This window comes from Halichoerus grypus, chromosome 3 (genome assembly GCF_964656455.1).
Source record: "Halichoerus grypus chromosome 3, mHalGry1.hap1.1, whole genome shotgun sequence".
Taxonomy (NCBI): Eukaryota; Metazoa; Chordata; class Mammalia; order Carnivora; family Phocidae; genus Halichoerus; species Halichoerus grypus.
Window position 1 is genome coordinate 13,407,238 of NC_135714.1, and position 208,366 is coordinate 13,615,603.

At 44.9% G+C, this 208,366-nt stretch overlaps 3 protein-coding genes across 7 annotated transcripts; 2 read left to right on the forward strand and 1 right to left on the reverse strand.

Annotated features, from left to right (window-relative positions):
* The first annotated feature begins 5,503 nt into the window (after window positions 1-5,503).
* On the forward strand, window positions 5,504-36,821 carry LAP3 (leucine aminopeptidase 3). The gene is made up of 13 exons (XM_036072094.2): window positions 5,504-5,660; window positions 7,950-8,065; window positions 9,373-9,427; window positions 9,885-9,990; window positions 11,086-11,245; window positions 12,805-12,969; window positions 15,933-16,091; window positions 26,240-26,364; window positions 27,580-27,668; window positions 29,091-29,193; window positions 33,827-33,906; window positions 35,691-35,800; window positions 36,266-36,821. The coding sequence occupies exons 1-13, from the start codon at window positions 5,559-5,561 to the stop codon at window positions 36,453-36,455; spliced, it is 1,560 nt and encodes a 519-aa protein (XP_035927987.1). The 5' UTR covers window positions 5,504-5,558; the 3' UTR covers window positions 36,456-36,821.
* Window positions 36,822-39,961: 3,140 nt separating this feature from the next.
* MED28 (mediator complex subunit 28) lies at window positions 39,962-47,812 on the forward strand. Its single transcript, XM_036072097.2, has 4 exons — window positions 39,962-40,161; window positions 43,665-43,731; window positions 44,420-44,532; window positions 45,785-47,812. The coding sequence occupies exons 1-4, from the start codon at window positions 40,012-40,014 to the stop codon at window positions 45,980-45,982; spliced, it is 528 nt and encodes a 175-aa protein (XP_035927990.1). The 5' UTR covers window positions 39,962-40,011; the 3' UTR covers window positions 45,983-47,812.
* Window positions 47,813-50,995: 3,183 nt separating this feature from the next.
* On the reverse strand, window positions 50,996-203,328 carry FAM184B (family with sequence similarity 184 member B). Of its 5 annotated transcripts, none has more exons than XM_036072089.2 (18): window positions 202,883-203,328; window positions 128,815-129,567; window positions 127,912-128,047; window positions 126,532-126,671; window positions 125,776-125,982; window positions 102,782-102,892; window positions 98,431-98,538; window positions 85,766-85,869; window positions 75,155-75,284; window positions 74,202-74,414; window positions 65,683-65,836; window positions 62,617-62,780; window positions 59,701-59,873; window positions 58,724-58,870; window positions 56,676-56,793; window positions 54,962-55,066; window positions 53,732-53,931; window positions 50,996-52,231 (listed from the first exon to the last, which is right to left on the reverse strand). In XM_036072089.2, exons 1-18 carry the CDS (start codon window positions 203,027-203,029, stop codon window positions 52,138-52,140), a joined length of 3,204 nt encoding a protein of 1,067 aa, XP_035927982.2. In that variant the 5' UTR covers window positions 203,030-203,328; the 3' UTR covers window positions 50,996-52,137. The 5 variants fall into 5 exon arrangements, 3 of the variants coding, with proteins under 3 accessions (XP_035927982.2, XP_077924557.1, XP_077924558.1); XM_078068431.1 differs by having other exon boundaries at window positions 127,894-128,047; XR_013446295.1 differs by lacking the exon at window positions 50,996-52,231 and adding an exon at window positions 55,407-55,483 and having other exon boundaries at window positions 53,910-53,931; window positions 127,894-128,047.
* Between the last annotated feature and the right edge of the window lie 5,038 nt (window positions 203,329-208,366).

Genomic DNA, 208,366 nt, shown 5'->3' on the forward strand with positions numbered 1-208,366 from the left:
ACTCTTGAGCTCTCAATCAGTAGGCAACCTCCCTCCTTCCTTGGCTTTGGTGACATTACACCATTAATGTTATGAAGCTGAGCATGGTGTTCAACGCCAGAGCTATTTATAGGGGTTTCCAGCCAGGAGACTCTCAGCACACAAATCTATAATATAAGGGGTTGTGCCAACTTCATGGGTGTGTGATCTGTGTAGTTGCATAGGTCCCCACACTTAGTAGCGCCCAACACTTGGTTTAATGATCTGCTGTCATCATCTTGTAATTCTTTTTTTTTTTAGGATTTTATTTATTTATTTCACAGAGAGAGAGCACAAGCAGGTGGAGTACCAGGCAGAAGGAGAGAGAGAAGGAGGCTCCTCGTTGAGCAAGGAGCCCGACGTGGGGCTCAATCCCAGGACCCTGGGATCATGACCTGAGCCAAAGGCAGATGCTAAACCAACTGAGCCACCCAGGCACCCCAATCATCTTGTAATTCTTTTTTTTTTTTTTTTTTTTTAAGATTTTATTTATTTGACAGAGACACAGAGAGAGAGGGAACACAAGCAGGGGGAGTGGGAGAGGGAGAAGCAGGCTTCCCGCTGAGCAGGGAGCCCGACGCGGGGCTCGATCCCAGGACCCTGGGATCATGACCTGAGCCGAAGGCAGACGCTTAACGACTGAGCCACCCAGGCGCCCCTCATCTTGTAATTCTTGATCGTTTTGAAGAAGGGGCCTCACATTTTCATTCTGTGCTGCGCTCTGAAAATTATGTAGCCTGGCCTGGTAAAAGACTCTAACATACTAATGAACCATATCAGAAATATGGTGCCAACTTCCTCAAATTCCTCCCACTTTGATTCTCATACATCTAGTGCAATATAAATTGATGACTTCCTACAATAGTGCATAATACCTTCAAATGAAAATCAAACACGCCTCACAATGCTACTCTTCTTTGTGAATTTATTTTTTGTAATACGAATGTGTAAGGTTTAAAAAATATTTTCATTGAAGGACTATTAACATATGATATTATATTAGTTTAGATGTGTATGGTTTTCTTTAAAAATTTTATTTTTTTTAAGTAGTCTCTACACCCGGGGCCTCTGGGTGGCTCAGTTGGTTAAGCAGCTGCCTTTGGCTCAGGTCATGATCCCAGGTCCTGGGATCGAGTCCCACATTGGACTCCCTGCTCAGCGGAGAGCCTGCTTCTCCCTTTTCCTCTGCCTGCCTCTCTGCCTATTTGTGCTCTCTCTCTATCTCTCTGTCAAATAAATAAAAATCTTAAAAAAAAAATGTAACCTCTACACCCAGTGTGGGGGTAGAACCCACAACCCAGAGATCAAGAGTCATAGGCTCTACTTACTGAGCTGGCCAGGCACCCCTAAATGTGTGTTTTAAGGAGCAGTGGCAGACCACATCCCCCTCCTTCAGACCAGCCCATCTGACGGTTTATCTGTCTACAGTCACCATCAAAGGAAACCAGATAATGCTGTGGCATCATGATTTGTGTTATTAATCTAAATTCTGAACTTCCAACAAGCCTCCACAAGAATCTGCCCAGTTTGGAAAAGAAAAAAGAAAACCAAAATAAGCATGAGAACCAATAAGAAGTGGGAAACACTTCAGGTTGAAACCAGGGCAGCAGAATTGAAATATCTTGAGCAAGGCTTTTTAATATTGTCTGTGTGTATTGGTTAGAATTCCATTTCAGCTGTTGTAAGAAAGGACAAAATAACAGTAGCCTAAACAAAGTAAGTCAGAAATGATTCACTGACCAGACGCTGTTGGTGAGGAGCTTCCTGTGTCTTGTGGTTTACAGCTCCTCCCACTAAGTCTGCATTCCAGGGACAGAGAAGGAGAGAGGAGAAGGAAGAAGGCTCCCTCTCCCATTTTACAGAAATCTTAAGGCGTTTTTCAAGGAACTACTCTCTGTTTTTCTCCTGCCCCATTAGTTGCTACATTTTATTCTCTGGGCTGGTTCTTCTTTGTTCCAACATCTTTATGTTAAAGGCCCTTAGAGCTCAGTCCTTGGTACTTTGCTTTTTTCCCCCTTCTGTCCATCTTCCTCCTTTCATGGACTCATGGCTTTAGGTACCATCTTCATGCCAATGACTCTCAAATGTATATCTCCAACCCAGAACTTTCTCTTGAACTCCAGACTCATACATCAAGCTACTTCCTCTACATCTCCACTTGGATGTCTAGTGGACGTCTTACAACCCTGACCACCGCCTAAAAACCTGCTCCACCCACATCCTTCCTAGTCGATGGCATCTTAGTTCCCATCCTCACTGATGGCAACTTCTTCCTTATACTTGCTTGGACCAAAAACTGGAGTCATCTTTGACTCCTTTTTCTCACACCCAACCTCCAGTTCATGAAGAAGTTCCGATGGCCCCACTTCATTTATTTTTTAGAAGATTTTATTTATTTATTTGTCAGGGAGAGAGCACAAGCAGGGAGAGCAGCAGGTAGAGGAAGAAGCAGGCTCCCCGCTGAGCTGGGAGCCTGATGCGGGGCTCAAGCCCAGGACCCTGGGATCATGACCTGAGCTGAAGGCAGCCGCTTAACCAACTGAGCCACCGAGGCATCCCTCCACTTTAAAAATATACCCAGAACCTGACAATTTCTCAACACCTCCACTTCAGCACCCTAGCCTGAGCCACCATCAACTTTGATCTACATTTTTTAAAAGTGGCTTAAAACTACAATATTTATTATGCTCACATCTTCTGTGGGGTAATAATGTGGACAGGGTATAGGGAGGATGATTTGCCTCTGTTCCTTGACGTCTTAGCAAGAAGACTCAAAGGCTGTGGCTGGAGTCATGTGAACTCCAATTCTCACCCCTCTGGAGCTTGATTCTGGCAGCTGCCTCCAGGACTTCAGTTCCTCTCCTCTTGGCTGTTCCACATGGTCTATGGGCCACGTTGGACTTCTCAGCAGGGAAGCAGTATTCAAGGAACCGACGGTCAGTTCTTTCCACTCCCTAGATGTTTAGCCTTCAGAGTCAGATTATTCACTGGACATCTCTCTTCTCCGTGTTTCATCAGTAATGTTTATAGTATGGAGTATTTATGGTTTCTAGAACACAGTATTCATCCTGCAAGGATTTCAGCTTTGGAGTATCCTTCACCCAAGTTTCAAAAGTCTGGCTGACTCCATCCTCAGGAGGAGTGAGGAGAAGGAGCACTCACTCCTGAGACGTGAATCAATGGAATATGTCATCTAGAAGCTAGATTGCAGGTTTATTATAAAAAGACATAACTCAGGAACAGGTGAACAAGATGCATGGGGCAAGATATGTGGGAAGGGGCGTGGAGCTTCCATGCCCTCTCCGAGTGAGTGGTCACTCCCTGAATCTCCATGTGTTCACCAACACAAGTGCTCCAACTCTGACCTACATTATCATGTCTATAAACAAGATTTGCATTGCATAACAATTTACAGAGTTGTGAAAGAAGTTCCTTGGAATCTGAATCAGGTACCCCAGAGGAGCCTGTTCACAGTCTCTCTGGACCATGCACAAGTTTCCAGGGAAGCATAACTTTCCCCTACCTACACTGCTCAACTTTTTGTACGCTTCATGCCAATCTCTATCAATTGTACTAAAGCATAGCTTTTATTTCTCCCAGTTCCTACAAAGTACTTAATGAGTCCATGTGAACTCCCACATCAATTATAAACTCTTCCAGCCTTTCAAGATCCTCTTTAATCCAGCATCACTCTGTTTTATAACCACCTTTCATTCCAGGCAGGCCTGATCCCCATACCCCAAGCCAAGCCAACACCCTCCCTCACACTCCTCCGTATTTTCATGTCCTCTTCAATCATCTATATCCTTCTCATTCTACTGGCTCATTTCAAGTTTTTTTTGGTTTTGCATTTATTATCTAAAGACCACAAGTGAGGCCTGTTCTTCAGTTATCAAAGCTATATCCACTAGACCTTGATCATGCTTTCATTCAAACATTATATGCACACCTTGTGTATGTGTCAGCTACTGTCTACACTCTAGATCTAGGCATTGGAAATCAAGAGACAAAAGCCTTGGGGGAAACATACAGTGAGCCTACAGGTAATTAGTTCTTTGAAACAAGGGGCTGTGGTAGCAAAGGAAGTGCACATAACCCACAGCTGGAATGTTATCGAAGTTTCCTGAATGGCATGCCATCAGACAAAGTCTTAGTCAAGCTGAGAAGGGGGCAGAAGGAACTGGGGCAAAGGCACACATCACTCAATGAAATACTGTCTGTTTTTATCTCTTACATTCATGATATATCTTGCTTCTACTACATAATAAAGTCCTTGAGGCCACAGACATTTAAATCCCCAGTTTCTAACAAAGAACTTAGTGAACACTTTGTAAACTTAAGGTTTGACTGATGGCTAAGTCTTACATCCCAAAGTGGTCAATAACAGTTTGGTAAGGACAAAAAAGTTACTTGGGGGCTATGAAATTTATTTCTCCCTTACCCCGTTAAGTATATGAAAATGTAAATGCTGTGGTCCCTGAAGCACACTGCAGTTGGTGTATCCCCACCACCACCCTGTGCCCTAAGCTAAAAAACAAAGATACAGCTAAAATAAGGATCAGACAGTGGTGTAACATTAAGGATAACTTCCCTTATGCCTTCCTCCTTGTGCTTCCCAATGTTCTCAGAGTTGCATTCAACCATGTATTTTTATTCATTTTTAGAGAGAGAGAAAGAGAGGACACAAGCATGACCCAGGGGAAGGGCAGAAAGGGAGGGAGAAGGACAAGTGGACTCTGCTGAGTGCAGAGCCAAGGCGAGGCCAACCTCTTGACCCAAGATCAAGACCAGAGCTGCAATCCAGAGTAGGACACTTAACCGACTGAGCCACCCAGGCGCCCCCATGTATTTTTTTACAATAAAAATTTTAAAAACCTTTTTTAAAAAAGGAAAACTGTGTTAAAACATTGAGCACTATTCACAAAGCTCCTATTTTCCAAAACATTTGGGCTGTCTTACATTATTACACCTCTGGACCACATGCAAGTTCAAAAAAGTTCCAAAAAAGGATATGAATAAAAATAACTCGACAGGAGAGCCTCTACTATGCAGTTAGACCTCTACAGGAAAACCCGGAGCCCCGCCTCCATCCCCGCCCCTCCTTATATGACGTAACCGAGACCCCGCCTCTCCTAGCGCGCCTGTCTGAGAGCCCGCCTCTTCGCTCCAGCGCGCACAGGCACACGCACGCTGGCACGCCCCTGAGCCTCCGCCAGATCCGCGCGTCCATCCCAGCACCGCCCAGTGTGCGGGCGCGTGCCTTCCCGCTCCGCCCCCTGACATCTGCCCCGCCCCCCAGGCGCACGCACGCTCGGTCCCGCCCAAGCTCGTCCGAGTTCAAGCCGGTCCGCACCCAAAAGCCACGCCCCTGGTGGCCTCCCGCCACGCCCCTGACGCCCGCCAGGCACGCTCCCTGGCCCCGTGCCCCGCCCCCTGAGCGCGCGCACGCTGCCCCCGAAAGCCCCACCCCCAGGCAGGCGCCCGTCCCCCCAAGGCGCCACGTGCTCGCTGGAGGGCGGCGCAGGGGCCGAGCCGGGAAGATGTTCTTGCTGCCCCTTCCGGCTGCCGGGCGAGTCGTCGTCCGACGTCTGGGCGTGAAGCGTTTCTGGGCACGGGGTCTCGCCGCCGCAGACATGACGAAGGTGAGAGGCCGTCACTGGAGTCCCGCTCCGGGCGACCGGAGCTTCGGGGCGGGTCGAGAACCCGGCTCAGAAGTGCCCTGGCTTTGCGGAGCTGGGCTTTGGCAGGGGCAGGTGGCTTTGGGCTGCCCATCCCCCTGGCTGTTTGCCGAGCGTGTCCATTCTTCCATCTTTTGCTTGGGGGAGTGCTAGGTTCCGAACTCCGGCCGAGAGAGTGTGATAGCTGTGGCGACCGTGTCCTGAGCTCGCACTCTGTGCCATGTCCCGAGTCCTTGTTTTGTTTAGTCCGCGCTGTGCCCCAGGAAAGGACAGTGCCGGTGGTGTTGCCACCGTGGCTAGGACGGAGCCCGCGTTTGGTGAGGTGCGGCGTCCTCTAAGGTCCCAGAGGCGGCCCATCTCGGGCTCCACTCCCCCCCCAACCCCCCGCAATGCCCCTTAAGTGGAAGGCCAGGACAACAGGTCCTCCGGGACTAAACTAATTGCCTGAAAGAGTTTCTAGAGGAAAAATAGCGTCTCTCTAGGGAAAAGGGCTTTGCACAGAGACCCATATCTTTGTGAAATTAAAAGGAGAGCGTCTTGGAGGAGAAAAGCTTTTTCCATCTAATTGAGCTCAAAAAAATTATGAAGGTCACTATTGGGATGTGGAGGATCTGGAAAGGGGAATGGTTCGGTGAAAGGAGCACAAGTTTGGGAGTCATGCTTAAGGACCAGAAAAAAAATGGCCCTGGCAAGGAATATTCTGGATAGGGATTGAGCTCCGGCCTCCAGCTGTATCGCAGGTGGCCAAGGGACCAGATACCTTGTCCTGTGTTCTTTCCAGTACTGTGCCACATCGTTCCCAGGTGGCAGGTGGGTCCTGTGTCCTCAGTTCCCCACTTGGTTCCACCGAATTCCGGGCAGTGGGCAGTCTTAGGAGAATTAGAATCTGGAAAAGTTACACCAAGGAAGTGTATTTTTTTGATGAAGAAGAGAAAGGACGCTGTTTGCTCCAAGTACCGGTGTGATTTTGTGGAAAAGATGTAGGATTGTCAGAGAAGGTAATCAGGATTCTTGCTCAGTTCTGTTGCACATGGGCTAGTAGGTCAGACCAGGTTTCTGTCTCCTGGTCTGTGGGAAGAGGAGTACGTGTTCTTTCCACCTCACAGAGTTGCCGTAAGGCAGAAAACATTTTAAAGTCAAAAATGGCCACGCAAAGACAAATAGTGATTCCCAGGTTGACTTCCTTCTTTCGGTTCTTTGAGGCGTGACAGGATGAGCTGCTAGGTGCTGGGCACAGGGCTCTGCTCTCTGTGAGGATGCCTCTGTGTGAAGATGCATCCTTCTTTCAGCCTAGGAATTGGCCAGAGTGCGGATTTGTATTGGCAACTGCAGCCATTGGCTTTACTGTGGTAGCATCCCAGAATACCTGAGATTTGCATTTGAAGATTGTAGGGAGGGGAAAACTTCCCTCTACTCTGCTGGGTTCTGTGGCTGGACCTGGGAATTAAACGGATGTATGACAGGTTAACAGGGAAAAGTGTACATAATTTATTTGCTGTTTTTACATGTACATGGGAATCTTCGAGAGGAGAACGAAGACCCGCAAGCCTTGAGCTGTCAGGATAGCTTATATACCTTTTTAAACAGAGAACGAGCAATTGTGGGGATGTAACAAGACAAAGGGGGTTGGGCTGGGGCAGGAAATTGGGTGACAGTGACTAGGAAGTATACTGGGGAAATTAATGGAAGGTAAGGGTTATTTTAGTAGGTTTGTTTGTGTGGATCCATTTCTTAGTACAGGGAGAGCACCTTTCTTAAAGGAAATTTTTTGCCCTGCTTTTAGGTAGAAAGTGGGATATCAGCCCTTCCTGCACCTGCTGTTTCTCATGTGCCTTTAGCTCAAAATAATCAATATGCCCAAGTGGCATATTTTGGGGTGGCATGTTCTGAATCCCTTTGAGGTCTAACTTGGTTAAAAACGGATTTGTTTTCTTAAACAAAACACCTTTCTGCCCTTCTTTATTTGGAAGCAAAGAAAACCCTTTATGCTGTGAAAGCCCTTTCTTGGGAGGGATCATGAAGACCCAGGACAGGTAGTACTTGTGGTCTTGCTTTGGCAGGAATTTGAAACATTTAGGCAGGATGTGAGTGTAGCTGACTGCCCAGCACCTGCTTCTTTTTTGGCTTTGGCCTTGAGGGGAACACAATTTGGGTGGAATTATTTGCTTCTTCTGGAACGTGGGGAACTCTGAGTCCCCCTAGGGGATCTATTCTAATTATACTCATTTTTTTTTTCCGCTTGTTCTTTCTCAGGGTCTTGTTTTAGGAATATATACCAAAGACAAAGAAGATGATGTGCCACAGTTTACGAGTGCAGGAGAGAATTTCGATAAATTGGTGTCCGGAAGGTTGAGAGAAATTTTGAACATGTAAGTATTCGCCTATGGGTTCCAGTTTTTAAAATGCCCTGAAACCGAAAGAGAATTTTTTTCTTATGCTTTATTGTTAGTAGATAAAAATTAAGGGAAGTAAGTTGGCCCGTATCTTCTCAGGGGAAGTGAAAGTATTTGCCCCTGGAATGCACTTTGGTACTTTGCCTTTCAGTAGGGGTGAGTCTACAATTCTGGGCAATAAGGCCACTTCAAATCAGAAACATATTGTGAGAGACTGACCTAGAAAGATCTGGAAAGTACCAGATTTCCTCAGCCCACCCTCATCCTACCCGCCTGCCTTCCCACCAGCCTGTCTGCTCTAATGCCCCTTCATTTATGGGGGACAGCCTGTCCCTAGACTAGCTCAAAACAGCTTACAGGTACAGCTCCTTTCTTGGTGTGCCTTGAGTTTCAAAGTCTCAAAGTGAATCACCTAAGGGTATAGTTAGACTACAGATTCTAATTCAGTAAATCTGGGTGGGGCCTGCTATTGGGAGCACTCAGATTAGATACGATTTAGAGGAGGTACAGAAATTGGGAGTTTCAACTCCTGAGCTACAGGCCACGTTTGGCAGAAAGAGAAGTGTCAATTTAAAGCCACTGCAAGTACATATTATTCAGATTATAGATAACCTGTTGGAATGTAGTCTAATAATTATAGTCATTGTTGAATCCCGGGGTGATAGAATTTGCATCCCTTCTCAATTCCCAGTCCTTCACCAGTAGACTGCCTTCTCAAGTGCCGTGATTAATTCATTAATCCAAAATCCACCGTTTGAGTATGGTACAGCCTGGCCTTCCTGACAGATAACTATTAGCTGCGGCACCAGGGCATCCAGTCCTCTGACTATAATTATTCTTTGCCACCTCCTTTGTTTGGAAATTGCCCAGTATCCCATCTGTACAGAACCCCACCCACCCACCCCAACAGCCTCCACGCTGAACGCTGCAGTCAGGTTGGCCATTACGAAAGATGGGAGTTTCGGGGCAGCCTTCATCCCCCTCTGTAGCTCAGCCCCCCTCTGTGTCCACACATTACCCATCCAAGGCGTTGCTCTCTGTAGTTGTTTTCAAATAAGTTTGTACTAAATCCAGTGTGGAAGTTTGCTAAATGATTTTTGAGCTAGAATTAGAAGTGCTGCATCTGAAAAATCTGACCTGAGAGAATTCTGTATTTTGATAAAAACATAAATGCAGCAAATTCACAGAAGCAGCAGAGTATTGTAATCACGCAAAAGATATGTGTATGTCACTTTCCAAAGGAGCAGAGACAACTAGTTTTTAAATATTTCCTCTCGTTTTAGATCTGGACCTCCTCTGAAGGCAGGCAAAACCCGAACCTTTTATGGTCTGCATGAGGTATGAGATGAAGATAAGCTTTATTTGGCAAAGCCTCAGTGGGCCCCTCCTGAGTGCCAAGTAATGTGGCTGCACAGTCGTGCAGAAAATTTTGTATCTGATTGTGTGTGTGCTTTTATCCCTGTGTTAAGCCACAAATATTACTTAAGGTTGTAAAGAGGCAATTAGCTGTTAAGAAGCACTGCATCGCGGTCTGTAGGCTTTCGTTGTTCAGTTTCCATAGTTGTGGCACAGGCTTATGTAGAATTATTTGCAAGATTATCCTCACTCTACCTTTTAAACACAAATGATACAATTTTCCCGAGATACAGGGTAAAACAAAACAACTAAATTTCACCGGGAGGTTCCTGTGTGGAGGTGAAGGTAATTGTGTGGGAGCTCACAGACCTTTCCCCGTTGGAAACAGATGTTTTAAAGACATGATGTGGTTGGTTGATCTTGTGCATGTGCTGAACAGGACTTCCCCAGCGTGGTGGTGGTTGGCCTCGGCAGAAAGGCAGCTGGAGTCGACGACCAGGAAAACTGGCACGAAGGCAAAGAAAACATCAGAGCCGCTGTTGCAGGTGATTCCGCTTTTGAAGTTTAAGGTTGATGGAGAGTCTCGAGGATGTCCTCTTTAAGATTGTCTCTTTCCGCTCGCTTGGTCCTTGTAACTATCACCACCCCCCACCATGTTCACAGAGAAAACACTTATCTGAGCAAATGCTCGGTTTCCCTTACACGGTATGCCTGGCCTTACGTGGATACAGAACGTTAGCTTTTGGAATTTTAGTTTTGATATTTGCATAGCTTGTGTTTGCAGGTTTCACAACCATTAATTGTTCTCTCATGCAGTATTGACCCCAGAGCTCTATGTTACCAGAAAGTTATGGTGGGTTTTTTCCTTTTTGTAATACAAACCTCTTGTTGCCTGACTTTTAAATGACGTGGAATCCTCTTACTTGCAGTTAGAGGAAATGGATGCAAAGTGTGGGGTGCTTGGATGGTAGGTGTCTGTCCCCGTTTGCCACGTGCATGGTTTACAAGTTGAGATAGATGCCACTGAGTCACTTCGGAGCTGAGCAGCAGAATGAGGCCTTTACCTAGAGACTGTGGTTAAAGATGCTTTGAGAGACATTGCTGAGGCAGTGATAATTACCTTGATTGATCCTTGGCCCTGTGGATATCGTCTCTGTTTGTTAAATCTACTTTCAAAGTTCATGTTGAGTGATTCGTTCATAACTTTTATTTGAGACTTTTTGCTGACCTGATCTTCATAAAATGCTGTGTTACTAATGGACTTTACTCAGTTCTTTGGATATAATTTCAGTGTCATCATTCCTCTGCCATTTTTAATCTGATAAGCTCTTGGTGACTGGAAAGCTTTGTCAGGAAATTCTGGTGTTTCAGAAGTTGTACAATAATAGCAGCCACTTCTGAGGCCCCACTCTACCAGGAGCTGGGTCAGCCCTTTTATCTGTGAGTCTGTCCTCCCACTGTCTGTCAGATGTGGACACATCCTCACTTTGCAGAAGGAAGCTCAGAAAGGTCAAGTGTCAGCTGGGATTTGAACCCCAGACCTCTTGTTTTCTCAGCCCACAGTCATGCCTCTGCCTTCCACTATTGGGTTGCTTCTGACTGACTCCCATTTTTTCTGGTTTTTCTCTGTCCTTTTGAAGCGGGGTGCAGGCAGGTTCAAGACCTGGAAATCTCTACCGTGGAGGTGGATCCCTGTGGAGATGCGCAGGCGGCTGCAGAAGGAGCAGTGCTTGGTCTCTTTGAGTACGATGACCTAAAGCAGAAGAAGAAGGTTGTCGTGTCAGTGAAGCTCCATGGAAGGTGATGGAACAAAACCAAGATTAGGGTTGCATTTCCTGACGTTCAGATAGTCGGGCCTTTGGGTGTGAGCTGCCTGCTTCTCAGTATGGGCATGCCACATGGCTTGTCTGGGACCTCCCCCATCACCTCAGCCATTTTACGAGTGTGGTGACTGTCCTCACATTCTGCTCCTGGCTTTTGCCAGGTTCGTATTTCAACCCGTGGCTTCCTAGGCCCCTCCATGCTTGCTGGTTACTAGGAAGCCAAACCAAGTTGGCTCTCTGAAGAGGGGAGAATGTGACAGACAGGTCCCAGCAAGTATTGATACAAATAATTTCCATTTAGCCAGTATCTGTTGGCACTGTGTCAAATGCCAGGATATACAGAGAGAGGGCTTAGGGTCCTTGCCCTCATGGTCTAGTGGGGAGGGTCATTTTTCAGCAGACTTATTGAGCACCTACTACACTGCAACCCTATCTTTCCTGGGTTCTAGGAGATGACGCCTCTGCCATCAGGAATAGACAGAGGTGAGACTTCAGGAGATGGCGCTATGAGGACAGTGGGCGTCTTGATATAGCCCGGGGGTGGGCAGCTGTGAGGAGTGGTTTGGGATGAGAGCTCTGGGACCGCCCAGCCTGGCTTTGAACCCTGGCTCCCCAACTTGCTGGCTGGGCAGCTTCAGCGAAGTGACCAAAATCTCTTGTTTCGCTTTCTTCATTTGTTCAGTAGAGCTGTAATCCCAATGTCATAGGGCTTTTATGGTGATCGAAAGACATTGTCAAGTGCGCGGCACATGGCAAATCCCCCATTTCTGTGCCACCTGTATTAATTCCTGTTGTGCATAAGATCTGAGATCGTGACACACATGCCCATATCTTTTCTTTTAAAGCTGGTCCTTGCCCTTTGGTGCAGTTGTGTTCAGAGCCCTGACCCGGGCAAAAAGGAGGCAGAAAGGCCTTCACTTTCACATCAGGACTGTTGGCAGTGTGCTTGCTCCACTGTTGCAGTGTGCTTGCTCCACAGCAAGCCCCTGGGGCTGCATCCTCCCTGCTGCAGTGAAGGAGGACACAGTGGGCCTTTGGGAAGATGGAAACCTCTTTTTTTTTTTTTTTTAAAGATTTTATTTATTTATTCATAAGAGACAGAGAGAGAGAGAGAGGCAGGCTCCCCGCTGAGCAGGGAGCCCGATGCGGGACTCAATCCCAGGACCCTGGGATCATGACCTGAGCCAAAGGCAGACGCTTAACCATCTGAGCCACCCAGGCACCCAAGATGGAAACCTCTTCCATTGGTTTGTGTGTTAGAGTTAGGGCTTCAGGGACCCATCAGTCCACCTCTTTTTCATGCACGTGAAATGTGAAATGCTTCTGTCCTCTACCTCGGCTCAGCTAGGGCCCTGTTTTCTAGCTCTTTGTATCTGCTGCCCTGGGTCAGAGCAGAGAATGATCCAGGTCCTGTGTGTCCATTTTGCACTTGGGGTCTTCCCCTTTTGTTTTTATAGGGTAAGAGCCCTCCTAGCTGCAGTACAGTCAGTATCTTGAGAGGTTGTCTGACAGTGACCTTGTGCTTTCTTCCACCAGCGGGGACCAGGAGGCCTGGCAGAAGGGCGTCCTCTTTGCTTCTGGGCAGAACTTGGCACGGCACTTGATGGAGACTCCAGCCAATGAGATGACACCAACCAAATTTGCCCAAATCATTGAGAAGAATCTCAGAGGTGCTAATAGTAAAACAGAGGTCCACATCAGGTAATGCAGGGTCACGTCACCGACTCAGGGTGTTACGGCAAGAGCCTTGGAGCTCCTAAGAGTCCAGCGCCCTCAGTGTCCAGAGGAGTCACTCAGGACCGGTAGCCACAGACAAGCTGGGATAAGGGCTCAGTTTGAGGTTCTTTTCATGCCTTTGAGGGAGCACCCTGACTTCACACTACATCCTGCGTGTGTGTGTGTGTGTTTGTAACAGCTTTCTTGGAAATACAGTTCACCTAGCATACAATATAAATACGATGTAAAGTGGGCAGTTTATCGATTTTTACTCTCTTCACGGAGTTGTGCTACCATTACCTCCATCAATTTTAAAACATTTTCATTACCCCAAAGAGAACCTTGTACCCATTAGCAGGCACTCTTCATTTCCATCTTGTCGTGTCCCCTCCACCATTGCAATCATCAGTTGGTGGGCATTGTGTTGTTCCTACCTTTTGGACACCATGAGTAATGGGGCTGTGAGCGTTAGTGTACATGTTTTTGTGTGAACACATGTCTCTCATGTCTCTTGAGTGTGTACCTAGGAGTTGAATTGTTGGATCAAATGGTAACTCTGTTCCGTTTGTTGAGGAATTTATATATCATGTTTCCTTTGTGTGAGCTCTTTCTATCTTTTCTCTTTTTCACAAAAGTAAAGAGCACAGCATTCATAAGTTGGTATGAATGAGAATTGTGCCTTGTAGATTCCCAGATTCGGTACCGGAGCTGTTGTTCCCAGGCAGGCCTGAGTGGGCGTCGTCAGCAGCTGGGCTGCAGGACATAAATGCCTGCCCTCCAGTTCCTTTATCCTCCTGCGATCTCCCCATAACCCCTAAAGCAAACCAGGTCTGAGCATTGGGGGATTTAGAATTAAAAAGAATCAATAGATAGTTGCTTTACCTAAATAATTCTTTACTTCCAATGTTGTATCTTAAGGGAGCTTGCACTTAAAAGACTTCTTCAGTGCTTAACTGTGACTACAGTTCACATTTCTCAGGAAAATCCCTGTGGTCTAGACGGAGTGAATAAAAATGTATAATCTATAGAAAACATAGGACTCAGAGCTTGATGACATTTTTGGAATGGCTGGCATGTATTTAACCTGTGGTCAGCTTTAGTCTCTATGAAGGGGTCTTGGCAAAGGCTCTTCCTTGTTTCCTTTGAGGAGGCACCAGAGCTACTTTGTGTCAGCAGACGGTGTCCGTGTGGTTACACATCCCTGAGGGCGCTTCCTGTGTGTGCCTGGGAATTTGGCACACAAAGGGGGGGGGGTCTTTGCCCTCAAAGAAGCGAGCAGCTTATAGGCAGGAATAGGCAGAGAAAAGGGGTACACAGAGGATCCTAGTCAAGGAGGCTTCTGGAAGAGCCGGAAAGACTTGCCAATGAAAATGGTGCCTAAGCAGTCTGGAAGATGGCCATCGCAATTAGATGGAGAGAGAGTAGGGCGGGGCATTTCAGGTGCAGACTTGAGTGTGCGGTGGCCCCTTGGGAAACTACCAGGGCTTGTGAAGCCAAGGAAGGGTTCAGGCAGCGATGAGGCGGGTCAGACGGGCAGGGTTTAACCCATTAAACAGACAGCTGCTCTTGTGTAGATGGCTGTCAGTCAGAGAAATACAGACGGGACTTCCAGAAGGCCAGGGCTTTTGTAAAGCATCAAGTACTGAGTTTGTACAGCCTTGCTGCTTTTGAAGTGGTGTTTTCATTGTCCTCCCTTCTGTTTTTATATTCTTTCCCCTCTGAAGTCTGGTGGCCATCTCCCCATGGCGAAACCCATTTAATGATCTTAATGAGTGGCCAGGCAAGTGTAGGGAGGAGCGCTCCTTGGATGTAGTTTTTACTGCTTTGCCTGTTGGAGTGTAGGATTTCTCTCCTGGCCTAGTTAACTGTGGCCAGAATTCAATACAAAGACCTTTGTACCCGTCACCTGCCAGGGATAGCGATATGGCATCTCTTTTCTGGTTGGCATTACAGACTGTTCCCATTGGATCACCCCCAGTGATCCCGTGTTTAAGTATTTACTAGTTTTCCCACTTCACGCAGACATCTCAGACTGCAGTTGAAACCATGAGAAGCAGTGTGACAAGGTTGAAAAGATCAAATTCCAGCAATTCTAAAACAGCAAAGAACTGTGATACTTTAGTGCAGTCATTGGAGTGTAGCTTTATTGGATTTTTTGTTTTCTTTGTTTTTTTTGTTTTTATTAGTTGGTTTTTTGGGTCATTTTTAGAAATACAAAAAATAAAGTACTGCACCCTGTAACTGCTTTTAAGCATCCTTTATGGTCTCAGAGCTCTGCCAACTTCATCTTACGTGAAACTGTAGATACACATCAGTAGGTTAGGGGGAACAAATCAAGCAATAAGTACTTATCGACTCTGTCCTGTTACCTGACATTGTATTATGTATTATGGGTGAATTCTCTTAGTAATTCATTTTTTTGGGGGGGGGGACAGCAAAGCAAAGTTTATTGAGCGATACAGCAAAGTGACAGTACAAAGCTTCCAAGGAGGGAGGGGACCCGAAGGCGTTGCCCTCTCTTAGTAATTCTGTAGCTCATCTTTTGACAGATGTATCAGTGACCTCATTTTGTTTTTGTTTTTTTAAGATTTTATTTATTTGAGAGAGAGAGAGAGGGAGAGAGATAGCAAGAGAGAGAGCACGAGCAGTGGGGAGAGGGAGAAGCAGGCTCCCCGCTGAGCTGGGAGCCAGACGTGGGGGATCATGACCTGAGCCGAAGGCAGATGCTTAACCAACTGAGCCACCCAGGTGCCCCAACCTCGTTTTATAGATGAGGAAACAGGCTCAGAATCAAGTGGCCCAAGCATATACAGAAAGCAAGTAGGATGTGATAATTGAAGCATTAACACGTGTATATGTTTTAAGAGTTTTACACATAAATATTTTCTAAGTTATTTTGAAATAGAGATAATGAAGCATATTGACTTTTCTCCTTTTCTGCACTGTAGACCCAAATCTTGGATTGAGGAACAGGAAATGGGATCATTCCTAAGTGTGGCCAAAGGATCTGACGAGCCTCCAGTCTTCTTGGAAATTCACTACAGAGGCAGCCCCAATGCAGGCGAAGCACCCCTGGTGTTCGTTGGGAAGGGGATTACTTTCGACAGGTACCTCTTTATGTCTCTGTGCTTTGTATTTGGTGAATGCTTTGTATGTGCTTGTATCGTTTATGTGAAGTTTGCTTCACAAGCATGGTGTTCGGTCCAATCTTATATGTTACTTTAAATGTATTAAGCTGCCGTTTATAAAATGCTTACCGTGTGTTAGAGACTCTGTTAGGCATCTTACATGTGTTATCCTTGCTCTTACTCCTAGGAGTTAGGCACACCTCTGCAGGTAAGGAAAGCATGGCTTGGAGAGGTGAAGTAATTTGCTCAGAGCCCTATAACTCATGCATAGGGTCAGAAGTCAAACTCAGGTCTGTCTTTAAAATGACTAAGATCTTTCCACCGTACACTTTGATTTTCCTGTGTGGATATTAAAGCTCCCTCGTGTGGATAATGGGGATGGAGCTGTTTGGATCATCATGTCATTGCCCCTTCGCTTGATTCCGATTGCTTTCTTTAGCTGACCAGCCTAGCTCCCATTAATCTTATTAAACCATAAGTATTCCTTAGAATCGGGAACTGTCTGGTTATTTCAAGCCAGGAGAAGCTGAGGTGGAGGAGTCCGTATTCCCCGGTATAGGTCCGTATTTCCCGTGGGAGGCATTGGCTGCTAATTAAGCATGAGGGTTAAAAAGGATTACTTGGCCAAAAACTAGGGTAGGTAAAACACATGAGATTTTTGTTCTGTTTTTTTTTTTTTTTTTTTTTTTAACTACAGGACTTCTCAGGGCACAGAATGTAGCATTTTCTAGGCTTCCTTTGGGAGGGAATTGATTTCTCTTGGGACTCATGGTCCATGGAAACTACTTTGGAAAATGGTTGTACAGATCTGTAAAATCTGGGTGTCTCCAGTACACGTGGGCACCCATTCAGATGCTGTGGAACGTGAATGAGTACAGCCCTCACAGGAATGCTTCCAGGTGCCGTGAGACCCAGCCCGGGCAGCACTGGCTGCCAGCGGGGTCTTCCTGATGTTAGCATCCTCTGTCTTCTACCCAGAGGTCTACCTTCTCTGCTTCGAAGCATTGGTCTCCAAACAATAATTCTGGCCCATCACTAAAAGGTTCAAGCTTATATTATTCACAGTATGCGTATTGATTTTTAAGTTACGTCCGTATGCAGTCATAGACATAAAACTTAAGTGTCTGTTGTAAAGCACGACAGCAAATAAAAATTAGAGAGTGAAAGTTAGGCTGTTCTTAATTGTCTTGCTAATTGTGATGATTTTATACTGTCGTGGGCTAATATCGCGATGCAGCATTAATGCTCAATGTGAAGTTTATGGTTAATTTAAATCCATACTTGAATTTGTGCTATGAGAATATTTTAGCAAGGAAGCCTGACCTAGTCTTTGGGTTTAGAGAAAGCTTCTTCAAAGGAGTGACAGGTTTAGCTAAAGAGGGAAATGGTAGGAGCAGTTAGTGCAGCAGGGAGGAGGGCAGGGAGGAGCTGCAAGGTGAGAAGGACGAGGGAAGGCCTGAGGGAAGGCCTGCAGACAGAGAGCGGCTGAAGCAGAGCGCGGCGGGGAAGGAAGCACACAGCGGGTGGAGACGGGGGCAGAGATGGGTGGTTCTGGGCCCGGTTGCCTTTTGGACTTTGCTCTAAGAATAACTGGAAGTAACTGAAGGGTTTCTAGCCAGGAGAGTCTGTGTTTTCTTCTCTAAGTGTTACAGTTTTAGCATTTAAGGCTATGATCCATTTTGAATTTTGGTGCGTGCTGTGGAAAGCATTGTTTTTTTTTTTTCTTTCCATATGGATGTCTATTTGTTGCAAAGCTGGTTGTTTAAAAGATTATCCTTTTCCATTGAACTACCTTGCACCATTGTTAAATCAGTTGGCCATATTATTGTGGGGTCTAACTCTGGTCTCTTTGTCCTTGCCCCCAGGACCTTGCGACCAAGTGTCTAATGAGTACAGCTTTGTCTTGACATGTAGTAATGAGTCCTCCAGCTTTGCTCTTCTTTTTCAAAATTACTTTAGCTGCGTCCTTTGCATTTACCTATCAATTTTAGAATCTGCTTATGATTTTTTACGTGCACACACAAACACACACACAAAGCCTACTGGGATGTTTGTTGAGGTAGATATTTTTTATTTTGGTAAAAATGGTAGTTGTGTGAGGAATGAAATGAAGGGGGTAAGACTGGTACCAGGGAGACCTGAATTTATAGGAGCCATGGCAGACACCCCAGTGACTTGATGGTGGCCTCACCAGGATGGATGCAGTAGAAAAGAAATGGATGGATTTGAGAGAGATCTAAAAGGTGAGCGGTGGTAACTGCTGCTCTTTGGTGGTTACTTTGAACTGTAGTCCTATCCATGGAGAGTGAGAAAGATGTGAGTAGACAGAATGACCTCATGTACTGGTGTGTTCCCTGCCCCCCACCCCACCCCATGGGGTTCTCTCTGGACTTCTTGAACCAAGAGTGTGCTGCTTTTCTTATTCTGAGCCAGTGGATCATCTTTAATTCTAGGTGTAATTGACAGCCATCTAATTATCAGGTGCTTCTGAGGCAAGTGAGAATTAGGCCTTAATGTCTGAGGAAAGCAGCCCTCTGTGCAGGGATTCTAAACCGATTCTAAACTCAACTCCGGAGTCGCCAGGGCAAGTCAGCAGCAGATCTCAGTGAGAACTTACAGTCAGAGCCCCGGCCCCAAGCTCAGGCTGTGAAGCAGGTGGCTTCTGGACTCTTGTAGACTGGAAGCAGAAAAGTCACTAGGTAGTTATAGAAGCCTATTCAGGGGAAGTAGTTTGGGTTTTTGCTAACTGAAACCCTTCTTAGCTCTCATGTTTGAATGCTGTCTTTTTTTTTTTTTTTTTTAATTTTATTATGTTATGTTAGTCACCATACAATACATTGTTGGTTTTTGATATGGTTATCCACGATCCATTGTTTTCCTATAACACCCAGTGCTCCATGCAGTACGTGCCCTCCTTAATACCCATCACCGGGCTAACCAATCCCCCCTCCCGCCTCCCCTCTAAAACCCTGTTTGTTTCTTAGAGTCCATAGTCTCTCATGGTTCATCTCTCCCTCCAATTCCCCCCCCATTTTTCCCTTCCTTCTCCTAATGTCCTCCATGCTATTCCTTATGTTCCACAAATAAGTGAAACCATATGATAATTGACTCTCTCTGCTTGACTGACTTCACTTAGCATAATCTCCTCCAGTCCCATCCATGTTGATGTAAAAGTTGGGTATTCATCCTTTCTGATGGCTGAGTAATATTCCATTGTATATATGGACCGCATCTTCTCTATCCGTTCATCTGTTGAAGGGCATCTCAGCTCTTTCCACAGTTTGGCTATTGCGGACATTGCTGCTATGAACATTGGGGTGCATATGGCCCTTCTTTTCACTACATCTGTGTCTTTGGGGTAAATACCCAGGAGTGCAATTGCTGGGTCATAGGGTAGCTCTATTTTTAAATTTTTGAGGAACCTCCACCCTGTTTTCCAAAGTGACTGTACCAACTTGCATTCCCACCAACAGTGTAAGAGGGTTCCCCTTTCTCCACAACCTCTCCAACATTTGTTGTTTCTTTCCCTGTCCATTTTTGCCATTCTAACTGGTGTAAGGTGGTATCTCAATGTGGTTTTGATTTGGATTTCCCTGTTGGCTAGTGATGATGAACATTTTTTCATGTGTCTGTTAGCCATTTGTATGTCTTCAGAGAAGTGTCGTTTCATATCTTCTGCCCACTTTTTGACTTGATTATTTGTTTTTTGGGTGTTGAGTTTGAGAAGTTCTTTATAGATCTTGGATACCAGCCCTTTATCTGTAGTGTCATTTGCAAATATCTTCTCCCATTCTGTGGGTTGCCTCTTTGTTTTGTTGACTGCTTCCTTTGCTGTGCAGAAGCTTTTATCTTGATGAAGTCCCAAAAGTTCATTTTTGCTTTTGTTTCACTAGCCTTTGGAGATGTATCTTGAAAGAAGTTGCTGTGGCCAATGTCAAAGAGGTTACTGCCTATGTTCTCCTCTAGGATTTTGATGGATTCCTGTCTCACATTGAGGTCTTTCATCCACTTTGAGTTTATCTTTGTGAATGGTGTTAGAGAATGGTTGAGTTTCATTCTTCTGCATGTGGCTGTCCAATTTGCCCAGCACCATTTATTGAAGAGACTGTCTTTTTTCCATTGCATGTTTTTTCCTGCTTTGTCAAAGATTATTTGACCATAGAGTTGAGGGTCCATATCTGGGTTCTCTATTCTGTTCCATTGGTCTGTATGTCTGTTTTTGTGCCAGTACCATGCTGTCTTGGTGATCACAGCTTTGTAATATAGCTTGAAATCGGGCAACGTGATGCCCCCAGCTTTGTTTTTCTTTTTCAACATTTCCTTGGCGATTCGGGGTCTTTTCTGATTCCATACAGGTTTTAGGATTGTTTGTTCCAGCACTTTGAAAAATGTCATTGGAATTTTGATTGGGATGGCATTGAAGGTATAGATTGCTCTGGGTAGCACAGACATTTTAACAATGTTTATTCTTCCGCTCCATGAGCATGGAAAGTTTTTCCATCTTTTTGTGTCTTCTTCAGTTTCTTTCATGAGTGTTCTGTAGTTCCTAGAGCATAGATCCTTTACCTCTTTGGTTAGGTTTATTCCGAGGTATCTTATGGTTTTTGGTGCTATTGTAAATGGAATCGTTTCTCTAATTTCTCTTTCTACAGTTACGTTGTTAGTGTATAAGAAAGCAACTGATTTCTGTGCATTGATTTTGTATCCCGCCACATTACTGAATTGGTGTATGAGTTCTAGTAATTTGGGGGTGGAGTCTTTTGGGTTTTCCACATAAAGTATCATGTCATCTGTGAAGAGAGTTTGACTTCTTCTTTGCCAATTTGAATACCTTTTATTTCTTTTTGTTGTCTGATTGCTGTTGCTAGGACTTCTAGTACTATGTTGAACAATAGTGGCGAGAGTGGGTATCCTTGACGTGTTCCTGATCTTAAGGGAAAGGCTCTCAGCTTTTCCCCATTGAGGATGATACTCGCTGTGGGTTTTTCATAGATGGATTTTATGAACTTGAGGAATGTTCCCTCTATCCCTATACTCTGAAGAGTTTTAATCAGGAAAGGATGTTGTATTTTGTCACATGCTTTTTCTCCATCAATTGAGAGGACCATATGGTTCTTCTCCCTCCTCTTATTAATGTGTTCTATCACATTGATTTGCGAATGTTGAACCACCCTTGCATCCCGAGGATAAATCCCACTTGGTCGTGGTGGATGATCCTTTTAATGTATTGTTGGATCCTATTAGCTAGAATTTTGTTGAGGATTTTGGAATCCATATTCATCAGGGATATCGGTCTGAAATTCTCCTTTTTTTTTTTTTTTTTTTTTAAAGATTTTTATTTATTTGACAGAGACACAGTGAGAGAGGGAACACAAGCAGGGGGAGTGGGAGAGGGAGAAGCAGGCTTCCCGCGGAGCAGGGAGCCCGATGCGGGGCTCGATCCCAGGACCCTGGGATCATGACCTGAGCCGAAGGCAGACGCTTAACGACTGAGCCACCCAGGCGCCCCGAAATTCTCCTTTTTGATGGGGTCTTTGCCTGGTTTGGCGATTAAGGTAATGCTGGCCTCATAGAATGAGTTTGGAAGTTTTCCTTCTGTTTCTATTTTTTGAAACAGCTTCAGGAGAATAGGTATTATTTCTTCTTTGAATGTTTGGTAGAATTCCCCAGGGAATCCGTCAGGCCCTGGACTCTTGTTTTTTTGGGAGGTTTTTGATCACTGCTTCAATCTCATTACTGGTTATTGGCCTATTCAGGTTGTCAATTTCTTCCTGTTTCAGTCTTGGCAGCTTATAGGTTTCCAGGAAGGCCTCCATTTCATCCAGATTGCTCAGTTTATTGGCATATAGTTGTTGATAATAATTTCTTTTCTTTTTTTTTTTTTTAAAGATTTTATTTATTTATTTGACAGAGAGAGACACAGCGAGAGAGGGAACACAAGCAGGGGGAGTGGGAGAGGGAGAAGCAGGCTCCCCGCAGAGCAGGGAGCCCGATGCAGGACTCGATCCCAGGACCCTGGGATCATGACCTGAGCTGAAGGCAGTCGCTTAACCAACTGAGCCACCCAGGCACCCGATAATAATTTCTAATAATTGTTTCTACCTCCTTGGTGTTAGTCGTGATCTCTCCCCTTTCATTCATAATTTTATTAATTTGGGTCCTTTCTCTTTTCTTTTGGATAAGTCTGGCCAGTGGTTTATCGATCTTATTAATTCTTTCAAAGAACCAACTTGGATCTGATCTACGGTGTTTCTGGTTTCTAATTCATTGATTTCTGCTCTAATTTTAATTATTTCTCTTCTAATGCATGGCTTAGGCATCATTTGTTGCTTTTTCTCTGGTTCTTTAAGGTGTAGAGTTAGTTGGTGAATTTGGGATTTTTCTATTTTTTTGAGTGAGGCTTGGATGGCTATGTATTTCCCCCTTGGTGGGGGAATGCAGTATCCCATAGGTTTTGGACCGATGTGTTTTTGTTCTCATTGATTTCCATGAATTGTTTAAGTTCTTCTTTGATTTCCTGGTTGACCCAAACATTCTTGAGCAGAGTGGTCTTTAGCTTCCGAGTATTTGAATTTCTGCCAAATTTTTTCTTGTGATTGAGTTCCAGTTTTAAAGCATTGTGGTCTGAGAATATGCAGGGAATAATCTCAATCTTTTGGTATCAGTTGAGACCTGATTTGTGACCCAGTATATGGTCTGTTGTGGAGACAGTTCCATGTGCACTTGAGAAGAATGAGTATTCTGTTGTTTTAGGGTGGAATGTTCTGTAAATATCTATGAGGTCCATCTGGTCCAATGTATCATTCAAAGCTCTTGTTTCCTTGTTGATTTTCTGCTTAGATGATCTGTCCATTGCTGAGAGTGGAGTATTGAGGTCTCCTACAATTAACGTATTGTTATCAATATGACTATTTTGGTCAACAGTTGGCTTATGTAGATGGCTGCTCCCATGTTGGGGGTGTAGATATTTACGATTGTTAGATCTTCTTGTTGGATAGACCCTTTAAGAATGATATAGTGTCCTTCTGTGTTTCTAATTACAGACTTTAGTTTAAAATCTAATTTGTCTGATATAAGAATTGCTACCCCAGCTTTCTTTTGAGGTCCGCTGGCATGGAAGATGGATCTCCATCCCTTCACTTTCAGTCTGGATGTATCTTTAGGTTCAAAATGAGTCTCTTGTAGGCAGCATATGGATGGGTCCTGTCTTTTTATCCAGTCTGCAACCCTGTGCCGTTTTATGGGAGCGTTTAGGCCATTCACGTTGAGAGTGATTATTGAAAGATATGAATTAATTGTCGTCATGTTGCCTGTGAAGATGTTGTTTTTATAGATTGTTCCTATAAATTTCTTTTCTATATCACTCTTGGGGTCTTTCTCCTTTTATAGAACCCCCTTAATATTTCTTGCAGGGCCAGCTTAGTGGTCACATATTCTTTCAGTTTTTGCTGGTCGTGGAAGCTCTGCATCTCTCCATCCATTCTAAATGAAAGCCTTGCCGGATAAAGTATTCTTGGCTGCATGTTCTTCTCATTTAGTACCCTGAATATGTCTTGCCAGACCTTTCTGGCTTGCCAGGTCTCTGTGGATAGGTCTGACGTTATTCTGATGTTCCTCCCTCTGTACGTAAGGAATCTCTTCCCCCTAACTGCCCTTAAGATGGTTTTCTTGGTTCTAAGATTTGCAAGTTTTACTATTAGATGCCGGGGTGTTGGCCTGTTTTCCTTGATCTTGGGAGGGGTCCTCTCTGCCTCTAGGACTCGAATGTTTGTTTCATTCCCCAGATTAGGGAAGTTCTCAGCTACGATTTGCTCAAATACATCTTCTAGTCCTCTCTCTCTCTCTCCACTCCCTCCGGGATTCCAATTATTCTGACATTGGAACGCTTCATGGTGTCACTTATTTCTCTGATTCTATTTTCATGGATTCTGAGTTGTTTTTCCCTGGCCTCCTCTTTTCCCTTTTTATCTATTATATTGTCTTCCAGGTCACTTATTCGCTCTTCTGCCTCAGTTACCCTAGCTGTTAGATTATCTAGATTGGATTGGATCTCACTGATAGCATTTTTAAGTTCTGCCAATTCACCTTTCATTTCTGCCCTTAGAGACTCTATGTAGCCATTAATTGATTTCTCCATTCTAGCCATTGTCTTCACAATTACTAGCCTGAATTCCATCTCCGACATCTTGGTTATATCTGCATCCATTTGTAAATCTGCAGCATAAGTCTTAATCTCTGAGTCTTTTCTATTTTGGGGGCTCCTCCTCCTAGTCATTCTGTTGATGGATGTTTGAGGGAATGTATAGAGTCCAAATTATTGACCAGAACCCAAGCAAGATGCACCTGTTTTCTTGGGACCTTAGGGTTGCTGGCCTCTTGTTTTCCCAGCCTGTCTTCTGTGGGAGGGGCCTGCCGCGCTGTTACTCAGGCAACCCTGTTTGGGTGGAGTTGCCCTGCCCCCCTGTGGCGGGGGATGGGCTCAGCGGGAATCAGTTTTGGGGGCTTTTGTTCTCTGGCGGCTTTCCCTGGCTGCTTTCCGCGAGTCAGAGCAGAAGAGACCGTTTCCAACCCTCTGCCTCAGAGCAGAGATATCGCAGTCTGTTCTTCAGTGAGCTCTCCAGGCCACACCATCTCCGTTTCTGTCCGTGCTGCTATAAACTGCAGCGGCCTAGGTTGTGCACCCCTCCGCAGCGCTCCCAGTCCTGCCTCCAGGTCCGGGCACGTCTCTGCCCTTTGTGCTTCTAAAACCACCAGCCGCTCCCAGTTCGCGCGCGCACGACCGCGCTGCTCTAGGTTCCCACCCCGGGGGCTGCCCTAAAGTCCTTTCCCCGACGCTACCGGTGTGCGAGTCTGTGCCCGTCCCCAGCGAGCGAGGCTGTCACTCACCAGTGGTGTAGGATCACCTTGGCCAGGCACCCTCCCGCTGCCCTTTATCCTCCGATATCTTTCCGCGGAATCTCGGCTCCACGCTTCGTACCTCAAAACCAACTGCCTGCGATATTCTGTTTGTAGAGATCCAGATCTTCTTACATCTCAGGCTGATTTCGTGGGTGCTCAGAGTGGTCTGGTAGATATCCAGCTCAATTTCGGGGACCAGTTGAAATAGGGTCCCCTACTCTTCCGCCATCTTTCCCCCCTCCCTCTTGAGCGCTGTCTTTAAGGTTTTGGGTGAACTTCCGTTCTTTCTTTTTTTTTAAAGAGGTTATTTGAGAGAGACTGTTAGAGCATGAACAGAGGGTGGGGAGTGGGAGAGGGAGAAGGAGGCTCCCCGTTGAGCAGGGAGCCCGATGCGGGACTCGATCCCAGGACCCTGAGATCATGACCTGAGCCGAAGGCAGATGCTTAACCAACTGAGCCACCCAGGCGCCCCTGGGCGAGCATCTTTCTTGTGCCTATTCCTGATTCAGTTTGTCTTTTGCCATCAGGATGAATCACCCCTTGGGGTGTCGGTTGGGAATTGTTGTCTCCCTGTCCCGTGGCTTGAGAGAGATCCTCCCAGTCTTATGAGCTTGCTGGCTTTCCTTCCTTAACAGTTTGTGACCCTCAGGTTCAATAAGTTGATCGATTCATAAAATTCGCTGAAAAGACAAATCTGTTTGGATGTCAGGAGTTAATGAGCAAATACAGAGATGGGATTTGAGCAGCACAGATTGTGTGATGTAGTAATGTTTCCACTGACCCCGCTTACATTTCATCCAAAAAGAAATAAAATGAGCTAAGACACCCATTTATATTTTTATAAAGTTTGCAATATCATCTTTTTTTTTTTAAAGATTTTTTAATTTATTTATTTGAGAGAGAGAGAATGAGAGACAGAGAGCATGAGAGGGAGGAGGGTCGGAGGGATAAGCAGACTCCCTGCTGAGCAGGGAGCCCGATGCGGGACTCGATCCCGGGACTCCAGGATCATGACCTGAGCCGAAGGCAGTCGCTCAACCAACTGAGCCACCCAGGCGCCCCAGCAATATCATCTTTTAAAATGTTGAAATCATTCAGATTTTCAGTTCAGAAATATGAATTTTCTTTGCCAGGTAGATAGTGCCTCCGTTTATATATTCTTTCTTAAGAAAGTGATTTGGGCCCTCTTCATTGCCGCTGATGGTGCATGCTGTCCTTTTCTCCCACAGTGGTGGCATCTCCATCAAGCCCTCTGCAAATATGGACCTCATGAGGGCCGACATGGGGGGAGCTGCCACGATCTGTTCGGCCATCGTGTCTGCTGCCAAGCTGAACCTGCCCATTAACATCGTAGGTGAGGGGGCAAAGGGGGGTGTCCTGGAGAGTTCTGGAATCCAGTCAGATGACAGACCAGACAGCAGATTTGGTTTCCTCCAACCTGAAAAGATCAAGAAATGGTTTTCATCAAACAGAAGCTGTTTAGCTAAGTGTTGTCTTGTCTGAACTGATTGAGTTAAATGCGTTTTGCAGTCACGGGCTGTAGCTGGAGTTCATTTTTTTGTACTTCTGCAAAAAGCATTTAGCAGTTAGGGGCACATAATGTCAAGTTTGTGGTTTACTCCAGTGAAAAACGCTCAGTAGTCATGGTGGAAGGGCACTGCAGGCACATTTAGTGATGGTCTCATCGGGCTTGTGGCTGATGACGTGGCAGCACATACAGAAAATGCTTGAGACGAAGTGTTCAGTCCACAGCAGCTCTCTGTGGAGGTCAGATGCCACACCCAAGGCTGGGAGTTTGCCATGTTTCAGAGGAGTGTGGGGGTGGGGGGGGCTTCGGTTAATGACTTTCCCAATGTCACGTCCCTTGTGCTATACCAAGGGAAGGTGTACTTGGACTCCAGGTCTGTCTCACAGGCGCCCTTCCCCGTCCCCGCTGATATCCTAGCCGTTTTGCCGAACTTTCGAAAGTAAGTTGCAGACATGACATGTCACTCCCGAATGCTTCAGCCTGTGTCTGTCTCCTAAGAACGAGGACAGCCTGTGTAATGACCATACCATTATCATTCACAGGGATTGTTGCAGTCACCTAATTCAGACTTCCCAGCTGTCTACAAAAATGTTCATTTTGTATATAGACACACACACACATTTACTTGTTTTTATTTTTGAAACCTAAGAGCCAGTTAAGGATCACACATTGCATGTGGTTGCCACGTCTCTAATATTTTTTAATCCGGAACCTTTTTCCTGCCCTTTTTCTTTCTTTCATGACACTGGCAGTTTTGAAGAGTTCAGGCTTGTCTTGGGTTGGTCCACAATTTGGACTTATTTGGTTGTTTCTTCATGACAGAATCAGGTTAGACTCCTTGTTGGAACACTACCTGAGTGATTGCACTTTCTGTGGCTGGCACACACGATGTCAGTTGGGTCCTTGGTGATGGTAAATTTTATCACTTGGTTAAGGTGGTGTCTGGCATACTTCTGATGGCCCACCAGTGGCCTTGGTCCTTTGGGTGGTGAGTGTAGACCCAGCACATTCCATGTTCCTTCATATATGCTTTTCCAATAGGTTTGGCCCCTCTTTGTGAAAATATGCCCAGTGGTAAAGCCAACAAGCCTGGGGATGTCGTCAAAGCCAAGAACGGGAAGACCATACAGGTGTGTGAATGCCAAACGTAGCCCTGCCCATTCTGGTGATCCAAGAGGTGGGACCTCCAGTGACCACATAAGCACACCTTGAATTTCCATTCAGAGCATGGGCTCCATTTAGGGAGGGCAGTGTCTTCATTGCAAGTAGCTTTTCCTACAAAGTCAAAAGTATTTCTTTATGGGAATTATAAAAGTATTTTCCCTATCTTACTGTTCCTCCTGTAAGCCATACACACACAAATTACCACAAATCTACAGCAAGCCCTGCAGAGCATGGCAAAGCAGGAAAAGCCTGAGCTGTTTTCTAGAGATAGACCTGTGCCATGATTAACTTCTTCCTTTTGGGGTTTCGGTGGAACACACCATCGTGCATCATGGACTCTGCACTTGTGGGGATGTGGCTGCAGGGTCGTCTGCTGGGGCACCTGCATGCATGCACACACTGCCCATAATGCCTGGCCGCTCTTTAAAAGGAGGGACTCTTTTGTGTGTGTGTGTGTGTGTGTGTGTGTGTGTGTGTGTGGTTTTTATGTTTTTTTTATTTTATTTTATTTGTAAGTAGGCTCCACACTGGGTATGGCCCCAACAAGGGGCTCGAACTCACGATCCTGAGATGGAGATCTGAGCCAAGATCAAGAGTCGGAAGCTTAATGGTTGAGCCACCCAGGCGTCCCCAGAAGGTGGTTTTATATGAAAATGATATGATCAATAAGATTGTTTTTTCTAGAAATGGAGAGGAGCTGGGGAGGGGGCTTGTTTCCCAGGCAGCATGACAAAGAAACAGGAATTTTTCTTGCATTTCATAAGAAACCACAGAGACACAGTCACCAAAACAGATGCGCACCAAAATAACACACTGGCCTCTACCCGTCCAGGCAAAATCAGGTACACCCTGTCCCAGGCACACGACCAAACACAGACACTAACAAAAAAAGGAGGGACTCTTGATCTCAGTTCAGGTCTTGATCTCAGGGTCATGAGTTTAAGCCCCACGTTGGGCTCCACGCTGGGTGTGGAGCCTCCTTTAAAAAACTTTGTAAAGTTGCTGAAGTTGCAAGAGTTCTCCTGTCTGGAGAGCCAGACTGCCACCTCGCCGTAACCTTCCGAAACTCTTTAGCTTCTTTGTTTTCAATCTTGAAATTTCCTTTTTCCTGTTAGATACTTGTTGGTACAATGGGCCAGACATTTTCTATTTATTTCTGCTTCTAAAGTCATTAGCATTTGGTCATCAGCTCTGGTACAGGGATTATTAAATTATATTTGCTCTTCAGAGTAAATACATTCCTATTCTAATTGAAGCTTGAGTATGTGGTACTCTGACAGATGTCACACTAGCTTTTCTCACTTTTAAGCTGAACAGTGTTGTATCTTGTTTTGATATTCTTGACTTGTGTCATCTTACCCTAACTTTTTTGACCCTTCTCTTTGCAGGTTGATAACACCGATGCTGAGGGGAGGCTTATACTGGCTGATGCACTTTGTTATGCGCACACCTTTAACCCAAAGGTCATCATCAACGCCGCCACCCTAACAGGTCAACCAGCGTGCTTTTCCTGTCTTTGTTTGAAGAAAGTCCTATTTGTTGGCGTAGGGTGGTGCGCATGTTAACTTGAGGCATGATTTTGCTGAAAGTTGGCTTGCTCCGCTTGCATTCAGATATGTTTCACTAGGGAAATTGTTCTGCAGCTGTAAACTGTTTTAAACATTAGCTTTCTTGTTTTTTTTTTTTTTTTTTAAAGATTTTATTTATTCATTTATTTGAGAGAGTGAGAGAGAGAGAGCACATGAGAGGGGGGAAGGTCAGAGGGAGAAGCAGACTCCCCGCCGAGCAGGGAGCCAGATGTGGGACTCGATCCCAGGACTCCAGGATCATGACCTGAGCCGAAGGCAGTCGCTTAACCAACTGAGCCACCCAGGCGCCCAGCTTTCTTGTTTTAAAACATTCCAGGCTGTAACTCTAGAAAGAGAAGTCACAAGTGGGTTACATCAGCCCATCCAGAGTCACCTCTGCACATGACACTAAGATGTTTTATGGTATGATTGCTGTTTGATACAGATCTGAAAATATTAGCGACAGATCCCCAAATCAGGAGCTGTTTGTATTAGTCAACGTATCTGATGCTGACTGAGTTTTCTGAACTTTTTGTACTTGGTGTTACAAAGAAACAAAAACATTGTGGGGGGGGATGGGAAGGTCGTCATTTAACAGGCGGGTGGCGTGAGGTGTGCGGCAGCAGCATGAGCTCCACGCCAACTCACTGTCTCCTACGGCCACTTATAGCCCTTCAGCCTTGGGCAAGTTACCTGATCCCCCTGGGACATCAGTACCTGGGAGGCGCGCGTTACCCTCACAGAGTGGTGGAGTTTGGGAGGGGTTTGTAGGAAGCCTCTTTAACTCAGCCCCTGCATGTGGCAAACATTGGCTGAAGGAAGGCTAGAAGCCCACTGGGTCTGTGGAGTCACGAACTCATTCCTGGAGGGATGACAACAGGTATTGCTTTGCTGCAAGAAGCAGACATTAGTAGTCTTTGATCCAACAGTTCTCTTTCCAGGGATTCATTCTGTTTCTGTCTCTGCCTCTTTTAAGATTAAAATTCAGTTTTTTATCCTTTGGTTTTAATTCTTCCTCTGCTCATGTGAGCCTTTACTTTAGCAGAAATCAGTTCGTGTTTTCCCCTTTATGTGGCTCTTAACAATAAGCGCATAGATTTGCTAGGTGTTTGAGGGGCAGTGGTGAGGTGGGTGGTAATACACCCTTTCTGTAAATGAGGAATCATAGCCCCCTTCCCTTTTTTTTCCTAGTCTGAGGGTGGGAAAGTTGGCCCCAGGTAACTAAGAGCAAGCTGATGGGTGAGCCTTTCCACTGCCCACGTGTTGGCCTGGCTGATGTTCCCCACACACTCACCGAGCCCCTTCTGAGTTCCAGTCGCTGTGATCAAAGGGAAGATTAAGAAACACTTTCCAGCCCCAGGTTCATGGTGGGAGGAAGTACACAGTCTTTAGAGATGGAGGACCTGATTTTAAAACTTGTCCTGCATCTTAATAGCATGGGACTTTGGACAAGGCCAAAGAAACCTCATCTGTAAAAAGGGTATAATAGCATCTCACTGACAGGAGGGGTTTCTGTGCAGATGAAATGAGATGATCCAGGTTGATGTCCCTGGCCTGGCAGACACTAAAACAGTGTTACTGTCCTGGAAAAGGCAGGCCTATACCAGACTGTAGGAGCCATGGCCTCTTCAGGGGATGGCCATTCAGTTGTGCTGCCTGTTTCCATTTTCCTCATGCATGGTTGTGATTTAGGATGGAACAAGAGTGGTGACATCAGCACCTTCTTTGGAGCTTTGATGTTTCTGTGAAACTGTGACAATTCGGGTAACTTGATCAGTTAGCACCTTTGGCTCCAAATGGGCCTCGGAAAAGAATACGGAATGTAGGCCTCTGCTATTGGTAATTCTGAAATCGGTGATGGTAGCAGTTCTGTCACCGTATGTAGAAAATAGAGCATTTTCTAAAGAATGTAATAGAATCAGCTTTAGAGCCTTGATCTCAGTTGGGATCATATTAAATATTTACACCTGTCATTTCTTACTGCTTTAGTAGAGGATATCACAGTCTTACTTTTGAGGATCAGGCATCTTGCTGAGAACTGCTGCTTGAGCTGGGATCTGAAGGAGGAAGCATCACTGGGTGGAGGAGGGAAGGAAGATCATCCCAGCGGAGGGCACCTTTCACTTTGGGGTGTGTGGGGGTAACGGCAAATGGAACTGGGAAGAGCACGGTGCGGCTGGGGTGGGCGCACGAGGCCAACATTCTAGGAGGCACCAGACCCCAGCTTGGCCTTGATGTGTTACTGGGGTTTGTCCTGAGGCAAGTGCAGCAGGAAGCTATGGGGACAGTAAGATCATGTTTGTGCCGTGAAAGGGCCCTTGCTGGCTGTGTGCAGAATGCCCTGGAGAAGGGCCCAAGGTGACGGGCCGGCCAGGTAGGCGGGTGAGCAGTGTGCTTGCTGACTCTTGTAGATGCCTGAGTGTGTGTATCGTGGATGAATGTTAGCGTATCTGCAGATGGCTTCAAAATAATCTGTTGTGCGGGGGCTATAGATGAAACAGGTCTGCCCCTGAGTTGGTCATTGTTGGTGCTGGTTAACAGCTATCTGTGCATTTATTGTACTATTCTCTTCGTATGTGTTTGGAAATTCCTGGAAGTTTATGTTGTCGTTGCTGTTTTTTAAGACAATTATTACCATAGTCCAGTTTGTGGATGACGATGGTAGCAGTAGCAGTAGGGAGAAGTGGATAGGCTTGAGAAAGAATTGGGAGGTAGAGAGTAACAAAACCTGAAGAACAAATGACCAAACAGACCCAGGTTGCTCAGATGTCATGCAGAATCACAGGGTTTTACAAATGGGTCACTACTTTTTGTTTTAAATTGTCAACGGTTTGCCATCCCTTATGATTAACCAACAATACGTAATTTCCTTGTGATGTTTTGGGGAAAATGTACAATCCAGAGCCCTCATGACACAGAGGAATGGATTTTTAAAGTGCTACTCCCTTCTCTGGAGAGTCCACGTAATCGTGTGTGTGTGGCCGGGGGGTTAACCAAGATTAACAAAATGAAATGATGGCTCTGAGCTCTATTTCTTAAATCAGAGATGTGTGCAGATATTAACCCACAAACATGCAAGTCTAGGGGATCCACTCATTGGGTGTCCTACAACCAGTAATCCCAATTGCAAAGAAATGGAAGGATGTGGGAAGTTTTGTTTATTGTAAAAAAAAAAAAAAAATCTACAAAACAGTGTATAGAATTGTATTTTCAAGTATCCATTTTCCTTGGGGGAGATGCTAACAAGCAGTCCATGAAAAGCCACCATGCAAAGCCACAGTTAAAGATTAAGGAGCAACCTGGACACGCCTTGTATTAAAGGGAGCAAGTACCACCTTGTGAAAACTATAAAATTGCCCTTGTCTTCTGTGATGTCTCCTCTGATGTTCCAGGAGTGTCCTAGTACTGAATGATAGTGGGGTTTGCTTTTCCCTTTGCATAAATACTGAGCTCCTGTGTGCCAGGCAATGTGCTAGGCCCTAAGCGCATACTTAGGAATCAAACATGATCCCTGCACCAGAGCTTGCAGCCAGGGCCAGGCGAGTAACAAATGAAACTGCTGGGAGCTGGTACCAGAACCAGAGAAGGTGGCGCTAATCTGCAGCATTCTAATGGAGGTAGGTGCTCAGGAATGTGTGCCCACAAAGAACTTGGAAATCTGGATTTTAACTTGATTTTTAAAGATATATTAATGTAGGGGTGCCTGGGTGACTCATTCGGTTAAGCGTCTACCTTTGGCTCAGATTATGATCCCAGGGCTCTGGGATCAAGTCCTGAATCGGGCTCCCTGCTCAGTGGGGAGCCTGCTTCTCCCTCTCCCTCTCCCCCTCCCTCCTGCTTGTGCTCTCTCTCATGCTCTCTCTCTCTTTCTCTCAAATAAATAAAATCTTTAAAAAATACATATAAATGTAAAAAGAGGAGTCAACCAATGGATGCACCTTTGTTGGAGAAGGAAATGCAGATGAAACAAATATGTATGATAAAATAATAATACCTTTTTCCAAAAAAAAAGAAAAAGGGGCAGAGAATCTTAATAGCAGATACTTACAGATGTGATTAAAAATATTGAGGAATTAGAGATGCCTAAATGTCCCATAGAAAGTAAATTATGATACCTCTACCTAATGGACTTTTAAAATCATTAAAACTACTTTCTAACATTTGTTTCTAAAAGTGGAATAAATGTTTAAAGCATAAGAGGAAGAACACGTACTTGGACATGAACAGTATGGTCTTAATTATGTTTTTTAAAAGTTTAGAAAAAATCTGGAAGGAAATATTAAAAACATGTAATGGTTAATGCTGAGGATGAGATTACTGGTGATATTTGGTATTGTTTCCTTTTTTACATTTTCCTTAATAATTCAAGTTGAATTCTAGTTGAGAAAGTAGGAAGATATTAAATATATACAGTAAGGATTTTCAGAGCTTCTCTAGTTATGAAAATGAAGCAGATATTAAAATCAAATTACAGGCTGTAGTTTTAGTTTGAGCAGCAGAGAAAGCCATCATGCCTGGAGAGACCGAACGTTGACCTGAGGGCTTGTGTCCTGCAGGTGCCATGGACATAGCCTTGGGGTCCGGTGCCACTGGGGTCTTTACCAATTCGTCCTGGCTGTGGAACAAACTATTTGAGGTAGGAATAATAGAGACTAAAATGCTAGATGATTAAATTATTCTAGCTAGAATAATATTTTTTACTGTTTTACTACCCCTACCCCTGTTAAAGTGATTTTTATGTCATAGATTTGCCTTTGAATTGAAAATACATCTATTCAATGTGCTTTGGGTTCTCTATAATAATGTTCCAAAATGATAGCTGTGATACCACATTCCTCCTCTCCTCCTGTGGTCTCAGAATGATGTGAAAGTGACTCACAAACCACGGCCATCGCGCAGACTCCCTGAGGTAGAAAAGGTTATGAGAACAGCTTTGTCAAGGAAGGATGACCTTTAGTGAATGCTTGTTGTAAGTAGGGCTTGTCCTGATCCGTTTGTGGGTGGGGATAAGGACGTCTTCTGACTGCCATGCGCTGTGCCTCGTGCACAGCTGTTCATAGCCAGCCTGCCTCTTCCAAACAGCCGTCTCCTGTCACCCCTCCCCCCATGCCTTCACCCACTCAGCCTTACCCTAGCCTGGCTGGAGGCAGCCTGCAAGTCCAGCCTCTTGGTGACACCCCACTCTTCGCTGCTGTGATCATCTCTCTGGTTCCCTTCTTCACTAACTTCTGTTTCAGCCTCATTTGCCAGGTTTTTCCTTTGTCTGCCCCTTTCGTGGGTGTTCAGTCCTAGACCATGTTCTCTTCTTATCCCCCCCCATCTTCACATGGAAGCCCAGTGGCTTCAGCCAGCACCTCTCCGCTGCTTGCCCCCGTCTCTCTCCTGAGCTCCAGACCACTCCCTCTGGTATCTCCCTCTTTCAACAAGTAATGAATAGGAGCTTACTATGTGCCAGTGGGGGACAAATCCAAGATGTCCTTGAATACATACTTGATGTTGGTTTGTGGTCCTGAATTTACCCTTCCTGCCTAACCCTTGTGACATTCAGCTCAGTTGTCTCTGTGCAGGCTGGGCAGGCGGACTCTCCTCTGGCCTGTCATGCACTCAGTGTCCCTCTTTATTAAGCACCTACAGTGCTGTTGTTTTGATTTTTTTCAATTTAAGCTTTTTAAAAAAAAAGTTCTGTGTGCACAAACATTTCAATACCAGTCAGCAGTCTACAGTAGTCTACAGTCTTGTTTTCCCAGAGGCAGCTACTTTCAACCCTGGGGCTGATTCAGCTGCTGTTTACTCATGTCTCCAAATAACAGCTTCTGTTGCTGCTTCCTGACTTTTCACTTTTGGGTCTTCTTTCTGACCACAGTGTATTAAAACAGTCTGTGTATCTGTTTTTCCTACCAGCCTCAGAGCCTTCTGATGGCTCAGATGTTGAATTTCTTTATAGCCCCAACACCTGGTGGTGCTCTGTCAAGATTCAGTAAATGATGAATGTGAATGAGTGTGTATATGATTATGTGAATGAATAAGGTCACCTTGTCTTGGACTCTGGTCTTCAGTGGTGCAGTTTCAGGCATGTATTCCTTAGCACACTGAGGTGACAAGCATCACAAAGGCTGTTTCCCCATAATCAGTCCCACAGTCGATGTACTGCTGGATACCAGCGTACTGTAAATTGAGATCCGTAAGAATTGATGATTTTAGCAAATGCCCTACAAATTTGTGGGATGTTTTATAACATTCCTGATTTCTTTTATAATTCTTAAGTAAATCTTTTCATTAACTGAAATGATTCTGGACCCGGTTGAATAGTTGCCTGTTTTAGAGTAACAGGTCAGAACAGTTTTCTTTCTCTCCATCATTGAATACATCAGTGTCCTACTTCATGCAGTCTTCCAGCTATTACACCTATTTCTTCTTTAGGCCAGCATTGAAACGGGCGATCGTGTCTGGAGGATGCCTCTCTTTGAACATTATACAAAACAAGTTGTAGATTGCCAGCTTGCTGATATTAATAACATTGGAAAATACAGGTATGTAAAAGGAGCTCTGAAAGTACATTTTTACAGTCATTGGTTACCAAAATGACTTTAAATTTTATGCCCTTTCACAGAAAGTGTAGCCAATTTCCTTTTGATACAGTGCTAATAAGCACTAATTTCGAACATCTTTAATTTTCAAGGTATTTTACATCTGGTGCTCAAAATTTTGCATGTTTTCACAGCTGAGTCATTTTAAACAAATCGTAAGGGAAAGAGATGAAAGATAGGTGAATTCATTACCATGGGGAAGAGGAATCTAGAATTTACCCTTTATTGCTTAAAGCTATGTCTGAAAATAAATATTCTGAAAGTGGTTTTTGCGTTACGTTTTAATCTCATAAACTTGACTTTTGCTCTCTGGTCATAGAAGCTACTTAGCAAGAATAGAGGATCTTAATGAAATGTTCATTGCATGTTTACACGGGGTTAAACAGTGATTTTTGTCTTTCTCTTCAGGTCTGCAGGAGCATGTACAGCTGCAGCATTCCTGAAAGAATTTGTGACTCATCCTAAGTGGGCACATTTAGATATAGCCGGTGTGATGACCAACAAAGATGAGGTTCCCTATCTGCGGAAGGGCATGACTGGGAGGCCCACAAGGACCCTGATAGAGTTCTTGCTTCGGTTCAGTCAAAACAATGCTTAGTTCACATCCTCTAAAACTCTCTCATTCTGTTTTAAATGGGCAGTTGAGCCTCAAAATATTTTTGAATGAATGGATGAAAATATTTCAAAGGAAACAAAGGGTGGTATTTAAAAATGTAGAACAAAAGAAAATTTGATTGCCTTGATTTGTTCATTTTATGTAGAGATTTATAAAGGTAAAGCTAATCTCTTGCTTGGCAAAGATTTTTAAGAGATTCTATAAATGATCAAATGTTTAAAAACTACCTAATTAATTTTCAGAGTATATGTTTTTAATTGAGCAAAGTTGTCTTTTAGATTTGTGATGCGAGGAATACATTAAAGGTTACTATGCAATTGTCAGAAATAATAAATCAACTTTTTGTGCTTTCTGGTGTGGCTCTGGTATTCTGTATTACTGTACACCTAGTAATAGCATAACTTGTCTCTTTTGGCTGTTAGGTGAACTAAGTAAGATGGTACAGTATTTTCTCAATGTTAATAATCACTTTAGGGCACTCAGTGATGAGTTTATCAGTTGGTGAGGTAGGTGCTATTATCCCCATGTTAACAGATGGGGAAAACAGGCACCAGAGAGAGGGTTAAGAACATGTCAACAATGTCACCAAGCTACTAAGTGGGAGAGCAGAGATTTAAACAGGAGGGAGCCTGCCTCCAGAGCTGGCTTCTTAATTGTTACACTGTAATGCTTTCTGTCAGTTCAGTGACTTGAGTGGATGTGGAATATATTTGAGTTAAGGAATAAGACCAATAAAAGAGACTGTTCATAGGTAAAGTATTTGCTTACCACCTGGGACTACAACCAATCAACAAAATTCTACTTACGCAGATTTAGGACAAAGCTCTCCTCTTTCTTTTCTATCTAGGTGAACAAATTACCCCTGAGTTGGATCTATCTATACTTTTTTCTTTTTTTAGGACTGAACATTTGACAAGAAACCTGTTCATTGGAGATATTTTTAATATTTTATTACTTTTTAAAGGTTTATTTATTTTAGAGAGAGAGTGTGCAGGGGGCACGGGCAGAGGGACGGAGAGAGAATCTCAATCTCAAGCAGACTCCCCCCCCCGAGCACGGAGCCTGATACAGGGTTCAGTCTCACAACCCTGATATCATGACCTGAGACGAAATCAAGAGTTGCTCACCTAACCGACTAAGCCACCCAGGCACCCCTATTTTTAATATTTTAAAAATTTGACATATAAGAGGATGTTATGTGTCTCAAGTGGTTTATAGGGAGGGAATGGATATGGGCATGCATATTTGTGTTATTTGTTAGAATTAAAGAAAATCAGGCAGGAATAGTGAGTAAACAGGTTCCTCTGGGTATCCATGTCCAGAAGCTCCTTTGTCAGGGAAGATGGAGAGGAGGCTTGTGAAGGGAAACTGGAATAAGATTTCTTCTCAGTGACTCAGAAGGCGAAGCAGGGATTTGATCAAATGCTTTCTATCAAATGCTTTTTATAAACAGAGGAACAGCAGAACTCCTGTGTTTACCAGAGTGTGGGATCCAAAAGGCATGACTTAGCCCTGGATTCATGTGCTTATCTAATCTGACTGAGATGAAATTTAGTTGTCATTGCAGGTACATTTGGCTGCCAGGTATTACACAAACCCTTGACTGATCTCAACCACGCTCAGAGGCAGGCGGTATTACCCATGTCTATCCGTGAGGACCAGGCATGGCTATGGCAAGCACCAAATCCAAAACAGTAGTGGTTCAGAATACAATAGTGTTAAGAGGTAGCTGAAGTAGAGAAACCAAAACTGAAGCAGCCCCATGGTCATCAAAAATCCAGGCTGGGAAATGTATATCACCACCCAGCCTCAAGGCTCTCTTGCAGTCCCAGATGGCCACTGGGATTGAAGACTACATGAGGGTGAGAAGCGTTAGTCTTCTATTTTTGCAAACAAAGTGACTCCAACTCTTCTGACTTTTTTTTTTTGGTTTTATAAAAGATAAATATTAAAATATTGATGCTAACATTAACTGGCTTATTTTTAAATATATGTATTTTTAAATTCTCAGTTTTAATACATATTTTACCTATTCCAAGTTTTAATTGAATAAATACCGACACAACCCATACATGTTTGTAGTACAAAAATGTTTGTAGCACTCAGTAATATTTTGGGAATGTAAAGGGGTCCTAAGACCCAAAACAGTTGAGAACTGCTGGAGTCCACTAGTTCCCTTATGCATTATATTTTTGTTCAACAATTATGCCTGGCAGTTTTGGGTGTTGAGAATGCAGGTGAATAAGACAGGCAGGCCCCGATCTCATGGAGCCTGCATTCCTGTTGGTGCATGTGTGTCAGGTGATTTTGTCAAGGAAGACAAATGAACAAGGTAATTTCATGTAATACTTAAGTGCTGTAAAGAAAATTAAACAGGGTGAAGTGGCTGGGAGTGTGGAGCTAATTTAGATTGACACGGGGAAGAGGAGTTTTGATCTGAGACCTGATGGGCAAAGGGGAGCCTCTGCTTTTTCTGGCTACTTCTGCTCTGCCTCCCTCACTCCATCCCTCCTGGCCTTTCTGTGGTTCCTTAAATATGCCAGGCAGGTTCCCTCTTCAACACCCCTCACCCCACCCCCACCCCCCAATCTAGAAAAGTTTTCTGGTTACATTTTCATTCCAGTCACTCCAGCACAGATCTCTTTGAGAGGACTTCAGCTACCCATCTCAAATCCATCACTAGCCATCATCACCTTACTGGGTTTCATTTTTCTTCTTAGCACTTATCTCTACTAGATATTGCTCTGTGTGTGTGTCTCCCACAGAAACAGTAAACATGAACAGAGACTTGGGGTGACTGTTAAAACCCCAGATTAAATACAGCCTAGGACACGGAAGGCTCAATCAATGTGCTGGATAACTTTAAAATTAAAAACAATGGGAAAAGAAACCTTAGCTTCTGAAAAAATAAATAAATGCTAAAAGGAAGTTACTGAAAGACCGCATAGTGGCTTTAATGCAACCATAAATACCCAAGGCGAACAGTGCCAGGCACACAGACAGGGAGGCTTAACAACGTTAGTGTTTTTGCTACCCGCCTCTCCGCACAGAGAACTTAAGGGTAGCTTTGCCAGTTTGTTCTCGTTATATCCACAGTGACTAGTCACTGGTGCACAGAAAGCGCTCAGTAACTGTGGAATGAACGGGTGCCTCCCTCCTACCAACGGTAAACCTGAGCCCGGAGAGAGAAAGCCTTGGCCAAAATCACTCCAAATCTTAAAGGCAAAGGCGGGCCTTGCACAGGAGTACCCCGACTCCCAGAGAAGGGCTAGCTCCACCGTAGTTACTGATTCTCCACTCCCCGCAACAGCGTCAAATCCTGTCAAAGCCTTTAATGCTTAAGTTAGGAAAATAAAAAGAAAAGCCTGGCCGCCTACCGGCAGCAAAGGACAAAACAAGGCTCTCAAACCCGCGGTTTCCCTGGAGCCCAATGGACGCCTGCGGCGGCCCGCAATGTCACATGACTAGGCGTGCCACGTGAGCTGCGCGCGCCAGCTCCTGCGCAGCCGCAGCGGGCCTCTTGCGCGCCATTCCAGAAATGGCGGCTCCGCTGGGAGGTATGTTCTCCGGGCAGCCACCTGGACACCCCGGGGACTCCAGGGGCCAAGCTTCGCTTCTTCAGGCCGCGCCAGGCCCTCCGAGAACTTCTAACAGTACCTTGGTGGACGAGTTGGAGTCATCTTTTGAGGTAAGGTGAGACTGGGGCGTCCGTGTTGCCAGCCTACCTTCTTTCCTGAAACGTAAGCTGCGCCTGGGCAGTTGTCTCTTTCAGCGATGCCCACATCAGGCTTGCAAATAGGGGAAGGGAACAGGCTCAGAGAACGGAAGTCACTTGCTTTCGTCTCCACGTTGAGTGGTGGCCGGAATTCTGTTCAGGTCTGCTGGCGGAGACGTAAACTTTATGTTTCTGGAAGCACGTGGACTTGAAGTTTGCCCATCCCTAGTCTCAGGACCCTTCTAGGTTCCTAGTTGGTTGTTCCCGTTCCATCTTTTTTGGGGGGCCATCCCCGAGCGCTCTTCCCCGCATTCTTGCGTGTTTAAAACTGATTCATCTACGACGGGTAACGTCACACTGCTACGGCCTGTATCCTTTCCGCTGGGCTCCACCCTTAGATCGCCCCAAACTAATGAACTCTTGGAGATGAAATGGACTTACGTGAAAGTTACTGTGTGAAACTTGGTACTAGGAGAGAGGGAGGAAGGAAAGCTGGAGGGGCAAGGGAGGCAGGGATGACCCATACTCTGAGTTCTACCCAAGAAGTTAACCCCTCTAGCAAGGAAAATGGGGAGTGGTAGTAGACAAAGGAGAGGTAAAAATAGGTGCTTAAAAATAAGATGGCTTTCAGTGATCTCTAGAGTGGAAGACGAGCCATTATTGTGTGGAAATAAAATAACTTATAATTGCAGCTACCTTTTCCACATTTTAAGTCATGTGAATTTTATACTCTATATAGTAGCAGAGTAGAGCGTGAATGTAGTTTGTAAATGAATGTGTTATTGGGGCTGCATGGGAAAAATGCATTTCTTGGGGAGTGTACATTCAAAAACTTGGGAGATAACTGATTTTAAAGGACATCAAAATTTATTGGGGAGGAGGATGAGCCGCCTTTGCAGTGGTGCCAAGCCATAAAGGAGAGGGTTTGGTAGGCTTTAGAGCAGCATTTAGCATTGAGGTGAGGTGGCGGTCAGTCATGAGTGCTTGCTGAAAGACTGGCCCTGTGGAAGTCTTGGCCAGAGCCAACACCAGCGCCCTAATGCTTAAAACCCTTTAGTGGCTACCTGTCACTCTTGGAGATAGAGCCAGAAAGTTTACTGTGGTATTCCTAGCTCTGCATATTTGGCTCTCTGCTCCATTGCAGTTTCCTTTTACTCTGGCCACAGAAGACTTTTTCTCCATGTGCTGTTTGTTTTGTCTCTGCGTTTCCGTCCCCTCCCCCAACTTGTGCATCAGTTCCTTAGTGGATCCACCCCTGGTGCCTTTTGTAGGACTTACCACCAGACCAGGCCCCTGAAGTCAGAGGCCGTCTCTCCCTCATTCCCCCGTCAGTGCTAATACAGTGGTAGCAGATAGCAAGTGCTTGATGTGTATTTGTCGAACAGTGACAGAGCCTGTTGTGTGTCAGTCCCTGTCTTCGGTGGTAAGAATACAGAGAAAACAGTCCTTGCCCTCAAGGAATTCATGACAGTTGGGTAGAAGAAACATAAATAGCAGGCAGTTGCCGTGTTGTGTGATCACTGCTCTGGTAGAAGAAAACCCAGGGAACTCTGGGAGCACACATGAGCCTGGCTGCCAAAGGCGCTTCCCAGAGAATACGAAACCCAAAAGGGCGTTTGGACAAAGCCAGGTAAGAAGGAGAGAGAGTTGCTACCTGGCCCTCCCTCTGCTGCTTTGTGATCACCCATCTAGTCTTCTCAAGACTCATCTCAAAGGCCACATTTTAATTTCCCTGTGGTCTGTGTGGGCTTCTAGTTCAGAGCCTCCAGCGGCCCGTGGCACCTGCGTGCCCACTTTTCATTTCATATTCTATTTAAAGGGTGCTGTCCCTTGAGGTCTCTGGCTTTCTCATTCTAGTTGCTCAGTAAATGCTCTTTAATGGAATGAGTTTATTGAGATCATGCCCTCTTGTTGTGGGAGGGAACCTTGGAGACCATCCTCTCCTTTTACGGATGGAGAAACAGGCTCAGAGGAGAAATTACTTGCCCAAAGCCAGACCCTCAGTTTGTGCAAATGAGGACTAGGACTTGGGCTTCCCTACTGTCCAGTCAAAGGTTCCATCCTACACATACTTCTAAAAAAGCATATTCTTTTTATAGACCACCACATATTTTCTTCTCTATACAACTGCCCGACTATCTATAAAGACCTGTGTGTGTAATATCCTTTTTTTTTTTTTTTTTTTAAGAGGTAAGAGGGAACTGAAATTCCTGAGCTCAGATTTCCTCTCACTGGGTCTGGTGGCCCTGCTCTCTGTGGGGGAGCAGCTCCACCTTTGTTGACGGGTTTGCCTGGTTGGCCTCCTGGGTGGGATGTTCTCCAGTACCCACAGGTTCCACAGAGCAGGTGTGCCCTATTCATATCCTAGGTCCAACAGGAGTCGTCTTTCCAAGTAATACACAGAATGGGCAATTTGTTTTTCTGATTTCTTGAGCTGTTACAGGGATTCCCCAGGAGGAGTCCTGTGATTTTTCTGTATAAATCAGATGGGGGAAACTGCTAACAGCACAATTTATTGCTTCCCAAAGGGCCCTCACATCTGGTTGATGGCCTAAATTTGGGCTCAGATATGCCTACCTCACACCAAGTGTAGTTTACTTACTGCTGGTGAGGCTCTGCTCTCCTGAGGTTTGAGGCTTCCTTTCTGACCACTGCTCCCCTCTCCAGCGCCCATCCCATTCTCTTTTTGACCCCACTACCCAGTGATAGGCCTTCTTTGTGCATTTTCTGACAGTTTCCTGTGCACAGAACTCCGTTGCTGAATTACGTATTCATCTAGATCGGTGCTTCTTTAGAGAAACTGTCTCTTTGGGCCTTGTTTATCCATGTGACAGCAAGCTTGTTCCCTTAGGTTGTCCTGTCAGTCATTAACCTATTTAGTGAGCCAAGCAGTGCCAAGCAGTCTTCTTGCACTAGGAGTGTAGTGAACAAGACATGCAAAATTCCTACCTGCTGGTGGGAACCAACTAATAATGGACTAAAAGAATGGAATGATGTCAGTTAACTGTGTGAAAAACAGTAAAGCTGGGCTTGAGGATAGTGAGCAGGAGGGGCGCCATTTCAAGAGTAGAGAGAGATGGCCTCTCTGAGGAGATGATGATTTAACCCGAGTCCTGACACAGTGGTAATACAGTTCATGTAAGCATCAGAGGGAGGGGCTGTAAGTGGGGCTGGAACAGGGGCCCAGGCTCTGGTGTGGAAAGGGACCGTGGGGAAAGGGGTGAGTGGCAGGAGTCGGGACTAGGTGGTGGTGCTTGCGTATACCAGCAGCCTCATTTGCAGGCTCTCCCTCGGAGGGTCTGATGGATTCAGTGTACTAAGTTCCTTCATTAGCAGGAGGATATCTTGTCAGCTGATGTGCAAACCCAGACTCTATAAACTCATTGAATGACTTCAAGAGAAGTTGTTTCTTACTCTGAAGTAAGATTTTTGACATGTGAATGACATGTTTTTTCTTATATGTTTGGGTCACACAGGCTTGCTTTGCTTCTCTTGTGAGTCAGGACTACGTCAATGGCACGGATCAGGAAGAAATTAGGACTGGTAAGAATTTACTCTTTGTAGATTATGTTCTTACCTTCAGCACGATTCCTAATTGCTGAATTTATACTCGACGTGTTTCAGTTCTATTTGTATCCTAAGAGAACTTTGCCAGAGAATAAGATTTATGCAGTCATTTCTATATACTACTGGTTCTTTGTTCAGTTTATTAATTGACATGTCCCTCATAATGAACCACTTAAAATGAGCTTTCCATTTTGGTGTAGGACGGTGACAACCAACAATGCATACTGCTTTTTTCAAAAAAGTTAAGTTTTGATTATTTTTTGAAGGTGTTACAGAGAAAAGTCTCTTGTGCTTCCCTGACTTCACCCAAGTTCTGTCCCCAGAGGCAGCCAGTGTTTCTGACTTTTTTGTACTATATTTTACATGTTACATTTTAACTGGAAGTCATGATGCTAATTGCTGGATCTCTGGATGGATTGTCTCTCTTCAGAAGAACTTTTGTGTTGTAATGAGGTATCATTCACCTCATAAAAGCACAAATTATGTGCCATTTAATGTTGGTTAATACATGGGGGTTGGGAGTCAGTATCACTGCTGTGACCAGAATTAAAATTCCAGATTACATCTATGGGAAGATGCCATTTTGATATTTTGACTGTTCATTTATGAGGGAGATACATGTGTCTAGTGTTTTTCTTAATATTTTGGTCTTTTTTTAAATAAGGTGTTGATCAGTGTATCCAGAAATTTCTGGATATTGCGAGACAGACGGAATGTTTTTTCCTACAAAAAAGATTGCAGTTATCTGTCCAGAAACCAGAGCAAGTTATCAAAGAGGTATGAACTCACATTTCTCCTCAACTTTTAGGAAGAGCACATGTTGTCAGGATTCCATATGTGCTTTAAATGAGATACATCCTTTTCCCACGAGTTACAGTAGGGCTTTATAGATTGAATACAAATGTTGCTAGTTGTCAGTGTTGATGACAAGCTGGGCAGGTAATGGAGCCAGGGGTGGGGGGGCGGGAAGATGGGCTTCAAACAGAGCAGTTTCATTTGCTGGGTTTCATGGAAAATGAAAGGCTCTGCTGCTTGAAAAAGGTGGAGAAGCCATTAATGTAGACAGCAAGCTCAGTTTGGACAAAAATTGTGAGCTGTGTGTATCCCCGGCTGCCCTAGACACAGGAAGGGCTCAAGTTTTGTTCAAGGAATCAAAAATTAAATGTTCTGTCCAGGTTCCTTGAGACTCAGGATTTCATTTATCTCAGTTGTTTGAAACTGGGGCATTTGGAAATGTGTTGAGGTTGCCACAATGACTGGAAAGCTTTATTGGCATTTAGTTTGTTGGGCCAAAGCCTGCCGAGTGCATTGTGGAAGGGAGAAGAATCATCTTGCCCAAGAGACCTGTGATGCCCCTGATGAGGAACAATAAATTGAAATGATTGTTTTTGGTACCTTTTGAAGTAACTACTCCCAATTAATTGAAAACATTCTTTTTATTCATTGATATCAGCTGTTGAGAACGTGAAGGGTAAGATGATATTTTACAGTTTATCATTGTCAGATCATATCATGTCAGAACACTTGAGTAAGAACATAGGTATGTTCAAGGCCAGGCCTTAATAAAGAACTATAATGCTGGTATTCATTTAAAAAGCGCTTGAATATGAGATTTTAACACTTCATCCTGAACTGATAGAACAGTGGTTTTGGACTCTTTAAACGGTTGTTAGCATATATTTGATTCTCAGTGTTTTAGATTCTCAGCAATAGCCTTTGGACAGAGGGTGCCTGGGGACCAGGATGGGAAAGAGACTGATTTTCTTTGGCTGCCCTTGGTACTTTAGAATATTGGAACATCTGTATTACTTATTAAAAGAAAGTGAAAAAGAAAAACTCCCAGTGTTAGGCATCTTCCATTGGAGGAATTGCTGTGGGTTGTTCAGATAGTGGAGCCAAGCAGGGTAATGGGCATACAATGGTTTAATTGATTCTCTTGTTTTGAATTTACTTCTTAAAGCTCTGACCAAATCAGAAACTATTTTCACTTTTCATGAACTTGCTCTTACTTCGTTGTCCTCATTTGCAGGATGTCTCAGAACTAAGAAATGAATTACAGCGGAAAGATGCTCTGGTCCAGAAGCACTTGACAAAACTGAGACATTGGCAGCAGGTGCTGGAAGACATCAACGTCCAGCACAAAAAGCCAGCCGAAATCCCTCAGGGCTCCTTGGCCTACCTCGAGCAGGCATCTGCTAATATCCCTGCACCAATGAAGCAAACCTGAGTCAGAGCTGGCCTGAAGGTGATCTGGTGTGTGAGTCAGTCTAAACACGGTTTTGACAAACATCACTTCTTGTGGACATGACATTTTGGAAGAACTCTTTGCCAAAGAATGATGATTTTTGTTGATGATCTCACCTAAAATTCTCCCCTTATTTTTATAAGCGTTATGTCTTGAGTACTTTATAAAATGCCTATATAGTTTTGGTAAATCGAGTAAATTTTCCTGTCTTTAGCAAAGTTTAGACTGGTAGTGTGATGCTACTTACAGATTTCCTTTTCATGTTTCTTTTTTCTGTTTGTATTTTTTTTTTTGTTTTTGTATGACTTAATCTCTTTGTGTTCCAGTTTTAGATTAGCTTATATGATCTGATCTGAGAATCAGAGGATGAGGAGTTTGGTTGTAGGCCTTTTATGACAATTATCCCTAGGTGGTAGTGCAGAAAATAGGTAAATTTGCATGTTTCAAAACTTTAAATTACTTCAAGAAGAAGAATCTAATACAGTGATGTTTGTAATGCATCCGGAGCTCTTAGAATGAGGATATTTTGTAAATAGGTTGAAAGGATTATAATATCCTAAGTTAGTGTAGGAATAATATAGTAGGATCCTTACGTTGATTTTGACTTTTATTTGGGCTAAGCTTATATTTTGTGTGGTGGTTTTTCACTTTTTGGAGCGGAGGTGTGTAGTAAGAGCAGTGATAAGCTAAGTTTTGTTACGTTCTGCAGTGATGAATCAGCGTAAGGAAGGGGATAGACCTTGTTTTCAGAATGGCACTTGCGTACGTGCAGTATGAGAAGTTAAAGCTTGCCATGATCATCTCTTTTCATTTTGAGTTTTGTTTGCTTGTGTCGTTTTTGTTTCTGGTTTTTTGTAGCAGAATTTTCATTAAGGATGATTCTTGCTAATGAATAGTTGATTCCAAGGGACTGGGGCCTCTGGGTGGGGAGTGGGCTGCAGGGTGACCCTCAGCAAACTCCCCATCCTCAAAAATCATGGGAGCCTCAGCTTTTGGGGGAAGACATTTTACCCTCTTGTTGGTTACACGGGCCAATGAGATTCTCTGTTGAGCGGCCCTTGAGAAGTGCAGAAGGGCATTGCGTGTGGTGCTCCCTAGGTGAGATTTTCCTTTCTCTCTTGTTTACCAGTCTCTTATCAGATTACATCTCCTAACCCAAAACAAATGCTCTATTGTTTTCTAAATAGGCAGTACTTCCGCAAGTCAGGTGTCCTGACTTGTTTTGTTTTCTTCAGCCTTGAAGGCTCCTCCCTCCATAACATTGACATCATCCATTCATGGTTGTTTGACCTGGATGCCACCTGGTCCCTGAAGTCTCTGCACGCTTTCTCTGCTGCACCCTGAGGACACAGGACTTCCCCTCTCTTTGCCAGCCTTGCTTGATTCTCCCTGGGGGTTAGTGATTTGTATCGGTCTCTCTGCCCCTCATGAGAAGGAGGCATTGTTCCCCTCTGAATGTACAGTGACCACATATTATTTATCTTTTATGCATAATACTTACTGCTCATTTTTGTTTGTGTGCATGTGTGTGGGGTACCCAGCCTGGGGCCAACCCCTCAGTACAGATTAAACAAAGCTTTTAAAAGTATGACTTCAAGGTTGTTAACCTGGCCACCTCATACCAATTAGAAGCTCTGATTGGCGGGATTAAGTTTTAGGCAGTCTTGCAGTAATAGAGGTTCTTACTGAAAAGATTGGGAACTATTTTGTTTGGTGCTCAGTGAAAATATTTTGAATTCATGTAAGTACCAATTACTGCCATTTATTTTTTCAAAAGTTTTCTGTCAAATAAATAGCAGTTTTTCAGTCTTACCTGTTTGTAAATATCTTTTTCCTTTTAATGACCTCTTAATTGTTGATGAACATAGAAAACCCTCTGAGCTGCTGTCTCCTTCAGTGAAAAAATAAGAAACCATCAGCTGGGATTTCCCTTACTTTTCCACTCCCAGAATGACAAACCTACCCACCTCTTCAGGGTATCCTTTTTTTCCTTGCTGTTCCATCTCCCGAAGTGCCTACCTTGTGTCAGACCAGCCTTTCCACCAGTGTCCGGGGTCCCAGGTCAGTTGCCTTCTTTAGGCTTAATCCTTGGGTGGTGGTCGTCCCCGGCATCGCCTGTCTACGGGATCACTCCCACCAGCTCACAGGGTTCTTCATCTCCCAACTTCAGCATTTCCCTCGGCGCTTGAGCTGCTGCCCTGTCTCCCGGCCCCTCGTTCACAGTCTCCAGCGTGTCTCCTCTCCCTTCCTTCTCCTCCAGGCTGCCCCCCCCACTACCATCACTGTGCTGTTATGGTTACTAGCCACTTTGCTGGTGCTAAGTTGAATGGATACTTCATCTTTTTTACTTGAATTCATTCTCTTTGATTCATCTTTCCTTTTTTACCCAGCTTCTCAATATGAACATTTCTGAGTGTTTGGTCCTGGGGCCCTGGAGGCTGTAGTGGAGTGCTGCTCAGTTCTCCCTTCAAGAGAGTCACTATGGGGGGAGTACAGTTACCAAAGCTCCGCCTTCGGGGCTCTGCCGCAGGGTTCCCAGAGATCTCCAGTTAATGTCTTGTAATTTTAAGTGTGTCTTGGGATACAGCTCCTGGAGGACCTGACTGACATGGATGTTAGTGGACGTGGTCTGAGAGAGCCGGCAGTAGGATGGGGTTTGGGGACTGGCTCATGTACTGTCCGACTGGCCAAAAAGACCCGTGGTGGGGGCGCCTGGGTGGCTCAGTTGGTTAAGCGACTGCCTTCGGCTCAGGTCATGATCCTGGAGTCCCTGGATCGAGTCCCGCATCGGGCTCCCTGCTCGGCAGGGAGTCTGCTTCTCCCTCTGACCCTCCCCCCTCTCATGTGCTTGCTCTCTCATTCTCTCTCTCTCAAATAAATAAATAAATAAATCTTTAAAAAAAAAAAAAAAGACCCGTGGTGGTACAGTTACCAGTGGCCCAGGTGCTGAAGATTCCACCAGTGGTGCCTCAGGGAAACCTCCCAGTGGAAGGAAACATTGCCAGCGCAAGGATCAAACACTGGAAGGTAAGAGGGAACACTGTATACAAGAACAGTGGAGTTAGCTGGTTATCCCCTCACCATCTTGACTCCCCCCTGGAGGAATAATGACAAACTACCGGTACTTAACAAATAGTCAACAGCCACCCTGAGTGCCTGGGGCATCTTTGATGATCTCCTGCTGGGGCACAACAGACAGTTGAGCTAGGAGGAGATAATAGATCAAAAATAATATGGCAGGGCGGGCGCTTGGGTAGCTCAGTCAGTTAAGAGGCTGACTCTTGATTTTGGCTCAGGTCATGATTTCAGGGTCGTGAGATTGAGCCCCACATCAGGGTCCACACTCAGTGGGAACTCAGTGGGGAGTCTGCTGGAGATTGTCTCTCCCCCTCCCCCTCCTCCCTGTCTTTCTCCCTCTGCTCACATGTGCGCACTGTCTCTCAAATATTCAAAATAATAACAACAATAATAATAATGCACCCCCAAGGTGATGGTGGAGATTAGTGCTACTATAAGAAATCTAAAGGATGCAGGGAGAGTGGTCCCTAACAAAGCTCCATTTAATTTCCCAGCCTTACCCTTGCAGAATCCAGATGGATCCTGGAGAATGAGTATAGAGACCAAGTAACCTCAAGTGCAACTACTGTGTTGGATGTTACGTGATGCTAGAGCAGCTGATAAGGGGTGAAGTACAAGATAGCAGCCATTTCTTGGGCGAGTTCATTCTTTCCCACCCTAATTAAGAAACACTTTACAGCACAGCAATCTTCCTTTCCAGTTTCGCTCCAGCAGTGTTAGCCCTTTCTCCTGTCATAATAGGGCCTACTGAAATTTATCACCAAATCTTGCTGTTTCTTCCCCCTGACTCAATCCTGAATCAGCTCATTTCTCTTCATCTCCACTGTTCTCCCCAGGCCATCACCGTCACATCTGGACCACTTGCTCTTGAGAGATTGATGGAATCAGATTATGTACACAAAAACCGGAAGAATGTTTTATCTCTCAAATGAGTTTCTTTGTCAGTATTACCTAGGGTATGGTAGGGTATGGAGAGGTAGGATTTTAGTCACAGCTAGTGAAGGTGTAAACTTGATAGAAACTTTCTAGATGATAATCTCGTTATGTCAGAAAGCTTAAGCATGTATCCTTTGACGCTTTACTTCACTCCACTCAACGAATATGTCCTAAAGAAATAAATGGTAGAAGCATGCACAGATTTAGTTAAGAAAGATGTAATCATTGCAGGGTAGAATCTTGAAATTTAACCATCTTTCACTCACCTGCACCAAGAAAGAAATCAAACAGATGTAAAGTCTCAATAAAATTCTGTCCCTGCAGCTGGTGTCCTGCTGAGTTAAAGGACAGTCGTACAAAGTGCAGCTACTTTGCTAGTCATCAGGAGTTGCAGTGTTAGAAAAAGGTTTCAGTAAACAGAACTATCTGTACATAATTTTTAAAACACAAAATGCAGGCATAATCCTACAATGCTCACCTTAAGCAGGAAACAAGATAACTAAAAAAAAAATGTGATACTGGGGCCCCTGGGTGGCTCAGTCGCTTAAGCGTCTCCCTTCAGCTCAGGTCATGAACCTTGGTCCTGGGATCGAACCCCGACTTGGGCTCCTTGCTCAGCGGGGAGCCTGCTTCTCCCTCTCTCCCTGCCCCACCCCCCCACTTGTGCTCTCTCACGCTCTCTTCCTCTCTCAAATAAATAAAAATCTTTTTTTTAAAAGTGTGATACTGAAAATAAAATGGCATGTTACATTGGTAACGTATTGTCATTTAAGAAATTATTATAGGGCCATATGTTTTGATTAGATAGTGATTTTACCTTTGAATTGTGAGTTGTAATTGCATTTCTCTCAAAATGATGTACGGAAGCAGCTACTTTTTATTTGAAGATGATCTAATTGAAGTTAATGTGAACTTCTATTTCCAAGCTCCGTCTTCATCTAATTTCACCATTCGTTGGGAAAATAATACAAGTCACAGCCATTTTTTATTGCCCAGTTGTTTAAAGTTTTATTCAAAGAGCAGGGTTTGACAGTGCACAGAATAAACAACTGTTTATGGCCACCTGTGGGGCCAGCACCGAAGGACTGAGAACATATTGTGCCCAAATTGTATTGAGTCTTGTCAAATCACACTGCTCTGTCAGAAGGTCAGACGATTCAGTGTGGGCTGACAGGTCAGCACCGTGAATGGCCAGTCCCGATTCCCTTTAACGTACTGAGCATCCATGCAGTGGGGAAGCAGTGCACCATGAGGCAAAGGGCCCAAGCCCAAAAGACTACAGGTTCAGTAGATCTTTGACTTCATAGAATACTCTAGAAACCTTGACAAGTGACCAAATTGAAACTACAGTCATTGAAACTGAGATGTATGATGGGGCGAGGCTCAGTTATTCACAGAAAAATACTGGCAGTGGTTAATTCCAATTCATGATTGGTATCATTACTCATAATATTTTGCTTAATTCTTGCAAAGCCCCCTTTGAGGTAGGTGTTATCCCCTCTATAGTCTGCTTCATGTTCTGGAGCTATGAAGTCAAAGCATTCAATCCAAGTATGCCAAGGTTTCCTAGAGTCCACTCCTAGTTTTGCCTCGTTTTTTTAATTGGCTTTCATGAGTATTTTGAACTTTGTTTTACTCTTCTTCCTACTGAGGTTGAATGTGCAATTTGGAATTACGTCATTTACATAGAAATACTTTTCAAGTGGAGATGACTAGCATTCTAAGGAAAAACGAACCACTTTTAGAGGAGACCATGGAAATCACAAAGCCTGGTATTCCATAAAGTGGAATGAAATCTTCTGGATACTAGAAATACAATGTGAAGGTTATCAGCAACATTAATAACATTTTCCTATGGGTACCTTTTGATAACACTTTTTTGTTACTGTTTTTTGTTTGTTTGTTTGTTTTTTAACCTTAATGGCAAGAATTTTTTTTAAGCACTGGTGTCACAATGAAATAGTATGAAATATTAAGGCCAAAATTTGTTTTGGCTATTATATATAAATCATATCACAAGCAAGTTATTTGGTTGGTTGGTTGTTTAGTTCATTCCTTCAATCAGTTGCTTTAAAAGAAATGTTTTTCAAATGTCCTCTTTGTGATGGATCCCAAGAATCAGTTTAGAAAGAAAAATACTTGGTAAACCATTCCTGGTGGGCAGAGCCCTGTTTCTGTTGGACTTCTTTGGGTTGGGCTGTTTCACCATCTTGTGTCCTAAAAACAAGCCAAGAGACAAAAAGGATTCTTAGAAGGTTTTGAAAATTATTCAGCAAACCACTTAATGACCTGCTATCTTTCAGGGAAAGAAAGCTGCTTCTGTACTCTTGGAAAGACAGTACAATGTAACTGGCCAACATTCATAGCTGGAAACAAGTTGTGAAAGATGCGGATGGGGAGAGAACATCTGATTCCCATTTTGAAAACAAGGTCTCCAATTTTACTTAAAACCTAATGAGGCATATCATGTAATTTTATTTCAGGCACAAATAATAAACCTCATAAAAAAGTTAAGGAATGAAATAGTTAATCATCACAGACTTACAATGTCTGGCTTCTTTAAAAGCTATCTAATGTGTTCTAGCATCTCAGTAAGATGGTGGAATTAGCCTAATAAATTGAAAAGAGGAAACAGTAAGCAAGAAAGTACGACGTATACCTGCCTGAATGAACGGTTTCTGATTAGTGAAGCTTCATGTAAACTGGGAACCTAGCTTCACACACAGGTGTGCGCTACTGAGGTGAAGCTAGAGTCAGGAGCTGGCTCTGGCAGTTAGGGCTGGGCTCAGGGCTCCAGGCCTCCGTTTCCACAGCTGTGAAACAATGGCTGGACTCATTTGGTGACTGCCAGGGGCTCTGTCCAGCTCAACATTCATAAAGGACTGTGCCTCCCCATTTTTCTCAATAGCCACGGGGATGCGGGCCTTTGGAAAAGGAACATTTTTAGAAGGAGCCCTTTCTGAAATGCAAAATTCAAAGCCCACAATATGAAATATTGCCTCTGAATGGAAGACTGGATAGGAGGGAGAACTAATAAAGGGAAAACTCATGATCCCGAAAGAGAAACATGTTGCAAGGGTTTCTGGGAAAGTAAGATGGTATCTGAGATACCATGCATGAGCTCCCAAACCCACAGATTAAGAGTCTTACAACCTCAAGATGATACAATAAATCTTGAGAAATAACCTTAATAATAATAGTGGAAATCTACTGAACGCTTCTGTACCAGGTCCTGTGCTAAGCATGTCTCACGGATTCAGTCCTTTAGTCCCACATCAGTCTGATGAGGGAGATGCTATACTATCTTTGTTGTAGAGGTGAGGAAATGGAGACCCAGAGAGGTAAGTAATCTGCCTAAGGCCACCTAGCTAAGAACAAGAAGGACCAGAATTTGAATCCAGACCTCAGGGCCAGATGATGAGAGTCCGTCTTCTGTGTTAACACACACAGACATGGCCAGCTGAGTGTCCCTTATCTAATCATCCATGGAAAAAGGCTTTCTGGAATTTGGTACCAAGAATAGTACCGCTTCTAAAGAGTGACATACTTCCTTCCTCTTACACAACCTTCCTGTTTGGCTGGATTGTAATTTGTCCAAGGCAGGGTTTTGCTATTCTTTATATCTGCCCAAATGCCGGGAGTCTTAAGTGGTGCCAGAGAGGGATCCAAATTCCCCTCCTATCGGTGGAAACTGGAAATCAGAGCTCCCCCCCCTACCTCGTGGCAGTTTTCACATCTAGAGACTGGGTGGGTTTGTAAGGCTGGTCACAGCTGGGGCTTGGGTCCAAGCTGGGTGATTTAGTTATTGGAGGGGCATTGATCCTGGAGCTCAGATCACCACTCAGAAAGTTCTTGGCGTAGGAGGCGAGGTTTGGCACACTGACCACTCGGCTGGGCACTTCCTCCATCTTCTTTTTCTGTTTGTATTAAAAGGAAGGCCTGTTAGTGCCACCCCAAAGAGACATCACTGTGAAAGTAAAAAGGCCCACCCAGCCAAAACCATAAGGGAGAGGAGGCAATAATTTTATTTATATACTTAGATGTTATTTTTTAAAGCATTTTTTTCTCCAGTGTACTTTATGTTTTAAGAAACACAAAGGTTTACAATTTCTTATCAAAAACTTCTGGGAAGGGGCGCCTGGGTGGCTCAGTTAAGCGCCTGCCTTCGGCTCAGGTCATGATCCCAGGGTCCTGGGATCGAGCCCTGCATCGGGCTCCCTGCTCCGCGGGAAGCCTGCTTCTCCCTCTCCCACTCCCCCCTGCTTGTGTTCCCTCTCTTGCTGTGTCTCTCTCCGTCAAATAAAATCTTAACAACAACTTCTGGGGATAGATGTATGTTTTTGTAATTCAAAAAAATTTTTTTAGACTTTAGAAGGCCATCTAAACTCCCCGGTAGGGGCTTGGGCCCATTGTCTTCAAATATGTTAATATTTCTGGAGTGAAACTTAGATCTTGTTGCACTGAGGGGCATATATAAAAATTATAAATGAGCTCACATCAGTTCAGGTTAGGTTTACTGCCCTTTGAACTATTAAAAAAATATTTTTTAGCACTTTTAGGATTTTGTGAAAGCAGATGAGAGACTTGGATGTGAATATTTTCATTATAACAAATTCCAAAAATATATGCAAGGATAAAAAGTTAAGCGGGAGATTCCTGCTCTTTACTCTCCTTCCTATCCCAGATATAACCATTATTAATAGTGACATGTTTATTTATAGGAAGTTTGGAGAATACAAAAACCCATAAAAATTATAAGTACACATTATCTGCCTAGCCAGATATAAATACTGTTTGTTACTAATTTGGACTATTTCCTGTGAGTCTTATTTTCAATGAATATCCCTCTGAATGTATGCCAGCCCACTGACAAATAAGCTGCAGTTACCTTTAGGAAAATGAAACCAGCAGGATTGTGTAATGCTTGAAACCAGGAAACCAATTTACCTTCATGGAAGGGGTCAAATATCCTGGGTGAGGATTGAAAGAGAAGGACCGATTCCTATGGGACATGGCACTGGGGAAGGCTGCATAGTGAAATCTTCTCTCCTCCTGGAAAAACAACACAACTGAATCTACATGAGCCTAACCGTACAGCATCGGGTTTGACCTGAAGGAAAAAGGCCGTGTGAGGGCAGATGACAGTGAAGGAAAGCCCAGGGGAGGGAGGGGAGGTCAGTGGGGATCAGGCTGCTGTCCACTGAAGCTTTGAGGAAGCACCTTTACTCCTGTGGCCTTTGAGTCCCCAGCTTCTCTTGTATAGGAAAGGGCAAGCTTATTTGAAACACTTTATACATATATATATCCAGGTACTCTTAGCATCTGAAAAGAGTCTACTGCAGAAAGTAAGACAAAGAAAGAAAACCCCAGGTACAATCACTACGTGGCCAACCTTGTTTATGTGTGTCCACTTTTCTCTTTCCTGCTGTATTATTTTTAAAGCAAATCCCAGTCATTGTATAATTTCATCTGTAAAAACATCAATATGTATCTCTAAGAGATAAGGACTCTTTAAAAAAAAAAAACAAAACAAAACCTAACCACAATACTTTTGTCACATTTAGCAAACAAGCTATTCCTTAGTATCTAATTTTCAGTTAGTGGTGAAGTTTTCCTGATGGTCTCATCAGTGTACTGACATGAAACAGTGGCTCTGGCAGGGGTGGGAATGGGAGTGAGATCTGAGAGGGCTATATTTGTGTGAGGCCACCATAAGACTGTGGATCTTACTTGGAGAAAATGGGAGGCCACGGGAGGTGCTGAACAGAGCCGTGCTGTCATCTGACATATTTTCCTAGATTGCTCTGGTTCATGTGAGGTCAGCATGTGGGCAAGGTTCCAGTGAGTGGGGAGACCAGTGGTTCTCTACGGTGTGTGTGAGGGGCTTGGACTAAAGTGGTAGAGGCAAGATGGGGCGGGTGGGGGGAGGCGGCTGGACTTCGATGGGGCTAACTAGCCCTTCCACCCTGGGCTACACGGACAAGAGTGAGTCGAGACCCACTGTCTCCAGGGCTGAAGGTAAGGCAGGGGAAGGAGTCCCCGCCAGGTCAGCTGGGGTGATACAGACAGCTTTCAACCAGACCAGAGAGCACAGAGAGGCAGGTTAGTGCCCAAAGCAATGGATGAAGGATCCAGGGATGTGAGGTGGGTGGACTGTGTGAATGGGCAGGAGTAGATGGAGGGAGGGAGCTTCCAAAGAAATGGCCTCAGGCTTTGGTGGCTGTTGGATACAGAACCAGAGGGAGGAAACTTTTCTAAGGAGTCCAGGGGATGGCTTGCTAACTGCAAAGCAGGTAGTCATTTTTGCAAAAGGAAGATCAATAAACAATAATTGGCTCGATTGATTTACTAAAAATCAAACAGAAGGCAAGCCATTCTAGATTTTCCCAATTCCGTAGGTTAAAAAAAATAAACCAGTCAACGTCAGGTAGACGCTGTGGGACTTGAGTGCTTTTTTTTGCCTCTATTTTCCTGTATTTATTTTTTTAGTGAGTATGTTTTTTGTTTTTGGTAATAGACAAAAGGAATCAAGGATCTTCTGGAGGTGGTTTTAGGATTATCAGGATTAAAATTGTGGGTACCCAGAGCAGGGCCAGGTGCAAAGTGAATGGCCCTCCGGAAGGAACTCTGCAGGGCCCCCTGGTGGCCCTGACAGCCTCACCATGAGCTGCTTGATGATCTCCTCTCTCTCCTTCAGGCGGGTCTGCAGACGGCCTATGAGCTGAACGTCCTCTGGTCTGGACGCCCCCTTCCCTGGCTTCTCTGCAGAATCTGTCAGTCTGTTTGGAACAAGCATGCAGTTAGTCTCCTTACTGTCATTACCCAACAATAAACAGGTGGACATGGTGGGGATGCTGCCATGAGCGTAGCCTGGACAGCTAATCTCTCTATTCACGAAAGGGGAAACCGAGGCCCTGGGAGCTTGCCCGGGGCCACCCACTGAGTTGGCTGCAGAGCTCCAGGTGAAGCCCAGGACCCCAACTCCCAGTCTGACCTTTGCCACTTCCCCCGAAGCTGCGGGGCCTGTGTATGATACGAACGCTGCCCTCAGTGAAGCGTCAAGAACCAGGGATGTCACTGGACAAAGGCCTCCGCCGAATAATGCTCCCCCCTCAAGCTCAGCGTTGTCGCCGCCACCACTAGGCTAATGCCGACGTGGCTCTGGCGCCATCTGCTGGCCGAGATGGAGCGCGGCATGCGCCGGTCTCAGGCAGAGCAGCGGGGCAGCTGGTACCCCCAGCCCTTTCAACATGAAGCTGGAGAGAAAGAACTCTCCTCATGGTGGGGGGAGGGTTACGGCTGCACGTGACCTATGAACTGTAGCTGATAAGAGGCCAGGACTTTGGGGTGAGGTGACTTGGGATCTGATCCCTACTCTGCCTTTTTCTAGCTATGTGACCTTGGCCATAGCCTTTCCCTGTGACCTTCAGTTCCCTCTTCTTTAAAATGGGCATGAAACCAGGTGGTTGTGAGGATTCAATGAGATAATGGGAGCCTGGCATATGGTAAGTGCCCATTAGATGGTAGCCCATAAAACCTTCCACTCTGGATTTTGGATGATTTGCTTTGTATTGGAGACAGTGGAGAACACTTTTTAAAGAGCGAAAGCTAAGGGTCAGACAGGTGACATTTAGATTCAGTGCTGCTTGACCTTGGGCAAATGACTTCACCTGTCGCCTTCCAACTGGTCTCCCTGCTGCTAACCCTGACCACCCCCCACAAGTCTCTTCTCGCAGCAGCCAGAGTGACCCCGTTAAAAGATAAATCAGACCATGTCACTCCTGCTCAAAGCCTTGCAGTGGCTTCCCAGTGTACTCTGAACACATCCAAACTCCTTCCTGTTTAGTGCAGGGTCTCCTTCATCCCTCCCAGCTACCCCACCACCCTCAATTCCTACCACTCACCCTCTCACTTAGTCCTGGCTGTTCAGTCATGTGAAGCAGGCCCCAGGGCCATCGCACTTGCCGTCGTCTCTGCTGGGAATGCTCTTCCTCTAGATGGCTCTCTCACTCCCCCACCTGCTCGTGCTTAAGTGTCACCTCCTTAGAGAGGCCTTCCTGGCCCACCCTTGCCACTCCCTAGACATAGATCCTGTTTTTCTTCTACCTTTCGCTACCTGATATGAAGTCAAATATTTATTTGCTTCTTTCTTGTCTAAATCCCCATGTAGAATTTGTGAGCTCTATGAGAGCATAGTCATTGTTTAGTTCCCGGCTCTAACTCCAGAGCCTAAAACAGGGCAGGGCACACAATAGGCTCTTAATGAACATCTGTTGGCTGAATCAATGAAGGTATGTGAACGTGCACAAGGCCCCTCGGTTCCTTTATCTTTCCGGAGGAGTAACAGTTTCCACCCTGAAGGACTGCTGGGAAGATAAATGAGATGAGGCATGTGAGAAGGGGGCAAATGTTCATGAAAAAAGTGGCCTTGATCCTTCTGATTTCTTCCCAATGTGAGGGTCAAACCAAGCCCACAAGGCAGTGCTCATTCCTCACAGATTCCCAGTGCCCTACACAAAGAGAACGTAGGCTCCCAAAGGGAGGGGTGACCAACTCTCCCCATGTGCCCAGGACTGAGGTGCTTCTTGGAACTCGGGACTTGCAGTTTCAAAACTGGGAGAGTCCCAGGCACACTGGGATGAGCTGGTTACCCTAATAAAATGTACGTCGACTAGCCCCTCCCAACCTGGGGCCCCAGGCCTCACTCACTCAGTTTCCAGGGCAGCCAGCCGGGCCTGGAGCCGGGCCTGAGCACTGCTGAAATCTGCCACCATGGCCTGCATCTCCTTCCGGTGTTCCTGGCGTAGCTTCTCCACCTCCCGGGCCCGCTGGGCTTGCTGATCCTCCTCCAGCAGCCTGCGGGTGGATGGACGCTCAGCTGGGCTTCCCTGGGCTCTGAGGACTGAAGCTCATGGGCACTGGGGATTCTCAACCCTCCACTGGGTTGGGGAGACAGTCTGGGGGAGTGGTTATATGAATGTGGGGTCAGGACACTGGGAAGAAGACCTAGGCTCTCTAGTTGTGGGGTCCAGGATATACCCTGCTTGTGGGACCCCTTCTCAGCACCTCCTACCCCAGCATTCCATTTGTAGGTATAAACTTTCCAGCAAGGGGGTGAAAGAGCTGTGAATTCAGGACTGATAAGGAGCTATCGAGCTTGGGTTCGGTAATAACAGTAACCCCCACGGCTTACCAAGGGCTTCCTCCGGGCCAGGGCCGGTGCAAAATCTTGCTTACGTTTCACTGCATTCCACGACAGCCCTGAGAGTTGGTGGTCTTACCTCCACTTGCAGCCCAGGGCACCGTCCTGGGGAAGTTAGCTGACTCTCAGGAGCTCACACAGCTAGTTAAAGAGCACCCAGCACTGTTTGAACTATTCCATCGCCCTGTCTCCCTACGGCTGGTTTTGAAGATGCTTTCGGTATGGTTAGGTCTGATTCCACAAATTCCTTGATTTGTAGGGAAAAAGGGTTCCGTCTTCTAGTCCAGGGCGAATCCTCTGCAGTGTCGAGCCTAGAATACTTTTCAGGGGCCTGGAGTAACATCAGTGAAGTGCTAGCATTAGGGAGTCTTTCCTTCGGGGAGATGGGAGGAGCCTGGGGGGAGGTGCTTAGGTCTCAGAGGCTCTCCAAGGAGCAGTGGAGGGAGCGAGGGAGGGCGGGGAGCTCCGCGGCCTGGAGACCCACCTGCGCTGGTCGCGGAGCTGCAGCGCCTCCTGCTGGTGCTGTTCCACCTCGGCCCGCAGCCGCTGCACCGCGTCCTTGAGCTGCGAGTTCTCCTCCCAGAGGCCGCACGCCTCGCTCGGACCCGGCTCCGCGGCGCCCTCCGGGGAGCCGGCCTGGCCCGGGCCGCCCCCGTCCTGGGGAGAAAGGACCCGGGAGAGGTGTTTTCAGGGGGCGCCAAGGCGGACGAGGCGCAGAGGGCCCCAGACGTGCCGCGCAAAGCCGGGGACCGTGCGCGGCCCAGCCTCCTGCTCCGGATTCAGGAGCTCACAGCCAGACTCCAGGTTTTCCCGCATCTGGCCCCTCACGAAGTTCAATAAGGTCGGTGAGCCAAGAACTTGGCTTAAATCAAAACCAGCCAGGGGCGCCTGTGTGGCTCAGTTGGTTCAGCGGCTGCCTTCGACTCAGGTCATCGAGCCCCGCATTGGGCTCTCTGCTCGGTGGGGAGCCTGCTTCTCCCTCTCTCTCTCTCTGCCTGCCTCTCTGCCTACTTGTGCTCTCTATCTCTCTGTCATATAAATACACAAAATCTTAAAAAATAAAAAATAAAAACAGCCAAACACCCCGCCCGTTTTTCAGACTTCCTTGCCTTCTCTCTACCCAGAGCGCCCGCCCCACCTAAACAGCACTGCTTCGGGGAAGAAGCGATCAGCTTTCTCCTCTCTGCCACCACCGAATCCGAATCCCGGCTGTGGCGAGATTACCCGGCAGGGCGCTCCTTTGTTCAATGCTGCTTTCCTCCACTAGCCCAGGAGCGGTCCCGGGAAGGCACCATCTCCCCTCCAGTTTTCCAGTCCTCTGGCTCCTGGCGCCGTGGCTGACATCCAGTAGGTGCTAAATAAATGCTTGCTAAATGCAGTGACGCTTGAACGCCAGGGGTTCAGACAGAAATTCGAAGATCTATGTCCAAATTAAATGGGGTCAGAGTTAACCCCTGCTTAGTGAATGCTTCGGTTTTCAAGGCCGCTCAAACATGCCTGAAGGCTTCTGCATTTGCTCATTGCACACGAGGACTGAGCAGCTTGGCACAGAGAGCATCTGTGGCCCACGCCTTACACCTCCTGCTTCCTGCCCTGGGGCTTGCGTGTGCCTGAGACACCCGTGGGCACATGGGCGCGGGGCACTCCGATACGTGGAGCGGGGAAGAGCTTGGTTAAGGTCCTGTGGGGCCACCCCTGACTAATTGGAGGGCCTGATGAATAAAGCATCCCCCTCTGGACAGGGGGACAGAGAAGACAATTATTTCACAGGGCTCCTCAGAAGATCCCAGCAGGTGGGACACCACTTCCCTGCAGTGGGGGCCATGTAAGGATGCACCCCTGTATGGGGTAACCTTCCCTTCTCTCTTTCGGTCCTGCTGCCTGGGGCTGTTCCTCCTTGCTAATACTCCCACATTTCTTCTTTGTGTGGGTTTTCCTCTGAGGCCTTGCTGTTTCTCCCAGAGGGTTCAGGGCTTCCCTCCAATGAGGTGAAGGGGAGGGCAGGCACCTGGTGGCCGGCCAGGTATCATCTCATCCACCCAGAGATCCCGGGGTTCTATCCACGGCACTCAGGGAGCTTGTCATCGCAGATGTCACAATCCCACATTTCCCCTGCCCCCTTCCATACGTATGGGTGGCTCCCACCAATCTAGAACACTTAATGGAAAACATTCTGTCTTCCCTCTGCTACACTTTACTGACTGGGCTGAGCTCCCTGTGATTCATCATTTAATATTCCTCATTAAACACAAATCGTCTTCAGGTGCTCAGTACTGGCAAAATCTCAAGTGAATGATCCCCGTGTCCCCGGGATCTTCAGCAGGGCTGGGACACCAACTAATCATCAGCATCCATAGACTTTGTGCCAAGTGCGGAGAGTGGGGGTGGAGATGAAATAGGGCAGACCAGCCTGGTTCTCAAAAGACTCCTGGTCCGGTTGAGAATATCCATGAAGAACATCCATGACATGACGGCTGCCTAACTGGACCATGAAGTAGACACTAGGGCCAGTTGAACTATGATAGGAAATGCTCTGGGAGCTCAGGGACTGGTGGGATCGCAGGTGTGGAAGGGAGCCCCCTAGAGCTCGCATCAGCAGCACATATACTCAAATTGGAGGGGAAACTCCTGGCCCCAAGGGTGAGCTGGACACCGAGGAGGGAGGAAGGCATCCCAAGCAGGGAGCGGACACATGCAAAGGCCCAGGGGCAGGAGGCAGGGCCCACGTTTAGAGCAGAGGGGGATACGGCTGAAGATACAAAGTGCGGCCCGTGGGTGAAGGCTTTTCATTGCCGGGCATCTGGAGGTCGTTCTGATAGCAGGAGGGAGTCACTGAAGCCTTTATACAGATGCATACCTGACACAGAATGGTACATGGTGGGCTCCGGCGGGGCGGGGGGTCTGGGCTGTTAGGAGGTCACTGTGCTGCCGGCCAGGTGGGAATATGGATGTACAAGGAAGGGGCTGAGGGGCCAAGTCTGACTAGGAAGTTCAAAGAGAGTTGGTGTTGAACCTTGGTGACAGAAAGGCAGCTCCCATTGATGGGAACAGGGAGGTCGAGGCAGGGAGTCTGTCTGGGGAGGCATTCTGAGGCATTCTCTGCAGATTTGAAGGAGTAACCCTGACTGGCTGATTCTAGGGTCCACCTGGCAACGCCATTCTGAAATGCTATTGTATCTGAATTTAAAATGACATGCAGCACTTAAAACTTGGTTTTTGGTTTTGGTTTTGGTTTTGGTTTTGCTTTTCAGAATGGGAGCCTGCAGGCCCATCAAGGATCTCCCAGGACTGTGGAAGAAGGGAATGATGAGCACCCGGAGCCCCTTCTTTATGACTTTCTCCCTGCAGCCTTGACGCTGCTGCAAGAGGGGTGCAGTGTGGGCAGAATGGGGGCGCTGACCTCGGCAGCGACGGTGTGGTCCTCGCTGTCCCCTGGGCACTGGGCGATCGCCTGCCGCCTGCCCACGCTGCCCAGAGTCCTCAGCTCCGCCTGCAGCGCTTCCAGGTCCTTCTGGTGCTCGGAGCAGGCAGCCCGCTGCTCCGAGAGCTCCTGCCTGAGGGACTCTGGAGAAGGAAGAGCTATGGGTTTTTAAAGAGAAAATCATTTTCAAGTGCTAGTAAATTTGATACTTTACTTTTCTGTTATGGACTTTTTGAGACTCTATTTTTGTTACTGCAAATTATTTTTGAAACATTGTTCCAATAATTCCATAAGCCATGAGATGCGTAGAGGCCTTAGTACAGAGCAAGTGCGCAACATATACTTGTAAAGTAAACAAGTGATGTTTAGAGTGGAAATTGATGACATTGTAAAAGTGTATCCACTGCAAAGGATTTCCCATAAACTTACTAAGCTTCTCTGAAAGTTATAGTATATTAAACACAGCAAAGCTTAGTTATTCTGATGATATGTTGAAAAATTTACTTGTTTATCTTTCCTCCCCACTAGGATTTTAATATAGTGATTTCTATAGCCTATTTTCTTTAAAAAGTCCAAACCCAACTCAATATTTTGAAATCCTTTATCACAAAAATAACCCCTTCCTCTTCTGTCATACATTCCCTTCCCTCCCCTTCTCCCTCCCTCCCTCCATCCATCCACCCATCTACCCATCCATCCATCCATCCATCCACTCCACCTCTCTACACATCCACCTGCCCACCATCAGCCCATCCATCCATCCACACATCCACCTGCCCTTCTGTCCTTCTACCATTCCACCTATCCATCCAGCATGGCCGGGTCCCCCCCCCAGTGGATCAGGTAATCTGATGGACACTCCCTGCGCCTCACACACTGACCTACCCTGCAGGTCAAGTGTGTCTCACACAGACAGTGAAATCGCAGTCACTGGGACCAGGAATGTCTGCTTTAATCGCCCTGTCATGGTAGGTGCTCCCCCCGCCCCAATACCACCCACAAAACCAACGACTTGCTATCATCATTACAGAGTTCCCAGAGCCCCTTCCTCCTGGGGCTGTGTTGAGAATCCCAGCATGTACCCAGGCTCTCTCCTGAATCTTTTGTCCAGGAGAGGACCAGGCTGCTGTGGGATCAGAGGGGCCGGGGAAGTGGCCGTAGGGACAGCTGCTGTTGGGTGCTGGAATCACCAGCGGTGTTCAACGTGATCTGCATCTTGCCCTGTATCTGAGACATATGGCACCGCCTGGGTTTTATCTTGTGTAATCCGTCTTCTTTAGATGATGCAACTCTAGCATTTCCCACTTGGATGTTAACTGGGGAATCAGTGGGACTCTCTCTCTCTCCTGCCTGCTCCCCACATCACTTCCTCCAGAAACGGGCAGAGCTGACGTGCTGATGTGCTGACGTGCTGTTGTACTGACGTGCTGACGTGCTGTTGTGCTGACGTGCTGACGTGCTGTTGTACTGACGTGCTGACGTGCTGACGTGCTGTTGTGCTGACGTGCTGACGTGCTGTTGTGCTGACGTGCTGACGTACAGTCTGCAGGACATGCTATCTAATGAAAGCGCAACCAAGCGGCGGGTAGATCGTATGCACTTAACGGAGATAAAGAAAATACTCTTTCCCAAAATTCTCTTAAGGAAAACCCTGTCTGGGTTTGAAAAAAAATATTTAATAAGGCCAATTTGGTCTTTAATGCTAGACATGAAATGAGAGACATTTGTCTTGCTCTTAAGAGCGAGAGGGAAGATGAAAATAAAGGAGAAAATGAGGGAAAAGATGATCTACAAAACCAGAAAGAGGCTGCTAGGGTCAGCCATGCAATGTGGGAATATGGTAATAATGATAACAGTGAACATCTGTGTAGCATTTGCTGCATACCAGGTGGATGCTCTTATTATTCCCATTTTACAGATGAGCAACTGAGGCACGGAGCAGTTAAGTGACTTGCCCAAAGTCAGGCAACTTGTGAGTGTTGGAGCTGGGCTTCAAGCCCAAACAATTTGGCTCCGGAGATCTTTACTGCTTCTGGTAACTTCCAGAATGCTCTGTGTGACTGTTTTTGGATGTCTGAAGAGGAGGTGAGTTTCGGGCTGAGGATGATGTGGGGGCAGGCAAAGGAAGCAGAGGAAAGTGCAGGAGCCTGGAGGCCTAAGTCCCCCAGATTTTCAGAAATCTTCAGAATGGAAATGAGAGGTTGAGGCAATGCCATGAACATCTCACGAAGGCTCAGAGATCTGGCTTATACTGACTAATGATGATAATACAGATGCCTCCACCTTTGGAAAGTTCGCCTTACACCGCTTTGCTTTTAAAAAAGACCTACATTAGAACCTATTTTCCCGAATCTAGAGAAATCCGAAGACTTTCATTTTTACATAAAAAGGCGAAAAGGGAAAACAGCATTCTTTGCGGGTTTTGCAGCCAGCCAGCGGTCTAGAAGCAGCGCGCACGCCGGGCCGCGAGAGTGGCGCCCCCAGCGCCTTCCCCGGGAATCACACCCAGCATCTCAGGGTGGAGCCCCAGAGCTCTGCGGGCGTCCGGGAGCGTCTGGGCTTGGTCTCCATCTACTGTGCGCATCCGTTCGCATCAGGAAAGCCTAAGAGAGGTGACTTTTGGCGTCTGGGAACGCTCCAGTGTTTCATTTAAATTAATGGTAATCGCTTCTTCGCTTTTCGCCATTTTGACTTAGGAAATGTGTCATACGAACGCCCTGCCTTCGGAGAGCTGAAAACCTGTCCTGCAGTCTACAGCCACCAGGCTCCTGTCCTATGCTAGCCACTTTCCATTTAATAGCTCATCACATCCACACACCGCCCCTATGAGGTAGGGGCAATGGTGACTCCATTTTCTAGAAAAGGAAACTGAGACCGACAGTGACCCCCCACCCCACCCCAGGTCTCTCAGCTAGCGGGCGGCAGAGCCAGGATAGTCACCCCGGCCTGTGTGCCTCCAGACCCGTGGGCCCCATCTTGCCCCTGGTCTCCACGTGTGGACTCCGCCCGGTAGCCAGGCCCTCCCAGGGCCGGCCGGCTGTATACCTAACATCAGAGCCTGCTGAGCCTGCATCCTCTCGAGCTCCCCGTGGAGCTCCTGCTGGGCCTTTTCTTCCAAGGCCTGGAGCTCCAGCCGGTGTGCCTGGTGCTGGATCTGGAGGCTGTGGCTGGATTCCTTCCTCAAGCGCTCCTCTGTGGCCTGTGGGTGAAAGTGGGAGAAAGTGGGCACAGAGGAAGACCTGTCCCCTCTGCCAAGTTCCCCCTCTGTGCCAGGGCCCGCTTAGCACTCACCACTCCTCAGTGGAGGGCTTATTAGGCTACTGAGAATGACCTGTCTGAGATGACGGTGATGGCTTGGCCCCAGCAGCCATTTTGTACCATGTGAACCTAACCCCAATCCACAGCTGATTAGACCAGAGTGGACACCGGTTCCAAGCTGAGCCAGTCATTGGGAATTTGGTGTTAGGAGGCCAGGGAGAGAGAGAGCAGGAAAGAGACGGACAGACAGACAGACACTGACTGGTTGGCTCCAGTTTTAACACACTCAGGAGGAGTGAGGTGATCATCTTACACCTGCCCCAGGACCAGAGAGGTGGAGAGAACTGTCTGTGAGGAGCAGAACAGGAATGACAGAAGGAGGGGTCCCTACAGCTTTTTCAGTCTCTGGTCTAGTCTGGCCCCCAGAACTGGCTGTGTCTTTGCCCTTAGGTTCACTTATTATTCTTTTCTTACTTCATTTATGATTATTTCATTCATTCAGTCATTCTTTTTTCAACATCCATTTATTGAAGGTCTCTTATATGTCAAACACCCAAAGCGGGTTCTATGAGCAGCTGTGTAAACTTTAATAGAAATCTCTTCACTGCCTAAGCTAGCTCAAGTTGGTTTCTGGGGGTCGAAACAATAATGGTCCCCAAGATGTCCGTGTGGGAATCCCTGGGACCTGTGAATATGTTATTTTCCTTGGTAAAAGGAGTTTTGCGGGTGTAATTAAGTTAAGGATCCTGAAATGGGAGATTATCCCAAAGTATCTGGGCGGTTCAATGTAGTCACAGAGGTCCTTATAAGAGGGAGGCAGGACAGCCAGTCGGAGGCGAGGTGCTGATGGAAGCATGGTGGAAGGGAGGAGGAGTAGGGAGGGTGCTGGGGAGAGGGAGAGGAAGAGAGAGGGCTATCTGAAGATGTTACATGCTACACTCTTGGCTTCGATGATGCAGGAAGGGGCCAGGAGCCAAGGAATGCAGGCAGCCTCTAGAAGCCAGAAAAGGCAAGAAAACAGATCCATCCCTTGAGCTTTTAGAAGGAACCCAGTCCTGCCAACACCTTGACTTTAGGACTTCTGCCTCCAGAACCGTCAGATAATAAATCTGTGATGTGTTCAGTCACCAAGTTTGTCATATTTTGTTAGAGTGCCAATAGGGAACTAATACAGTTTCTGGGCAGAGAGTTCCAGTTAAGACCGAGCCCATCTTGGGGCACCTGGGTGGTTTAATGGGTTAAGTGTCTGACTCTTGCTTTCTGCTCAGGTCATGATCTCAGGGTTGTGAGATCAAACCCTACGTCAGGCTCAGCACTCAGTGTGGAGGGTGCTTCTTAGGATTCTCTCTCTCTCCCTCTCTCTCTGGACCTTCCCCCACCCCCGCCCTGTGTGCATGCACACACTCTCTCTCAATAAAATAAAATAAATAAATAATAAAAATAAATTAAAAAGACACAGCCCATCTTTTAGATGATGAAATTGAGGCTGGGGGAGATGAACTAGTTTTCCCAAGGTCACACAGGAAAGATGAAGGAAGCATCATCTCCCTCCCTCTTTTTACCAGCCAGCTGCAGGGAAGTGAGCTGACTGAAGACAGGTAAAGGTGGGGGCAGGATTGCAACCCTGGGCAGCGGGGTCGTGGGCCCGAGCGCTCTCCACTCCCCATGCAGCCTCTGGGAACAATGAGAAATGGGGTTTCACCAAAGGCAGGAGGCTCCAGTTGGGGAGCACTGAGCACCCCCCTGCCCCAAACCCCAGAGAGCTAACTGAACACAATGATGCTTTTAGATGCTTACTTGCACCTTTGACTCTGCTGCTCCCTAAAAACGGGAATCCGTTTTACTCCTCCCATGGGAAATTCAGTCAAACTGTGCTGGATTTATTTCATAAGACAGAAGAGTCTCCTCCTTTTCAGACTCTCCAATATTTCTTCCTCTTGTGCTTGCTGCAAGGCTCAGAGAACTCCAGGTGGTGACATTTTTATCCCAAGGGAAATGGGAATGAAGAGGTCCGAGCTAAGGTTTTACAGAAGATGGGGCCAAACTCTCTCAACCGGCCCCTCAGTCCCTGGGGACAGCACAAGATTCAGATCAGCACTGCCTGCTTTCTCACCCAGCAGCCCCTAGCAGTGAGGACTATGCAAAGTTGAGCACCCAGGGTTTACATCAAACCAGACATGCATCCCTGGTGAATGGCTCCAGTAAACCTATGGGAGGTTTACTCTGCTTGTGTTGTGGTTGTTTTAAAGCCTCCTAAAAGGCCCAGGTTCACCGTGTCTCTCTTCAAAGGTAATGACACCAATAACAATGTAGGTGTGTGTGTGGGGGGGGGGCTGGGAGGAGGATTCCCAACACCAACAAGCAATGCTTGGACACCAGCTGAGTGTCCTACAGCTCAGCTCAATCCTGACACCGCCTGGAGAGAGCATCCCACAGCGTGAGAGCTCAGTCCCACAAGACTGCCCTCCGTCTCAGATGCCAACTGCAAGACTAGGTCGGTACCTGTGCTTCTGACCAACTGGCTTTAAGTCAGAGGGTCCCATGACCCCTCAATTGATTTGTTAGAGTGGCTCACGGAACTCAGGAAACCCGTTTACTTACTAGGTTATCGATTTGTGACAAAGGATATTAAAGGATATGAATCAACGGCCAGATGAAGAGATATGCAGGAAGAGGTCACAGGAGCTTTTGTCCCCATGGAATTGGGGCATGTCACCCTTGTGGTGTGTGGGTGTGGCTCTCTGAGGCCTCTGCTTAGGGGTTTCTAAGAGGCTTCATTACCTAGACATGATTAATTAAATCATTGGCCATTGGTGCCCTCCCCAGAGGTCAGGGATGGGACTGAAAGTTCCAACCCTCAAATCATAAGGTTGGTTCCCCTGGCAATCAGCCCCCTCATCCTCAGGTGGGGTCCCAAAGCCACCTCATTAACATAACAAAAGACACTTTGGCTGCTCTCATCACTTAGGAAATTCCAAGAGTTTTAGGAGCCCTGCGTCAGAAATGAGACTGAGACCAAATAATATTTCTTTTTAGAAATCACAGTATCGCACGCTCCATGCCCCATCCTGGGTAGTCTCCTTCCCCTGTGCTCCCCAACTGTCCCCTGTCTGAGTGGTCGCCTTTCCCCCTGGAGGTGTGGTCCAGAAAGACGACAGTGTGTTCATCATCCTGGTGTCTCCGGAGCTCAGCACCGTGGTAACTTGTGGTAGCCGCTCTATAAATGAGTGCGGGATCAACGTGTGAGCAGTAACAGCACATCTTCTAAAAATGGAGCTCTGCTATGGACTGGATGTTTACGTCCCCCCACCCCCCAAAGTCATATATTGAAACCTGATCCCCCATGGGATGGTATCAGGAATGGGGCTTTTGGGGGGTGATGAGGTCAGGATGGTGGAGCCCTCATGAATCAGTGCTCTTGTACAGGAGGTTCGCAAAAGCTCCCCTGCCCCTTCTTCCACGTGAGGTTATAGAGAGGTGGGTGTCTATGAACTAGGGAGTGAGCTCTCAACAGACACCAGACCAGCTGGTGCTTTGGTCTTGCACTCGCAGCCTCCAGAACGGTGGGGAATAAATTTCTATTGTTTCCAAGCTGCTCAGTCCGTGGTAATTCTGTTACAGCAGCCTGAATGGACAAAGACAAGCTCTTACTCAGCCACATAGGGCTCTAAGTACTTTACATGTATTATCTCTTTTGATGCTCTCAATAGTCCTATTAGCTATTATCTTATAAATGAGGAACCTGAGGCACAAAGAAGCTGAGTGATTGCCTGAGCCCACACCTTATAAGTGGCAGACCCAGGATTTGAACCCACGCATCCCACTCCTCCTCACTATCCTGTACGAGGATGACTATACATCTGCTATTTCTAATTAGAATTGGAACTTGATTCTTTGGTGTCACTTTGGAATCATCAGACTTGAGCTAGCAACAAGGATCCCGTGAATCTGTAGGGTCTCCAGGGACTGGAGCTAAGACCTGCAAGGTATCCGGGATGGGCAGAGCACTCTCCCCCTCTCCCGTGGCCAGAGCTCACATGCTTCTTCCTCCCACCCAGGGAAGCCCCTCGAACTCCACCCCCACAGGTGGGCCACGTCTCCCTACTTCCTCTGCCTTGGGTCTGGGATCCAGGTCTGCAGCCTGGATGGGTAAAGCTCAGGAGAACACGAAGGCCAGCATTACCCACCACCTAGCAACCTGGGATCTCATCAACCTGAGCTGTTGTAAATTGCAAGCCAAATTGGAAAAAGATTTAAGAGAATAAAAGAAGAAAGAGAACTCATATTTTTGAATACCTACTAAACACCAAGTAATCCACATGCATTATTTCATTTCTTTTTCCTTTTTTTTTTCTAAAGCTTATTGTATATGTTTATCAGGGCAATGCATGGATATAGTATAAAGGGCTAAATAGTATTAAAAGAGAGGAAAACAGCACCTTGGAGCCCCCCTTTTCCCTCTCTCTGCACTCTGTTCTCTGGAGGCAGACACTAACAAGGCTTCCAGTTGTTTCTTCTGGTATTTGCCACCAGTAACAGGCTAGAATTCTGCTGTCTTGGTTATTTTCAAGATTAAGAATTATCTTCCCATCTGGGTAGATGAGGATTTTAGGTCTCATACACTCTCCCCCTTCCACTCCTCACATATTATTATATTACTTTTTTAATATAGTGAAATATATTCAACATTTTTGTTATTATGAGTACATATACTTCACTCCTGAGCAAAATAGACTATTATGATTAATGCCTACCCATACAACTTTTTGTTTTTCCTTGCATTAATAACTTGCTGCAGTTTTTTAAAGATTTGCTTAGCTTTCTTTGAATATTTGGCTAAGTCTTCCTACAACATCTAAAAGCTTTGTAAAACATTTGTGTGTAAGTGTGTGTGTGTCAAACACTTTCAGTGCAACTTTCCACATGGCCAAATGGATCAGAGAATCCAACAGTTTTGTTTTCCCCTAGAGCTGCTCTTCTGAGACCTCAGTCCTCTTGTTCCAGCCTGGACTGAGCTGTTGTCTCGGCCAGTGGCATAGCTGGGCTCCTTCCTTTTCCTTCTCCTTCCCTGGATTCCTCTATCCTAGATCCCTTTTATTCCCGCATCCTTGGCTTGCTCCCTTGTTTGGGTGGGGCGCTCTTCAAGGAACTTCCTGAGGAAAAGCGCCTGGAAGACATACCAGTCTGGGTCCAACAGGAGACAGAAACCACACAGTAATTCAAGTAGGAGCTCAATATAAAAAGTTCCTGCGCTACGACAGGAGAGTAACTCTAGAGAACTCCAGGGTGTCCTGAGGCTGGGAGAGAGCACCCAAGACGAGGACAACCTGGAAGGGGGGAACCCTTCCCCAGTTTGGGGTCCAGACCTTGTCGGAGAAGGTATGGTGGTAGCTCACTGGTGGAGGAGCTCCCTGGGCTGCCCAGGCCGACGCCGGTCCACAGTCACTGCTCGAGCAGGAACCACCCTCCGCGGTACAGATGAGCCACAGGTGGGTGATGCTCAGAGGCAACGGGGGCGCCCACGCAGGTGTGAGGGCCAGAGCAGACGACCGTACTGGTCTCAGGAGGCTTGCAGGGAACAAATCTCTGGGCTGCAGGCAACGGTGGCCAATGGGCAGGATCCCAGGGAGAGTCAGGGTGAGCCGTGCCAGCCACAGGAAAACAGTCACTGGGCCTGGGCCAGGGTCGTGGGGGTTGTGGGGTCACCGTGATGTTACTGGGGCAGAGGAGCACCGGATGTCCTCACACAGCCATGTCACTGTTCACCTGCGCAACTGAAGCCGGAAACAAAGCAAAAACACAGCCGCCAGAACCCGGAAGAGAAGCAGCCTCTTTCCTCCTACAAGGTGCCTCCAGCGCCCTCTACTGACGAAGCTTAACATTGTGCTCCCTGCGAAGGAGCAGTGCTTCAGGAATCTGGGTCATTACGCACGGCAGGCACGGAGGAGTGAATTGGGAGGTGAGAGGCAGTAAATTGAGAACAGAAGGCAAATTTCCTAATATTTCATATGCCGGTCGATATTTGTATTCAGTTCTTACACTGAGGAATAGTTGTAATGGAATTTCTCAGAATTACGCATTGGCTTCCAGTATCGTGTTGCTGCCCAAGAGATGTCCCATGACATTCTGATTCAAGTACTTTGTGTCTGGAATCACTTTTCCTCATTGGGAGCTTTTGGAATTTCTTTTGTTTCCTTGGTGTCCTGAAATTTCAAGCTGAGCTTTGGTAGGTGTCTTTCTCATGTAGTAAGGATTTCATTATTTCTTTGAAAATACCCTCCCCTCCATTATCTCTTTCTGGAACTCCCAATTGTTCAATATGAGCCTCCCAGGCGTGTCTCTACTCTTCTTGTTCCTTCTCTCCCACCACCCATTTCACTGTCTTTTTATTTTTGCTTTCTGGAAGGTTTCTTCATTTTTTACATTTCAACTCATTTCCTGATTTTTAGAAATCCTGTGATCATTTTTTTTTATCTAAAGAGCTCTTCCTTACTCTAATTGCCCCTCCTTTACAAATAGCATGTTGTTCTTCTTTCATGGATGCAAACATCATCTTTTAATTCTGAGGAGATCAATCCTCATCGAAGCTTTTTTTCTTCTTTTTCTGCTGACTGCATTAGCCGTTTCTTCTGAGTCTGTTCTTTCTCCCTCAGTTATCTTGGATTCCAACTTCCATGTTAGAGACTTCCATAAAAAGTTTAGTAATCTTTTGCTGCACTTTCATATTGAAGATGGAGCACTGAGGGCTACTTGGAAGGGGGTCCGTTGGGTGCCATGCTCCTCTGGAGGATGACCAGATGGCCAACCCTCAATTTTACTGGAAGCCCACAAATGTGAGAATCTACAGGCCTTTTCTCTAGGATGGTTTAATTTCTCCAGAGAAGGTTCCCCAGTCTCCTACATAGGGGGTCTAAGTCTAGCTGCTTGCCTTCTGGAGCTGAGCAGGAGAATGCACTTCTGGGGACCAGATAGAGGTGACCGTGGTCCACCGAATAGCTCAGTATACAAATTTTCACCTGAACCTGTTCTCAGACCCAAGCCTCATCCCAGCCTCTGTGAATCATATTTCCAAATTCAGAGTCTCTCTGGCTCAGTTAACCCAGCAATTTCCTGCCAACATCTCTTGTCTTTAAATAAGGGACAGCTAATGGCTTGCCTGTGCTGGGTGAGCTGGGAATCTGAGGTTCTAGGTCAATCATATTCCTCATCTCACTCTTGCCTCCATGATAACTGTTACCTCTAATTCCTGAGCCTTTCTGAGCTCTGCCATGGAATCTGCTTGGTTCCTGTCCTTCTCTCTCTGCAGGCACTTTGGTTCGAGCTTCTCCACTCTGCAAGGCCACATACTATTTCCCCATTTCTGTCCTGTCCTCATGTAGCGTGGCTTAAGGGCACAGATGCCTCCTGCTTTATCTGAAATAGGAGTATGCTTCTGCTTTGTGTTTTCCTTATTGTTTCCTGGATGGTTTCCAATAGGAAAGGATTCAAAAGCCTTTATTCTGCCACCTTAAACCAGAAATCCATTTTTTCCATTTATTCATGGACATCTCAAAGAGGCAGGTATCAATATCCCCAGTGTACAGAAGGGGAAATTAAACTTGCGGCTGTAATTCAGTGAGACCATTTTCTAAGCAGCTATCCTGAACTAGGAGGAGATTCAGGGTCCGAACAAACACAGATGGTTCTTGGCCCCAAGCAGGTTCACGTGGTAGATCTGATCATATAAGGAAGTCATTAGTTAGAGCGTGAAGACTACCATGACCAAGGAAGACAGTGTGTTGTCTGTGACAGTCGTAGTGGGAGCTCCAGCTCCTGAGAGAGGAGGAGTGAAGGCCTTCTGGGAATGTAGAAGGTAGGAGATGGATGAAACATGCTCCTGCCGGATTACACATCGTTGTGCGCCTGACCACCTCATCTCAACTTTCCAAGCTGCGCTGTCTGTTTTCATCTCCCAGGTGAGTCTGACTTCCCAGCATGCATCATGCCTGACATTGCCCAACTCATAAAGAAGGTTGTTCTTATGTTATCAAGGTCACATGCAAATAGGGAGAAGCAGTACTAGAAGCCTAACAGACCTAAGCACGAATCCTTCCTTGGCCACTTATTAGATGTGTGACCCTGAACAAATTACTGAATCTCTCTGAGCCTTTTTCCTCATCTGGAAGAAGGGAATGTGATAATAATGACCCCGTAAGATTCCCATGGGGATTAGAGATCCTGTACAAAAGGCACCCTGTCTAGCGCAACACAGGTGCTTGCATGGCAAGTGCTCAGTAAACAGTGGGCTTCATAATTCTCCCCCTTACCTTGAGTTCTTGATTTTTGGCCTTCTCAAGCGTGCGCAGGGCCCGCTGGTGGGAGGCCTCGAGCTGGGCTTTCACGGCCTGGTTCTGCTGAATGGTCTCCTGGAGCTCGTGCTGCAGCTTCTCCCTTTCGTGGTCGGAGAGTTGCTTGAGCTCCTGCAGGTCCTCCCTGTAGCTGTTGGCGCACTGCTCCAGAGCCTGCTGCATCTGTGAGACCTGCCCCCCACGGCGTCCTGCCCTCAGGCTGCGCCCTCTCCCCTCCCCCTTCCCTTCCTGGGGGGCTTGAAAACAAGTAAGTGCTCTGAACATCTCCTCAACCCAGCCAAGCCTCCTCTATCTGTGGGAACTCTGAGCGGGGAGGGCTGGAACCTTGAAAAACCTAGATGGCCGGTCTTCTGGGGTTTTCTCAGCTAGAGCCATGAATGCCAGGTGAGAGGGGCAGGTGGGTTGGGATGCAAGCCATCCAAGACACATTGAAGAGGGGACCACTAAGTCTTCCCTGACAACCCCATTGAGTATTACACCCACTCCCCATCACCAGACAGCCTCTCAATCCTTTTGACCTTGTTCTGTTTTGTTTTTTTTCCTGAAATCTGATCATCCTCTAATATACTATGTGCTTTACTTATTTCTCATGTCTAGTATTTCGGGTCTGTTCCCACTTCCTGTGCTATAATATAATGTAAGCACTGTAATGCAGGACTTTGCTTTGGTTTCTTCATTGATGTATCCCAAGAAGATTCCTGGCTCATAGGAGGTGCGCATGAGCCACAAGAGGTATTAAATAAATGAATGAATATATAGAACTAAGAATCCCACCTTGCCCTGACCTGGAATGCCCTCCCCAGCCTGGACACGAATCCGGCCCTGTATGTATTCCAGTGTTGTCTGGAAGGAGGAGGAGGAGGCTGGGTCCCACCCAGCATGAGGGCACCTCCCCACCACGGCTGTCCTACCTGGGCCTGCAATCTGGCCTTCTGGCTTTGCCACTCTTCCTGCAGACGCTGGATTTCAGGTGCCTTCTCCTTCAGCAAAGAGTTCAATGGAGGTTGCAGGTCACCTCCCTCCTTGAGGGGCACTTCAATCCTTTGAAGATAGAGAGGCCAAAATCACAAAAGATCCAGGGCCGGGACTGACATGAGAGGGGAGCTCCCATGGCAGGGAGTGGGGTGAGAAGTGTCTTCCTTGGATTTAAGAAAGTAACCTGACATACAGCTCTAAGTGTTACTGCACCTGGGATACAATCAGGATTCAGCTGGAGCCCAATGGTTTTGGTGGATGCTTAATAAACGATTGGCTGTTAGAGTGACTGAGAGCTTGGAGTTACTTATGGGGCCCTTGGGGGCCCTGAAAAAGAGGCCTCTCTGGTCTAATTTCATAACTCTTCCAGCAGATGAAAAAAAAATAATGAAATAATAATGTTTTACTTGAATACAGTACTTGACACTTTTCAAAGCAGGCTCATGCCTTTCTTTGACCAGCTGTCCCAGGAATACACAACAAGATCGCACACAGGCCTTTACGGATATAGCACGAACAAGAAGATGCGGGTTTAAAGCTGCAGTAGTTTCTGTATTCAGGACAGATGCTCATGGAGGCCTTTGGAGGAGACCTTCTCTTACTTAATGCTGAACTTTCGAACCAGCTGAGAAATTCAAAAGTAACTGGTTGAGATGGGGATTTTAAGTATTTGCTCTGTGTAGAGATGTAAAAGGATGCCACGCAGTGGGCATCTCTGCAGAGATTGCCGGAATGTCCGTGGCGTTTACTTCCTATGCTTAACTATTTTTTTTTTTAAGATTTATTTATTTGAGAGAGAGAGAGATTAAGAGCACGTGCGGTGGGGGGAGGGGCAGAGGGAGAAGGAGAGGGAAACTCAAGCTGACTGCACGCTGAGCACGGAGCCCAGCGCAGGGCTCAATCTCACGATGGTGAGATACATCCTGAGCCAAAACCAAGAGTCAGACGCATTACTGTGCCGCCCAGTGCCCCAGGGTATGCTTAACTTTTTACAAAACCATCAAATGGTTTTCTGAGGCGGTTGCACCATGTTGCGCTCCCACCAGCAATGTATGAGAGTTTCAGTTGCTCCACATCATCGCCAACATTTTGTGTTTTTAGTACTCTTAATTTTAGTCTTTCTGGGGGGTGCAAAATGGTATCTCTGTAATTTTAAGTTGCATTTCCCTGTTGACTCTGATGTGAAGTGCGTATTCATGTCCTTATGTGCCATTCATTATTTTTTTGCAAGTGTGTTCAAGCATTTTGTCCATTTAAAACTATATTTGTCTTTTCTATTATTGGTTTATAGCAATTCTTTATATACTGTGGATAGAGACTGGATAACTTCTCCCAGATTGTGACTTGTCTATTCATTTTCTTTTTCTTTTTTTTTTTTTTAAAGATTTTATTTATTCATTTGAGAGAGAATGAGATAGAGAGAGAGCATGAGAGGGGGGAGGGTCAGAGGGAGAAGCAGACTCCCTGCCGAGCAGGGAGCCCGATGCAGGACTCGATCCCGGAACTCCAGGATCATGACCTGAGCCGAAGGCAGTTGCTTAGCCAACTGAGCCACCCAGGCGCCCTATTCATTTTCTTAGTAGTATTTTTTTTAATGAGCAGATATTTTAATTTTGATGAAGACTGATTTATCAACTTTTTTCTTGGATGATTAGTGCTTTCATGTCCTAAAAAAATCACTGTTTACCCCCAAATTGCAAAGAGGCTCTGCTATGCTTTATAGTTTTACAGTATATATTTAAGTTAGTTGTTGTACATGGGATGAAGTAAGAGTCGAAATTTATTTTTTTCATATGTTTATACAGTTCCAACACCATTTGTTGAAAAACTTTTCCTATCCCCATTGAATTGCCTTGGCACTTCTAACAAAAATGAATCTAATATCTTTGCGTGGGTCTATTTCTGAACACTCCATTATTTTTCATTGATCGATTTGTCTATCTGCACATTGATACCACATGATCTGTATTATTCTAGCTTCATAATGTCTTGAAATCAGGTAGCCTGAGTCCTCCAACTTTGCTCTTCAAGGTTCTTTTTTTTCTTTTTCTAGGTCCTTTGTTTTTCCACATCAATACTCAAAACAGCTTATTTCTTTCTACAAATAAGGCTGTTAGGATTGTGTTTGGGATTGAACTGAATCCATAGTTCAACTTAGAATAGATTAACATCGTAACAACTTTGAGTATTTCAATCATGATCATTCTGTCTGTAAATAAAGACATTTTTACTCTTCTTTTCTCATTTGTAGCTCTTTTTCTTGCTTTATAGGACAGGCCAGGACAGTGTTAAGTAGTGAGAGCAGAATGTTTGCCTTGTTCCCAATCTTAGGAAGAAAGTGTTCAACATTTCACCAGTAAGTATGTTTGCTGTAGTTTATCATAGATTATCTTTTTCAGGTTGAGAACTTCCTTTCTATTCAAGGATTTTTTTTTTTTTATCATAAAAGGATGTTAACTTTTTTTGGAATGCTTTTCTGCATCTACTGAGATGATTATTTACTTTTTCCCTTTATTTTTTAATGTGGTGAATTCACATGAATGCTATTCACATGTTAAACCAACCACACATTCCTGGGGAAATCCTACTTGATCATGATGTATTATCCTTTTTATATATCTTTTGATTTGATTTTCAAATATTTTGTGCAGGATTTTGCATTCTTGAGGAATATTCGTTTGTTATTTTCTTTTCTTTTAAATGTCTTCATTGGGTTTTGGTATCAGTTATGCTGATCTCATAAAACAAATTGAGGGGTATTCTACACTCTTTTTTCTGAAAAAGCTTGTGTAAGATTACTATTATTTCTTCTTTAAAATAGTTGATAAGGGGCGCCTGGGTGGCTCAGTAAGTTAAGCATCCAACTCCCCCAGTTTCAGCTCAGGTTATGATTGTAAGGTCCTGGGATGGAGCCCACATCAGGCTCTGCACTCAGCAGGGAGTCTGCTTGGGATTCTCTCTCTCTCTCTCTCTCCCACTTTGCCCCTCCCCCTGCTCATGCTCTCTCTCTCTAATAAATAAATAAATCTTTGAAAATAACATAAAATAGTTGATAAAATTCACTGATGACATCAACTGGGACTGGAGTTCTTCTTTAGAGAATGTTTTAATTAAACATTCATTTTGTCATAGTTATAGAGCTACTTATAGTTTCCACTTCTTCTAGTGCCACTTTTAGTAAGTTGTGTTTTTCAAGGAATTTGCTTTTTGGTGAAGTCATTGATATAAAGTTTGTTCACAGAATTGCCTTATTATCCCTTTACTATCTACAGAATCTATAGGGATGTCCCTTTTTCTTTCGTCTTTCTTGTTTTCCCTAATCATTCTTACTGTGAGTATATAATTTTCTAGAACTAATTTTTGGTTTTCTTAATTTTTTCTATTAGCCTATTTTCTGTTTCATGGAGTTCTGCTCTTATCTTTCCTTCCAATTCCTTCAGATTTGATTTCCTTATCCTTTTCTAATTTCTTAAGATGAAAACTTAGGTAATTGATGTTAGAGCTTTCTTTTTAAAATAGAAGTATTTAAAGCTATGAATTGCCTTCATTAGCTATCTCCCCCAAATTCTGGCATGTCCTATTATCACTGAATTTGAAATAGTTTCTCATTTCTACTGTGATTTTATTTTTTGGCCCACAGATTATTTAGGAGTATTTTGTATAAGTTCCAAATATCTGAGGATTTTCTCAATAGCTTATTATTCTGGATTTCTTTCTTTTTAAAAAATTTTATTTATTTACTTGAGAGAGAGACATAGCATGAGTGGGAAGGAGGGGCAGAGGGAGAGGGAGAAGCAGGCTGTCTGCTGAGCAGGGAGCCCAATGCGAGGCTCGATCACAAGACCCTGGGATCATGACCTGAGCCAAAGGCAGATGCTTAGCCAACTGAGCCAGCCACCCAGGAGCCCCTTATTCTGGATTTCTAACTTAATTCTTTTGTGGTAGACAGAGTATATTTCAGAGAATATTCCAATCCTTGAAATGTATCAAGATTTATTTTGTGGCCCTTCATATTGTCTACATTGGTGAATGTTCTATATGCCTTGAAAGAAGATCTGTTCTGCATTGTTCAGCACATTATCTACAAATGTCAACTAGATTAAGTTAGCTGACAGGGTAACTCAAATCTTCTGTATCCTTGCAGCTATTAGGCTAGTTGTCCAAATCCACAGAGAAAAGTGTCACAATCTCCAACTGTGACTGTGGATTTCTCCCTTTCATTCTCTCACTATTTGCTTCATTATTTTTAAAGCTCTGTCATGAGGTCAAACACATTTAGGATTGTTGTCTTCCAGATGAACTGACCCCTTTGCCATTATGACATATCCCTTCATCCCTGATAATTTTCCTTGTTCTGAAGCCTACTCTGACATGAATATAGCCACATTAGCTTCCTTTAGCTTACTGTTTGCATGGCATTGTTCATCCTTTTATCTTCAGACCTATCTGTGCCTGTATCAGTTTACGAGGGCCGCCGTAACAAAATAGCATAGGATGGGTGGCTTAAAAAACAGAAATGTATTTTCTCACAATTCCGGAGGCTAGAAGTCCAAGATCAAGGTGTCAGATTTGTTTTTATTCTGAGGCTTCTCTTCTTCTGAGGCTTACAGATGGACACCTTCATGTTTTGTCCTGATGTGGTCATTCCTCTGTCTCTGTTGTCTGTGTGCTAGTCTCTTCTTCTTATAAGGACATCAGTCCTGTTGGATTAAGGCTGCCCTAAAAACCCCATTTTAACTTAATTACCTCTTTAAAGGCCCTATCTCTCAATATGCCACATTCTGAGCTCCTCAACGTACGAGTTTGGGGGAGGGGATACAATTTTGCTCATAAGAGTGTCTTTGTATTTAAATGTCTCTCTTGTGGACAGCATATAGCAATGTCTTGCCTTTTTATCCTCTCTGACAATCTCTTTTAGATGGTATGTTTGGTTCATGAACATTGTAATTATTGCAATGGTTGGGCTTAAGTCTATGTCTTGCCATTTGCTTTCTATTTGCCCAAACCTTTTTCTTACTGTTTGCCTTCTCTTCCTCCTTTCTACCTTCTTACCTGGCAAATATTTTTCAGTATTCCATTTTAGTTCCTTTATTGAATTTTTTTAGTTCTTCTTTGTATTAATATTTAATGTTGTTCTATGGACTAGAGTTTGTATCCTTAACTTATCACAATCTATTAGAATTAATAAGGTAACTCTTGATGTAAGATGTAAGTCCCTTACAACAATGTGATTCCATTAATCCTATCCCTGTCCTAACAGCCCAAATGTCCATCCATAGATGAATGGATAAAGAAAATGTGGTGTATGCATATATGATATGAAAGTGTATATGTGTATATATATATATATACACATATAGCGTGTGTATTATATAACATATATATATATATATATATATATATATATAATGGAATATTACTCAGCCATAAAAAAGAATGAGATCTTACCATTTGTGACAACATGGAAGGACCTGAGGGCATTACACTAAGTGAAATAAGTCAGACAGAGAAAGACAAATACTGTATGATTTCATTTACATGTGGAATCTAAAAAACAAAGCAAATGAACAAACACACAAATTTTTTAAAAAGCAGAAACAGACCCATAAAGACAAAGAACACACTGATGGTGCCAGAGGGGAAGGGGGTAGAGAGATGCGCAAAACAGGTGAAGGGGAGTGGGAGGTACAGGCTTCCAGTTATGGAATGAATAGGTCACGAGGTTGAAAGGTACAGCACAGGGAATATAATCAATGGTATTGTAATAGTGTTGAGAGCAGACAAACAAAAAAAAAAAAAAAAAAGAAAGAAAGAAATCCTAACCCTGTCCTTGTGCTAATAATCATATATTGTCAATAACATGCATTATGAATCCCATAATAAAATGTTGTTAATAATAGCATTATAATTATTTTTTTTTTCTAAAGATTTTATTTATTTATTTGAGAGAGAGAGAATGAGAGACAGAGAGCATGAGAGGGAGAAGGGTCAGAGGGAGAAGCAGACTCCCTGCCGAGCAGGGAGCCCGATGCGGGACTCGATCCCGGGACTCCAGGATCATGACCTGAGCCGAAGGCAGTTGCTTAACCAACTGAGCCACCCAGGCGCCCGCATTATAATTATTCTTCTTCTTAAGCAGTTGGATGTGGTTTAAAGAAATTAAAAGAAGGTAAAACAATAGTCTTCTATATTGACCTATGTTTACCATTTCTTACGCTCTTCATTTTCTCCTATAGATCCAAGTTTAAATCTGGTATAACCTCCTTTTAGTTTAAATAAATTCCATTAGCACTTACCATAGTGCAGGTTGGTTGGTAAAAAATTCTCTTAGCTTTTATGTAGCTGAAAATGTTTTTATTTCACTCTTGTTTTTGAAGGATATTTTCACTGGATTTAGAATTTGGAGTGGACAGGTTTGGTTTTTTTTTTGGTTTTTGGGTTTTTTTGTTTTGTTTTGTTTTGTTTTGTTTTGTCTTTTAGGACTTTAATGATATTGTTCAGGTGCTTTTTGGAAAGCAGAAAGAGAATGAGGCTGGAAGGCCAAGAAGAAGTTAATTGTCATTAGTGCTCATGAGAATTCAAGTATTCCTTGTATTTGTTATTTGTCTTTTTAAAAAGCTGGCTGCTTTTAAGATTTTGGGGGGTATCTTTTGTTTTCAGCAGCTTTTCTTTGATGTATCTAGGGATTTCTAGGATGTGTCTATGATGCTGTCTTTGGATTTTATTGTTGGGAGTTCACTGAGCTCCCTGAATGTGTAAGTTGATGTTCCTCATCAAGTTGGGAGAATATTCAGCCATTATTTCTTCAAATATTTTTTTCCTGCTCCATTTTCTTTCTCTTCTTCCTCCTTGGCTCCAACTATATGCATGTTAGACCATTTGATTTTTTCCCATGTGTCACTGAGGATCTCTCCATTAAATTTTTTTTCCCTTCATTCTCTGGATAAGACAGTTTCTGTTAATCTGTCTTCAAGTGATTATTTTTTCTTCCATGGTCTCCAGTTTGCTATTTTACACACCAGTGAGACTTTCATTTTGAATACTGTACTTTACAATTTCAGAATTTCCCTTTGTTTCAAGGTTTTTGTTTCTCTGCTGAATTCCCTATATGTTCACTGATTATAACCGTCTCTCCTTTATGTCCTTGAACATAGCTCTTATAATTGTTCCAAAGTCCTTGTCTGCTAATTCCAACATCAAGGTCATTTGAGGTTTGTTTCTATTGGCTGATATTCTTTCTTGATTACAGGTCACATTTTTCTGCTTCTTTGCATTCTCATGATGTTTTCATTGTATAATGCATATTGTGGATAATATAATATAATATAGGTGGATAATAGAGAGTCTAGATTATGTCTTCCTTTTAAAAGTGTTGATTTTTGTTCTGCCAAGCAGCTAAACTACGGAAGGCCTTTTCTGATCCTTTTGGGTTTGAGTTTGTCTTTTGTTAGAGCAGATGCATTTCAATATTGTCTTCTGTTCTAGGGTATGGCCTTTAGCCTATAGGATGTGTTTCTTACCCATGAAGTATGACCTCCTTGAGGTCTCCACTGAAGGCCTGTATTGTCTGGGAAAGTTTCTCTATCCTGGGTGAGCTGGGAATGCACCATCTCCCAGCACAGCACGCCCTCTGGGATTTTTCATTTACTCAGCACCACAGCAGCAACACACATCAAGCCCCATGGAGCATCATCTTGTATGTTCTCTCAAGCCCTTGGCCAAGGACCTATGGCAAATCCTCTTACAGATTTCTGTCCTAGGACCATCTCTTCCAGTACTCTACCTTACACATTCCAGCCACTTTAGCAGCCCTCAGCTCTGGTGTCTGCCTTCTCAGCTCAGCTTGACTCTATCTCCTTTTCTGCAGCGGGCAACTTCCCCCAGGCAGAAAAGCGGGGGCAAGTGTGGGTGATGGTGGGATTCGACTCATGTTTCCCTTCTCAAGAACACAGTCCTCTGCATATTGCCCCATTACTCAAGAGTGCATTCATATGTTTTGTCTGGCTTTATAGCTGTTTACAGAAAGAGGAACTTGAGCCAGACTGGAAGCGCATTGCTGGAAGTGCAAGCTTCAGTTCTTATTACTGACTATTAAAGGATCAAGTGACACTGGAAAGGTGGAAGACCTGTGGCTCTCCATTTTGCACAGCTCAGCTGCCCTAAATTGAGATGTAGCTAAAACTGTGATTCTGGCATCAAAGACACTCATCCAGTCCTACCATATACTAGCAGTGTAACCTTGGGTAAGTTACTTGATCTCCCTGTTCCTCTGTTTTCTCCATCTTTAAAGCGAGGCACTTCAATAATAGTATCTGCGTATTGAAGATTAAATGGACTAATTGTTTTAATGTGCTTATCACACTTCAGCATTCAATAAATATTTATTATTATTTTCATCACTATCATTACTCCCTGGAACACCACTAATGGGATTTCCCTCTCTGACCCCATTCTACTGCCTCAAATTTCCTCACCTCTTCCTAAGCAGCCAGTTTCATCCTGCCACCCATCACTAAGCAGCTGACTTTCCTAATGTCCCCCATCCCTGCCCATTAAAGCTGATCTTAACCTGCTCTTCTGAAGTTGGCCTTGAGCCCATGGAAAAGCCACATCCCTTTTTAGAGCCACCATGCCAAAAAGTCCAGTGTCCTGACCAGCATTCCCCATGAGGCTAACCAGTAAATATGCAACCCTGCCCCCAAAGAGCCACTGCCTTTGTTCTCTTCTACAACTACTGACTTTAGAACTCAGGCAACCTTTCTAGTCCTTCCCTGTCACTGCTTAGCTCTTCTATTCACACCAAAACCCCTGTGGGAGTGACCTCCAGAGCCCCTCCTTTTTTGCTTCTGTAGTTGAGGACAACCCCTTACTGATACAGCCACCGCGGGAGAAAAAGACAAGGCTGTTGTGATCTCCACCTGCCGTTGGTCTGCCCAGCATCCTCTCCCTGGGAAAACTTTTCCTTTTTCCATGTGATTCTTTTTAGTCCACAGAGTTCAGGTGCAGCTCATTCTGCCCTCATCCTCAGATGGGCCCAGGGGAGGATGTGTCACAAATGCTGGCCAGTCAGAGCACTCCATCTTTGTGGCCGGAGTGATTGGCTCAGGGATTGACATGTGACCCAAGCTGGGCACCTTAGAGAAATTTCTGTCATAATTTCAGGAAAAAGACTCTCTCTTTCTCTCTGGAAATGTGAGTTATAAACAGGACAAGGTTTGTGGCTGCCAGTAGTAAGGATTTAACCTGGAGACCTGACTCCAGAGTCTGTCCTCCTTCACTGCTGTTCTTATGTGCCTCATAGATCCTGAGGCAAAATCTGGAGGATTCGGTGGAAGTATTAGTAGCTGGGAGTTCACTGGGCTGTAGGCTGTGGTCTGGTTTAGGGGTATATACCCTGCTTCCCCAAGGCTATGATCTGAATGTTTATGCCCCCCTCCCCCAATTCATATGTTGAAACCTATTGCTCAATGTAATGATATTAGGAGATGGGGCTCTGGGGAGGTGATTAGGCCATGAGGGTGGAGTCCTCGTGGTGAGATTAGTGCCCTTACAACAAGAGACATGAAAGAGACCTCTCCCCTACCACCCTTTCTCTTTCCCACCCCCCAACCCCCCTTGCCATGTGCGGACACAGAAAGAGGATGGCCATCTGAAAGCCAGGAGCAGAGTTCTCACCAGGAAATTGAGTGGACCAGCACCTTGTCCTTGGACTTCCCAGCCTCCAGAACTAGGAGAAACAAATTTCTGTTGTTTAGGCCACACAATCTGTGGTATTTTGTTACAGCAGCCAGAGCTGACTATAGGACATGTGGACAGGATATTCTTCTCTGTCCAGTGGTAATTTTGGTCAAGTGACTTGCTTTGGCCAATAGAATATGACTAGAAATGAGCTGATGCAGTTCTGAGTGTAGGCTTTAAGGGTCACTGCATATTTTCATCAGCTCTTTTGAGATTCTTCTCTTTACCATGACAACAACATGCTCTAGATAGGGGCTAATATCTCAGTCTCAGTCCCAGAATGAGCAAGCATGTGGACAGGACTCGAACTTTACCCACAGTTTGGTGGGCAATAACACCTGCCCCTCAGGCAGGAGCCAAGATACAGGTAGCTGACCTAGGAGTTAAGAATCGCTGATATTTTGGGAATGTTTATTACAGCAGCAAAAGCTGACTAATATAGATGACAGAGATGGGGTATCTCCCATCAGTGACAAAGCTCCCCCATTTCCCCTAGTTAAAGAAAACTTAGAAGAGATCTGGGGCCAGTCCAGGCCTGAGTTTTGGGCAGGTTTACTAACCTCTTTGAGTTTCAGTTCTTAATCTATAAAATGCCTCTTCTAGGTTGATGTAACAATGGAATAAGATAAATTGCGTTAAGCCCATAGCTGTACTGAGAACATACAAAACACATCTGTTCCCTTCCTAAGTGTGATGCAAGGGGCAGTGATAAACACTTGATGAATGAATGAATGAATGAATGAATGAATCCTTCCAGATCTGAGTCCTCATTCACTGGAGCGCTTGCAAGCCTGCATGTCCTCCTATACCTTTCTTCTTCATCGCTGCTGGTTCCTTCCTCGGCTGCTAACTTATCCTGATACTCTTCTCCTCTGGGCAGGTTCTGAGGTTCATTCAGCTTCAGGCATGGATCCTAAGGCAAAAACAGTTGCAAGATGAGACCGAGTACACTTCCCTGATTCAACCCAGGCTTATCAAACCAGAGAGCAGAGGAGAAAGAGTCCCCAGCGATCCACAATTGGTGCACAGCCCACAGGCCTGGCATGATGAGGCCTGGGACGATTCAATGTCTAGTACAGTGCCTGGCTTAGGAGCCCGTATCCCTGTATCCTGTCTTCCATTGACCAAGCACTTCACACAGCTGATGAAACTCAAGCACAGAGATGGTAGGTAACCTGTCCAGGGTCCCACCATCAGTGAGTGGTGGAAATGGGACATGCAATCAGGCGGTCTGACCCTGGGGTTGCTATGAGGATCAGAGAACACTGCTAGCAACAGCTACTGGTCCGTGTGAACAACCGCTATTATTACGATGCCCATTTTAAGATGGCAGCCCGTGACATCTCAGGACATAGGATCAGAGAACATGGAACCTACTGAATGACCATACGTGTTGAGAAACGGGGTGTGGTAGGAGGAGAATATGGAAACCATGAGTGAACACTGAGGCCTAGGAGTTTTCTATGAATTGAATTTGTTCATGTTATCATTCTCCCCTTTCCACAGAGACAAAAGGTGAAAAAGACATTCTTCTTTTGATTTGTCTACGTGTTACAGTAACCATTGTCTATGGAACACACTATAATAAGACAGGCTAGGAACAGATGTCTTCACTGGCAAATCTCATTAAATAATGATAAATTGCAGCCTGGAGTTTCCACTAAGTAGTTGCATGGCCTTGAGCCAGTCTCTTCCCTTTTCTGGCCCAGAACTTCATCAACTGTAAAACAAAGGGGTTGGTTACATCTGTGGTTTTCAACTTGTTCTCCAGAGACCTTGGGACATGTCCCTGGGGCCCACAGAGTTCAGAAGGGGCAGAGCTGAGCCTGGAGGATGGGGCATGGGGCTCCCATTCCCTCGAAACCTGGCATGAAATTGTTTTGGTTGCCCTTCCAGGTACTATACTGTCTATTAAAGGTCACCAACGTCAAGGCCAATGATGACTTCCGTGTTGCCAAATCCAATGGTCACTCCTTGGGCTTCAGCTAACTGAGCCTCCCTACAGGACTGGAAATATCTGGTCATTCCCTCCTGCATGCGGTCTTCTCTCCTGGGTTTCCTCCTCCCTCACCAGCTGCCCCTTCTTAGTCTCTTCTGCTCAAGCCACCTGCTCTTCTGCCCCACACTTTAGTCCTTGGACTTCTCTCTCTCACTCCCCATCTCTCTCTCACTAGCATCTCATATAGTTCTACGAATACTGATGACAAACAAATTTAATCTATTTCCAAGCTTTACCCTGAAGTCTGGACTTGAATATCCAACTGTCCTCCAGATATCACTTGGGTGCTTAATAAGCTTCTCAAACTGCAACATGTCCAGATCTGAACTCTTGGTCTCACCCTCCCCAAACAACAAGCATGCACCTGCCCCAGGGCCTTTGCACTGGCAGTTTCACTGCCTGCAATGCTCTTCATTGTAATATTTGCATGCCTTGCTCCCTCACTTCACTCACCACAACCGAGAGACCTTACCTGACTTAAATCCTGGGCTCTGGTACCAGACACCTATGTTTAAATCCCAGTTCTTCTTCTTCTTAAGGATGTAACTTTGGGAAAATTAGGCTGTCGTGGATTAAATAAACCAATAAATATAAAGTCTTTGAAATAGTATTAGCTACACAGTGAATACTCAAATTAATATTGCCCAGGATTATTGTTCTCTGATCATTTTCTCTAAAATACCAGCCCTCTCTCTTTCTCCCACCTTGCTCTATGTCTTCCTCAAAATACAGATTGTGGCCTAATGTCAATTACGTGTCTACTCTTTCACTGTTTCCCTCCCTGGAAGGTAAGCTGCATGGGGGCAGGGATTCTACTCTGTTCCTTGCTGTTTCCCTGGTTCCTAGAAACGTGTGTGGCACATGGAAGACACTCAGTAAACAACACATGAACAAACCCAAACAAATCTCTCAGAGAGCAGGGAGGCCCTTTTCTCCCACACTCACCTCACACTCCCACTACATCCCATGGCCCAGAGTTGGGTGTTTCCCAGCTCTGCTCAGGTGCCCTTTGTGCCTTGATGAGTCTTAAGTTCCAAGTTCTGTTTGAGTCATTTGTGTTGTCTCTAAATGTAACAGATACCATGTGATGCTAGAGCCCTCGCTTCCAGAGACAGGGTGGAGATGACATTCAGAAAGTCATCGCCCATCTTGCCCGGGAGGGCCCGTGGAAGGGTGCCCAGAGGTGATGGCCCATCAGAGAGTAAGAGTTCCCTCTGCCTCCCACACCCCTCCTATTAAAGCCCTCCTCTTCCCTTCTGGAGCGATGTGCCCTGGGTCAACTTAGCTAAGCCAGAACTACCTTTTCCAGGCTTTCCTTCCCTGCATAATTCTGGACCATGTGACTTTGTGTAAGATCTGGAAGATGGGTGTGCCTTTTTCTTCTCCTGCTTGGATGCTTGCTGCAGGACATCAGGTGCTGTGGCAGCTCATGCGCTTCGTCGCCGATCTGCTGGCTCACCTGGTTGGTCTGGGCTGCCTAGGGCTCTCAGCTCCTCCATCTCCCGCTGGACCCTCCATAGGCTTCTCCATTTCCTGGGCCCAGGGCATGTTTAGCTCTATGAGGAAGGATGCTGGATTCTCCTACAGGTCACCTAAATCCTTGGGGCTGGAGGCTCATCGGCTTCAGAAACCAATACCATTCAAGCTCAGCCTCATGGGCTACATTCGTCCTTGGTCTTCCGCATTCCACATCCGTCCTTCTTTGCTTCTGACTGCCCACCCAGGTGTAGGCCCACTGTAGGCCTGACACTGGACGGGGATGCAACAGTTGAATATAGAGTGTTTACCTGACTCCCACAATGATGCCATGTTTTTCTAAAATGAGTCCCGTTTTCTGTATCATTTTTAGTAGTCTGTTTCTCTGACCAAACCTTGTCTCATGCACTCTTTAATCTCTAGATCCTACTAATCCTTCAAAGCCCTACTCAACTGCCACTTCCTCCATGAAGCCTTCACAACTCTTCTGTTGCAATTATACTCTCTGCTCTTAAAGGTCCCGTAACAATTATTTTTTTGCTACCGTAATTTGCTCACAAATATTTTTTGGCATTTACTATATGCCAGGCACTGTTCCAGAGACTCAGCAATCAATAAAACAGACGAAAGTTTTTTTCTGCTTTGTATTAGTCATAGGAGTATTCTCTTTCTCCCTTTCTGGAAGGTAAAAGTAATCCCAGGTATGGTTTTTAAAATGTTATAAATCCTCCAGCCAGTAATTGAGATCATGCTGCACGGTCATTTTCCTTTGCCTGAATCCTTTCTCTTTAGTGTGTGTAACTGGGTACTAAAGTCCAGCCGGCTGACATGCTATTCATTGCAGGGCCCAGTGAGTTTGGTTCATTGCTGTGTACTTTCAAAAATGATGTCATTGACCAGCTTGCAATCTCCGTGTGGACCGTAAGCTAAAAGGCCCACCTTTGCCTCCCACTTTCAGGTATTTGGGGCATTCAAAGTATCTTGGATAACTCCCAATTCCTATAAAGCCCAGAAGCAGATATCACAGTCTAAGCAAAACAGCTTTGTGAGACACCTGTTATAAATACACGTTCCGGATAATCCAGGGAAAATGGCACGGTGAATGCGGAACAACAGCAATGAATCAAAATAGCATAATACTGCAATATAAATACATATGTAATTATTATAATTAATTGGTCCAGGTTTCTAAAGGGAAATCAGAGGTTATAAAGAAGTATTGGTAAATAGAAAGCACAAAATATGTTGGCAAAACAACCCTAAGGGTATCAGTAATCATGACAAACATGATCTGGCTAAGTTCAACACATTATTTATCCTGATAAAAGGAATCATTCACTAAAACTAATAATGAACCTGTAGGCATCTAACAATAAAGCCCAAAAACTAGGCAAAATGTTCAGAACTGTAAGGAGAAATGGATAAATTTACAACTGTAATGGAGAATTTAATAACCACCTCTCAGAACTGATATATTAAGTAAACAAAATGAGCTAGGATGTAGAAGATTTGAACAACAAGATACATCACTAATGATGTATTGTATGGTGACCAACATAACACAATAAAATCAAATAAAATTTAAAAAATAAAAATAAAAATAAATAAGCTAAACCTAACAGCTAAAAATAAATACTAATCAGTGCTAACATTTATATGGTGCTAAGTGTTCCCAGGCCCTCAACTCTATGAGATGGGCAGTATCATACCATTTTAAAGGGGACAAAACTGAGGCAGGAGAAGATATGCAAGTTCTCTAAGATTATACGTTGAATGTATCACAAAGCTGTAATTCAAACATACAGTCGACCCCTGCACAACATAGATCTGAACTGCGAGGGTCAACTTATCTGTGGATTTTTTTCTCAGTAAATACAGTACAGTATTATAAATGTATTTTCTCTTCCTTATGATTTTTTAAATATCTTCTTTTCTCTAGCTTACTTTAAAATATGTGTTAATTGACTATGTTATCGGTAAAGCTTCTTGGTCAACAGTAGGTCATTAGTAGTTAAGTTTTTGGGGAGTCAAAAGTTACATGTAGATTTTTAATTATGCAGGGAGTTCGTACCCCTAATACTAGCATTGTCCAAGGGTCAATTATATACTTAAATGACCAAACTGAGAATATAGGTTTATAGGGAACATTTGAAAATGGCCCCACAGGGGTGCCTGGGTGGCTCAGTCAGTTAAACATCTGACTTCACTCAGGTCATGATCTTGGGGTCCTGGGATGTAGCCCTTCGTAGTTGTTGGGCTCCCAGCTCAGCAGGCAGTCTGCTTGTCCCTCTCCCTCTGCTCCTCCCCCTGCTCATGCTCATGCTCTCTCTCTCTCTCAAATAAATAAATAAAAATCTTAAAAAAAAAAATGACCCCACAGAAGTCTACAAGTAAATCTCACCACCGTTCCAGATGTTGACATTCTACAGATGATGTGACTGATGATGACAATGCAATAAAATTAGAAAGCAAAAAGAAAGTAGGTTTAAAAAAGTAAACTCTGGGATACAGCTAAAGACATACACTTAGAGGGAAATTCACAGCTTTCACTGTATTTATTAGAAAACATTCAAGAAGTTAGAAAAAGCATAAGAGAATAAACCCCAAGTAAGCAGAAGGAAAGAGATACAAAAGACAAAATTAATGACATAGAAAAGAAGAGATCCGCGCAACGCATCTGAAAGCTGGCTTTTTGAAAAGACACATGGGGCCTGATCAAGGAAAAGAGGAGAAGGAACTTGAAGCAATACGAATAATGGACAAATAGCTCACGAAAGTTATCATAGAGATGAAAAAGAATTTCGAATGTACTCTGAGCCACTGTGAGGGCCGTGAAAGGAAATGCGCAGGATGTAATTTCTGGGCCACCTTATCAACAACTGATATATTTAAAGGCATCCTGGGCAGGAGTCCAGAAACAGGAGAGGGTGGAAGACGCTATAAAAAGCTGATGATGCACCGGGATGACTACATCGGCTCCCAGCTGCATCCCATTTTTCTATTTCCATACATTGACGGATGGGTGCCCAGGACTCTGTAAGGTGGGCAGGAAAGACACTACCATCCTTGGGTTACAGATGAGGATGTGAGATCAGAGAAGTAGTCCAGCGACTTGCTTCAGGTCAATGGCCACTGGAGGGTGGCATGAGGACTGGACCCCTGGGTTGTCCCGCTGCCTGCCCTGTGATTCCATGTGACCACAGTGGTACTCGCCACCGCCATGTTGGCAAGATCCCCAGATGCCAGCATCGGGACTTAACTGGGTGTGAGTTTAAACCATGTTGTACAAACGTGCTGTGAGAAATATCTGTGAGACAGACAAGATCAACCTGAGAGACGAAGGTTGTTTTCCTAATCAACAGGGAGGCGAACTCAGGAATCCTTTCTGTCTATTCACTTTTTTCCATCCCCCAGGACCAGAGACAGGGGCATTCTTTCTAAAAAAAAAAGGTGAATCCTCCTCTCCCTCCACAAGTAATTGGAAAGGACCCCAGTGTTCTTCTAAATCATCCTCCAGCCAAGACTAATTTTTGAAGGGTTCCTAATCTAACCTTTGACTACTAGGACTCAAAATGGTACCCTTAATGAATTCCATTCATTCAATTGTCACATCATGTATCAGTTGTGTACAAGATGGTGCTAAACATCTGCCACATACAGGTGTATTAGGTGCTGGAAGGGTAAAGATTAAGAACACCTAGTTCTTTTTTTTTTTTTAATTTTATTTATTTATTTGACAGAGAGAGACACAGCGAGAGAGGGAACACAAGCAAGGGGAGTAGGAGAGGGAGAACCAGGCTTCTCACGGAGCAGGGAACCCAATGTGGGGCTCTATCCCAGGACCCTGGGATCATGACCTGAGCCGAAGGCAGACGCTTAAGGACTAAGCGACCCAGGCGCCCCAAGAGCACATAGCTCTTGATTTCAGCAAACTTATGGTTCAGCAGGGGGACCAACAGACCATATAAACGTCAAAAATATTTCCCTCCTCTCTCCCGCTACCTGTGTACCCGGCATTTGAGATCAAAGTATATCATTCAAGAGGCACCAGGGTACCATCGGAATATTTCACAAATGGACATGAACTTGGAGATCAACAGTTGGCTGAACGAGTGCTTTCAAGCTCACTAATACTCATGTCAATGGCGCACTCTTCTCTGACCTTCAAATGGAACAGATTCTCCAGCTGCCCCTTCCCTGGTTATCTGCTTGGGATCTCAGTGAGTTCCTCCCAGGAACGACCCTGAGCCACTCCTGGTGTATTCGGAGTTATCCGCCCCTAATTCACACTCCTGCTTGCTCCGGTTCCGCCCACCACTCTCTGTCCAGGGCCAAAGTGGCCTGGGCATAAAGTGTGCACAGAAAAACAAATAGTTCTGCTTCTCCTCCAACCGTCCATCACCAAAGCCTCCTCCCAACTTCTCCCAAGCAAAGAGCTGGCTGGTTATTTTAAACCTGCGTTCACTTTAGGTCTTCATCTTTCATCTCCCAGACCGTTAACCTCTTCTGGATTGTTTCTATTTTAAGGGAACACCCACGCCCAGAAAATCTCCTGAAAGGGAATATTCAAAGTCATTCTCAAGTTCAGTTGACAATCCTTCAAAGGTAGCATTATGTACATCTTAAAATAGAACACCTAATGCAATGGGGTTTTGCGGAAATGATTACAGGGGATTGTCATAGATACTATAAAGTCATCTTACATTTATAGATTCTTGAACAGTTTTGAAAAGTGCCTTCATATATGTTCTTCCGTTCATTACCACAGGTCTCTGGGTGTGGAGCCAAGTAGGGATTTCACCGCCATTTTACTAAAGAGAAGCAGTATGGCGTCATGGTTTGGAGCATGGGCCTCAGTTTCTCTACCTGTAAAATGAGGTCTGTCAGGGTTGTTGTGGGGCTCTGTACATTGTTCTTGGCACACAGTCAGGGCCTGGTCTGTGTCTGCTACTCACAGTAATGCAGAAACTGGTCTCAGCTTTTCGGACTTGCCTGAGGTCCCCCAAACAGGTCTGGGGGAAAGCTGGGGTGGAATCCATGCCCTAACCCTCCGACCGGAGCTGTTGCCAGCCCTATGCTGTCTTCCCAGGTTCATCAAATCTCAGCCCGATTCTCAGCCAAGAATCTCTCCACAGAGTCGGTCTTCAGGGCAGCCTGCCTTGTTCCAGGTCAGACAGAAGCAGACCCCTCTACTCACACCACACAGAGGGCTCACCACAGTTGTTCGAGGGCTTGGTGGTTGTCTGTCTGCCCACCCCCAAGATAGCTGACACCCTTGGATTCCTATGATCCACCGGGTATGCCACATGGTGCCAGCCTGCCCTGCAAAGTGCACGGGGCCCCCTGTGAGCCGGGGACCCTTCCCAGGCCGGGGAGAGCTTCAGGGCGCCCCTCGTCTTCCTTCCTCCAGGCCTCGGGGATTTTACCTTGGGACTTTTCACTGCGCTCCTTCCCCCTGCCTAGTCCCTCCCTGGGGAAGTCACCTTCAACTTTCAGGGTCCAGGCAGATGGCAGCAGATGTCACCGCTCTGTGGAAGCTTCCTGGACTCCCCTGGGCAGACACCTGCCTCTCTCATCTTGGCTGCAAAGAATCTTCCTGCCATTATTACAGTGACTATCGTACCAGGTGATTATTTGAGTAAATACTTATTTCTCCCGCTAGAAATGGACTCTCCAAGGACCGAGACTGGGCCTTACTGACCCCAGCATCCAGCCACCATAGCATGCATGGACACCATGCATAAATATTTGGTGAGGCAAAAAGACCTGAATAAGAACAATCACCAATGACTCTTTTTTCTTCTGGAAAGAGGTACAGGCATGAGCATCTGTGGAAACTTCAACCTTTTTTTGCCTCAGCTCACTGTGACCCAGGCACCAAAGGAATCTTCCAGAAAAAAAGTTTCCCTTCAGAGTTACCAAGACTGACGTGGTTTTCTGAAAACCAATGAAAAAAACTATGTATCTAAGAGAATCAAAGAGACTTGCCATGAGAGATCAGGACAAAAGGTTCAGCAAAGTCCCAGCTAACTGTGCCTGGGACAGAGCCACACCCAGGCTTGGCAACCCTCTCTCTGTATGTTCTGGGAGTGGAGTGAAAACAGCTCAGCTCTCAAGTGACATTATTATTTATATCTCTCTTGACTCACTGCGGTGCTTTGGCAGAAGAGCCAATGGTCTAAACCAAAACTCCCAAGTCTTGAACAAACTTAAATTTTATGGGCCCTTGTGGGTCCGTCCGCGTGGAGGGCCTGCTCTGTCTGCGCCACAGGGGGCCGCTCACACAGCCTCTCCACCAGCCTGAGAAATTCGCTAGGACTTTGTATCTCTAGGACCTAAGCCAAGCTTCGACTTGCTCGGCTGGCATATATTAATTCATTTCGGCCTCACAAAAGTCCTCTGAGGTAGGTGATATCATTGCCCCAGTTTTACAGATGAGGAGGCTCAAGCAAAGAGACTTTAAATCATTTGCCCAAGATTGTCCAGCCAGTAAGAGCCCAGGGGTCTGTTTGGGGCGGGCGGGGTGGGGGGGCTTGCCTAACTATACTACACTATATCCATCTACAGAGCTATCCACTGAAGCAGTATTTGTAATGGAGAAAACCAACCTAAATATCTATCATAAGGGAAAGAGTAAATATATTACAGTTTTTTGTACAGGGGATACTGGGTAGTCGTTCTTTCAAACAAAGGAGGTTGATATGGACGTGTACTGATGTGTTGCAATCTCCAAGCTATGGAAATTTAAGGTAGAAAAAGTAGAGCACAGGCCAGTATGCTACCATTTGTAGAAAAAAAATATATATATTCATAATTATGCTTGCATATGCATGGTATATAGCTCTGAGCAGATATACAAGAAGAGATAAAATACAACAAAACCAGACAGGAAACTAGGGAGAGGAGGGAGGCTTTTCACTGTATGCCTTTATATACCTTTAAATTCTGTGCCGCATATATGGATTAATTATTTGAAAAGAAAACAATTTAAGAGAACAAACTATACCTGCAAAGCACATAATAGTTGCCTAATTAGGAAACACAGCACCAGATGTTTAATTCTATTACTAAATGTTCACTTGGTTTTAAAGCTGTCGGTTTATGAATGCTTCTCTCCTCCAGCGTCTAGCTCAGAGGCTGGCCCATCCTAGGTATTCCACAAATGACTGTGGAATGAATAAATAACGTGCATGTAGAGTTGAATCAAATGGAACTGATGTTCCCTGAGGTTCCATGTGCAATTCACACACACCCTAGGAGGGGTGTGTACCGCTCTCTAGAAACCGGGCTCATGAGGGACAATGTTCTAGACCAAGGAGGGTGGGAGGAGAGCCAAGTTTCATGGTGAACCAACCTATGGTTGTCAACATGCACTTGTATTTTGAACTTCCTCAGGATTTTTAATTACATCAGAGGTTTTCAATTGGGGATAATTTTGTCCCCAGGAGACATTGGACAACATCTGGAGACATTTTTGGCTGGGACATTTTTATTGGGGAGATGCTACTAGCATTTGGTGGGTAGAGGCTGGGGACGAGGCAGAGAAAGCCTGAGCCGCCATAATAGCTCCGACCCTTGTTCATCTGCCCTGGGACATACCTAGAACTTCTAGGTGTGTGTATTCTCCCCTGAAAACCCAGCTGATGCACAATCTTCCTGAGCTTATCAACTTTATTTTCACTGGATCTCATTACTCAGGAGCCCAGCCAACTCTGTCCCATCTCCCTGCCACAGTCACTGTGAGGAGCTGAGAAATAGTTGAATATTGGAGAAAGAATCTTTCCAGAAAATGCCATCGGGTGCTGGTGGAAAGTTCAGCTGTCTCCAGGGCCAGGAGCTCTTCCAGCGGAATGCTAGCTCATGAGGCTGGTTCTTCAGAAACTGAGGGAGGATGAAAATATCTGCATACATCTCAGGCAGACCCCATCAGGAAGGATGCGTGGCCCCAGATCAGGAAGGACCAGCCCCATCGAGGAAGGTGCGGGTCTGCTCTGTTAGCCTTCTCAGGCAGGCTTATGGGGGGGCAAAGAGAGCTACTCAAGGATTCTCCCCCACTCTGGGCATCAGATGGGAAACACAGGGCACCCTGGCTGCCCTCCTCAACCCCAAGACAGAGCTGAGGTCTGTTTTATCTGGGAGGCATCCTGGGCATGTGTTGATACCCTCACAAGGAGAGTTGGGGCTCAGAGCCACAGACCCAGTGGTTCTGTCCTGTCCTGGCTGCTGACATGCCTGTGACCATGGGCAAGTCACACAACTGCTCTGGGCCTCAGTTTCTTCCTCTGTAAAATGAGTGCATTACAGGGTTGTTGGAAGACTCCAAAGAAATAATAGATGGGGACGATGCTTTAGAGCTGACCGGGTCCCATACAAATGTTGTCATTCACATCGATGTCCACCAGATTTCTGGCTCATTTTTACCCCGGTGAATATGTGGTTAAGTAGGGGTCATTCCAGTGGGGCGGGCCTTGGGGGCTGTTGGCGGGACCAGAGCTCAAGCTCTGGAAGTCTGGGGTCGAGGGAGAGAAACTGCAGTTCCTGTCGACACTCAGGCACATGGACACGGGGAATAAGAGTTGGGCGAGGACGAAGCAGTGAGATTCAGACTCACTTACGTGTGTTTTCCCACCTGGAATATGAAGTGGACTGAAAATCCGGGACGGTAACAAAATAAACTGTTACAGTGGTGGGCTTTTGCTGGCTCCAGCTGCAAAGGTTAATTAACAGGGAAGCTGAATCAAGAGGATCACTGAAGCCAGGGCACTCAAACGCCAACTTCACGGGAATTATTTATGTGTTGACGTCATGCAGCAAACGTTAAAACGAATGCTTATGTTCTGCCTTAAACCGTGGCCCCGGGAAGATATACTGAAGTCCTAGCCCCCAGTACCGGTTCATGTGACTCTATTTGCATAGAAGCTTCTGCAGATGTAATTAGTTAAGGCGAGGTCCTCTTGGATTAGGGTGGACCCTAACCAAGGATCCCAGTGTCCTTAGACGAATGCCTTGTGAAGACCCAGAGGCATAGACGCACAGGGAAGAAGGCCCCGTGAGGACAGAGCCAGAGCGAGTGAGGCATCCGCAAGCCGCAGAACGCCTCGGATTGCCAGCAACCATCAGAAGCCGGCAGACAGGCATGCAGGAGAGTCTCCCTCTCAGCCACCGGGAGGAACCAACCCTGCCGACACCTTGATTTGGGGCGGCTAGCCTCCAAAACTGTGAGACCACACCTTGCTGTGGTTTAAGCCACCAAGTGTGTGGAGATTCATTATGGCGGCCCTAGGAACATAAAACGGCTTATGGTGAGCGGGCAGAGAACACACAGGAACCGGCTTCCGCCCTGGAGCAGGGTCCCTGAAAGGGCAGCCTCACCGAAAGGGCCAGCGTGAGAGTGGCTGGTATCTTGGAGGCAGAGGGCGGCCAGGGGCGTTATCACTATGCTTCCTGCCAGGCAGAACCCAAGGCCGCCTCTAGGCACCGAGCCTTTTTTTTTTTTTAAAGACTTTTTAATTTATTCATTTGAGAAACAGATACAGAGAGAGAGAGAGAGCGCGCGCGCGTGAGCAGGGGGAGAAGCAGAGGGAGGGGGAGAAGCAGGCTCCCGGCTGGGAAGGGAGCCCAATGCGGGGCTCGCTCCCAGGACCCTGGGATCATGACCTGAGCCGAAGGCATATGCTTAACCATCTGAGCCACCCAGGCGCCCCTAGGCACTGAGCCTTTTATCTGCCAGGCAAGCTGCTCTCAGCCAGGGAGGGAAGACTGCATCTGACACGCCCTGCTCTTTTTCAAACCACGCGGATAATTACCCAGAACTCTATTTTCCTCATGGTTTTTGCAAATGGATTTTGTGGTGATTTTTTTTTTTTTTTTCAGACGCTTTGGCAGCTCTGAGGAGGGAGATACAAAAGCCCATTAATGCCAGCATGTGTCACGAGGGATGATAAGCGCTGAGAGAAGGGAAATATCCTTAATGAAAGCAGGAAAAAAACCAGAGGTTACCTGGGTCTCGAAAATGCTGCGGTGCCGGCAGTCCAATCCCTGGGGCCTTTCTTTGCCTTTTCTGGGACGCACCTTATTCTGTTGGATAAATTCTTCCAGTCTTAAAACCTAAAATAGAAGAAAAGAAACACTTAGTAATGAAACGGAGCCCCGTCTCCTGATGGGGTCATTAATCTGCGAAACTATTCTCCCGGGTCAATTTGTTCTGGGGACAGTGCCCCATTAGACAGCTTCTAAAAGTGTTTCTGGAAAAGCCATTTCTAATTGGCTGGTTGCTTCATCTTCCTAGAAAGGATGAGCCTGGCAGGTGTATTGTACTCTATACTTCCTTTTATTTATTTATTTTTAAAAAAGATTTTATTTATTTATTCATGAGAGACAGAGAGAGAGAGGCAGAGGGAGAAGCAGGCTCCCAAGGAGCAGGGAGCCCGAAGTGGGACTCGATCCCAGGACCCTGGGATCATGACCTGAGCCGAAGGCAGATGCTTAACCATCTGAGCCACCCAGGTGCCCTCTATACTTCCTTTTAAATTACGCACATCAGTACACCTATACGGGAACTGTAGGGTGGTTTTCCTTGGCTTTCACACCATTCCTGGAAGATCACTCTCTTTCTTTTTTTTTCTTTTTATTTGACAGAGAGAGACACAGCGAGAGAGGGAACACAAGCAGGGGGAGTGGGAGAGGGAGAAGCAGACTCCCCGCAGAGCAGGGAAGCCAATGCAGGGCTCGATCCCAGGACCCGGGATCATGACCTGAGCCGAAGGCAGACGCCCAATGACTGAGCCACCCAGGCGCCCCACTCTCTTTCTTTTTTTAAAAAGTTAGTTGGTAAAGAAAAGGAACAATATTTAAGAATTATACCAAAGAAAGGGTGGCTAGAAGGTGCTTTTAAAGTGTATAGCCCTAATTATGATGATGATGATTAGCCAACTAACTGTAGAGTATCGATTAAACAGACTGGCTTCTCTGCTCTAGACTTTGAGAAGAACAAGGCGAATAACCATAAGGAAAACTCAGATGTGGCTAACAAATCTTTGTAGGAAACCTAACACTCCTCAGGCCCCATGCCAGGTATGAGGAGGAAAGGAAGAGGGACAGGGTGAGAACAAGATGGTAAGAGAATAAAATACAGCCTGTGCCTTCCAGGAGCTATCATCTTATGGAGGAAGCAGCAGGTAGATGGTTATCATCACAGCAATATTCAGAAGACAAAATAATAATAGGACCACGAATGGTGTGTTTGTTCTGTGCCAGGCACAGACCTAAGCATTTTACAGTATAAAGTTGTTTAATCCTCACAACAACTACTATGAGACACATACTACTGCAGAGAATTTACAGCAAAAAACTCTGCCCAGGGGAGTCCAGGGCACTTTAGGGGTGCTGAAGGATGAATAGGAGTCTGTCAGTGGCAAGGGTGAGAAAGGACATTCCAGGGGGCAGGAATAGCAGGTGCAATGGCAGAGGGAAGGTAGGACGTGTGTGAAGACTGGAGGAAAGTTCCATGTCAGGGACCCAGCATGCAGGAATGGCGGGGAGGAAAGAGAGTCCGGGGGGTAGTGGTGGTGGGCTGGGCTAGGCCCCAATTATGAAAAACATGGAAATTAAAGATTTGGGGGAAGGAGGAGTGGGGCCTTGAGCAGATTTGGGTTTTAAAAGGCTAGTTCTGGGAATTGCTGGCCCATGGGGAATGTGGAGGCAGGGAGGTACAGGCAAGGCTCTTGCCAGACTCTAGGCAATATCACAGAAGAAGAAGATTACGAAACTATTTATACTGCATCTTGCTAAGGCTTGCGAAATATTCAAATGGGAGTCCTATGCAATTGTTTATGTAACATCTACAAGAGGTAAAGAAAAACAGAGTCTAGGTAAGCCATCTAGGGGTCTGATAAAGGGAGAGGAGGGGACTGAGAACCTTTAGTGATAGGACCCACAGGACTTGACGACTGATTGGATGTGATGATGGGGTAGGGCGGGGACACCAGGTGAAGATGGAGGAGGTCAGGGCTGACTCTCCCATTTCTAGCTTTGGTAAGCGGGGGACTAGATGAGGTCACCACTAGCTCCGTGGAAGAAATGGAGGATGAAGAGCAGGCCTGAGGCGCTTTGTCAAGGTCAGCCTCTGGGTCAGGCCAGCCATCTGTAGATATGATCCTCGGTCATCAAAGATGCGGCATACCGTGCTAGAGGGAGTACTGGCATAATGGCTAAGAGTGGGGTCTTCAGAGCCGCATTACCTGGGTTTGAATCCCAGGCCCCGCTAGTCCTTACCTGTATGACTTTGAGGAAGTGATTTACCTTCTCTGTGCCTCAGTTTACTCATTGTAAACCAAGGATAATCATAGTACCTACCTTGTACAGTGGTAGTGAGGATTAAAAGTTAATATATGTAAACCGCTTAGGCAGTACCTTAACTAAAGTAAGCACCCAGCAAAATTCACCCTTGTCATTTTTAGAGAGGGGTTCTCAGGGGCATTTAGAGAAATAGTCGGCGGGGGGACCCCAGTGTCCCATGTCAGAAGCATGACTGGGCTGGTCCCACACACATATGTGAAGCCTCCCTAAGCTCTGCAGAGCAGCGTAGTCCAGATCCAATGTGAAAATTGGCAGTACAGCTCAGGAGGGAGGGAGAGAGGAGGGAGAAAGGAATGGGCATCCTCACTGGGCCGCCACCTTGGGCTAAGGTGGAACAGGAGCTTCTGGAGCAGAGACTTTCCACCAGGACTGCTCCTCCAGAGCCCCTGATATAGCAAGTCCAAGGCATGGCAGGCTCACCTTCTAGAAAAATGATAACTTGTGACATAGAAAAAAAGGTTGGAGGAAACCATAACGTGGACACGCATCACTCAGCCGAAGAGATAACATATCACAAATACAGCTGCGGCCCCCGAGCTTCTCCTGATCTACCACCCTCTTTCCCTTCTAGAAACAACCGCTGGTTCAGATTTCCTTCTGTCATTCTCAGGCGTGTCTCCAGACTGAACTCCACTATGTATTTTTAAACAATCAATACTGTTTTGCACACGGCTTCTAGATTCTTAAAAGCTCCCCCAGAAGGTTGCAGTGCTCAGCCAGGGCTGAGGAACAAATTTCTTTTTTTTTTTAAGATTTTATTTATTTATTTATTTGAGAGCAAGAGAATGAGAGAGAGAGAAAGAGAGAGAGCACATGAGAGGGGGGAGGGTCAGAGGGAGAAGCAGACTCCCGGCTGAGCAGGGAGCCCGATGCGGGACTCGATCCCAGGACTCCAGGATCATGACCTGAGTCGAAGGCAGTCGCTTAACCAACTGAGCCACCCAGGCGCACCCGAGGAACCAATTTCATGGACTCCTAAGGGGAGGGTGGACTCAGGGCTCATCTGGAAGGTGTGAGAGAGGGCAGGGGAAGCAAGGGAACCCCTTCACATTTTGGGGGGTCTAATGAGGCTCAAGAATGAAGCCTGTTTCCAGTCCCTCCCACGAGTTCCCCCCATAGGATGGCCAACAGATCTTTTAAACTTTGACCTTAGTCTCTGGGTGGACCCCCAGAGCAAACTGTGATGTTCAGCTGGTCTACAGGCATTCTCTACTCCTTTCTCCCTTGCCTGCCTCCTCCGTGCCTCCCCAGGCTGGCCTGGTGACACGGATATGACCAATGGGAGGAGGAGTCAGTGGGAGCCCTCTGTGAAGGCTTGTGGTTTCCTGATGAAGTGGGCAGGCCTGGTCATCACCCCCTCCCCCCCCTCATTTCCTGGTGTAAATTTGGATCTGGCAACGGAGCAGTGACAGTCATTTTCCAAGCCTGGGGGGAACCTGAGCTGACTTCTTAGACGCAGCAGGCACAGGGCCTAGGGCCCACGATACTTTGAGGGGCCATGACAATGTTTGAATTTCTTTTAAAGTCAGAAAGTAAAAATACAGCTTGGTTATATTAATCTTTATGCCAATGTAGTCATAAAATATAATTTTTGATATTCTTTTTTCAATAGAGGAAGGAGTCCATGAAGGCAAAAGCTACTAAAACCCAGGAAAGTGAGGACACAGCCCAGGAGGAGGCGAGACTGTGGGAATCTCAGATATACCAGGCCTGATGTCATTATACACAGAATCCACCCCAGCAGCCTACTGCCTCCTTTCATGCGAGACATTAAAGGCCTCTTTGTCAAGCCTCCATAAATCAGGCTGTTACTCGCAGCTAAATTTATGCCCCACGAGACAGATTTCTTGTCAGGCCAAAGTCCTTTCCTTTCTTCCAAGGATGCTGAACGTACGGAAGTCAGGCCAGTTTTCTGAGATTCCTGGCATCTCAGTTAGCCAAGACTCCCACCCAGACCCATCACTCCCAAGCACTGCATTAATTCGGGATTTACCTCTAGCAGAGAATTCTGGAGCTTCACATTTAGGGCTGCTTTCTCTTCTTCCAGCTGCTTGATTTCATTTTCTGACTTCTTCTTCACTTCCTCCAACTGTGCTTCTACTTCCTAAATGATGATTAGAAGAGTTATCCACATCCAAGACATGAACGCATGGACAGGACATGTACATATTCACACCCTGCCTTATCCCAAAGGGGTTCAAAGAAGCTTACAATAAAGGTCGCAAGATACAAAATTAATCTACAGAAATCCATTGCATTTCTATCCACTAATAATGAAGCAGCAGAAAGAGAAATTAAGAAAGCAATCCCATTTACACTTGCACCAAAAAGAATAAAATACCTAGGAATAAACTTTACCAAGGAGATAAAAACCTGTACTCTGAAAACTATAAAACATTGATGAGAAAAACTGAAGACAACCCAAACAAACGGAAAGCTAGTCTATGCTCATGGATTGGGAGAACAAATATTGTTAAAATGTCCATACTACCCAAAGCAATCTACAGGTTTAATGCAAACCCTATCAAAATACCAACAGCATTTTTCACAGAACTGGAACAAATAATTCTAAAATTTGTATAGAACCATGAAAGAACCCAAAATATCCAAAGTAATCTTGAAAAAGAAGAATAAAACTAGAGGTATCACAATCCCACATTTCAAGATTTACTAAAAAGCTGTAGTGCTTAAAACAGTATGGTACTGCCACAAAAATAGACACATAGGTCAATGGAACAGAATAGAAATCCCAGAAATAAATCCATGTTTATATGCCTCCTTGACGAAGGAGGCAAGAATATGCAATGGGAAAAAGACAGTCTCTTCAACAAATGGTGTTGGGAAAACTGGACAGCTACATGCAAAACAATGAAACTGGACCACTTTCTTACACCATACACAAAAATAAACTCAAAATGGATTAAAGACCTAAATATGAGACCTGAAACCATAAACATCCTAGAAGAGAACACAGGCAGTAATTTCTCTGATATCAACCATAGCAACGTTTTTCTAGAGGCAAGGGAAACAAAAGCAAAAATGAACTACTGGGACTGCATCAAAATGAAAAGTTTCTACACAGCAAAGGAAACAATCAACAAAACTAAAAGACAACCTACTGAATGGGAGAAGATACTTGCAAATGACATATCCAATAAAGGATTAGTATTCAAAATATATAAAGAATATAGAACTCAGGGTGCCTGGTTGGTTCAGTCGGCAGAGCATGCAACTCTTAATCTTAGAGTTGTAGGTTCGAGCCCCACATTGAGTGTAGAGATTACTTAAAAATAAAATCTTTTTTTTTTTTTTTAAAGATTTTATTTATTTATTAGAGAGGGAGGGAGAGAGAAACAGCATGAGAAGGCAGAGGGTCAGAGGGAGAAGCAGGCTCCCCGCTGAGCCAGGAGCCCGATGTGGGACTCGATCCCAGGACTCCGGGATCATGACCTGAGCCGAAGGCAGTTGCTTAACCAACTGAGCCACCTAGGCACCCTTAAAAATAAAATCTTAAAAAAATGAACACACAACATCCAAAAAACAAATAATCTATTTTAAAATGGGAAGAAGATTTGAACAGACATTTCTCCAAAGAAGATATCCAGATGACCAACAGACACATGAAAAGATGCTCAACATCACTCATCACCAGGGAAATGCAAATCAAAACCACAATGAGATATCACCTCATGCCTGTCAGAATGGCTAAAATAAAAAACACAAGGAACAACAAGTGTTGGCAAAGATGTGGAGAAAAATGAACCCTTAGTACTGTTGGTGAGAATGCAAACTGGTGCAGCCACTGTAGAAAACAGTATGGAGATCCTCAAAAAATAAAAAGTAAAATTACATATGATTTAGTAATTCAACTATTGGGTATTTACCCAAGGAATATAAAAACACCAATTCAAAGAGTTACATGAACCGCTATGTTTATTGCAACATTATTTAAAAGAGTCAAATTAAGGGAAGCAGCCCATGTGTCCATTGATAGATCAATGGCTAAAGAAGATGTGGTGTATACACACACACACACACACACACACACAGAGAGAGAGGGGGGGAATATTACTCAACCATGAAAAAGGATGAAATATTGCCATTTGCAGCAATATGGATAGATCTAGAGAATACAATGTTAAGTGACATAACTCAGAGTTAGAAAGACAAATACCATATGATTTCACTCATATGTGGAATTTAAGAAACAAAAAACAAACTGAGAAAAAAAAGAGACAAGCCAAAAAACAGAATCTTAACTATAGAGAACAAACAGATGGTTACCAGAGGGGAGGTGGGTGGGAGATGGGTGAAATAGGTGATGGGGATTAAAGAGTACACTTCTGGTGAGCATTAAGTAATGTAGAGAATTGCTGAATCACTATATTGTACACCTGAAACTAATATAACACTGTATGTTAACTACACTGGAATTAAAATTTAAAAAAAGATTGATTTATTAATTTAAAAAGTCACTGGAATGAATAAACCCAGAGTCAGCAGCATTTTATATAAACCATTACTTTATTCCTGGCATTGATTTACTTCTGGATCTCAGCTTTTAATATTACTTAAAGGAAATAACTTCACAATTATTAAATTCTACTTCCAAGTTAAAAAAAAAAAGAAGCCTACAATAGTCATAAAATATTGTAAGAAAACACAAATTAGAAATTAACAATGGGGTGCCTGGGTGGCTTGGTTGGTTGGGCATCTGACTCGGTTTCAGCTCAGGTCGTGATCTCAGGGTCGTGAGATGGAGCCCATGTGGGGCTCCATGCTCAGCGAAGAGTCTATTTGGGATTCTCTACCTCCCCCTCTGACCCTCCCTCCGCTTGTGCTCTCTCTCTTTCTTGCTCAAATAAATAAAATCTTTGAGAAAAAAAAGAAATACACAAGAAATTCAAAAGAAAACAAATGTTACGATTATACCCCACATCTGATAAATATTGGTGGTGGGGGGGTGGCGGTGGGACATGGTAGACATCTGGGTTTAAGTTTTACAGTGTAAAGTGAGAAAAGAGAATGCTCATTACTGACACAATTCTCAGTGTTCCATAAGTCAAAAAGCCAACTACATTCTCAGATGCAGGGAAATATTAAAATCAGAGCAAAATTTCCCTGGGATGACATGGGGTTAAATGGAAACCTATCATTCACTCATTCAACCAACCAATATCAATGGAATATCTATTACATGCCAAGTATTGAAGGGGCTAGGGATACAGTCACTGTGTGCTGGTAAATGTTAAACAACTGGCTTCCAATCAATCAATCAATCAATCAAACTGCTTTGTAGCATTTGTTGATTTCCATGTATAAGTACTCCTACTATGGCCGATTTCAAGTTACTACCATGATGTCACTGAGCAGAGAGCTGGGAAAAGATGTGACACCTGCCTCTCAGGAGTCAGTAGAAGTTGGCTCTGACACACTGGAGGTAATAGTGAACAGGGTTCCCCAGTGGGGACAACAAGTAGGAAATAGGTGATTATAATGAAATGTAGTGACAGCTATGTGAAGGTAGGATCAGTAAAAACTGGACAAAATGAGACAGGTGAATTTGGGTGGTGGAGGGGGGGAGTGATCCCCCTTAAGGGAGAGCTAGGCATTAAGGCCAAGAAGGGAAAGAATATGGAATGAATGGTGACCTAAAAAGCTGGAGAGCAGAACTGAACAGGGGAGTGGTGTGGGATGAAGCAAGAGAGGCAACCAGGAGTCCAACCATGTAGGGTCTTAAAAACCACGTGAAGGAATTTGAACTACACCATGAAGATGATAGGGGGCCTTGGGAGAGTATGAAACCAAGGTTGAGTTTTCAGAAGATCCCCCTGGAATGGAGACTGGATTCAAGGAAGTGGGGAGAAGGGATGCAGGGAGACCAGTAAGGAGATCATCGCACGGTCCAGCAAGAAATGGTGGGTGACTGGATCAGTGTGCGACCACCAAGGACAGGGGGAACTGGACATATTCCAGGGCCATCAAAGAAGTGGACGAATGGGTTTGATGACTGACTGAATGTGACACACAAAGGAGAAGTCATGTCTGACTACTGGGTTTCCGACTTGAGCATCTAAAGAGATATTGCTACTGATCACCTGGAGGACACCTGTACACTTTCTGTGGGGCCAAGTCCAGCTCAGGCCAGTGGCCCTGAGGTCAGGCACTTAGAAGAAAAGGGGGATGCAATTAGATTGTAAGGTCACATGAAGTGGACACTTAGCATGGGTATCATCTCTTCAGTAAATCGAAGATCCCTTTTGCAGGGCTTGATGTTTGGAAAGTTCATTTGCTAAAAATGACATATAAATTATCCTTTTGCTCCCAAGAACCAACAGAAACAAAGAAAAATTCTGATTTTTTAATTTCATTGATTAGCTTCTTAGTCACTGAAGCTTTTGTTGAATAAAAGTTTTGTTAAACATGCTTTCCGGTAAAGACGCTCACTAACTCTGCCAAAGTGTGCTCTCGGTCACTACAGTGTAGACGCCTGGGAGAAAGATTCCTAGCAGAAAACAAGGGCTTTTTCTAATTCTACACAGCCTAACTTCCCAGAGTCCTTGTGATCAATCACAGCTTCAGCTGTTGCCTTGACAAATGGACCTAAAGTGAAAAAAAAATGTCACCAGATGGAAAGAGCTGACTTCATTAGTGATTTTTGGCACCTGGAAGCTTCATTTTAGGTGCAGAATAATGTAGTTTTCTGTCAGAAGACAAACAGCTCTGGGTCATCTCGAGAACACAGATTGGGAGGAAAGCATGCTTATATCCAGCTCAGTCCAAAGTGACCCTGAGGATTTCAACAGGAAACTTTAACAATCTCCTAGCTAGGCAAAGAGAAAAAAACACAACTACAAGGATATGAACATGAGGGAAAAGGAGACTAGTGCTTTCAAATCTAAAAACTGCAGCATGCCATTCCATACCTGGAACAGGGTTCCATGGGCCATTAATTTCCAGAAGTCACAGAGCACTTCCAGAAACTGTTCTTCTGAACTCTCATGGTACTCAGGGAAAAAGCTTTATTGCATCCGTCTCACATGGAAGAAATCCCATGAGGTAAAAGTAGGACTCACACCCACCTTCTGCTTCCTTGTCTAGACTGTCCACAATTACAGGTAATTTAAAAAATAGACATATGGAGTTTGAGGCCCATGTTGGGTGTAGAGATTACTTAAATAAATAAACTTTAAAAAAAAGGGGGGGGGAAGACACATGAAGGAGCCACAGTGATGGGAGCAACAAATGAGCAACCACAGAAAATTACTAGATTTCAATTGGTGCTTTAAAGGAAAACACGTTGAGGTGGCTCAGTGGTTAAGCGCTGGACTTTTGTTTTCAGCTCAGGTCATGATCTCATGATCCTGAGATCGAGCCCGAAGTCGGGCTCCACACTCAGTGCAGAGTCTGCTTGAGATTTTCTCTCTCCCTCTGCCCCTCCCCTGACTCACACACTCACTGTTTCATTCTCTCTTTCTAAAGTAAATAAATACAATAAATCTTTAAAAAATTAAAGGAAAACGAAACATGCTAACTTTTTTCAGGAAGAAAAATTACTATTTGGAATGCCTCTGCCTGCTGCTCCCCCTGCTTGTGTGTGCTCTATCAAATAAATAAATAAATGATCTTTTTAAAAAATCTATACTTTCAACAAGCTAATATTCATAATGTCCAGCATCCAATCAAATATTACTAACAGAGGCTGCAGGGGCCCGAAATGCAAATGCTGGGGGATCACACAGAGAACCAGCCAAGAGGGACATGAGGGCACCAGAGAGCCACCTCGCCCCACCAGCCCTACTGGCCTGAGGAGCTGGGCTGGAAGGCAGGTAGGATAGGTGCCCGCTCCCTGTCTTTGTGAAGCTCCCAGAGTCTAGAAGGCAGCCGCAACGTGTGACTGTGGGCCCCTGGGAGCTGGGGCTTCATGACGCCTGACACCTGTGGTCTTTCTGTCCTGAGGCTTCCTCTGCCCCAGGAACTTGTCTCCATTTGGATTCAATGTGTGGTTCACCCAACAACAGAGCAGGCCCACACTGGGTCCAGGGCAGTGCCCTGACCTGTTCACCGGCACAATGCTTTCAGGTATAGGTGCTGAATAAACATTTGGGGGTCAGTGTGGGACCCATGGACGAAAAGCTATTGTTCAAATATTACTTTATACTGGATAGCCCTAGATTTAGTTTGGCTGTTTCTTTAAATGTGACCTGCCCTAAAGAACAATGCGTTCATTAGTAGAAAATACCTACTGGGCACCAACTAGATTGAGGGGTTCAGTCCCTGTGCCCACCAAGGTCACTTTTTAGAGGACGGATCACAGTCAAATGAAGCAATCACAATGGCTCTTAAAGCCTACTGGGACCATTGTGTGAGTTCAGGGGATGGATGGACCAGGCTAGACAATGGGCTACTTTGTGGGGGGAGGCTTTCTCTGTGGGAATTCTCATGGGCATGGAGATGAAGAGGAGCACTCCAGGGGAGGTGACCAGCAAAGGAGGGGGTGACACAAAGGCCTGGGAAACTCCCCAGGGTTGGGTGGAGTGAGAAGCATGTGTCCTGGAAGCCATAAACCCAAATAGGGCAGCAGGATGCAGCAGACATGCTTAGCCATTGCTCAAGCTCCCCGGTTGGAGGAGGGGAGGGTGTGGAGAACAGCTGCTGGGTCCAGGGGAGCACAGCCAAGGTGATGGGCATTCTGGGAGGAGGGAGCTCAGGAGGACACTTTGGTTTGGGGCATGAGCAAGTGGGAGAATGGGATCACTTGCTGACGGGGACTCAGGGTGACCCTCTCTGGATTTGCGCACCATTGTCCCAAGCGTTTCCTTCATTTTTCATAGTGGAAAACATGTCTACACAGCCTTCTACAAGTGCTGTGCAGCCAGGCTCCCTTCGGGCTGACTGTCCTGCAACAGCTGCAGAACCCTGTTTCCTGCAGGCCAGCCCAGGGCATCTCTGAGCTGCACCCAAGCCACCCCCTCCCCCGCCCACCACCCTGCAGTCCAGTCCTTCCACCACTGCCACACTGAGGGGCATGGCACAAACAGGGTGAGCTCATCTTCAGTTTTCTTTTGTGGAACCGAAATGCCTGACCTTGAGAGTGTGGTTCAGGCCATCGCTTACATTTCAAAAAACCCACTTCTGTGCAGGAAAACTTTCAGGGTTATTTTCGGCAAAAGAATTTCCCAAAGATACATATTCATTAGCCCTGAGTGAATGAACTCTTGTGTCTGTGGGGCCAGACATGATGGGGTGTATCGGCAGGCGTTCTGGGTGTAGACTGATTCGGGTTGAAATGCCCGATCCCTGCTTTGGGAAGCATGCGGATACTCCCCTCATTCTGTCTAATTGGGGGTGGCGTGAAAAGTCAAATTACTGCAGCAGTTCTGTGTCACCTGGGTTCTTCAGTGCCAGGGGAGGGGCTGGCCTTGGCTAACCTGAGCAAGAGGGTGGCAGGTACTTGGGGCTTACCACTGGGCCAGGCCTCAGGATGGTCCTGGGTGGCTGCCTGGAGGAAGAACCCTGCATGAGACCCCTGGTCCTGGAGTCCCTGGGGGAGTGCCCAGGTGGATGTGCGAGGACCCCAGGCTGACGTGGAGGAAGGAGAGACTGACCTTTGGGGCTTCCAGGTGGGCTGACCACCAGGCTTCTCTTCCCCTCTAACTACACTTTGGTGATGGGAATGAGGGCAGAGGTCATTCCCAAGCAGGAAATTGAGGGGAGTGGGTAGGGACAGGAATGAGTGTCCCATCTGTGGTCAGTGTAGTGCGCCAGCCCATTGGCAGAGCCAGTCCATCCATCCTCAGGGCTTGAATCCTGGTCCAGGCTCCCTCTGGGGGGTGGGGAGTGGTGTTGGGTAGATGAGGCCTAGGATGAGGATACTAGTAGGACAGGGCTACTTTGATATAAGTTTTGAGCAAGTCCTACATCAATACCAACCATCCCGGTAAGCCCATCCCTACTGATTTCCACCAGCAGCATACACTAAATTTCTCAAATGTCCTCAACACACAGAAGCAGACATTTTCTGAGGACTCCCCACTCCCAACCAGAGTTTTGGTCACTACAAAGTTCTCATCCATCCTTAGGAATAAATACAGCAAGCAACATGTTTTTAGTTGTCATGTCCTCATCGCTGTCTGCAGGGAAGACTGCCATGATCATGTGACTTTCCACACCGTTTGCCCTCTAATTTCCCAGTCATGTCTGGCCAGGCTGAGCAGCTGTAGTTCTGGCCACGCTTTGATTTGCTCCTTCTGGTTTGGGCCATAGCTGCAGCTGCACTTGCTAGCCACACTTCTGTAGACCCACCACCCACTGACACACCAGGTTTAAGAAGATCCAGAGTCTCTTAACACCCAAATTATCCAAGATATAATTAAGAACAGTCATCATACCAAGGACCAGGAAAATGTCATCTTGAATAAGTTAGACAATCCAAAGACCCCCAACACCGAGATGACACAAGTTTGGGGATTTCCTAATGAATCTTAAAGTAGCCATCATAATAATGCTTCAAGAAGCAATCATAAACATGCTTGAAACAAAAGAAAAACAGTCTCAGCAAAGAAACAGAAGATACAAAGAAGAACTAAGTTGAAAATTAAGAACTGAAAAAGCACAATAACTGAAATTTTAAAAACACAGTAAATAGGCTCAATATAGCATAATGGAGAGGGATCTAGAGGAGAGTCATAAACATGAAAACAGAACAATAGAAATGAGGTCTCATCTGAACAACAGAGACAAAATGACTGGAAACAAAAAAGAAAAAGGAAGAAAGAACAGAACCTGTGAAAAGGTAGCAAAAACTCTAACATTTGTGTGACTGGAATCCAAGAACAAGAAAAGAAAAAAAAGTGGGAGTTAAAAAGTATTTCAAGAAAAAATGGGGGATGCCTGGGTGGCTCAGCTGGTTAAGCATCTGCTTTCGGCTCATGTCATGCATGGTCTCAGGGTCCTGGGATCGAATGCCGCATCGGGCTTCTTGCTCAGCGCGGAGCCTGCTTCTCCCTCTGCCTGCCACTCCCCCTGCTTGAGCACTCCCTCTCTCTCCCTCTGACAAATAAATAAATAGAATCTTAAAAAAAAAGGATGATAATCTCCCAAATTTGGCAAAAGATATAAACCTAATAATTCAAGAAACTGAGCAAAAACCAAACAGGATAAACCTAAAGAAATCCACACACGTTACAGACTAAATTGTGTCTTCCCCGAATTCCTATGTTGCAGTCCTAAACCCCCATGCATTTGGAGGTGGGGCCTCTGCAGGTAATTAAGTTGAGATTAGGTCATGAGGGTGGGTCCTTCATGATGGGGTGAGCATCCTTATAAAAGACACCAGAGAGCTCTTGCCCTCTCTCCATGCACATGCACAAAGGAGAGGTCATGTGAGCACACAGTGAGAAGGTAGCTGTCTGCAAGCTAGGAAGAGGGCCCTTCACAGAAACTGACCATACTGGCAGCCTAATGATGGACCTCTAGCCACCAGAACTGTGAGAAAATTAATACCTGTTGTTTAAGCCCATAGGGCTTGGTGAGTTCTTAGACATGGCACTAAAAGCATGATCCATAAAAGAAAACACTTGATAAACCGGATTTTAGCAAACATATAAACTTTGGGGTGCCCAGTGGTACAGTTGATTAAGCATCCGACTCTTGGTTTCAGCTCAGGTCATGATCTCAGGGTCATGGGATCGGGCTCTGTAGAGTCTACTTGAGATTTTCTCTTTCCCTCTCCCTTTGCCCTCCCCCCTCAAATAATAAAAAAATCTTTTTTTAAAAAAAGTAAAAACTTTTGCCCTATTAAAGATCCTGTTAGGAGAATGAAAAGAGAAGCTACAGAAGAGGAGAACATATTTGCGAACCACATATCTGACAAAAATGTGTATGTAGAATATACAAAGATCTCTCAAAACTCAACAGGGAAAAAACCCCCCGAACTATCCAATAGAAAATGGGCAAAAGACATGAACAGACATTTCACCAAAGAGAGTATATGGATGGCAAATAAGTACATGAAAAGATATTCAACAACACTAGCCATTAGGGAAATGCAAATGAAAACCTTTATATCACTACCCACCTGGTAGGAGAGCTGGTTAAAATAAACAGTGAAAACATCAAATGCTGGAGAGAATGTGGATCTCTCACTCATTACTAGTGAGAATGTAAATGCTACAGTTGCTCTAGTAAGATAGTTTGATACGTTCTTCAAAAGCTAAACATAAACTCTATAACCCAGCAATCATGCTCCTGGACATTTATCCCAGAGAATGAAAAATTAAATTCACACAAAACACTGTGCACAAATGTTCACTGCAGGTTTATATGTGTAATAGCCTTAAGACTGGAAACAACCAAAATGTCCCCCAAAGGTGAACGGGTGAACAAACTACAGTATGTCCATAACATGGAATCCAACTCAGCAATAAAGAAAAAAGAACTACTGATGCACCAACTTGGCTGGATCTCAGGGGCATTATGCTGAGTGAAAACAAAAAAACCAACCACCCTCAAAAGGTCACCGCTGTAGGATTTCACTCATGTAACATTCTCAAAAGAACAAAACTCTCAAGATGTAGAACAGATTGGCAGTGGCTACAGGCAGGAATTGTGGGGACAAAGGTGGGTGCCTGAGGGAGATCTTCATGCTCACAGAGCAGTTCTGCGCCTGGGCTGTGCTGTGGCTTACGTGAATGAACACAATACAATGGTAGAACCAGACATGCACATCATGCCCATGTCAGTTTCCTGGTGTTAACACTGTTCTGCGGTGATGTAAGATGTTACCACTGGGGTAAAATGGGTGATAGGTGCCTTTATGAAGGGACCTTTCTGTATTACCTGCAGCTTCCTGTGGATCTATAAATCTATCTATCCATCCATCCATCCATCCATCCATCCATCCTAAGGCCATACCTGTCCACACGTTCCAAAATAGCTCCCTAAAGCCAGCCTTCCCACCCTGGCTCTCTGGAGCTCAAGACTTCCCTGCGGGCCCAGTGGCCCCACCCTATGGGTGCCAGGCAGTGGTGGAGGAGGAAGGAGGGGTCTAGTGCTGGGCTGTGGCTGGGCTGGTGCTGGGCTGGGGCAGTCCGGGACCAACAGCACAGAGAAGGACAGGTGTGGGGCAGAGGCAGCACCCAGAGCACCCTCCTCCCAGAGCTGATGCTCTGCCTTCAGGAAGGAAAAGGCCAAGATAAGGAGCCGGCTCACAGTGAACCCTCCCGCCCTCATTCCCTCCCATCCTCCTCAGGACTCCATCTGTCCCCCTGATCCTGCAGATCCCCTCCCCAATCTGCCATCTCCTGCCTCCCACTCACCCCCTGACCTGCACCACCACCTCAGTTGTCTGCGTTTTACAGATGAAGGAACTAGGGACTCGGAAGGGGTGAGCAGCTGCAGATCACACCCCCAAAGTGGTGTCCTGCCCCTTCATCTCCAAGAAGCTGCTATGTCTGGGGCCCTGGGGGCGCAGGTGAGCTGGGTCTGAGCAGCTGAGCAGAGGATGTTCTCAATGCTGGATCACGGAAGTGATCCAGTCGCCCCTCAGGTCCCAGTTACCTGAACTCTACCACCCTCCCCACTGGCTCCTACAACCAACAACCCTCAAAATGGCTCAGACACCACCCATCTTAGAAGCACAAGCTTGCCTCTCTCTCACCCAAATCTCCGTCAAGTTCACCCTGCCCACCCCCCGCCCGTACCCAGCTTCTTCACGACTCTCCTTAGTTTACCCCCGGTTGCTAGGAACGCATTGATTTGAACACCCCCTGGGGGCCACAACTTCAGGCTCTCCACCTCCACCTTGGCTGGAGCTGCAGGTGGGCCCCAGCTCACTGGGATCCACACCTCCCTTGAGCTCCCACCCTACTGCCCCTGGAGCTGGAGGGGCCCAGCCTGGAGCCTGGGTTTCCTCCTCCTTCCCCATACCCCCGCATCCAATTCATCACCAATTCTCAGCTCTGCCTCTTGGAAGTGGCCACCTCCCTCCAGGTCCACAGACACTCCCCTGTTTCCCAGATGCACCTGTTCCCACCTGTCTCCTGCTCTGCCTTGTTACCTCCATCCAGCCCCACAGCTAGAGCAGCCAGAGCGAATCCCACATCTCTCCCCGCAAATCCTTGCTTCCTTGGCTCAGAGCACACAGCCCACCATCCTGCCCCTTTCCAGTCTCTACCTACCGCCCTCACCCCACACCACCTCCCCCAGAGACAGGGAATGGTCTCCCTCTCTGGCCTTCTCCACCCTGGTCTTCACCTCACATGTGCTCTTCGAAGTCTGCATCCATCGGGAGCCTGCAGCTGAGAAGCACTTGCTGCTGTGGCCGGAGTTTACAGCCGTAACATCAGGGTCCAAACCCAAGGTTTGCCACCAACTGGCTGTGAGACCTTGGACCAGAGATGGTCTCTGCAGAATTACTGTGTGAGGACCTTCTGCTTCTCTTTTATTATCAGAATGGCACCCACCTCAGTGGCTGGCTTTGAGATCTAAAGGAGTCCACGTGTATGAAAGTGTTTGACAGGGACAGGCAGGCTGTGCTCAGTGGCAGTTCTCCACGGAGAGCCAGGGCGACCCCTGCCCACCTTCTGGAGAATACAGTGACTCATGAGGCATGGTGGTGCCCGCAATTCCAGCGCGTGCATTGAGATCACCCAGGGATTGTTCATCTCAAATCAATTATTTTAAATCATTTATTTAGAGTTCCTAGAAATCCTGAAATTCGTGTCACCTCCCACTCCAGGACGTGATCCCCAATCCACCCCAGCTCCTTCTCTACGCCCTCCTGGGTGGCCATTGGTGGGGACATCGCCGTTTCCATGGGCCAACACTTCCAGGAAGCCATGCATGTTGCTGACAAAGCTCTCAGCTCACGAACATCGGCCTGCCTCTGACCCCACAGCTTAGCCTGTTCTTGTAAGGCCTCCACTCCCCCTGCAGGTGGGAGCACCGGTTGTGAGCCTGGAGAGGCTCAGCCGACGACTCCTCCACACTGGCCTGGGTCTCCCCTGGAACATGCTCTCAGCCTCCTCTGCATCTCAGGCCGTGGCCAGGGAGGCCTGGCTCTCGGGCAAGGTGTTCTTTAATTCTTGTGACACCCAGTGACAAAGCAGACTTCTCAATCTCTCGTTTTCTTCTTCCACGTTAAGAGCACATCTTTTAGCTCAGACACTTTCTGAAAGAGAGATTTATTCCTTTCCCTCCTTGTATTAAAAGCTTCCTTCATAAATTCAGACTTTCTGATGAACGCTGCCAAAGATTTATCGATGCGTTTCATTTCCAGGGGCAACTCTTTCAGCTTTCAGTCTATCTCAGTTAAGGCACGCTCCTTCCGAAGAGAACCCCCCACAAGATGTAGGCTCCCCAAATGGTGTGCCACTGGGATACCAGGCTGGAGTTGGTTCCAGGCCAGAGGGCTGAGGGCCATTTGGGAGGCAGCCTCCAACAGGGGGAGGAGCCTCTACCTTTGCAGACAGCCTCTGTCCTGGCTCCTCCACTGGAAGACAGATGTCCCGGGGACTCATTTTCCCTGCACTAAGCTCTTGGTCAGCCAGGCATCCAAGGGAATCTTTGGCCCCACGCTGAGATGGGTGGAATTCCTGGCCTGTCGAGTGTCTGGTAGACTCACTCACCTTTCGCTGAGCCAGGGTGGCAGGGCTCCCAGTTGGGCAGGGGTCCAGGGGACTCTTTTGCCCTGTGGTGAGCTGGGTCAGAGGGCTCCCTCTGCTTGGAGGGTTTGCATTCAGTCGATTGTCCAGGGGACTTGCTTATCCAATGCTGAGTGGGGTGGGAGAGTTCCCTGGGTGTCCCTGGGCCTCATTTGCCCTGTGTTGAGCCAAGTCAAAGGTCTCCCAGTCACTTGGGTATACAGGGGCTCATTTGCCCTGAACTAAGCCAGGTTATAGGGCTCACAGTCAGAAGGCTCCCAAACGGCGGTGTCTGGGAGGCTCACTTTGCTCTATGCTGAACTGTGTCAGTGGGCTCGAAGTTGTCTGGGTGGCTGGGGGACTCATTTGCCCTTTGCTGACTGGTAGGAGAGCTTCTGGTCTGCAGTGTGTCCGGGGAACTCATTCACCCTGTGTTGAACTGGGTGGGATGGCTTCCGGCTGGAGGGCTCCTAGTCCATCAGATGTCTGGGGAATTCATCTGCCCCATTCTAAGTGGGGTCAGAGTACTCCTGGTCCAAGAGCACTCAGTCAGCTTGCTGTCCTGGGGAATCTTTGCCCTGTGCTAAGTTGGTTCAGAGAATTCCCCATCAGCGAGGTGTCCAGGGAATTAATTTGCTCTGTGCTGAACTGGGTCGATGGGCTCCTGGTGGACCCAGTGTCTGGGGGACTCCATAGCCCTGTGTTAAATTGGTTCAGAGAATTCCCCATTGGCAAAGGGTCTGGGGGACTTGTTTGCCTTCTGCTGATCTGGGTCAGAAAGCTTGTGAATGGCTAGATGTCTGGGGGATTAGTTCACCCTGTGATGAGCTGGGTCACAGGGCTCCTGGTTGGCTTGGTGTCTGGAGGACTCAAATGCCCTGTGCTCTGCTGGGTTGAGGGCTCCCAGTTGGAGGGCTCTCGGTGAGTCCAGTGTCTAGGCAACTCATTTGCTCCATGCTGAGCTGGGTCAGAGGACTTGTGGTACAAGGGCACTCAGCTGATTCACTATCCTGAGGATTTACTGCCCTATGCTGAGTTGGTTTTGGAGAATTCCCCATCATCTGAAGGTCCAGGAGATTTGGTTGCCTAGTGATGATCTGGGTCAGTGAGCTCCTGGTCGAAGGGTTCTTTGTTGGCCCATCTGGAAGACTCAATTGTCCTATGCTCTGTTGATTTGGAGGGCTCCCAGTCAGCCTAGCATCCTGGAGACTTGTTGGCCCCATCCTGAGTTGGGTCAGAGACGTCCCCATCAGCTATATTTCTGGGAGATTCTCTCACTCTGCGCTGTGGGGTTGGTGTGTTCACACTTCACTATGTGTCTAGAGGATTAGTTTTTCCTGTGCTGACCCTGGACACAAGGCTCCAGTTCAGCAGAATGTCCAGGGGACCTTCAGGACATACCACTGGCTTCCCTGTGCCGAGCCAGGCTATGACCCCAGAGGACTAGAGGAGCTTTGCCCGACTGGGTGAGGGTCCACTGAACTGTGATTCTCAGAGCCCCCCACCTTTCTGCCAAACGGGACTGAGTAATTGGGTGGTCTGGCCAGTCCTGCAGTGGGGCCTGGGTCCAGGTGGTGCTGAGTGCTGGCAAAAGGACTCACGGGACCCCAGAGGGGCAGAAAGGTAGACGTGAACATGAAGTGGAGTGAAGAGTGTGGGTGAGAGGCTGGGGCAGGACCATTTAGGGGAGAAGTTGCCATTAGCAGGAATGGAGAACCGTGAAGCATACCCCAGTCATAGCTGCCTGATGGAGGAGCCCTCTCTCCCTCCAGCAGTGCCTTGGGCATGCGCTGGGTTTTTCTAACAGCCAGGGTTCATCCCAGCTCCTCGTGAGGGTGCCACTGTGCCCCAGCCAATCACCAGGGGGCTCTCAGCTTGGCCTTGCTCATGTGGCCAATCACCAGGCAACTCAGCTGGCCATCACCAGGTGGTTCTCACTGTGCCCCAACTGACGTCATCGTCTGGACTCCATGTTTTTAAAGGAAAATATATTAACTTGTTTTGAGAAGAAACGTTACTATTTGGAATGTATTTATTTATTTAGTTATTTTAATTTTACTTTATTGTTATGTTAGTCACCATACAATACATCATTAGTTTTTGATGTAGAGATCCACGATTCATTGATTTCGTATAACACCCAGTGCTGCATGCAGTACGTGCCCTCCTTAATACCCATCGCTGGGCTAAACCATCTCCCCACCCCCTCCCCTCTAAAACCCTCAGTTTGTTTCTCGGGTACATAGTCTCTCATGGTTCGTCTCCCCCTTTGATTCCCCTTCTTCATTTTTCCCTTCCTTCTCCCAATGTCCTCCATGCTATTCCTTATGTTCCATAAATAAGTGAAACCATATGATAATTGACTTTCTCTGCTTGACTTATTTCACTTAGCATAATCTCCTCCAGTCCCATCCATGTTGATGTAAAAGTTGGGTATCCATCCTTTCTGATGGCTGAGTAATATTCCATTGTATATACGGACCACATCTTCTTTATCCATTCATCTGTTGAAGGGCATCTTGGCTCTTTCCACAGTTTGGCTATTGCGGACATTGCTGCTACGAACACTGGGGTGCATATGCCCCTTCTTTTAACTACATCTGTGTCTTTGGGGTAAATACCCAGGAGTGCAATTACTGGGTCATAGGGTAGCTTTATTTTTAATTTTCTGAGGCACCTCCACACTGTTTTCCAAAGTGGCTGTACCAACTTGCATTCCCACCAACAGTGTAAGAGGGTTCCCCTTTCTCCACAACCTCTCCAACATTTGTTGTTTCCTGCCTTGTCAATTTTTGCCATTCTAACTGGTGTAAGGTGGTATCTCAGTGTGGTTTTGATTTGGATTTCCCTGATGGCTAATGATGATGAACATTTTTTCATGTGTCTGTTAGCCATTCTTTGGAGAAGTGTCTGTTCATGTCTTCTGCCCATTTTTTTGACTTGATTATTTGTGTTTTGAGTGTTGAGTTTGAGAAGTTCTTTATAGATCTTAGATATCAGCCCTTTGTCTGTAGTGTCATTTGCAAATATCTTCTCCCATTCTGTGGGTTGCCTCTTTGTTTTGTTGACTGTTTCCTTTGCTGTGCAGAAGCTTTTTATCTTGGTGAAGTCCCAAAAGTTCATTTTTGCTTTTGTTTCACTAGCCTTTGGAGATGTATCTTGAAAGAAGTTGCTGTGGCCAATGTCAAAGAGGTTACTGCCTATGTTCTCCTCTAGGATTTTGATGGATTCCTGTCTCACGTTGAGGTCTTTCATCCATCTTGAGTTTATCTTTGCGTATGGTGTTAGAGAATGATCGAGTTTCATTCTTCTGTATATAGCCGTCCAATTTTCCCAGCACCATTTATTGAAGAGATTGTCTTTTTTCCATTGCATATTTTTTCCCGCTTTATCGAAGATTATTTGACCATAGAGTTGAAGGTCCATATCTGGGCTCTCTATTCTGTTCCATTGGTCTACATGTCTGTTTTTGTGCCAGTACCATGCTGTCTTGGTGATCACTGCTTTGTAATATAGCTTGAAATCAGGCAACGTGATGCCCCCAGCTTTGTTTTTCTTTTTCAACATTTCCTTGGTGATTTGGGGTCTTTTCTGATTCCATACAGGTTTTAGGATTGCCTGTTCTAGCCCTTTGAAAAATGTCATTGGAATTTTGATCGGGATGGCATTGAAGGTATAGATTGCTCTGGGTAGCATAGACATTTTAACAATGTTTATTCTTCCAATTCATGAGCATGGAATATTTTTCCATCTTTTTGTGTCTTCTTCAATTTCTTTCATGAGTGTTCTGTAGTTCCTAGAGTATAGATCCTTTACCTCTTTGGTTAGGTTTATTCCGAGGTATCTTATGGTTTTTGGTGCTACTGTAAATGGAATCGTTTCTCTAATTTCTCTTTCTACAGTTGTGTTGTTAGTGTATAAGAAAGCAACTGATTTCTGTGTATTGATTTTGTATCCTGCTACATTACTGAATTGCTGTATGAGTTCTAGTAATTTGGGGGTGGAGTCTTTTGGATTTTCCACGTAAAGTATCATGTCTTCTGCGAAGAGAGAGAGTTTGACTTCTTCTTTGCCAATTTGAAAAAATTTAATTTCTTTTTGTTGTCTGATTGTTGTTGCTAGGACTTCTAGTACTATGTTGAACAATAGTGGTGAGAGTGGGCATCCTTGTCGTGTTCCTGATCTTCATGGAAATGCTCTCAGCTTTTCCCCATTGAGGATGATATTCGCTGTGGGTTTTTCATAGATGGATTTTACGAACTTGAGGAATGTTCCCTCTATCCCTATACTCTGAGGAGTTTTAATCAGGAAAGGATGCTGTATTTTGTCAAATGCTTTTTCTGCATCAATTGAGAGGACCATATGGCTCTTCTCTCTCCTCTTATTAATGTGTTCTATCACATTAATTGATTTGCAAATGTTGAACCACCCTTGCATCATGGGGATAAATCCCACTTGTTCATGGTGGATAATCCTTTTAATGTATTGTTGGACCTATTAGCTAGGATTTTGTTGAGGATTTTGGAATCCCTATTCATCAGGGACATCAGTCTGAAATTCTCCAAAAGACCCCAAAGATGGGGTCTTCGCCTGGTTTGGGGATTAAGGTAATGCTGGCCTCATAGACTGAGTCTGGAAGCTTTCCTTCTGTTTCTATTTTTTGAAACAGCTTCAGGAGAGTAAGTATTATTTCTTCTTTGAATATTTGGTAGAATTCCCCAGGGAATCCATCAGACCCTGTACTCTTCTTGTTTTTTGAGAGGTTTTTATCACTGCTTCAATCTCGTTACTGATTATTGGCTTATTCGGGTTGTCAATTTCTTCCTGTTTCAGTCTTGGGAGTTTATAAGTTTCCTGGAAGGCATCCATTTCTTCCAGGTTGCTTAATTTATTGGTAATAGTTGTTGATAATAATTTCTAATAATTGTTTCTATTTCCTTGGTGTTAGTCATGATCTCTCCCTTTTCATTCATGATTTTATTAATTTGGGTCCTTTGTCCTTTCTTTTGGATAAGTCTGGCCAGTGGTTTATTGATCTTATTAATTCTTTCAAAGAACCAACTTCTAGTTTCGTTGATCTGATCTACTGTGTTTCTGGTTTCTAATTCATTGATCTCTGCTCTAATCTTAATTATCTCTCTTCTAATGTGTGGCTTAGGCAACGTTTGTTGCTTTTTCTCTAGTTCTTTAAGGTGTAAAGTTATTTGGTGAATTCGGGTTTTTTCTACTTTTTTGAGTGAGGCTTGGATGGCTATGTATTTCCCCCTTAGGACCACCTTTGCAGTATCCCATAGGTTTTGGACCGATGTGTTTCGTTCTCATTGGTTTCCATGAATTGTTTAAGTTCTTCTTTGATGTCTTTGTTGACCCAAGCATTCTTGAGCGGAGTGGTCTTTAGCTTCCAAGTGTTTGAATTTCTTCCAAATTTTTTCTGTGATTGAGTTCCAGTTTTAAAGCATTATGGTCTGAGAATATGCAGGGAATAATCTCAATCTTTTGGTATCGGAATGTATTTATAATAAAGTTTGTGGTGCAACAGCAAGAGTCAATGAGTACAAAGTCAAAAATGTCACTCAGAGTCACCATCAGCAGTCATAATAACACCAATATTAATCAATACACGTGGCATTAGACCCCATGAAGGGTCACACTTCAGTAGTAAAGCTAAAATGGCACCAGAGCAAACACTACACTAAAGTCATCCTAACAAAGTTCTAAAAAGTCTGGAAAATGGTACCTCTTAACAATAAAAAGAATAAGTCTGGCAAAGATGAAGCTGATTCACAAGTAATTTAACTGCTTGCCAAAACAAAATTCAGCACTCAAGAAAGGGTGATAACAAAATGCGGTCTTTCAATAAGTTAACACTCTTAATGTCCAGCAGCCAATAAAACATTATTGAATATCCAAAGAAGCAGGAAAATGGGACTCATAACCAGGAGAAAACTCAACCATAGGGAAAAGAAAACCCAAATGTCAGATGACAATGCTAAAAGAGCAATTATAAACATGCCCAAGAATTAAAGGAAAACAAACAGAATGAGGAGAAAAAGGGAGACTGTAAAGGAGGATCAAATGGAATGTGGAAATGAAAAAATAAACCCAATAGGCTTTAAAAAAAGAAAAAAGATAAATGAACTTGAAGATAGAGCAACAGAAACTTTCCAAACTGAAGCACAGAGAGACAAGGAGACCAAAAATAAATGACCAGAGCTTCAGTGACTTATAGGACAATATCAGAAGGAGGGGAGGTCAGAAAAGAAGATGGCCTTAAAATTTCCAAACTGGAAAAAACTATAAACCCACAGATCCAGGACATTCAATGAACCCCAAGCAGAAGAACATACATACAAAAAAATCATACATGGCATACCATAATCAAGGTGTGGAAACCAGTGACAAAGAGAACCTCTCAAAAGTGGACTTATTATACGCAGGGGGACTAGGAGGAGATGCCAAGCTTTCATTAGAAGAAAATGCAAACCAAAAAATGCTGAATGACATCTTTAATGTTTTGAAAAAAAAAAAACAAAAACCTCTAAACTTAGTATTCTATATCTAGCAAAAATAAAGGCAAAATAAAGACATTTTCAGATATATAACAACAGAGATAATTTGCTGTGAGGGGACTTACACCACAAGAAATGTGAAAGGGAGTTCTTCAGGCCAGAGCAACAAAGACTGTAGAAATGGGAAATGGGAAAGGATAACTATAAGATTATAATTTAAAAATATAAATTTTATAAGAAATATTTTTTCTCATTTAAAACTTTCCCCTAAGAAAATAATTGGCTTTTTAAGGAAATATAAAAGCAATACACTGTTGAGTTTGTAACATGCATAAAGTAAAACATATAACAACAACCGTACAAAGGTCAGGAAGGAATAAATGGAGATGTATTGTTGCAGGGTTTGTACGGTGAAGTCATATATACATGCATGAAGTAAATAGTATTTGGTGGCGGTGATAAATTAAAGGCGCATGCTGTAAATCCTAGAGCAACCACGAGAACACCCCTCCCAGATGAAAAAAAAAAAGGAAAAAAAGCGAAATAAGTCATTAGTGAAGATAAAAAAGGGCGTACAAGAAGTAAATTCAATGAATCAAAACTAAACAGAAAAAGAAGTAAAAAGAAAAGAGAACAGATGTGACAAAGAGAAAAACAGCAAGATGGGAGACTTAGTGATAACTACATTCAATGTAAATGGTCTAAAAGGCCCTCAAAAAAAGGGGGGGAAGCAAAGCCCCACCCCAAACCAGGAGGGAAACATAATTTATTTCTATACGATTCATTTCCCAAATGGACTCAGGCCCCCTGATTAAAGCCGAAATGGGACTTCTACAGTCAGAGTCAGGCTTGGCTAGCAGGTTACCAGGGCAACCTGTCGTTCTGGGAGAGCCACTGTTCCTCCCGCTGCCTGTGGCTCTGGATAGAGTGCTCAGCTATTTGTCTGAGCATTGGATTTGTGTGACCCCTCGCAGCTCATGGGAGGAAAATGCTTTCCACACAGCTGCCTCCTGCCCAGCACAGCGCGGGGGAAACCATGGGCTCTGGACTCAGGCTATCAGGTTTTAATACTGGCTCCAGCACTCAATGAGTTGATATATAACATCTTTGAGCCTCCGTTTTCTTACCTCTAAAATATGAACACCCGTTGGGGCAGCTGGTGGCTCAGTCGGTTGAGCGGCTGCCTCCTTTGGCTCCGGTCAGGATCCCAGGGTCCTGGGATCGAGCCCCTCATCGGGCTCCTCGTTCAGCAGGGAGTCTGCTTCTCCCTCCCCCCCGCCCCTCCCCCTACCTTGTGCACGTGCTCTCTCTCAAATAAATAAAATATTTAAAAAATTTTTTAAAAATAAAATAAGATATGAATATGCATTTTGTAATCCTATTGGGAAGATTCAATGTACTCCTAGGAATTAAGTGCTTTACAAAGTATAGTGAGCACACCCAAAATATGAAAAATAATAAAAAAAATATCGTAGGCACTGACCGATATTAACACACATGAGGTCACCCAGTGCACATGGTACCTAATCATAGCCACTGTTTATCGAACTTTTACTGCCTGTTGTACACTGAACTAAGAGTTTTGCTTTGTTTTTTTTTTAAAGATTTTATTTATTTATTGGACAGAGAGAGACACAGCGAGAGAGGGAACACAAGCAGGGGGAGTGGGGGAAGGAGAAGCAGGCTTCTGCTGAGCAGGGAGCCCGATGCGGGGCTCGATCCCAGGATCCTGGGATCATGACCTGAGCCGAAGGTAGACGCTTAACGACTGAGCCACCCAGGCGACCCTGAACTAAGAGTTTTTATATAATACCATAAGGAATCCACAGAACAAGCCCTCAAAGTATTTATCCTTATTTTAGAAATCATGTTTCAAAGAGGTTAAGTCATACTGCTAGTGGACGTGTCAAGACTCTGTAGACCATGACCAGTCTGGGTCTTTTGTGAGTTCGTTTATTTACCCAACACATACATTTATCGAGTACCTACTACTCCTCACCACCGCATAACACTGCATTCCTCAGGGCTATACGATCGTCTTTCAGCAGAGTCAAAGCTGATAACGTAGGCTCTCGCAGGATAAAGAGGCTACGTTCACAATATTATTGATTTACACTTCATTCTTTCCCTAAAACATCACAAATGTTATTTGCTTTTCCCAACAGACATGAAGAGATGAGGCTTTGCATTCCTTCTCAGCAGAAAGCTGCCCTCTTTGGTGGGAAGTTGGAACAGTACCCAGAGGCTGAGAATCTTCTCTCACATTGGCAAGCCACTGATTAATGACCTGCATCTGCCTATTAGGCCCCCAGGCATGTACTATGCTTTGTGTTTTCCACACAGATTACCTCATTTAATCCTCACAGCTACTCTAGGAGGTGCTATTATCATCATCTGCTTTATAAATTCGGAACCTCAGGCGTGCAAGTTTTCCCTCTGAGGGGCCGGCGCTCAGTAACCCACTAGGCTCACAGAGCTGGAGGGTGGCAGCGCTGGGATGTGGATACAGGCAGTCGGCTAGGGCCTGAGGGCTTGCTTCATGTTATTTCTCTCTGTTTTTGCTGAGGAGACTTGAATGTCCCTCAGTTAAATGCTCAGAGGATACAATTCTACCTCATGTCAATGACTCTAAGCCCTACCTGCTCACAGCCTTAGGGGTGTCCCTGTCTCCTTCAAAACACCCTCAACTTCCTTGGTCAGACAAATAACAGAGATGTGTACACAGCAGGAGCTCAGTAAGTGTCTGAGGAAGGGACGAAGAAATACAAGAGAAAAGGAGGGAGGTAGAGGAGAGGAGAATGAATCTGAACAGAGTCTATGGGAGGAGATCCCACCTTCTGCAGCTTCCTCCTCTCTGCCTCCACCGACGAGCGAACAGACTTGATTTCTAGGGTGTGCTTCTTCACTAAGTCTTCCAGTCGCTTCACTAGCTGGTCTTTGAGATGTTTCTTCTCCTCTTCTGTCTGATGTTTGATTTTACGAAGGTCTTCTTCATATTGTTGCTTCATATATTCCGTCTCAATACTTGCCTCTTTCTTGGTCTATAAACAAGAGAAAGGGCCTTGTAAACCTGCCAGCGTGGGGTGAGGAGCAGGGAATCAGTTTCTCTTTGGTACAACGTTTACAACATTTACACACTGATTTTACCGCACGTAGTGCAAGGGGCCATAAAGTTCATAAGACTATGGATCTGATATTCGTAAGAGCCTTCACTTTATCCACCATCAGCAAAAGTCTCCTTGGAATCCTGTACCTGTGGTCACGGGATCGATATTCCAGCCCACTCTAGCAGTGTCTAAAGAATGCTTTGTTTGTTTTGATTGGGGAACAGATAGTGGGAATCCTATGCAAGTTTCCAGTTTCCCAGGAGCCAACGATAGAAGTTGGAGAATTCTGCTATATTCTTAGTCTCCTAATTTCAAATGGCAGGAAGTTAGCTGGAACTTCACACCCACACATCCACCCCTCAAACCACGGGACCTGTTGCTACCAAGTAGCTCTGTCATAGTTGGGGATTGGCCTCTACCCGAAGCTCATTCCAGCAAAACCTCCTGTGACTTCTCCATTCCCAGGGCTGGGTCAGACCTTACCTGTGCCTCTGGGCCTCCTTTGGTGTACGGACACTCCTTGGGAAAGTTTGGGTCCTGCTGAGGATGGAGACTGCGGCCTTCCAGGTCATTCGCCTTCCCTAGGACTTCATTCTCTGAAACTAGCTCCGTCTTCATGTCATCTGCAAGCATAAGTCTCAACATCATTTAAAATGTGCTTGACCTTGACCTTGTGTTCAAGGTATTCTGCAGTCAGGTACCCATTCTGCTATTCGACTATTCTGCCCCCCACTGCCTGGTGGTCTTCCTGCTCTGTGGCCTTCTAGTCCTCAAGCACGGTCAAAGTGGTGACTGTTGTCTTTGCTCAAGCAGCATCTTGAGTTCAAACGGTTGCCCTGTTCTAGCTTCTTAAACTAGTCATCGTCAAAATGTTTTGATCATGCTTTCTGTACGTCGAAAAAAACCGTTGAGCATGTTCCTGGATATATATGCATTCAAAAGATTTACTCTTTTTTTTTTTTTTTTTTTCAAAAGATTTAAATGTAAAAGATAAGACAAAAAATAAATATAACTAGAGATGCTCATTGTTTTCTTTCCCATATTGTCAGGAGGTATCCCTGCCCCACTTTTGAAAACACTGCACGAAATCCTCCACACACTTCTGGTTCCAACTCAAACCTCTCCTCCTCCACACCTTTCCGGCCCATGGTGACTTCTTTCCAGGACGCTTCATTCCCCTGGTGCCTGGGCCACTGCATGATGCCAAAGCGTGCTCCGGGCTGTCAAGTCACTGTCCCATAAGCTCCCTGGGGGCAGAGTCCATGTTTTGTGCCTTTGTTATATCTCCTAGTATCAAGCTGATCACACGGTAGGTATTCAAGAACTTTCTGATGAAGGAGTCTCCTCCTTCAGAGGAAGGCACTCTGGAGTCAGATATGCTGAGATACACACACCTGTTCTATCACTGACCCTGGCCTTGAGCTAGCCACTTATCCTTCCGCAGCCTCATTTCTTCATCTGGACCACAGGAGACAATGACATCCCCCACTCACAGAACTATCGGGAAGACCCGGTAGCGTCACTGTGTGAAATGATGGGAGAAATGTGAAGTGTTGCTTAAGCGTGGAGGAGAAGCCAGTGCTGAGGAGGTCAGGCGTGCGGTGAGCCTGGTGAAGAAGTTTCTGGGGGGCAAGGGGTTCCGCTGCACCATGCCTTTAGCTCTCTGCACTGTGGCAGCTCCGGGTGGCAGCTCACCCGTGCCCTGCCTGGACGGAGCCGCCCACCAGGGGTCAGATGGAACAGCCCGCCCCTCGCTCGGCTCCCTCAACAGTCTCAGGGCTGCAAGCAGCACCAGCCAACCTGGCAGCTGCCATTCTTTCTGTAAAAACAAACAAACAAACAAACCATTGCAGCGCCTCTCACCGCTTTTCTGCATCACGGGACGCTCCTGCAGCATCAGTCTGTCTTTGGCAATAGCCAGCTTCTCTCCAAGTTTTTTTGCAGTGCTTTTCAGCTCTGAGTTCTCCTGCCGAGCCTCCTTGAGCTGCACATCCAGGTCCTAAACAGACAGAAAGGGTCTCATTGCTCTGGGGACAGTTCGCTGTGGAGTCGCACAATGTGCACAGAAGTGGTGTCAGAGCTGAAAGGCAGGTCAGTGCATAGCAGCCGCTCTTGTGTCTGGAATTCAGGGGCTCCCGTCCATCCAACCCCTACTCACCCTGATGGGCTGCGTGCCTCTGGGCACGTTATTTAAACTTTCGGTAGCGAGGATTAAATGAGATAAAGTGGGCAGAAAAAGTGCTCAAGGATTACTAAGGGTATTAGCTGCTGCAACTTCCGGAGCCGGGGCTCTGTGAGCGTGCGGGGTTTGTGAGTGGTCGGTCTTGTGAGTGGTCTGGCTCTCTGTGAGAGCCAAGTCCCCAGGATGTCAGGACAGGCAGGTTGCTGGGGAATGAGCAGGGCTTTAGAATGAGGCTGGCCTGAGATAAGAAACTTATTAGCTGTGTGCCTAGCGAGGTTAGTCTTTAAGCCTCTCCATTTCTAGACAGAAATTATCTTCTCTGTAAACTGTAGGTGTCTAAGCTCTCTGAGGTCAGGGACCCAGTCCAGCTGGCCATGTGTCTCTTACCCGTAGCCCCGGGTCTGGCACACAGTAGGAATTCCATAAACATTTGCTGACAGAATGCAGTTGAACTCAAGGGAAATAAGAGGAGTCACGTGGGTAGAAGTCAAGTGCCTTGCACAGTGCCCGACACATAGTAAGCGTTAAAATTAGGGACGGTGTTTATGATCCCCTTGGAAAGCTATCAAGACGCCCCACTTTACCTGCGTCCTCTCCTTCAGCTTCTGGGCATACTTCTTCAGGTCACTTATCTTGCGGCCTCTGTGCTCCAGATCCCCTTCCAGCTTCCTGACCTGGGCCTGCAGGGCCGACTCCTGGACCTGGAAGTTCTTGCGGAGGTCCGTCTCCTTCTCCTGCCACTGCCACAGGGCCTCGCTCACGGACTGCTGCATGGCCTGCCGGATGGCCTCGGTGTCCCGCTCATACGTGGCCTGCAGCTCCTCGGCCTTGCGGGCGTAGTCCTTGCTCAGCTGCTGGTTTTCCGCGCGCAGCCGCTCCACCTCCAGCAGGACCTCCCGCATCTCCTGGCCGTGGCCTGGCTCTCCCTGAGCGTCCGGGCCCTCCTGGGAAAGCCGGCCCCGCTGGGGCGCCTCGTGGCTTGTCAGGTGCCGGAGCCTCTTCTCGTAGTCAGCCTTGAGCTCCAGCACCTCCTTGGAGAGGCTGAGGACGCGCTCGGCGTGCTCGGCCTCCACCCGCAGCTCTCTCTCTTTGGTCTCCAGCCTGCACGTGGCCGACTGCGCCAGGGCCTCCTGCGTCAGCCTCGTCTGCAGCTCCAGCGCGCTTTCCAGGGCCTGGATGCGCTGGAGCAGGGCCTCCTCCTCCGCGGGCCCCTGTTCCTGCAGGAGCCTGGCCTCGGTCTCTGCCACGGCTTTCTGGAGTTCCTCCTGGTGGGCCTCGCGCAGCGCCTCCATGCTGGCCTCCGCCTCGTCCTGGCGGGTGTTGAGGGCGTAAATCACCTGCAGGAGAACCCACAGAGCCCAGTGAGCGTGAGGAGTGCGAGCGCCTGCGAGGGGCCACGTGACTGGAGATGCTCCTCCTCCGTGCCAGTGACGGAGGCGGACCCCCACCAGCAGCACCTGAGGAGAGGTGGGTGTGGGAGTGATTTATTGGAAACTGTCCCCAGGAGAAGCCCGCAAGGAAGCAGGGAATTGGGACAGGGGTGTGGTGGAAGCCAAGTGAGGGAGTGAGGACACATAAAGGTCACAGAGGGGATCTGGGGCGGAGATCCCTAGCGGACCTCTGGAGGGCCGTGGGAATCCAGCAAGGGGCTTAAAGCTCCAATTTTTTTTTTTAAGGTTTTATTTATTCATTTGAGACAGAGAGATACGGAGAGAGAGCACGAGCAGGGGGAGAGGCAGAGGGAGAGGGAGAAGCAGACTCCCTGCTGAGCGGGGAGCCCAATGCGGGGCTCGATTCCAGGACCCGGAGATCATGACCTGAGCTGAAGGCAGAGCTTAACCATCTGAGCCACCCAGGCGCCCCCAAAACTCCAATTTGTGGGAAAAAAAGACCACTTTGGGACACAAAACAGCCCCCTCAAAAAAACCCAACAAAACATCAGAAAATAGAATTCAGCAACATATAAAAAGGATTATTATATACCATGACCAGGTGGGATTTATCCCAGGAATGTAAAGTTGATTTAACATCTAAAAATCAGTTCATGGAATATACCATATGAACAGAATAAAAGACAAAAAGCACACGGTTGTATCAACAGACACAGGAAAAGCATCTGATAAAATACAACACTCCTTTGTGATAACCACACTCAACAACCTAGAAATGTATCCGTGGTGTAAGACTGTTTCTCCATAACTTCAGGAACAAGATAGGGACACTTTGTTACGGCAGAGAATGCAGGAAGGCGGGAGTGTGGTGGGGCCCAGGGACCCGCCTGAGCAACAGGTAGATGTTTACTGAAGGGGAGAAACTATAGGTAGGACAGGCATGGGGAAGAAAATCAAGAATTCTGTTTTGGACAAATTAAACTTTATTGCCTCCTGGGGCATCAAAGCAAACAGAGATATTTCTGTAGCTCAGAAATTTCTGGAGCTCAGAGGAGGAAGCCTGACTAGAGATGAAGGGGATATGGAATCAGGATAGCTTTATTGTTACTGCTGTTTGCTTGACGAGGGTCCAGAGTATATCCGCACACGTCTCTCCACAGGTGCAGGAGGGAAGGAGGAGCTGGGCAGAGGCGTAAAGAACTTAGAACAGGAGACTGAGGGAGCTCACCTTCTACGCTGTCAGTGAGGATGGAGGGAAGGCTGTTTACGGACAGTGTGCTGATAGGGGGTGGTCATCTCGGGCTGGGGATTTACGTGGTAAGTGTGGCAGAGGGAGAGAAGGACAACGTGTTTTCAGGAGCTGGCAAGCTGGAAGGAGGGGGCAGAGGTAGGTTTTTGGTGGTGACAAGGTCAAGGGTGTGGTGAAGGTGGAGTAGAGGGTAAGGTCACTGGACGCGAAGTGGTCAAGAGACTGAGAAATCAAGGGGCTGGGTGGGCCCCACAGGGGATGTTGAACTCATTGAAAATGACTGAAGAGGAGCTGGGCTGGTGGAGATGAGTGAGAGTCAGGGGCCAAACACTCCCCATCAGCTCCCTGGGGCATCGAAGATAAAAAACATGCTTCTGAAAAGTCCCCACCACACAGTTTCACCCTTACAGATCCTTAACCTTTGTGAGGTGTGTGTGTGTGTGTGTGTGTGTGTGTGTGTGTGTGTGTTGAAGGTCAAATGGCACCACTAGGGCTGACACCTGTGATACATTTAGTAGCAGTTTGCCTCGAGACTGCACAACTTGAGAAAGAGGAAGCATATATCCACAGTGCTGCGGAAAATCTATTTTTCACTGTCTATATGTGACCTAGCTATTGGCGGGTTGTCTGTCTCCCTCCCTAAAATGTAGGCTACGTGAGAGAAGAGCTTGGTCTTCTTCGTTCCTTCCTATTCATCCCCAGTGCCTGGCTCAAGGTGGACCCTCTAAAAATATTTCTTAAATGGATGAGTGAAAAATCTCTTAAAAGGAGGAATCAGAGCTCTGTCTTGAACGAGGTAGTTGTAAAGGTATGAGATGGGCTTGGCATCTTGTGAATTCTTGGGAGAATAAGCACTGCCTTGAGAATTGCGAATTTAACACTCTCTGATGGCAAGAACAAGGGAAGGAATCCCCTTCTCCCTCCCAGGAAGACCCCCCCCCCCATGAAATAAAGCTGCTGTCCCCACAACTCTTCCCTCTCATCACCCTTGCACACGATTTGGCCACCTTTGGTTTCTATGGCTTCTCATGGCTTGCATCTAAGAGTGGATCTGGAGTAAGTGAATGTTGAAACTGGTATCCCACTGGCTGTCATTTGTGTTAATAATAAATACCATTTTTCCAGAGTTTACTGTGTGCCTAGCACAAGGCTAGGTGCTGTATATGCATTCAGAATCTCAGGAAATCCTCAGAGCAATGTTGCAAATTTGGTATCTTTCTCCCCATTTTAAGAATGAAAATTTGAGGTTCAGAGAAGTTTGTAACTTTTGCAAGGTCACAAGAGATAAGAAATTTTGACTAACTCTAAAGCACATGCTCGCAGCATAGTCCTGCACTGTGTCTCATTGTCCCATTCAACCATTTATTCCTTTATGCATTTACTGCACTTCTCAGAAGTGCCTGGCTCTGTGCGGGGCACAGAACATGCTGGTCAATAAGACAACTAAAAGTTGTGACCTCAAAAATGTTATAATTTAATGGGAGAGTCAGACAAATACCCGTAAAGTTTCAATACCTTGTGATAAGTGCTATGACAGGGATCAGCGCCAGTTACTATGGAAACACAGACGAAGGGGTTTAATAGGAAAGACTTCCCAGGAAAAGTTAGCCTTGCCTACTCAACCTTGGGGTGACCTGTTCCCTTTTACATGTCAACTTGCATATGGACAAGAACAATATGACTTCTGTGTGCTGTCTCATAGCACTAGGGAGGAAGTTGAGTGCACCATAGGTTCATAATAAGTAGATCTATTATGATCCTGTCGCAGGTCATCAAGGATTTATGCTTTCTTTCCACAGAGTTGCTGTAGGAGAACAGCCAAGAGACCACATTTTGTAGCCCCCTTTTATCTGCATGGAACTATGTTGCCTAGTAATTGCCAATGGTAGAGGTAGTGATGTCATCTTGGGGCCAACGTTGAGATTAAGGTGATGAGGAGGGTTAAGAAGGGGCATGTATTTTCCACAGTCTCTTTTTCCCATCTGCAAACTTCATGGACAGGACCCAGAGGCTTTAGAAGAAGGTAGAACACAAGATGGAAGGTACCTGGGTCCTCGATGACTGACTAGAAGGCCATCCACCCACCAGGAGCACCACCACTGATCTTTATATAAACAAGAAATAAACTATTGTGTTGGACCTCTGACGTCTTGGCATTTATTTGTTCCAACAGCTACCATTACCCTAGGAAAACTCACGGGACTCAGCACATAGTCATAATCCTATGATTATAGCGAAAGGATACAAAGTAAACTTGACAAAGGGAAAAGATGAACAGGGAGAGGTCTGGAGAAAAGTAGGCTCAAGCTTCCAAGGGTCCTCCCCCAGTGAAGTCCTTTCCCAGTACAATCACACAGGACTTGCTTAATTTCCTCATCAAGGAGTTGTAACAACATTTGTGAAATATTGTTTACCAAATGAGCTCTTTAAAGGCTTAGCAAGGTTTTTACTGGAGGCTAGTCTAGTCAGGTAGGCAACTTCTATTGGCAATACCAAAATTGCAGACCCCCAGGAGGAAAGCAGGTGCTCAGCATAAATCACATCGTTTGCATAAACAGTTTAGGCATAGTGAGTCACTCTTTTAACAGTTTGGGTGGTGGGAAGCCTCTGGAGATCCAAGTTTCCAGATGCCAACTGAGGGCTACTTTGCAAGATGACCACTCTAAGCATAAGCTGTCTTGGACCTGCTATGTTAACTCTTTTCCGTACACCTAACACCCAACTGATAAAGATTCTCTTCAGTAGAGTTGCCATGAGTAAATCTGAACATAAATGAGGTTTTCATGGTGAAGAACAAAACATCCTTGAAAAGGTTATTCCATGAAATTTGGCATAGGTGATTCATGAAGGATAAAATCAACTACTGGTGCTGGTGCTGATCTGGGAGAATGGAGTTCCGACATTAACCTATACCTGTAGGACAGAAAACTTGGCTGACAATCCTGGATATCATGACGCCACACAAGCACTCAATGAAGAAAGAACCCAAATGTTTCCAGAAATTTCTCATGTGAGTCTTCTCTGTCTTGTGAAAGCTCTCCCCACATGGACACCCTTGAATTAACACAAGATCAGAGGTAGCTGAGAAGGTATCACACTGTGGGTGGGCACACAATATCTGAGGGCACTTTGGCATATGCATATTTACTCATGGTGTCTCACAATTAAAAGTCCCCGAATAATCCCCATCAAGGGTCTGCTCCAATTGTTCTGCTTGTCTGAGATCCGGTTACAGGGCTCTAGGCTTTCAACAAGTGCCAGACTCACCTCCCTTTCCCCTAACATCCTTGCCCAGAAGGTTACTCCAAGGATAGTGTGTGCACAAACAAGGAAATATATTATATTATATTTCATATCATATTTCATATCATATTATATTTCCTACCCTCTTTTAATACACATACACATACACATTCATCTAGACCATGATTTTTTTTTAACTTAACAATAGATCTTGGAGGTTATATAATTCTGTACATAAAGAGATGTCTCATTTTTATTTTTGGCTGCTTCATATGCCATTGTATGGATGTGCTATAATTTATTTTTCTGCTCCTTACTGATAGACACTGAGTTGTTTCTCCATGGTGAGTACTGATATGTTTTTTATTTCACTGTTATGAAGTGAACATTCTTTTTCTTTTTCCATTCCTGCCAGTAAACTTGAGATCTGCTCTTTGCTTATGAATGAAATTCCAGAGCTTGGCTTTAAAAAAAAAAAAAAAAAAAAACCCACTCAAGTCTTCATAGCTAATACAGAATTCTAGTGAAGAGATGGAAGAAGTCTCCTCTCCCTGTGGAAGGAGAAAGAGATGCCATTTTGTGTCATACAGCTAATTTAAAGAATTTTGAGAACATTCAAAAGCATCACACTTGTCTTCCCGTGCAACATGGAGACGTGTATGAATGTTCACGGTTGTGAACTCCTGGGGTGACTCCACGGGGACATCCCGCCTACTTTCAAGACATCCTCTTCTTTTTCTGCCCTCTCCACTTCCTCTTGCAAGTTTGCTCTCTGAGCTTGACCTCTCTTTCTTCTTCTGGTCCAATAGTCTGTTTTCATCTTAACTCCACACCCCCTCCCCTTGCCCTTTTTACCCTGGACCCCATGGCCAATCATCTCAACTACCTTCTTACTGACATCCTCAAACCCTCTGTCCATCTCATCTTTAGCCTCACATCCTTGGTATTCAAAAGAGCAGATCAACCCAAACACCTCAACTCTTGTCAAATACTACCGGCTTGTCCTTAAGATTCCCAGCCTCTGAATCACTACATTGGACACCTGAAACTAATATAACACTGTTATGTTAACTAACTGGAATTCAAATAAAAAGTTAAAATTAAAAAAAGAAAGAAACTTGATCAGTATGGATTTGAGGCCATCTGGAACATTAAAGAAGACCTTGATAGAATGAAAAAAAGATGCCTAATTTCATCTGTGTTCTCCACGCTGATACTTTAATCAATATGTCTCATATTCATTCCCTACTCCTTTTCCCCAGAGGGGCTATTTCAATTCTCTACCACATTTCATAGGCCACATCTCCAGTTCTTGGCCCATTCCTACTCTCCTTTACGACAGTGTTGTCTCTTGCTTTTTGGAGGAGGAATAGTTATTGGGCTCCAGGGCTAGCCAACCTGGGTTGGAGTTCCAGCTTTGCTGCCTCCTAGCTGCCGACCTTGGGCAGGTAATTCAATCTCTCCAGAGCTGAGTTTCCTAAGACCAAAAGGACATTAACAACAGCACCAACCTCCTAGGGCTATCCTGAGAGCCACATAAGACAATGCACAGAAACACCTTGGATTATTAATCATGAGCTGGGAAAAAGCCAGAGTATTTGGTAGGATTTAGTGCAGTGTTGGGGCAAAAACAGACTGGTGCAATTGAGGAGAGAATGGAAAGCGGAGAAGGGGAGGTGATGGATGGGTGCCATTCTTCCCCAAAGCTACTGGTGAAGGGAAGAGGGATAGAGCAGGTAGATGGGCAAACAGGATCAAAGCAAGTGGGCGGGGGCACTAGAGAAAGGCAGATGAGAAGAATTTAAAAGAAAGGAAAAGATACAACGTAAATGTTTTATTTGGAACCGCTTGTAAAAAAGTAGAAGGAATTTCTCCTCCTGTATAAAGTATCCTTTAGCTCCCTACAAACAATAGAAACTTATCCCATTCATCTTTCTCCCAGTGCACTTTGCACCATTGATTGTTAAAGCCCTTTCCTGCCCCATTATAGACACTTAGGTGCTAGATGTTGAAGTCACATGTGAGCTTTATCAGAGTAAGGGACCTCAGCGACCCTCTGCAGGGCCCTTTCTATATTATGTAGTCCCGACCACCTAGTACAATGCCTGGCCTGATTCAGATTCTCGGAGTATTTACTGGTAAATAAAAGGAAGACTTTGTAACGGTGGTGAGAGACTGAAAGAATAGGATTCGGGAAGGCAGATGGGTAGAGAGGCCCTGAAGTGGGAACAGACAGGAAGCTGACAAAGGTAACAATGAAAAGACTAGGCTTGGAGTCTCCACTGTCTGAGTGCAGATCCTGTTTGTCATTCGGTGTATGGATCCAGATATATTTGCTAGCTGTCTGACCTTGCATGTGCTGTCTTGCTGGGTCTCAGTTTCCTCATTTGTACAAGGGGGAGAATAAAGTTCCTGGTTTAGAGGTGACTGAAAGATTAAATGAGATACTGCTATAAGGCGTATTGCATGGTGCCTGGTTCACGGTAAGTGATGTAGGAAAGATGTTGGAGTTTGGGGCCGATGGCCAAGAAAGAATTCTTGAGACATCTTTGGTGCACAAAGGTAGTTTTATTAAAGCACGGGGACAGGACCCATGGGCAGAAGGACCTGCACTGGGGTCATGAGGAGTGGCCCATTATATACTTCCAAGTTGGGAAGAGGTTAGGGATAGCAAAAGTCTCTAAGGAATTTTGGAAGCAAGGTTTCCAGGACCTTGAGGGGGCTAGCAATTGTTAGGAAAAGGTCATTTATTACTCCCTAGTAAAACCCTAGTCATGAGACCCTTCAGATGGAAATCGGTGGGTCATATGCTTGGGGGATGATTGCCAACATGTATCTTGGGGAGTAGAGATAAAAGAAGTTTCCAAAGGAATTTTTATGTGTTAAAGTAGCCTTACAGGATCCTGGGGGTCAGGCTGAGATTGCCTTTTGCCCTTAGCAAAGTAGTAACGTCGAGGCAGCTGAGTTCCTAGAGGAGTGTCACTCTGTCTGTCTCAGGGGACTTGTCAGTGGGCTGCTGTGGGTAGTAAGGACATTTTATTTTTCTTTTACTTTTGTTTCCCACATCAGTGAGCACCTGATGAGACCCAGCTGTTCCTATCATGGTTGTCCAGAGGGCACTTTAGGCCGGACAGAGGTCTTGGTGGCAATGGCATTTCTCTTAAGGAAGGCAATATGGTAGGAGCAATGGAGCTGGTTGGGTCCTCTGGAGTGAAAGGGACCGAGACTTACCTTTCTCACAGCAGAGACTGCTGGTGGGCCCAGTATCTGGTTCTCTCCTTCATGCTTCAAAATAGAAGCCCTAATTTTTCCATGGGTAATTGGCCACATTGCTCAGCTTCCCTTCCAGCTCTGAGCAGCCGTGTGACAAAGTTCTGCCCCGCTGGATAGAAGTAGACCTGTCATTCCTTTCTTCCAGGAAGAGCCCCCTCTATGGCTGAGCAGTCCTCTTGGACCACACAGTGGACACCAGGGGCTAAGGCTGGCAGAACAGAGCTAAGAGGAGCCGGGATCTCTGATGCCCAGCAAGGCCATGCCAACCCTGGACTGATTCCAACTGGACTGCGTTTGGGTTTTCTGTCACTCTCAGACAAACCTGATTCGGTTTGAGATATATATATACTTTCTGACTCTTACCTTTTTAAAATTCCTCAAGTTCTTTAACTTCTCGGAGCCTCAGTTTCTTGCCTATAAAATAGACCTGGTTGTTTTTTTTTTTTTTAGGATCTGATAGGATTACATCGCTGAGGTGTCTGGCACATAGTAGGTACTCATTAAATGTTTCTTCCTTCTCTCTTTCCATGCTCTGCTCTCAGAAAGAAACATCTCCCCCACCTTTTTTTTTTGGACACACAATCTACTCCTCCCGCCCTCTCCGTCTACAATTATTGAGCAGAACTGGCGCAGACCCACCCTTCCCCTGGGCCTGGTGCCTTGCTTTTTTCACTCACCACCTACTCAACTGAAACATCAAAGGACTGGCCCGAGCCTCCCTTATAAATCCACCTCCTCGGTAGGGAGGCCAGCTTCAGAATCCATCAAGGGACATGAATAATTCAGCAGCCAAGAGAAATACTGAGCCAGTCCTAGCGTCTTCCCAGGGGTTTTAGAAATCCACTGCTAATGGTTTCAGCAGAGGGCCTGTGAGGGTCTTAGAGGTCTCAGAGGTTGAGAACTGTATTTTTTAACAAAGTTATAATTGATGTATTATGTGCATGAGATCTTGAGGAATGTTTTCCATCAAGTCTGGCGGCGGGAGTCAGAAATGAAATAAAGAAGAAAGAAAGGAAAGAATATTTATTGAATGCCCAGAGTGTCAGCTTCACTGGGCCAGGTAATTGATATAGGACTTTTCAATTAATCTTCTAACGATTCTACAAAGTGAACATCCTCATGCTTAGCCCTATTTTGTAGATGAGGAAACTGACATTGGGTGGCCTAACTCCACATGCAGGGGTGATGTAGCACGGTGCTCCCAAGGAGGCTTTACTGGGCCTACTGGGCTGGGTTCTTACCATAGCTCTACCTCTTTCTAGCTGTGTGACCTCAAGTATGTGATTGAACCTCTCTGAGTCTCAGTCATGTCGTCTATGACACAGAGAAAGCAATGCCTCCCTCGTAGATTTGCTTGGACATTAAAATGACATAATGAACCAAAAATCCTAGCAGTGTTCCTAGCACACAGTAAACACTTGAGAAATGCTATTTGTTATTATTTTTACTATTATTGATATTGTGGCCAAATGTCATTGAGCTAAAAAGTGAGGGTGCTGGGATTTAAACACAAATCCTTCTGGATCCCAAATAAAAAGAAATAGAACCATAACTACGTGGTTAGAAGAAAGCTGGTAATAGTCTCCTTTCAAGATTTTTTTTTTTTTGCAGCATTTCGTACATTTGCAGAATTTACCAGGCATGCTGCTGAGCACTGGAAAAACAGAAGAAATAAAATCATTCTGTTTAGGAGCTTAGATCAGTTATGGTAGATTGTATTATTTGTCCACCTTTTTCCCCCCTTCCTTCCCCTTCCTGGTCCTGGCCCCCGTCTGTGGACCTCATTTACTTTTTCTTCCCTTTCGGGCTTGGCTTATAACTTGCTTTGGCGAATAGAATTTAAGTGGACTTGTTGCAAACAGAGGCTTGAAATGTGTTTGTGTTTCGGCTTCCCCTCTTGTGCTTCTACGCTCTACCATTAGAGGAGTGTAGATGCAGGGTGACCACAGTTCCCAGAATGAGAGACGCGTGGAACAGTCCGGACCCCAGTTCAAAGCCTGACGCTCTCCTGGCTCAGCCAAGCCCAGCAGAGAGCCGCAGAAGAGCAACCAATCTGAGCATGAAATAAATCACCGTCGTTGTAGGCCACGGAGATTTTAGGGCTGTTTATAACACAGAGTTATTGCCGGAATACACAAAGAGAGAGAGAGACAAGTGAGCCAACTAGTAAATTTAGGAGTATCTGAGGTGCTTTCTTAGCAGTCTGCAGGCGCGCAGGGAAAAGCACCGGAAGCAAGGGTCACTCTTGCCCTTCCTTCTGGCACCATCCTTAATGGGTCACTCCTATCAATGTAAAAATGTGCTGTGATTTTTATCATTAACAAAAATCCTTCTTAATCCCAGTCCCCCATTTTTCTGCACCCCTTTATAAAGACTTCTCAGGTGCTTTGTTCATCCCTCTTGTCACTAATTCCCCACATCCTCTACTCTCTTGAACCCTCTCCAATCAGGCTTTCAATCTGACCAACCCACCAAAACAACTCGGCACCATTTCGCTAATGATCTCCATGTTGCTAAAACAATAGTCAATTCTTAGTCTCCAACGTTTCAACTTTTCAGCAGCTCTGGACATAAGAAATCACTTCCTCCTCCTCAGAACAGTCTTCACTTGGCTTCCAGAATACATCACCCTCCTCCTAACCACTGGCCACTCCTCATCTGGCCAATTCCCCTTTATATCTCATCCTTCAAGTAGATTCCCCAGAGCTTAGGCCTCAGACTGTTTCTCTTCTCTACAAACATTCCATGGGGATCTTATCCAACCTCATGACTTTATGCATGCTTATTTGCTAATGATTCCCAAATTTGTACGTCTAGGCTGGACCCTTCAGCTGAATGTTAGACTCATGTGTCCTGTTGCTTACCAATATCTCCACTTGGATATCTAACATACATCTCAAATTTAATTCTGGATTTTCCCCTCAAAACCTGTCTTCCCACAATATTCTCCATCTCCCTTCATGCAATATTCTCCAACTCCCTTCTTCCAGTTGCTTAGGTCAAATTTTGGAGTTGACCAACAAGTGCATGGAAAGGTTTTCAACACAACATCACTAATCCTAGGGAAATTCAAATCAAAACTACAATGAGATACCACCTCACACCCATCAGGATGGTTATTCTTAAAAAACCAGAACACAAGTGTTGATGAGATGTAGGGAAATTGGAACCATTGTGCATGGCTGGTGGAAATATAAAATGATGCAGCCACCATGGGAAACAGTAGGATTGTTCCCCAAATAATTAAACACAGAATTACCAGTTGATCTAGCAATTATATTTTTGGAATTTCAATTCTGAAAGAATTGAAAGCAGGCACTTGAACAGGTATTTGTATCCATGTTTATAGCATTAGTCACAATAGTGAAAATATGGAGACACCCAAGTGGCCATCAATGGATGAACGGATAAACAAAATGTAGTATATACGTACAAAGAAATATTATTCAGACTTAAAAAGAAAGAAATTCTGACACATGCCACAACTTGGATGAACCTTGAAGACATTATGCTAAGTGAAATAAGCCAGTCATGAATGGTCAAATATTGCATGATTCCTTATATGAGGAAATTCGAGTAGTCAAATTCACAGAGACAAAAAGTAGCATGGTGGTTGCAGGGGCCAAGAGGAGGTGTAGGAATGAGGAGTTATTGTTTAAGGGTATAGAGTTTCAAGAGGCAACCCACAGAATGGGAGAAGATATTTGCAAATGACATTACAGATAGCGGGCTGGTATCCAAGGTTTATAAAGAACTTATCAAACTCAACACCCAAAAAAACAAATAATCCAGTCAAGAAATGGGCAGAAGACATGAGCAGACACTTCTCCAAAGAAGACATACAAATGGCTAACAGACACATGAAAAAATGTTCAACATCACAAGCCATCAGGGAAATTCAAATCAAAACCACACTGAGATACCACCTTACACCAGTTAGAATGGCAAAAATTAACAAGACAGGAAACAATAATGTTGGCAAGGATGCAGAGAAAGGAGAATCCTCCTACACTGTTGGTGGGAATGCAAGTTGGTACAGTCACTTGGGAAAACAGTGTGGAGGTTCCTCAAGACGTTAAAAATAGAGATACCCTATGACCCAGCAATTGCAGTACTAGGTATTTACCCCAAAGATACAGATGTAGTGAAAAGAAGGGGCATATGCACCCCAATGTTCATAGCAACACTGTCCACAATAGCCAAACTGTGGAAGGACCCGAGATGCCCTTCAACAGATGAAAGGATAAAGAAGATGTGGTTCATATATACAATGGAATATTACTCAGCCCTCAGAAAGGATAAATACCCACCATTTGCCTGGACATGGATGGAACTGGAGGGGATTATGCACTTTAAGTAAAATAAGTCAAGCAGATAAAGACAATTATCATATGGTTTCACTCGGAGGACCACAGGGGAAGGGAGGGAAAATCGGATGGGAAGAATACCGAGAGGGAAACAAACCATGAGAGACTCTGGACTCTGGGAAACAAACAGTGTTACAGAAGGGAGGGGGGTGGAAGGATGGAGTAGCCGGACGATGGCTATTAAGGAGGGCACGTGTTGTCATGAGCACTGGGTGTTATACGCAACTAATGAATCATTGAATACTACATCAAAAATAAAAATAAAGGGTATAGAATTTCAGTTTAGGAAAACGAAAAAGTTCTAGAGATAGATAGTGGTGATGGTTGCACAATGTGAATGTACTTAAATGCCACTGAACTGTACATTTAAAAATGATAAATTTTATGTTACTTATATTTTGCCACAAGAAAAAAATAGTTTAAAAAAATTTGTTGAGTCATTCCCTGGTTCAAATATGTCTCTCACATCCCACATCCACTCCCTCAGCTAATCCAAAATGTGTTCATTTCTCACCACCACATCATCCTCTTAACCTGAGTCACGAGCATCTCCCACCTGGACCACGACAGTGGCCTCCCAACCTTGGCTTCCACTTTCCCCCTATAGTCTGCTAAAAGTCAGCCAAATCATGTCCCTCCACTGCTCAAAACTTTCCCCTAGCTTTCCAGCAAACAGTCAGGAAAGGTCAGGGCCTTAATCCCTGCATACGACTTTTGTCTGTCAAGTCCACTACTAGATCCCAGAACAGTGCCTGGCATGTGCAAAGGACTCTGCAAATATTTGTTGAATGAATGACATATCTCTTTATCCTAGCAGAAAGGCATCTGACTGCAGAGGATACTTGAGTTGGGTTTAAAGAGATGAGCGGTTGTCAGTCAGGAGGTCAGAAAGGGGAAGAAAACACAGGTAGAGGGAGTGCCAGGAACAGGAAGTAGCACGAAGGTGTGACACAGAGTGGACTGGGAGGGGACAGGCAAGGGGAGCCCTCCCAGGGAAGGGCATTAGCAGAAAGGGGAGGAGAGTGTGACAGGCTGCCGGACAGGCAGGCAGGGACCCTCAAGGATCCAGCATCCATGTTAAGAACTTGAGACAGTCCTTTTTGCACAGTGCATGGTGATCATGCAGATTCCCATGGGGCCTCGCCCCAGAAGGGTCGTGGGGTGGGGTGGGGTGGGGGGTGCAGGGATCTGCATTTTCCACATTCATTTGCTGAGTCATCAGACTCTGAAAGCAGATGTGTGCGTACTTCAGGGAACTTCAGTTTCTGTGTCCCCTGCCGGAAGCTTTAGCTCAAGATTCTGCCTTTGGAGCATGGGGAATAAAACTCTCTGTGCCTGTTAATTTGATGTGTCAACTTGATCAGGCCGTGGAGTCCCAGATATTTGGTTAAACATGATGCTAGGTGTGTCTGTGAGAGTGTTTCCGAGTGAGATTAACATCTGAATCTGCAGACTGAGGAAAGCAGATTGTCCTCCCCAGCGTGGTTGGGCCTAGCCAATTCACCGGAGGACTGGATAGAACACAGGGGGGTTAGGAGGGGAATGTGCTCGGACTGCTTGAGGTGCAATCAGGCTTCTGCCCTTGGACTGGGATTCACGCCATTGCTTCTCCTGCTTCTCAGGCCTGTGGACTTAGGACTGAAATTACAGCACCAGCTCTCATGGGTCTCCAGCTTGCAGATGGGAGATCAGGGGACTTCTCAGCTCCATAATCATGGAAGCCAATTCCTTCTAGGATATCATTCATATATATGTTGGTTCTGTTCTCTGGAGAACCCTGACTAATACACTCTCCATTTCATAAGTTTAGGGACCACTGCCCTGGAGGCAGAGGGGAGTCCTGATGGGAGCAGGGAGAGGATTGCAGGAGGCAGGAGGCCAAGCTGGGGGGGTGGGGTTGGGGCGTCGCAAAAGCTGGAATTAGAGCTGGAGAGGGGAAGAAGTACCAGGAATAATGGCAGGCCCAGTGACTCTCTACATGTGGGGTGGGGAAGAGGGAAAAGAGCCCAGAGAATTCTCCAGCTTGCATGGACTGAGGGGGTGTCCATGCCACCCCACCTCGGAAGCATAGCATCCTGGGAGGCCAGAACGTGGAAAGTCTGTGGTCGCCATAGAGGAGCCCCAACTTCCTGGCACCAAGTCAGAATAGAGGACTAACTAGATCTTAAGAAGGAAGACCTGAATTTGGGTGCTGAAATGTCTAGGAAGAGCAGAGGTGATGTGGTTGCTGCCCCTTCCTTTGTGGAAACAGGATGGTATAGGTCCCAAACAAGGTAGGGCTCCTGCAGGCAAATGGGCTTGGGATGGATTTCTAGATTGAGTCCTTGATGCTAATTAAAATCTCACCATTATCCATTAGAGAGCCATTGCTAGGCTCCTAGCTGCGCATGGCTGGGCTGTGAGGCTTAAGCTTCTGAATAATTGAAGCCCACGGTCTCCCAAACCAATTTATACCGAGACTTAGCTGAAAGGTAAGGGCCGTCCCTCTGAAGGCTCTTATTTAGAGCCCCTCCTCTTCCTGGCTCAGGCTAGTACTCATACAGACATGGGCCCGCCTGCCTTCCAGGAGCTACACAGGCTCAGAAGATGTGGGACCCGGAAAGGGACCACCTTGTCTCGCAAATCTTGAATGATTTGCTTACAGCTTTTTGCAAAGCAAAGACTAGGGATAGCTCCTTTAGTTAGCCAACCTCGTCGATGGATACGCATCTGTGTTAGGGATACTTCTTTTGGGGATAAAACCAATACAAAGAAATCTTAGTATCGCCCACAGGAAATATTGTAACAGACAAGTAAGCCAAATTGGGGCATCAACATCTATAACAATGCATATAAATAAAATTGTGTGAACTCAAAAGCAGAAATAGCAGCTCTTAGAGTTTACTTGTTTCGATTACAGTTTCATAAATTTAAATTCCGAAAGCAGGCTTTGTGCATACGTCTATATAGACATGCATATCCATTTGCTCCATACAAGTGATCTAACAATGAGTGCTAATGTTATTTTTACATAGCACTTTCCAGTTCACAAAGCAACTCTCAAAGGTAAATCCCACAGCATGGAAGATAAATATACTGAATGCCCATTCTAAATGAATTTTTATTTTCTCCACTGTTCTCTTGGGGGAAAGAAATCTCTTTAAGCTTTTTCCAACCCATTTATTGTACCTTCTGCGTAATCCTCAGCAAATGATTTGTTTCAAGTTAAATATTCTTGTCCAAATAACACCTTAACAAAACCCAAAGATTCATTTATGATACTCGGGTCACCTTTGCAAATTGTTTTCCCAGCCACGGCTGAGTTTCTGTGTTCTGACCACATGTGGCCTCGAGTGCCAGATGCTCTGTTTGACTCTCAGTTGGGCTGATGGGTCGACATTGCTCAGTTAACCTGCACACAAGAAATGGAGCAGCCACACTGGCTCAAGCTCAAGGGCCAGACCATCTTTTGTCTCTGGCTTGTGCTATCAGAGAAAACAAGAGTCCGTGACTGCCCACCATAGTGGGGGCCTCAAAAAGTTAGAGTAGATTAAATTAAAATTAAAGATATAAAATTGAAGATACAAGATGGTGTTTTATTTTTATTTTTTTTAAAGATTTGTTTATTTATTTTAGAGAGAGAAGAAGCGAGTGGGGCGAGGGGCAGAGGGAGAAGGAGAGAGAAAGAATCCTCAAGCAGACTCTGTGCTGAGCAGGGAGCCCGATGTGGGGCTCAATCCCAGGATCCTGGGATCATGACCTGAGCCAAAGGCAGATGCTTAACCCACTGAGCCATCCAAGTGCCCTGCAAGATGGTGTTTTAAAATCACACAAACAGGGACGCCTGGGTGGCTCAGATGGTTAAGCATCTGCCTTCAGCTCAGGTCATGATCCCAGGGTCCTGGGATCGAGCCCCACATCGGGCTCTGTGCTCAGCAGGGAGCCTGCTTCTCCCTCTCCCTCTGCCTGCCTGTCTGCCTACTTGTGATCTCTCTCTCTGTCAAATAAATAAATAAAATCTTTAAAAAATAAAAAAAATAAAAATAAAAAAATAAAATAAAATCACACACACACACACACACACACACACACACACACACACACACACACACCCCAACAAAGAAAAGGGTCAAGAACATACCAAAACATGACCAGGGTTATCTCTGGATGATAAAAAATGAAGGGTGATCAATTTTTCTCCTTTTTTGTTCTTCGTTTGTTTGTTTTTGTGCACAATTTTTTCTATGATGAGTGTATACTTCAATTATAATAAAAAAAAATCTAGTTGTTTTTCTTTTATTTTAAGGTAGGGCTAGACCATCAAACTGTTCTGCATCAGGTAATCCACAAGTGTCTGGGCCTGAGACACAAGGCCTGGAAGGAGAAACCGACCTGACAAGGAAGAAATCAAGTCCTGGGGCCTCCCTCCAAGGGATCTGGCTTTGCCTCCACCGGCTGGTCTATCTTGGTCCAAACAGCTCAGTGATAAATGTGCTGTCTTTTCCATTAAAGTCCCTGGTTCCACAGAGGAGAAGAGTTTAAGAGAGTCTTGTTGCTGCTGTGGGTGTAATGAGATGTGGAAAGCTTTTCGATCCAGGAGACAGGGAACCACAGGACACAAATAACGGGTGCCATGTTGGGTGTAGCCCCTCTCTGCTTTCAGAGCTGAGCTCTTGAGGTCAACCTCCCATAAACCTCTCCTGGAAACAAATGTAACAACAGCAAGAGCATTTGGCTTTTGTAAACTTGAGGGCAAATGTGCTCTCTGTACGGCCTCTACATTTCTGGAATAATCTCCCCCAAACCACTCTCCCCTTCATCCCTTGCTCACCAGAATGTTCTTTCTAAATCTAAGGGCTGACCACATGACAATCCTACTTGATAATCTTTGGGGGCCCTTTATCACTCACAGCAGTGGCTCTCAACCTTTTCCTGTCCCAGTGTCCCTGAGGGTTGGACATGGTCTATGGGGATTCATCACCGTATAGCCTGCTGGCTTTGAAAGGACAGCCATGACTTCTTCACCTTTATGTCCAGATGCTAAACCCTGGGTCAGGCAACTAGCAGGCACACAGTAGGTCCTCAGTGAGAGGCTGCTGAAGTAAACTAGCAGAGACTATTTGTTACACAGCACTGTATCCTAACCACCTAGCAGAATCCCTCACCCAGAACTGGACAGAAGGTGAATGAATGAATGAGTGAGTAATGGAAAAGTGAATGAAGAACTCCCTGTGACAGAGAGGGGACACCATTCAGATGTGATATATGCCAAGTGAAATTATGCAGAGCTGCCTGAGAAGAAAGGCACGCAATTATTATCTTCATGTCACTGGTGAAAAAATGCAATTTTATTCACCCAGTTAATAAAGTCAGAATATAGTAGAGGGGCACGTGGGTGGCTCAGTCAGTTAAGTGTTGGACTCCCGGTTTCAGCCTAGGTCATGATCCCAGGGTCTTGAGATGGAGCCCGTGACGGGCTCTGTGCTCAGTGGGAGTCTGCTTGAGGTTCTTTCCCCCTCCCTCTCTCTCCCTCTCTGCTCCTCCCCCCCCAAATATTTTCTTTTAAATAGTAGAAATTATTCTTCAGTAAACATTTAGTGAGAACCTAATATGTGTCAGACCCTGAATCCAGCACTCTTTTCACTCAGTTCAAATCTGAGAGCTGTCTATGGGGTTACAAAATCTCCTAATAGAACATTCTGTAGGTGAGCATCTGGGAGGTTGCCAGGGTGGGTTCTGATAATAAAATTAAATATAAAATCATCTCTATTTTCACTGATGGTGACAGTCTTCTTTCTCTTGGCTGAGTTCCCTGAGCCAATCTTAAAACGTCTGTCAGCATTAGAGGGCAGAAAATATACTTATTACATACTCCTGACAGTCCCTTCTTTGCTTTTAAAAGAGAAAGAAAGGCTCAAGGGTTATGGAATAATGCTTTCCCAGGATGTTTTGGTCTGAACCTATTGTCCAGTAAAAGTACGTGAAACTCCTCCTTAAAATCTTTGTTTTATGGGATGCCTGGGTGGTTCAGTCAGTTGAGTGTCTGACTCTTGATTTCTGCTCAAGTCATGATCTCAGGGTTGTGAGATCAAGCTCCATGTTGAGCTCCCTGCTGAGCATGTAGCCTGCGTAAGATTCTCTCTATCCCTCTCCCTCTGCACCCCCTAACCCCCACATGCACTCTCTTTCTCTCTAAAATAAATAAATAAAATATTTTAAAAATAATAAAATAAAATCTTTATATTTTAGCAACCAAATCCTAAAAATGTGCAGATTTAACAATCAGGGCTCTCCTAGATACAAAAACAGAAACCCAAATTCACTAGGTTGGGGAAAAGGCAATTTATTGGCTCATGTACCTGAAAAGCCCAGAGCCAGACCTGGCTTCAGGTATGGATAGACCCAGGCTCTCAAATGTCATATTGACTCTACCTCTTTCCATCTCATAGTTTTGTTTTTCTTTGAGTTGGCTTTATCCTTCAGGAGGTTCTTAGCAAAGTACCACAGGCAGCTTCAAGATTACATTTTACCAACTTAGCATGCCCCTAGAAAGAGAGCACCACTTTTTCAACCATTTCAACAAAAGTCTCAAGGCGGACTCTATTCACCTGAGCAGAGTCATGGTTTTTAACACTAATTCCTGTGGTCAATGGGATAGACTAAACTGATCAGCTAAGTTCAGGTCATGAGGGATCCAGGAAAATGGGGTTGACCTGCCTCAACCACATGAACTAGAGACTGCAGTGGGGTATGCCATGCCAGCAAGAACAGATGTCCACTACAGCTCATCTTCCTCACCCTCCCAAGAAAACCCAATGCAATTCACAGAGCACCAACTTCAGAGCTGGAGGAGACAGAGAAAGGATTAAGACTTGGTCTCTACTCTCAGAGAGGAACCCAGAAGCACACATGCACACACACAAAGGAGGATGCAAACATCCAGGCAGAAAGATGGCACAGGCCCAAGACCCTGTGAGGTGATGAAGGAAACACAGGGCCAGCTGACAAGAAACCCAAGCTCCAAGGCCCCATTCTGCCCTTCTCAAGAAGTGTGACCTAAGACAAGTTTTTCCATTTCTCTGAGAAAACTGTTTCCTCTCCTAGTAAACAAAATGGTCAAACTGAACTGATATTTCCCAAAAGAATGGATGTGATGTCAGGGTCGTGGGATTGAGTTCCGCGTCAGGCTCCAGACTCAGCGTGGAGTCTGCTTGGGATTCTCTCTCTCCCACTGCCTCTGCCCATCCCCTTGCTCTCTCTCTCTCAAATAGATAAAAATCTTTAAATAGAATAAAATACAAAAACTGTCTGAACTAATTAACCATGTAGCTTTTCTATAACCAATATTGTATTCGATAAAATGGGAAAGTTTCAAGTTAAAAGCTGGTAACTTCCTTAATCTCTGTCATGGGCATTTCTTTTTCCATAATCAAAAAGCAAATATAAGAATGACAACTATGAAAAAAGGGGCACCTGGGTGGCTCAGTCGGTTAAGTGCCTGACTTGATTTTGGCTCGGGTCATGATCTCAGGGTCATGAGATCAAGCCCCACAGTGGGCTCTGCGCTCAGTGGGGAGTCTGCTTGAGATTCTCTCTCTCTCTCCCTCTTCCCTCCCTAAAATAAATAAATAAAGCTTAAAAATAAAAAAATAAAAATAAATAAAGGGAAAAGGGGGAGGCAGGCTGTTTCCCCCATGTCTGCGCCTTGGAAAGTTAAAAGTGAAGTCTTGCCTTTCACTGAATCTCCACCAGCTGTCTTATGTACAGATTAGGAAGCGAGGCTCACAGAGTTTAAGCAATTTTGCCAGTAACCTTTATCTCATTAGGACAGAAATGAATCTAGAGCTTCCCCCTGATTTTCAGTCCAATGTTACTTTTTTTCTAAATTGAGTCTTCAGATAAAATTGAAAAGGTTACTGTCAAATTTCTAAGTTGTGCCAGATAAACACAATGCGCTTTAAAAAATGAAACCTGGGTGTGACATTGCTCACGTGTTGAACAGAGGTTCAAAAGGAGTCAATAAATGCCAAAAAAGAAAGGTGATTATATTCACAGAATTTTAAGATTGTAAGCAAGATATCACCCACCAGGACCATCTTCCTTACTTCATAAAGAAGGCAAGCATGGCACCCGGAGTCCACTGATTTCTATATAGTCACACAGCTTATATGGAAGAGTCGTGACTGGCTTTATCTCTTGAACTTCAGTGTTCTTTCCACTGAACCTTAAAGTATCTCACAAGAAGGATAAAGGGCCTCAGACCACCCTAAAATTGAAGCCCCGTGGGACTGACTTTCTGGAGACCTCATCTCTCAGGCATTACCTATGAAACCTGTTACTCTCTGATCTAGCCAGTTGCAATTCAATAATCTGCATTTATAGAACTCCTTCCCTTCATCAAACACTGTGCTAGGGGTGAAGGGATGCAAAGATACAGAAGCTATAGTCCTTGCCATGGGAGCCTCCAATTTAGCAACAAATATGTAAACAATTAGCCATGAAATGGTACAAAATAACATAGTGGTTGGGTACAGAGTGGTAGCCACTTTCTCTATTTTCCCAGGAAACATAATATCCCACATGCCATCTGGGGCAGACTTTCTGGCAGAGGGGGAGTAGGTATCCTCCGCTGGGCTGATGTTAGAACCCCATCCCTCTGACCCAAGTGATCGGCACAGGTTGGGCATGTGATCCAAGCAAAGGCAAGCAGGGTCCTTCCTGGGATTTTATCCATTGAGGTGGGAGAGAATCTCTCTCTTGCCTGTTGGGTCTGAGGGTTGGAAGGATGTGAATTCAGAGTGACCTGTGGCCTTGTTCTCCATCCCATGGAAAAAGCCAAATAGTAAAAAGGAATGACCGCCACGCAGATCAGTACAGATATGTGAGTGGGAGAAAAGTTAAGGATATGTGTCCAACAGCAACTAATTCCTAGGTCCTTGGATGTCCATCCTCCTCCTCTTTATCATCACCAGAATTGACATTTCCAGTGCTTAATTTTATGTCAAGAATGGTGCCTATATAAGTACCTATGGGTACTTGACATCATCTCATTTAATAATGATTATAGTAGTATTAATAAAATTATGAAGGTAATACTATATTCCTTTTACAGAAGAGTACTAAGGAACAAAGAGGACAAATAATTTGCCATGGGTCATACAGCTAGTGAGAGAACTGGGCCATGAACCCAAGCTTGTCTGACTCCAAAATCTTAGCTCTTTCTACTGCTACAGAAAGCCCTGAGGCCACAAGCACTGTTTCCTGAATTAAGGTAGGCAACCTGAATTTCTTGTATAGAACTAGGATTCAAGTATCCACACCATGTGACACCCCCCGCCCCCAGGCTGGATGGACTCTGAGGTTGGTTTCTTCTCTGTGCTGATTTCTGGTGAGTCTCTTCCCTAATTTGATTTCCCTCCCACCCCCTACCACCATGGGTGGAAGTCCTCTCTCCAGGCAGAGAAATCTCCAAGTCCTGTGCCCCACGACAGCTGCCTCAGGGTCCACATCAGATTCTCCCTCTTCAGTTCCCACCTCTGTCCAGAGTAGACCACCATTTCCGACACCCACACAACATCTCCACAGGTATTCAATAGGCAGTCTTTATTGAGCATTTATTATCTGCCAGGCACTGTTCTAGGTTCTTGGGATACACCAATAGACACAATATACAGAGATTACTACCCTCAGGGAGTTGAATTCTAGGGGCAGGATGGTGGGGGATGGGGAGGTGGTGGTGGTGGCAGGGAGACAGACAATAAACAATAGATATAATAGGGGCACCTGGCTGGCTCAGTGGGTAGAGCGTGAGACTCTTGCTCTCAGGGTTGTGGGTTTGGTCCCCATGTTGGGTGTAAAGATTACTTAAAAATAAAATCTTAAAAAAAAAAAACCCAACAAACTGAGGATTACAGAAGGGAGAGGGGTGGAGAGATGGCGTAATTGGGTGATGGGCATTAAAGAGGGCACATGTTGTGATGAGCACTGGGTGTTATATGCAACTAATGAATCGTTGAACACTACATCAAAAACTAATAATGTACTATATGTTGGCTAACTGAACATAATTTTAAAAAACCCAATAGATTGAATTTAAATAATTTTTTTTTTTTTAAAGATTTTATTTATTTATTTGAGAGAGAGAGAGAGAATGAGAGAGAGAGAGAGCATGAGAGGGAGGAGGGTCAGAGGGAGAAGCAGACTCCCTGCCGAGCAGGGAGCCCGATGCGGGACTCGATCCCGGGACTCCAGGATCATGACCTGAGCCGAAGGCAGTCGCTTAACCAACTGAGCCACCCAGGCGCCCTGAATTTAAATAATTTTTAAAAATAAAAGTAAAATAAAGTAAAATCTAAAAAAAACCCCAATACGTATAATAAATGAGTTCATTAAGGCACGTTGGAAGGTGGTAAATGCAGAACACGAAAAAGTAGATCAGAGAAGGGAGATCAGGAGTATGGAGAGAGAGGGTGAAACAAGAATCTCACTGAGAGATTCAGGCAAAGATGAAAAACCAGGCAGACATCTGCATGAAGAGCTCTAGGCCAGGACAAGGGGCCTGAGGCCAGTGGGGCTGGAATGGAGTGAGCCAGGGGACAGTAACTGGAATAAAGTCAGGGAGGTCAGGGGGAACCTGAGTGGTGCAGTCAAGGACTCCGGCTTTCACCCAGAGATGACAGCCACTGGTGGGTGTGAGCAGAAGGGTGGCCATGATCTGACTTGGAGGGGCTCATTCTGGCTACTGGGTTGAGCATAAACCACAGGGGAGCAGGGTGGAAGCAGGGAGACAGGAGGAGATAGTCTAGGGGCCGTAAAGTAGGCCTCGCTATATAACGTGTCCCTCAGTGAAATCACCCTCTTCTCCCAGCTACCCCCAATCTGCTTCTTGATGCCATGATGCAGTCACCCAGGTAGGAATTCAGATGTCCTCTTTAGCCCTTTGCTCCTCTCCCAGGACATGTCCACTCGGTTACTGACGACTGAAGAGGCTGACCGCCGGAAAGCCCTCACTTCCATCCCTCCTCCTTCTGTTCCTCCTCCTTGTCCTGCCCTCAGGCCCCCCTCATCCCAGCCGGGCCTCCCCATGTGCAGCTCCATCCCTGCCTTCCAGCTGTCCTCCACACCACACACCAAGTTGGGGCCCCCCACTGCCCACTGGATCAAATGATGCCCGTCAGCACAGCATTCAAGGCTCCACACAACCCAATATCAAATCCTGCCACCTCCCCCTCAGACCCCAAGCTGCAGTGACACTGGGTCACACACTGTTCCCTAAACATGCCACACTCCTTCAGACCTCCTACTTTTGCTCACACCTCTCCCTCTGTCTGGAAGGCCTGTCCTGCCATTCTCTCCCTGGTGAAACCCTCCTCAATATGAAGTTCCGGATGTGATGTCACCTGCTTTCCAAAAGCTCCTCCAGTGCCACGGTGAGGAATTCATTCATTCATTCATTCATTCATTCAAGAAATATCTCCCGAGTCCCTAGGCAATCAGCTGACCACCGTGAGTTACTCTCCCCTAACCCAAGGACAGTTCTCTTCTGGTATGAAGACAGGGAAAGAGATGTAGGTCCTTTTATTTACATTGCTTTCTTTTGTGAAAGAGGTTAGAGGTGAATGTCTTACTCCCTTCTGTGCACCCCCACGGGATCTGTCCATGTCCCTTTGGAGCCCCTATCACAGCACATCATGTTCTGCAGCTGAGGCTCCTTGTGTTGGAAGAGGCAGTCCCATGCATGTAGTCTTTCCACCGCTGCTCGACCACATATCAATGGGCCTTGGCCTGAAACGCTTCCTTACCTAGAGATGAAGAGCCCACGTAGCCTGTGCCAGGCTTATCGCTTTGTGTGGAAACTTCTTTCCCTGTTTCAGGCTCAATATGTGCCTCTTTGCTCTGCTTAAATGTGTGCATCACTGGCCCTCAGGCACACTCATAGATTTCAGTATTTCAGACACCACAAGGGAGGAAGGGTCCTTCTACCACTGCACAATTGCCCTGTGTCAGCTGCTGGGCATTCACCAGCCACGAGGGACCCGTGTACATGACTGCATATCTCTGTCTCCATGGGAATGAAGCATCATTCCACCCAGTGTGTTTTCCTTGGCAACTCTGATACCAAGATGCATTGGACACAGTGTTTGGACTTCTATTCCTGGTGGCTAGCTTCATGATGATCTTTGCTACCCTCATGTAGTTGGAGTCTTCCTTTGGCACTGGCAACGTTCTGCTCGAAAATTTGCCTATCCCAAAAATCTTAATTTTTTGTTGGTATCCTGCTAATAACTCCATTTTCCAGACTCTTCTGTAGATGGTTGTGACCATGTGGTTAAGTTTTACTTAGCTGAATGAATGAATTGTTAGCAAGAGTATTATGAGGGCTTCCAGAAAGCCTCCTTAAATGGGAGGAGATGCACCCATGGTCACCCCTCTCCTTCCAGCAGTGTGGAGAGGGGCTGCCCCAGCTGGAGCTCCAGCAGTCACCTTGAACCATGAGGTGATGTTGAGGATAAAGCTGGCATGGCAGAGCAGAAAGATATAAAACCCTGGCTCCCTACAGCATGATTCTTCCATCCCAACCTACGACTGTCTCTGGTCCTCTTTTATGTAAGAGAGGAATAAACTTCTCATTTGTTTGGGTTTTTCTGTTATATGTAGCCGAACTAAGTAATAAAAAGTTCATCTGTCTTGCTCACGTTTGTATTTCCTGCACCTTGCACAGTGTCCGGCACAAAAGAGGTGCTCATGAGAAATATCTGATGCATCATAAACAAATGGGTATGTATTAAATGGCCCACACCACAAAGATAATATAAAAGGAATATTGTGCATACATATGTAAAACCTTATAGTTCAGGGAATATTTTGAGGATAGCCAGGGATTTTTCACTGTAGCTGTTAAGACCCAGTTGAGTGCTGTTTACACTCTTCACTTCTTGAAATAACACATAATCTTGCTTTTGGGAAGAGTCCACTGTCAGTCTGGCCTCATTGTTTGGGTCACAATAGGCAGACAAGGAAGAGTGGCAGCTGCCCAGCTGGAAGCTGGCTGGGAGAGATGAGTGTTTTCCTGATTATACTTATTTAATATTTATTTATTTATTTATTTATTTTTTAAAGATTTTATTTATTTATTTATTAGAGAGCGAGCGAGAGAGAAACAGCATGAGAGAGGAGAGGGTCAGAGGGAGAAGCAGGCTCCCCGCTGAGCCAGGAGCCCGATGTGGGACTTGATCCCAGGACCCTGGGATCACGACCTGAGCCGAAGACAGTCGCTTAACCAACTGAGCCACCCAGGCGCCCTACTTATTTAATATTTATAAAAGATAACTGTCATCCAGATCCAACCCCCAGGCTACCAGGTAATTTGTATCATAAAGGCTCATGGGGGGTTATGTTTTATATCATGTATTTCTTTTTCCATCATAGTAGTCTTCACAGTTGGCTCCACGTGTAAAGCAAACTACAAAAACATATGGTCCCTTGTTCTAGATTTTTGTAGCTGGAGGGAATAAAGAACCAACTCACTATTTTTCTTAAAAAAATATACCTGCTACCAATTTCTTTGAAGGAAAAAGAAATTACTGTTAGGAAGTGAAGTATATCTCTCCTTATGCACACATTCCCCTTTCGTTCAATTGTTTAGCAAACATTTTATCTAGGGCCCACTATATGCCAGGCACAGTTCTCAGTATTGGGGTACAGCACACTTTAAACACACCCAAACACTTGTGTGCACAAAGCTAACATTCTAGTGAGAGAGTCGGACAATAAATATGTTAAATAAGTAAAATAAACAAATTGTTAGTTAGTGATAACTGCTAAAGAAAAGCATAAAGCAAGGAAGGGATTGCAGTTAAAATTTTACAAAGGGTGGTGAAAGAAGGCTTCCCTGAGAAAGTAACATCTGATGGGAGATGTGATGAAAGGAAAGAGCAAATAGTGCAGTGTCTAAGGGAAGAGCACTCCTGGCAGAGGTGCAAGGTTGTATATGGGCTGAGGATCAGCAGGAGGCTGGTGTGGCTGGAGCAGAGAGCTACGGAGAATGCACAGCAGGTTAGAGGTATTGGGGCCAGGTCATGGAGGTCTCACAGGTCATCAAAGAAGCTGGGATTTTACCCCCTGTGATATGAAAGCCCTGTAGAGTTTTGAGCATGGTGACACGATCTGATGTATATTTTATAATGATTACCCTGGCTCCACTGTTGAAAACAGTGGAAGCAGGCTTATTCAGGATTTGTTTCTCTTCGGGATCTCCAGACACTGTCTCTCACCAGCCATTCTACCCTCTTCATTCCTTCAGTGATCTTCTTCCCCAGGCCACTTCAGAATCACGAGCAATTCTGGGCTCCCTCTGTCCCCATCAAAATGTATTTTTGGCTTTTTTAATCACACGAGATAGTCAACAACATATGCCATTGTGGCAAATTCAAATCCAAGAAGAGCAGAGTGAAGAACAAAAGTTGGTAGAGTCTTCACAGGGTCGTTAAAGTGGGCCTATAATCTTCCCACTGTTTAGTCAGGACTTCTTCAGGTGTTAAGTAAAACTAATCCAACTGTACTCATTTTCTATTTTTGATAAATTACCACAAATTTAACCATTTAACATAAGGTCTATTTGTCAGAAGTCCAGGTCTGGAGTGGCTGGGTTTTTGCTTAGGGTCTCAAGGGCTAAATCAAGGTGTTTGCCAGCTGAGTTCCTGTCTGGAGGCACTGGAGAGAAATTTGTTCCCAGGCTAAGTCAGGTTGTTGGCATCATTCAGCTCCTTATGGCTGTAGGACTGTCATCAGGGACTGCTCTCAAATCCCAGAAGCCACCTCCGGTCCTGAATACATGGCCCCTCCATCTCCTTCACTCACTATTTTTCTTTCTGTCTCTCTCTCGCTCGCTCTCTCTGTGTTAAATATATAAACTATTGGGCTTGAATTCTTCTTACACTTCAGATCTCTCTGGTTTCTCTATAATCTCTAGACTTGGTGCTAAGGGCTCATATGATTAGGTCCAGTCCACCTGGATAATCTCCCTACTTTAAGGTCAGTTTATTTGGGATCTTAATTACAACTGCAAAATCCCTTCACAGCAAAACCTAGATTAGTGATTGACTAAATAACTGGGAGACAGTGTATATATACCAGGGGCTGGGAATTGGGGACCATCTTAGAATTCTGCCTACTACACCAAGAAAAGGGAACACACTGACCCATGTGTCTGGGAAAGACCTCCCAGAGAGGGAGGCACTGCTGTGGGAGCCAAACAGGGCCTCAGGGACTAACTGGCACTAAGACCCAATGCACCCTGACTCACTCATACTCTCCCTCCATTCACCTCTTAATTCTACTGGCTTCTGCTCATCTTCCTTCTGCAGAGTTGCTTTCCCCATATAACAAGAAAGACAGCCATCAACTGCTCTAGTTCCTGCTCTCATAGTTCCGCTATTCCAGCAGAAAGGGAATCTCTTTCTCCTAATGTTTGAATATCAATTCAGAGAAGGATCTCCCCACCTAGGTCATATGCTATGGCTGGAATGGGAAATGGAGCACAAAGACTGAGATGCTTTCAGAGCCATTTGGAAAGGGAGAGGAGTTCTCCAAAGGAGGGAAATGGAAGGTACTCTGGATAGACAGACAAACAGACTCACTGTGAGCCTAATCAGCTGTCAGACTCACTCTTTCCCCCAAAGACTTTAAATCTCTGCATCTCTCCCTTTCGTTTTCTTACCTGACTAGTCTTACCTTCTCTACCTCTCAGGGGATTGGGATCTAGTTCCAGTATCCACAAGATCAAGTTCAAACCTACACCAGCTGGGGGTGTGGGATGGGGTTAGACAGTGAAGGAATAATGTCTTGTAGAATAACCTAGAAAGAATTCTGGACTAAAGGGTAGTCCTTGTTCTGCTACTACTGTGACATTGAGCATGCCATTGTAGTCATGGAGGTCTGCCACTCAGATCTCCTTCCAGAGAAACTGATGTCACGAGTACAGTCACTTGGCAGCTTCCACCTTTTACATCTTTGGATTCACTGTGACATTCACACAAAGACAATGATCCCCCAAAGCTGCTTTGAGCCAACAACCAAGCCCAATGGGGATGCCAAGTCTGGGCTATTTCTGCCCAATACAAAATTCCTGTAATGTTTTGTCTTTTCATGAGCTCCTCATTGGCCTGGCCAAGACACTTTCTTAGCTGTACTGCAGTCTGCTGGCTCTCCCACCCAATCCTGCACCTTTCCCTCTCCTCTCACGATGTCAGGCCTGCATCAAGTGTGTGCTCCCTGTCTACTCCTTTTCCCCCTCTATTTACTCTTCTGATAGTTCTCCCAATAAATCTCTTGCACATTTAAATTGGTCTTGGTGTTCACTTTTTGGAGGATCCAAACTGACACTCACATCAGTGCTCTATTTCTCATCTGTAACATGAAGGGAACTGGAATGGATTTCTGAGGTCCCTGCTAGTTCTAAAATTTCACCTATTTTTGAGATTCTAGAAGGTTATCCCTGTTTAATGAAAGAAGAGAAAGAGGGCTGAGCAACTAGATCTCTGGTCCACAACTATTTGGTGCCTCTGACCCTTGCTATGTTTGATTTTTTTTCTTTTAAAAGTTTTTTTTTTTAATAGTTTATATATTTAACACAGAGAGAGCGAGCGAGAGAGAGACAGAAAGCAAGCACAAGCAGAGGGAATGGCAGGCAGGGGAGAAGCTATGTTTGATTTTTGTCACTGTAAAAAACTTTCCTATTGGTAATATCTTATCAGGAAAGGTAAATAATTCTGGGCAATATTTCAAATGGCTACGAAGAGTTTAGGGACTGGCTGAAAACTATACATGGCTTGAACCATCACTTTGCCTGAGCTAATGGTTCTTACACTTCGATGCACAGAAGAAACAACCTTTATTTATTTTTTTAAGATTTTGTTTATTTATTTGAGAGAGAGAGACAGCACAAGCAGGGGGAGCAGCAGGCAGAGACAGCAAGCAGAGCAGCAGACCAGCTCCCACTCAGCAAGGAGCCCGACATGGGACTCAATCCCAGAACCCTGGGATCATGACCTGAGCTGAAGGCAGCCACTTAACTGACTGAGCCACCCAGGCGCCCCAAGAAGCAACTTTAAAAAAGAGATTTTTGAACCCAACTTCACTCATGAGGAAGGTGATAGCCCTGGGGAATCTGTTCCCATTTTTAAATTTTTACTTTTTAAAAATTTTTAAAGATTTTATTTATTTATTGAGAGAGAGAGAGCATGAACAGAGGAAGGAGCAGAGGGGGAAGGACAGACTCTGCTGAGCACGGAGTCATGCTGAGCATAGAGCTGGTCACAGGGCTTGATCCCATGACCCTGACATCATGACCTGAACCGAAATCAAGAGTAGGACGCTCAACCAACTGAGCCACCCATGCACCCCCCTCTTAGGACTGCCTTTGCTGCATCCCAAAGGTTTTGAGTTAAAAGAGTCAACTCTCGGGGCGCCTGGGTGGCTCAGTTGGTTGGGCGACTGTCTTCGGCTCAGGTCATGATCCTGGAGTCCCTGGATCGAGTCCCGCATCGGGCTCCCTGCTCGGCGGGGAGTCTGCTTCTCCCTCTGACCCTCCCCCTTCTCATGTACTCGCTCTCTCTCAAATAAATAAATAAAATCTTAAAAAAAAAAAAAAAAAAAAAGAGTCAACTCTCAGGGCCCAAAAGAGTCAACTCTCAATCAGGGCATCCTCACAAGGGTTGCCCTGGCAGAAATGGGGATCAAGATCCTCTGGTCCACTGACAGTCCTCAGAGTTGACCCATAGTTGCCCTTGCATTTGACACAGCTTTGTCCCTTACATTTCAATCATCTGTATAGTTTTTTTAAAAAATCATTTTGTTGGGGTGCTTGGGTGGCTCAGTTGGTTAAGTGGCTGCCTTCGGTTCAGGTCATGGTTCCAGGGTCCTGAGATCGAGCCCCGTATTGGGCTCCCTGCCTGGCAGGAAGCCTGCTTCTCCCTCTCCCATTCCCCCTGCTTGTGTTCCCTCTCTCGCTGTCTTTCTCTCTCTCTCTGTGTCAATTAAATAAATAAATAAAATCTTTAAAAAAAATCGTTTTGTTTTTCAGTTAAAAATAGAGCTACCCTACGACCTAGCAATTGCACTACTGTGTATTTACCCCAAAGATACAGATGTAGTGAAAAGAAGGGACACATGCACCCCAGTGTTCATAGAAGTAATATCCACAATAGCCAAACTGTGGAAGAAGCCAAGATGTCCTTCAGTAGATGAATGGATAAAGAAGATGTGGTTCATATATACAATGGGATATTACTCAGCCATCAGAAAGGATGAATACCTACCAATTGCATCAACATGGATGGAACTGGAGGGGATTATGCTAAGTGAAATAAGTCAATCAGAGAAAGACAATTTTCATATGGTTTCACTCATATGCAGAATATAAGGAATAGCGCAGAGGACCATAGAGGAAGGGAGGGAAAACTGAATGGGAAGAAATCAGAGAGGGAGACAAACCATTAGAGACTCTTGACTCTGGGAAACAAACTGAGGGTTGCAGAAGGGGTTTGGGGTAACTGGTGATGGCCATTAAGGAGGGCACATGATCTGATGAGCACTGGGTGTTATACCAACTAATGACTCATTGAACACTATATCAAAAACTAATGATGTACTATATGTTGGTTAATTGAATTTAAATTAAAAATATATATATATAATACCTTGGAACTCATCATTATAAGTAGTAGTACATGGTCAAGGTAAAAGTAAATCAAAAGAACTACAATTTTAAAAAACTGCTCCCCATCCCATCCTAAAGCAACAGAATACACATTCTTCTCAAGTGTACATGGAACATTCTCCAGAATAGATCACATACTGGGTCACAGATCAGGTCTCAACTGGTACCAAAAGACTGGGATTATTCCTTGCATATTTTCAGACCACAATGCTTTGAAACTTGAACTCAATCACAAGAGGAAATTTGGAAAGAACTCAAATACATGGAGGTTAAAGAGCATCCTATTAAAGAATGAATGGGTCAATCGGGAAATTAAAGAATAATTTTTAAAAATCATGGAAACGGGGGGGCGGAGCAAGATGGCGGAGGAGTAGGAGACCTGGATTTCATCTGGTCTCAGGAATTCAGCTGGATAGGGATCAAACCATTCTGAACACCTATGAACTCAACAGGAGATCGAAGAAAAGAATAGCAACAACTCTCTGAACAGAAAAGCGACCACTTTATGGAAGGTAGGACGTGCGGAGAAGTGAATCCGGGGTGATATTCGGGAGGATAGACAGTGGGGGAGGGGCCTCCGTCGGCCGCTTCTGGCAAGTGATAGAGCCGCGGAGCACAAAATCGGAACTTTTAGAAGTCGGCTCCGCTGAGGGACGTCGCTCCAGTGGCTAAGCGGGGGGTGGAACCCTCGCGGGACAGTGTGGTCTCAGGACCCTCAGGGTCACAGAAAGACCGGGGGTGCCTGAGTGCGGCAGAGCTCCCAGGTATCGGAGCGGGGAAGCCGGCTGCAGAGACGGAGCCCAGGCACGGGCTCTCAGCTCGGGGTTGCTATAAACCATGATCCGCGGCACAGTCGGGCCACTGCTCCTCCAGCAGGGACCCAACAAGCGGCAGATCCGGGGAGACTCACCTTCTTCCCCGGGGAGGAGAGGTGTGGGAGCGCACCGCAGAGATCTGCTGGGTTTGGAGACTCCACATGGGGTCGTGTGCCAGAGATAGAAATGCTCGGTCACAGGCTGGGTGAGCACGGAGTGTGGCCGGAGACCGGGGAGACGGGAGTGACTGGCAGCTTTTCTCTGGGGGCTCACTGAGGAGCGGAACCCCGAGTTCTCGGCTCCTCCAGGGTGGAGATTGGGAGGCCGCCATTTACACTCTCCACCTCCAAAGCTGTACGGAAAGCTTGCAAGGAACAAAAACTCCGAGAGCAAACCCGAGCAGATTACTTAGCCCGGACCGGCAAGGGCGGGGCAATTCCACCTCCGGCAAAGACTTTTGGAAACCACGGCAACAGGCCCCTCCCCCAGAAGATCAGCGAGAACAGCCAGCCAAGACCAAGTCTACCGATCAATGAGAACGGCAGAACTCCAGCGCTAGGGGAATACTGCACATAGAATCCATGGCTTTTTTACCATGATTCTTTAGTCTTTCAAAGTTAATTTTTTTTAACTTTTTTTTTTTTTAATTTTTCTTTTTCCCCTTTTCAACCAACATCTTATCAATCCCTTTTTAAAAAAAAAAAATTTATTTTTCATTTTTAGAGTCATATTCTATCCCTTCATAGTAGTTACCCGTATTTTTGGCATATGTATATAAGTTGTTCTCTCTTTAAATTTTGAGATAGTTTCTTCTAACAGATCAAAATATACCCTAAATCTCTAGTGTATGGTTTTTTCCTACTCCCCTGCCTGATCACATTCTCTCCCTTTTTTTTCTTTTTTTTTTTAAATCCTCTTTTCTTTTTTCAAACAACTTATCAATTCCTTTTATAAAATTTTTTATAATTTCCATCTTTACAGTCATATTCCATCCCTTCATCATATCAACCCTTATTTTTGTACATATATAAGTTTTTCTTTCTTTAAAATTTTGGGAGGCACTTTCTTCTAACAGACCAAAATACACCCAAAATCTAGTGTGTGGCACTGATTGATATACCAGCCTGATCATATTTGATCACATTCTGTTTTTTTTTTTGTTTTGTTCTGTTTTTGTTTGTTTTTATCTTTTTCTTTTTCTTTTTCTTTTTTTCTCTCTTTCCCTTTCTTTTCCCACTGTTTCAGATCTTTTCTGATTTGTTTAGAGTATATTTTCTGGGGACGTTGTTACCCTCTTAGCATTTTGTTCTCTCATTAATCTATTCTCCTCTGGACAAAATGACAAGACGGAAAAAATCACCTCAACAAAAAGAACAAGAGGTAGTACTGACTGCCAGGGACCTACTCAATACGGACATTAGTAAGATGTCATAACTAGAGTTCAGAATGACGATTATAAAGATACTAGCTGGGCTTGAAAAAAGCATGGAAGTTATTAGAGAAACCCTTTCTGGAGAAGTAAAAGAACTAAAATCTAACCAAGTCGAAATCAAAAAGGCTATTAATAAGGTGCAATCAAATATGGGGGCGCTAACTGCTAGGATAAATGAGGCAGAAGAGAGAATCAGTGATATAGAAGACCAAATGATGGAAAATAAAGAAGCTGAGAAAAAGAAAGAGAAACAACTACTGGATCACGAGGGCAGAATTCGAGAGATAAGCGATACCATAAGACGAAACAACATTAGAATAATTGGGATCCCAGAAGAAGAAGAAAGAGAGAGAGGGGCAGAAGGTATAATGGAGCAAATTATAGCAGAGAACTTCCCTAATTTGGGGAAGGAAACAGGCATCAAAGTCCAGGAAGCACAGAGAACCCCTCTCAAAATCAATAAAATAGGTCAACACCCCGACATCTAATAGTAAAACTTACAAGTCTCAGAGACAAAGAGAAAATCCTGAAAGCAGCTCGGGAGAAGAGATATGTAACTTACAATGGTAGAAACATTAGCTTGGCAACAGACCTATCCACAGAGACCTGGCAGGCCAGAAAGGACTGGCAGGACATATTCAGAGCACTAAATGAGAAAAATATGCAGCCAAGAATACTATATCCAGCTAGGCTCTCATTGAAAATAGAAGGAGAGATAAAAAGCTTCCAGGACAAACAAAAACTAAAGGAATTTGCAAACATGAAACCAGCCCTACAAGAAATCTTGAAAGGGGTCCTCTAAGCAAAGAGAGAGCCTAAAAGTAACATAGACCAGAAAGGAACACAGACAATATACAGTAACAGTCACCTTACAGGCAATACAATGGCACTAAATTCCTATCTTTCAAGAGTTACCCTGAATGTAAATGGGCTAAATGCCCCAATCAAAAGACACAGGCTATCAGATTGGATTAAAAAACAAGACCCATCGATATGCTGTCTGCAAGAGACTCATTTTAGACCCAAAGACACCCCCAGGTTGAAAGTGAGGGGGTGGAAAACCATTTACCATGCTAATGGACACCAAAAGAAAGCTGGGGTGGCAATCCTTATATCAGACAAATTAGATTTTAAACCAAAGACTGTAATAAGAGATGAGGAAGGACACTATATCCTACTTAAAGGGTCTATCCAACAAGATCTAACAATTGTAAATATCTATGCCCCTAACATGGGAGCAGCCAATTATATAAGGCAATTAATAACAAAAGCAAAGAAACACATTGACAACAATACAATAATAGTGGGGGACTTTAACAGCCCCCTCACTGAAATGGACAGATCATCTAAGCAAAAGATCAACAAGGAAATAAAGACTTTAAATGACACACTGGACCAAATGGACTTCACAGACATATTCAGAACATTCCATCCCAAAGCAACGGAATACACATTCTTCTCTAGTGCCCATGGAACATTCTCCAGAATCAATCACATCCTAAGTCATAAATCAGGTCTCAACCGGTATCAAAAGATTGGGATCATTCCCTGCCTATTTTCAGACCACAATGCTTTGAAACTAGAACTCAATCACAAGAGGAAAGTTGGAAAGGACTCAAATACATGGAGGCTAAAGAGCATCCTACTAAGGAATGAATGGGTCAACCAGGAAATTAAAGAAGAATTTAAAAAATTCATGGAAACCAATGAAAATGAAAACACAACTATTCAAAATCTTTGGGATGCAGCAAAGGCAGTCCTAAGAGGAAAGTATATAGCAATACAAGCCTTTCTCAAGAAACAAGAAAGGTCTCAAGTACACAACCTAACCCTACACCTAAAGGAGCTGCAGAAAGAACAGCAAATAAAGCCTAAACCCAGCAGGAGAAGAGAAATAATAAAGATCAGAGCAGAAATCAATGAAATAGAAACTAAAAGAACAGTAGAACAGATCAACGAAAGTAGGAGCTGGTTCTTTGAAAGAATTAACAAGATTGATAAACCCCTGGCCAGACTTACCAAAAAGAAAAGAGAAATGACCCAAATCAACAAAATCATGAATGAAAGAGGAGAGATCACAACCAACACCAAAGAAATACAAACAATTATAAGAACATATTATGAGCAACTCTATGCCAGCAAATTAGATAACCTGGAAGAAATGGATGCATTCCTAGAGATGTATCAACTACCAAAACTGAACCAGGAAGAAATAGAAAACCTGAACAGACCTATAACCACTAAGGAAATTGAAGCAGTCATCAAAAATCTCCCAACAAACAAAAGCCCAGGGCCAGATGGCTCCCCAGGGGAATTCTACCAAACATTTAAAGAAGAATTAATACCTATTCTTCTGAAACTGTTCCAAAAAATAGAAATGGAAGGAAAACTTCCAAACTCATTTTATGAGGCCACCTTGATCCCAAAACCAGACAAAGACCCCCATCAAAAAGGAGAACTACAGACCAATATCCGTGATGAACATGGATGCAAAAATTCTCACCAAAATACTAGCCAATAGGATCCAACAGTACATTAAAAGGATTATTCACCACGACCAAGTGGGATTTATCCCTGGGCTTCAAGGTTGGTTCAACACCCGCAAATCAATCAACGTGATACAATACATTAACAAAAGAAAGAACAAGAACCATATGATCCTCTCAATAGATGCAGAAAAAGCATTTGATAAAGTACAGCATCCTTTCTTGATCAAAACTCTTCAGAGTATAGGCATAGAGGGTACATACCTCAATATCATAAAAGCCATCTATGAAAAACCCACAGCAAATATCATTCTCAATGGGGAAAAACTGAGAGCTTTCCCCCTAAGGTCAGGAACACGGCAGGGATGTCCACTATCACCACTGCTATTCAACATAGTACGAGAAGTCCTAGCCACAGCAATCAGACAACAAAAAGAAATAAAAGGCATCCAAATCGGCAAAGAAGAAGTCAAACTCTCACTCTTTGCAGATGATATGATACTTTATGTGGAAAACCCCAAAGACTCCACCCCAAAACTGCTAAAACTCATACAGGAATTCAGTAAAGTGGCAGGATATAAAATCAATGCACAGAAGTCAGTGGCATTCCTATACACCAACAACAAGACAGAAGAAAGAGAAATTAAGGAGTCGATCCCATTTACAATTGCACCCAAAACCATAAGATACCTAGGCATAAATCTAACCAAAGAGGCAAAGGATCTGTACTCAGAAAAGTATAAAATACTCATGAAAGAAATTGAGGAAGACACAAAGAAATGGAAAAACATTCCATGCTCATGGATTGGAAGAACAAATATTGTGAAGATGTCAATGCTACCTAGAGCAATCTACACATTCAATGCAATCCCCATCAAAATACCACCAACTTTTTTCAAAGAAATGGAACAAATCATCCTAAAATTTGTATGGAACCAGAAAAGACCCCGAATAGCCAGAGGAATGTTGAAAAAGAAAAGCAAAGCTGGCGGCATCACAATTCCGGACTTCCAGTTCTATTACAAAGCTGTCATCATCAAGACAGTATGGTACTGGCACAAAAACAGACAGATAGATCAATGGAACAGAATAGGGAGCCCAGAAATGGACGCTCAACTCTATGGTCAACTAATCTGTGACAAAGCAGGAAAGAATGTCCAATGGAAAAAAGACAGTCTCTTCAACAAATGGTGTTGGGAAAATTGGACAGCCACATGCAGAAGAATGAAACTGGACCATTTCCTTACACCACACACAAAAATAGACTCCAAATGGTTGAAAGACCTCAATGTGAGACAGGAGTCCATCAAAATCCTAAAGGAGAACACAGGCAGCAACCTCTTTGACCTCAGCCACAGCAACTTCTTCCTAGAAACATCGCCAAAGGCAAGGGAAGCAAGGGCAAAAATGAACTATTGGGACTTCATCAAGATAAAAAGCTTTTGCAAAGCAAAGGAAACAGTCAACAAAACCAAAAGACAACTGACAGAATGGGAGAAGATATTTGCAAATGACACATCAGATAAAGGGCTAGTATCCAAAATCTATAAAGAACTCATCAAACTCAACACCCAAAGAACAAAGAATCCAATCAAGAAATGGGCAGAAGACATGAACAGACATTTTTCCAAAGAAGACATCCAAATAGCCAACAGACACATGAAAAAGGGTTCAATATCGCTCGGCATCAGGGAAATCCAAATCAAAACCTCAATGAGATACCACCTCACACCAGTCAGAATGGCTAAAATTAACAAGTCAGGAAATGACAGATGTTGGCGGGGATGCGGAGAAAGGGGAACCCTCCTACACTGTTGGTTGGAATGCAAGCTGGTGCAGCCACTCTGGAAAACAGTATGGAGGGTCCTCAAAAAGTTGAAAATAGAGCTACCATATGATCCAGCAATTGCACTACTGGGTATTTACCCCAAAGATACAAAAGTAGGGATCCAAAAGGGTATGTGCACCCCCATGTTTATAGCAGCAATGTCCACAATAGCCAAACTGTGGAAAGAGCCAAGATGTCCATCGACAGATGAATGGATAAAGAAGATGTGGTATATATATACAATGGAATATTATGCAGCCATCAAAAGGAATGAGATCTTGCCATTTGCAACGACGTGGATGGAACTGGAGGGTATTGTGCTGAGCGAAATAAGTCAAACAGAGAAAGACATGTATCATATGATCTCACTGATATGTGGAATTCTTAATCTCAGGAAACAAACTGAGGGCTGCTGGAGTGGGGGGTGGGGTGGGAGGGATGGGGTGGCTGGGTGATAGACACTGGGGAGGGTATGTGCTCTGGTAAGCGCTGTGAATTGTGCAAGACTTTTGAATCTCAGATCTGTACCTCTGAAACAAATAATGCAATATATGTTAAGGAAAAAAAAAAGAAGAAGAAGATAGCAGGAGGGGAAGAATGAAGGGGGGGAAATCGGAGGGGTAGACGAACCATGAGAGACAATGGACTCTGAAAAACAAACTGAGGGTTCTAGAGGGGAGGGGAGTGGGAGGATGGGTTAGCCTGGTGATGGGTATTGAGGAGGGCACGTTCTGCATGGAGCACTGGGTGTTATGCACAAACAATGAATCATGGAACACTACATCCAAAACTAATGATGTAATATATGGGGATTAACATAACAATAAAAAAATTAAAAATAAAAAAATAAAAATCATGGAAACAAATGAAAATGAAAACACAACTGTTCAAAACCTTTGGCATGCAGTAATGGTAGTCCTAAGAGGGAAGTATATAGCAATACAAGGCTTTCTCAAGAAACAAGAAAGGTCTCAAATACATAATCTAACCTTAACCTAAAGGAGATGGAGAAAGAACAGCAAATAAAGCCTTAAACCCAGCAGGAGAAGAGAACTAATAAAGATCAGAACAGAAATCAATGAAATAGAAACCAAAAGAACAGTAGAACAGATCAACAAAACCAGGAGTTGGTCCTTTGAAAGAATTAATTAGATTGATAAGACCCTGGCCAGACTTATCAAAAAGAAAAGATAAAGGACCCAAATAAATAAAATCATGAGTGAAAGAGGGGAGCTCACAACCAACACCTAAGAAATACAAACAATTATAAGAACATATTATGAGCAACTATATGTCAATAAATTAGGCAATCTGGAAGAAACGGATGCATTCCTAGAGACACATAAACTACCAAAACTGAACCAGGAAGAAATAGAAAACCTGAACAGACCTATAACCACTAAGGAAATTGAAGCAGTCATCAAAAATCTCCCAACAAACAAAAGCCCAGGGCCAGATGGCTTCCCAGGGGAATTCTACCAAACATTTAAAGAAGAATTAATACCTATTCTGAAGCTGTTCAAAAAATAGAAGTGGAAGAAAAACTTTCAAACTCTGTGAGGCCAGGATTACCTTGATCCCAAAACCAGACAAAGACCCCACCAAAAAGGAGAATTACAGACCAATATCCCTGATGAACATGGATGCAAAAATTTCCACCAAGATACTAGCCAATAAGGTCCAACAGTACATTAAAAGGATTATTCACCACGACCAGGTGGGATTTATTCCTGGGATGCAAGGGTGGTTCAACATCCCCAAATCAATCAATGTGACACACTACATTAATAAAAGAAAGGACAAGAACTATATGATCCTCTCAATAGATGCAGAAAAAACATTTGACAAAATATAACATCTTTTCTTGATTAAAACTCTTCACAGTGTAGGGATAGAGGGGACACACCTCAATATCATAAAAGCAATATATGAAAAGCCCACAGCAAATATTCTCAATGTGGAAAAAAAGAGCGCTTTTCCCCTAAGGTCAGGAACATGGCAGGGATGCCCACTCTCACCACTGTTGTTCAACATAGTACTAGAAGTCCTAGCCTCAGCAATCAGAAAACAAAAAGAAATAAAAGGCATCCAAATTGGCAAAGAAGAAGTCAAACTCTCACTCTTCAGAGATGACATGATACTCTATGTGGAAAACCCAAAAGATTCCCCCCCAAATTTCTAGAACTCATACAAGAATTCAGCAAAGTGGCAGGATATAAAATCAATGCACAGAAATCAGCTGCATTTCTATACACTAACAATGAGACAGAAGAAAGAGAAATTAAGGAATCGATCCCATTCACAATTGCACCCGAAACCATAAGATACCTAGAAATAAACCTAACCAAAGAGGTAAAGGATCTATACTCTGAAAACTATAGAACACTCATGAAAGAAATTGAGGAAGACACAAAGAAATGGAAAAATGTTCCATGCTCATAGATTGGAAGAATAAATATTGTTAAAATGTCTATGCTATCTAGAGCAGTCTATACATTCAATGCAATCCCTATCAAAATACCATCAACATTTTTCACAGAGCTGGAACAAACAGTCCTAAAATTGTATGGAATCAGAAAAGACCTCGAATAGCCAAAGAAATGTTGAAAAAGAAAAGCAAAGCTGGTGGAATTACAATTCCAGACTTCAAGCTCTATTACAAAGCTGTCATCATCAAGACAGTATGGTACTGGCACAAAAACAGACCCATAGATCAGTGGAACAGAATAGAGAGCCCAGATATGGACCCTCAACTCTATGGTCAACTAATCTTTGACAAAGCAGGAAAGAACGTCCAATGGAAAAAAGACAGTCTCTTCAACAAATGGTGTTGGGAAAACTGGACAACCACATGCAGAAGAATGAAACTCGACCATTTCCTTACACCACACACAAAAATAGACTCAAAATGGATGAAAGACCTAAATGTGAGACAAGAATCCATCAAAATCCTAGAGGAGAACACAGGCAGCAACCTCTTTGACCTCGGCTGCAGCAACTTCTGGCTAGACACATTTCCAAAGGCAAGGGAAACAAAGGCAAAAATGAACTTTTGGGACGCCATCAAGATAAAAAGCTTTCACACAGCAAAGGAAACAGTCGACAAAACCAAAACACAAATGACAGAATGAGAGAAGATATTTGCAAATGTTTTATCAGACAAAGGGCTAGTGTCCAAAATCTATAAAGAACTTATCAAACTCGACACCTAAAGAACAAAGAATCCAATCAAGAAATGGGCAGAAGACATGAACAGACATTTCTGCAAAGAAGACATCCAAATGCCCAACAGACACATTAAAAAATGCTCAACATCACTCTGCATCAGGGAAACAAAAATCAAAACCACAATGAGATACCACCTCACACCGGTCAGAGTGGCTAAAATTAACAAGTCAGGGGCGCCTGGGTGGCTCAGTGGGTTAAGTGTCTCCCTTTGGTTCAGGTCATGATCTCAGGGTCCTGGGATTGAGTCCCACATCGGGCTCCCTGCTCAGCTGGGAGTCTGCTTCTCCCTCTTCCTCCCCCTACTCATGCTCTCTCTCTGTCAAATAAATAAATAAAATCTTTAAAAATAAATAAATAAATAAATAAAATAATAAAATTAACAAGTCAGGAAACGACAGATGTTGGCGGGGATGTGAAGAAAGGGGAACGATCCTACACTGTTGGTGGGAATGCAAGCTGGTGCAGCCACTCTGGAAAACAGTATGGAGGTTCCTCAGAAAGTTGAAAACAGAGTTACCCTATGACCCAGCAATTGCACTACTAGGCATTAACCCCAAAGATCCAAATGTAGTGATCTGGAGGGGCACCTGTACCCCAATATTTATAGCAGAAATGTCCACAATAGCCAAACTATAGAAAGAGCCCAGATGTCCAACAACAGATGAATGGATAAAGAAGATGTGGTGTATATATACACAATGCAATATTACTTAGCCATCAAAAAATGAAATCTTGCCATTTGCAATAATGTGGATGGAACTAGAGGGTATTATGCTAAGCGAAAAAAGTCAATTAGAGAAAGACAATTATCATATTATTTCACTCATATGTGGAATTTAAGAAACAAAACAGAGGAGCACAGGGGATGGGAGGGAAAAATGAAACAAGATGAAATCAGAGAGGGAGACAGAGACTCCGTAAGAGACTCTTAACTACAGGAAACAAACTGAGGGTTGCTGGAGAGGAGGGGCGTGGCGGGATGGGATAACTGGGTGGTGGGCATTAAGGAGGGCACAGGATATAATGAGCACTGGATGTTATATAAGACTGATGAATCACTAAACTCTAACTCTGAAACTAATAATACACTATATGTTAATTAATTGAATTTAAATAAAAAAATAACAAAAAACTGCTCCCAATTATAACATCCTTTTTATTTTTTTAAGATTTATTTATTCATTTATTTGAGAGAGAGAGAGCACAAGCGGGGAAAGGGGAGCGATGCAGAGGGAGAGAGAAAGAGAGAGAGAATCTCAAGCAGACTCCCCACTGAGCTTGGAGCCCGATGCAGGGCTTGATCTCACAACCCTGAGATCATGACCTAAGCTGAAATCAAGAGTCAGATGCTTAACCGACTGAACTACCCAGGAACCCCAAAATACCCTTAAAAAAAAAAGAACATATATCCTACAATTTTAGGGGACTAAGGACCCTCTGAAGTGCATCTATAAGCCTCTTACTGTTTATGGAACCTCACGCAGGAACCTCTGGAATAAGGAAAAAGGAAGCCAGAAGAGAGAGATCAGAAATCTAAAATACTGGAAACAGATCTAAAAATTGAATTGTTAGCATAACCTATATATTCTGCATTTGTTGCCTTGAACAGAATAAGCTTAATAAACATGGCTGCATTACCTTAAAAGAAAAATCAGGGACCCCTGGGTGGCTCAGTCAGTTAAGCATCTGCCTTCAGCTCAGGTCATGATCTTGGGGTCCTGTGATCAAGTCCCACATCGGGCTCCCTGCTCTGTGGGAAGCCTCTTTCTCCCTCTGCCTGCCGCTCCCCCTACTTGTGCTCTCTCTGTCTCTCTCTGACAAATAAATAAATAAAATCTTTAAAAAAAAAAATCAAAAGAAGAATGAAAGTCCCCTCCATCCCCACTAGGACAAAGAAATAGTCACACTCACATTCTGGTGTGTTTCCTGCCTTTTGTACTTAACATTTTAAGGTATTTTCATAATTATGATCATGGTATGTATTCAATTTCATTTCCTCATTTTTTTATTTACCATTAAACTGTTTTTTTCTTCATAAACATAAGTGTATTTTTCCTTCATAAACATCATGCTTACTGTGGGCATAAAATTCCATCATAAAAACCTCAATCTTATTTTATTGCTATATACACTTATCGTTGAAAGTTTAAGTTATTTCCAACGTTTGTTTATAAATAATGGTGCTTAGAATAAAGATTTGCAATAAGGCTTTTTCATAGTTTGGATATTTCCCTTAGGAGAATTTTTAGAAGAGGAATCCGAGGATGAGAGGGCAGGATTTTAAGAGTAATTGTGCATATAATCAAGCTGCTTTTGAGAACAGTTGCCTGGTCCCAGGAATGTACCATTTCGCACTGCTGCTGGTCTGCTCCACCACACCCCCCACCATCGTGAGGTGTTTTTTCTTTAATCTTCACAAGTTTGTTGGCAAAAATTGTTGATTCGCTTCCCATGGTCCTGTTTGAACCCTGTGACCCTTGACTCTCAGAAATGCCCATCAGACGTTACAAACCAGTAGCAGAGATATGTAAAAAATGAGCTACAACATTTTACAAATGTTCATTAAAGTAGTTTTATCCTTTCAATTCATCATGCTTCGTATTTTCCTACAGATGGGGTTTCTCGATCTTGGCACTACTGGCATTTTGGGCTGGATAAGTCTCTGTTGTGGGGATGGCCCCGGGCACTGTGGGATGTTAGGCGGCATCCCTGGCCTTGCCCCACTAGATGCCAGTCATTCCCTCCTTCCCCCAACCCCACTGTGACAACCAAAAATGGCTCTCGACATTACCACATGTCCCCTGGGGGGCAGGAGGAATAGCCCCTAACTGAGAACCCAATGTTTCCTGGGAAGAAAATGGCCTCTGACTAATGGAAAAATACATAGCTTGGTTAGCTCAGATTTCCATTCCAATATTAGAGTTTTATTCTTTAGTGTCTTAGACCTGATAGTTCCTGCCTAACACCCTTTCTTGGCCTCTCCCTTGCCAACAGAATTCCAGTTTCATTCAGCTGTTCCCCTCCCATGGACTCAGGGGGTGAATTAGGACTAATTATACCTTGTCTCAGCCATGTCTCGCAGTCCTGTTTCCCTTATCAGTGATTGGTTCTGGTTTGGGGGTGGAAATCCATCCTGGCCAAGAAGACCCAAGGAGGCATCTGCTGAAGGACTTCTGGGAAAGATTTCCTTACTAAAAAAAAGTAGCACATAGGAGGAAATGCCCTTCTCCTTCGGCAGATGGTGTCATGTCTCCATGCGCTGCTGGAAATTGCTGCAGCCACCTTGGAACTCGGAGGGGAGAAAGCATTGACGTGTAGAGCACTAAGAAGATGGAAAGCACTGGGCCTGTGATGAGCTCCTTGAGACACTGAATCACCCAGCCGTGGAGAGAGAGGGACTCTGCCTCCTGGCTTCCTGCTACATGATGCAACACACTTCTAAACTTTTCAACTACTTGTTGATATTGCTGGGTCTTCCACTCTTTGCATCCTGACTGACTTTCTAGGACCCCAAACACAGTACCTAAGAGAGGTGGCAAAATCAGGTCCTCTCTGGGCCAGTTCCAACATCCAAGTTGAAGCAATAGGCAGCCCATGGCCACAAGGGCCATCTCCAAGCAGAGATGTGGCTCCAGGGAGGTCCAGCCAGTTGAAGAAAGAGCTCAGCCAAGGGGCAGGGAATCTAGACAGCTAATTCTAGTCCTAAAGAACCAGGTAAGCAAGCCAGAAAGGCAGAGGTGTGGTGGGAATGAAGCTGCTTCTCAGGACCTAGGAGCTCAGGGAAGCCAATGGATTCCAAGCCCTGTAAGTTTTACTCAAATAAAAAGTGTTTAAAATGTATTAAAATGGAATGTAGCATTATTTTCAAGGTAGCTATAAGGTAATTTTCCCACTTACTCAAATCAACTCTTCCTGTTGTCAATAATTTCCACAATCAAGTAATTCAGATCAAAAAGTTATTAAATACTGGCATGACTGTCACTCTGTAGAGGCCTTTAAAAATTGGCTAGGCTTAAAATATATGATTCAATAGCTTTGCCAATTATAAATATAACCAGCTGAAAAGGATTAAATGTTGGAGGTGGTCATCGAGAGGATGTTCCCACTGCTCAGCCTATGAGCTGGATCGGAGGGATCGGAGGCTCCTCACACCTTGCCCGGTCCCAGGAATGTACGTTCTGCCCACTGTTTCCACACTTGGGGCCATTTTCAAGGCCACAGACTTGACAGAGTTATGTGTTGTTGTGACCGTCTGAACTGAATAGGTGACTGAACCCGCTTAGAGCCTCTACATAAACTTCTTAATATTCTGGCAGTGGGTACAAAGGTCTCCTTGTTTGGCAGCCACCCACGACAAGCCTCATATAATAAGCAAGCTTCCTTGCATATTACACCTGCCACCTACCAACCTAGGGTGATCTGCTTCTTTCTTTAGTCTCTACCTGCCCTCCACATACAGGCCAGCTTTGATTGTCACCCCAGCAACTCTGAAGTTCCAAACCCACATTAAGGGAGAAAATGTTCTATATATAACAGCAAATACACACCACACAACATACACATAGAGGAACAAATTTAAGAACTATGTAGAATTTAGACCTAGAAAATTTTAAAGCTGTGAGACAAAAGAGTAAATGAGAAGACCTCCTGTGGTTTTGAATAGGAACACTTAATATCGTAATACGTAAATTCTCTCTAAACTAATGTGTAAGTGCAATGCAGTCCCTATGCGAACATCAACAGGATTTTTTCTATTCACATAGGAAAAATAGGTGAGTAATCCAGGGACTATTTTAGAAATCAAATGTAGGAAGAGTGGACTATCCTATCAGATATCAAAACTTATTATAAGGTTATAATAAATTAAATTAAATTAAATTAAATTAAATTAAATAGCATGGTTCTAGACACAAAATAGACAGATGATTAGAAGAGAGAGTCCTGATTGCTAAATTCATGGTAAAGAGGGCATTTCAAATCCATGCAGAATGGCTGAATTATTCAATAGATGGTACAGGGCAATTGGTTAAGCACTGAAGAAGAATAAAGTTGGATCCCCACTTCACCTTTTATATCAAAATTAATTCCAGAGAGAGTAACAACTCACATGTAAAAAAATAAAACCGTATGAGTATTAGAAGAAACTGTGGATTCATTTATATTTTTATATATCATGTAATATTAATTTATAATGTTGGAGAAGGGTAAAGGCCTTTCTAAGCTGTTACTTACCTACTGTATTTTCCTTTTGCTGCTGTAACAAATTATCACAAACCTCGTGGCTTACGATGACACAAATTTATTAGCTCACAATTTGGGCAGTCAGAAGACCTAAAAGCAAGGGGTCAGCAGGGCTGCACTCCTTCTGGAGGCTCTAGGCATAACTGTTTATTTGCCTCTTCAGCTTCTAGAGGCCACCTGCATTCCTTGGCTCATGGCCCCTTCCTGCATCACCCCCATCTCTGCTTCTGTCATCACAGCTCCTACTCTGCCTCTGCCTCTTCTCCCTCGTAGAAGGACCCTGTGATTACACTGGGCTCACCTGGATAATCCAGGAAAACAATCCCTCTCAAGCTCTTTAACTTAATCATATTTGCAAAGTCCCTTTTGCCACGTAAAGGAATATATTCTCGGGTCTGAGGATTAGGACATTGACATGTTGGTCAGTGGGGGGACTTATTCCGTCTACCCCAACTACCCAATAGCTATTCCTTCCTTCTTCCTTAACAGGACCCCGATTATATTCACACAGCCACTCCTCCCCAGTGCAGTGTGGGGGACTCAGGGAAAGCGGACCACACGCCCAGCTCCACCGAGCAATGGGTCTTGACTGGTCTTCTAGTTATGGTTATTGATCCAGAATGGTCATGGGATCTAATCCATTGGTCCAATCAAGAAAGTAGGAAACTAATGGTAGATAAAGAGGTTTCACTCTTTTACCGAATAAGAACAAGGCGGTGTCTCTCCACTTGCTGCTGACAGCTGTGTTAGGTTAAGAAGGGAGGGCACCCTCAGGATGGTGTCCACACTAGAGATGTCAGAGCAGGGACAGAAGGGACCTCAGGTCCTGATGATATTATTGAGCAGTGTGATCAACCTGCCCCGAAGTCTTCCCTACTTTTGGATTTTCTGTTAAAGAAGAAAACAAATTTTCTAATTCTTTAAACCATATTTGGGTAGCTGTTCTGTTAATTGCTTTAATAGCATCCTAACTGATACACAACCAGAACATAAAACCCAGAAGCCGTTAAGAAGAATACGCACATATTCCAGTACATTTTAAATTCAGTAAACTTTAAACTTCTATGTGGGAAAATTATAAAAATGTCAAAAGACAATAATAAATAGAAAAATGTTTTCAACATATATGCTAAAAATCCAATTACCCGATTTAACAAAAGCTTGTATAAATCTTAAGAATGTAGAACCCAATAAGGAGCATGGACAAGGGACTCACATAGTTTAAAGAAAAATAAATGCAAGTCAATGAATGTGCAAACTCACTCAAAATTTTTATTTTATTTTTTTAAAAGATTTTATTTATTTATTTGACAGAGACATAGCGAGAGAGGGAACACAAGAAGGGGGAGTGGGAGAGGGAGAAGCAGGCTTCTCGCTGAGCAGAGAGCCCGATGCGGGGCTCGATCCCAGGACCCTGGGATCATGACCTGAGCCGAAGGCAGACGCTTAACAACTGAGCCACCCAGGCGCCCCTCATTCAAAATCTTTAAAAGGATAATCTAAATAACAACAAAGGAAACAACCAGAATGCCCAGAGAGAACCAGATAATGAATCATGGACATTATGCAGCTGTTAAATAGGCTAAGCTGGAACCATATGTGCAGAATTGAAGAGTCTCCAAAATGTGTTAGTATAACTAGTATAGTGGAATAATATTAATATAATTTTTAAACAGTAACAGCAGTTTACATAATATGAGCCTTTGTATAACATTTTAAAAACTAGATATGCATAAACACAGATATGTATAGATTTACAGATATTTACATACATAGCTAAACAATATGGTAGTATAGGTGTAAATTTTATTTTCACAGAAGGAAACACAAGAACCTCCTAAGAGATTCATGAGCAGAACTTATTTTTCATTTTCTACCTCTCTGCATCGCATAAATTGTCTTCTGCCGCATATTTTTAAAAATGGCTCACATTAGTTATCTGAACTGTGGAATAATTTGACATTTTTATTTTTTTATATATCTGTGCATTCAAGAAAACAAAAAGAAGTTATTTTGACAGTTAATTGGCTGGAGAGCCATCTGGATGGTTGGCTTGAAAGCAGACTATTCCAGACTATTCAGCAGGGTATTCAAGGCCCATTACAATCAGGCCACAGCTTCCCTTTGAGTTTATTCGTTAATTCAGCAAATATTTGCTGAAGACTCACTGGATTTCTAGTTCTGCATGAGAGGCTCATCTCTTCAATGATCACAAGCCATGGACACTGCCCTCCAGTTGCTCATGGACTCTTGTACCACTAAGTAGCTACAGTGGGGTGAATCGTGCATGATGCTGTCTTGGAGGAGAGGGCGGTGTGTGGGAGTTCCCAAGGTGGGAGGGGCCTGCTCCCTGGGGGTGATTCACAAAGGCTTCACAAAGCCACTTGCACATGACCTTGCGGAGTTTTGAGGTAGAAAGGACGTTCCAAGCTGAGGGAGCCACACGTGCAAACATGAGGAGAGGTGGAAGAAAATGGTGTGTTTGCAAATCTTTAGGTCATCTGGCATGTCCTGTGCAAGGGGTGAGGCCAGGAAGTACTCACAAGATGAGGTTAGAAAGGCAAAAAAAGGCAGATGACGGATGACCTTGTTTATTCTAATGGCAACGGGGAGCCAAAGCAGGATGCGGTGCAGCAGCACGTATGATCCCTGTGTGTTTCAGAGAGGTCAGCAATGAGGACAGATTCTAGTCCCATGGTAGCTACAGGAGAGTTTGTAGAGCGCAGTGATTAATAGTATGGAATGGGTTTGAACTCTGGTTCTACTACTTCCTAGCCATGTACTTCGGGGAAAATTATTCAGCATCTCTGTGCCTCAGTTCTCTGAGTCAATCCAATAATCCCCAAAGGCCTAGGTATCCAACTTTCTCCAGGACACAGCTACCCTGGCACACTCACCTCACAGTTCCCCTTGGGGAAAGTTGGAAGACTCAGTACCTAGGGTGTCAGTACCATGAGTTCTTTCTTAAGGGGACCTGATCTCCCCTATATTCAAGGGGCTCCGGGCCTATGAACTGACTCAGGTCTGTAACTGTGCAAGGAGCCATGACTCTCAAGTAGCTTGATGTAACTTAGGCCTCTGTTCATGAGACCCACAGATATAAAATCATCAAGGTTGAATTAAAAACCCTTTACACCTCAATCTGAATTAAAAGTATCAATATGAACTCATGATGTTATTTATGTTTAGGAAAGTACTTATTTTATATATCTGCATAGAAAGACCTAGATTTGGTGAATGACCTAGTAGCAGTGAGCGCCCTCAGTGTATAGACTGCAGTCTCTAAATGCCATTTCCTACTAAGAAGAACAAGAGTTGAACTATGTGGGAAATACGTGTGAGCAAGGTGTTCAACAGTGTCCATCCTCAAATCTGTAACTGACTTCCCTCTTAAAGGACCAGTAAAAATATCCAGCTGCCTCCCTGGCATCTTGACTTGGATCATGGGACCTCCAGACTCAACATGCCAAAAACAAAACTAATGACCCCCCCCACCCCAACTAAATCTGCTCTGCTACTAATTAGTGGTGTGACCTCAGAGAAGCCTCTTAGCTAGTCTAGTCTCCAGTGTGTGAACTGGGCCAGTAACTAAATTATCTCTAGGTCATTTCCAGCTGAAGGAATGTGTGGGACTAAAACTTATCTCTACGGGTTCCTGGGTGGCTCAGTGGCTTAAGCGTCTGCCTTTGGCTCAGGTCATGATCCTAGGGTCCTGGGATTGAGCCCCACATCAGGATCCCTGCTCAGTGGGGAGTCTGCTTCTGCTTCTCCCTCTGCCCCTCCCCCTTCCACTGGTGCTCTCTCTCTCTCAAATAAATAACATCTTAAAAAATAAATAAATAAAACTTGCCTCCATTTGTCAGTACTAATTTAATTGTGCATTGTTTCTAAAAACGAGCCACTTTTTAAAAAAAGATTTTATTTATTTATTTTGAGAGAGAGAGAGCATGCATGAGCAAGGGGAGGGGCAGAAGGAAAAGGAGAGAGAGAATGTCAAGCAGACTTCCCGCTGAGCACAGAGCCAGACCCTGGGGGGTGGGGGGGCGGCGGCGGCGGCGGCGGTGGTGGTGGTGTTCAATCCCACAACCCTGAGATCATGACCTGAGCCTAAATCAAGAGTCGGACTCTTAACCAACTGAGCCACCCAGGTGCTCCAAAATAAGCCACTTTAAAAAGAACTTAGCCTATGTATTAGCCTATGTAGCTTGCAGTATATTTGGCTGAAATTTCAAATAGTCCATAATTGCTTTCACTATGGGCTCATGTGTCCTGGACCCAACCAGCCAAGTAGCTAACTGCCTGCCTCCCTGTAGCAACAGCCAAGGACCTGTCTGTTGTTGTGAAGATAATTTAGATGACTGGTTTGTTTGTTTTGTTTTGTTTTTTTTCAGGCCTGGGCTTTTGTATCTGTTTCAGAAATGTGACAGGTGCAATTTTTTCCAAGGTAAGTGGAAGAGATGGTTTTGACCTCTAGTGAGGCATCTGTGGAAGGGTGACTTGTCATTTTTATTGCATAAGTGAGGGTGCTCCCACAGTAAAGTGAAAGGGGCGATAAATAAGATTCTTGGAGGCTGTTAAATGGCACTCGGCGGGAGGGAGGCCTGGGTGACAACTGCACACTGCTCAGGGATCGCCACACGCCTCCCCTTTCTCTGGAACTCTACACTGGCATGTGCATCGTGGTATTTGACTTCACTGTCTCTCTGTTCGGATGGTTCACCTGATTTAAGGGGTTAAAAAGCTGAATAAGCTTAAAACCAATGGGAACAGAAGATAATTGGGAAAAGGTGGAAAAAGGTGGATCTGCCTCTTTCGGCCAATTCAGAACTTCCCCCAGGTAGAAAAGATAACGCATCCGAAACTCAGTTTATCTTTTCTCAGAGGCAGTTATGAGTCTGACATCAGCTGGAGCCTCCTATCATAACCTTGAGAGTCAAAGGAAATGTGACTTGAACCCCCATTCAATGTACAGTGCGAATCTCAGCACCAGCCGTCTTTGGGGTTTTCGGGGCACTGACTTCTGTTTCTCCTGGTCCTCTCTAGCTCCCATGTCTACGGAGTCTCAAGCCAATTCTCTAGCCAAGCCCCTGGAGCAGGGGCTGCCAATGGACCCATTTCCTCCAGGGATTAGCTCGTGGCCATGATGCGCTGTCCGGCTTCTGCAGGCATTGTGAAGTGGTGGACACCGCCCAGACATTTTTGCTCTGCCAAGAACCACCCCTACAGGGGGTGGGGTGGGGGAGGCGAGGAGGCAGACTTGCCTGCAAAGTCGGGAGAGGTGCTACATTGCATAGCATCAGAGCTCAGCAAGCAGCTCCAAGTTGGTATCAGGCATCTAGGTTCTTAAAGTTAACTCAAGAAAATCCTGAGCCACTTGCTGTTGTGTTTTTAATCAACTCGCTGTGTCATTTCGTTGCCATCTGTACACATCAAGGTAGGTACTGCTTCCAATATTTGTCAGGTGAGGAATCTAAGGAATCTGTTAGGTAACTTTCTAAGGCTCTGGATGGTCCATGACACCAAGTGATGGGAATCCCAGCCTGGCTGACTAGGGCTCTTTCTCTCCATCAGATTGCACTCCCCTAAACAGCTCAGGATTTCATAACATGCCTAGTTTGTAAAGAATTCACATATACATTCTCACCCGAGTCTAGCAACAGTTCGATGGAGGAAGTGGGGATTAAAAATGCCCATTTTGTAGATGAGGTACTGAAGTTCTAGAGAGGTGAAAATTCAAGGGCAACCAGATATTCAAATCAACAAAACCATTCCAGCCTGTCCTTGCTCTCGAAGAATAAATAAACAAAGAAGACATATCTCCTGGACACAGGCAATGCATTTCACATTGCTAGGTATTGTTAGTTATGTGTGAATTGTCCTTTTAATGTTCAGAGCACTTAGAGTCTGAAAAAACCTCTGGGAAAATGGGGAGCCTAATCCCTAGGTCCTCCTTGGAAATTCTGGTTTACCAGCGAGAACCACCACCTCACTGTTGCAAATTTGCATAGAAGCCAGCTGGACTTCCTGGAAGAAACGTCTTTTCTCCAGGGGACTGGGCGACTTCCCACTGAGTCCTAAGATAGTGAACTGAAGGCTCTTCAATGTCCAAAGTTTGCTTGAGCCTTGAGTGAACAAAGACCTCCCCCTAAGTCATTGGTTGATTGGAACCACCCTCCTACCACCCTCCCGAGAATACTGGGCAACATCTGGAGACATTTTTAGTTGTCTGGGGGAGGGCTACTTGTATCGAGTAAGTAGAGGCCAGTGGTGCTGCTAAAAATTTTACAATGCACACAACGGCCTCTCAAAACAGAATTATTTGGCCTCGAATGTCAGAGTAGGGCCCAGGTTGAGACACCTGGCTCTAAGCCTAAGGTAATGCCTGGCCTCCATCCTGGGCCCTGGCTGCCTACAGCACAAAGCAAGCTCAAGATGGCAGCCCTCATGTGTTCTCTGACCTAAAAAGCTCAGAAAAAAGTAGGTTGCTCCCCCATAGAAGGGACTGTAAGGAAACCGAAAGCATGAAATAGCCTTCAGGCCCTGTCTAGGGTGGCTGAACGCCAGAGGGGAGGGATGTCTCCCCACCTTTAGGAGAGTGAGATAGGTGAGTGGCAGGAACATTGGTGGGGGTGGACAGGGGCGGCTGAGGAGCTCCTCTTCCCATGGAAAATAGATGGAAAAGGCAACCAGAAGAAGTAGCAAAGAGGCACAAGGTTCTCCCTGCAGCAACCCCAAGGCAGGCAGGTTCCATGGGCGCTGTGCCTATTAGATCCTGACAGGGGGTCCTTCCGGGATTTTACAGGGGTGATCTAGGCAGTGGCAAAGCTGGAACCAGGCCCAAGTCTTCTGATGCTCTTAGGGACTGAATTGTGTCCCCTCCCAGATCCATACGTTGAATTCCTAACCCATGGTGTGACTGTATTTGGTGAGAGGGCCTGTAGGGAGGTAATGAAAGTTAAATGAGGTCATAAGGGCGGGGGCCCTAATCCAATACGACTAGCAGCCTATGAGAAAAGGAAGAGATACCACAGATCTCTCTCTCTACATGTGCACAGAGGAAAGCAATGTGCAGACACAGGGAGAGGAGGCTGTCTACAAGCCAGGAAGAGCCCTCTCACCAGAAACCAACACTGCTGGCACCTTGATCTTGAACTTCCAGCCTCCAGAGCTGTGACAGAATACATTTTTGTTTTCTGTTTAAAACCATTCTATGTAAGCCACATGGTCTGTGGTATTTTGTTATGGCAGCCTTTTGTTATGGCAGCCTGAGCTGACTAATGCAGATGCCAACATCTGGCTCCATGCACCAGATTCTCCCAACTGTGGCCCATCATTCCAATAACAGCCAGGTCACCGATGGCCATTTACGATGGCTTCTACTCAGGACTCGACCATCTTCCATCTTTGCACCACTTGCCCCTAGTCAACACTCCCTCTTTTTTTTTTTTTTAAAGATTTTATTTATTTATTTGAGAGAGAGAGAGAGAGAGAAACAGCATAAGAGGGGATAGGGTCAGAGGGAGAAGCAGGCTCCCCGCTGAGCCGGGAGCCCGATGTGGGACTCGATCCCAGGACTCTGGGATCATGACCTGAGCCGAAGGCAGTCACTTAACCAACTGAGCCACCCAGGCGCCCCAACACTCCCTCCTGAAGGCCTCTCCCCTGAGGTGAAACACCAGTTCATCTGTGTCTCTGATACCTCTCCCAAGGATCTCTCAGGCTCTCTTTCATAGGGTAGCAATCTCAAAGGTTCTCGTTTTGACAGCTCTTTGTTCTAACTCTACAAATTCTCCCTGGGAAAGCTGCCAAAGGACCTATTTCCACAACGACTTTGAACAATCTCCATCCCATGAATGGAAGTACCCAGCACAGAATCAGCTTATGCTAAATATTTACTGAGTGAAGGAGTAAATGACCAAATAAACAAACTATCTCCTGTAAGCTGATAATATTCTTAGTCTAGCTCTTTTTTCTGAGCTCCAGCCCTGCTGTCTTAGGGGCTGCCCACAGCTGCATAACAAACTAGCCCCAAACTCAATGACTTACAACAAGAAGCATTTTTTTTCTTATGTAGGCTAACCGTGTTTGAGCTGATCTAGGCTGGGCTTGGCTAGAAGGGATCTGCTCTACGTTTCAGATTTTGAATCATCTGGGTTTGGCTCCAGGCTATGAGAGCTGGATTCGGGTCTCCTCATTTGGGGCCAGACTATAAGGACAGTGGTCACTCAGCACATGGTTTCCTCATGGCAATCTCCAAACTGTACAAGCACAATGAAGGCCTCTGCCCGTGTTCACATCCTCTAACATCCCACAGAGCAAGCAAGTCTCAAGGAGAAGCCCATCGTCAATGGGATGAGGATGTAATCTCTGCTCATGGGATGGGGGAGAGGGATAGGAGTGAGTGAATATTTGCTGAACAATAATGCAAACATCTAAACTGACACAACTACATATCAAATTTCCTACAAGATACCTTCCCCTTGAATGTCTTACAAAGTCCTTAAATTCTCCATGTTGTTTGCTAAGAACCTAGCACTGCCAAATTCCTCCTTCTGAGGAATCGGGTCTCCTTGTCCATGTCCTATTAGCAGGGGATCCTGATGAATTTGGACAGAATTCCAAACACTTACTTCTAACAAACAGCCAGCTCCCGTGAATTCTGAATCACCCACCTTCTAGAACCCCTCATGGTGCTGGCCCACACAGCTGAAGAGCTCTCCCACCGCAGACATGTGCCTGACTCACTCTTGTGTTGTCTGTGGTCTCAATGGGATGTTCACTTCCCAGCTCCCACTGTTGAGTGCGAGTTCTTCCCCTGCCCGTCAACTCCAGCTACCAAGGTCCCACCAGACCCTGTGCCTCAGCTTGCCTAAGTCACAATGAGGAGACTGCACACCGCACAGCCCTTTTGAGCACTCACCTGTTACAATGGAAATCAGCTTCTCTAGATCAGCTCTTCTCTGAAGACAGCATCTCATGGACAGGGCTGTGAACCACTTTTCATGGAACTGATATTAGGACCCACCAAAGGGGAGCAAGGTCAGCAAATGAGTTACTGATCAGCTTCTGCCTTCCCGCGGCCTGGTTTAGATTACATTTGCTCATACATGCATACACACACACACATAACCCTATACCCAGTTCTAATCTTCCCACTCATATTTATTTAGGCTGTCGCCAGATAATTCGATAGGCTTCTTTAGGACAAATGGGCCCTGCTCCGGGAGGCTGAGGACAGGAATAGCAAGTCTGGACAGGCATACTTTGGCAGCATGAGGAGGAAAAGCTTTGCTAGATGAATGTTGGCAGTACTGCTGGCTCTTGCCTGCTGTATTAATTTCTCCTTTAAAAGAAAGCTGACCCATTTTTTCCAGCCCACAGCCCTAATGGACTCGTATTCAGAGGCCATCCTTCTCCCACATAAAGAGCTGTATTGTGTTTAATGATAAGCCTTTTAATGGAATTTGCTATTTCTGGGTCTCTGGGAAAATGCCATTAATGAGCTTGCAAGTGCAAGGAAAAGCAGATGCTCCGGGGGCACGCTTCTCAAGGGCAGACTACCCTGGCAAGATGACGAACAAAAACCCAGAAAACAGGTTTTTTCTCACTGTCTCGGCACTGGTTTGGCCTAACCAAAACTACGATCTAGACCAACTTTGTCTTCAAAATGTTAAGGTATCACCCTTAACCACCCCCACGCTACCCACCCCCCAACATCCTATCTGGAGGCCCCTGATTCTGATGTCACTCACAACAAATGCTTCTGTCATCCTCATCATAACCAAATTGTCAGCAGAGTGCAGGACTCTGACCAAGAGGGGCGCCTGGCTGGCTCAGTTGTTTAAGCAGCTGCCTTCAGCTCAGGTCATGGTCTCAGGGTCCTGGGATCGAGCCCCACATCAGGCTCCCTGCTCAGCAGGAAGCTTGCTTCTCCCTCTCCCACTCCCCTGCTTGTGACCCCTCTCTCTCTCTGTCAAATAAATAAATAAAATCTTTAAAAAAAAAAAAAAAAGACTCTGACCAAGACTCATGGGTCAACCAGGTGGACTAATATCTGTCACTCCTTCAAAACCTATAATTGGTCAATGTCCATTTAAGAGACTGAGCACAACATAAGGCAAGTGGAACCCACATTGTGAAGACAGGAGAGGGGGTGAGGAGTCTCCAAGTGCCTGGGTCCAGCTCACAGGTCAGATGGTGGTCATGTTTTTTTGATGGCAGTCCCCAACAGTGCAATACTTCTGCCATCTTGGCATCCCTTGGCACCTCCTGGGACGTGCTGGCACCTCTGACACGTGGGGAGCTTTGCTGGCACACACACCCTCTAAAGATATATAAAAAAGGTATAAGAGGAGGTCCTGGTCCTCAAGGGTTTAACAGTTCAAAGTAATCCAACTCATATTACTGAGTAGTATTGAGAGAAAGGCACTATGCTAGAAGCGGTTGAAAGTTCAAAAATGAGGAAGACAGAATAGAGAATCCTGGTTATCTTAAAGGCTTGCTCAACCTGAGGTCTGCAGCATCACCCGAGCTGGTTTACTTTTTATTTATTTTTTAAAAGTTTTTATTTATTTATTTGAGAGAGAGAAGTGAGAGAGCACAAGCAGGGGTAGCGGCAGAGGGAGAGGGAGAAGCAGGCTCCCCCCCGAGCACAGAGCCTGAGGCAGGCAGGGTTCAATCCCAGGACCCTGAGATCATGACCTGAGCTGAAGGCAGGCGCTTAACCAACAGCCACCCTGGCACTCCACCTGAGCTGGTTTAAAATGAGATACCACCTCACACCAGTCAGAATGGCTAAAATTAACAACTCAGGAAACAACAGATGTTGGCGAGGATGCAGAGAAAGGGGAAACCGAACATAAACTGGTGCAGCCACTCTGAAAAACAGTATGGAGGTTCCTCAAAAAGTTAAATGTAGAGCTACCCTACGACCCAGCAATTGCACTATTAGGTATTTATCCAAAGGGTACAAACATAGTGATTTGAAGGGGCACATGCACCCCAGAATTTATAGCAGCAATGTCCACAATAGCCAAACTAAGGGAGAGCCCAGATTTCCATCAACAGATGAATGGATAAAGAAGATGTGGTGTGTATATATATACAATGGAATATTACTCTGCCACCAAAAAGAATGAAATCTTGCCATTTGCAATGACGTGGATGCAACTAGAGGGTATTATACTAAGCACAATAAGTCAGCCAGAGAAATACAAACATCATATGAGTTCACTCACATGTGGAATTTAAGAAACAAAACAGAGAAGCATAAGGGAAGGGAAGGAAAAATAAAATAAGGTATAAACAGAGAGGGAGACAAACCATAAGAGACTCTTAACTACAGGAAACAAACAGGGTTGCTGGAGGGGAGGTGGGGGGATGGGGTAATTGGGTGATGGGCATTAAGGAGGGCACCTGAAATAATGAGCACTGGGTGTTGTATGAAATTGATGAATCACTAAATTCTACCCTGAAACTAATAATACACTACATGTTAATTAAACTGAATTTAAATAAAAAATTAAAATAAAAAATAAAATGCATATTCTCAGGCCTCACCGGGGACTGACTGAATACAAAATGCTTCAGGTGGGCCTAGTCACTCGTGTTTAACACTAACATTTGAGGAGCATAGGCCTAAAGAGCTTCTAGAGAAGTGCAGGAAATAAGACAAACACTCAAGCTTTCTGCTACCAGCCAGGGCAAGCCCAGGGCCCAGCCATGGCCCAGGACCAATCACCTAGGCCAGAGCCTGTGGCTTCAGAGTCATGCTGAAGTCACAGCCACCAGTGGACTTTTAAAAATGCATACTTGCCAGAGCTCCACCCAAAAGCTTTCATTTGCTGGTTTGAATTTCTGTTAAAATACACTGACAGTTATCAGAGGAGAGAAGCTCAGCAGGTGTCGAAGCAGCTGTCAATAATGGGGAAGAGGGGACTGTAAAAAGCCGGTGTATTTCCTTCCTGTGGCTGCCAGAACAAGCTTGTTTAAAACAACAGAACTTTATGGGGCACCTGGGTGGCTCAGTTGGCTAAGCCTCCAACTCTTGGTTTCGGCTCAGGTTGCAATCTTATGGGTTGCGGGATCGAGCCCCAGCTTCAGGGCTCCCCACTCAGCGGGGAGTCTGCTTGAGATTCTCTCCTCTGTCCCTCCCCCCGCTCTTTCTCTTTCTCTCTTTCAAATAAATAAATCTTTAAAAAAACAACAACAGAACTTCATTCTCTCACAGTCTAGAGGTCAGAAGTTCAAAGTCAAGGTGCCTGCAGGCCTCACTCCCTCCTAATGCTCATGGGGAGAATCATCCATCCTTGGCCTCTTCCAGCCTCTGGTGGCTCCACTGCTCCAGGCTCTGCCTCTGTCTTCACATGGCCTTAAACCTCTTCCCTGTCTTCTCTTCCGTCTCAGATCTCCCTTTGCTGTTCTCTTCTAAGGACACTTGTCATTGCATTTAGGGCCCACTCAGATAATGGAAGACTATCTCATCTCAAGATGCTTAACTTAACCTGCAAAGACCCCTTTTCCTCATGAGGTAGGATTCAGAGGTTCCAGGGATTTGACATCTATCAGGGGACCGTTTTTTTGCATCTACCACAGCAACCAACAAGAGAAGACAGCATGTGCCAGGTACACAATTAGCACGAAGCAGTAAAAGACTGAGCAGCAGTCTCTTGGGCCTGCTTTTTAACCAAATGAGAGCCTGAAGTTCAAGTGGCAAAGTTATTATGGTAGCTGTTCAGGATTCAGCAGGCAGGGACATTGCTTTTCAGGAAGATTTTACCACCATTCTGCTTCAAAAGACTGCGAAGAATACTATTGAGGATGATGACATCAAGGAATCACAAGTAGGTCTCTGCTTCCTGTTCTGAAGTTTCCACAGCTAAGAAAAAGGCTCTCTCAGGAGACCAGGGACAAGACGGGGAGAACCACTGGTGTGGGACTGATTCTACTGGACCCCTGAGCTCTGAGAAAGCTGCTTGTTTCTCTGCTGCCTTGAGCAACCTACGAGCATTTTCTAGTTGCATCCTCTTACTCTGAAGGATCAGAATATAGTGAGTAACTTCAAACAGGTCCATTAAGCAGTCAGAATGTGAACTGACCACCTGGGCCAGTGATTATGTCACTGTAGTTTGAAAGTAATTACAGGTGCCCCCCCAACCCTTGTCTGCAGGGGATATATCCCAAGACCCCCAGATAGTACCGAACCTACTGTATGTTTTTTCCTCTACATACATACCGATGATAAGGCTTAATTTATAAACTAAGCATAGTAAGAGATTAACAACAAGAACTACTAATAAGATAGAACAATTTTAATGCTATACTGTAATGAAAGTTATGTGAATGTGGTCTCTCTCTCTCTCTCAAAATATCTTACTGTACTCACCCTTCTTCTTGTGATGATGTGAGCTGATAAAATGCCGTGTGATGAGATGAAGTGAGGGGAATGATGTAGGCATTGTGACATATATATCACAATATATCAGGAGGATCACCTGCTTTGGACTGTAGTTGACCCCAGGTAACTGAAACCATGGAGAAAGGGGGACTACTGTACACCATTGTCTCTGCAACTATGAGTGTTTTTCCCATGGAACTGTTCCAGTATTCAGATTATAGAGGGAAGAGAGCTGTAATAAATGCCTTTAAAAATGGCAAGCTTTGGGGGGTGCCTGGGTGGTTCAGTCAGTTAAGCTTCTGATTCTTGATTTCGGCTCAAATCATGATCTCAGGTTTGTGGGATCAAGCCCAGCGTTGAGCTCCATGCTCAGCGTGGAGTCGGCTTGAGATTCTCTCTCCCTCTCCCTCTGCCCTTCTCCCTCCACACATATGCATGAGCACTCTCTCTCTCTGAAGATAAAAAAAAATCTTTTAAAAAAATGGCAAGCTTTGAAGTTAGCAAGTAAGGAGGACACCTTGTCTATGAGACTGTTTTCAACTAATTACTAAATACTCCTCTCTCCAGGTCTCTCCCTTCCAATCTTCCTAATATTCCTTCATAGGAGTCTATAACAAAGGTGAGTTGTGCTCATAGAAATTTAACTGAAGAAAATAATCTACCAAGTGTGCAGCAATACAGTCTCAATGTCCATCATAGGGGCGCTTGGGTGGCTCAGTCGGTTAAATGTCCAACTCTTGATTTTGGCTCAGGTCGTGATCTCAGGGTTGTGAAATTGAGCCCCATGTTGGGCTCTGCTTGTCCCTCTCCCTCTGCTCCTCTGTTCATGCACTCTCTCTATCCACAAAAAAAAAAAAAAAAAAAAAAAGATTCTCTGTCTGCCTCTCCTTCTGCCCCTTCCTTGCCCCCTTCTTCCTCTCTAATAAAAAGAAGTCCATCATAATACTAATTACAATAATGAAAAACCAGAATCAACCAAAATGTCCACCAATAATAGTCCCTGCCTATCTCAGGAAAACTTCCTTGATCCCTCAGGCTGTTCAATGTTTTCATACTTCTTGCTTGGTAGCATATCAAAATTGTAATTCAATTGCTATATAAAAACAGTAGAAGCTGTCTTAATCAGTCTCCATTCAAACAACTTGCGGATAACTAGTACTCTTCATCCTTTCTCTGGAAAACCACAACAATTCTGATCACCCTAACTGTCACTTGTTTGAGTCAGTTGTATCTGCTGCTGTAATCATGTAATCTAACATCATACTAAGTCCGTTATATATGAATGTAAAAAGTAAGTTGTTCCTATGAAAACTAAGTTGAACGCTTTGGACAGATTCAATAAAGGAACACTGCTAAAGAAAAAAAATCTAGAGTATCTAGATTCTCTTCTCCACATCAAGACACCCAAATAAGAAAGAGTACAGATGCATTATGGGAAATAGAACAGATGCACTGTGGGAAATAGGACAGGTGCATTATGGGTAGGGTGACCTCATTTCCAGGTCAATCTAGGACAGTCCCTGTTTACACCTGTTGTTTCAGCGCCCTACCCGGTTTAGTGCTCCCTTTCATTCTCAGAAGTGTCCAATTTGGGTGATAAATTAGAAGGTCACTCTGACTATGGCTATAGTTTATGTAAGACAAATAAGGTTTAATGCCAATCAGCAGGCCATCCCAAAGAATTAAAACCGAGCCTCACAGGAAAAGATTAGTGAATGAATGTTCACATACATGTTTTAAACTGGGGTCCTCAGACTTCTTTCTGTAAAGGTCCAGATAGTAATTATTTTAGGCTTTAGTCAGTCTCTGTCCCAACTATTCAAATCTGCCATCACTTTTGTGCCAAACAAAAGCTACCCTAGATAATCCATAAATGAATGTGCATAGCTGTGTTCCAACAAAACTTTATTTTGGACACTACATTTGAATTTCATATAATTTTCACATGTCACAAAATATTGTTCTTATTTTAAAAATTTTTTTCAAGCATTTAAAAATGTGAAAACCATTCTTGATTCACAAGCCATACAAAGACGGGCAGTGGGCTGATTTAGCCTGTGGGCCATAGTTTGTTGACCTTTGTTGTAAGTTTTAAAAAAATAATGTTATGTATGTGTTAGATTTTTTTCCTTCATGGTTTTCATTTTTCAATTATTCAAAATGCTCAAATGGCATTGAATAAAAGGGCTTCCGTTGTATTTGTTCACATTCTTTCTATTTCTCTTGCCTGTAAGGTCCATGATATAAGTGATTTTACCTGGCACATAACAGGTGCTCAGTAAATGTTTCCTAGATGAGAGTAGTTATACAATATTTATACACTGGAAAACTAACACCACCATGAAAAATTATGTTGGCAAGCTCAAGGTCTATTGTGAAAGGTTAAAAAAAAAAAAAAAACCCAGGTAACACAATAGTTATGTATGATGTAACTCTAGTTTGAGAAATTATAGGTCTATGTTTGCATGGGGAATTATATAGTAAGCTATACAAAAATATTATCAGTTATTATATCACTATAGTTATTACAGGTTTGGGATGCTTTAAAATCTTTTTTTTTTTTTGCTTGTATTTTTGACTTTTCTAAAATGGATATGCTTTCTAAAATGGTGTATGATTGCTCATTGCTGTTTTATCTTACCTTATAAATCTCGTGTCCTGAAGGAATTTACATCTGACCAATGGAGACACCAGGGTTGGTCAGACCCTGTGTCTGTGGTCAGGGGCCAGGAGGGACTTAGGTGAGATGCTGGCCTGGGAGGGAATGGAGGAAGTCCACTTATTTGTCAGATAGAACCAGTTCTCCACACCACTCAGAAAGTTAGAGATTAGTACCTCCTGAGTTCTGGCCTTGAAAAAAGCTACTCCACTTTCCCGTAAATTGTATGTAGGCTGTGGTTAAACTTTGATATTTGATGCTAGGAGCAAAGGGAGGTCCAGGAAGAGTTTAGTGCATTTAGCCCATCAACGAACCCTTGTGGGCACCCATCACTAAACAGGCACTGTTTTAGGCCCTGGAGGTACAGGACAGAACAAAGCAGACAGAAATCCTTGCCCTCAAGGCACTTCCTCTGGGGAGAAGAGAAAGGGATAAACAGTGAGAGGGAGAAATGATGACAACAGATGGAGCTGACGGGGCCTCGGACACGGGATGGGCAGCAGCACCGTCCAGGTGGACAGGTTGGCCCGGTCTGAAGAGACATCTGAGCCGAGCCCGGTCAGCCAAGCCAGGATCAGGCAGACGAAACCAACAGAACAAAGACACCGAGCAGCACAAACCGGGCACATCTGAAGGCCCAAAAGAAGGCCGGTGTGGCCGGGGAGATGACACTGAGACACGGAAAGCAGCCACCTCAGGTGACCACGACAGAATTTATTCTAGGTGAACAAATGTCATTCAAAGTGAAACAGGCAGCCGCTGTGGGTTTTGAACAGAAGAATGACACGTTCTGGCTTATATTTTCAAAGCTCATTCTTGCCCCCGTGTGAGGCGGCAAGGGTGGACCACAATGCCCCTCAGGAGGCCACCCAGCAGGGGTTGGGGCGGGGAGGGGGGGTGGAAACGGGAACAGAGGTGGGCTGATTGGTATTCTTTTCCAGGGTGAAGTTACCGGGACTTACTTCAGAACTGCATTTAAGCAGGAGGAAGATAGGATTCAGTTCGTTTGCTTTGGTTTGATTTTTGTCTGTTTTCATTTAGCGGCTTTATCGAGATAACGACTCTTACACCATACAATCTGCCCAGTTAAAGTACAAGTCAGTGGCTTTAAGTACGTTCACAGAGTCGTGTAACCATCAGTACAAATGACTTTAGCATATTTTCTTTACCCTAGAAAAGAAACCTTGCATCCCGTAGCGACTACCTGCCCCCCTCCCCGCCACCTTGTACTCTGTACCACATTTTATTTATCCGTTCTTCAACTGATGGACTTGTAGCTTATTTCCTTTTGGGTACTATTATGAATAGTGCTGCTCTGAAAACTGTATATGAGTTTTTGTGTGGGTGTGTGTTTTAATTTCTCTTGAGGACTTTGGAATTGCTGGTTCATACAATAACTGTTGAACGGAGGAACTGCCAGACTGTTTTCCAAAGCGGCTGCCATGTTGTATGTTCCCACCAGCAGTGTGTGAGGGTGTGATTCAGTTTTAAGGTCACTCTGGCTGCTGTGTGGAAGGAGGAGTGATGCAGACATCAGAATGCTCATGCAAAAGTGAAGGCATCCAACTTAAAGTGTACCTCATGGTGTTTTATGGCAAAAAGATTTTTGTGAGATAGCCAGCTTTACACCATGAATCACATCATTAAATGGAAAGATTCCAACGGAGAGAACTTGTTAAAACAGATCTGCAGTTTTCCAATCTCGAATCCGAAAGCAAACTGGTATTGAACATCTGTCCCCAAACAAGCTCCGACAAACAGGAGGGTATTTTCAGAGAAGCTGCGGGAGTCAGTGGGTCCAATAAAACTTCCACACCTTTAAGCCATGAAAACATAGGGCTCAAGTGGGAGCCTGTTGCTGAGGACTCCTGTGCTAACAGGCATCACTCCTGCTGCCTTGGGACACTGCCCCTCTGTCCCAGAGAAGGGCTGGCTTTGTTCCCATTGCTGGTTTTGATGACTGCGCAAGAGTCTTGTCCCTGCAGTTCTTCCCGTTCAGAAAGGGAAGGGAAACCAGCATCTATCAAGCTCACGCTATGACCAGTTGTGGGTGAGATGCTCCACGTTAAGTCAGTGAAACCTCCTCTGTCAAATCATCAAGGAAGAAAGACCTATTTTTTCCTATCAGAGATGAGGAAAGTTGACCCCTTTGTATTGGAAGGTCAGAAAAGGCCTCTCTAAAAAGATGGTCTTTTAACTGATACCAGCCATGTAAGAAGCAGGAGGAAGAACAGTCCAAGGTAAACTCCAAAATTGTTCATTAGCTCCCCAGGTCTCTTCATGTTTATTCTCATTTAATTTTCACTTATATTTACTAGTATAAATAAGAGTAAGAAGTATCCCTCTAGAAATAAATCAAGTTTAAATTGACTGAAAAGATAACTTTGAGTCAAAATTAGAATTGTTTTGGGGCACCTGGTTGGCTCAGTCGGTTAAGCATCTGCCTTCAGCTCAGGTCATGATCCCAGGGTCCTGGGATAGAGCCCCGCAACTGGCACCTGCTCGGTGGGGAGTCTGCTTCTCCCTCTCCCTCTGACCCTCCCCCCTTCTCATGCTCTCTCTCGTCCTCTCTCTCTTTTTTGTCCTCTCTCTCTCTCTCAAGTGAATAAATAAAAAATCTTTTAAAAAAAGAAATTATAATGTTTTTCCTTACTCTTTCTGATTATACCCAGGACCTATTCTCCATAACAATATCACCCACTTCATCCCTACAGACATCCACTATCTCCCCCACACATTAGGATCACTGTCTCTGCTAACCTGTCTTTTTTTTTTTTTTAAACAATTTATGGGGCGCCTGGGTGACTCAGTCGTTAAGCGTCTGCCTTCGGCTCAGGTCATGATCCCAGGGTCCTGGGATCGAGCCCCGCATCGGGCTCTCTGCTCAGCGGGAAGTCTGCTTCTCCCCCTCCCGCTCCCCCTGCTTGTGTTCCCTCTCTTGCTGTGTCTCTCTCTGTCAAATAAATAAATAAAAAATCTTAAAAAAAAAAAGAATTTATTTATGTGTGTGTGAGAGAGAGAGATAGTGAGAAAGAGCACGAGGGGTTGGCGAGAGGGAGAAGCAGATTCCCTGCTGAGCAGGGAGCCCGACGCGGGACTCGATCCCAGAACCCTGGGATCATGACCCGAACCAAAGGCAGATGCTCAACCAACTAAGCCACCCAGGTGCCCCTCTGCTAACATGTCTTAGTAGACGTTGGACCAGGGGGAGATCATGTAAAAATCGATGGCATGGCAGACAGAGTAGAATGTGTGCTTCTATGGGCAGATCACTCCATGAGGAAAAAGGGAGGATGAGGAAAGAGCTCCGCCCAATCCCTGCTCTCAGCCTCACTAATTGGATACACCTTCTCCTTCCATGGGAAAAAGTAGTGAAGATAATTGGGAGAGGTTATGGAAACATAAGGATGACCAGGAAAGAAATATCATCTCCACCACCCCCCCCCACACAGCCAACACTGGGTACTGGATGTCCTGGTTCTGTCAATACGTACTAATGTAACGTCGGGCAAGAATGCTGGCCCTCTCTCCTGGGTCTTGGATTTTTCCTCCCTCCATTAAAGACGGTGCTTCCCTCCTGTTGTGCAGAACTGCTGTGCACACAGAGGATGAGTAAATATGTCAAAACCTTTGCAAAGAACACAAACACTATAAAAAAGAATGAAATCTTGCTATTTGCAACAACACAGATGGATCTGGAGGGTACAATGCTAAGTGGAATAAGACAGAGAAAGACAAATACCCTATGATTTCACTCATATGCAGAATCTAAGAAATAAAACAAATGAACAAACAAACAATACAGAAAGACTCATAAATATAGAGAACAAACTGGTAGTTGCTAGAGAGGAAGAGAGTTGGGGAGATAGGTGAAAGAGGTGATGGAGATTAAGAGGTACAAACTTCCAGTTATAAAATAGATAAGTCAAGGGGTACCTGGATGGTGCAGTCGGTTAAGAGTCCGACTCTTGGTTTTGGCTCAGGCTGTGATCTCAGGATGGTGAGATCGAGCCCCATGTCGGGCTCTGCGCTCAGTGGGGAGTCTGCTTGAGATTCTCTCCCTCTGCCCCTCTTCCTCCCACCGCGCTGTCTCTCTCTAAATAAATAAATCTTAAAATAAAATAGATAAGTCAAAGGGATGAAAGTATAGCACAAGGAGCGTAGTCTTGTTCCTGCAGTGATTTTTGTTTTGAGCTTTGTGCAATGTATGAAACTGCTGAATCACTATGTTGTACACCTGATATTAATATAACATTGTCTCAACTATACTTAATAAAATAAATAAATAATAAAAGGGGGGTGAGGAACTAACATAAAGCCTTAAAGTTCAAAAAGAAAACATTACAAACACTAAAAAAAATCATAAGGTATTACTGATGTGTAGAAGTTGCAGGCCCTTGATTGCAGGGTCTTCCAAGAGACTGGCACAGATCCTTTTCAAGGGGTGCCTGAGAGGGTCCCGTCGGGTTATTCTACTCCTTACACTTTTAGCTTGGCAGCTTCTGGCACCTGACAGGACGGCTCCTTGCCTCCTGGGCACTCTTCCTCCGATCAGGAGATGGGAGGGAGTGCCACGTGTATGCGGTTATCACGCTTGCGGTCCCAGTTCCTGAGAGGCAGTCTTCAGTTCGAGAGATGGCTCATGGAGAGGAAATGCAGACGTTCCCATTCATTTTCTTGGTCTAATATAAAGCTTCTATTTGGGACAAGCCATTCTATGCCTCCTTGAAAGTTGGAACTGGGGAATCCCTGGGTGTGAGGGATGCCAAGCCTTCTGGGTATGAGGATATGGAGAGCCCTGCCAAAAAAAGAATCAGCTGGAGGTTGCTAGGACAGGGCAAAAAGTAGAGGCTGGCCTGACAGGCCCAGGGTCAGGGCTGGGCAAACCTGCCTCATGCTTTCCCAAAGGCTTTAGTGGGGTAATGGATGTGCAACTTCGTTTGGCCCAAATGACTCCTCTGTGCCCACTTTACCACTTAAAGCTTCAAATGCTCTGAAACATGGTTCTTGACCCTGAGTTAACATCAAGAGTTCTTGAGGGGCTCTGAGAAAAGGCAATGCCTGTCACTTCTCTCTCCTCTCCTTCACAGATGGGGCCCGGAGCCTTGTATGCTTTGTGTTTGTTTTAAATTTTTTTATTTGGAAATGATTTCAAACTTAGGAAAACACTGCCAGAAAAAGAACAATACAAAGAACATCCCCATACCCTTTATTGAGACTCACCTGTGCTTCACATTTGTCCCATTTGTTTTATCATTTGCTCTTTTTCTAAATTTTATTTATTTTTAACTTATTTATAAAATAAAATGCTTTGAGAGTAAGACATCATACTTACGTCCTTAAAAGAAGACCTATTTTGGGGCGCCTGGGTGGTGCAGTCAGTTAAGTGTCCAATTCTTGATTTCGGCTCAGGTCATGATCTCAGGGTTTTGAGATCGAGCCCTGTGTTGGGCTCCGTGCTCAGTGAGGAGTCTGCTTAAGATTATCTCTCCCTCTCCCTCTGCCCCTCTGCCCAACCCACACTCCCTGCACATGCGTGTGTGCGGGCACTCTCTCTCAAATAAATAAATAAATCTTTTTTTTTTTTTTAAACTAAGACCCATCTCAATGTGCATTACCTCAGAATAAGGATATGTTGTTGCATAGCCACATAGTATATTTTCAACCCCAGCAAATTTAACATTGACATACACACTTTTCACTTCTCTACCATCGTATTCCAGTTTGTCAGTAGACTTGACAGTCTCCTGACAGCATTTTTCCTTCCAGTAGAGACTCCAGTCTAGGATCCATCTAGTTGTCTCACTCGTGTATTTTTTTTTAAGATTTTATTTATTATTTTGACAGAGAGAGGGAACACAAGCAGAAGGAGTGGGAGAGGGAGAAGCAGGCTTCCCTCCGAGCAGGGAGCCCGATGTGGGGCTCGATCCCAGGACCCTGGGATCATGACCTGAGCCGAAGGCAGATGCTTAACGACTGAGCCACCCAGGCACCCCTCACTGGTGTATTTTTAAAAGCTCCCCGGGCGCCTGGGTGGCTCAGTCGTTAAGCGTCTGCCTTCAGCTCAGGTCATGATCCCAGAGTCCTGGGATCGAGCCCTGCATCGGGCTCCCTGCTCCGCGGGAAGCCTGCTTCTCCCTCTCCCACTCCGCCTGCTTGTGTTCCCTCTCTCGCTGTGTCTCTCTCTGTCAAATAAATAAAATCTTTAAAAAAAAAAAAAGTTCCCCAGGTGATTTTAATGTGTACCTTGGACTCTGAACAACCGTGTGAATGAATATTTATTACCCTAACACATATTGAATGTCTACCAGGTGCAAAGTACTGTGAATAAATTAGAGTTTATGATTTTTAAGGGACATACTACATACAAATCAACTATGACATCAGATGGATAAATATCATGAAAGAAATGTTAACCAAATCTGTGGGAGGAAACTTTAAATTTAACAAGCTTACTGAGCGTCTACCATGTGCCAGGCATTGTACGAACTTCTGGAAAAACAGATGTAAGAAAAAAATAATGAATGCACAATTAATAATTAATGAATACATGGTTAATTTCAAAGGCAGGGTTTTTCAAAGGCTTTTCTTGGGCGAAGTGAGACTTAATAAATAAGTAGGACTCAACTTTTAGAGATGAAGACATTTCAGGAGAGTAAACATCAAGAGAAAAATGAAGGGAAATAAGTGAACCATGGAGTAAGTAATGTACTTCACTGTAACCCGAGAACTGGGAGCATGGGGTTGGATTGGGTTTTCCTGGAAAAGTAGGCTGAACAATGTAAGATGACAGTCACTTTGGAAAATAGTTTGGCAGTTTCTTCAGAAGTTAAACATAAATATAACATACAATCCAGGGACCTGGGTGGCGAGTTAAGCATCTGCCTTTGGCTCAGGTCATGATCCTGGGGTCCTGGGATCAAGCCCCGTGTCAGGCTCTCTGCTCAGTGGGGAGTCTACTTGTCCCTCTGCCCCTCCCCACCCCCCTGCTTGTGCTCTCTCTTTCTCTCTCAAATAAATAAATAAAATCTTTTAAAAAAATAACATACAATCCAACAATTCTATTCCCAGGTATCTACCCAAGTGTAATGAAAATGTGTGTCCACACGAAGACTTGCATAGGAATGTAATGTTTGTAGCAACATTATTTACAATAGCTCCAAAGTGGAAATTACCCAAATGTCTGCCACAGAAAGTGCATATCCATCAATGGGATACTACTGAGCAATGGAAAGGAATGAATGACTGACATATGCTACAACATGGATGAACCTCAGAAACATTCTGCTAAGATTAAGCAACTAAGTGAAAAGTACCAGATGGAAATACCATATACTATATCCATTCATTGAGTTGAATGTCTGGAAAAGACAGATTTATAGAGACAGAAAGTAGATTAATGGTTGCCTGGTGTTGGCGTGGGAATGGGGACTGACTACAAATGGGTACCTAGGATAGGTTTCTTTGGGGATAGAAATGTCCTGAAACCCGGATTATGGTTATAATGTAATTACTCTGAACATTTACCAAAAAATGTTGAATCGTACACTTAAATAGATGAATTTTGTAATATGCAAATTATACTTCAATAAAACTGGAAAAATTAAGTTATTAAAATCAGAAAGGAAATTAGTAATCTTAGAAATTAAAAATATAATTGAAATTCTAAAACTTAACAGGACTTAAGACTTGAAGACGGGAAATACTCTGGACTGGACAACTTATTTAGAGGACTGGCAAACAGAAGGATTGGATTAAAGAATTCACCAGGATGCAACACAGAGGCAAAAAGAATTTTTTAATCACATTTCAGGATATAGATGAAGAGGCTTCCTCACTGACCTAATGGCGGTTCCAGAAAAGAGAATGTAGTCAATGACAAAGAAACATTATTTGAAGAGAAAATCATTGATAATTTTTCAGAATTAAAGAGAGCACACCAGTCCTCAACAGAAAGTACACTAGCATCTAGAAAGTTCTGGTGAAACTGCTAAACACCAAAATAAAACAAACACAAATCTTAAATGCTATCAAGAGAAAGGCAGACTGACCACAAAGGAATGAAACAGTCTGACAGTAGAATTTTTACCAGCAACAACCAGTGCCAGAAAACAATGGAGTACCTTCATCACTGTGCTTTGGGAAAATAAATGTTCACTAGAATTTTATACCCAAATAAATTATCACCCAACACTGAGGGCAAAATAACAACAGTTTCAAATATACAAAGAATTCCCTCCCCCACCCAGACCCCTACAGAAAAGTTTACTAAGAAATAAACTTCAGGGGCACCTGGGTGGCTCAGTCGATTAAGCGTCTGCCTTCGGCTCAGGCCATTGAGTCCCGCATCAGGCTCCCTGCTCAGCGGGGAGCCTGCTTCTCCCTCTCCCACTCCCCCTGCTTGTGTTCCTGCTCTCGCTGTCTCTCTCTCTCTCTCTCTCCCTGTCAAATAAATAGATAAAATCTTTAAAAAAAAAAAAAAAAAAGGAAAAGAAATGAACTTCAGCTAGAAGAAAAGTGAACCCAAAGAGAAGGCTTTGGATTCAAGAAAAAATAGTGAGAGGTGATGAAATGTCAGTGAATTTAATTAAGGCTTGATTATAAAAATGATTTTTAAATTTAAAAAAGTCAAATACTCTAGATAACAATGGCAAGATGGGAAAGGAGAGGGCTGTTAAATGGCAAAGTTTGCAAAAATCTTTTGCAGGAATGGGGTGCCTGGGTGGCTCAGAGGGTTGAGAGTCCAACTCTTGATCTTGGATCAGGTCATGATCTCAGGGTCATGATCTCAGGGTCCTGAGATTGAGCCCCAGGTGGAGCCCCAGGCTCAGTGGGGAGTCTGCTTGAGATATTCTTTCTCCCTCCGCCCCTCCCCACTCCCCTGCTTGCTCTCTCTTTCTCTCTAAAATAAGTAAATAAATCTTAAAAGAAAATCTTTTGCAGGAAGAAAGAATTACACAATAACTTTGTTAGAAAAAATTATAGTCAAATACGTATGTTGAAAAAAAAAGACAATTCTGCGAAGAATAGAAATAAAACCTAACACCCTCAAACCAGCAGTGGAAAATGAGGGAATATAGATCATTTTACTAATCCAATAGAAGGCAGGGACGGAGGAAAAGGAAGAATGAAAAAGGATGGCACATGAAAAACATGAAACATGATGGAAGAATAAGCCCAAATATATTAGTAATCACAATTAATGCACAAGGATTAAATTCACCTGTCAGAAATACAACTAAAATAGAACTTAACAGAAAGATTCAATCTAATGAGATGGAAAATACACACAAACATTAGCCAAAAGAAAGGTAGCATATCGATATCAATATTAAAATGTCTAATTTAATCAATTAGCATAACAACCGTATAAAGAGGCACTACATAATAAGAATCCATTATGATTTCTAATGCAGAATATCCTTTGAGAAACACTGCCTACTGTGCGCTAGGGATCATGCTGCTTTCTCCACTGCTGTCATCTTCAGTGCTTGGCACATAATAGGTGTGTCATAAATACTGCTGAGTGGAATGCTTACCACATTGTATTGAAATGATCTATTCGTGTGTTTCTTATACACAGGGGTAGGGACTGTGTCTTAGTCAGTTTCATGCCATCAATATTCAGCACAGCACCTGGCACAAAGTAGGCACTCCATAAATTCAACTGAATTCAAGGTTAATCTCTTCCATAAAATCTCCCCTAACTGTTCCTGCCCATAATGATTTACCCTTTGTTTCCACTTCTATAGAACTCATAGTTTGAAAAACCCAACTTAGCAATTGATTATACAGTAGTGTCTTTGAGTTTTCTTTCCATGTTTCAAACCTTGTGTCTCCAAAAACATTTTAGATTCCTTAAAGATAGAGATGTCTTATATTGTGCCTAGAGCCTTGAATCAGTATTTTTTAGGGGTTGATGTCACATTTGGATAAATGTAGATTAGATCAGTTGGTGCCCGCCACACATGCCAACGCTTCAAGGGGTATCTCCATTCCCTTTTTTCAATCTTTGACTAAAGAAATCACTGTCTGGAGGGGCGCCTGGGTGGCTCAGTTGGTTAAGCAACTGCCTTCGGCTCAGGTCATGATCCTGGAGTCCCGGAATCGAGCCCTGCATCGGGCTCCCTGCTCAGCAGGGAGTCTGCTTCTCCCTCTGACCCTCCTCCCTCTCATGCTCTCTGTCTCTCATTCTCTCTCTCAAATAAATAAATAAAATCTTAAAAAAAAAAAGAAAAAAAGAAATCACTGTCTGGAGACAGGCTCATATGCAAATAATGTAGAGAAGTTGATGGGAGGGGCAGGAGAAGGCAGCTAGTGTCCAGTTCCAAGACTCTGTGCTCTCTTCCTTCTGGCAAAATAGTCAGAGAGGAAAATGCCTGTGAACCTACAAAAAAATGGGTGTGGAGGGGTGGGAGGGAGATAGAGAAGAGAGCATGCCCCATATACTACTGAACAGAATCTGGACCTGACCCTTCCACTAGCAGGCATGGTATCAGGAGTTTATTATGAGATCAAAAGGAAACCCCACGACAAACAGCTATATTCCCCCACTGGGACCTTGTAAGAGAGGGATTTTGTTTCCATCTATACACAAGGCACAGGAGGGGAACCTACAATAAGAAGCTCCTAATAGGGAAGCTGCAGAGAGCTAACCAAGGGCAGTGTGGCATCTTCTTGGTGGTCTTCATCGGGTCCTGGAGAGGTTCAATCCCGTCCCTGGGAGTAGGTAGGGAGATGGGCGGGCTGACCTCCCAAGGTCTTCTGTAATCCAGTAATTAACTGGGGACTCGTGCACTTCCCCATTTATGCTCTTACACACATCTGCACCAGTCTGATAGTAAGTCCCCCGGGCTGCCTTCCAGGTTTAGTACGGCGCCAGACAAGCTGCTGGCACTCAACAAATGGCTCAAATATTTGTTGAATGAAGGAATAAATTCATCAAGTGTTTAAATAGAGCCCACATGACCTCCCCAGCTGTAAAGTACAATGATGAATAAAATCACAACATTCCAGACCCGATCATTTGAGCAGAGCTGGCAAAGGAAAACAAACGCGCGCGCGCGCGCACTCCCACCAGCGCTGATTCAACTAGGTTTCCCACCTTGGGAGCACAGACCACCTGCTCAGCACTGTAGGAGTTTCCTTGGCAAGGATCCTCATTCTCCAGACAGGCGCTTCCAGAAGGTCAAGTTACCAAGATTTAGGACCGCTTCCCTTACGGGTCGGCCTCCCAGACAAAGTTTCTGCCCGGATTCAGCCTGGGCCTCCCCTGGGCCCGTCCCCCCTCCCCCAACCTGGGGCCCCCAGGGCGCGCAGCTCGCCGGCCCGCAGCGCCTTACCTTACCTTGGTGAGCTGGGCGATCTTCTTGCACATTTTCACGTGCATCTCGGGATCCCAGTCCATTCTCCCGTCGGCGTCACCGCGGGCATCAGCTTTGGAGTCCTGGCAAGTCCCGGACGCGTGAATTTTGCTGTTGAGGACAGAAGCCATGGCTATAACGCGTCCAACACTCAAGGGTTCTCGCTCGTGTTCTCGCTGCCCGCGGTGTGCACGTGCGTGCGCGCGCGGGCGTGTGAGCGTGTGGGCTTTCTCCGGAGCGGTGGCACTGCAGTCCCGCCGGCCTCACCGCCGCGCGGCCCCTGCCGCCCCGAGGTGCTGGCCTTTCGGCCGGTCCGCGAGCCCACACTCCCTGCTCCGGCGCTCGCTCGCTGGCTCGCCGGCTCTGCGGGCACCCGCACCCTGCGGCGAGACGCCGAGGATCCGCACGTGCCGCTCGCGACCCGCGCGCCGCTCTCCGGCGGGTGAGGGTTTCGCGGGCAACAGTGGAGCTTCCGCGACTAGGAGCCGCCGGCCTTGGAGAGGTTTGCGCTGGCCGCGCGCCGCGCTCTTGGACACGTGGGTGGCTCCGGGCTCCGGACTCAGCAGCGACTGCCCCCGCCCGTGGTGGGCATCCCAAGCCAAGGAAGAATTAAAGCCGGCCTCAGCGTCTGGCAGCCGGGGCGCACGGTCTGGGAAGGGGCCCTTGGCGATGTTCTCCGGGGCGAACGGGTGGCGAGTGACAGGGCACCTTGACCAGCACACTCAGCCGGAGGCTCCGGAGCCTTCGAGCTCGGCGCCGAAGGCGGAGATGGGGGGGCGGGAGGTCTTGCGAGGGAAAGGGAGGTAAGAGCAAGTCGCGAGGACGCGACGAGGTACCGGGACCCGGGCGCACAGTGTGGGCCCCAGTCGGGGCTGCGGGTAGCCGCCCCCCTTCCCCCATCTTGGGGAGGAGCCCGGACGTTGCGGGAGGATTGCCAGAGATCACCGAACAAAGGGAAGAAGCCAAAGGGACGGCCGAGGAGCTGGTGACAGAAATCTGGGACAAGAAAGCGCGGAACGTACAAGAAGCGGTAGGAGCGCGGAGGAAAAGTCATCAGAGAGGTAGAAAGGCTGGTAGCAGGTGTGGGAAAGGAGGAAGCAAAGAGGAATGGAGTAGTTGACTAACAGATGGAGCTGAAAGTCTAAGTAAACCGAGCTCAATGAAAGGGAAGTGACTCATCCATATCCACACTCTTGGCCACTGGCCAAATGGAGCCAGAATCTTGTCATCAGGCTTACGAGCTTGTGCCTTTTTATTTTGCTTGTTGAGTGGAGGAGTTAGCGACCAAATTTCTTTGTGGCTTGCTTTCTCTGGGTTCAAACAGTGGGCTTTGGGGAAAGTGACAACACCCTGATCAGATTTTCCTAACGTGTGAATAACAGCATTGCCATAATAAGCAATTTTCATGCTTAATATATTTCATTTTACAGACGGCTTTATATCAGGAGTTTTAGTCATCTTGATAAAGCAAGCAAGCTCCAAAGGGTTTCAGAAACCACAATCCCATTCCTCTACACTGCAGGTAACAATACCCATTTTTATAGATAAGAAAATAGATCCAGAACATTTGTACCAAGCCAGGCAATTGCAAGTAGCCCAGTTGTGACTGAAACCAAGATATTCCTGTTCTAAATTTCTTCCTCTAGCCCCAGTATACCACACTGGGTAGGAATGGCCAATGATATACCAGTTTTTGGTTCCCGGTATATCATCTTAGGTTCTCTCTCCAAGACAACATCTCAGTTTCCCAATTCATTTAGAAAACAGAAAGTCTGAATCAAAATCACTGCCAGGAGATTGTTATATAGATTCTTGGTCCTATGCTAGACTCCCTGAGTCAAAATACTTGGAGTTGAGGGTCCGAGAACGCACATTTTAAACAATCTCCCTTTAGAGTAGTTTCTGCAGGGTCTTATTACGCATTAAATTTTATAGGAATTCAACCACTGTGTAAACTAGAGGGAAATTAGCCTTTTTAGTCCAAAACTTTACCAAAAGCTGTGCACCATTTTGGAAAATCACATCATCAATGGCCACATGACTCATGCTATTTGGTTGTCAATACAACACACTTGTATTTGACACATTCGTGGTTGAGTCTACCCAGATGTGCAAGCATCCGAATACTGCTTTATGTCATAAAGTTAATCATATCAGATCATTTATATATTGAAATACACATTTAATTATAATGACTTTCCTTTTATTTCTTTATCTTACTGTCAAGAAATTATACTGATTTTTTAAAATGTGTGTATTCATATAAAAAATTATCTCTGAATTTCAGTATAGTAACATGAACATTATAAAAAAAAGTGACATCAGGTCTGAATGGGATTGAGAATCACTTCTGTAGATGATCATATACACACTAAAGTTTGGTAAGACTGCGATCTAACCCCAAGTTTTACTTATTTAAATATGATCTTATTAGATCTAGGGGCCAAAATATTTTCCAGTGGGATATCTTTTTTTTTTAAGATTTTTTTTTTAAATTCATCTGAGACAAAGAAAGAGAGAGAGAGAGCAGGAGCAGGGGAAGGGGCAGAGGGAGAAGCAGACTCCCTGCTGAGCAGGGAGCCCGCCACGGGGCTCCATTCCAAGACCCCAGGATCATGACCTGAGCAGAAGGCAGACACTTAACCAACTGAGCCATCCAGGCACCCCGCCAGTGGGATATCTTATACTTTCAAGTTCTTAATGGAAGCCTGGAAAAACCCCAGATTCCCTTATCAGGCTTTGTCGGACCACAGCTACTAAGTAAGGAAGATACTATAAGCTGACCTGTCTTGGAAAGAGTTCTCTGTAGCTGAGATTTCCTAGCACTATGATTAGTAGGTCCTTTCACACTATCAGAGCAGAAGGGAATTAAGCACTGTATCAAATATGGGGTGTGTGTGGGGAACATTTATTAGACCACTAATATGATCTTGGCATTGTGCTATGCTCTTAGCACATGTCCTTACTTCCTCTAAGGTACTTATTATCATTGTCATTCTACAGACTAGGAAATTGAAGATAAGGGAGGCTAAGCACCCGATTTTATACAGCTAGTAATGGATCTGGGTCTATCTGACTTTGAAGGCTATTCTTCCCAGAGCACAATGCTGGTAATCTGAAATTCTTAAAAGCCATAATTGATTTGTTCTTTCTGTAGATTATAAAAATGTAAGCTTCTTATAGTACTCCTCTCCCCAAAAAACTCACCTGTAATAAAACAAAATATAAGCAGCAAGAAATTACCCCCAATCTTACGCTTAGAGAAAACTACCGTTAATATTTTAGAGAAGCTTCTTTTAGATGTCCTCTCTGTACACATCTAGATGCATTCATGTACATAAATACATTTTTAAAACATAAATGGAATACTGTACATCATGTTTTTGAATCCTATTCACTCAATATAAAAGATATCTTTTTCCTTTTTTGTCAATAAAGATATACATTCCCATTTTAAACAACTAATATCCCGTTATATACAAAATAGCATATTTATCCTATCCCTTATTGAAAAAAAAATTTTTTTATATTCTAAGCAAAATGTTTCATATATGTTTGCTATGTGTATTTTCTTTCTTTTGGTGGGGGGGAGGGGCAGGGAAAAAGAGAGACTTTTTTTTTTTAAAGATTTTATTTATTTATTTGAGAGAGGATGAGAGGAGAGAGAGAGCACATGAGAGGGGGGAGGGTCAGAGGGAGAAGCAGACTCCCTGCTGAGCAGGGAGCCTGATGCGGGACTCGATCCCGGGACTCCAGGATCATGACCTGAGCTGAAGGCAGTTGCTCAACCAACTGAGCCACCCAGGCACCCAGAGAGAGAGAGAGACTCTTAAGCAGCATACTCAGCGCGAAGCCCAACATGGGCCTTGATCAGGGCCTGAGCTGAAACCAAGAGTCAGACCCTCAACCGACTGAACCACTCAGGCACCTGAGAATATTCATTTCTGTTCTAAAGGACAGGAAAAACAAAAAGGACATACGAAACTCATGTGTTAAGTGTAACGGGAAAGCAAATAGCTTATGAGATAGAACTGTTTAGATGTGTTAAGTACAGAAAGCATACTGTAAGACATGATAAAGATTGAATGGAAAATATATATAGAAGGGATGGAACAAACAAGAGGGTTACTAACTGAAAATAATGGAAAGGCCAAGGTGTAAGTTAAGATACCACTTTCGGGCCAATAACTACATTATCCCCCCAAATGCTGTTCGTTGTTGACACCCATCCTGGCCCCATGGATGTTTTGCTTCAGAAAAACAGAAAGCATGGCTCACAGCAGACCTCTAACCAGGCATACTTGCCCTGCACATTTCTGATAGAAGAACGTTTTGGCTCTAGGCACCCCTCTATCTGCTGAGCCCCCTTTCCAGTTTCAGCTGTGGTCCTCATAACCGCACTATCAGAAGTGAAGGTCGATGCAGCAGACAGGACATAAACACTGCATAACACAGGATTCAGGTAATATGGTCCTCCCAGCTCCCTGGCACCTTATCCTAAACGTCTTAACCGTCACTGACTCCTATTGAAAAGTGATTCACTAAACTATGTGATTTTGAGCATCTTAATTTGGGCTGTGGTGTTTCCTGTCCATGACATACAGGATAGCCTGTCTGATAGTGTATTTGGAGGTTACCACTGCATCGAGATAACTTCCTGCATGACATCACACGTGGATCGTTGCACACATGTGCAAGTATTTCCATAGGAATAAATCCTAATAAACCAGTTTCAGTAAGTTAGCACATTTTAAATGTTGATGCTATATTTTGTTATACCATTCTCTTGAAGTTATTCCAATTTACACTCTCATTAATAGGGCACAAAAATGCATGTTTTCCCATACCCTTGCCCAAACTAGCAGCTATTGATCTTCAAATAGCTTCCATTTTAATAGGTGAAGAGTGTCTCCCCCTACACACCATTTGTGTGAATATTAGTAGGGCTGTTGGAACACCTTTCCAGAAACCGATCAGTTGTAGGAATTAAACTTTTTTTTCCATTGTTTTCACCGGGCTTTCTTCGTGTTGAAATAACTTTCTAGGCCCAAGACAGAGTGTTCAGAATGCCACATCAGCAACCTGAAACTTAAGATAACTTTTGTGTCCTTGTAAATGCTTTGCCTGACCAGAAACACAGTATATCCAGTCAGCCAATCCTCAAATGCCAAGCCAGTTCGGGCTCTGTACTTATTTCCTCTTCCTCCTCACTCCAAACAAGGCTGACTATGTGGCCCCAGCTAATCAGAAATTTTCGATTTTTCTCTTCCTTGTTCTTTTTTTTTTTTAATTTTATTTATTTATTTGACAGAGAGACAGCGAGAGAGGGAACACAAGCAGGGGGAGTGGGAGAGGGAGAACCAGGCTTCCCGCAGAGCAGGGAGCCCAGTGTGGGGCTCGATCCCAGGACCCTGGGATCATGACCCGAGCCGAAGGCAGACGCTTAATGACTGAGCCACCCAGGTGCC

Coding starts and splice junctions, on each gene's coding strand:
- LAP3 (XM_036072094.2), top strand. CDS start 5,559: ATGTTCTTGCTGCCCCTTCCGGCTGCCGGGCGAGTCGTCGTCCGACGT. Junction 9,428..9,884: donor CCTTTTATGGTCTGCATGAG/GTATGAGATGAA, acceptor TGTGCTGAACAG/GACTTCCCCAGCGTGGTGGT. Junction 33,907..35,690: donor TGTGGAACAAACTATTTGAG/GTAGGAATAATA, acceptor TTTCTTCTTTAG/GCCAGCATTGAAACGGGCGA.
- MED28 (XM_036072097.2), top strand. CDS start 40,012: ATGGCGGCTCCGCTGGGAGGTATGTTCTCCGGGCAGCCACCTGGACAC. Junction 40,162..43,664: donor AGTTGGAGTCATCTTTTGAG/GTAAGGTGAGAC, acceptor TGGGTCACACAG/GCTTGCTTTGCTTCTCTTGT. Junction 44,533..45,784: donor CAGAGCAAGTTATCAAAGAG/GTATGAACTCAC, acceptor CCTCATTTGCAG/GATGTCTCAGAACTAAGAAA.
- FAM184B (XM_078068431.1), bottom strand. CDS start 203,029: ATGGCTTCTGTCCTCAACAGCAAAATTCACGCGTCCGGGACTTGCCAG. Junction 58,871..59,700: donor CAGCTCCGCGACCAGCGCAG/GTGGGTCTCCAG, acceptor ATCCACCCGCAG/GCTGCTGGAGGAGGATCAGC. Junction 56,794..58,723: donor CTGGCTGCCCTGGAAACTGA/GTGAGTGAGGCC, acceptor TGTTCCAAACAG/ACTGACAGATTCTGCAGAGA.